General features: G+C 43.5%; 19 protein-coding genes and 2 long non-coding RNA genes across 45 annotated transcripts; 15 read left to right on the forward strand and 6 right to left on the reverse strand.

Moving 5' to 3' along the window:
- Positions 1-7081: 7081 nt before the first annotated feature.
- On the forward strand, positions 7082-55805 carry LOC6505663 (alpha-2 adrenergic receptor). 2 transcript variants are annotated; one of them, XM_032449636.2, is made up of 4 exons: positions 7082-8823; positions 46432-46590; positions 48266-48877; positions 48965-55805. In XM_032449636.2, exons 1-4 carry the CDS (start codon positions 8014-8016, stop codon positions 49421-49423), a joined length of 2040 nt encoding a protein of 679 aa, XP_032305527.1. In that variant the 5' UTR covers positions 7082-8013; the 3' UTR covers positions 49424-55805. The 2 variants fall into 2 exon arrangements, with proteins under 2 accessions (XP_032305527.1, XP_001964502.3); XM_001964466.4 differs by having other exon boundaries at positions 48266-55805.
- A 3572-nt stretch (positions 55806-59377) lies between these two features.
- On the forward strand, positions 59378-93393 carry LOC6505665 (sodium-coupled monocarboxylate transporter 2). Of its 4 annotated transcripts, none has more exons than XM_032449639.2 (11): positions 59378-59598; positions 61993-62086; positions 84355-84578; positions 84640-84787; positions 90652-90826; positions 90910-91045; positions 91548-91707; positions 91766-91984; positions 92043-92421; positions 92480-92622; positions 92683-93393. In XM_032449639.2, exons 3-11 carry the CDS (start codon positions 84368-84370, stop codon positions 93149-93151), a joined length of 2040 nt encoding a protein of 679 aa, XP_032305530.1. In that variant the 5' UTR covers positions 59378-59598; positions 61993-62086; positions 84355-84367; the 3' UTR covers positions 93152-93393. The 4 variants fall into 4 exon arrangements, with proteins under 4 accessions (XP_032305530.1, XP_032305531.1, XP_014760746.1 ...); XM_032449640.2 differs by having other exon boundaries at positions 62028-62086; XM_014905260.3 differs by lacking the exons at positions 59378-59598; positions 61993-62086 and adding an exon at positions 74116-74443.
- On the reverse strand, positions 67931-71039 carry LOC26515567. The gene is made up of 2 exons (XR_001408480.3): positions 68472-71039; positions 67931-68409 (listed from the first exon to the last, which is right to left on the reverse strand). It is a non-coding gene; the product is annotated as an uncharacterized LOC26515567 (long non-coding RNA).
- A 418-nt stretch (positions 93394-93811) lies between the features above and the next one.
- LOC116654511 (ectopic P granules protein 5 homolog) lies at positions 93812-97229 on the forward strand. Its single transcript, XM_032449637.2, has 6 exons — positions 93812-93979; positions 94034-94794; positions 94855-95140; positions 95192-95652; positions 95706-95933; positions 95993-97229. The coding sequence occupies exons 1-6, from the start codon at positions 93950-93952 to the stop codon at positions 97227-97229; spliced, it is 3003 nt and encodes a 1000-aa protein (XP_032305528.1). The 5' UTR covers positions 93812-93949.
- Positions 97004-98093, forward strand: LOC116654512 (sodium-coupled monocarboxylate transporter 2-like). The gene is made up of 2 exons (XM_032449642.2): positions 97004-97322; positions 97383-98093. Exons 1-2 carry the CDS (start codon positions 97240-97242, stop codon positions 97849-97851), a joined length of 552 nt encoding a protein of 183 aa, XP_032305533.1. The 5' UTR covers positions 97004-97239; the 3' UTR covers positions 97852-98093.
- A 418-nt stretch (positions 98094-98511) lies between these two features.
- LOC6505666 (ectopic P granules protein 5 homolog) lies at positions 98512-106990 on the forward strand. Its single transcript, XM_001964464.4, has 15 exons — positions 98512-98679; positions 98734-99494; positions 99555-99840; positions 99892-100352; positions 100406-100633; positions 100693-101907; positions 101961-102104; positions 102157-102334; positions 102397-103364; positions 103426-103882; positions 103943-104699; positions 104758-105466; positions 105522-105842; positions 105907-106482; positions 106548-106990. The coding sequence occupies exons 1-15, from the start codon at positions 98650-98652 to the stop codon at positions 106858-106860; spliced, it is 7404 nt and encodes a 2467-aa protein (XP_001964500.1). The 5' UTR covers positions 98512-98649; the 3' UTR covers positions 106861-106990.
- An 11-nt stretch (positions 106991-107001) lies between these two features.
- On the reverse strand, positions 107002-111368 carry LOC6505859 (serine/threonine-protein kinase greatwall). 4 transcript variants are annotated; one of them, XR_004309730.2, is made up of 7 exons: positions 110979-111367; positions 109774-110622; positions 109551-109712; positions 109366-109497; positions 107747-108749; positions 107293-107686; positions 107002-107230 (listed from the first exon to the last, which is right to left on the reverse strand). XR_004309730.2 is itself a non-coding variant. In XM_001964463.4 (6 exons), exons 1-6 carry the CDS (start codon positions 111126-111128, stop codon positions 107421-107423), a joined length of 2562 nt encoding a protein of 853 aa, XP_001964499.1. In that variant the 5' UTR covers positions 111129-111367; the 3' UTR covers positions 107082-107420. The 4 variants fall into 4 exon arrangements, 3 of the variants coding, with proteins under 3 accessions (XP_001964499.1, XP_032305529.1, XP_014760821.1); XM_001964463.4 differs by having other exon boundaries at positions 107082-107686; XM_032449638.2 differs by lacking the exon at positions 110979-111367 and adding an exon at positions 110764-110787 and having other exon boundaries at positions 107082-107686.
- A 400-nt stretch (positions 111369-111768) lies between these two features.
- LOC6505858 (nucleolar protein dao-5) lies at positions 111769-116116 on the reverse strand. 2 transcript variants are annotated; one of them, XM_001964462.4, is made up of 2 exons: positions 115949-116116; positions 111769-113815 (listed from the first exon to the last, which is right to left on the reverse strand). In XM_001964462.4, exon 2 carries the CDS (start codon positions 113784-113786, stop codon positions 112170-112172), a length of 1617 nt encoding a protein of 538 aa, XP_001964498.2. In that variant the 5' UTR covers positions 113787-113815; positions 115949-116116; the 3' UTR covers positions 111769-112169. The 2 variants fall into 2 exon arrangements, with proteins under 2 accessions (XP_001964498.2, XP_032305532.1); XM_032449641.2 differs by lacking the exon at positions 115949-116116 and adding an exon at positions 113959-114133.
- A 641-nt stretch (positions 116117-116757) lies between these two features.
- LOC6505667 (thioredoxin domain-containing protein 9) lies at positions 116758-118629 on the forward strand. The gene is made up of 3 exons (XM_001964461.3): positions 116758-116909; positions 117124-117386; positions 117466-118629. Exons 2-3 carry the CDS (start codon positions 117210-117212, stop codon positions 117937-117939), a joined length of 651 nt encoding a protein of 216 aa, XP_001964497.1. The 5' UTR covers positions 116758-116909; positions 117124-117209; the 3' UTR covers positions 117940-118629.
- A 1187-nt stretch (positions 118630-119816) lies between these two features.
- Positions 119817-121191, forward strand: LOC6505668. Of its 3 annotated transcripts, XM_032449647.2 has the most exons (3): positions 119818-119931; positions 119997-120012; positions 120063-121191. In XM_032449647.2, the coding sequence occupies exon 3, from the start codon at positions 120088-120090 to the stop codon at positions 120940-120942; it is 855 nt and encodes a 284-aa protein (XP_032305538.1). In that variant the 5' UTR covers positions 119818-119931; positions 119997-120012; positions 120063-120087; the 3' UTR covers positions 120943-121191. The 3 variants fall into 3 exon arrangements, with proteins under 3 accessions (XP_014760749.1, XP_032305538.1, XP_001964496.1); XM_014905263.3 differs by having other exon boundaries at positions 119817-120012; XM_001964460.4 differs by lacking the exon at positions 119997-120012.
- A 119-nt stretch (positions 121192-121310) lies between these two features.
- On the forward strand, positions 121311-135911 carry LOC6505669 (oxysterol-binding protein-related protein 8). 10 transcript variants are annotated; one of them, XM_014905266.3, is made up of 10 exons: positions 121311-122618; positions 129023-129124; positions 131678-131727; positions 132221-132367; positions 132431-132662; positions 132720-132956; positions 133808-133965; positions 134032-134213; positions 134269-135462; positions 135524-135911. In XM_014905266.3, the coding sequence occupies exons 1-10, from the start codon at positions 122177-122179 to the stop codon at positions 135756-135758; spliced, it is 2979 nt and encodes a 992-aa protein (XP_014760752.1). In that variant the 5' UTR covers positions 121311-122176; the 3' UTR covers positions 135759-135911. The 10 variants fall into 10 exon arrangements, with proteins under 10 accessions (XP_014760752.1, XP_014760754.1, XP_032305535.1 ...); XM_014905268.3 differs by having other exon boundaries at positions 134035-134213; XM_032449644.2 differs by lacking the exon at positions 129023-129124 and having other exon boundaries at positions 121313-122618.
- A 1201-nt stretch (positions 135912-137112) lies between these two features.
- Positions 137113-140927, reverse strand: LOC6505857 (zinc finger protein 501). 2 transcript variants are annotated; one of them, XM_001964457.4, is made up of 3 exons: positions 139777-140926; positions 139226-139711; positions 137113-139050 (listed from the first exon to the last, which is right to left on the reverse strand). In XM_001964457.4, exons 1-3 carry the CDS (start codon positions 140432-140434, stop codon positions 138500-138502), a joined length of 1695 nt encoding a protein of 564 aa, XP_001964493.1. In that variant the 5' UTR covers positions 140435-140926; the 3' UTR covers positions 137113-138499. The 2 variants fall into 2 exon arrangements, with proteins under 2 accessions (XP_001964493.1, XP_014760820.1); XM_014905334.3 differs by having other exon boundaries at positions 138993-139136; positions 139777-140927.
- Positions 140928-141183: 256 nt separating this feature from the next.
- LOC6505671 (NAD-dependent protein deacetylase Sirt2) lies at positions 141184-142814 on the forward strand. Its single transcript, XM_001964456.4, has 4 exons — positions 141184-141430; positions 141493-141587; positions 141641-141737; positions 141791-142814. Exons 1-4 carry the CDS (start codon positions 141220-141222, stop codon positions 142696-142698), a joined length of 1311 nt encoding a protein of 436 aa, XP_001964492.2. The 5' UTR covers positions 141184-141219; the 3' UTR covers positions 142699-142814.
- Positions 142815-152410: 9596 nt separating this feature from the next.
- On the forward strand, positions 152411-157484 carry LOC6505672. The gene is made up of 10 exons (XM_044717586.1): positions 152411-152595; positions 152656-152873; positions 152929-153082; positions 154125-154492; positions 155770-155902; positions 155958-156138; positions 156200-156427; positions 156482-156854; positions 156912-157043; positions 157102-157484. Exons 1-10 carry the CDS (start codon positions 152544-152546, stop codon positions 157300-157302), a joined length of 2040 nt encoding a protein of 679 aa, XP_044573521.1. The 5' UTR covers positions 152411-152543; the 3' UTR covers positions 157303-157484.
- A 15774-nt stretch (positions 157485-173258) lies between these two features.
- LOC6505673 (metallothionein-3) lies at positions 173259-173645 on the forward strand. Its single transcript, XM_001964454.4, has 2 exons — positions 173259-173418; positions 173486-173645. The coding sequence occupies exons 1-2, from the start codon at positions 173394-173396 to the stop codon at positions 173590-173592; spliced, it is 132 nt and encodes a 43-aa protein (XP_001964490.1). The 5' UTR covers positions 173259-173393; the 3' UTR covers positions 173593-173645.
- Positions 173646-180417: 6772 nt separating this feature from the next.
- LOC26515265 (endothelial differentiation-related factor 1 homolog) lies at positions 180418-180916 on the forward strand. The gene has a single exon (XM_014905456.3). It carries the CDS (start codon positions 180529-180531, stop codon positions 180820-180822), a length of 294 nt encoding a protein of 97 aa, XP_014760942.3. The 5' UTR covers positions 180418-180528; the 3' UTR covers positions 180823-180916.
- Positions 180917-181322: 406 nt separating this feature from the next.
- LOC116654569 lies at positions 181323-183443 on the forward strand. 2 transcript variants are annotated; one of them, XR_004309796.1, is made up of 2 exons: positions 181323-181860; positions 183011-183443. It is a non-coding gene; the product is annotated as an uncharacterized LOC116654569 (long non-coding RNA). The 2 variants fall into 2 exon arrangements; XR_004309797.2 differs by having other exon boundaries at positions 181323-181808.
- Positions 183444-190093: 6650 nt separating this feature from the next.
- On the reverse strand, positions 190094-265302 carry LOC6505856. Of its 2 annotated transcripts, XM_014905331.3 has the most exons (20): positions 265006-265297; positions 254165-254647; positions 222594-222716; positions 214433-214603; positions 214225-214372; positions 212579-212706; positions 210533-211175; positions 209336-209436; positions 205190-205516; positions 202067-202122; positions 201569-201753; positions 201273-201482; positions 198895-199100; positions 198522-198751; positions 196986-197397; positions 195042-195106; positions 194405-194627; positions 193648-193775; positions 193424-193534; positions 190094-193214 (listed from the first exon to the last, which is right to left on the reverse strand). In XM_014905331.3, exons 2-20 carry the CDS (start codon positions 254412-254414, stop codon positions 192942-192944), a joined length of 3990 nt encoding a protein of 1329 aa, XP_014760817.1. In that variant the 5' UTR covers positions 254415-254647; positions 265006-265297; the 3' UTR covers positions 190094-192941. The 2 variants fall into 2 exon arrangements, 1 of the variants encoding a protein (XP_014760817.1); XR_006506883.1 differs by lacking the exons at positions 190094-193214; positions 193424-193534; positions 193648-193775; ... (5 more) ...; positions 201273-201482; positions 205190-205516 and having other exon boundaries at positions 201681-201753; positions 209336-211175; positions 265006-265302.
- Positions 217805-219221, reverse strand: LOC26513687 (trimethyllysine dioxygenase, mitochondrial). Its single transcript, XM_014905402.3, has 2 exons — positions 218987-219221; positions 217805-218927 (listed from the first exon to the last, which is right to left on the reverse strand). The coding sequence occupies exons 1-2, from the start codon at positions 219174-219176 to the stop codon at positions 218020-218022; spliced, it is 1098 nt and encodes a 365-aa protein (XP_014760888.1). The 5' UTR covers positions 219177-219221; the 3' UTR covers positions 217805-218019.
- LOC6505674 (eukaryotic translation initiation factor 3 subunit G-2) lies at positions 219884-220939 on the forward strand. Its single transcript, XM_001964450.3, has one exon. The coding sequence runs from the start codon at positions 220000-220002 to the stop codon at positions 220807-220809; it is 810 nt and encodes a 269-aa protein (XP_001964486.1). The 5' UTR covers positions 219884-219999; the 3' UTR covers positions 220810-220939.
- On the forward strand, positions 222769-224450 carry LOC6505675 (serine/threonine-protein phosphatase 2A regulatory subunit B'' subunit gamma). Of its 3 annotated transcripts, XM_001964449.4 has the most exons (3): positions 222772-223847; positions 223898-224115; positions 224168-224450. In XM_001964449.4, exons 1-3 carry the CDS (start codon positions 222828-222830, stop codon positions 224256-224258), a joined length of 1329 nt encoding a protein of 442 aa, XP_001964485.2. In that variant the 5' UTR covers positions 222772-222827; the 3' UTR covers positions 224259-224450. The 3 variants fall into 3 exon arrangements, with proteins under 3 accessions (XP_014760757.1, XP_014760756.1, XP_001964485.2); XM_014905271.3 differs by lacking the exon at positions 224168-224450 and having other exon boundaries at positions 222769-223847; positions 223935-224092; XM_014905270.3 differs by lacking the exon at positions 224168-224450 and having other exon boundaries at positions 222769-223847; positions 223908-224074.
- Positions 265303-274799: the final 9497 nt, after the last annotated feature.

A 274799-nucleotide genomic window follows, 5' to 3' on the forward strand; every position in this document is an offset into this window, starting at 1 on the left:
ACTAATCTGCTGGCCACCGATGATAGCTGACTTTATGGGCGTATCTAATGGTCATGGTTTTATCTCTCTGCGACCACACCCATTCCCACCCACTCCCACTGCCACTTCCTCTAAGAGTGCGACAGCTGGAAATGTTGCATTTAATGTTGCCGCTTGTAATTCCGCATGTTTTACAATGCACTCACATGCACGCTTCCCATGCAATACTTTTGGACTATTTGTTATGCAAGAGTTGCAAAAAGAAGGCAAAAAAGCCCCAAAATGCAAATATTTGACAGTGGGCGAGGCTGGTTGAAAAGGGCGTTGGCCTTGAAAACTGCTCCAGGGCAGCGGCTGGTCAGGCAAAACTCTCACAGATGTCAGTTTATGTAAATGGATCCGAAATTAGTTTCAGTTTTGTCCGTTCTTCCTCCCGAAAAATAGAAGGAATGGCAGCTCTTTGTGTCCATTTGGACAGCATGTGTGGTCACAGAATTGATTACAAAAAGTTTAAAACTAAAATAAAGGAAAGAATAAGGCCAGGATGAAAGATAAGGTACTATGAAAGAGAATCTGAAATTCAAATGGAAAAAAGGGTTAATATACTAGCTTATAATGTATATTTTAACACACCATCTGATTCAATTCATCCACCATAGGTAATTAGATGAATCAGAGAAACTTTCGCTTGAAATGAGACGAAAAATTTTAGACCAACAAACAGCAAATGCATTTCATGTGTCAGCGCAGCGTCGAGGGGCACCGAGAGCATTCAATTGAAGGCAACCGGGGGGCACAAACTGCGCCTAACCATGTCAGCAACATTAGTAGCAACACAAAATTCTAATTAAGTCATGGGGTTTTGTGCTTCCTTCGGCGCTGCGGGCACTTTGTGTTGCAAAAATGTTTTGTGCAAGCTTCCAAAAATTGGCATAAAACAAGCAAACAAAAATGCGAAAAGCTTTGATGGCCCAGGAAGGGAAAACAGGGTTTGCTACAAAAGAACAAAAAGCAAAGATCACTAAGAAAAAGGCTAATTTGATGTTTAATTAGGAAAATAAAATATTTGAAGTTTAAATGGAAGTTTTAGGCAAGCTTTAAATTTTATATTTCAATAATATAATACATTTAAGTTTTAATATTTTTTTTTTCACTGACCAAGAAAAGGTCTAGTTTGGGAATTTTATAAAGAGTTCGTCTTTGGCTCGTCTCGTTTCCCTTTCCAGTTTTCCGACGCTCTGCTTTATTTGCCAGTCCAGCCTTGTTCATGGCTCGCGGTGCGTTTTGCGGAACAAAGCCACCTGCCCGCCACACACCTGCCACCCTGCCACCCACATCAACCCTAGCCATCTCCTTCAGAGGCCACTAACTGTTTCCAGCTCATGCCCAGCATTTGTGCGGCGCTGCCTTTGTTTGGAACTTTTCGTTTTGTTGTCGGCGCAGCTAATTAAAAGAATGTTGCAAAAGTGTAATATGTAAGCAAATTTCTGCCGAGCCACATAAATAATCCCGATTATTTTACCTGACTTTCCATCCCTTCCACCGAACCTCCGACTGTATTTTATTTTCTCTTTTTTCAAACGCTTTGTTTATTTCGTCCTGTTTCGCATGAAAATTTAGATGAACATTCAGGGCATTAAAGTCACAGCGAAGGACCTCGTCTTTTTTGCGTAAAATACTTAGTTGTCCAGGAATGGGTCACTGGCCATGGAAATATGAATATACCCCAGACGAAGGTAAATTGAGACAAGAGGGAAAAAGGGGAGGTCCTTCCTGAGAAACGACCCTGACTCGAGGCTAAACCTACGAAAATGGCGCAATTAGCTGCACAACTTGGCCGAAGAACGAAAGATTAATGACAGCCCTCGTCTTTATTTTATTTCGTTTTTTGTTTTTTGTTCGGCCAAAGAGCCTGGCCAAAATAGCCTTTTCGGTTTGTCGCTGCCTTATTGACTCAGACGCGGAGCCAATCGGCCGTCGTGTCAATAAAACGCTCGCTGTGTACATAAAAATAATAAATGACATGGCCGCCGATGGGTCCATCAAAAATGGCTAACAAAAAGTTCGGAGCAAAAAGTGCAAGTAATTAGACGCATAAATTGTATGTCAACTTTGGCCCCAACAAACCATGAAACTTGGCCAGACGCAAGGAGCCAGGGGCTGGGACTGAATAGGATCCTTCCTCAGACCAGGCCCAAACTATGCACTTCCTGGGCCCATGTCGAGAGCAAATTTCCTGGTTGTTCAGCCAACTGAGCCGCACAGAACATGTGGGATCAAGGAATCCGTTCTGAGAGCCGGGCATTGTCGGCACATGTTGCCCAATGGCGTTGGGATTTTTGGTTAATTGCCGGGCAAGGCCATTCGATTAAATGCCTTTGACGCAGATTAAAACTTTAAATTGTTTGGCAATAAATGCCCCGGGGCGAAAGGTTGGCAATTAATTTAATTTTGTAGCGCATTTAACGCCAACGCGATTGCCATTTCATTTAACGCCAAATTCGAATTGATCCCAAGCATTTATTTAAGCCGTATCCCGGGCCATGATAATATTTTCTATAATTTTTGCGCCAGGCGATGCCAGGCTATGTTGTTCCGCTCCGAGTGGGTACATAAATAATTGGTGCTGACAGCTTGATAAATAGCTTTTCAGTTGAGTTAATGAAACTAAAACACGGCAAACGAGCGACGCGCTCTGAGTTTTCAAATAAAGATAATGCAGGCGATGGGGCCCACGGTGCGTATGAGTAGCGTAATTTCCTGCCTGGCTGCCATTTGCCATTTGTTTCGGCATTCCTCTCTGTTCCCTGCCTCGCCTTCATCTTTTGAAAATCTTTTAGCAACAATTTCGCCAGCTAATGCGAATGATAAGCGCGCATAATATATTTGCCGCCATTAGTGCTAGCTGCAGTTGGAGCATTTACGCCAAAAATGCGGCATTAGCTGCCGCACAATTTTCGCGACCTTAACCACATTTTGGCCCATTTTGGACCGTGACAAAGTGCAGCGTGCTTTTGAGAGCTCCAATTTATGGGACTCGTCGGTCCTGGGCTTTCCTCTTTCCACGGCCCACAAATCCGATTTCATTATGTAAAACGTGCGGCGAATTAGGAGTGGATTTAGCCCGGAGCTGCAACAAAAGACATGTTGCAAGGACATCAATGCAGTCTGGAGCCGGGCGAATTCTCAGTCGTCGCCCTCCATTAGGAAACTGCAATCGGCAGGGAAAGAGAAAGGAAAATAGAGTTAGGCAGGGAGTGCCTGAGGGTGAGTGCGTGATTCACGGAAAACTGGAAAATTGTAGAAGCAGCTCTGATATATGGGAAAATAATTTAATATATGCGCATTCAGTGCACTGGCGTCTTATCTGTGGCAGCAGTGCTGTTTCTGCTTTCGAAATCCCGAATCCCACTGTCAGCTAAATTTATATATTTGTAATTCATCATACAGAAGACGGCTTAAAACGCTTGCCAAAGAAACTAGTTTAAGCTGCTACAATCTTCAAAATGAAAGATTAAAGATAATGATGAAAGATAATTCAAATGAAACAAATAGCCTTTGAGAAAGTTTCGGAGTATTGAGAGCCAGATTAGCCATTTTAAATAATTTATTTAAAAATGAAAAATTATTGTATATTACACAGAATTTAAAAAAGTTGTATTAAATTTAAGTTATTTATAATATTCACAAGGAATTATTATTCTTTTTTTTCTCAACTAAATGGTACCCAGTACTATTCACTTCCACTTTACGCTCTTTATATGTATAAATAATTTATAATATATGTATAAATAACCCATTTCGATAAATGGGTTGTGTTTAATTTAACAAAAATTTTTATAAAATAGTATATTCTTAAAAAGGAAAATTTGCATATTTTTGGGTGTAACCGAACAAGACCCTGAAACAAGCAAGTGGGAAAGCAGAATAAAAAGTCTATAATTTTTTCTATGAATATTCCAATTTGGCTAAAGGGATTTTCCTAGATATAAATTGACCTTTGGAGCAGATTTTCATTAAATATTTTCATAATCTGACTTTAAAACGACCCATTGAAAAAAACTCAAACGGGTACATCGGGAACATCGGGTATAATAATTATCTTACAATCTGACACTTTTGACAACTTCTAACTCAGTAATTCAACCAGAACTTGCATTGATACTCGTCTTTTTAACTCCCCGATTATCGCAATAACGGAACTAAACCACAATGATAAATGGGAAGTGGGAACTAATACCAAAATGGGTGGCCTGGGTGTGGTCATTAGGCCATATGCCAGATAGGTGTGGGGGAATTACGGCTATGATAATTACTCTCCGATTCCGGTCATGATTCGATCAAAACCGTACTTGATTTAAAATTTGAAAGCCATATGAGCATGAAATTAAAGCAGTTAAATAGCAGCTCCTCTTTGGAAGAAATATTTAACTTCCTGATAGAACAAGTGGAGAGATTCAAGTGGCCATTACATAAAGTTAGTTGTAACGTATAGAATGGCGCATTAAAAACTTAATTTCAATTTACTTCCTTAGAAACCTTGGACTTTCAAGTCCAGGTCTGTGAGGAGAATTTTTCATGTAGATCTGCTGGAAATGGCAGCTTTTCCCATCGCTATCCGGCAAATCTAGGAGCACCTTCGCAGGTGGTTAACATAATCAGAGCTTGACAAGCAATCTCTTAGCCCATGCATTGAAGATGAGAAGTGCCCGCTGTCTATTTGTTGCCGCTGTCGCTTGTTGTTTCCGGAATTTGTCACCGTCTTGGAGGTGCGTGGGCGTGGGTGTATGCTGTGTAGTGTATATACCCACCTGGGTGGGTCCTAGTCTCAGCTTGTTTGTTGTCAGGCGACGACCTCCTCGGATTTATTATGTTGATGCTAAAACCTGGATGCTTGATGTGGCTGCGTGTAATTTGAAATTATGCGCGGGAGCGTAACGATGTATGCTTAACATAATCAAATAACTCATACGCACCGTCTGCACTTGATGAACAAGACAAGAGCAGGTTCATCATAAAACGTAAAAAACGAAAACGGAGAAAAGGACAAGGCTCTTGGCTGTTTCATTATCATAATTTCTAGCTGATTTCATTGCGCCGGCAAAGGCAACCTGTTTGCCCGATTGATACGCTCAAGTTCGCTTTTCAATTATGTGCCCAGAAGACGTGACTATCGCGCATAATGTGTCTGATATGTTGGCGTTGCCTTGGCTTTTCCTTTTCAATCCACCCGCACACCTTCTGCGGATGGATGGCTTCATTATGGGATCCTTATTGGCCACCAGCCACCCCACACTTCCCAGGGGAAAAAGTGAGAAGTATTTAAAGGCCGACTCGCAACCGGCCAGCATTTGCCGTGAAAACAGGGCCCCGTATTTGGGTTAAAACGAAAATGTAAACAAAAGGTAGCATGGCACACACACTGGCCAGGCCAGCCTGGCAGCAACCCTTAACAAACATATGTGTGTAGAAAAGAGGACCCAAGCCACCCACCGAAATGAAAAACGTGAAAAGTGCTGCCACAAAAATAAGTTTCGGTTTTTGGTTTAGGGCACTGGGACAAAGGCAAACAAAAGCATAACAGAGAGGCGCAACACAGTGGAAAACGGACGGAAACCCGAGCACCTAGAGGGAGAAAATTTCCCGCGAATCGCCGAGAGTGAAACGAATTTCCCGGCCAACCCAATGCACTTGTGGAACTTAAGCCTGTGCGATTTGATATCGAAAGTGAATAGTTTAATTGATTTTTAATCGCATTTCAATTGCAAAGATCATGGAAGTTCAAAGTGCCGTTCAAAGCTCAACATAATTCAAGTTCTGTTTATTTTATTTAAAATTCATAGCTGCGAAAAAAGTTGTTGGGCAAATAGGTTTTTATTTTCATTGTTTGCAGTTGTTAAATGAAATATGCAAATGTTTGGACTATGTTTGTTTTGGCATGAATAAGTAAACTCAAATAAATTGATTTCTATGCATAATAATTTGTTTCTTGTTGTTTTAAATGTTTTCCCATTAAATTTTATTTGACTAAAATATATTCGTTGCTTTATAAATTTTAACGTATGAACATACATTTATATTGTAATTGTGAAAATGCATCTAATAGGGAGAGATAACTTTCTTTTCAAGATTAGAAAATCTTAAACATGATCGAACGAGAGGAGTATCGGGTGTAATAAAGTCGAGAATTTGGACTATATCCTTCCTTTTCTATAAAATATTAATTATATTTTTTTATAACTTGTACAAGTACTAATATTTTTAGAGAATACAATTGGATTTAATTAAGTTGGATGCTTTTATACAAATATATTTATAAAAAATAATGTTCAGTTTCAGTTCAACTATGGCTGTACAAAAAACATTTTCCACAAACAAATTTTAAGTTTGCTCGATTTTTGGCCGAATTCTGGAGAAGGTCCTTTTATTGTTGACGTCTAGTTCGATTTCAAGTGCAGATTAAATAAATATATACGTCAAACACCATGTGAAATAACTTAACTTATCATCAAAAGCCTATTACCAAAGGAATAACATGTTAAGCCATCTAAAAATAGAGAGAACTTGTTATATTCGAATTACAACTTGACAGACAGGCGATAAAAGCGGGCTTCAATACACCCCACACAATACATATTCATATTTCAATAGCCTATATCTAATCTGTTGACACCGCGACACTTGTCCACAGGTAAACAATGGACTAACCAATGCATCTGTGAGATACTTAAATCACAGTCAAAGAATTGAAACACACGAATTGAAATGGAACTCGCCGAGGCGATGGTGTTTGGTGGAAAATGCGATGAAAAAGGCAGGGAAAGGAAAATGAGAAAATTTCCCAAGGATGTCCGAACGGAACCGAAGAACGAAGCAATCCCGAGCACTCGTGCCACTGCAAACATGTTCGTTTTGAGAAAATGGGACGAGCTATCGGATCTCTTACTCGCACGCAACATCCCACTACGGAACATGTTGAGTCGAGCGAGAGGTAAATAGGCACCTCTCATAAGCAGCTCTCCCTCGGGCGCAACCGAACATGCTCGACACGAAGCGAGGGCACGAACCAAGAAACACTTGAAAAAAAATCGGCCTAAACGTGATATAAAGTTGGCCAAAATATCACATCTGTTTTTGCTGTTAGTGTCAAACGGGCGCTCAAAGAAAAAGCATCAAAGCCTCGGAAGGCAATGAAAGTGTGGATACTTGGAAGTCCCCGAATATTTTTACGTGATTTTCAGTCAGGATGTGCAGTTCCAAAACAAACAAAAACAAAAACAAATACATAGAAAAAAGAAACAAATAGCGAACCAAAAAGCTGGCCGGAAAACGGCGAGAGACTATGCCAACGCCTGGTTGAGGGCCTAAACGCGGGTCGCGCTTTTTTAGTGTAAATAAACAGAAAGAATTAAAATAAAAACAGACCGACCAATTTGGGCGAGTTCTATTTGCGGTTTCAGTGAAAAGACATTCGACGGCCATACAATTCGATTCAATTTAATTAAAAGCCAAAACAGTGCGAGAGGAAAGCGCCAGGGTCTGACTGATGGACCCGTAACGCATACGCCATGTGAGCCCGAGCCGGATCGATGGGATCGCTTTCCCAACCACTTGTATATAGCACTAGGCAGCCTTTTCTATCGTGTTGTTGTGTCCGCCGCGTCCACCGCCAATGTACATACTGTATATGTGTTTTTGACTCTTTAATTGATTAAACCGCAAATACCAGAAATAGAGAATAAACCACAAAACTAAATAAATAACGAGTAAAATAAATAAATATATGTAGCGGAGCCAGATCTCCACATACGCAAACACACAAGTTTCGGTGCAAAACGGGTATAAATAGTCGAAATAATATTTGATAGCTATGCTAAATATGCTATTAAGGAATTAGCTAAATTATTAGATTTAAAGAGCACTGGAATCTCGCGCGTAATCAGATTAATTATAAACAAATCGGGAATCGAGGGCAGCATGGGACCAATCAGACTCATCTAGAAGCTAGCCAACGGAAGAGAATCTAAAATCACAATGGACTACAGCCGGCTGAATGCCAACATCAATACGGGCAACATCAGCACCGATGACTTCTTGGCCGTGTTCACGACCAGCAAGCCGGAGAACGCCACCCTCAATCCGCCCCTCCTCGCCGTCGACGGACAGCTGACCCTGCCCACGCCGGGAGTGGGCCTGGGCCTGGGTCTGGGATACATCAATGTGAACGACACCATCTACCTGCTCAATGGCAGCTACTACAACAGCAGCCTGCAGCCGGGCGGGGGATACTACAACCAAAGTAGCACATCCGGTAACTACACCAATCCCAATCTCACGGAGATCCACTGGGACGGCCGATACCCCAGTGGCTACACGCTCACCCACATAGTGATTGCCTCGATTATCGTCACCATCCTGATGATCATTATTGTGGTCGGCAATATGCTAGTAATAATCGCCATCGCCACGGAGAAGTCCCTCAAGAATATTCAGAACTGGTTCATAGCCTCGCTGGCGGTGGCGGATTTCTTTCTCGGCCTCATCATAATGCCCTTCTCGCTGGCCAACGAGCTGATGGGCTACTGGATTTTCGGCAGCTGGTGGTGCGACATCCACTCGGCCATGGATGTCCTGCTCTGCACCGCCTCGATCATGAACTTGTGCCTCATCTCGCTGGACCGGTACTGGAGCATCACCAAGGCAGTGGACTATCTCAAGTCCCGGACGCCGGCACGGGCCGCTGTCATGATCACGGCGGTCTGGATAATGTCCGCCCTTATCTGCATTCCCCCGCTCCTCGGCTGGAAGGTGAAGATGCCGGAGGGACAGCTGCCCAAGTGCGAGGTGAGTTTCATAATCCATTGCAAAGTAATCCACTAAGAGTATTGCTCTCCGTCCATATCCGTCCAAGTGAAATTAGAGCCAATTGAAGGCAATTGACGTCGCACCACTGACTATCGAACAATGGGTTGAGAAATTCCATCAGAGCTGTCTTCTACTATCATTTGGACTTTATACTTCATTGGTTTTAAATTTCATTTTGTAGTTCATAAGCAACTAAACAGAAATTGCAAGAAAATCTATTGATATTAGACCTAAAATCGTTTAATTGGGTTTAATTGGGAATTAAAGTCAATGTTATCAATAAATAATAGACACCTTAAAGTAACACATTTTAAAAGAATTTTGAAATTAAATTCCGTAAGGTGTGCAATGCAGAGAAGTAATAATTTTTCACATACTTTGCATACTTCATAGATTCTATTTCTGGTGACTAAGAAGTATTTTTGGCATATTTTCGTATCTAATTTAGCCTTAGCCCATTTATTGTCAGTCAATAGAGCCAGCCCGCTGAGAGCTCTCATATTTGCGAGGAATAAAGCGTTGAATTGCCATAATGCTAGATAGCAACATGCAAAACGCAAAATTGCGGCCTCTTTTTATGCAAATTTCAAGTTGCCGGCACAATTGTCAGATCGTGCGGTGGCTCCCTGCCCCTCCTGCCACAGCTTGGGTCACGCAGCGAATAAACGCAGAGATATTTATGCATATGAGTGGTGGATACATTCCGAGAGTGTGTCTAATTCCGCCAGCACCCGAGTAGAACCCTAATAGAGTGGGGCCGGGCTCGCAAAAGTAGAATATAATCCATAGAAATATGCACATTATCATGCGGGTCTGCCAGTTGCCGAATTTGAATTTGAATTTCGAGGGGTCGAGGGCCGTTCTGGGAAGGGCGGGCGTACGTCGTAACAAACTACTCGGAAAATTCACAAGAGAAATTCCTGGCCAAGGGCAAGGCAAGGCTGTGGGACACACATGTAGGAGCTGAGTTGCCACAAACTGGCGCACTTGCTTACAGCTATTTGGCTGCTGCCACTGCTGCTTTTTGGAAAATTCCTTAAATTGTGCCACAAATTGAAAACGTCCTTCAAAAGGGAATCGATGCTTGCCATCAACGAGTAAAGCATTCAATCACAGTGACTGGACTCTCGACAGAACCTCTCCGTCAGCCATTCCCCAGAGGGCACAGAGAATTTTCAGTTGCCTGGGTTAAAGCTCAGCCAGTAAAGATTTTTAAGCATTAAAAACAGAGAACGAAACTGAATTGTGTGGCAAAAACATTGGTCAGCGGCTGTGGGTTAAGCCACAATATTATTTATTGCAATCATGATAAACAAAACCAAGAGGAAAAAAAAACTAAATGGAAAATGCAAATAGCCCAGGGCATTCCCCTCCATATCGTCCGTATCCGTATCTCGCCTGTCTCCAGAATTTTTGATTAATTTTTTTCCTCCACAAGGGCAGTGTATAAAAAGCCAGAGCAGAAATAATAATAAAGTGGAAAGCGTCAGTAGAGCAAAATAAAGTATCTTAATATAGAAGAATGCTTACGTAAAGTTTGCCATTCAAATTAACCTTGAGACAATAAAAGCCGGGCCAACAGCGAGAGCGAAAGCGATGGGAAAGCTGAACATTGTTTTTTTTTTGCTTATTTACGATGGCCAGAGTCCAGTTGCTGGCACATTAATCAGGCCTAAGTGGCCCGGATAAGGTTGCGAAGCACTTTTTTTGCCCAAAATTTTGAACAAGCGAAACAAGCGGGTCCAATGACAATTTATAATGTCAAAGTGTAGTCCAACAAGCATTGATTACCTCGCACATCACCTTACCTGGATCATTATCTCCTAAAGCGGGGACATATCTATCCATCAGGCACGGTTTCAGTTCCAGGCACTCCAATTAGCTCGCAGGAATTAGCATTTCGGGCTCAAACCAATGTCACAGCCAACTACCCAAGTACCCAACTACCACACGGCTTTGGACCAGCCCCCAGCCCACGCCCTGTCCAATCATTAAACATGTCTCCTGGCGAATTTTTCGGAAAGGAAATGCCTGTAGGCGTTGGCCTTGTTCGGGCGCTGGCATGTAAGCCCCGCAATTTGCAGGCCGACAAAGCAGGGGCGGCGGGACTGGGGGCTAGGCATATGGGGTATATGGGCCATAGCCTGGTGAACATTTTAATTATGACACCATGTTGACATGGACAAAATTGTTGTTCCTCGTCGCCGACAACAGACAACAACAGAGGCAACAACGCCGACGACGGCACATTGAACCGCAATACATGCCGCAGGGGGCGGCGAGGCGAGCGAGGCGCTGATTTGACACTTGCCTGCTCGATTTAATTAATAAAATAACATTTTAGAGCGCGATGACGCTGATTTGGGGATACTCGAGAAAGTCTAGCCGTCGAACTATTATTAGACCTTATTTTTGACTTTCCAAGAGCAGGTTTTGTGAAAGGGTGAACCCAGCCATAAGTGATTAAATATTTATAAAAAATAAAGATATTACAAGTTAATGACCTTCTCTTTACTTTTTATTTCAATTTCTACAGGACTCAAACCGTGCATTGCTACCCCTAAGATACCTACAAAACCCTTTTCAATTCACATGAATAAAAAGTTCATAAAATAGTTATTGCCAAACCTTATTCAACCCATACTTAAGACCTTAATGCTAAGCTCGACTATTTTCCGGGGGTATTATGTGTGGGCACATATTTTGATAGGCGCATTTAATTGAGATCAGCTGGCGGTCCTGATTAATGCCGAACCTAATGAGGTTTATCTTAATACGTACAAGTGGGCGTACGGGTTTCGTGTTATTTTTGGAGGCACAAGCATAATAATAAGGCCCGCTGTGCCAGGAACCCACCCAAATCATGGGGTATTGTTTGCCTGCCGCGTAATGAGTGCAATTTTGTCCGGAAAGCGCCTGCTGTCGAACAAATCTACAAATATACTCGTACAAAAGACCGCTTATTGAATGGAGTGGCTATGGCGATGACGACGACGACGTCGACGACTAAGAAGAAATTCTAATTCCAAGAAACTACATTATTCAATGCCTTTCACCCACAACGCTGGGCAAACTCAACTCAACTGGGCCCGGCTTGGAGGCTGCCTGGGAGCTGCTATTGTGACGATGCTCTGGGGTCCTTTGGGTCGCACAATGGACCTTATTATAATCCGTAAAGGGGCAAACACTTTATTGAAATATTAATCGAATATTATATACCATTTTACGGAACACGCACAAAAGCCAGCCATCAGGCACCAGGCATCCGCACAATGGAGCAACAAATGGCCGGACCAGGATCAAAAGGCCACCAAGCCCAGCGCCAAAGGATCAACTTTCAACTAATTCATGCACAAGTTTTGAGCCCAGAAATCAAAACGGCTGAGACAAAACCTAGGCGGATGAGGGCTCTCAAACGGCTGGGCCACACTGCGTATGTGTAATGTGATGAGCTGCCGCAGCACAATAACGACTTAAGTCATTGCCTAAGTAGCTCATTAGCGTCAGTTTTTTGAGCAGGCACTTTAAAGGAAATTAAGAGAAAACTGCTTCGAAGGGAAACCCATCTCGCCCCGCTCCCTGGTGTCAACCTAATGCCCATTTTTTGCACAACCTCAATGTCGTGGCCGGCGGCGCTTGATATGCAAGGAGCTCTAAGTTGACATTGAGCCTGGGTCCAGGCTCGGGTCCAAAGTCCACACACTAGAAAGTGTGCGTGAGCCTGGGCACTTTTGATATTTTCTCATTATTTCGCAGGCTATATGTAGCTACGAGCTTGTGTGGCTGTAATTCTCGTTAGGTCTTTGTTACATTTCATACACTTGACTTGCTCGGCTGAAGACTTTCTCTTGTTGTTTCTGTACTTACACTTGCCTTCCTAGATGCCCATGTTGACGTCTCTCCATATCTATGTGTGTGTGTGTGTGTGTGTGTGTGTGTGTGTGTGTGTGTAACCCCCTAAGCAAGTGTGTGAGTAGCCCTTTACGTGAGCCAAAGTATTTTACATTTTTTTGGTAGCATTTTCATGCAAAAGAAGGCAAAGAAATGCCAGAGCCCGAACTGCAAAAGCAAAAAAGGTTCAACAACAGTGAGCTAATGGGCTTAGTCCTTGAAATACCTCTCTGGGCTGTGTTTGTATATCTTGTCCGTGCACTGGAGGAAAAGTGGCTTGTAACTCTAAGGAAATATGTTGCTATTTCTAAATTTCAAGCTGCTATTTGCTCGTCTCATTAGGCGCTCTACATTTTTTACACTGTATATTCTCAGCTAAAGTGCTCACTATATGGGCCCCACACCACGGCTCCACATCGTTGGAAAAGTTCACTTTTCTCGGCCATTACGGCTTGCGATGGCTTTTAAGATCATAATCAGTGGCATTTATATTCAAGCGGAGGCAGACAGGAGGTGGTTTTTTCGGCAACATTTACGCATTGAACTGCGTTATTACATCCTTGATTTGTTTATAACAGGAAATTATTAAAGAAAATATATACGAGAGAAAATCAACACAAAATCAAATAACAAGCATACGCCCCGTTTACATTCGTCTCGCGGAGATTTTTTATATTATTATTTTTTTTTGCTTTTTTTTGCTGGCTGCCTGGTGGGCGCTCGAATCGTTTGCTAATTTCCGCTCGCCGCGCACTCATCGCCGCTGACATTACGAATAGGATGTTTTTCGGTGGCATGCGGCATACGGAAAGAGGAGCTGGAAGCAAAAAAAATGAAACAGCAGACATGCCTTTGAATGGCCGCCAACCACAAGGCATATGCCTTGGCACTTTATGCGTGGCATAGGCAAATATTGACATTTTAGCTTATGGGGCACGCACCACTAACTGGCGCCCGCCATTCTTTCCCCAGTGCCGCCCCAACTCCCGGGGCCTTTGGTTAAATTAAATTACAGAGCAATTCTTTCCGGCTGCTTTCGGGTCTCTCCCGTTATTGTGAGTGCTGCACGTATACCATTTGTGGTCTTCCCCTTCCCTGGTTTCCACTCTCCCAGAAATCCCTTACCAGACCGCCATCCCGCCCGGATCCTGCCCAGTTTCTATCTCTTTAGTAACTGCCATATGCAGTGCAGCCGCTCATTGGCATTTGTCATGCTCCGGCAGGAACTTAAAGTCGGCCCGAGCTGAACTTCATTTTGGCCCAGTTTGGGTTCTCCACCCGCCCCTCTGACGGCTTATCCCCCTTATCTTGGTAGTCGCGTATTTCGCCAATGGCTTCTTTTCATCCGTTTTCCCTCCTCAGCATCCATTTTCTGTGTGTGTGCACTGAGAAAGATTTATTTTATTAAATGAAAAATGGTTTTCTTTAAGAGGCTACTTTAGTTTTTAATGATAGCTCTCCGGGTTAAACTTTAAATAACAATTTTTCATTAAATCTTGTGGCAAAGTACGCCTTAAAACTCTCATAAATGTCCTATTTACTTTCTTAAGTTTGGTATTTTTCTGATAGTGTATCCCATTGGGGTAACTTTTCGTGCCTCTCGCTCCGTCGGTTTGATTAAAATAAAGCCAAGTTTCTAAGCCCAGATTAGTGTCCGAATTATTATTATTTTTTCAGTCTTTCAGCTTCACCTTCTGTGTTATTTTTTCCTTTTTGAGAAGAAACGCGTTTTCAGTCAATTGTTTGGCTTTCATTGGCTGTGGGGCTCTCGGCTCAGTCAGCTGGCATTTATTTATTTATTTTGTTTGGTTCATTGCGGTCGTTGCTTAAATCCTGCTTATGGAATTTGCATTGCATGCTCTTGAAGGCTGTCTGAAAAGTTTTTTATTGCATTCCATAAAATGCAGAACGAATACGTAGAGTCGAGGGCTCATCTACATTTTTCCCGGAGCAACAAACATGGACCAAGTCTCCGGGCCGTAACTCACATTTGTTTTTCTGTCTTATCGCATCAAGTACTTTGCCCCGAAAAGTTTGTTTCAAGATACAAGATACAAACACACACAGACCCAAATATATAAAAATGTATATATACAGCCAATGCAACGCTGGCTGGGTGAGCTGGAGCTGATGTCATCTCGTATAAAATATAATTTCTTTGCTAAAGTTTAATATCATTATTTTTGTTTCGACTGCTCTCGACTCATGGCTCTTGGCTGTGCGAAAAGCGCTTGTGAGATTCACACGCGTATTAGCTTTCACTTTCCAAGGCAACAAAGTACATAAACCAGCAACAATGCCAACTGAAGCAGATTTTCTATTTATGAGCTTCCTCCTCGAATAACACTCTCGCCTCTATCTGTTCTAATGCCCGAGTAAATTATACTCGACGAAATAAATTGAAGAAAACAGGCCGGAAAAGCCGGGAAAGCTGTGGGAATGGCTCCGAGATGAAAGCAAATTCTTTTACAATTGACTTGCGCCGTTCTGATGCTAATTGAATTAAAATCCATCGGAAAGTTGCTCGCCGGCCGGCCCCGAGGAAAATAAACTGGAATAAGAGAAACTCGATTGGTTGGCTGATGACAAGCAGCGGCTGAAAGGGTCAAAGTTAATTTATTGCCGAATGAATCGAGCAAAACGGGGGCAATCTGTCAAAGTTTTGCTGCTAGCTGGCTGCTGGCCTCGTGTACTTTGTGGACTGTGGGGACACTGTTTGCAATCGTAAAGTCAAATGGCGCCTAATTGGCAAAACAAGCGGAAAATCGCAAATTAAAACAGAATCTCAGCCAGTCCGAGCTGGAAATAAACTTGGCTTTCCCCCTTTTCTGCGACTCCCATGAAACACAAACAAAACAAATTGCGTATACGCCCCGCAGCCGCTTTACTTCTGGCCTGTGATTTTCGCTGGCGAGCGCAGCTTTATTAAAGAAAGCCAAATAAAATGAAAAGACCGACTCTGTACTCAATTTGAAGGCAGAAAGCAAAAGAGCCTGACTCCCAACCAGCAATTTAACCCCAGCACCTCTCCCGCTGCTCTCTTCCCGCTGGCCAGATGCCAGAAGGTTTCCTCATGTATCCCGGCCGCAATTAAAGAGGCAACACCAATCGATGTTAGCCCAATACGATCATAAATATTTCTTTTTGGCGAAACGAAAATTCGCTTGACATTTATGACAGCATTTGCACACATGAACACCATAAATTAACTTCGGGCAAAAACTTTCCGCCCGGCTCCGCTGTCACAACAATGTCAAAGCGTAAATATTGACAATGCCATTGACATCGACGACATCGAGGAGCGTTCCCGTGCACTGCTCTGTTTAGCAGCGCTCAGCTTTTATGGCTACGCATAATTTTTCCATACTTTCAGGATCTGTCCCCACGCCAACCGAAAAAAATGACAAAAATCACAGAAAAACCCTTTCACACGCCATGGGCTCTACAACTTTGGGCTTTTGGTTTTTGCCGGTTTTAGCTCTCACTGGGCTGGCTTTTATGTGCAAATTGCGCGCAGTAAATAAAAATAAATGAGTATGAAAATTTTTTACTCCTATCAGCAGTTTTTTTTTATTTGTTCGCCGAGTTCAAGACTCGCTGCCACACACATGTCCTACGTATGCGAGTCCTCCTTGGCCCCTCCACTGCGTGGCACCACCTCCATAATAATCGTAATGAATGGCTTATCACGCCAGCTGGCGTTGTCACCATCGCAGTGATGCCATTGCCATTGCCATCGTCTGGCGCCTTTGTTGGTTCGATACAGGACTAATGCACAAGGAGAAATTTGTAATAAAATATTCGCAATACTTTTTTAGTGTGTATATATCTTGAAGTGATCAGAGCCATGGAATGCCAGCTATACATTTTTCTTTAAACCTTCTTTTCAAGGCGCCTAAGACTTTCTTTTCTAAAAAAATATTAACTAAACTAGAACTATAGCGAATTTATTAAATTTCTTTGAGTGGCTTTTAGTCATGTTTAGTGAGAGAGGGTATGTGTGCGGGAAATGGTTAATAAACGAAAGAGTTATGCAGTTGGCAGTGGCGTAAGAGGTAGGAGTATAGTACACTCAACACTCAACACTCGACGAAAGTCCTTTGCACGATCCGACAATAAAATGAAATTTAGCAATTCAATTTAATGCGTTATTTGCCGTAAATTTATACCGTGCCGGGCATATTGATTTACTTCAACTTAAGTGCAAAAAATGAAACTGGAAAACTGGAAAGGCGAGATAATTGCCAGTTGAGTCAGCACACATGGGACCGCAGCAGCAGCCAGTCAGTTGGCCATGTGAAGATTTATGGCCGAGCCGAAATCAAACACCAATTTCGCCATTCATTAAACTTTACTTTTAAGTGGTTGTGCCCTTGGCTTTAAGACATTACCAGACTGACTGGCTGAGCGGCATTATCAGCATTAGCCAGGAAGCAGGAGCGAGGACGCTAACGCAAACGCAAAAAGGATCGCAATCAGGGGGTTGTGGGGTGTTGTTCTTTTTTTCGTTAGAGGGGGCCTTGCCACTTTGTCGCATAAACATAAACACTTGCAAATTCAGCGGCAAAAACGAGTGGGGCATTCGGGGCAAAGCCAGGACTAAAAACAAGACCAGCCACCAGCCAACATCGTGGGCAAAATGGTGTAGAATTATTTTTTGTGTTGTTTTCTTTTACTCGCAGGCGGCATAATCCATTTTGAATAAAATTCCGAATGAACAGACACGGCAAAGGAGCCGAATATCCTTCAAGAGGGGAAACGAACACAGAAGAAAAATATTTAAACGTTTAAAATCATATTTAAAAAAAAAATAAAATTGCAGAAGCAAAATTTTAAGGCCATAGACTTCCCTCTCCTTGACATTTAAATTCTTATATTGGTAATCTTAAGTGTTTTCCTTAAATTGATTAAGCCGCGTTTTGTTCTCAGTGTTGACGTAGCAGGCGGCAGTTGAAATCCGGCCGCATCCTTTGTTCCGACGGTCGGCGTTGCCTTTTTTCGGCGTTTGTCGAAGGCGATGCCAACACACTTAAAACATGAGCACGAAAAACATTTACATAAAATCGTCTTAAAGTATTTGCGCGCCTCATCGTCGTGCCCAGAAAGGAAAAGAAAAAGCAACGAGAACAACAACAAACGGGCGGAATGAAGGCAAAGGACTCAGGACTCTCGGATGCGCCCGTAGGCCAAATAAATTACACAAAATGTCGTCAGGGCCCCATTTCTGTGGGCCATTTTATGCTATTAAATACGGTGAAGTGGGGCGAACAAAAAGGCTGGATGAAATAACCGAATATAAGAGCAGGCCCGCCGAAAAGAAATTATAGAAATTGCATTTATTTGGCAAAAGCATGAATAAGTTTTTAATTCGCAGGGCGCACTTAATTCAGTGTACCATAATCCGGCGCTAAATGCGAACATAATTACCCCAAGCGGCGTGGCGAGATAAACTTTCGTTTTGGGCGAATTGAATTAAATTTGCCAACTGAAATTGCATTGCGTAAATTAAATTTGTAGTTTAATTTGCTGCCTGCCTCGCCCAAAAGGGGGGCGCAGTCCAACTTTCAAATCAACTTTTTCACTCGCCGCACATGTCGTTCGGGGAGGCAGTTGCCGCTCGGCCACCAGAGAAATCAAAAAAGTTCAAAATTAAGTGAGACAGAAGAGCACAAGGGCTGGGCAAGGCCAGCCAGGATGTGCCAGGACCTTGTTAACACACTAGCATCCATACAATGCCACCACCGTCCCCCTGGTTGCAACTTTGGCCCTGAGTATCATCGACTCAATGGGGGCCGAGATTCAATTTAGCATATATGAGTTTAATTTCGACATTCATAAATCCGAGCTAGAGCCCCGGATGATTCATGTAGACTGCTTCCCAAACACAACTGCCCATCCAGCCTCCGCCCGCCTAATTATGCAAAAGTTTGGCCTGTTCCATCTCGTACTTTTTATTGCCCGGGCTACTCCCTTGGGTCAATTTTAATTACGCTCATTTTGGAGCCTTTTAATGTAAATGAAAACAGAAAAAAGCCGGAACCCGAAAACGGAAAACAAAAAACAAAAAACAGAAAAAGTTGAAAGAAAATACAGAAACAAAACACAAATAAGAGAAATGGAATTGAGGAAATTTTAAATTAAAAACAACAAGCCGTAAAGCAGGGCGTGTAAAATTTGACAGCGGCAACGAAGTGAAAATTGCCGGAGCATAATTGAGACAGAACCGGCATCAGCCAGTTAGCATTCCGAAGTTCACACTTTCCTTGCCTTTTCGACTTTTGTGCATAATTAAAAATATGCACATTGACATTTGAGGACAGGCCATGTTATAAATATTAATTTCCTGCTCCTGTTGCCACTTTTTTGTGTCGTTTTCTGGTTCTTTAAAATTCCGTTGGCATGTTTTGCCAGCTTTTCGAGTTTGGCTTACCTCAGCCTTGCATATTTTACTCTGTGCCAGAGAGCCTGTGTTCCTGTGTCCTGCTTGGCTTCATTCCATTTTGCATGTCAAAAGAGTGAAATCCTTCTCAGAGTTTATAATCGTCAATCATCATAATTCGGCGCACTTGGCCCACACGTTGCGCATACGCCCCCCTGACGATGGCTCATTTTTACAAATGAAGCGCATTTTACAGTTCACTTTAATGTTGGCCATAAAAGCCACGAGAAAGAGAGACCATTCAAGTCATTGGCATTGCCGTTGCCTCTGCCTTTGTCTTTCATTAACACGCTGGAACGATGAAGACGAATGGCGGCATAAAGAGGGATATCTTGGCTGCCAAGGACGGCGCAGGACGAAAGATGCTAGAGGGGAAACTGGTTTCAGCCAACACGCCCTGCATTCATTTAAGCCTTGTCTGCGACTGCCGGGCGCCAAGATTTTATTGAGTTATTGTTGCCTTTGTTGGCTCTGGTCCTGATCCTGGCCCTGGTGCGGGCGAGGGTCCTGGGCTTCCCCATTTGCCAACCTCCTGTCGTAGCCGCAACCGGAAATGGCGCACTCATTCCGAGGCTTTGATGATTTCCCCTTTGCTCAGTGGAGCTTAAAACTGCATTTGGAAAGTGCCTGATTTTCGCCAAAAAAAATAAAGAAAAAATCCCCCAAAAATAAGGAAATTCTTCTGCACTCGACTCTTCCATTTTCTTTTTTTTCGTTTTTTGTTGGGCCACATGTTGAGACCGCGATAAATTCCTTTGCCCATATCCTTTCGTTTCGCCTGTCACATCCCTTTTTGCTGTTCCACTCTGCTGGCATTTTTATTTCATTTGGCTTTATGAAATTAGTAAATGCCAGGCCTTTGTTGCCCTTGTTGTTTCTCCGAGGAATTTCATGCCATCAAGAGGAGCAGTAGAAAATATATATACATTATATATAGAAGGACCAAGAATGGGAGAGACAAAGTTGTCGGTGGCTGCCTTTATTGTTGTGGGAATAAACGTTAAAATATGATTTCATATTATGGGCAGGACAGCAGCCATGTAGCTTTGCCATTTGTTATCCTTGCTATGAATTCGAGAGAGTGTCTTGATACCACAAGGCACGCACCAGAGATGAAGTGCCTCCCATCAATGGTATTTTGATTGCGAATATTAAGACATTCGACCCAATCGAAAGTCGCAATTGAGGAAGAGGTGGAACATATTCTGAAAGTCAGACAACAGGTGGTTGGATTTGTAGGCCACACTTCAAGGAATGGATTCGGCATGAACCTACATATATCGTTATATAACAATTTTTAAAATTATTCTTGAACACTTCAATTTGGCATTTGATTTTTGAGATTTTATTTTTGTATCACAAGTTGATTGAAACTGAAATATTTTATATCGCAATAAAGAATTGGCATCCTCTTAATGAAATTCATATGTTTTCATATTTTTTTTCTTAATTGTTTTTTCCTCAATTTTTTAATCTTGAGTCACTCATCGTTTTATTGTTTTTAAATTTCTTGTTTTTAACTATCTTGTGTTCTCCTCCCATGAGTCTTTTTTCCATTAATTGCTGTCATACCTTCTCGATCCTTTGTAACTTTCAAGAAACCTTGTGTATACTCCTACTCTTTCAGGTAAAAAGATTCCAGAAAATCTTCGCCTGCCAAGATAAGAGAGTAAAATAGTGGATGAGGAAATAAAACCTCGCCATCAGTCAGCAGCAGGAAGCAACTTGATTTCCTCTTGGCCCGGCCTACTGTGATTCTGGCCGCATTGCCGCCGTATGCTATGCGTCAGTCGCAGTTGCCGATCATAAACTTGCCGCACATACCAAGTCCCGCACTAGAATATAGGCAAATAAATAAGGCGGCGGCAGAAAGAAGCCGTGGCAACTCGACTCGTGACTGGGGCCCAAACCCAATCCCATTTGCGGCACCTTCAACCTATGCTTTGCACTTGTCTTACCAGGGCACAGTGAACAACTAGAAGCTCACAGGACACACAGAAGCACAACACACATATCATTTGTCTGCCTTTCTCTCTGACTGCCTCACCCTGCGTGCAGTATCCTGGGCGTCCTTGTGTGTTTTTCTCTTATTGCCGCTGTCGCTGTCGCTGCCATTGTATTTGTATTTGTAGTTGTTGATTGTAGTTTGTTGCCGCCTTCGTTGTCGTGTTTGTGGTTACACTTTGCGTGCTGTGACTGTGTGTTTTTGTGCACTTTTGCACCCCCCGGCAACCGGCGACCGTAAACCCGAAACCCACCCGGCGTATACGCTTTTTTGCAGCCCCTCTGCCGTGTCTGGGGTCGGATATCTGGCCATATGTGTATGCTCTGGCCTATTGTGCTAATAGCCAACACTATCGTATTTTAACAGCTTTTATTTACATGTATGCCTTCTCCCTTGAAAGAAGAATAACTTTTACTTGCTCTAACTGTGGTTGGGCCTTACAATTTCTTATTTATTTCTTTAATTGTCTTCTTTAAATATGATTTTATCTTTTATAGCATTTAGAAATTTTTATTTACATACCGGCTTATAAATTAACCTTTTTTGAAGAATTCTGAATATGTAAGCCCATATCGATGCCTTTAATAGTTTGTAGGTCGATTTGAGCCTGTTACTGCACTTGCAAGTTAAAAACTACTGGAAGCGGCTTAAAGGACTTTCAATTCACTTTATGAATTAAAAGTGACCTGTCTGTCAGTCAGGCATTCACTCAGTGAGCCAGACAGTCGCCCACTTATCCACATGTCTGCCCTGCAAAGTCTGGCGGCGGAACTTCCATCCATCCTGATCCAGAAACTGAGCTCCCGGTCCTCGATTTTGGCCTGGTCCCTACATGATTGGCATTTTCAAGCATCAGCCGCCCGCTTTTTTCACTCTCGCCCGTGTGTATCCTTTGTTAACACATTTCCTTCATTCCTCAATACCCGTGTTCCCTTCTTTTTTTTTGCACACTGATAAAAATGGTGAAATGACAGGTTTTATAATTGGCGATAAAATGCCATTAACAAGGGACATTGTAAGTCAAGTCCGTCCCGTGGTCCGAAATGCCCCACCCACTGGCCAGTCACGTGTTTGCCAGCCACCTGCTCAACGGCAAGTTTTGAGTGGCATGCCACACAACACTGCATACACCCACATACCTATATATTTGTATACAAACGGGGCAGGATGAAAGGATATAACAGCCAGGATCCACATCAACTGCAGCTGCTGCCAGCTGGCCGAGTGGTCTTAAAGCTTTTCTTTAAATTTCCCATTTGGGGAGAAGGCCAAATAAAGTGATGAGTAATAAATGGCCTTTTTGGGCTATTGAGCATGTGAAGTCAATAAAATTTTTAATGGCTCCATACCACTTGCCTTCGGCGTCTGTTTGGCCTTTAATAACTCTAACCGGGCAGTGCCTGTGAGGCGAGTCGGAAGTTATGCTCGCTGTTGAGCGGGTAATTCAACTAGGAGCAGGGATGGGGGCAGCAACCGGTTTCCGGTTGATATTTTCGCATCTACAGTGGAAGTGGCAAGTAACAGTAACTTCCGGCGGGGCGGTGGGCGCCAGTAAACTGTAATAAACACTAAAACGTGGAATGGCCTGGCCCAGAGTCAGTTTACCATTTGACTGACAAATGTGGCCAAGGAAATGGCAAGGAAATTAAAACAAATATAAATTGCTGGCAACTAGGCAGGACCTTTGCAACATGAACTTTGTAAAAAGTAAACTACGGCAGGAAGAAGGCACTGCAAGAAAAATGTACAAAAGTATTTACATTTTTTATGTAAAAGAACTCACAAATAACATGATAAGATTATGATTAACTGAACTGAAAATAAATACACCAACATTAAACTTAAAATAACTTGAATGTATCTTGAAATATTTTTTTGTTCAGTACACTTGCACAAACTTGCCAGCAGAAATGAAAATAAATAAGCGGCTAACTTTTCCGCTGAGACGGGGGGAGGCGAAAAGGACAACGACGCTGTTGCGCTAGTCATTTGCCATAAAAGTCAACAACTTTCCCTGGCGATACACTGATAAAGGCCTGCCCAGGACAGCCGGTTTCCTTTTCGGCTTCGGCAACCTCGAGCCCCTCGCCAGCCATTTCGATTGAATTACGCGTAATCGTCGCGAGTGCTTAAAAATTAAATTAAAATTTTATTTACTCCGACGGCTCCGGCAAGGCAAGCCGGCTGGGACTTGGCCAGAATGGGCGTGGCGATGGGCTGGCTCACCTTTAACCTTATCTGTGTCCCGGGCACACGCACACGCACACGCCCGTCGAAGGGCAATAATGTGCCGCATCGGGTGATAAGAAATCGATTTGTCACTGGGACGTGAGACTCAATTGGCGCTTAAACAGAAGCCAAAGCCGCGAGGGCATAAATCAGCCAACTTGCCACAAGCCACACACATACGCTCTTGTTCGTATGCAGGGTGAACGTGTGTCTATCCTTTGTGGGTCCCTAAGTTTATTACAGTTGTAGCAGCGAGTTGTTTTGAATCAAATCCCCTAACAAAATGCGCACAGCTTTTGTGGCAAATGTGCACAGCCCGGATTTTCTTACTCCCCGAAAGAAAAAAAATAAAGAAATTGAAACAAATTCCGGGGGAAAGACATTGTCGAGCCTAACTATGAGCCCCCTGGCTCTAATGATTATTAAGTTGCAGGTGCGCTGCCATACTGTGATTTATCCCCACGATTTACAAGTAAATCCTCAAGTGAAATATAATTTCCAAATGTTTATTTTTCTGTTTTTTTTTTGTTGGCCCGAAAAAATATTTAACCGAATCGAGTGAGCGATGACAACAATTGGGGCATCCCGCAGAAGAAGGAATATGTAAATGTTCCTTTTATATAGTACATATATCTGAAGCCAATCCCCTTCAGTCAGAGCAAAGAAAAGGGAATTCGTGTGTATGCTTCTGGAGTCTTTTCTTAGGATTTCTCCCCTTAGCGCTGTCCGCCCGGTTTTCTTTTATGGATCTGCGCTTTCCCGCACCTTTTTCCCCGATTTTCCAGCATCGAGGTCTCAATGGTAATGTTTTCGCCTCAGTTGCACGTCGAATATTTTCAACGATTGCCTTGGAAAAGCCGCAGAGTAAACAAGCGCGCTCACATTAACTTTCACTTACTTTCCCGGCCCGAGTGTGTGTCTCTGTGTGTTTGTGTGGGTGCTTTCACTCACACACAGTCTCTCGCAATTTAAACGCTTCATTTCACTTTATTTCGACTGCGATTTCAATTTACATTCCATGGTATTCCACTTTCCTTTCGCCTGCTGGTTGGCTGCCGATGCTTAAACATCTTTTACTTTGGCTGCTCTGTGGCTTTTTCGAGATTTTCCCCAACCCCCACAGCCACCATCCGCCATCTGCATTTGAAAACGAGTGGATTTTGGAGATTTTAATTTTTAATCCTGAACTTGCCAGGTTTTCCCTTTAATCAAAAATGCAGCGTATTAGATACAGGCAGCTGATTACATTTTTCGTTTCACTATCTGAGCTGAAGTTGGAGAACAATTTCCTGGAAAATCAATTAATATGCATAGTTCTCTGCGGATTCCTCTCAATCGTTTTAAATAAAGTTTCATTAGAACTTTTCCCAGAGTGTAGTCGCGGTTTTCAATCGGCGAAGGCAAATGTTGAAAGCTGGAATGTTTTAATTAACTTTTGTTTGCCTTTGCCTCAAAGTTTCCAGCGAAATATTTTGAAACTCCCCGGCAGCTCGTTTTACTTGCACCCGTTGTAAAATCCCCAATACTTTTTGGACGCAACACTGAATCCCGTATCCTGCATCCTGCATCCTGCATCGTGCACACTGTATCCTGTATGCTGAGACTTCAACGAGATGCAAGTCCAGATTTTTGACTGCGGTTGACATGGGAATGGGTGAATAGGGCACCCACTCGGGTGCACACGCATTAAAATAGATTGCTGTTTACTTTCAATTTAGTGGTCCGCCATCTCCATCTCCATCTCCATCTCAATCTCAATTCTTTGCAGATGCGTCGTCCTTCGTCCCTTCGCCCCCTTGGCAAATATTTGCCTTTTATTAAAATTTTCCGTGGCACTTGGCGGCGGGTGGGTTTCCGTTGTTCAGTTGATTCGATTGCATACCTGTCACCCAGTCCCTGTCCGGGCGTTTGAAAATATTAACTGGCATATTTCAGTGGCATGCAACCAACTCGCCCGCCCGTCAAATAACTGAACCTGTCACCGAGGCTCCTCTTTTAAATTCCCTGCGCTGCAGCCCAACAAAAAATGCACTAAAAAGCGCTCCTGGCCAAACGCATTGTTTCGTTTTAGGGCTCGCAAATGTCACTTCACTTGGGTTCTCTTTATTCCACGGAAAGTTTGACATTTTTTTAGCCCAGCTCAGTTGGAATTTTTTTTTTGGAATTTATTTCATTAGCTTAATGCCCAAAGTGGAATGCCAGGGCTTTGCGAAAGTTGTGCCATAGTTAATGAGCAGGGAGATTCCTTCACCGTCCTTCGTCATCGTCGCCGAGGATGAGTGTCAAGCTTTTCGGAACTCGACCAGGTGAAAAGTTCACTCCAATGGCCTCGTCTGGCTTACGAAGAGCACAATCTAACCTCCTGGCCCGGCCTGTGCTCTCTCGACCTGGTCAAGCAATCAAATTCATTACGATCCGGAAATACGCAAAGTTGGCAGAGGGTCAACTATGAGCATGAGGTACGCAATGAACTTACTTTGCTATAAGATTCTTTCACTGAAATAAAAATAATTATTTGTAGGGAAAGGCGAGTCCATCCTACACTTTGTGTCCTCTATTTGCAGTTACTTTCCAAAAAATAAAATCTTTAAAGGCATACGTCACAATTTTTGCCAATCATCCAAATATATTTTTAGTTTAAAAAGATTTCCCCCAAGTGTAGAGGTGGCTGGTGGTGTAGAGAGGCCATTATCACAGCGAGGCGACAGGACGATATTGCCGTAAAGAGATGCGGCCATCGTGCAACCATAAATGGCTTGGTCTGGTCGGGAGTTGGGGGTCTTCGCTTTAGGTTGCAAGAAAACTGACAGGGACAAGCTGTTTCAGCTTCAGTTGCTGGTGCTCCCGCAGCTCCTGTGTCAGCCACTCCTGCCCCTGTCGGCGGCACGCAGCAGCAACAACACTAGAGTAGCTGTGTAGCAGCCACAACATAGATAAACAAGCTCTGGTGCTGTTGGTGCTGTCATAACCGCATATATCGCTCATAAACGCCGTCATAAAAGTGACACAGACAAACACCAAAAACGGCCAAAACAAATATGTGATAAAGACGGCCTACAGTCGCGATATGGGGAACTACACGCCATTATTTGGACCTCTGTTGTTAACGGACTAAGTAAAAACTTTCGTTGGGCATAAAAGCTAGGAATTGTACATAATTCAGGGTCCATCAGGCTTGTTTTATTGGTTTTCCGTGGGTAGGCCCGTTTCAAAATTCAGTCTCTCTCTGGTTTCACGGGTCGTATACGCAATCTGACTCGCAAAGAGCCCGGCCTAATTTTAGAAGTTTCCGCTAATTAAACGCTGTAGCAACAAGAGGCATCCGAGAAGAGTAAAACAGAAAGCAGGGAAATCTGAGGGGATTATTGCATTTGCTGGGCTCCGTTGTTTTGTGTGTTGATAAACGTTTAGTGTCATTAAAAAGGCAGCAACAAGGACAGCAAAGGATGCGCCTCAAAAAGGATGTCTAGCGGGGAATGCCTCTTATACAGCCTCGACTTTCTCCGATTGTTCCCACTTTTCGCAGCGATGGATGAAAAAGAGTCCAGCTTAGCCGGGAGCAACTTTGGCAGCTGCAACTTGCCACACAGATGCAAATCTACATAGCAGACACATACAGACACAGATACGCAGGATGCACGCTTTTTGTCCTTGTTGTTTTTGCTCTTCTTGTTGCCGGCCATTGTTATCATCGCTGCCACGTTGAAGGGCCAACAACAACATCAGCCTCAGCATCAGCAGCAGCAGCAGCTGAAGGGAAAAAGAAACTAGGCTACGTCGTCGTCAGGTCCTGTTCAAATTAAACTGAAAATCTTGTCCGCCCCCCCAGACAAGGCGGCCTCCATGTTCTCTGCCTCCTTTGGCTGCCTTGTCTGGATAGTCCTTTCCAAGCTCCACACCCGCTTCCCAATGCTTGCCTTTCCCTCACTAGTCAAACATTGTTATGAGCCAAAGTGGCAGGACTTTTTTTAGGACAATTCCCAGCCCAACCAGCAAAAAACCATTGCAGTTGCTTCACTCGGAACAAAAATGTTTGAAAAGTCTATTTTATATTTAAAGTCTTAATTTGAGACAAACTGAGAAACTAAATATTCAAATATTTTATTTGTTATTTGTAATTAGAATTATGAGTATTTCATTTTACTTACTATTCAATTACTTCATTTTATTAACTTTATTTCTCAAATCTTAACATAACAGTCTGGAGATTCTAGATAGACATCAATTGTCTCTTTTATTGTGGGACCTTATAACATTATTTATATTTTTGTTTAAATATTATTCCGTTGACAGAACCTTTATTTTTCCGAGTGTCCCCACCAATTTATCCCTTCCTTTTCCCCTGCTGATACTGCCAGCCTTTTAATTAAACTTAAGGAATAAAGCATTGGCCCAAGTTTGGGAGTTATTTTCAGCAACCCAGAATAGATAGCCTCAATAGATGGCAGGCAAAGTGCACAAAAAATTCGTTCAACAAAAGTCTGAAACAAAACACCGAAGTGGAGTGGGTGGAGGCCACCCCTGGCCCAAAACGGCAAGACTTCACGGCCAATCGATGGCGCTCTTCAACTTCTACCCACCGACACAGCGACTTGGCACTGATGGGTTAAGCTTGTGCCTAATGGCCGCCTAAGTTGACACAGCCAACTCTGAATAATGGAATCAGAAAAAACTCAACAACAAAACTGAGCGCAGGCGAGGGAGGCCAAACTTTTATGTTGATTTATTAAATTAATTGCTACCTCATGGCAACATGGCCTGGGAGGGGCACGCCTCACCGTGGCAGCATGTGAGTTAACTTTTATTTGTCTTTAATTTAATTTATACGAAATTCTGCGCAACTTTTATTTCGAAAATCGGATTCAGCGTGACAAGGGAAGAAATTGTTTTCTTTTTTTCATTTTTGTTTTTTTTGGTTTTAAGGAGAGCTCTTGGTTTATTTCATGTGATATAGTGCAAAATAAAGATTGCCTAGATGATTTATTCACAGAATTCACGCAATGATAAAAGGTGGAATGGTGAACCGAAATGAATTGAAGCTCTACGTGTTGCTGTTCCACACAATTTCCGGACAAATATCCCGGTGGCTACCCCGCCGCGTTCCCGACGCTTATTTCCCGCCTTTTCTGCTTTCGCCCCTTTGACAGCTCACACTTTATCACTCAGCCCGGAGCTGGGAGCGTTGAGGACATCGCATCACATTTCGCAGACATTTTGCACTTGATTTAATGTGGCAGCCCACAGGCAAAAGTCTAAGGAATGTTCTACCTACCAGCCCACCTGCCAGGTACCTAGCTTCCTATTTTGGACCCGATTCGATTTGTTGCGTTTGCCAATTTTCCAGCAGCTAATGGCGTTACAATTTGCCATTGTTATTCGTAGGTGTTCTTGCCGGGTCTACACGGAAATAAATGAATACTTTTTCACCTCTTTCACTTCAAAAAATAGAACAATAAAAGGATTCTTAGTGGAAACGCTTTTTGCAATTCCTACATTTCAATGTCCATTAAATTCGAACAGACTTTTATTCCTAGAATTAAAAGGAAATCTTTGCAGAATATTCATCTCATTTTAATGCTATTAGGGATCAATTGTATTACATTTTTATTGTGTATCCATTGGCTTCCCCATTGGCCCGCCCGGAAGGGTCGAGAAAAATGACGCCACAAAACCCCTCGGTGCGAAATGCTCATTTATTTCGAAAAAGGGGGAAGCCCGGCCGAAGGAACCTCTTAAGGGGAAGTTAGCTGCTGTTGCTGCTGCTCCTGGTGTTGCCCCTGCCAGTGCTGCTGGAATATGTTGCACGTTAAGCGTTCGCTTCAGAATTTATTGCTGGGCGTCTGCGTGGTTGACTGTCAACCCATAAAAACTTCGACTCCCAACCTGGGCGCCCAAGGAGGAAATGGAAAAGCAGAGAGCCAGCGAAAGTCGGGTGAAGGGCAGAGGGTGGGCTACTGCGGAGGTGGAGGTGTGGTCGTTTATTGCATTTACAGTTACTTAATTCTTTTGCATGAACTTGCCACACAAACAACAATTATTGCTCACCTCTGCCTGCCACGTCCCCCTTATATTTATTGTGGCAAAGATTGCCGGCGTGACACTTGGCTAAAAAGAGCTGGAAGGCAGGCAGGCAGGCGGCCAGAGCCGGGCAGGTGGTAAAAACCATTTTGATCGTTGAAAACTTTTCGAAACGACGACTTTAAACGGCGCTCGCAAATTACAGCTCAGCGTTTTTGGAGCGAGCAGGCTGTTGTTGCTTTTACGCGCATTGATTGTATTTTGAGTGACGGGTACCGCAAAAAAGCTTTTAAGTCATTAATTTCATTTTGAGTGCCAGCCATCCATCCATCCAGCCATCCAGCCAGGCATCCTCAAAGGATTTTGAAGAGTACATTTTTCGCTGATGACGCCTGCAATGGGTGAGCGATTCCGGACCGTATGTACTATACTATACACGGACGTTGATGGGCTTACCCGCTTTTCGGAATAAAGTCTCTTCAGCTTAAAATTCTAGTCGTTAGATGATGTTCCCCCGGCAGCAAGTACGTGAAAATGTCTAGCGAATATTAATTCACTAATAACTCAGATTTATGCATACAAACGCAGACCGTTCAGACAGTACAAAACGAGGACATTTAAAGCCGAGCCAAATGCTTTTGGCCCAGAAGATAAGCCCTGCCAAATGGAGGCTATAAATATGTGAGTGAGCGGGGGTGTGTGTGTGTGCGAAATCAGAAAACACAATCTGCATCTAAATGAATCAAATAAATTAGTTTGGCCATTTTTGAGGGCAAAACCAAACCGAAATGCTAGCAGCAACGGGGCGTATGAGGAATATTTCCAGCCGACTGGGAAACTGTTGCTCTCGGCTCGGCTGAAACTTTTTCGCCCTTCATGATTTGATTAAAATAATTTCCACTTAACCTCCCGCCTCCGCGTTCCTTCTCGGATAGACATCCTGACACAAAAAGGCAATGTAATTAAGAGCTCCCGCCGAGGCACGCACACATGCAAAACTATCCGGCAAATTAGTATCGCAAAACTTAATACACACGCCGGAAGCCAAAGCCGAAAGCCAAAGTCAAAGCCAAGGAAATAAAAGGTATCTGGAGCCGAACTCTCACAGAACTCTCACCATCTCTGACTTTTGCCATAAACTGCTGGCATTGATTGTCCCTGCCGATGGGTGTACTACTTACATGGTATATGCTTGTCTATGTGGGATTTCCTGGCGATGCTTAAGTGTGCACATGAAAAATACGCCAACGAGGTTCTTTTGGCGGAGTATTGGAGGTGGCGGAGGGGGTCTTCGTGGGAAGAAGCTATCTTTTTACTTTCTGTACACTTTTCAAAAATGTTTGACTTCCAGTAAGAAGGATTCCAGCCACCATGTATTGCAGATTCATAATAAAATATAATCTTTGGACAAAGGAACAGGGCTACTATTTTTTTCCAGTGCATGAATACACTTGAAATGAAGTGGCCCAGTGCCTGTATGTTCTGACAGTAAGATTTACAATGTGGCTACGCAGGCACGCATGTGTGCGACAAGGAAGCAAGGACTATGGGCCAAAAGGATCGCAATGGGCAGGATAAGGGGAGGGGGAGAGAAAAAAAGAGACAGAACGACGACGGGTTATAAATGTCTAGGTGGCGCCATTTGGCTGTGAGCTAAGCAAACCCAGAATGGGGTTAGTCCTGCCAAATGGAATCGCTGGGATGGCCAGGCCTGGAGTGCCCGAGGTGGATGATGAGGGGTATGGGAAGAGGAAATGGAACAAGGGTTCGCAAATTGTATTGTTTTTGTGTAAATTAGTTCACTTTGTGCGTGTCTATGTGTCTGCTTCAGCTGCAACTACGACGACTACGAGGACGACGACGTGTTTGGACCTTTTAATTTGCATGTTTTATGTTCACTTCATGAGATTTGAGTTGGCTGGGCTGAGTCGGTCCTGTGGCTTGGGTGTTGGCATAAAATATTCAACTGGCCACATGTGTGTGTAAGCCGTGTGTGTGGCATAAAGTTTAGCTGTGATCATAATTTATCGCCGGGCCATGTTTGTGCTTGCCACGGCAAAACGAAACCTAAACCCAAACCCAAACCCGAACCCAAGCCCCAACCGAGTTTCAATTTGACTTTCGTCTAAGCAGAAGGCGAAATCCCAACAACCACAACCTCAATTCTCTTAATATTTTTCTCTGCTCCCCCCCGCCAGCCTTTGTTATTTATTTACGTGGCTCGGTGAAACCACTTTAATCAGTCCAGTCCGCTCATCTGGCCTGGAAATTAAGTTCTCTGGCACCACCTTAACATAAGCTCCATTCCCAGTCCCACTACAGGTCCGGTTCCTGTTCCAGTTCCTGCTTCTGGCCACAGGACCTCCTCCTGGCTGTCGTCCATCGCACATTTCCGCATAAGCCGTTTTAGTTATAAGCTGGCAACACGCACGCGCTTAATGACGAGCTTTAGTCAGTCAGTTTGGATGGCCGGCGAGTCGATTTTATTTATGGACACATTTTATGACACTTTTATCAAAGCCAATGGCGCCTAACGGTGCAGAAGAAGGCCAGGGACTTAAACAAAGCTACCAGGTGTTGGCTTACAGGTTTTTATTTACTAAACTACTTGCAGTTTCACCATTTTCACATACTGGTTAGTTAGTTTATTGGCAAAGATTATAATCTTTTTTAATTTTAATTTAGCAAAAATGGCGACAATTAAATTGATTGTCTTTAATCTAATCCATTTAAATCAATAAGCTTGCGGATAATAACTGAAAAATCTGTATTTTTCGCTATGGCTTTATTTGGTTGAACATTTGTTTTCGAAATATTATACTATTATATTTATTTTTCGCATCTTCACCCCTAGCGTATAAACAACAAGTTATAAATTCTTCTTAATATAATATGTAAATAAAAATTTAAAATGAATTAGATCTAATCTATTAGATTAGACACGTTAAATCAAAAAACACAGAGATAAGCTAGGTCACCATCCAAAAATGAGTGAGAAAAGGCAATTACAAAATCGTACACAGAGTCATTTAACTTTTTGCAAACGCTGAACATGTCAATAATTTGGGAGGGGGAAGGAGGAACTTGCCCCAAAAAGGCAAGCAGCCGTGGGCCAGGATGAAGAGATAAATTCCATTTGTAGTTATATATTATAACTGGATTGTGTACGTGATGCCGCAAAGGAAGAAGAAATATGCGTTGTGGCAGGACCAAGGCCCAGAGCCAAGACCAGGATCAGGGCATGGACCAGGACCAGGACCAGGACCAGGACGAGGACCAAACCAAACCAAACCAAGCACATGTTAAACTCTTTACACGGACATAAACAGCGAGCGGATATACGTGCGTAGAATCCATGCTCGCCAGGAGTAATTGAAGCCACAAATACGGACGGATATGGATCCGGAGAGCTGTGACTCGAAATTGATGGAAGCATAAAGAAGGATATCTCGATGGGACATGCTGCAACATCCCGTGCGTCACATACCGCAGACGAGTAGCATATTACATTGTATGTGGCGGCGGTCTTTGCTTTCATTCGTGTTTGTTTTTTTGCCATTTGCTTGCTTGTTGCCAAAAGGGGGACAAACCAGAAAAAACTGGGGAATTGTGGAGAGCAATCAAATGGAAAATGCACCAACAATACGCAATCTGTTGACATGTCGCGCGAGTGCGAGTGCAGCTGAAGTGTTGTCAGCCAAGTTGAAGTTAAATCTGAAAATGAAACTGAAACCGAATCTAGAACTCAACCTGCTGCAGCCTGCAGGAAATATGCAGCAAGAAACACACAAAAAAGTAAACAAGAGGTCGTAAACGGAAAGAGGACGAGACAGTGACATTGAGTCCTGGCGTCGAGGAATGTCATACAAAATTTCTGTTATTGCCTGGAACTCTAAAGCATTTGAGTCGTTATAAAAAGGAAAAGTTGAAAAATAATCAATTAGAAGAGAATAAGTTATCAAAATTGAAATTGTAACCTACGATTTTTTCATCTTTTAGTCCGAGAGAAAAAGAATTAAAATTTATAAAAGTTTTTTGAGTGCACTTGAGCGCTTGAGGTCGAATTGAATGGCTCGGACGGACACTTGCGATTCCCACCATAAATCTGGAAATGAAATAAGTGTGTGCCGTTGTATATTTGACATTTGGTCACTCACCAGCGCAATGGCAATGAACGAGTGTGTGAGTGAGGGTCCTTTGGTTTCGCTTGTTTGTTTGTTTTGCTTGTTTGCTGCGTGGTCAGCAGCAGGAGCAGGATACACGAGCACAACACGTACACACTTATCTCTATCCACAGAGACGTACATTTAAGCCCTCCTCAGCCGCCTCAGCCCCTCCCCGGCAATCCATCTTCGTCCTTGTTGGGACAGACGAGGCAAAAGACCAAAATGAGTATAAATGAGATATTACCAATTTGTATTGAATGCCCTAAATGACATAATGGAGTGGCTTACATGAAAAGCAGGTCCTGCATGTCCTCCCACTCCTTCGGGGCGTTGTGCAAACACAATTATGAAGCCAGCCAAGCAAATACTCGCCAGTCATTTACCGTGTCAAAGGCGTTGCCAAATGCCAAAGCAATTATCAAGCATACGCCGTGTGGGCATGCATGCCGGGCCAACAAAAAAGCGAAATAAAAGAGGGAAACAGCGAGAAGCAACACTCGGCGGATCAAGGGACACATAAACGAGAAAAATATGTCAAAACAACGTTTCCCATTTCCCCTCGAAAATGGACAAAGCATGTGCACCCTGCCAGCGGATGGGCGAGGTCCTTGATGGCATGAATTAAATGGACTACAAAACAACAACAAAAAAAACGCAAAACAAAGGCTCTCGGCGCAAAAAATAAAAACCAACGAAGGCAATGCGGAAAATCGTAAACCATCGGGGCGGAGGAGAAAAGCCGGGCATCGCACAAATTCGTACACAAATTGTAAAGAAATAAAATTTTAGTATGCGCATATTGATTTTATGATCAGACATAACTACGCACAGGACTAGGCGAGCCGGCGGGCTGCGGGCTAGGACGCATCTAGGACACACAGAGGATACATTCTGAAAACTGCAAAGCAATCACGACTGTCGAGACCGACCGACAGAAATAAAAGCGAGCAATCGAAGCCTGTCGATGCCTTTGGAAACTCAGTAAAGTATCTGGCTGCTCTGACAGTTGTAATAAATTTCTGTGTTACCAACGAATTACAGTCTGGTTCTTATTGGTTGTGTTTTGTCTTTGTGTTTGTGAAATTATGCCGAAACATTTGCTATGATTTTCATCTGCGAATATGTTTTTGTTGGTTTGTGTCTACCATCTAATGCAAAATTGATTGGAGCCGAAAAAATGTATAGCATAAATATTTATGCTCACGCTTGATTGCATCGCTAAAGTGCCAGATTTTTGCTCGAAAGTTCTGGCCGACAGACTGACCGACTTCTCAGTTAATAAAAAAAAAACGGTAGACCCAACTTTTAATCTCATTTGCTCAGATTTCTCAGATTATACGCTTCATGAAAAATTCTTAAATCCGCTAAACCTTCTGCCCAGCCTGCCGGCAAAGTTCAGCGAAATAAAAAAAATGGAAACACGACCAGAAAGCCAAATAAACGAGCAACAATGTAAGGGAATACTTCAAGGCAGACACACACCAAAGGCAGGCCAATAAAAAGAGCACAAAATAGCTGGCCCCCAACAAAAAGAAAGAAAAAAGTAGGCTGGCTGCTTCTGTAACTGAAACCGAAATCGAGATGAGCCAGGAGCAAAGACGTTGCCAATATATAAACCAAATCCAGATCCAGCCAAGCCAAGCCAAGGCAGCGGCTGTCCCAAATGTATGCCACAAAATATTGTTTACAAATCTCTTCAGCAACGCCCACAAATTTGTATGCGGGGCATTGTTGTCCTTGTTGTTCGTCTGTCATGCGGGTCAGAGGTTGTAGATTTCAATATTTATTCTGGCCCCTGTCCCCTGTCCTATGTCCTCTGCCCTCCTGGCCGGGGAAACATTCTGCTGAGCCTGCTGCCAGCCCCAAAAATGAAGATGGCTTAAAGTTTCTTCATCTCTTGATTAAATTACATAGATGCGGCAGGCAGGCACCCAGCCTCCCAGCCAGGGGCTGACTTTTTTCTTCCTTTTCTGCTGACATGCGAGTACAATTAATGAAAACTTTCCTGCTGACCGGCCCGTCGGACCGCCCCCACATACATAAATCGCCGGCCGAGTGGGGCCAAGTCAAAGGCACAGGGCTGCCATAAACTTGATGGAACCAGGACACTAAAAAAATCAGGTTGTAAAAGGAATTCTTTAAATAAATAAAACCTAATTCCATAATAAGGGATTCCAACTGAAATTTGTAGAAGAAAGAAACGAATACCGACAGGATAAATGGACTACCAAGCGTATTATCCTTTTTTTTTCAGTGCAAAGTATGACGCCTTAGCTCATATCTCCGGCACTTGTTCTCAGTACTTGAGGGACTGGCCTCCTTGATCCCAGCATGTCCTGAAGGAGCCTGCTGCTCCGCTTTCGCGCTGCGCAAGAGTGTGTGTTAACAGAGCAATAATTATGTCACATTCTGGAGTAAATCGATACTGGGATCCGCAGCTGACGCACATTTTCGCAGTAACTTGAACTTTAACTTGACTTTAAATGCGCCCAAAAAAGACAAAAACAGAAGGGAATGAAAAAAGGCAGAACTTTTCCCTCCTTTCTGGAGACGGGAACTTGGTCGAGCGGCAACGACGACCGCCATTATTGTCCTTTAAATGACATTTGCCATGACTGCAGCGGACGTCGACAGATGCCGAAGAAGAAGAAGGAGCGGGAAAACACAAAAAGCATGAAAAGAAGAGAAAATGGCAAAATAAAACGAGGCAAGAGCTCTGCGGAAAAGTGTCAAATAAGAAACTAAATCGCATGTCGTCTGTTGTCTGTTGTCGGCTGGATGTTGGCTGTTGGCCGCTGGATTCTGGGATTCTTGGATCCTCGACCCTTTTGTGCGGCGTGTCGGTCAAAGCATTTGGAAATTTAAAGCTTTCCCCGTAATCCGGCACTATCAGGAAGTTCAGGGGGAGTGGTACCGAGGAAGGATGTACCGAGGGGATTTCCCCGATTTCAATGGTGTCGGCTGACGATTCCATCGAGGTCGCAGCCATGGAGCATTCATACCCCAGGGCAGCATTTAATTACGCTCGTGTTGCTTGTAATGAGGCAAATTGCTTTTTGCTGTCAATTAAAGTAAAGTTTTCGCATTTGGCCGCCACCCCCTCCGCCTGCCCAGGGCTCGTTTACGGGCCAATCAAAGGCTCTCAGATATCCCTGCCCTCCGTTCCAGTCTATTCCTGGTTTTAGCGGTAATGTCGGTTGTAAAATGTAGTCTGTACCGCCTCTTATTAGAGGCTTTCTCCATTCTTTTCTGCTGGCATGGCTGCTGCTTCTTCATTTTCTTCCACTTCTGCCGCTGCCGCTGCTGCTGCTGGCATACATCCGTTTCCGCCCCGCAGCAGTTGCTGCTTCCGCATCGGCGTTCTAGTTTTTCGCCAGTGAAAAAACTGTCAGAAAATGCGTGTCATTACACGGAAAAGAAACGAAAAATTTTATATTTTAATCCTTTTTTAAAAAAACCTTTCAATAATATTTCTATGTGTCACTTATTCTTCAATTTTAACCGTTTTCATTAAACAAACATTCTAAAGGATATTTATTCTAACGAATATTAATCATCAAAAGCTCTTTAAAAATATTTCCCTCAGTGCAGCAAGTGTGCGTGTGGGTACTAGGGGGGTGTGTGCAGTGTCTCAGAACACGTTTGTAAACATCTTAAATGTGCTTTTAATGGGCAGCTTCCCAGGCTTCAAGCGACTGGCAGACAGACATGCAGCTGCCACACGTTACACTTCTTGTCCCCCACACTCCCGGATACTCCTTGCCGCTTTACTGACGACTCCGCCATTGCTGTAGTTTAATAACGCTAATTAGTGTTCCAATTAGTTGTAGCCTTAGTTCGCCTTAAGTGTGTGAGTGCGGGGAACATGTTTTACGATTTTAAAACACGCAGACACACACGCAGTCGCCCAGCAAGCCCACCGCCACCAGGCACACCAGATCCTTGTGCAATCGCTTAATATTAAGTGGTTCTGAATATGCAATTGCCCGCAAGCAGCTCTCGTGCAAAGGAGCGGCGCTTAAAAATTAATAAAAAATTAAAATGAAATTATTACAGGAATTTCGAATAACAAAACGTATGCTTCTCGCGTCTGACTTTCCACCTTTCCTTCCTGGCAACGTTGCGTGCATCGAGCACATTTTGTTGCAACACAAAATGGCTGGCAGCTTGGTTGGTTGGTTGGTTGGTTTGGCTGACTGCCATTTGCCGGCGGACCGCGAAATAAAGTTGCAATTAATTAGCCATTAATGAAATTGCACTTGCCGAGCACGGCTGGATAATGAAAATGAATGCTGCCAATACTGATACTGTTAGCGGTCGTAAATGGTGGCCAATGAAAAACAATCACTTGGAAGATTTAAATTTTAAATCCGCGCAATCAACTTAATCAAATTGGGGCGGAAACTTCTTAATTCCACTCCATCAACTTGAGCACTCAGCTAGCCAGCTAAAATCAATATTGTCTAAGGTTTTAAGCAAGACCGCATGCAGGCTTCATTTCAATTTTAATTTCAACACAGCACACAGTGCGTATACGCAACGCTCAATGCTCGGCCGTAAATATTACGTATACGCCGCAATAACGAATATTGAAATGCAATAGCACACACACATGTGCAGTTTAAAAGTATTTAAAACCATAAATAACAACCATAGGCACCGGAACACAGACGGAGCAGCAAACAAGCCATGGAAAGCTTTGGAAATTGCGTGAAATGTGGGAAAACTGTTTTGCTTGTTGTGACTGCCGGGGGTTCTTGTAGTTTGTAGTTGTGCGTAGTGCTCCTTGTTGTTGTCGTTGTTATCATGGCTGTCCTGGCTATCAGCTGCGGTTGAGTCTCGCTTGCCCCTGGTCCCCAGGTCCCCCTTTCATCTCTTATTGCACCACCCCCTCGACCGGCACGCTCCGGCTCTACATGCCTTTTAACCAAATCCAATGACCAATGCCAGGTTGTCCATGGCTGCACCGGCGGCTGTTCATTTGTCCAGCTTGGCCGACAAGTGTCATGCTGTTTGCTTTACCCCTCCACCGCCTGCTACCCTCCTGGCACTGGCACTGCCACTGCCACTGCCTCAATAAACCTACACATCCTGTTCCTCTGTTTCTCTCTGTTTGGATTGTATGTGTGTCAATAACCATTAAGCGTTAAAATTTGCGAAACATTGTTGTTGGTCTCTGCCGATGCTGATGCACGCTTGCTGCTGCACCAGAGCATGCCCCACACACACAACTAGGAATTGTTCGCCTGGCAGCAGCACACTAATTATTTTTGCCCGGCCAAGTCCGGCCAGTTGGAAATTTGGTCAACAATTTCGACATAAACACGTTTCAGCCAGCATTCGATTTAGTTACATTAAGAGGGCTGATCGCCCAGAGGGCGCCGCGACCTCACAAATATATATCATTTAAAATTTCCAATTGGCTTGGCAGGCAGCCACTCACAAACACCAACATTTGGACAGTCGGTTCTAGGCTCCAGTACACTTGGAAAAAAATTATTAAAAAATAGATCGAAACAGAACTCGGTTCTTTTAGGAATGGGCTTTAGGATTCAATTAATTATGAAATTGTGCATCTTATTAATTGCCTTGCTTCTGAATTTTAAGCTTAAATCAGTTTAAATTGATTAATAATAGTTTACCAAAATCTTCATTTAATTGAAATAATTTCAAAGTGTAGTGCTGGTCGGTTAACCGCCCGTCCGGGCTTGTAACACGGCTCAATGGCAGATTCCGTATAGCCCCATTGCGAAAAGACCCGTATTTAATTTACTGTTAAAATTAACGATGCCGTTGCCAGTTTCGGCAGCACTTGTGTGCAAGTTTGCGGAGCCCCAAACAACCATTTGGCAACAATTTGTTACAACTGGCAACTGCAGATGATTAACAATGCATGCGACATTGTGGTTAAGGGGCATAATATTATCATACATTTAGGAGCAAATGCTGCCCCACACATGTTTACGTGGCATGTTCCTGATACAGGGTCTGAGGACGAAAGACACCCCAAAGCCATATGAAAATTAATTTTCTGCTATTTTGCGTTACATCCTCCCATGGCCCGAACCGAAAACATTGGCTTATTGTGCTATTTATGTGCCTGCCATTATGGCAAGACAAAAGCCCATATTAATTACACAACTCATTTGTTTTTCCTGAGCACCGAAAACGCCAATGACACAAAATCAATAGGTACTATTCGGACCGAATCACCAATTCAGCCGCTTTCCCCTTAACCAGCAACTGGAATAGAGTCATCAAAGGGGAGGGGGGCGATGGGGTGGGCGTTCCGGCCACACAATAAGCCTGCAACCGGTAATCAAATAAAACGCAAGTCAAATCGTGTTGCATAATTATAGTCATCTATAACGCCAAACATCAATCACAATTTGTGGTGGCTAAAGACAAAAAGCGGGCAAAAAGGCTAAAAGGTGGGAACATATTGGATAAAGTTAGAACTTGGTAATACCCTAGAAGACACTATATTAAAAATACATTATTAAAAGTAATTCTTAAAAATGCTACATATTAGGGATTAGACTGAGATCAAATATATTTTTAAAGCTAATCTCAAAATAACCACTTCTTAACACCCTTTCGAAAGGGTATAAATTCTAAAAGGACTCAGTATTGACCAAGGCGGGAATGTGAGAAAACAAATTACCGTGGACTAGGTCAGGAACCTGCCACACTTCCACTCCCATATCCACCTCCATCGCCACTGCCACCACCTACACTCTGCGTGTCAACAAGCAATTTCCGTGGTTGTGGACGATTCATAAAAATAAAACAACAAAACCTCAGTTGGCGCTGCAATAGGCCGCAACAACTACAACAATAATATAGAGCAACAGTTGCCGAGTTGTTTTGTTGCTATTTTATTTTACGATAACATTAAGCCTGAGCCGGCTGGCGAATAGGCCAGGCTGGCAATCAGCATAAAGTGGTTGCCATTAAAAATATCAGGCCGCATAATAAAAACGCCGTTTCACAGCGGATACACACACAGCACACAACATACCCGGCCGGGACAGGAAAAGATCCCTGTCGAGGTCCGGTTGGGGTGACGGTCCTGCTCCTGGTCCTCCCCTCGAAATCAAATAATAAAACCATAAAACCGGCCACAGCAATTAAAAAGCCCACAGCATAATTCCTGCTTATTTTTTCTCTTGCCAACTTTTGTTCTTGGCTATTTTTATTTTATTTTTTATCGCAGTATCAATGCATTTGCAGGCTTAGCGATCGCAGTGGCGAGAGTCTGAAAAATTGCAATTTAATGATGCGTGCCGTCAGCCGCAATTAAGCGGCAATAACAAATCGACAGGGCCCGTGGCTTAAAAAATACCCCGGGGGCCTGGTGTTTTCGCCATGGAATTGATTAACCGAATTGAAATGGAAATCAGATTGCCCCAGAGCCCTGCACCCGTGGGGTATTACAACATGCATACACTTTTGAAGCGGAAATTGTATTGTTCCATGGCGAGTATTTATTTAAATTTAGGACTCTGAAAATATGGTTGGAAGTTCACCATGTGAAGGTATTGAGAAAAATCTATTTATGCAAAATTATAAAGATAATTGATCGGGCAGGAAGTAGCTCAGCGTCTCTTGACCGTCTTTACGGGGCGTTGTCAGAAAGCTTTTAATTGTTAAAAATTCACTGTCACTGGCGCGTGCTGGTCATTGTCGTGGGCTAAATGGTCCGAGGAGGGCCGGACAACTGGACAGGATCCAGGGAATTAGCCCTTATTCGAGGGCCACTTCTGAGTGCCGTCGCTTTGGGCGGAGGAGCCACTTGATTTACGTTTATGGCATGTGCGGGCAAGCGTTAAGTTGTGGAAATGCGAAGAGGCGAACGCAAATAAAGTCAGTCAGCAGGGTGGGTGCCGGGGAGGACGACGACATGGCATGAATCGAGTGTACACTAATAGAAAATAGGGATTGGCATTGGCAAGATGCAAAATGCGAATGCGAATGGCGAAATGGCAATGGGAAAATGCAGTCAATTGAAATAGTAGCTCCGAGGGAGGTGGAAGTCAAAGTAGAAGGAAAATTCCTTGTAGAGTCAAAGCGAAGACGAGAAGTGAAAAGAAAAACTACTGCCAGGCAAATTGGCTATGCAAACTGTGCAAAATGGCTGCTCCAGCGAGCACCGACAAACAAGCGGGCCAAAACGAGCTGAAAAAGGGGGTTTTGTTTGGTTCCGAACCCCTTCAAATATTGACAACATTGTCAAAGGGGAGGGGCGTGCACCAGGGCAGGGCTGCCATGTAGCGCACATTTCACTATTTTTTTTTTTTGGAATCGCACAAAAAAACTACTCGCAGCCTGCAGTTGCACTTCAGATTTATTGTTTCCCTCAGTGTGCGTGGCTGCTGCGCCCTTGACGTGTCCGAATGTGTCCTGTCGCCCAGTCCTTCGCAGTCTTGGCTTATTGATGTTGAGAAACTTGCACAAGCCCCGACAACAATGCTGATGATGACAGCAGCTACTCGGCGATTTTTTTCCACACTGAACGGAGTATTTGTTTTGTTTTTCATGAACATAAATTATAAGTGGTGTTTACATCAGATGAATATCAGTTTAATCAAAATCGAACCATTCAAAAATCAAAAAAATAAATAAATTCAATCCTAGATAATTGTGTCTAAAAAAAAGCATAAACATAAAGAAAGTAATCATTTATAAAAGACATTAATAGATTTAAATTATTGAATTATTTATTTTAATAATATATTTGGTTTTTATATAAATTTACTGAAAATCAACACTCTGCCGAAATTTAAAGACAAATGCCCCAAGGCCCTTGTTTATCTGTACTGTATTTCTCAAAGTGTTCTACTTTACACACACTCTCTATAAATATATGTTTTTATTCTTCTGTACATTTGTGTGCTTGACTCAACTTTTTGTTGAACATTGAGGATTTCTTATTTTTTATTTTTTTTCCAAGCGCGCTCGCAAACTTTCTGCAGTGCAATGAGGATTGAAATTCTTTTGTGTTTACAGCGGAATTTCTTCTTTATTTTCTTTCATTACATATTATTTGCGATTGCTGGCAGCTATTGGTGGCCGTAAGCCAGAGCCATGCGGCCAGTTGATTTACCTTTAAAGCATCGCTCATACGCCGCGTTCGCCGGCCGAGGCGGGCCTGGAAATTTAATATTTTTAATTACGCTCATTTCAGCTCGCTTTTCCATGTTTACATTTCAATAAATTTTCACTCGGGCTTCGTCAGCCCTTTTCATCATGGCCTACACTCTTTTTGCGTTTTCTGGCAGCTCTTCCTTCATCCCAGCCTCCTGGCTTGGTACTTGTCATCATCAACACTTTTAGCTGTTGCTCTCCTACCGTCCTCCACTGCTTTCCACCGCTGCTCCACTCGACTAACGAATTTGGTGGCGCATAATGAGTTTTTGTTTCCATCAGCTTAAGTTCCCCAATGCTGGAGCCCGGCAACAACAATTACCATTGCCATTTAATTAAAAATTGCAGAATAATTATTTTTCTTTTGCGTCACGCTTCTTGTTTTCTTTCGTTCGCTGCTTTCCCACGCTGTTCTCCTTCCTCCTGCCACCCTTGACTCCTGCTACTCCTTTTTTCCATCTTCGGTCGTCCTTCTTCGACGAAAGCGTGCAAAAACTTTTAAATAAACAAAAGCGCCCTCTGCAATTTGAAAATCTGCAAATTAGCACAAATGCAGCTTGTGGATGGATTGAGGGGATTCAGGATGCACTTTGAAAAAACTAATGAAACATTAATGAGCAACGATCCATTTGAGTCCGAAAGAAAGCCAAATTAAAGTTTTATTGCATTTTAATTGACAAGGTATTTTATTTAATTATTTTTGACGGGAGTTCAAAACAAACGCTAGAATTTTTAGTCCAAGAAATAATAACTCCCCAGAAGGCAAGCTTTTTTTACACACTTTTAGTTGGGAAAACTAGTTTGGAATTTTGGTGCATTAATATGGATAGAAATGGATGCTAAGCTCATAGAAAAAACGATGCTTATTTTTAGACAAAACTTAATTTCCAAGCTTATTCCTAATTCAATTTCTAAGATTCTAATTTCTTAGCTAGAAAGTTTCATAGCCCATAAAACATATTTTCCACAGTGTAAATACACCGGATTGAAGGAAAACTGAATGGAAATGGGTTAAGGGAAACGGAAAATGGGCTAACGGGAAGCAAGAGAACAAGGGAAATGCAGCGACAAAGTGAAGTTTTCAATTACATTAAATCCGGTGCGCAAAGTTATCGTCACGCACAGTTGACAATTTATTTGTTCGTCCACTAGTTTCCTCCCATCCCGTTGGCAACACGTACTTGCCCCAGCCCAGCTCCGGCTTTAGTTGTATGTTCTGCCTCTTTTTTACTCCTGTACAAATGTCAGTTTAAGAGCTTTGTTCAAATGCGTTAATAAAATATTTCCCCAGCCTTTCGGCCCGACATCATTATCAGTGGGGAAAAGTTTCGTGCTTCGTTGTTGCTACAGGTGTTTCCTCGGAGCGACGTGTGAGCACGTCGCGTATGCGTAACTTTTGGGCCTACCGAGCAAAAGTTTTTGGCAGCCAGTTTTGGCTTTAATGCAATCGACCCGAACTTAACTAAAAGGTTTTCGACGGAATGATTTCAGTTTCGTTTCAGTTGGGCGTGAAACGTTGACAAATGCTGTCGATATTTCAACAGTAAACCGTAAATGATGAGATCATTTATAATGGTGCAGCAAGGAGGAGTAACAACAACTGGAACTTTTAGTTGCAACTGCAGGGCTTACACTAGAAAAAAAAATTTCTTTTGAGAGGAACTATATATTTATTAGCCAGCTGCTTTAGACTAGAAGGAACTATTAAGCCCTGAAATCGGTACATTTAATAAAATAGCCTCTGGCCCCCTGTAATTGCCTCATCTGCAATAAACTTGGTAAAAGTTTTGGAAAACATTTATTCAAGTGCACTTTGCGTGCTGCCTCTGTGGCAGGCAATAAGTTGAAAACCGAGACAGCCGAGGCAACGTCAGCGTTCAAGAATCCAGTTTAAGTAGCTGTTGGTGGCTGGCTCTCATCTCCGTGGAGTCTCTGCTGCCGTTCAACCTGCCACTTGATGTTTATTTCGGCAACATTATACCCAGCGCTTAATACTTTATGCTTATTTTGTTGCCGCAACCGACTCGGCTCAGGCCAAGGCGGTGTCCATGGGGATGGGAAATTTATTTTCTGCTTTGGCAGCAGGATAAAGTTGTCTAGCTCAGCCTGCTCCTGCCTGCTGCCTGCTGCAACTTCGCCTGCGGCTTATGATAAACTGGGCTGCACTTAAGCTGCCACTGCCTCTGGCTCTGGCTCGGGCTCGGGCTCGGGCTCTGCCCCATCGGAGTTCAGATATTTATACGTGCTCGTATTTACAGTTCCCGGCAGCTCCTCTGCAATTCAATTTGAGTGTGTGTACATGTGAGTGTGTGCGGCTATATGGGGGTGTAAGCAGCTTAAAACTTAAATAAATTTCGTTTGTGACGTTGCAAAGAATTTTGTATAAATTGCCAGTCGATTCTTTAGCCAACTACCATAAGAGAATCATCGGGCTTAGGTTGACCATCTGATGTGGGCAAGGATCCAGGGATTTCCTTTATCTAAAGTACTGCATTTGTGAGCGGTAAGGGTAGCTTCATTGAGTAGCTCTAGTCTACTCAGAGTACTGTGATTTTCGATTCATGTGGATTATTCTTCTGCGTGCAAAATGATGCATTTCCCAGCTAAGCGTGAACAAGGATCGAGGTGAGCACCAGGAGCACCGAGAGCAACAACAGTACAAAAGCATTTCATTATGCACGCCACTCGCAGGCGAACAACACGAAACTGAAAACAGCAACTCAAAAGAGCAAACTGCTCGGGCAATCCCTCCTTCAGACCCGCCCCTTATACCCCAGTTGTGCCCCTCCGTGGCTGTCAAGTGCACTTTTTTTTGTGCGCCTTTCATCAAAACACTTAATTTGCATAATTTTTGTGAAGAGAGTCGGGCCGCTGCCTCCGGAGCAGAAAGGCGATTTAATTCCGCCAGCTTTAATAAAATGCAATTGCAACTGCCTGAAAACTGAAAAAGTGCCGCACGATTCGCAGGCCACAAACTTTCCGATGCTGGCAGGTGGAAGCCCTTTGTGGCGCGGTAATCTAATGCTTTTACTTCATTTACCATTATGAAATTTCATGCACTTTGCATTTTTGCCGTAAATGCTCCTCGGAAACGAGGCGGAGAAAATCTTTTCTCTGGCACAAGAAAGAAAGAAGAGAAAAATGCATTTTATAATAAATCAGCCTAATGCACTCAATAACCCACGCTATCTAGCCGAAAAAAGGAGAATATGCTCGAAAGCAACAAGCCAGGCCACAACGGCTATGGAGGAAGAGCTGAATTTCAAAGCGGATGTTCTGCACTAAATTTAATCTGGCAGGCGATAGTTGAGCTAAGAGGATAAAGGTTTGTTCTGAGCTGAAATAAATAGAATAAAGTTCATTAAGTGCTTTATCAATGAGTCTAAAAATAATACCTCTTAAGTAATTTCTCAATAGGATTAAGCAATTAAGAGGCTAGTAAGGGGATTTTTGAAGTGATTTTGACCAATTCATAAAAATTTGTTTAATGGAGCAGAAAGACTATATATGTCTTAGCAGTAGTCGTATAACATATTAAAATCATTTCTAGATAGTCCATCTTTAGTAGAGTCATTATTTTGTCCCCCTTTGACATACATTAGACCCCCACTGACCACTGACCTCGCCCTCTCATGTGTAATTTCAAGCCATCACATTTAACCCTTACTGACTTTCTACCTTTCTCATTACAGCTAAGCGAGGACATCGGCTACGTGCTCTACTCGGCGTTGGGATCCTTTTACATACCCAGCTGCATAATGGTCTTTGTGTATATACGAATTTATTTTGCAGCCAAGGCGCGGGCGAGACGAGGCATTAAAAAGCATCCCCGCAAAACAAACAACGAACAGGTGGGTAAATCTGATTATTTATGGTTTTGGAACCCTCCCAGGGATAATGGGATGTGTGTCTAATGAACTTTGATGAGAGCACTCCCCAATTGCACATTCTGAGTATTAAATGTGGTTGCCCACCGAATGTGGCAGCATTGCAAATGGAAATTTTTTCGTTTCAATGAACAAATGTAATTTTTCTAAGCCACCGTGCGGAATACGCGGCGTATGAGCAATATGCGCCCAGCCCTTTCAAGCCCTTCCCAGTCTGCTCCTGGTCCTTTGGCCAAAAAGTAATTGTGCATTACCCTACCTGGTAGGAAGCTGCAAATTGAGCACACATGCTTCGCTTCAATTTCCCATCAACAACTTGGGGGCTACGTGTTGGATTTCTCGTCCCCCAAGGCTGCCTGCCGTGCCAGTGCATTGGAAATTGCTGTTTGGACAGCGTCGGTTTTGTGTGCCAACGTTGCAATTTTGGCCGCTATTGCCGCCTGCCACGTTGGCCACGTTAGCACACGGAACAGATTCTGCAGCCATTATGCAGACTCACTCCATGGAATGGCATTTGTCGACCTGGCTTTTGTTGCAAAATTATCGCTGAAATTTTAATCGAAGCTCCGCCCCCAAATCCACTGATTGAGTGAAAAGTCTCTAATGATCGTCAATTACCTGCTGCTTGCAACGAGTGCCACGCAATTTGCATTTTCAATTAACTGTATGCGCAATGGACACAGCTGTTGAACAAAAATAGAGAAACCGACTGGCCCGGACATTGGAACTTGCCCGGTAATATCGGGCGACACTTCTCGACCATTTTGTGCAAACAAATTCGAGAGCAGCGGCCCAAACGAGCGATTAACGGCCAGGCGAGGAGACGGCCAGGCGGTGGTGATGGCAAAGGAAAGCAAGCAGAGGCCGTGGGAAAACAGCAAAACCCGGCAGGGGCGAGCTGTGGAAAACAGGGAGGGCCACAAGGAAAATTCTTACACATATGCTGACAGCACGTTCTGCTCGAAGCATTATTTTTATACCTCCTAGAAGGGTATGATAGAGTCACGCATCCATTTTTAAGAATTAATATAAAATAAGCCTACAATCTCATTCAATCCCATTATATATGTATGTTATAATAAGGTATATAGCACTAAAGGGTATGTCAGTCTTCGATCAACGATGCCACCACTTTGTTTTCATTTTCGTTTGGACGCTCTGTGTCTCTGTTAATTGCCCGGGGTAATTGTTGCTGCTTTTCGCGCATTGAATATGCCCAGCCCCCTGGCACAGCATTCCCTCACCACCCCATCTGCCCTTCCAGCCAGCTCCGCAGCCCTCCACTGGCAGCGTCCATCCCTCCATGTTTGTGTAATCCGCGCGCTCGGACGCGTTTCCCTCCCGCCTTTTGGCTTAAACAGGATTTTCGAAATGGAAAACTGTTGTAGCAAGTGTTGGGCCATCTGTCCCCTTTTCCAGCTGCAGTTGCAGTTGCGGACCTAATTTGCAATGCCATGAGCATGAGATGGGGTGGGGTGGAAGGCTCCGATTCTTAATCACACTGCCTCGCAATGGAGTTCTTGCCCCAACAATGCAGTCGGGGGAAATAAGATAAAATTTAATCTATTTTTGTGAAGAATAAATTCTTATTAAAATGTACAATTCTTTTTAAAACTTTACTTTTGTAATTTTGCCGCAGGTAACGAGCTTCACCACCGCCAACAAGAAAGGCACCATACCCATGCCCTCCTCCAGCGGGGCAGCGGCCTTGCAACTGCACCAGCAGCGCCAGATAGCCACCATCGAGACGCCACCGAACAGTGCCACCTTGCCAATGCAAATTCCCACGGTGACCATGGACCTGGCCTCGGACATATCCACCTCGGAGGCGGGCGAACTGGAAGCGGTGGCCGCCCAAACGGTTCTGGCCTATGCCAATCCCAACGGATCTGGGGCTAATGCGGTCACCGTTGTGACAACAAGTGCAGCCGGTGCACCCTGCTCACCCACCTCGCCCAAGGAGACGCTGCAGGTGAGCACGATAGCCACTGGCCGGGTGGGTCTCAATGTTCCCGTGCCACCGTCCATGGGCAGCACAAATTCCATTAATGTGCTCAACAACAACAACGGCAGTGTGGCCACCGAGGCGCCACCAGTCGTGGCCAATTCGACACTTAATATTGGCGGTAATGGTGCCACCGTTGGTGCTGGTGGAGGTGTTGCAACTGCCACTGCTCCGGGCAATGAGTTGCGCGTTTCGCCCATTGCCGGCCGATGTCGAGCTCTTTCCGTGGGCGTGGACACGGACATGGTGAGTGAATTCGATCCATCCAGCAGCGACTCTGGAGTCGTCAGCCGCTGTGCCGTCGTAAAGCCGCTCAAGTTTCGCCTTTGCCAGCCGATCTTTGGCCGGAAATCGAATCAGCAGCGCCGTAACGAGGCCAAGGCGGTGGCGGCCAAAAACCAACAGCAGCAGCAGGGCAAGAACCAGGATCACCAGAAGCAACAGCAGCAGCAGCAACAGCAGCAGGTGATTAAGGCGGAGCTGGAACCGGCTATACCGAAGACCCCGAAGCCTCGGGATCCGGAGAAGGAGAAGCGTCGGATTGCGAGGAAAAAGGAGAAGAGGGCCACGCTGATTTTGGGCCTCATTATGGGCAGCTTCATAGCCTGTTGGCTGCCATTTTTCTTCCTGTACATCCTGGTGCCGGCCTGTAGCAGTCATTGCAACATACCGGAGTCGGCATTTGCGATCGCCTTCTGGCTGGGCTACATGAACTCGGCCCTCAATCCGGCCATCTACACCATCTTCAACAAGGACTTCCGGCGGGCGTTCAGGCGCATCCTGTTCAAGTGATGTTTGGCCTATGTGTGCTGTTACAGGTGCGTTTCGAGGAGCATCGAGAAGGCAACCGAACGTGCCATGGGCAGCACACCCATGGGTTATGGTCATGGCATGTATCAGCACTACAGGCGTTAGACTTGCTTCGTTTTGGTAATCTCATCGTCCATTCGTCCTGGCATCCTTTCCACTCCCCTCCTTTCGTCCCACTTACCTATTTTTATTGAACTGGGGGATAAGTAAAACAAAACAAAAAACTAAAAGAAGAAGTAACGAACATTGTAGCTCATTTCAAAAGCAATGAACGGCTGTGAATTTGATGGAATCTCTCAATTTCAATTTACGCATTTTTGGTTTCGTTTGGTTTCTCTAGTACCCTTGAACCCAAAGACCCCCTCCAACCGCACACTTTTCACACTCGACGAGCTCATAGAAATGCATGAGCTGTGCAAACAAGGATTCGAGCTCGGCAAACATCTATTATGCTCCCCCTGAATGGGATGTGTCCGCCTGCGACGTCTATGGCCATTCAACTTGAAATAATTTCGCAAATTTCCATTTGCGGCTGCATGGCCAATGCCACCCCTTACCTTTTTCGGGCCAAGTGCAGTCGGCAATCGGCAGTCGAATGTGCTGGGAAGGGGCAGGAAACCCTTTAGTCGATCCGCAGCCCCAACCGATATCGAGGTCAACAAATGCTACAGTCAGACAGCAAATTAATTTGATTTCTTTTTAATATTTCGGCAAATACTTCTCCGCAGAAGACTACATTCCACAGCTGGCATTCGGCCAGATCATTAATTTCATGTTCACATAAATGTAAAGTATAATCCAGTCAGGCGGCCGCTACACAAAATTCGATGTAACAAAGTGAACACACAGAAATATGGCAAAAAATACAAAAGTTTGGGGGAAAAGAGGAAAAAGTGCGACACAAGGCAGCCGCAGTTTTATTCATTCACTCAAAGATATTTCACTCAGCGACACAGAAAGTGGGAGTACAAAAAATAAACCAAATATATGGGTGGGAACCAATGCCTAATGGGCACACACAGATGCAAATGCAAATAGTTGGGAGCTACACTGAAAAAAACATTGGATGGGACATTGGTCCCATGCTCAGGTTTAAGTTTTCTTACCTTTTTTGGTTTTCAAATGAAAATAGGTTCTTTAAAGGTATCAATGACATTATCATTGCATCTTTATAATCAGGTCTTATACTCATTTTTATATTCCATAATTCTAAACATTTCATGTTTGAAATTATCTTAAATATTATGATAATACTATGTAAAAGTAATGTTTTTAATGGAAATAGTTTATTTTTTTAGAACAATTCTTGATTATAAATTATTTTATATTTTATTTTTTGATAAACTGTTTTTTTTTTTTTTAATGTTGCACATTCCTTTTTACCATTTTTAGAATTTTCTCCGCCATTTCCCACTTTAGTTTTTGGCCATGCATCAGCAAATGCATGTGCCCGGCCGAGTGGAATAGACAGCCCGTCATCCAGTCAGTCGAACGGACAGACGGACTGACGGACAGACAGTCGTCACTGGAACGCTACAATGACACTGAGTGAGACGAAGGCGGAGACAGAGACAGATAGGCAGGGCCAGAAAGAGACAGAGGGAGCTGCCTCTGTTTTTGGCATGTGGCCCAGAATGGCTCTCCATTTCGCTTGGCTGGTGCAGCTTGGCTTGTTTTGCCAGCCAAAGCCAAAAAATGGAAAGCAAAATATATACGAGTGTATTTGGTATAGGAGGCAAAGGACCAAAGTAGACGGGAGGGACTTTGACGGGTCTATGCATAAATTTTACGTTCAATTTATTTTACTTCCCTGTGTGATGGCTTTCCATCTGAGATACACTCGGGTATTTTTTCAAACACTTTGTGGCTGACAAGGTGCAGCTAAATCTAAACTTTATCGATCGTAATCTAGTCAAAGCAATTTGTAGCAACTAAAATATAATCACCTTGTTCTGTGACATCAAATTTATGACGCTTTTAGCCAAGCCACGCCACGTCCCTTTCGCCACATCCGAAGATGGATCTGATTTATGGGCCCCGGTCCATAGGCTAAGTGCTGCTGTTGGCCACCAGAAAACCTCTTAAAATTGTTTAAGAACGCATAAATAATAGTGTGTGTGGAAGATGGAAAATGGAAATCGGGGCAAGAGCTATGAGGGTGTTGAAAGACAAACATCGAAAGCAATTGCTGGCTGAATTTTTTATAGATCACGCCGCTGCATCCGGACGTATTTACATTTCGGCATTGTCAGCAATGTGTGTACAACAACTGCACTCAAATGACAATTTGAACAGCGACAGAAAGTCCGACAATAAAAGCAACAAACTAAATGGCAGGACAAAAAATGCCAGGACAAAAAAGGACTCTCGTTGCTGATGTTGTTGTTGGGAACAAAGCGAAATCGAAAACAATTGAAATCGACAGGAGGGCTCTGGGTGGTGGTGGTGCTGCTGATAGCGGTGCAACAGCAGCAGGTGGTGCAGCAGGCACATTAAAATTCGCGACACACACACCTACTACTACGCAGCCCAACACCCACCAAACACACACAGCACTTAACTGCACTTAGGTGCGACAGCCAGATGAGTGTCGAACGGCATTGTTTTGCCAAGCACACTGAAAGTCATTTTCACTTAGTGCGTGGAAAAGCCAGCTCTGCATTTTAGACCTGCAAACCAACCCGGCGTATACGCAATGCTATCCTTTGTCTACTGCCGGCTGCTGGCGGTTGGGTGTCGCTTTTTTTCCGTTTCTTTGTATATTTCGCAATTAATGTCACAATTAGCAATCACCATAAATTAAATGTGTAAAATTTATCACTTTTAAAAGCAAACAAAAAGTGGCAAACATTTTGCATAATTCAAAGCCATTTAAATTAATTCCCTTAATTGAATTATGAGATTTTTGATGCAAATTTTCGCTTAAATTTTTAGTTTGTTTGTCCTAATTGGTGCGACGAGTCAACAAAGAAGTCTACCGATTTTCGGGTAAATAACATAATAAACCGTAAAATATTTATAATAATTACATAAATTCATTTAGATTACAGGATTCTTATTGTTGCAATGTTTTGTTTTCCGTATCTCCGTTCTCCGTTTTTAAATCCGTATCGAAATATTGTAGTTGCAACGAGAGCTGGCGAAATTGAATTATTTATCGCGCCAAATGCCTAAATTAGAATTTGCATTTCTGTCATCATCTATTTTAGCGCCATAAGCCAATTTAATGCCTGATTAACTTGGCAAATTACAGAGCTGAAGGATCACTAGGCCGGGCCCGCAGTGGTAGGGAATGCTTCGGTTTAATTGAAATTCGGTTTGCGGTTGCGGGTTATTCAAAGCATTTTTTGGCTGAAAAGTTGATAAATATTTGAGCGAATTTCTTATGACCAGGCGGGCTGGCAAATGTTTATTAATGCGTAAATATTACCGTCATAATAATGACCAATTCTTTGAAAATGGCAAGTAAATTACGCTTTAAATCGCATAAAAGTGCAATTAATCCATTCTGTTTCATTTATACGACCCACCCACATGGGGAACACGTGAAAAATGCATTGTTGCCGAAATCGCAACGTCTGTACACAATTCAGTTATTGATTCAGAGAGGGGGGTGTGGCGCCGCACATTTTTGAGGCCCTGTGATATATGTATTTGTTGTTCGCTGGAAGTCTCTTGGAGCAATTATCGGGACCAGGTCGGACGGCAGACGCATGAATCAAATGAAAAATGCCTGCTGGCTCGTTGGCCTGCATATTAATTAATAAAGTAAAAAAGCCATAAATGTAAAACTCATAACGACAAATGTTGGACCATAAATATGCACTTAGGTATTTATGCGCATTGACAGCATGAATATTTATGAGGCAATGACGACACAACGATGGCGGCCATTAAACTGTGCCTGCCCCACTTCCCAACGCCCCCTAGCTCCCCTCCTGGCCCCGCCCCCCGTTGATTAATTGGAAAAGTTCTGGTGCTGCTGCTGGTTTGGTTCAACGGGTCGTATGCTTGATTTTGCGTTTCCTCATATTTTTGCATGCCCCCGAAAATTCCGGCCAAAACTAAGCAAATCCAATGCCTGTGTTCGGATTGAAAAGTAAACCGAAGAACAAAGGAATTTATTGTTTTCCATAAGATAAGCCATGCGACCATGCGATATAAGTTCATGTTTTGGGTCCGTCTTTCCCAAACTAAACCACAAATATTAAAAATAAAATTTAAAATGACTGAAACGTTTAAATGAAATTATTTCATTAAAAAAACAAAAACCAAAAACCAATTGCAAGTAACTTAGCGTAATGTATTTCAATATAAAAACTTAAACTTTCTGCTAATTGTAAACTAGACACAAATATATAAATACAAATATAAATATATTAAAATTAATGATAAATTAACAGATATATATTAAAGTTGAATTTTGAAATTAGATAAACGCCAAACGGCGGATATTCGAATAGTTCATACATATATATTAACTATAAAGATAATTAAAACGTTTACTCATTCAATAAGCATAGCCAACATTTGAACTCAAAACTCTCATATGTGTGTCTGTTCCACTAGTTGTGCGTAAAGGTAGATTAAATACGAGCGAAACCAAAAATACCACCAAATGTATGAACAAGCCATAGAGATACTTCATGGACGATGGAGTACGATGTATGTATATCAGGCAGGTGTTTAATGAAAATCAAATTTCTGGCATTCATAACATATGAAATTAATAACAAAAATAACTACCTACCTAAATTTTAAGCGGAAGTCTTCCACTACAATTACGCTCTATCCACTTGCATTGTACTTGCGTTATCCGACTTCGACTCCTGTTTCCGGGCAGACTTTGTAACTAAATGTGTGTATATTAAGTAAGTGAATGTATTTCGAAAGGTTTCTTCCCAAAAACACAAAAAAATCGGAAACACAAATGGAAAACATTAAACAGGCATAAGCCAATAAAGTGTAAAAACGAATAGTAAACCTACTTAGAAAAATGCTGCACAAACTCTGCATGTTAGTTGCCCTAGACATGTAAGTATTTCATAATAAACTGTAGTTAACAATGGGTAAAATACACAACAAATTTAAATGATAAAATGAATATGAATAGGTTAATAATGTTTAGAACTTGCCATTGTCGTTGTTGCTTTTCTGTTTCCTTAGCCTGTTATAGGAGAATATAGTCTCATTGCATTATTTGTAAGTATTTGTAGTATCCACATAGCTAACAACGAAGTAACATGGTGCTATGAGTTACGAATCGCCTCGGTTCATCATCCCATGCACCCCTCTCCCTCAGGGTGGTCAAAACGTTAAAATCTGAGCCCCTTTTAACGTCTTGGTTGCATGTAGAGCACCACCTCACCACAGAAACAAAACCCCACTAGAACCACACATAGCAACAACCCCAAGAAGAGAACTCAAAATCAAAATTTAAAGTTAGTTACGCGTTTAAGAGGAGCATTTCAAACTAACCTAGCCAAATAAGCATTTGTAAATACCTATTAACTACGCCATGTTATAGTCTCATAACTCTTGAACATAAATATGAATATGAATACGATTAGGGTTACGAAATGAATGTAAATTGAGCAACACAAATTGCAAATTGAAGCCACCAAAGAATTGAATTTTCGCATGTAAGTCGAAAAAGTAAACTAAAAAGTATTTAATTATACCAAAGCTAAGACTAAGTGTAAACAAACCAACATAAACAAAGCCCAAAAAACCAAAGAACAAAAATTAAAACTAACAAACTATCGGAAACCCCGTTTCTTAGCCCCACAAATAGTTGACAACTTTTAGCATTTAGGCAATCATATATCATAGTTGAACTAAACTAAACTAAAGGAAAATCCTCACAAATCTACACTCTAAACCAAGAACTAAAATCGCATTTAAAACTTTCGGTTCTGTTGTCCTTTGTTTGATTCCCATCTCAATCACCACCAGACACCAGTTGAGTTTGAGCAAAATGATACATTTTCCCATTGTATGGGGTCAACTTGTTTTCCTAAAATCTTCTAGTTCTAAGCGAAACTTATAAATAGAAAATACGATATATGAAACTATAAAACTATTAGCTAAGTGAATACATATGTCCACTAAAAGGACAATAAAGATTTAATTGAAATTATACAATACGATAACAATTACAAACTAAATAGTGAAGCAGACGAAAAATTCCACAAGAGGCTCCGAACTCGATTTCATCAGAGAATAACTAGATAAAGCTAAAGCTACTAAACACAACCCACTTTTAAATCTCGTTAAGTGAGCCAGAAACAGAAAACAGTGCGGATAAACCGAAATAATAACTGATTAATAAAAACCGAAAGTATTCTTAAATTCTTTAAATGCATTCGTCTTGTTCATTCATTTCTGACACCTGGCCGGGTGGAAAATATTTCAGGGCGACACGGCGTTGCAGGCGTATGAGGAAAAAATTCCCGATAAATTCTGAAAAACTTCGGTCGAGTATGTGGGAATGCGTGAATCTGGAGGGAGTGCAAATAGGTAGCTCCCCGGCATTAAATGGCAGTTTAATTTCCTGTATGCGCAGACGCCGCCATTTGGGCTCCTCATCTTATTGATTTTTTCTCCCAATGGCGGTTGTAGCCTTGACATTGCAGAATTGTCAAGCAGCTGCTGGCCATTAAATTTTCAGTCTAACAAAGGTGAGACAGGTTCGTTAAAATAGCACTCTTCTAGGGATGGAATTGGCCAAGTAAGTGTCTCCAGATTTCATAGCCCACTTTCAGGCTTAAGTGCCATTTTAAAGCTGTTCAATATTGATAAATTCTAACGTCTTTTATTTAATTAATTTTTTTTAATTCAAGAGAAGACTGAAGAAAATCAATACTTTCATTCAATTGAATTTGTGTTGAATAGTCACACTTTTTCCAGGTACACCGGCATTACCTTAGCTTATTAATTGTTCTCAATGTTAATTGCTTTCTGAGGAAAATAAAAAAGGGCATGACTGTTCAAAGCTTGGCAACGCTATAGCAAGCTCATACTTTCTTAAAAATGCTATCCAAATAGATATTTTCAGGTTACTCAGTAAGCTAATTAGTAAGGCATTTAAAGACGTGTTGTGTAATAAGATAAAGTTCCAGATTTTTTGTGATATCTGACTGATTGATAACGTCACAAGGGCCTCCCCCCAAACCGGACACAATAACCAGGCTTTTCCCAATCGATTCCTAGCGATTCATTAGCATGATGAACCTTATTCTCTTTAAACCGTAAAGCCAACAGTTTTCTTTGTGCTATCAATTGTTTTGCGAACCCAATTAAATAATTAGAGCCAAATACGCGCTTTTAACGCCACGAAGCCGCAACAGTCTCATTAATCAGAGCGCGCCAGCAGCATGCAAAGTTTGTCAAGCCAGTTTGTTTGCCCCGTCTGCGAGTCAGCCAGGTGCTAATTACACACGTGAGGTGCAAAAACTGGGCTAGCTGTTGGCACAACTTTCGTGCAGCCCACGCATTGCGATGAACAGAGAGGGCGAACTTGAACCTGCGGGTTAAATCTAACTGCCAGCGACTGTGCTAATTGTTTCAGTTGTTGCTGTTGCTTACTTTGCTCCTGCTGCCGCCCGAAACTTGTGCAACGTTTATCAGCCAGGTCACAAGTCGGTGGCAACATCATTTTCCAGCGGAATTAGAAAAAAGGCGCAGAAATTAAAAGCACCCACGAATAATTGTCACGAAACAAGACAGAGACCGAGCACTATGGAAAAAAGAGACGGCCACATGAGTTGTGCAAGTTTTAATTAGTTAATTTAACGCCTGGCACCAACAGGAGTCCCGTTGCATGCTGCGTATGAGTAATGAGCTCGGCTCACCCACACACATGCTCACAAGCTTGTCGCACTGGGGAAGACTCCTAAATAAGTGCAGAGAGAAAAATTTAGAACAGATTTGTTCAGCTTGAAAATATTAAACCATTTAACACGAAGGATTAGCAGATTAAACACAAAAATATGAACTAATAAAGGCTATAATCTTACTTATTTGCTAAAGTATCCTGTGTAGCAAGAAATAATTCTCATAATTCTATACACCCCTAATAACTCTTATTATTACAAAAATTATTATGTTTTTCTTTGCATGTTGAACATATGAGCCAGATACCCCTAATGCGTATGTCTTGAAGCTGTCAACATTTTGCTAACGCTTGAACTTTTGCGCCAAACCCGGCAGGACAGACACTGAGGTGGCTGGAGGGGAAGGAGATGACAGATAGGAACTGGAAGTGGGATTTGAACTGGGAGGGGGAGGGAAAGGAGGCAGGGAAAGCGGCAAAGAGGGAGAGACTTTTGCGGTTGCCTTTGCTAAGTAATTTCCCCTTGCGGATGCAACTAATTACTAAACATTTCGCATAAAATTCTCAACTTGACAGCCTCTAACTGCACGGCTAAGGACCCGCGCCCAACCCCTAAGGATAACAACAAACGCCTGTCTGTGTCAGTGGGTGGGGGCGGAAGGATGTGCCAGGGAGAGTGGGGGAGTCGCGGTGGTGGCATGTTATCAACAAATCTAACATGCGGTTTGTGCTAATTCACTGGCACAACCAAGCCAACCGCCAAACAGTCGGCCACCGCCCTGCTTAGCGGTCATAAAGTAAACGGCAACGGCCAGAGCCAGAGCCAGAGCCAGAGCCAGGAGCGGGATGAGAGTCGATAATAGAGAGGGAGGGCCATACTTCCGGTTGAGATGATTATAACCGCTACGAACTCCCACACCCCCGCACCACACAGACAGGCTCACCCAGAGAGGCAGGACTAGGCCCGGGCCAAGAAAAATGATCGTAAAATAGCTGAAATTATTTAACACTGTTTTGTATTTAATGCAAAAACTTTTGCTTCGACTGTGTGTGGAAACTGTTGCCGGAAGTTTGAAAAAGTTGCGAAGTCTGCAACATGCAACTCGTCCCGAATGCCGACAACTTGAGCGACAAACGAAGCGATTAATGATAGATGCACGGTAAACAAAACATTGTTAAAAATTTTAATAAAATAAATTAGGTAGTTAAACTACATTTATTAAAAAAAAATGATTCGGGATATCTGAGATATACTTCTAACAATGTCTCAAAACTTAATAAAGACTTCTTGACATTTTTTCTGATGTACTGTTTTCTATTACTCCTTGAACCTGGCACATAAACCGGCATTTCATATGACTAAGTGTTTGGTGTGTAATTAACGTTTAGACTATGAGATGTGCGTCATGTTAGCCGCCAGAGGCCCCTAGGAAATTCCCCCAGCTCAAGTGCCAGAAAATTACATTTTTGCACTGAACATGCCCTGCACTTGACTATGACCCACAACCCCTAGCTCCCCCGGCACCTCCACCCACGTAATTGGGCAAAGGGCAGACCGGCAATTGTTGTTTGTTTATCTATTGGTTGTTGTTGAAGTTGTTTAGCGTTCGTTGCATGTGTTAATTATATCGCAGCGTTACGTTGCCATGTTTGTACTGGCTTCACTTTTTTTGGTTTTGTGTCAGTATTTCCAATTGGCAGCCGAACGGTGCAAATGCACTCTGTGCCAGCAGAATATCCAAAGCGTGTGGCTAAGAGTGGTGGTCAGTGGATCGATTGGAACGGGCACTGGCGATAAAAAAAAAATTATAAAAACCGGCTCTGCAGCAGCAACAGCAGTGCGTAAACAAATCCACAAAACACACAGCCCACAAAAGATCTTCGCTCATTTCTGTTTTTTTTTTTTCAATACGTTTGAGGGGGACTTTGGGACCTGGGAGTCTCAGATGCTGGCGGTACGCCCAGCAGAGCTGCCAGCGCCGACTGCGGCTGCTGTTGGGGCTACGGCTGCTCCGTCAGCGCCAACGTCGGCGTCGCACGAACCTTCCGCGACGATCGAGCAGAGAAATAGCGCCGCCCAAGAGGCAGCCGCGCAACTGGCGATGAAAACAAACCCGTCGTGGCGCTCGCAGATACAAGACGCAGTTCCGAATCGAACCGATCCAAAAGATACGATCCTATCCTATTCGCGTAGCAGTGAAAATTTTTACCCCAAAAATAAATACAACAAACATCAATACAATTTAAATAAAATAACAAATTAAAGTAATCCAAACGGATAACTCAGAAAACTAAAGCAACCGACAAGCCAACCTTTTAAAAAGTAATTTCACTTTTGTTTTCAAAAAGAAATAAATATTATTAAAATAAATATTGGCCAAAAATATGAGATTTTCAAAAATATTTTGAAAATTCACATCTTACATGTTTCCAATGGGTGGAATCCATAAAAGCCAAAACAGCAGAATTTGTAACAAATGGTCTATAAAAAAAATAAGCTTAAGAATTCTAGTTTATATACAATTCAAATTTAAAATATTTTCACTAATTAAAATCAGTGTTTCAAGTGTTTAGTTGAATAATTTTCTACTTAGTTTCGCAGTTAGTCTCGCTAAATTCTTATAAATTATATCAACAAATATTAATTAACATTTACTTTCCATCTTAGCGGGCCCTAATAGCCCCATTACCGCAACAAAAGCATTTCAATAATAATAATAACACAAAAAATTTTGAAAAAGGCGATAAGCGGAAAATTGATTGAACAAGTTTGGCATTATATGGGGGCTCAGCAATCACGCGATCTGGCTAAACCGAAAGTTCAATCAAAGTCGAGGCATTATTTACATAACCCTTTGAGGGCCCTTGGGTCACTCGGGCGGACGTGACAGAAATTTTTGATAACGAAGGTCGTCATATAGCACCTACCTCCCACCTTCCCCAATCGACTTTGAGATGTGGAAAATTTTCAGTGCACACATATTTCTGATTTCAAAAAATTGCGCGACAAAACTGACAAAATTAAAAGCGGAAAATTTCCCCATAAATCGAACAAAAACGAAAAAAAGTGAAATAAAATCCCCGTTAACAATAAAGTTTATTTTCTAACCATAATTCAAATGAAGCGCCAGTTTCGATTTTTATGGCTTGTCGTTTTCAGATTTTGATAAATTAATTCCATCTGCTAAATATTAACGAACTTTTCACATGACCAACCATAAATTCTTGCCCGAGCCCTCATTAGCAATGCAAACGAGCATCCAAAAAATGGGAAAAGATAATATAAACGATTTTTAGTCAAACTTTTCAAAAATGCCACATTAGGCACAAATAGTTAACTGGCAACGTGGAACAGGTTTCCCAACAGCCAGCACGCCACTAATTAATTACTGATTTAGCTTGATATTTTATAAAATAGATTTGTTTATGTAAAACACCGCCGAAATCGCGGCAAAGATCTGTCCAAGTTTTCCGGTCCATTCTCAGGTGGCAACCGAATTGTTATTATTCCGATCTGTTTTGTTCGGGGCACCACGTTTGATTCCACTATGTAGTATATCCATATATGGTGTGTGTGAATATGGAAAATTAATAACCAGTAACAATGGGAGAGTCGGGGGAAATCGGGCCCAAAACGGGGGGTGGGCCTTGAGCTTGAGCTTGAGCCCTAGTAGCCGGGTGCAATTACCTGGCCCCCAGTTCGCTGTGTCACAATTTCCGCAAATTATATTAGTCGCTGGCAGTCGGTAGGTTTGTTGGTCGGTCTGTCGGTCGGCTGATGGCTTATCCCCCAATCACAATCGTATTTTCAGCAGCCCAGCCCCGCCCTGCCGGCCAGAAAGAGTGAAAATTAATTAGTGCTGTTATAAATAAAGCATAAGCATCGAACGGCCAAGCCATTTGACATTCAGTCCCCCAGCCGACCGACCAGAAGTGCGCGAAAAGTGACGAGTGCTAGGCCGAAATAAAAATCACACACAGTTCGCCCCAAGAAGAAAAAACTGAAAACAGAAAGCGTAAACCGGAATCAAAACAAAAAAGTTAAAAAACACAAAAAAACGCGTATCGTTTGGCGCCGGTTGAATTATCAAATCATTCTGCAGTCACGTGATCGCTGTTGGCCGCGTTTCTAAACACTTTTGGTAGGGAAATGGTTTTCAGAATTAGCATTCCCAAAATTATGAACCATTAAAAGTGATCATAAAAACTTGGCTAAAAAATCGCATAGATTTTGCTAGATTGAAAGAAATACTTTTAAAATGTTATTAAATTCATGAAAAATGTAACCTTCCACCTTAAAACCTTTACTTTTTACCTTGAATTTAACTTTCCTATATCGCTGTCAGGTCTTTAAAATTTTGTCGTTGTTCCTTGTTCTCTGTGCACATGCTTTGTTTAATCGCTTAATGCACAAACGACAAAGATACAGATACAATATGTATCTATAAAATGAGAATGCAGGGGCAGGGGACTCGAGAGTGTCGCGTGTGGCGGCCATTGCCACAAGAATTAAATTCTACGAAGGAGAAACTGGGCAGATAGCCAGCTGGTGGGACTCGTAAACAGATGAAGAAATATGTATAAATAAATGCGGCTGAAAAATGATTTTATTGTAACAATGATTGCGGATATGCATGAGGGATTGTGTCTCTGGTGAAATTTCCACAAATACGATTATTTTTGGCTAAAAGTATTTTTATGTCGTGCTAATTAACAGATCAAACTTCTTCACCTTCTTTTTCGGCTCACTAGACGTAACGGACACCGCGCTAATTAAATTTGGTGACACTTTCCATTGAAGATTGATAGAGGTAAGTGTGAATTGATTTACTTAGAAGTGGGATTAAGCCCGCTGCTGTGATTCAACTGCAAAGTGAATCACTCTTCTTTTATGGGACAATCGGGAGCGGCACGGCCCTCTGCGATGGGGATGCGACTATTTATCAGTGAGTGGTTCCGCGAAGGTTCGCCAGAGCGGTGCCGGGGGGGCCGTGGGCGCTAAACATGCAAACCCCCTTTGGCAACACTTTTTGCCGACGCGTTTGTCATGCAATTTTAATCGCAATTGCATTTTTAATTTTCCTTTTCCACCTGACGGCCATGCAGAATCTCTCTATCCTTCATTCGGGCGCCTCCCCACCCGCTCGCTACTCTGCTCGGAAAGAAAAATGTGCGCGGCAGAACGAAAAGGGAAAAATAAAAGCAAATAAATATTAAATGCAATACACTCAATACCCAGACAGTCAGACAGGGCGACAGACAGACAGCAGGCAGCGAACTGGCAACTGGCAAGCAAGCTGAGCTGCCAGGGGGACTCGAAGGATACTTGAGGTTGCATACAAGACAATATGATACCCGGTACTATTTATAATCATCAAACCCCTTATCTTGCTTTTACAAAGGTTAGATTTCTATCCATAAATTTTATGTTTTTTTGTTAAATCTAATTACCACTTTAGTTTAGGCTCCTAAACTCTGATCAAAAATACATTAAACTTAAAGCAGCACAGACACCTCTTTTAGAAGAAAAACCGACACCTGTACGAACATAATATACCCTGGTATTTTACGAGTTAGCCGGAATAAAAAGACGGTTAGCAGGGGGAAGGGAAAATCGCCTGGCGGGCTACTAACACATTGGCATACAGAGAATGCGAGCTGGGACAGGATGCGAGCGAGTTCGCTATGCGTCCCATTTGCATAAATCTACATTTTAACTATTTTTTTGTCCCCTCCCCGGCCCCATGCGGCTCTCAGCCATCGCATCTGGCTGGATCGTCTGCTCCTGCGTTTTTTATCCTCCAGCAAAGACGCTGTTGTTAAAAAGGAAAAAACGAGGAGCGAGAGGACTAGGAGACTAGGGTAACTTGATAAATATTCGCGCAATGTTGGCGTGAAATATGCAACGATATTTCTTGTGCAACTACCACTGCAACAGGGGTATATAACAGCAGCCAAAGCAAAAACAACTGTCAACCGAGTGGCCAATGTATTGGAATTCGAATTGGAATTGAAATTGGTTTTATTTTTAGTTCTGGCCGCCAGCGACCGGCCACTGGCGACCAGCGACTAGGCCATCTGACGGTTTTAAATGAGTTGCCACGATTGAAAAGCTCATATGTCAGGATTTGTGACAAACATTGACTAATTAAACATGTGCCCGCATCGGACATTTTGTCAAACTGGTAATAACGTGTGTTGCCCAAAATAATAAGAGCAAGTCCACGGGAAAAATCCGAATAAAGTTCATATTTTGAACTCATTTGTTTAATTAACAAAAAATAACAAAATTAACAAAAAATAATAAAACAGAGGGAATGATAAAGTTTTTTGAATTTAATTTTCTAATTTCCTTTTTATTTAAAAGTTTTTTTTCCAAGTGTTTTCTATAACATTTTCGTTGCAACCGCATCGACCACAACCTGCGACCACACCGCAAGCCGTGTAATGAAGTCAAATCCTCAATATAAACATACGTATACCTGATGGGCATAATTCATGAATATTTCATCGAGACAGTTAACATCCCAAGAAATCATGAATGAAAAGTGTTTCCCACTTGTTTCTCGATGCGGATTACAATAATTTTACAAAGTATTCAATTAGCATGACAACAAAAATCGCGTGTCAAGTGCAAGAGGTGCGAGCTGCACATTGTTTACTCAGTCAACTCTTTAGTATATGCATTTTAACATATTTTCTCAGCATGCAACGTAGACTATTTGTCTAAATAAACAATTACAATAAGTACTTGGGGTGCTTCAAAACTGTAAGCTCTTTAAGAGCTTTCTTTTCAAATTTCATAAAAATTATATAATCTATCAAGGGTAATGACCACTCCCTTCAGTCACGAGCACCCAATGGCTATATACATATGTATGTACATGTGTGGGCGCTATCTCTGCAGCATTACAACAATCCTCCATTGCAATCAGGCAGTGGAAAAACATCACATGCTCACTGTATCAACTAGTCGGAAAAACAAACCAAACCCGATTGCCAAACCACGTGACTGAGCCGATACCGGTTGCGTAGAAACTGCCAAGTGATTTCCAGTCTGAAAATAGATTTTCCAAGCGCAACCAAAATTAACTTGTCGCTTTTTACACTTAAAGAGAACGCTGAAAACTGCATCGATGATATTAAAAATAAAAATATTGTCTTAAGCTGATTATTTTAAGGTTTTAAGTACTTGACATTGACACCTCAGCCAGTGGCCTGGATAAATACGAACTCTGTTTATTCGCTTGATTATTTAGTCGGTGCTGCTGGTAAACAGTGTTAAGTATACTTAAGCCCGACTTTTGTGAGTCACGTGCAATATAGTATATATGGCAAGGTAAATTTACACCGCTGATTACTGCAGTGGACATGCTTTACCTTAATAATTGCACTAGGCCACACCGTGTCGGCCAAAAAGCCAATAGCAACTTCTGGCTCTTTCGCCAACAGCCGGCTGATTAATTGGCATCACATGACGCGACTTAACTATTTTTAAATCGATTTCGGCGACCGGCTAAAAGGTGTCATAAAAGCGTAAAACAAAATAAACTAGATACTTAAAAAACGAGTTTCGAATGTTAGTTTTTTCCTTTTTGGATAATCAATACAGATCGATGGCAGAATTCGCAGACATTTCACACAGAGTTGAACGACTTGGCGGAGAGTTCGGTTACCTTTGAGCCAATGATTGCATATGACCCAAATTGGATTTAAGTCGATTAAAAGGTACACACAGCACAAATAACAGCATACTTATGGCACCGGCATGCAATCAGAAATCGAATTGCCATCGAACAAACAACAGGCGACCGAAAAGGAGCAACAGCCACGGGCATATGCATGTTGCAAGGAGCATTTATCAATGGAATTCAATAAAAAAAGGAGGAGGAACGAATACACTTTACAGGCAAATGGTTCGTTGACCTCACTCACTCGCAGGACAAACGACGTATGTACCTGTGCCATTTACTTAAGTTTGGTCTGAATGCAGAAATCAGAAATCAGCTTTAAAATGAAACTTTACATCGCACCCGCCCCGTAACTTGACCTGCAGCAAGTTCTTGGTTAACAGAGCCGGAGTGCCGAGCTGACGAGGAATGAAAGGGGTGTTCCCCCGCAATCGGACAGCCGTGATAAATGCGACAACAACAGGCCAATAGGCGGCATCCAGCTGGGCATCACATCCCATTCCCCCAATCCCATTTCGCATCACAGGCCATTCCGATCCACTCCTTTCCAGTTGTGTGACTCTCCACACTGAGAGAAATAGTCTTTATAAGTTTGAAGGGGCAACATCTTAGAAAACATTAAATGGAGAGCAAAAGTCCATAGAGTAGTGTCACTTTAACCTCCTAACTGATGTGCATTTTTAAATATTTTTACTGGCATTTATGGACTCTAACTCAACACTCCCAAAATTTATTGACTATGTTATGTTACCGATTAAAATTTATTATAGCTAAGCCATAAATAAGGATAATGATTATTCTACATTTATTTGAATTTCAAAAAATTCCCACAATAAATTTCAATTGAATTTTAATCCTATTCGATTGCCGATTTTGGACAGTGGCCGAGCAGCCCAACCCATTCCACCCATTCCCCTGGCCACAATGTCTTGTCATTTCAATTCCATTTGGCCAAAGTTGAGATCCAGTCAGTGTGCTTAAGTGCAGGCCCAATTCGAGACCCAGAGCCAAGTCCAGTCCCAGCTCCAGGTCCAGTACCCGTCTTAACGACCGTCGACGGCGGCGTCGTCGCCTCTCGCATTTCGCATTTCAACTTCTGGCTAATTGTTGTTGGCAAGACTACGACGACGACGGCGACGCCGACTGAATATTATTCCCGGCTAATGCGCTCCGGCTATTTGAAGTTGAATCGCTCGGCTACGTGCATAAAATTGCGGCGATCTTTTTCTCTCTAATCATAAGCTCGGTCATGTCTCGCATTTTAATTGCACACCGATTGGCCAAAAAGTGTCGCTTTAAAAAGTGTCCCTGCAATGCAATTCAATTTTGGGAATTGGGAATTGATACGGCAATTGAATTCCCTCATGGATGGATTCAACTAAGCTTCTACGGTTCGAGAGCTCTTCATATTGAATATGAAATTGCACAAACTTTCCACACCCTTTTCGCCAGCTGCCTGATTGCCACAATCAGAGGAGGAGCTCGCCGGCCTTGTTGCATTGCTTGTGTTGCAAATCAGTCCAATACACAAAGCCCACTCGACCCGAGGAGAAATGGAGAAAAATCCATAACAAAGTAATCAATAAAAGTGGCATGGCATGGACAGGCTGATGTGGGTAACCCAGAAGCCAAGGAAGCCAGACGGAAGCCGAAAACAGTTTCTTGTGGCTTCTCCCAGTTTCAGTTTTTGGCCAACACGCCAAGCAGGGAGCAGAGCAGCCCGAAAGTTCCGACCAAGTCGAGCGAAATGGAATCCGAAATCCCCAAAGTTACACTCGAGAAATACTTGTCCTCAAACTTAATTATGTTTAAATTGAGAAGATACTTCGGGGTTAAGATACTCTGTGTACTCTATATGCCTTCAAGGCTTAAGAAATTTGATCGATCTTGAACTCTTCTAATGGGATAATTCATTAGATACATCACTATTAATGTAAGAATTTTCTCCAAGTGCCATTAAATCCTGTCCAAAATTTGGCTTTCTTTTCACCAGCTACTTCTTCTGCTGCTGCTTGGCCTGCACTCTACAAATATGGTAAAAATAAACAACCACAGCCATGAAGTGGCAGTGTTGCTGATAGTTTTGTGGCAAAGTTTGTTTCGCTGAAAGTTAAAACTCCCCCCTAGTTATCAGACACTCATTTGCTTTGCTCTATTTGGCGGGGGGCCATCGTGATTGCCGTTTGCCGTTGGCAACTGATCGAATTGCTAGCCACATGCCACATGCAACGCACTGAGAGGACCAAAACAGGCGGAATAGAACTCCGAATGCTGTATTCAATTTTGTGTTCTTCCTCGTGTTGTCATTATGAGGCATAATTTTCGATTGTCGGGCACACGAGGCGTATACTGAATTCGCTTGGCAAGTGCAAAGGAACATGCTCCAAGCACGAATGAGGCAATTTAAATTATGCCCGTGCTGGGCATTAAATCACAAAACACTGAAACTGAATGCGAAACTTGCAGTCAGTCCACTTCCTGCCGGCTGACGTCACGAGATCAGGAGCGGGTGTGGGAACGCCTTAGAGTATGCTGCAAGCTCTGCCCTCGACTTGCACGCAACATGCTCATAAAAATTAGACCTCCTAAGGCTGAAGCCAAGTCCAGAGCTGAACTGAGCCGAGGCGCTCTTCAAGTTGCATGCAACATCGCTATTTATGAACTCAACAACGAGCAGGACGTTCTGAAAACGCCCCCATTTTCATTTTCTTGCCATCTGGAAGTATGTTGTTTTTGTCTTCTTTGTTTTTGTTGCTATTGTATGGTTTTTTTTTGTTTCTTCTGTTTGTTGCTGTTGCACTGAGTGAGTGCTCTCGACATGGGCCCAAAACATGCCCCATAAATTGCCACAGATACATTTTGTGTCCTGTTCTTTTGATTTCCAGTGAATAAGTTGGATGTGTGAGACTTTTTCACTAAATATAAATAAGATTTTAAATAAGGTGTAAAAATTACAGAATTTAGTTACTAGGTATCTAGGCAAGCGTACTGTATTTCAGAGAGTTTAAACTATTATGACACTTACAAATACTTGAAGAAGATAATACATACTCTGAAATGGTAAAGAAAGTATAGAAACTGCTTCTTTAAAATTTGGAATGCAATGGAAAATATCTAGAAGCCTTTGAAGTGAATTGAACTTTCATCTTTCGAAAGTGTTCGCATTTGTCTCCGATGTTGTAAGTGCAGCAGGCAGACCAGCAGTCCGGCGGCGGTCCTGAAACAGGCTGAAATTGTTTTCATGCTCCTTGACCAGCCAACCGACCAAACCGGGCCACAAGCGACCAACCAACAGCCAACAGCCAACAACCAACAACCAACAACCGACAACCGGCTAACCAACCAGCAAGCCATTTTATTTATGTCAATCTCCGTCCGTTGCCCCTTTTGGCCCAAGAAGCGGCCGCCGGATCATAAATCTCTGCAGGAGCCGGCAGTAGGCGCTGAAAATGCATATACAATGGAAATAAATAATGAGCGGGTGTACTCAGTATCCACTGCTCACTGTTCACTGTACCCTGCACAGTCAAGGACCACGCCTTATTCCTGGCCAGGCATTGTGTGTTTCTCGTATATGTATGCATTTAATTATTTATGCATAATATTTGATACTCATTTTGTGCTGCTGCATTGCTGCAAATTCCTTTTGGCCTTTGTCCTTTTATCCTTTGAGAGATTTTCGCATCGGCCGTGTATGTTCTGTGCGGTTTTCGCAGTCGATATTGGTTGATTATTTAACAGCAGACTGTGCATTGACACAGACACAAATTAATTACACTTTTAATACGCTGGTAATCCCGAGTAAATGCTAAATAATTTGTATAATCCGTGTTCAATGTTCAAAGTGTGGTGCAATGCACCAACTTTTTCCAACGCCTATTCGCGATCACGTGCTCGGCAGTCGCAGGAGACAAAATATCCCACGGTCGGTAGATAAAACAAATATTAAGACAGCTGGCCGAGAGGTTGAGTCAGAGAAATGGGTTGGGGATTCACCAAAAAAAAGTATTAAAAATTTCGTAGACAAGAATCACATGACAAATTGTTAAACAAAAAAGTTTTTATATCATTCGGGCAATAAAACAAAAAACAGACTATAATTGTGCACATGTTTATGATTGGGAAAACCAAATTGAACAAACAGATTAAGGTGTAATCTTTAAATAAGCAAATAATCAACATTTTCAATTTTAAAATTTGCGCAACTCACAAACAGAAAAGCAGAAAAACTTTAAATTGTATCATTTTTAATGTTTATCGCATTGTTTCGCAGCCTTTTTTTGGCGTCTGTCCCACTATCATTGTGGGAGTCATTAAAATAATGAATAATGAATGGAAAAGTACACTTTTATTGTGCCAGAAATGGAAAATTGAAACTGTCAGAGTGTGGCAAGAGTATGGTGAGTGGCAAAATGAGTAAACACCACCCGAACGGACCAGATCCAGATGCTGCCCGAGCCGCAATTAAATCTGCAGTCTGCCGCCTCCCGTCTGCAGTCTGCAGAGCCAAACCCTGATGCAGCATTTACCAATTTATCCCTTTCCTGGCAACGCAATTTAATTGCTTGTCAGATGTGTGTTCCCTTGAGCTATGTTATGCTCATTGTTGTTTTTTGTGGCCGAGACGAGGCACTTAATTTGCTGCACAGCATGCACGCGTGTCACAATATCACAATCACTCAAGTGCAATGCTGCGTTCTGCACTCCACTCGTCAAACAAATAATACAGCCAGTCAGCTGCCACTAAAAGTTGGCCTCGGCCGGGTCCTTGGGAGGGTTCTGTAGGCGTTTCGGGATCGCGGTCAGGAACTGCCCATGACAATGCCCATGCCCGGCGAACGCCGCAAGTACTTGCTTGTTTGGCTCTCGGCCAGAAGTGCGAGAATCACTCCGCCGCCAAACAAGGGAACTCAATTTGTTGATGAATGTAAATAAAACAATTAACAGATGTGCTGACTGCAGCTGCCTAGAAACTTTAACACGGAGAAGATCAACAATAAAGTCTCCGGAACAGATAAGGCAAGCTCCCTTATCAGGGTCTTGTGCAACGAAAGTGCCTCAAAAAACGTGAATGGAAATTCATGATAAAACGCTTACACAATAGATCTTTTATTTACCTAAAATTATTCATCCCAGACATGGAAATTAAAATATAAAACTCGAGTTTTAAATCAATCTTCAAAATATTGGCTTGAAAATATTATTCGTTTCAAAAGAGATTTCTATTAATCGTTCCATTTAATGTCCCGACTGCTTCTCTCGTTTAGTTTCTTCGTAATCATAAAAACCTAATGACTCCCCAATTCTTCTTAAATAATAAATGATGCTAGAACGGTTTTATCTTAATAAGCTTATTTACTTAAATATTAATCATTTCAGACGATGCAAAAATATTAAACATGAATAAATACATTTCAACATTTAATACAAAAGCCGATTGCGAAAAAACGTTTTGAGACTTTTACGAGTGTGTGTCTTCGTAGTCAAAATATTGTTGCTCAGAATTGTTATTTGAAGTTTTTTTTTTGATTCCCCATTGACGTCTGTTGTCCCAAGTGTCATATCTAACCACCTGCCCGCACTCCTAACACCTGTTATAGTGTTTTTCTAGAAAGCCATCAGGTTTTTAGATGTCAGGTCGATCTGAATAACAGACTCGATTGGTCACGTGAAGCGGCGTATCTTTTCTATTTTCTAAGGCTGTTTAATTTTAGCACTCCTCTCAGAGATAACAGGCCCGTCAAAATAAAATTCTGATTGGTTTTGGTAATTAACAAACAGATCAAATTAGTGACTGATATTAGAAACCTTTGGGGGAAGAACAGATTCGTCGATCGAGATAGTTTGCTATCAAAATTTCTCAAGTGCAGAACAGAACATAAGTTGATACAAAAATAAAATTTAAATGATAGGTAAAGTGCTTTTGGCAAAAAGTCAAGCACCCTGACTAAATATTTTTAATTTGCCAATCGAATAATTAAATCTAAAACGTCTGCTTTCGCAGTCTTTGAAGTGGTACTTATGAGTCACAAAATTTCATTCAAATCGAAGCACCAACTTATCTTCGATCAGTGATAAGACCCAAAACCACAAAATTGATTAAAAATTAAGATGGGAGTAGTTTTTCAGGAAAAAAACACTTGAACTGTCTAATTAATTTCCTATCAAGCTAATGAGCCAGGAAGTAGACTGATTTTAATTTCTCAATTTGGCAGACTTTAATCTGAAATTAAGAGCAATTTTGTGTGAATTGCATTGAAAAATGGCGGTTTAATGGCGGTTTGTTTTATAAATTATTTCCAGCAGTCGGGTGGTGTGCCGGCGAATACTCGAATTTCGAATATTCAATGTGTGATATTTTACACGCAAAAACACCAAATAGAATGCAGATGCCTGATGGCTGATAGTCGATTGCCGCTGCCGCCTGCTGATGGTTTTGGCCAGATAGCACCACTCAGCAAACCAGGTTGATTGCTTATTGTTTTCTGGTCTGCTGGGAGGAGCTGGCTGCTGGTGGATCGGTGGGTGACTAATACCTTTGTCTGGCATTTTGTTTGTTTCAACTAATTGAAAAGTTGTCTCTGTCTCTGTTCAGCAAATAGATTTAATTTGGCTGACATTTTTGATTACTTTAATTCGCCGGCCTGTGGTCAGCTGCCGTTCATAAATACATATAATTCTGAACTCTACTTGGCTTCGAATCAAAATGTGAGACCACCTGAAGTACGTAATGTAGTCCAAGTCGGACTCCGGAGCAGTCAATATTTGCCCACTCAGGTTTTAATAGTGGCTGTATCAGTGTCGGTAAATAACTAAACACTGAACAATATCCATTCAATATGCCGACATGGCTAATCGATGGTAATAATACCAACAATTAGGTGGCAAACAACAAACGCTCCGTACAATAGCCACATCAGAGGCAGCCAAGAGGCAGGTTAATCATCTCTAGGCTCCAGAGAGCGAGGCGCCACCGCCGCCATCCGCTGGAATTTAATTAACTTAGCAACGTGGCGCAAAATTAGCATAAATCATTTAATTAAAGGTAAGTGCTGAACAGAGAGAGCGTTTCCCGAGATTCCTCCTAGAGCCTGCACTACAGAGGGTCGCCTCCGAACGGCAAGCGACAAACGGGAATCATGTGTTAATTTTTTAATGGCATTTGATAAATATTTCAGGCCAAGTCGGCTTTTGTTGCCTCTTTAAGTTAGAGGGCTCGAATTGAATTAATCGTGGAAGCAAAACAGTCGATTTAATTGCTTTATCATGATTTAATTGTCTGGAATATTGCATTTTAACTCGCCAAACTCGTTAATAATTCAAACAATCCAGTGGCACTGGGTTAGGAATTCATCACAATTGACAATTTGTATACTTATTCCAGGGCAATTGGGCGAAATCAAGCTCACAAAATCTTTACAAAAACAGGTGAAAACATCGAGGCGCTGTTTAAGCAAGAAATTATATGAAAAATTCAACAGATGCTGAAATTCAACTAAAAAAGAACAGCAACTAGTCACTGAAATGCATTCAGGCGAAATCGGGCTACGCTGTTGTTGCTATTGTGGTAAATAAATAAAAACCGCATCAAAACTATTGTAATAAAAACGTTTTCATTCGCATTTTCACAATGAGCGCAATTGCAAATTGATTTGTGTGGTTCTGTGAAAATGCAGCTCTTCAGCCGTCGCAGTTTCTGGTCGAAACTCGTCCATGGAGAACAAAAAATAAATAATAATAATGCAGAAAAAAAAACAGAGAAAACAGTGTAAAAACTGAGGCATAAATAAAAACAAGGACAACAAAAATATGCGGCTATGAATTGGAGATATTTTTGCAAAAACCCTATGAATTTTTGATACGATTTTCCCGATGAATATTTAAGAAGTGAGCAAACAACAGGCTGCACCGATTCTGTTTAAATTAACTTGCATTTAATACAGAATGCTTTCACTTTATTAAAGCTAACATTTGCACTTGGCAGGCTCAAGTAAATATTGTTTGGTGTGCAACAAGATTGACGAAAACCCGATTTAAAACATAAATACAGTTTGTTATTCGATTAAAAATTTAAAATCATAAGCTCGACTAACTTTGAAAATCTTTTTATTCCCCACATATACGCATTTTATTTTATTTTAAGTAATATCCTTGGGAATCAATCTGCAAAGTCAATAGAACCCTTAAGATTCAAGCAGTAAACTGAAGGCATAAATTAATAAATACTATGGAAAAAAGTGCTTCAGCGTATATTTCAATTAGTTAGCCATGTGGAGAAGGAAAATTTTGCTTTACATTTTTGTTTTGGATAAGCCGGGAAACCAGCCAGCAACAGTATCCGCATAAATTTTGCATATTTATAGGCACATAAACCCCCGACCACCCACAGGACATACACATACCCACCACACTTGTTGAAAAGGGCGTCGGGAGCACCTTTTGGCGATTGCCGGGCTTTGGTGTGAATAATGAAACATAAATTAAATCTGCTGCCGCTAACACAACACCAAATCCAACCCACAATTCCGGGGACTCGGGATATACTTAAACGGCCTCCTTTTTTTCACTTTATGATTTCAGCCAAATGAAAATTTATGAAGCAGATGGCACAACACACACAACCTGATGCCGATGCAGAAATCCAAAAGCCAAATCTAAAGCCACTCGGAAGAGCTCAAAATATGAACTTGAAATTTGTGTGGTCTCCCGAAGTCGCAAAGTTTTTTGTGGCAAATGAAAATTATGCCTCATTAAATAACCAAGTGCTGGCAATAAATTACACTTTACATCGCTGTAAAATCTCCTTGCCACGGCCTCCAGGATGTGTCCGAGCCATCCCACATATTTCATGCAAACGAAGTTAATCACGACTGCAGTCGTAAAAGAAAGAAACAGCCAAACAAGCTCCCGGTTCCTGGCTGTGTGCCCCAGTATTTTCCCCCAGCTTTGTAAATTCACAACTAGTAATTAGTTAGCTGGAACAAGCCAGTGAATTATGGCTCATTTAGATAAAATTCTCAACTGCGTCTGAGAAAACACTTCCGATTAAGTGCTCTAGGTCGAGGCAACTTCCCACCCAGCCAGAGGTCTGCCCGTCAACTTATCGCCCTCCACCGACGTTAAATAATTATATGATTTTATTGTCTGGCAAACATTTGTGTCTGCCGAGATTCCGTTTAACTCAATATTTTGAGTATCTCAGCAGCCCCCGCACCCACTCCGGCCCAAGTGGCTGCCTAGCACGATCTGCGGAAAAAAACACCTGCCGAAACAGCCGACAGCCTAGTATTTGCTTTGGCCTTTGGTTCTACGTAAATTGATAATCTGGCTCTTGGCATATAAATAAGGTCCACAGGGCCACTAGGTGCTTGCATTTTCACCCAGTTCTTCGACGAGGTCGGACACTAGCACTGGTCAACTTAATCCAATCAACTTTCTTTTCCGTATTCCATTTGAGGACTCTTCGAATTACTTCACGTGAGTTGAAACATATGGATATTAAGTTTAATGTGGAGCGTTTAAAGTTTAAACAGCTGTGACCTAGCTTCGTTTTTATTCTTTTTGTTTGTGTTTAACTTTTGTTTTAACCCTGTATAATGTATATTTTGGCATTCAGCTTTTTTTATTTTTGCCCAGTTTCATTCCGACCGTGATCGGTGTCATAAGTCTAAGCCATTCAATGCTTAACGCCGTGGAATATGACTATCCGCCGAGTCGAGTGCTGCTTCCCGAGTAAGCCACACACACTGCCACAGAGCCATATGTAAATTTGTCGTTTCGACTGTTCAGTGCAAGTGTTGTTACAGCTTCCAGGGCGGAAGCTTTACCTAACACTCGGAAGTTGCCAGACAATGTTCTTAATGAGTTCTCGGCAAGTAGACAACACAGACTGCCGAGAAGCCTCAGCATAAACTCTATGCAAATTGATTCACTTTCGAGCGACTTCATTTGAGTTCGTTACGTATGCGGCCAGTTGGCTGACTTAAGGGTCCTGCAGAGCCCCGGAGTGTAAGCAGGCTAAGTAAGCTGCCTCAGTTATGACAAAGGACAGCGTTTCAAGAGCTCCAGAACACAAGATGTTTCTCCCACTCACGCTAACCGTTGGCTAATAAATGATGTGGCAACTTTTTGGGGGACGAAGCCAGCTCATATACAGAGAAAATAAATCCTTTTACTTCTCTTTAGCTTCCAAAGGCATTCTGTGTAAGTTGCAGCCACATAGAGACACGTACAAACTCATTAATGTATCTTAAGGATTAATTTTTCCAAGTGTATTTGCAACAGGAACAAGAGAACAAAATTGTAGTTGCTGTAGTTGTTTTAGCTGTTGCTGTCAATCAAGACAAGTAAAATTTTTGCGACATTGTTGCCGGACAAGCTGCTACCAAGCATGTTTACTTTGTCCTTTTCGCCATTGTTACTGGCTGTGACTCCTACTCCTTGCTCTGTTCCGCCCCCTGCCACTGCCACTCCACCACCCGGTCTGTCGTGCCATGTCCTTTTGTCCTCCAGTTGGTCATGTAATTGCTGTTACAGTTTGGGCCAAGTTATTAAGTGATTGTTATTGTTGGCACTGTGAGAGCTGAGCTGAGCTGATGCAGCAGCATAATCTAACGATTATGCGGAGCTTCAGCTGGCTTGGCACAAATGTAAATTAACTTGTGTCCAATCCTGAGCGGAGCCAGGACTGTGCTGTCTAATTTCATGTTGCCTACTTTTTGGGGAGGCCGAATTAATTTCCATTTTGGCGAACACACTGTCGAAAACAATTTGCCAAATTACCGATTGCAGCATGTGGTATCTGGCTGCCGCAAACTGTTGCAGCCGGCCCCAAAACTAATTGCCTTTAATTATGAATGAAGCGCACTGGCTCACAATCCCACCAGCCAAACCCCCCCACCAGACGACCAGCCCACAACCCCCAGCATATACGCCTGTCAGACACGGCGTATGAGTAATGGCTGTCTAGGTAATAATGCATTATCGATTTAAAGTGTCACACGATACGAAAAGTGGCGTTTGCACTGAAGTGCAGACAATAACTAATTGCCGCCCCCCACACGGCTCCCAGCTGGAATATTTTCCTGTCAATTAAGCTGATAAAATGTGGACAGGAAGGGTAATAGTAGTTGAGGACGAGCGAGTCGTATTTATCTGTAAATATCGATTACATGACATTAATTGCGTATTGATAGTGTTTGCACAATTGTTGGTCCTTGCACGTTTTATTTTCCGGCTGTTTGTTTGCTTTGTTGCCACTTGCAACTGTGCAGGGCTCTTCCGGCTACCGGCAATGGCCCTCAATCAATCAATCAACCCATGCATAGATCAATCATTTCGGAAGGGTCCTTTCAAGCCTTTATGTCTTTCATCCCGACTGTCCTCCATAAGTGTTCGCGCTCTCTTGGCTTGTCGGCGCACTTGGCCCTCCGGTTAGCTGCAATTTGTGACTCATGAATATTTATGAGCGCGATATAATTAAATATGCTAATTACAACTGATTGTACGCACAATCATTTGAAATTATAATTCTCGAGTTTGCTTCCCGCATCGCCGAAGGCACATCGCGAAGGACAACACCAACGCAGGATAACACGCATTCCGAAACTCTGAAACTGACAATTTTGCATAAATTCAAATGAAATCAACTCAAACGCTCAAATGCTTAGCAACTGTTGCCAGTAGGGTTCAAAATTGCTCTGCAGCGTGCAAAAAATTTAGAGGCACCAGGGGGATGGGGGAAATTAAATAAATTACATTGTTGCCAGCATAAAGTTGACGCTGCCAGCAAAACAATTTGTGCAACGCTATCAGGTCCACCCACTGCTCTACAGAATTTCTAACCCGCCGGCAACATTGTCGTGTTGGTATGGGTCTCCTGCATCTCCTGCATATCCTGCACCAGCATCACCTCCCTCTCGTCCTGTCAGGGTCCACCGGATGAGCTAGAGCTAATTTTTTTTTATGCTCCGTCTAAGTGAATTTATCTTTTAATAACTGACATTGACAGCGTCATCCTGTGGCCATCAAAGATCGAGCTGCTGCCCCAAACAAGGTTTATCCGAGTTAATTGAAAATCCAAAATGGCAACAGGTCAAAGCAATTTTAACTGCGAAAACATTATGCTCAGCTATTCTTTGTGCATCAAGAAAAAATATGAAATACATCAAGAGCAGCAAATTACCTGGATGCCTTTTTCGCATTTTCACAGCCACTTTACTGTGACATTAGACCACTTAACTTAAATTACATTTTTCACAGACCATTTCGAATAGATAGTGTCAATACTTGTATTTCCTTTAACTTCCACAAATGAACAAACAAATAATAAAATATTAAAAGCCTATGAAAGTCCACGTTAAGCTAAGATGTTCTGAAATATGCATAAGAGTCGAAAAGCCGACACAAAGTCCTCCGGCAATCGAAGGACATTTTAAAGGATCTGCCTGAGTTTAAACATCAATAAATAACTAAGTTGTTGCCATATGCACACTCATTACATAAATATGTAATTAACCAGACTGGACAACAACATTATATCCCCGATTGCCCATAAAGAGCCCTTGGATCCCAAAGATAACCCGGTCACTGGAACAAATCGCCAGCACGTGGCCACTAAGGGGAAGGACACTGTGCATGTGTGTGTGTGTGTGGGGCCCACCTGAGAAAGGTGAAAATAGTTTGCGCCCAAAGGGGCAGGTGCAGCAGCCATAAATATCCATTTGTAGCATTTCCATGGTGACAAAAATGTATCCAGTCTAATTTATTATCAACAGCCTTTGTTCAAACAAAGAGCCTGAAACAAGCTTTTTAATTTCCACAATCTCGCCAGGCTACCTGGGACCTGGGCAGGACCTGCAAGGGCATTTCATTAGTTCAATTAGCCGGACAGGTGCTGGCTGGATGTCAAGTGGTAGCTTTTTAAACGATGATTAGTGGCTTTCCTTTCAGGTGCAGGGGTATTGTGGGGCGAATACAAGACAAACCGTCGTTTGTTTAGCCTTTGACAGGACTCGCTTGAATACAAATTTATGTGCCCGAAAGGATTCCACTGTGTCAGTCAACCATATTTTATAATCGTTTTTTACCAAAGATAAACAACTAAAAAGGAGGCAATCAAAATCACATAAAATTAGTATTCCAATAAAAAAATTAACATTTTTAATTATATAATATTTGCTTAGACCTGTTAAACGCTTATTTAATATTTAAACAAATGTGCATCGCATTCTGGGACTATAAATATTGGTTTATAATTAAAACCACTCCTCCGTTCACTGGAATAACTCATCCACAGCCACAGGTGGGTGACCAGCAATGAGCTAATGTCTCACCAGGAGCTGAAAGTGTTAAAGGGGTGGCAGAAGGCAGAAAGCAGAAAGCGAAGGAAAAAAATTGGCCAACAGACATTGCACCCGGAGACTAACTAACCCAATTATTTGTAAAATGCGAACACAGAAAAAATAACCGAGAAACCAAAATGAAAAGAAACCGCAGGCCATTGTTGCCGAGGCAGGTGGAAACCGGAGACACAGAGTTTTCCGGGGAGAGGAAAAGGCTTCCAGAGAACTTTTCGCAGGACGCGTAATGAAAACTTTGTTAGGGCATGGCAATGCGAAAAGGAAGGAAAAAGAGAAGCGTAAAAAAGGACATTGGAAAAGAGGGGAGAAGCAGCTCTCCCTGCGGGTGCCCACTGGATGGTGTCGAGTGCTTTGGGTGCCTGGTTCTGGACATGAAAGTGGCGACAACGTGAAATTAGTTGTGCATGCTATCGCAACTTGCGACAACGCAACTTGCAACGCAAAACCGAGCATTAGCTACCGAGCTGCCCTAGATGCTCGCTCTATGCCCCTTTCCTGTCCCCTTGCCAGTTCCCTGGGCTCATCCCTGGGGGTTGACCACTAAATTGCCGGGATGAAGTCGCCGGTTTAGTGCCCGGGTTGATGTTGATCAAATTAACAGCATGTGGCGACTGGCAAGTGGCTGGCTGGCGGCCGCTTTAATTCCTTGCCGACTTCATTCCCGGTTTCCCGACACTCTGGTTGCTCTTTTTTTTAGCATACTTTTCAGCGACCAACAAATTACTTAAGCTGTGAGCACGGCTCCAGGACAAGAGTGGCTGTCCTGTCATCTTAGCCATGGCCAAGAAAAAGTTTTCACTATTTTACGGTAGAAAGTTTTTTAAAATTAGCTGTATAAGGGTATTTTGTTGCCCGATTAAATATTTAAACAAAAATCAATATTCTTAAACACTGTAGTATGTTCTGCTTTATCAAGAAACTGTTTTTTTTAGATTATTTACCGTTTAATAATATTTCCCGTACCAAAAAGTCCATTATCATTGCTGCCACCACTGAAGAGAGTACACAAAAATGGAACTCGGCGAAGTTTTGAAGAAAGAAGGCTGCCTAATTGTTTGACAGGACAACTTGTAAAGCGGAAAGTTGTACTTTGAAATGCGACAGGGCCACAATGACAGGGAACAACAAGTTGCAATTGTCACTTTTGTTAAAACTTTCGCGAAATTCACAAAGTGCGTGGAAGTGTTCTTTTTGCTTGAATTTGTTCGCGCGCTTTTTTTGCAAAAGTCATGCTCGGCAAATAAATTATAAAAATGTCCGCGGAAAATTATGTTTTCCAAAGCGAAAGAGAAATGTCAGCACAGGATGGAGGGGATTTTGATACCACTCTCCACCAATCCCCGCTCCGTTATAAATGATCGCAATTGAAAGTTTAACCCCATCCAGAAGAGGGCGAGCGGATGGGGGACTAGTTGAAAAATTGACATTATTTTCGTTACGTCTGGTGGCAACAACGTACGGTCAGCGAACGATAAATAAGCGGCAACTTAAGTCGAGTATTTATTTTTCGGGCATCGCTTGATAAATGACTTTGACCTGCCTCGAAAGTGCAAGCCAAACGAAAGCCGAAGGACCTCCACTGCCACTGCCACTGCCACGCCCCCGATGACTTTTCTCATTAAGCTTGGCCAAGGCGAATGTGGTCGAGAAGAAATCAAACTAAAGTTTCGCACAAAATTCTCGGGTCAAAGGGCCCTAGGGAGCAGGGCGAACATGTGTAAAGCGTCGAGCGGTTAAAGCTAAACAAACAATTGCCAAATGCAATCGAGGAGGCATGCCCCACCCTGTGGTATTTGGTGTGGGTTGGGATGGTGACTCGGATAGTCGAGAACAGTTGCATGTTGGCGAATGGCAGGAAGAAGTTTGCCAACCGCATGCTTCAACTTCAATTTGCTGGAAGGATTCAAAGGGGAAGGAAGTGAACAGAACAGAACTGGGCAGAACTGGATGGGGAACAGGAACTGGGATCGCTGCTTACAGTTTGACTCGTATTTCATTACTCGAACTGGTATTAAGTGGCAAACTTTTGTATTTAACAACTTTTAGCAGCCGAGCAGCAAAAATGAAGAAGATGAACCGACCAAAGTTTTCAGCGCAAAACCAACACAAAAAATTGAAACGTTTCAGCGAAGAACAAAAAAGTGAAACGCAGTCACTTCACTTGACTGCAATTTCCTAAGTACACAAAGAGAAAAAGTCTGCGATAGGTATAATTATTTGTATGTCCTATGTGTACAGAAAATATCTTTTGATAGAGTTTCAGGAAAACATTTTCCCCAAAATGGCATATAAATTGAAGCAGTTCGCCAAACTTCTTTCCCAAAAAGGTAATAATAAAGGCATTAAGAGATCCCCTAAAATTGGAACAACATTTTGCACTTTGCGATTCCCTTTAACGGCCGCAGAAGTTGCATCCTTAGACCGAAAAATCTGTCACATAAAAGTTTGATTGCCACGCCCCCGCCGAAAAGCTCCCCCTGGAACTGGAAGCTTGACTTTGCCAGTGCATTAATTAGCAAATGCAGTGGGGGAAGGGAAACTTTGGGGCACTACCATGAAATGCATGCAACTATGTTGCAACTCGCAAGCCGCGCGCATAAACTTCAAGTTGAAGTGCCCCATAAATTGAGTGCGCCGCACAAGTGGCTCCTGTACGAGCGCATCTGCATATGCAACAATGTGTCATTGTATTGTAATTTCCCCATGCATAATTATCCTGGCAATTCCCGATCATCAACAGAACAGGTGCCGCGCCTTTCTCCGGCCAAGTTCTGCAATGTAGCGCAGGAATGAAAGTTTTACATACGTTCTGAGTCTCGAAAAAAGGGACTGGCTGGCCATAGTTGGCTCCTGGCCAATGCCGGGCCTGCACTTTGGCTAAATTACACTTTCAATTTGTCAGCTGGCATGGCACTGCAGGCCATTAAATGGCAAATTAAGTTCAGCAGCGGCTCCTATTTTGTTTGCTCGGCAATCCTTGCATTTTTTCTTTCTCTGCCCCAGCCTTGGGAGTCGGTTTCCAGCGCAAATGTGTTTTTGATATGTGTTTCATTGTCTGACGATCTTGGCGCATTATCGTGGCAGATTTTCGGCTCGGGCTATCAGAAACATGTTGAATATTTCATGAGAGTCATAAATCTCCTTCCGCCCGGGCCAAGGAGAGGTCTGCAGCTCGGGAAGTTAAGTCAAGCGCTTACGCGGTCTTCAGTTTTGCCGGGTTTTTATTTTTAATAACTTTCCATTGTGGCTGCCAGTGGCGCACACACACACACACACACACCACACACACGCAACTGAAACCCAAATACACACACGTGAAAATGCCAGGACTCGGGCCAGGACATGTCAACGGCTGGGACGCTTGTTGCTTTTGTTGTTCCTCCTTCAAGCTGCTTTATAATTTATGATGCTTGGCATCGAAGACTCCTCCACATCCTCGCACTGCCACTCCCACTCCCCCTCCCACACACATGTCGCCAACTTTTGTATAATTTTTCCAAAAAAGAGAACTGCATGAATATTAACTGCAAGTGGCAGAATATGGCGACAGCTTCCCTCCCTCATTCCATCGCTGGGCCCATCTTGGCTGCCACTTTTATTGTGTGTGAGCCCGGGCCAAAACTTTCAAGTGCCGGCTTAATCCGGAAGGGGCGACCACGCCCACCTACTAACTTATGCATACGTGTGGCTTAGTCCCTGCTTCTTTTGGCTTCTAGATTTCCTAGTGATTTTGTCAGTTGGTCTGGCAGTTTTTTTCTGGCCAGGATTTTACATACATATTTGATGCAAATGTTCGCAAATTGTCGACGCTGTCTATTGGACATTTTGTGGCCACATTAAGTTTCTGCCACACATCAAAGGATATATTGGATACACTTGAAAATAAACAGTTTGTGGATTTCTCCAAGCAACTGAGTTCCATTTAAGGTAGTAGTTTTTTGAGATATCAATGATTTCATAAAATCCAAAAAGATATTTTCCTGCATGAATATTATTATAAATATTAAGTGTGTAAACTTTATGCCCCGACTTATGTACTTTAAAAAATGCATGAAACTCAAGTATTACTCCGGCATGTCAGCATGTGGAGTGCAGGTGGCACTCTCGTAAGGATCATGGATAATTTGCTTAAGCTCAGCAAGCAGAAAATAACGTTTTGCACACAACCTGGCACGCACAATAGCTCCGGGAGGGGGGCCAGGACCCTCGGAATTGTCCGACCTGACTCCTGGCTCCGGTAGCTCCTGCTATTCGTGTCCTTTGTCTGCCCTGGCTTATCACTTGGCCAAAAAAGCGAAGGGACAAAGATGAGAAAGCTGGCTAGGTGACCAGGCTCCTGGCTCCCGGCTCCTGGATTGCCGCCACTGCTGCCACTGTCAGGCGACTGACATGGCAGCTGTGCTTTAAACAAAGCTAAGCTCGGGCAAAAACAACATGACTAATAGTTTTGACAGAACCAGGCAAAACAAAAGCCAGACAGCATGTCAGATAAAAGCCAAACGACTGTGGGGCCGGGAGGGCCAAGAACGGGGCGAAAAAGCGAAACTGCATGCTAAATGTTGTCAATTAGTTGAACGGAACGACCGAGATGATGACCACCGGATGACACTTGAAAAAAGCAGTTGACCAGCTCGGGGCAATGGGGCGTATGGGTAATGCGGGATTTGACCAGCAATACATTATATTTAATGACATGACTGGGAGGGAGCTCCGAACTTTATCGGTGACTTGCGGAATTGTAGTCTTAAAGACTGAACAAATTTTAATATAAAAGGCATCAGACAGCCAGACATTTATTTTGCAAATGGAACAGCTGAACCGACCACGTGACTTGCTGCTTTTTAATGAGATAATTTGCAAAACAAAATTAAATCAACGACTATTTGTTTTATAAATGACACAGTCCAGCAAGGTTCCACTATAAATTAATCATCCTCAGTTGGCTATTGAAGATCGCGGGGTTTCCCGGGAAACTATCTTTCAATTCATAGAGAGCTCTTGAATAATTCCAACTCTTCCATTGACAATATAAAAACTGGTATTGGGTCTGGCGTTTGAGCTAAAAATAACTGCCAAGCCCAAACTTATAAGCCAATGGAACATTTGTTCCAATTAGTTTTCCCCCTTTGTCCTTAAAAGTTTTTCTTTGAAGTCTTGGCAACTATTTGGGAAACTGGGAAACCAGGGCCCCGGAATCAGGTGAGGGGTGAGCCAAATCCTATATCCTTTTCGTTTTTGGGTCCACATCACAAGGCGACTCAACAGTTTGGCTTTGCTATAAAAACACAAAGTCGCAGGCAAGTCGCACTTAAGCTGACTTCTTACCTCGGCTAACACACACCCTCCCAGCCAGAAACAAAGTACAGTAAAAAGTCGCTTTGGAAGAACGCCACACAAATGTCAGAGCGTGAGTCCATAACTGTAAATTTCCTTTGCTTAGGTACAGTGAGAAAAAATGGACAAATCGTAATTTTTATATTAAACATCTAACAATTTAGGAGAAGCTTCATATTCCAAAGAGGCATTATAATACTTATATGGTAAAAGTAGAAGTTTCTAAGTATAAAAACCGCTCTAAGAATATCTGCCCAGTGTTGGCCTTTCTTGGTGAAAGTTCGGTACAGTAGCTGTTTTTTGCCGCTCATTTGACTTGGCCCTAAGTGGGCGAAGTTGGGAAATTGGGCGGCCAAGGGTGCTGGCAGTGCATCTGTTATGATGGGTGCAGGCAACCGCAGCACCCTCCAACGGATATGCAACAATGTGGCCCAAGTTTCCTGCTCCGCCGGGCAGGGACACGGAGGAGCTCTCAGTTGGCATTATGTCCACCGAGCGTGACTAACATGCACATGCTCAACTGTGCTGGAAAGCGTTTTATCCAGCTCACATCTCACCTAAAAGCCCCCATGCCGTCAGCCCCAGTTTTCCTGAAAAGTTGAAGAGATTGTGTTTGTTTTTTGCCGGTCACCAACTTGAATTTTGATTTTTTTTTCACATCTCGGCTTTTTTTTTGTTGCATCTTCCCAACAGCAGCCGCAGCAACATGGCCAAGGACCTGAGTACTCTGGGCTGGGATTATCTGATGTTCGTCCTGTTTATAGCCATCACCGTCTTGGGGCCGCTTTGGAAACGAATTTTCGGCAAAAAAAAGGAGCGCAGCAAGGCCGATTATGTTTTCGCCACCGGCGGTGTTTCGATCGTAGCTGTGATGATTTCCATAGCTCGAGGAACACTAGGAGTTCGATCTGTCCTGGGTAAGCTTGATTATTTTCTCTGCCCAACAAATCAATATGAAATATTACTATTATTATGTAGGCTATCCCAGTGAGCTGTACTATCGTGGTTCTGCCATGTGGGAGATCATCTATGGCATGATGAGTGCCTACCCGATTGTGTGCTTCATGTTCGTGCCAGTCTACTTCAACCTGGGCATCACCTCCGTCTATCAGTACATCGATCTCAGGTGAGTCCGAGACAGACAGAACAAACAAAGTTCCCACGCAGTAGGGAAGGAGGAGGAGAGTCACTCCCTTGAGCGCCACATCGTTTAATTAGCAAGAAACGAAGCGGCAACAGGGAAATTGTTATTTAAACATTCATTTTAATTTCGCCAAATGAGTCGCAGTGTCGCAACAGCCGCTCCTGCTTCCCTTATCGCCGAAGCGCACACAATTTTATTCTTCATTAAGGAGGCCAAATGAAACTAAGCAGGACACAGCCAGGATCCAGCTCAGGTTTAGGTTCTGTTTCTGATGCTGATGCTGATTCTGTCCGCGGTGCAACTTGTGCCGCGTTGCTAAATAAATTTGAATTACATTAAAAAAAAAACAGAACAGAACAACAGAAGCAGCAACAATGAGACGCTAACAAATGGCCAAACAAAAGCAGAGCCGACAGAGCAAATAATCTATAGATTCGTCCTTGCCCTGCCGGAGCAGGACTCGGACTCCGTCGCGGATGCTATCGCCCAGTTGTCGTCAGTTCCGCCACAGCGCCACTGTCTCCTCCATCTGTCGCAAGTTGTCGCCTCGTGGGCCTAATTGTTTTTTAAGTTCGAAATTAGTTAACAAATTTGTTATCAAATGTTTTGCAGTTTCGACAACAGAATTCAATTAATTGCAAAAACTGACAAGACAAACAGAGTCGGCGGCGTCTGGGGTGCGGAGCATAATTTGATTGAAATTTAATTGGCATGTGCCGTCCATTGGCAACATTTTTTGGCTAATAGGGAAGAGTGCGGAGAAGGGCCAGGGAAAGTAGCGAAAGTGAAAGCTGTGCAGAATTGACAAATTATTTAAATGTTTTCCTAGGCCAGAACAGGGGTAATTTGTAAATTAGCATAAAACAAAGTGAAACACACGAAGGACTTTAGGGCCGTCGAAGTAATATTAATGACAAAATCGATGACTAATCTATATTTAGTTTGTTTCTACAATGAGTAGTTGAATTCGATTAATCCTAGCTGGATTTGGGCCAAAAAATAAACCTATCTAATCACAATTGCCCAATTTAAAATAATGCCTAATTCAGTGATGGATAAAGTGATTTTTATAAAATATACCATAATTTTGGTGCGAGGCTTTAACACTCTAACTAATTGGCCAGCCAACGAGACAAGCGACTTCATCAATCCTTGTCAATTGGCTTAGTCCTTTGGCGAAAGTAAAGACTGGAAAAAAAGAGATCCATCCAAGGCAAAAAAAGGGTTGATGGCGGGGGACTGGGAAGACGCTACATGGCCAAATGTTGCCCCAGAAAGTTGCGAGCACAGCATTTGGATGCCTCATTGTCGCTTGTCATCGCAACTGGCGCCCGCGACATGTTTATGCATACAACTTCATCAAAATAGGCCGAACTTCGGATGGGCCAAGGACTTGGAGGGGGATTGGGGTCTAGGTCGCACACAGAGGCCGATAAGTGAATATGCTACAAATTGCCAAAAGCCACTTGGCCAACAAGCAGGCAGTCAGGCCAAATGAAGAAATGTTCGCCGCCCACTCCAGATGGAAGAAAGACAATAGCCTTGACGTAGGCAACACGATGACAATGCTCAAAAAAAAAAGAGGAGAGTGGAACTAAAGGACATCCAGTAGTCGGAAATGAAAAAAGGACATGTAACTGAAACACTTTGCCTAGCGCTGACTTTTACATTACAGGGCTTAAAATATTTTTTTCAAAAAGCAAACTCCTTTAGGTTGCCTCAACACATATCCTTGCACACTTTAAGACTAAGGGGTATGGAAACCAGAGGCAAAAAAGCAAAGAAATCCAACAAAGCAGCCACTTGGTCTGAGGCTGTTGACAAATTGTATGACAATTCGTTTGTGCCATAATGTTTATAAATAGCGCGTGTTGTTGCCTGTCACTAACATCAGGCATCAAGGATCAAGCATCAGGCACGCAGCTCCTCCCCTTCCGAAAAACTTGCGAAACAAAAAACCCAAGACATCCATCCACACACACTGTCGCACAGCCAACACCCACACCCACATACACACCCACAGCCACACACATACATGCACTCACAAAGTCATGGATTCTCTCACTTGTCAGTCGGCTGTCGCAAGTGATGTCTGCCACTCAAATTGGGGGCGGATAGAATGGCTCGGGATGGGCGACCCTTGACTCGCTGCCAACTCAAGTGTTGGCCGACTCTCGCACAGATTTCCCCACACAGATCTGGCTGTCCGGCCATCGAGTTCAATGGTCAAGCAAAGTTCGGCTTTGTTCTTACGGCATAATTCCATCTATTGTGTGTTGGGTGAACTGGTGGCTAGTGGCTACTGGCTAGGGGCTAGGAGATGGGGTGGCAATTACATGTAAATAAATTGATATCAACCTTGTGTACGGCAGGGCAGCGGGAGAGATCAATGCGAACAGTTGTTAGCACTTAGCAAATGGAAAAAGTGCATTTGGGCTTCCTCCTCCTGGTTTATTTACGAGTACAAGGAGCCAACAAAGTGCCAGGGAATGAAAAAATAACTCGACGGCAGGTGGAGATGATGGAAGGTTAGTGGGGTGGAGGAGGCGGAAAGGCGGGAAAAGGGTAGAGGTCGAGCTTTTTGGGGCGACATGCATACGCATAAATAAAGTCGTTTTCGTCGCTGGGCTACAAAGTGAGAGCGTGATTTGCAATTCAAAGACAACAAAGTTGTTTGGGAGCAACACATATGCCCCTGGCAGGATCACAGTGAGAGGGCATATTGGCACTAAGCTAATCATGTCATAAAAAATACTTGTACAAGGGCTATGACAGCAAAGGATAGTAGGAGGATTACAAACAAGGACATTTAAGAGAATTTCAACTTTAAGGCATAAAACTCGGAGCTCTTCTTTAATATTTTCCCTTAAATCTCAGTTCTCCTCCATGTATATTAGCTTTCATCTTTGACTGACAACCTCTGGGGTACCTGGAAGTCGTTAAGGTCACATCATACCTTTCAACTTTGATTCTCTTTTTTCTTTGGCTTTTTCCCCCTGTCGATGTGGGCGGCTTTTAACACTGCGACGGCACTCAGCTCGGGACACCAACTTCACATGGCTGATTATGTTTATTTATGCATGGCATTTAATGCAATCAAATATGTCGCCCTTTTCGCCCGAGCCTTTGAGCAGAGATTGGCTTTGATTGTAAAATTAACTCGGAGCGCCCTTGCCCGGGGCGGTGTCTAAACGGCGATTATCTGGCCATTGTACAAAACCACTCGTCATATTAAATTTGCCATTAATTTATGCCTTTGTCGCCGGCACCCAAAACTGGCTTAGCGGCTTTCCCATGATAAATGATCCGGGTCCGAGCAGGAGCCGACCGACCTCATTCTGGGTGGCCAGTGGGAGATGCGAGATGGGACGTACGTAGATACCTACCAGGAGCCTACCAGGAGTTCAATTAATGGGTGAGCAGCCCCCTGACCTGCTCATGCTGCTCCCTCTTTCTCCGGCTTCTCTCTTCTGGAAGCCCATTTCACACCCTCTAGTGGTCATTGACGTTGTCCTGTGGGTGGATTGTGGGCGTGCGGTGAGCTTGGTGCGGGGGGAGCAAGTGTCCTTGCTGGTAATTGCTTACCCGCTGGCATGGTTGCAGCAATTATTGCATACTTTGCGGCACTTACATTTCATTTAAAGTTATTAAGCGACAATCGCATCGCAGGATGTCTTTAATCAACTCAACGAAGTGAATTACGCAGGCGGGGGGAGCCAGGATGGAGGCAAACGGTTAAATCAATTAAACTAAAACAAAAGCCTGGGACTGGGACATCGTTCAATCAACTGGACGGCGGTGACAGCCTCCAGGTCATTACTCACACACAGGGCCCAATGAAATGACAGACAGACAGAAAGGGAGATCCTTGGCCAGGCCAGGCCAAGCCGAGCCGAACCGAGCCAAGCCGAGCCGAGCACTTATTGTGATGAACACAATGTTAACAGGCTAAATGAGAAACAAATGCCACAATCAGACAACGTAGAAAAACACTCGCAGAGGCCGAGGGGCCAGCCACAGCAACAGCTACAGAAATGAAAGGCAACCGAAAACAATAAATCCCATAAATCATATTAAATTGACATATCAGGCTAAAATTGACCGCAAGCAACAATATGTTCTATCCGTGTGGCAGGGTGTGTTTGGTAGTCCGGGCTTGTGTTGGGTTATTGTATCCTACAATAATATTTCTTTATCAATTTCCACAACAAGCTCAGCCCTAGGAAAAACAAGAAAAACCCAAGAAAATGCCTAAATAAATGTTTGGCCAACCAAGCAAGCCGGAGAGCCCGGAGAATCATCCCACTGCCACGCCCATTCAATCAACACATATTCGATTGTCATACATGTGTCCTTGGCTGTCCGGCTGGGCTGGCCAGTTATGTGTGCTGGCCTGCCTGGCCTACGGGCTGGCCTCTGCAGGATTTTCCGATTTCCGCCGAGACTTCTCTCTTTCGGGGCCGCAATTAAAATGTGTATCAAGCATACGACACGTTGTCATGTAAACCGCTTTAAGCCCCAGCCAACAATGTTAAGTCGATCGGGTAAATATGTTAAGCCTGTCCCACAAACATGCCAATCGATGTTTGCTTACGGCAAAAGTGCAGCACCGCCATTAACCCCCTGGTTAATTAATACTTGGTGGTGCAGTGGTGCATATTGCAGCGAACCCACTTCATAATGAACCGAGCATTAAGGCGATTAAAGAGACAGCCCCGGGATCTCATTCTCCCCGCCGCCTAAATGTACATTTAATTCCCGCTCCAGCAACACCTGCGCCTCCTGGAGCCAATCGCTCATTGGCCGAGGAGATAGGGCCCGATGACAGCCCGCAACACGGCCCAGATCAATATTGGCCAAGGGCAATTAATCATTTAGTGGGCCGACTCACACACATGCAGTGCCAAGCATAGACGCAGAAGTGTAAAGGATGAGAACAAGGACGAGACGAATCGGAGTCGGGCCAGGGAAAAGTGGATTATGCAGCCAGATTAGATGTTCGACGAGAAATTACTTGGGATTACAGCCCACACAGTGCGTAACGAGCCCTTAAGGAGATCTATATAAAATTTAATATAGATTTTTTAAGATATTAAATATTCTATTAAATTGAAATTGAATATCCAAACAAGCTTGGGGCGGTCAAAAACCTTTAAATCACTCCATATAACACGTATAAATTTCACTTAAATCAGAGATAGTGAACTTGATTCCACAGGATGTTAAAACTATTTTATAGTTTCGAAACGGACTGCAAACCTTATGAGCTTAAAGCTGGGAACACCAATCAAAGCATTACGGACGTAAAGCAGTGTATTTATTATAGACCCCGGGCACTGCCTTTCTCTCCATGGCAGTGCGTGTGGAAAGGCACTTGAGACATTCGCCCGGACCCCCACATAACGCATACTAAACGATCATTAGGGGAACCCCCTGAAAAGCCGTGCTCCCCATCTTGTCGCACATTTCGCATCAAATTAACACACAAATTTTTACAACCCCGAGAAGAACATAAAAGGCTAGAGCCCGCGCCCTGGCCCAACTATAAAAACAATCAAAACGAGTTACAGACCCGCCAATTTTCTTAGGTTTTTCTCTGTCGCCCATGTCGTAAATTTAACCCTCCCATACCCGATGCCACACATAACTTCTTTACAGCGGGTAGTAAATCATAAAAGAGGTTAAAAATAAAAATAAATTCCGAAATTCTTAGCTCGAGAAAGAGCCAAGTCGCCATTAAAAGTTTAATAAAAATAAATAAATGGATAGGAGGACGAGTGCAGAAGGCAGTCGAAGGAGCTTGATTAAATCCCGCACCTGTAACTCTGTTCTCCGGTATTTTGCAGGTTCAAGAGCCGCACGGTCAGGTGCCTGGCGTCGGCCACCTATATAGTGAGGCAGATTTGCAACCTGGGCATCACCGTTTACACACCCAGCGTGGCCCTCTCGACGGTGATTGGGATACCCTACTGGGCCTCCATCGTGGGCATGGCCATCATTTGCATATTCTTCACCATTATGGTAAGTTGGGGGGCATCCGGCTCGGGAATGCCAGCGATTTAACGATGAAAATATTTAAATTCCTTGTGTTTTCCACTCATTAGGGCGGTCTGAAGGCGGCCATCAACGCGGATGTCATCCAGACCCTGACCATTTTGGTTGTCACCATCGCCGTCTGCATCCAGGGCACCATTTCCACGGGCGGCGTGAAGAAGGTCTACCAACTGAATCGGGACAACGGTAAGCCATCAGTTTTAGTTTGTGGCTGGGATTCGCTTCGATTGATCATAGCAGCTTATTAGCCGGCTGTCAGGATATGTGTATCCTGCACGCATACCATACCACTTATAGTGTAGTGCTGACGAATGATGACTATTAAAATGGCATCCATTGTGGGATGCCACTGCGAATCCCGTGTACCTCCTGCCACGTCCCTTCCCGTTTCTGTTACTGCGCCGGCTCATTATGCACATAAATGATGATGATAAAAGTGGCATAAAACAGCGGCATCTGAATCCGGGGCGGGGGCAGGAGAAGCTGAGTAGGAAATGGCAGCCTCGCATGACGACAGTAATAAATGTGTGATGGCGGAGCGTTTGTCACTCGGGTTTGAGTTGTTGGCTGTCATTGTGCGGCAATCGTCGGGCTCCTGGGAATCCCTCCACCTGCTCCGGCTGCTCCTGCAGCTCAATCTTTAACTAGTTGCCATAGGGAGTACATTGCCATTTCGCCTACTCCGCAGGTCGTCTCAACTTCTTCAACTTCACCGGCGACATGACGGTGCGGGTGGATACCACCTCCGCCTGGCTGGGACAGCTGTTTATGTCCCTTTCCCAGATTGGATGCCAGCAGAACTTCATGCAGCGCTACGTCAGCCTGAAGTCCTTAAAGCAAGTGCGACGGTGAGTGATCTCCAAACTGTAATAAAAGCTAAAATATAACCAAGCTCTTACTTTGCAGAGTGATGCTCACCAATGTTCCCCTGGTGTTCCTCTTCTTTTCGCTCTCCTGGCTATCCGGCATGGTCATCTACTCCACCTACATCAACTGTGATCCCTACGCGGAAGGCTACATCAAGAAGCCCGATGAGATCCTGCCCTTTTTCGTAGAGGATCAACTTGGATTCTTGCCCGGATTTGTAGGCATATTCATGGCCACGCTCTTCAATGGAGCGCTTTGGTAGATACCCTAACAAATATTTCTTAAAAGCCTTAACTAATTTGTAAAATTCTTACAGCATGATGGTCTCCAACTTGAACTCCCTGGCCACTGTTTGCTGGGAGGACTTCATTTCGCAGTTTCCCAAGTTCAAAGGACTCTCCGACAAGCAACAGCTGAGAATCCTCAAGCTGATCACCGTCATCTGTGGCCTGATTATCATGTGCGTGGCATTCGGAGTGGGTTTGTTGGCTGGAGTCATTGAATCCTCGCTGCTTGTGTTTTCGGCCACTTCGGGTCCTTTGCTGGGCTGTTTCATATTGGCCATGATGGTGCCCATTGCCAACTGGAAGGGTACCTCTGCTGGAATGATCACCGCCTGTGCCTTTGTCCTGTGGATCATTGGCGGAGGAATGACCATCGAAAAGTCGAATCCCATGTTGCCCACATCGACGGAGGTGGGATTGGAAACGCTGAAATTGAATTGAATGGTTTCAAAGAGGCTTTTTCTTACAGGGTTGCTCCAACCACAGTTTTTCGGACTCGATTACGAAGCCCCTGATTGAACCTGGCCAGATGCCTTGGCTCATGACTCACACTCCCATTAATGGCTACAACCAGAGCTTTGTGGCCACACCACCAACAATAGCACCCGAAAGGTAGATACTTTAGTAGATTATTTAAAAATTACAATTTTTAACCTTTTTATTTACTTCTAGATCTGGACTGGAGACCTTCTACTCCATTAGCTTCATGTACTACAGCTTGATTGGCACGGCACTGACTGTCATCATCGGCACCCTGATCAGCCTGGTAACCCAGCACCCGGATGATGCCTACGATGGCAAGCTGCTCCACCCTTTGATCTTCCGTCTGTGCGAGCGTTTCTCTGGCCAGAAGCCGTACTATGTGAAGCACGAGGAGGAGTCTGGCCTGAATGGGCGTAACAGCAGTGAGTCCTCGGCCTCCGGAACGACAACCTGCAAGGAGGAGAAGATCAATCACGGCTATGAATCCTCGCCGGAGGAGAAGGAAAAGAACAATCCTATTGCGGTGGTTTTTACGACGTCAGAAGGAGCCAAGGATCAGCAGTCCATCTGCGACAGTAGTCGCATCCAAATGGACACCGTGCCGGGAGCGGGGGAGACGGGCGTATACCGCCAGCTGGCTGGCAGATCTGCGCTCTGAGATCTGTCTTAGCCTGTCCAATTAGTTCGTAGTTCGCTAAGCTAAGCCCTAGAATAGATCAATTAGTTAGCCAAGTGTTTTTCAAGTCTATAAAGATGCTGTGATTTTCTGTGCGCGACTATTGTTGAGCAATGTTCGCGCCTGTTGTAGCAATCGAGTTTCATTCGCATGTACTTATCGCATGTGTGTGCGTGACAGTGTGCAATAAATAAAGACAAATAAACGTATTTTTGTACAAATCACAAAACTGTGTACTAACGGCATTTTGGATTTTGCGCGCCTGACCACTTAAATAGCCAGTGCTGCCCATCAGCTATATAAATTTTAGTTTATCGATAACACAATTTTTTAAGGAACCATTGTAAGGTGTTTGAATTAAATGGTGGGGAAGAAGAATGTATTTATTTTATAGTTCGATGTATTCCATTTGTTTTGAAATTAATGATTCCAAAGTCCATTTGGATTCCCTCTTTAAACTTCATAAAAAACTTTCAAACATGTTCAAAATTTGAAAAAGTTCATTAAAAAAATTAAAACAAATGAGGTAAATTGGTTGTTGAAAGGGGGTCAGAACTTTAACTACCTTAAGGCTACTATGCCAAAATTAGGAAAATAAATTTGTATATATTTTTTAAAGTGTAAACATCCGATAGTTCTTTATGCCGGGGCCAGCTGGGCGAGCTCCATGGTTGTCCATCTCTATTATGTGGGGATTTTCATTGTTTAGTGGTGCTGTGTCCAAAATAATGCACAAATAGAACGCAAAAGGCTTTGGGAGAAGAGAATTAATTCGTAGAAATGGCTACGCTAGTCAAGCCCAAAAAGGAGGTGGGTTGCCAAATCTATAACATTCGCATACTAAGCCAAAACACTAAATTGCAGAAGACGAAAAAACAGCGAAGCGACAGGCAGATTCCAAAAGAGGAAGAGGAGGAAACTGCTCAGTTATCAACAAGTAACGATGAACAAAGAGAGGAGGCGCCGGAGAATGTATCGCTGCTGGAGGAATTGGAACGGGTAGCCGCTTTGGCCAGCAGCAGCAGTGGCGCGGACATAATTAGCCACGACTGTTGCATTTCCAGCGATGTGAGGGAGCAACCCGAGGAAAGCGTCGCAGAGGTGGAACCGGAAGTTGAAACTCAAATTGAAACCGAACCAAATGCCCCAAGTGCCCCACCCTCGACCACCAATGTCGTGCCTCACATTGTGCAGTATCCCAATCTGCTGCCGATGCATGTCTCCAATGCCCAAGTAGAGGAGCAGAGTGCAAAGATTGTCTACCGATTGCAGTCGGAGACACAAGCCTCGGGTTTTGCTCTGGCCAGGAGCAATGTGAAGCCCCTTAGCGATGAGCAGCTGCGTCAAATCTACAACTGCCCCGATCTGGAGCTGGCAAAGCAATTTGAGCTGGAGTTCCTTATGAACTCGCTGCTAGAGTCCAGCGAGGCCGATCCCTTGTACTCAGCCCTGCAAGAGTACTACGAGCTACAAGGCAAGATCACCTCGAACTTGCACGACGTAAAAAAGTGGCGCAAAAACTGCGGAGTATCGCAAAGACAAATCTGGAAAAAAGAGTCCGTGACACGAAGCTTTAGTGGTACTTGCGGAGATGGGAATGTAGTGCAAGAGAACGTCACATTCGAGTAATTAAATGACCTTATTTAAGATGCATAGTTTCCATAGTTTTAAATGTTTATTCCCAGAATCATACAGGTTGATCCGGTGAAGCTTGAGTTGGCCAAAACCTCTCTAACAAGCCTTTACGACCTGGTCTGCCACACGTACACTAACAACCTGATCACCGCCAAGATAACCAAAGTGAAGGTCGACCAAATTATCAACGACTTGCTATCTTATCCCCATGCGGATGGCCCGCAGGAGATCTCCTTGAACAAACTCCAATCTGGAGCGGCCTTGGAGTGTGTTTCCCAGTTGCGAAGAGCCATCTCCATACTGTTCTGTTTCATAAGGCGACCCAGTCCAAATGCGGTAAACTAAAGTCAACTTTAGGAAACTGTTTTAAAACTTTTGTAATTTTAGAATTTCGACACAGACCTAAAGCAATGGCTGCGTCAACTAATTGCCTTGCAATTGATTCTGGCCACCAGAGAGGATCACTGGTTCCTGCTCTTTAATATTTTGCGTTGCCCCAATGGCGTAGGCTCCTGGGCCGCCCAGTTTTTACAGCTGCCGGGAATGCAGATTGCTCCACGCAGCTCTCAGAAAAATGACCTGCCGTTGGATCTAAACTCCCCAGAACTGAATCACTGCATGGCTGTGCTTCAGATCCTGCTGATGCCGGTGAAAAAGAGAAACGAATACCTAAAGGGCCAGGCACAAGCGCATCGCGAGCTTTCAGAGGCAACAGGTACCACCGAACGGTGGATCGTGGTCGACTCCGATGGGGAGGACTCGCACACACCAGCTGGGGAATGCATTGGATTGAAGGAAAGCGATCTAATTGCTTTGCTGAACCAACTGCCGTTTGAAAAGATCTTTATGTAAGTTGAAACTGTTGGTTGTGAAGTTATATTCCTAGATAGATCTTTTCCAGATCGGCCATGCGCATAGAGAAGTTTCTAGACGACTACATCCTGGAACCGGACATGATCACTGCCCAGAGCATGCTGGCTGTGGTGGTGTTCTTTTCCCAGTTAGTCAAGATACTGGGAGAGGGACTGCTGACTTACAACAACGAAAGATACAAGCAACTGGCCAAGAGACTGGGTCGTTTAGTGCGCCACACTCTACAGTATATCTTCGACTACAACGAACTGTTTCTGTAAGAATTTTTTAAGCGTTTCTATTGCAACATTTTCATTAATAAGGACCCCCCCACAGAAACAACAACAGACCCAAATCGACCGAGCTGTTCGAACGTATTCAAGTGGAACTGCAGGCTCTGCTTATCCGAGCTTGCGGTTACATTTACCGCACTCGCAATCTGGGAACCTGGCAGTACTTCTCCACCCTACCCTTTGGCACCTTGGACACCGAGGTTGTGTGGCACCTGTTCTACTACCTAAACGTGGGCTTCCCCATCGATTTGTCAAACGATTTGGTCGGCAATGCCGAGGCTGCCTTCCAGTCGGATGACTTTTGGGCTAAGTTTGATTTGGCCAACGCGGACGTGGCTCCGGACGACATGTACTATCTGCTGCAGACCTTCTTCGAGATGGCCAACGACCGCAATCGCAGTAAAGACGCCAACTTAGTCAAAGCCATCTGCCTTCACATTTTTCACATCGGCTATATACATCGCTCGACGCGGGAGTTTTGCTACAAGGCGGCGCGAGATATGTTGGTCAACTTGATGGACGAAAACCTGATGGGCTGCCTGCTGGTGCAGATTAAGATGCGCTACGGGGAGGTGGACCAGGCGGCGTATCTGTTCAAGGCACTGCCCCTTGAAAACTGGCATCCTAGCATGGACAGCTTCGAGGTTCTTTCCAATTGGCTTCTCCACTTTGATTATCAGTCCTCGGAGAGCCACTTGGCCCGTCTAATTATCAGTCATTTGAATTGGGGTCTGGACGTGGAGGGTCGTCTCTTCCTGCCCCACAACATTCATGTTCGGATGGCTCACCTGGTGAACGAGGCCTTAAACAAGTTTGCTCCCGAAGTAATTGGCGCTTCCGGAATCTCTGAGAGCGTGCGCCAAGTCTCCTCGCTGATCGACTCCACCCAGACGAGTCGGGAGCAGTTCACTAACTGGTGCTGGCGTATGATCTCCCTGCTGCGGCTGCATCTTATGGACCAAGGGGTGGAGTCTGTGAAGAGAACCCTCTTGCATCCCACGGAACCACTAATGTTTATACCCGAGCTGGAGCGCATGGACATAATATTCCAAGGGGTCACGGAGAATCGCCCGCTGGCTTTGTATGTGGGCATGCTGGTCAGTTTGCATGGCCATTCCATTCCCCTCATCTGCCAGCACGGATTCAACCTGCTGCAGCAACTACTGCTGGATCACAGACACGCAGCCACCATTCGATGCCTTGAGCTAATTGTGCCCTTATTTTTAGAAACTCCTGAAAGCCTTAGGGGCTTCGGACTCGATTACGAAGCCCCTGATTGAACCTGGCCAGATGCCTTGGCTCATGACTCACACTCCCATTAATGGCTACAACCAGAGCTTTGTGGCCACACCACCAACAATAGCACCCGAAAGGTAGATACTTTAGTAGATTATTTAAAAATTACAATTTTTAACCTTTTTATTTACTTCTAGATCTGGACTGGAGACCTTCTACTCCATTAGCTTCATGTACTACAGCTTGATTGGCACGGCACTGACTGTCATCATCGGCACCCTGATCAGCCTGGTAACCCAGCACCCGGATGATGCCTACGATGGCAAGCTGCTCCACCCTTTGATCTTCCGTCTGTGCGAGCGTTTCTCTGGCCAGAAGCCGTACTATGTGAAGCACGAGGAGGAGTCTGGCCTGAATGGGCGTAACAGCAGTGAGTCCTCGGCCTCCGGAACGACAACCTGCAAGGAGGAGAAGATCAATCACGGCTATGAATCCTCGCCGGAGGAGAAGGAAAAGAACAATCCTATTGCGGTGGTTTTTACGACGTCAGAAGGAGCCAAGGATCAGCAGTCCATCTGCGACAGTAGTCGCATCCAAATGGACACCGTGCCGGGAGCGGGGGAGACGGGCGTATACCGCCAGCTGGCTGGCAGATCTGCGCTCTGAGATCTGTCTTAGCCTGTCCAATTAGTTCGTAGTTCGCTAAGCTAAGCCCTAGAATAGATCAATTAGTTAGCCAAGTGTTTTTCAAGTCTATAAAGATGCTGTGATTTTCTGTGCGCGACTATTGTTGAGCAATGTTCGCGCCTGTTGTAGCAATCGAGTTTCATTCGCATGTACTTATCGCATGTGTGTGCGTGACAGTGTGCAATAAATAAAGACAAATAAACGTATTTTTGTACAAATCACAAAACTGTGTACTAACGGCATTTTGGATTTTGCGCGCCTGACCACTTAAATAGCCAGTGCTGCCCATCAGCTATATAAATTTTAGTTTATCGATAACACAATTTTTTAAGGAACCATTGTAAGGTGTTTGAATTAAATGGTGGGGAAGAAGAATGTATTTATTTTATAGTTCGATGTATTCCATTTGTTTTGAAATTAATGATTCCAAAGTCCATTTGGATTCCCTCTTTAAACTTCATAAAAAACTTTCAAACATGTTCAAAATTTGAAAAAGTTCATTAAAAAAATTAAAACAAATGAGGTAAATTGGTTGTTGAAAGGGGGTCAGAACTTTAACTACCTTAAGGCTACTATGCCAAAATTAGGAAAATAAATTTGTATATATTTTTTAAAGTGTAAACATCCGATAGTTCTTTATGCCGGGGCCAGCTGGGCGAGCTCCATGGTTGTCCATCTCTATTATGTGGGGATTTTCATTGTTTAGTGGTGCTGTGTCCAAAATAATGCACAAATAGAACGCAAAAGGCTTTGGGAGAAGAGAATTAATTCGTAGAAATGGCTACGCTAGTCAAGCCCAAAAAGGAGGTGGGTTGCCAAATCTATAACATTCGCATACTAAGCCAAAACACTAAATTGCAGAAGACGAAAAAACAGCGAAGCGACAGGCAGATTCCAAAAGAGGAAGAGGAGGAAACTGCTCAGTTATCAACAAGTAACGATGAACAAAGAGAGGAGGCGCCGGAGAATGTATCGCTGCTGGAGGAATTGGAACGGGTAGCCGCTTTGGCCAGCAGCAGCAGTGGCGCGGACATAATTAGCCACGACTGTTGCATTTCCAGCGATGTGAGGGAGCAACCCGAGGAAAGCGTCGCAGAGGTGGAACCGGAAGTTGAAACTCAAATTGAAACCGAACCAAATGCCCCAAGTGCCCCACCCTCGACCACCAATGTCGTGCCTCACATTGTGCAGTATCCCAATCTGCTGCCGATGCATGTCTCCAATGCCCAAGTAGAGGAGCAGAGTGCAAAGATTGTCTACCGATTGCAGTCGGAGACACAAGCCTCGGGTTTTGCTCTGGCCAGGAGCAATGTGAAGCCCCTTAGCGATGAGCAGCTGCGTCAAATCTACAACTGCCCCGATCTGGAGCTGGCAAAGCAATTTGAGCTGGAGTTCCTTATGAACTCGCTGCTAGAGTCCAGCGAGGCCGATCCCTTGTACTCAGCCCTGCAAGAGTACTACGAGCTACAAGGCAAGATCACCTCGAACTTGCACGACGTAAAAAAGTGGCGCAAAAACTGCGGAGTATCGCAAAGACAAATCTGGAAAAAAGAGTCCGTGACACGAAGCTTTAGTGGTACTTGCGGAGATGGGAATGTAGTGCAAGAGAACGTCACATTCGAGTAATTAAATGACCTTATTTAAGATGCATAGTTTCCATAGTTTTAAATGTTTATTCCCAGAATCATACAGGTTGATCCGGTGAAGCTTGAGTTGGCCAAAACCTCTCTAACAAGCCTTTACGACCTGGTCTGCCACACGTACACTAACAACCTGATCACCGCCAAGATAACCAAAGTGAAGGTCGACCAAATTATCAACGACTTGCTATCTTATCCCCATGCGGATGGCCCGCAGGAGATCTCCTTGAACAAACTCCAATCTGGAGCGGCCTTGGAGTGTGTTTCCCAGTTGCGAAGAGCCATCTCCATACTGTTCTGTTTCATAAGGCGACCCAGTCCAAATGCGGTAAACTAAAGTCAACTTTAGGAAACTGTTTTAAAACTTTTGTAATTTTAGAATTTCGACACAGACCTAAAGCAATGGCTGCGTCAACTAATTGCCTTGCAATTGATTCTGGCCACCAGAGAGGATCACTGGTTCCTGCTCTTTAATATTTTGCGATGCCCCAATGGCGTAGGCTCCTGGGCCGCCCAGTTTTTACAGCTGCCGGGAATGCAGATTGCTCCACGCAGCTCTCAGAAAAATGACCTGCCGTTGGATCTAAACTCCCCAGAACTGAATCACTGCATGGCTGTGCTTCAGATCCTGCTGATGCCGGTGAAAAAGAGAAACGAATACCTAAAGGGCCAGGCACAAGCGCATCGCGAGCTTTCAGAGGCAACAGGTACCACCGAACGGTGGATCGTGGTCGACTCCGATGGGGAGGACTCGCACACACCAGCTGGGGAATGCATTGGATTGAAGGAAAGCGATCTAATTGCTTTGCTGAACCAACTGCCGTTTGAAAAGATCTTTATGTAAGTTGAAACTGTTGGTTGTGAAGTTATATTCCTAGATAGATCTTTTCCAGATCGGCCATGCGCATAGAGAAGTTTCTAGACGACTACATCCTGGAACCGGACATGATCACTGCCCAGAGCATGCTGGCTGTGGTGGTGTTCTTTTCCCAGTTAGTCAAGATACTGGGAGAGGGACTGCTGACTTACAACAACGAAAGATACAAGCAACTGGCCAAGAGACTGGGTCGTTTAGTGCGCCACACTCTACAGTATATCTTCGACTACAACGAACTGTTTCTGTAAGAATTTTTTAAGCGTTTCTATTGCAACATTTTCATTAATAAGGACCCCCCCACAGAAACAACAACAGACCCAAATCGACCGAGCTGTTCGAACGTATTCAAGTGGAACTGCAGGCTCTGCTTATCCGAGCTTGCGGTTACATTTACCGCACTCGCAATCTGGGAACCTGGCAGTACTTCTCCACCCTACCCTTTGGCACCTTGGACACCGAGGTTGTGTGGCACCTGTTCTACTACCTAAACGTGGGCTTCCCCATCGATTTGTCAAACGATTTGGTCGGCAATGCCGAGGCTGCCTTCCAGTCGGATGACTTTTGGGCTAAGTTCGATTTGGCCAACGCGGACGTGGCTCCGGACGACATGTACTATCTGCTGCAGACCTTCTTCGAGATGGCCAACGACCGCAATCGCAGTAAAGACGCCAACTTAGTCAAAGCCATCTGCCTTCACATTTTTCACATCGGCTATATACATCGCTCGACGCGGGAGTTTTGCTACAAGGCGGCGCGAGATATGTTGGTCAACTTGATGGACGAAAACCTGATGGGCTGCCTGCTGGTGCAGATTAAGATGCGCTACGGGGAGGTGGACCAGGCGGCGTATCTGTTCAAGGCACTGCCCCTTGAAAACTGGCATCCTAGCATGGACAGCTTCGAGGTTCTTTCCAATTGGCTTCTCCACTTTGATTATCAGTCCTCGGAGAGCCACTTGGCCCGTCTAATTATCAGTCATTTGAATTGGGGTCTGGACGTGGAGGGTCGTCTCTTCCTGCCCCACAACATTCATGTTCGGATGGCTCACCTGGTGAACGAGGCCTTAAACAAGTTTGCTCCCGAAGTAATTGGCGCTTCCGGAATCTCTGAGAGCGTGCGCCAAGTCTCCTCGCTGATCGACTCCACCCAGACGAGTCGGGAGCAGTTCACTAACTGGTGCTGGCGTATGATCTCCCTGCTGCGGCTGCATCTTATGGACCAAGGGGTGGAGTCTGTGAAGAGAACCCTCTTGCATCCCACGGAACCACTAATGTTTATACCCGAGCTGGAGCGCATGGACATAATATTCCAAGGGGTCACGGAGAATCGCCCGCTGGCTTTGTATGTGGGCATGCTGGTCAGTTTGCATGGCCATTCCATTCCCCTCATCTGCCAGCACGGATTCAACCTGCTGCAGCAACTACTGCTGGATCACAGACACGCAGCCACCATTCGATGCCTTGAGCTAATTGTGCCCTTATTTTTAGAAACTCCTGAAACGCTGGCCACTTGCGAAAGGTAATTTCTTTAAACTTTCTTAAAAACATATAAGATCCAACTGTTGTTTTCAGCTTTCAGAGACTCTTGGCTACCCTGCTTAATGCGGACAGAACTTACTTGAAACTGGCCAAGGACATGGTCTATGCGAACTCCATCGGTCCCATCCTGGAACTCCTAGACAACATGCTTCATCACCAGATTGTTTCCTACACAAGGTTTGAATGAAAGTTTATCAATGGCTCTCCCTTAATTAGTCTTTCCTTTCAGCTTTGGCCTCTGCTCGCCTCTTAATCTGTTGAATATTTGGCTCAATTGCTTCACAACCCTACCTGGCTGGGCACAAAACTCGAATTTATTGTACCTTCTCGACCGGATGCTCCGCATTTCCTACCAATTCCCCGATTGCCGTGCTCAGGCCGTAGAGTTTTTCTACAATTATTACAAGGTATTTTGCAATAAAAGGGTAAAGAGTAATTATTCTTAGCTATTTTTAATGTATACCCACAGGACTGCACAGATTGGAAATCAGCTCCCAAGGGCTCTGCTCTGAAAGCATTTTTCGGCGGGCAGGCATCTTCTCGAATTCCGCAGATCTCACCGCAGACTTGTTGGCTAAACCTGGTGCTCCTAGAGATTGAGTTTCGCCTGGTGGACACGCGAGTATGGCCTGAGTTACTGCGTCAGGTTTCCGCCCAGCCTGTAGAGGCGGCTCTTAAGAAAACCCTGTCCTTGGCCAAGGTGAACTCTTTTCCTGCCAGCCAACTGGTGATCTACAAACAGGCCCAGCTACTGGCCAGCATGGAGAGCAACCATGCCCTGTTTCCCATCGTCTGCCAGAAGTTCTTCGAACTCTATCTCTGGCGGGTGCCGACAGAGAACGAATCGCTGAACTTCAGTCAGAACTTCGGGGTGTCCGACAAGTTCTACGAACACAATGTGCCTTTGATGAAGAGTATTAAGTCGCAACTGAAGTCCGCCGAATCGTACCACTCAGCCCTGGCCACAAAGTGCGCCAATGACGACGCTATGGCCCACTTTCATCGCAGCTGCTCCAAGCTGATGCAGAGTTGTGCGCTGTGGCTGGAAGATACGCAAATAAATCGATTCACCAGCGACGCGGAGCAACTGCCGGCGCAGTACAATTGTGAGAAGCTGAGGGAGTTACTGGGCGGTCATGTGGCACACTGGACGGAGTTCCTCTGCCTGGCCACGCTGCGAAAGGAGCAGAGGAACCAAGCCGATGTTTGGGGTCGCAAGGTGCTTAGACTGGCCAACCAGAAGGCACCCAGGACACCAGTGCAACCGAAGCCACGAACTCCTCCTGCGCAGCATATCAAAACTCTATTGAATACTTACGAAAAGAGCGTAGCCATACCTGGCCATGAACGAATTGAACCCATCCAGACGCCTCCTATCGATGGAGACCTTCTTTCCGAGCTTAAGAAACGGATGAGCACCTTCAACTCCACAGCCAAGTAAGAGCTTCACATCACCATTTAATAACTCCTTGTCACTTTTAAACTCCTTCTTCGCTAGCCACTATCATTACAAGACCTCGGAGCTGAACTCCCTGAACTTAAACTACTTGGAGAGCGTTCCGGGCTTGTACCAGATGGTTCCCTACGAGGAAACCCGCAGGAAGGAATGCACTTCGCTGATTTTTCATCGAAGTTGCACGCGGGCAGCCCAGATCACACTGAAGCCAGAACACATACGCATTAATGAAGTTGTTTCCCGGAAGCTGAACGAGAATCGAGAGAGACACGATAAACTCGTGGAGGAACTGCTGGCGGCCATGAATGTGGATAGTTTCGCACAGGCCATCGAGGAGTTTGGCGTCTATATAGGTGCCATTCTGCTGGCTCCCATGGAGGCGAAGGTTGTTGAGTTGGGAGTGAAGAGTTTCTATCAGTTGGTGGACAACCTCAACGAGGTTACCATGAAGTTCCAGCCCACGCATGACTTGTATTTTCAGGTCCTGGATAAGCTAGGAGTGAGTAAAAATAATCAAGTCATCTACTATTCATTTAAGCATTCCATTTCCAATTCTTAGATTTTCTTGCAAGCAGACCAAGCGGCCCAGGGCTTGAGTGTGCTGCGACTGGCCCTCAAAAGACCTGATCTCCTAGAGCTTCTGGCCGGCGTATTTGTGCCCAGTCGCACCGACGTGACGCACTTTCTTCCCATGTACGAGTTCCTCGTTGATTCCCACCTGAAACGCTGCGACACGCAGACCCTGTTTGTGCTTTTCTCAAAGTTCGATCTGCTGGGGTGGTTGGAAGTCTATCAGCCCAAGCTCAACGAGATCAACCGCCTCCTGTTGTTGGTGCTACAGGGCTTGCAGGCATGGTCGCAGCCGGATAGCAGCCTGCTGCAAGATCTTTTCCGCCGGCACCTGGTTCACATCTTCGGCTACGACTTCCCCCAGCACTACGGGGAAGTCATGCAGTTGGTGCTGGATCGCACCTCGGATCAAAAGCTAATGCCGGTGGTCCTAGTGGACTTGCTCAATGCCCTGTTCGTGCGCTGCAACTGTCCGGAGCTGTCGCTGGAGGACTCCGAAGTGAGAGTGCACGAGGTGGCCCTGGACTTTGCCCGGCGGCAGAAGCTCTTCAATCTGAAAGCTGCTACGGACACCTTGTTGCTTTTTTCGCGGCATTTTCAGAAGGAGCGGCTGCACCATGGGCTGCATGGCTTGTACCCCAAACACAAGGACTACTGCCAACCGCTCGTTATGTGGTTCACCAGTTTCGGCCACGTTCTGTTGGCATCCGCCATTTGCAGCTACCAGGAACTGCTAGCCGACCAGAGTGAGTTGATTATTGGGTCGTGAGAGGAAGAACAGATTCATGGATTACCCTTTTCCAGTTAGCGACATTGTCTTTGGGTCCATCGTGGAGACGTACGGGCCATGGCTCATTCCGTACACAGAGCAGACCGCCTCTGGAGTGGCCCATTGGATAAGGCAGCTGACGCCGGGGCAGAGCAAGGTGCTCTTGCCGTGGAGCGAACAGCAGGTGGGCAGCAGCAAGCTGATGATTCGTTCCTTCGTGGCCACCACGTTGCAGGTGTTGCAGTTCCTGCCTTCGTCGAACAAGATCCTGGAGCACGTCTTCGCCTGGTATGTGCATCACTTTGCCCAGCCCAATATAGCAGGCTATGTGCTGGCTCCCATCCACGAGGGATTGGCCCAGCTTCCGTGGCAGCGCTTCCTACCTCCGGCTCAGCATATTGAGCTTCTGTACGAGAGCCTCCAACGCTTTCTGCCAGAGTCTCATGCCATGCTGGGACACATCTTCATCCGCGTTGATTGGAACAACTGGTTCTCCCAGATGCCCCAGCCGGTGGCTCTGCTGTCCCATCTCTTTGGCATCTTTGTCAAGATAGCCTTCGAACCGAACATTCACATCCAGCCCAATACGAGCCGAATTCTCGAGGAGGCCATTCAGTATCCGTGGCACTTGGTGGAGTACAGCGAACTGGAGCTGTTGCTCAAGTGGTTTGTGGCCAGTGTGGAGCCGGCAATCGTGCTCAAGCTGCCCAACGAGACAAACTACGCCGACCGTGCTGTTTTGGAGTAAGCATTCCCAGGAATTTAAATCCTATTTAAATCTAACTGTGTCTCTTCGTAGACTCATTCGCTTGGCTTGTGCCATGTTGCCAGAGCGCTCCACCCAGGATGCCATTGTCCTGGGATCCGCCAAGCGCATGTTGTACACCCGGTCCATGATCCGCTTGCAGCGAGCCGGAGGAGCCAAACACAAGAAGCTCATGATGACCAAAGATGGGGAGCGCTTCTTCACGGACGCGTTCCTGGAACTCCTGAACAGCATTGACCGGGCCATTCACAGCTGCAGTGAACACCGCACTCCGGAGGAGCAACGACGGGAGGCCCTTAATCTGATGCTGGAGCTAGTGGCGCCCACCCAGACCCAGAGCCAGGAGGTGTCCAAGTGAGTTTGCGGTTCTTTTCCAGAACAAGAAATGATACTAACTGGATTGATTCTTTTTATTAAGCATCCACATCAAGGCTCTTGTTTGGTGGCAGCAGCGATGCGCCCCCGGCAACCTGGTCATGTGCTCAACTCTTCCGGCTATTGGCCACCTCAACAACTACATCGCGAGCATATACACCTTGCTGGAGTCCAGCGTGGAAAGCTACTTTCGCACCTCCTTAGAGAGTGCCCCGTGGCACGCCCCGAGTTGGCGGGGCCTACTCGAGTCCCTGAGCATGTCTCTGCCGAAGCTGGATCTAATGCCCATCATGCAGGGTGGCTACCTCTTCTCGCTGCACGTCTTCGTGGTGCACAAGATGGAGGAGATTGCAACGGATGGCGACAAGGTGACGTTCCTGCAGGACCTCACCCAGTTGCTGGAGAGTGTGAAGACTACGCCTGTGACGGAACCCCGCTTGGCACTGGTGTGGGGAGTGATCATTTCACGGGGCTGCCAGATCCTCCAGGTCAACCAGCAGGTGAAGAAGCCACTTTTTATGCTCGCCCGGCAGCTGCAGGTTGCATCAACAAAAGCCGAGGGCTGGAGCGATGGATTGCTGGGCGCGATTGGACTCAAATCGGAGGTCATCACCAACAGGTGGGTTATCAAATGAACATGTCAGGCAGACACTACCAGTTTAATCCTTTGGTATTATTTTTCAGACGGAAAGTCCTAACCCGCTGCTTGGCCTGCGTCATATTCTCCTTGTTTCCGGCCAGCCGGGATCTGCGCTTGCCCTCGGAGGAGTACGAGAGCGGCATGCGCGAGCTGTCCATGCTCTTGGCTAACAAGAAGTTCTCGGAGGAGAAGCCCGGGATCGTGCGAGCCGTGACCCTGCTGAAGGAGTCCGTCTTTCCTGAACCGCGGTCGGTGTCGCATCTGGTCTGTCGGCTGATTGCAATATTCTACGAACAGAGCTACTTGACAACCATTCCGGAGATCTGGGACTTTGACTTCAAGCTAAGCTCCACGTAGCTCGGGGAGCAGGCGACGAAATCCTCTCATCCAAACAGCCAGTTGTGTTATTTCCAGAGTGTTAAATATCATATATCTAGGTTTAGGGCTAATAAAGTGATGAATTTTGTGCAATTTTGCCAAACAACAACTATTTTGGACTATGAATATGTCAGTTCCAAATATATTTTCGATTGACACGGTTTCAGTTGATCTTATTACATAAATTATTACATTCTGAATGGGTTTCATCTTTTGGACTATGCATTTATTGAACACACTTATCTAGGTCGTGCCTTGAAGCGACTTGTAGCGTATGGCTATAACACTTGAAATCAGTACCGAAATAATATATCTCCTTTACAATATGTGGCAAAGATGGATGAAATGACTGTACAATAGATTTAATGATACAATTTAAATGAACGCTAAACACAGAATATAAATACATACGGCTAAACGAACAACAACAGGTGAACTTTGGGCCTACTCTTAGACATTATTGGACATTAATCATTAAAACGTAAATAAATAACAGGGCTGGGAAAAGCGGGCGCAGCCGGGCTCCGTTCGAGCGCTAATCAGTCTTCCACGGCAAAGTTTGATAGCTGCAGGTGCTGCAGATTGTTGCGAGCCTCGAAGTAGCCCGTATCCGTCGGGTTGTCAGGCGTGGGCACAAACGGTGGCTCCGTGTTGCCAATGTTCTCCCAATCAATGTCCGCAAAGTGCTGCATTTGTTGCACCTCCTTGGCAGCAGGTCGCTCCGCGGGATCCATGGTTAGCAGCAGTTCCACAGCCTCCATGGCTTCAGCAGATAGCGCCTCATCGCCTTCGGGCCATTCAATGTCTGCAAAGTACGAAAGTCAATCGGGTTTCCATTTTAAAAGAAAAAAAAAAGAAGACCCACTTTTATTCAGAATGTTGTCAAATACTTTTTGAGGCGTCTCATCGTTGAAGGGTGGAATGCCGGTCATGAACTCGTAAAAGCACACTCCCAGTGCCCACCAATCCACGGCGGGGCCATGGCCTTGCTTCAGCAGCAGCTCGGGGGCAAGGTAATCCGGCGTTCCCATGATGCGTTCATTGGAGATACGCGCACCCCTCCTCACAGACTTCGGCGTGCGGAACGGCGTGTTAATATTCATGTTCTTTGGAGTCTTGGGCAGATTACCAGCGCCGTGGTTAATGGGAGACATGGTGGGGTCGTCGGCCAGCTTGAGGTGGTAGTGCACGCCAGACATCTTCTCAACGGCCGCGTGCTCCCGCTTCTTATTTTCAATTGACAAAGGCAGTGCAAATCGGGTAGCCTTCAGTTTCCCCAGCAAGCCCCCATCGCGCCGGGGCAGCTTTTGGGACGACACCGGCGTTGAGAAGACCACATTGGCCACATTTGCCTCCGGGCACAGCAACTGATTCATGGGCAGCTCGTCGTCAGAGAGGGAGCGAACCTTAAGGACTCCCCGAATCGGCGACGAGCGAGCCTTTCGCTTCTTTGGCGTACTGCTGCCGATGTTCAGGATTTCGATCTCCTGGGTGAGACCGGTGTTCTGGCTGCCATTGCCCGAGCTGGAGCCATCGGCCTCCAGGCTGGACATGTTGTCGGAACGGTTGACCAGATTGATCTTTCGCTTAATGCCGCGCAGGAAGTCGGGGCGCTTAAAGTGCTTGGACAGATTTCGAAAAGGCGAGTTCATGTGGATGCCACTCATCTCGTTTCCATTGGTCATATTGTAACTGCGGGAGTAGTCCGAGCAGCTGAAGTCCTCCTTGGACTGACTCAGGTTTTCAGCCTTGTTCTCAATCGACGAGGCGGTGCTCTCGCTGTTCAAGTTCAGGTGGCAACTGGAGTTGTCATCGCCCTTGCGACTGGACACGCCGGAGTCCTCCTGACCTTTCAACAAGCGATTCCGCTGGGTGGAAGGTAACAAAGTGTGTATTATTTCGGTGTATCATTATTTTATTTGTTTAACATTTAACATGAAAGGAAAGCTATAGACAGGGGAGCCTAAGCAGTTTCGATGTCTGCATTTCTAGTTCTAGTTTTAATGCGTTTTATTCCTTATAAAATATGTAAGTATCAGAAACCTACCATATACTTATAACTATACTTTAAACGCTATTTCCCATTTCTTTTCCAACAAACTCCTGTCAAGAAAAGCTTCTATTTCGCATCTACTTTGAAGTTCGATTTTGTGACAAATATCCGATACTTTCCAAAATTCGGATATGGACATCTATACCCATTAACTATCTCTATAGTATTGAGGTTGTATTTCCAAGGTATTTTATTTTGGAACTACATTTACTTTTACTTTTATCCGACCTATCCCCAAAGGAGTGGCTAGAATTTTCAAGATTCCATCAAGAATACTCCCAACCCAAATATGCCTTCTTCATCGCATTCTTCACGATTTTTTTTCAAATTCTAATACCCTCTGCAAGGATATAAAAAGGGGAGGAAGAAAATAATAACAAAAGAAGCCGAAAGAGACAAAACACTGACAGGACATGCACATGCCAACGCACCTCGTCGAGGGATCGCCTGCGTACCATGGAAAACTCAAACGAGGCCTCGTTTGCATTCTCCAGCTTTGGAAAATGCTTGCTACCTTTGGCGGCCAAGTTGTTGCTGCTGTCCTGCTCGGCCATCTTGCAGCCCTTGTTGCGGAGAACGAACCATTACTAGGGCGCTTCGAGGCGAAGTAACTTACCTGGCAGGGAACTGGGTCCAAAGCAAACTCTACGCGCCGCTTGGTGGGAGCAGCTTCCGTAGCCGCGACTCCTGGTCCAGCGGATTCCAACGGCGGCGAGCACTTGCTCAGATCAGCCGAGTTGCAAGTGTGGAACGAGCACGACGAGCTGCTGTCCTGCGGCTACAAATACCAGAAAGAGAATGTAATAAATTTTAAGTATGATTCCTTAACTTCTACCCACATTAATATTGGTGGTGCACGTGTGGGTAATGGAATCGTTAACCTCCTCGGCAGAGAAAAAGGGGGAGACTCCGGAGATCTTGCTGTCGCTCGTCTTCTCCGCATCATTTAGCGAAGTGTCGCCCTCGCTGTCGGAGAGCTCCATGATCAGACTGTGCTTGTTGATGGCCTGGAGGAGGTGGGAAGTGCCGGTGCCAGTGACCATGGCAGTGCCTCCCAGGCCAGCCACGATGTGTCCTGGCAGGGCGGAGCCATAGTCCTGCAACTTCTTCTCCGAACCGAACGACAAGTGCGAGGTGAGCGACAGGAGCTGGCCTGGTGTCCGGGCATTTAGGTTTGGCGAACAGTTGATTAAGTCTGAGATTTCCAAGTCCCTTCGCATGTCGATCTTGCTCAGCCCAAAGTCTGTCAGCTTGACATGGCCCGTGGCCGACAAGAGCATGTTGTCGGGCTTGATGTCTCGGTGGACGATGCCGTGCTGGTGGAGGTACTGCAGCGCCATTACCATTTCGGCCACATAGAAGCGGGCAGTGGCCTCGTCGAAATATCCGTACATGGCCAGCAGGGACTTGAGATCGCCCCCGACCATGTACTCCATCACCAGGTAAACGTAGGACAGCGACTGCAGGGAGTAGAACAGGCTCACACAGAACTGGGAGCGCGACAGGGCGAGGGCGTTCCTCTCGGTGATCACCTGGGAGACCATGTTCTTGTTGATCATCTCCGACTTGCGCATCACCTTGATGGCGAACAGCTTGTTCGAGTCATTGTTCTTGTAGCCCAGGAAGACCTTGCCGAAGGCTCCCCGGCTGATTGGCTTGATGATGACAAAGTCCTTGATCGTGGGCAGCTGTAATTTCATAATATATTAGAATTGAAGTCCAAAATGGGAGTGTACTGTAATACTACAGTAAAATGTGGAGAGGAACTGCCAGTTTATTCAGAAACAAAATCGATATTTTTGTTAAGTATGTAACTGTAAAACGGTCACCTGATCCATATCCTCGTTCAAAACAACAATTCAGATTTATTTCTGGCTGCAGAACTGCATCCTACAAGTGTATAAATCTCTTAAAGGCGTAAAAACATAGGGGATTCCTTTAGAAATATTTATTTATTTTCCTTTTTGGTAAACCCGAATTTTTTGGCGCCCTCTTGTCGCCCAGTAACTGTAAATCTGTCACGTGTCCTCCTCCTCCCCTTTACCTTTGCATTTTGCGAATGGTTCTCCGGCTTGGTGGTAAGGATGTTGATCTTGTCTAGCAACTGCTCACTGTCGATCAGCGAGTGGGTCTTCTTGGGGGTTTTGTAGTCTATTTGGGGATCCGACTGGGAAGTCGCATCAGCGTTTTCCATATCTCCCAGATTACTGTTTCTTTCGATCGCGCCCTTTACGCGTTTGCCAAATTGAGAGTTGTAGGGTTTGAAAGTAGGCCCCAATTAAAATCACGATAGCAGTGTGCCTTTTTTTATCGTTTATTGCACAATTGAAATTTTAAAAACCAATTTAAACCGAGCAGCGCGTCGATATTGGTTTAGTTCGTACGTGTGACCAGGGCTTCGAAAATAATGGCGAAGGCACGAAACCAGGGCTGCCAAATTGGGAAGAAGTCACGTTTTCGATATAATCTAAAATACAATTTTTCTTCTTTCAGCCCAAAACACTATAAAATTTAGAGTAAATTGTATTTTTATCAAGCATATTCTTTTAAAATTAATGTTTATAGAAATATATTGTTTTCAGTTTCACGGATCACTTTTTTGAACACTGTGCAGCGCTGGTATCGCAAACCAGGCCTGTATTTAATCGATAGTTCATTTTATCGATCTCTAAGGGCCACGAGGAAAGCGTTATTTTCAAATCGAATGCAACACGTTTTAAAACAAATTCTATCATTTAAATTAAAAAAATAACACCTCAATTTTTTTCACAAAAATGCATTTTATTTATGAAATACGTATTACATTTTTACAAATCAAAATAGCTTATTGCATATATTCTGGTGCTTGAAAAGAGACTCAAGAAATATCTTTATTTATAAAAACTTTTGCATTAATCGTAAGGTCTAATGGTATAATATATATGTATATTTTATGTTCGGTTCGATACCCAATTGATTGGGTAAAAAAAAGGGAGATTGCGAGCGATTTATCGGCAGATGGCTGTATCGTTGGTAAGCAGCCATCCAGCAAGAAATCACAGTCAGGATGGGTAGAACTTCAGACCTGGTCGAATTTTTGTTGTTAAAAAATACAAGGCCAGGTCCTGCTATTTAAAGTTGTCACATCTCCTTACTATGTAATTTCACGTCCAAAACACAAATTACCTTAAGGAGGGAAAACCAGATATGCTACGTAATACTTATGATCTAGGGAAGGGTGTTTGTTGATATTCTTCTACATAATGGAGCAGCGCGATCGGTTGGGTTCCGAATCCGCAGTCTCCACGACCGGTGGAATATTCTCTTCGTTGACGGGAACTGCTTCGTCATTGCCATCAACACCTTTCTCGGCGGGGATTTCTTTCACGGGCGAACCACCTTTCTTCGGCGTTTCCACGCCGACCTCTTGGCCCACAGACAGATCCTTTCCAGCTTCCTGGCCCTTCTCCTCCTCGCCTTCCGGCAAACTGACCGAAGACGTGTTTAGCTTGGCCTCCTCCTCGATCACAATGCCCGATACGTTTTGTACCTCGCCACCGTCGTCGGCGAACGGAGCCTGGTCCAGGCACAGACGCGTCGGATTGCTGATGGTCGTCTTGGAGAAGCGCGCACGCAGCAGACTGAACGGCGACGGCAGGTTCAGATGGAAAATATCGAAGCGGGCTCGCTTCGGCGGCGACATCTCTACGTCCTGGGCCAGATCATTGGTCGACTGAGATCCAGAAAGCACCGGAGGAGTGCGGTCACGCTTGCGTCCGGAACGGAAGATGGAGAACGAAAATGAGGAGCTGTTGGGAATTTCCGATCCCACGGTGGCGTTCATACTGGCGTTGGTGCAGTTCGAGGTGTCCAGGTCGCTGGTGACGCACCTATAGCTTCCCACCTTCGAGGGCGTCAAGGTGTTGAGGCCTCGTATGCTGCGCCGGCCACTGATCTGGGCGAAAGTGCGTGGCGGAGCCGTGACCGGCGAACTGGAGGCCTGGGCAGCCAGTTCCACTTCGGTGCTCTGCTTGCTGCTGCTCCGGAAGCCAAAGATGCTGCGTCCCGGCGTGGAGGTGGCCGCCGGCTGGGCGTCCAGGTTGCTGCGCACGCCACGTACAGGAGACGCATCAACTGTCAGCGGCTCCATTTCCACGTCCTCTGGTTGGGCTGGCGGAGAAGGATCCGCAACGGACGTGGGAGTCACATCTACTGGTTTCTTTTGAGCCGGCGAAGCGGAGGGCTGCTTGGCTGCTGGGGAGGTCTGTTGACTGCCCGACTTGCGTGTGGACTTGCGCTCCTTGGTGGGCGTGCTGGGCTCCGGAGCCTTCTCCGGCTCCTCTGACTCATCATCTAGGATGATGACTACGTTGTCTTTGTCTTCTGGCTTGGGGACCTCAGAAGCGATGGCTTCCTTTTTGGTTTCTTCTGCGGATTCATTCTTTTCTGTCACCGTCTCCCTTTCGATTTTATCGGCGGCCTTCTCTTTAGGCTTTGGCTCCTTCTGATCCTTGCCATTCTGGGGCGGCTTCTCCTTGCCGTTGGTGGACTTGCCGACGCCGTTTTGGCTCTTCTTCTCCTCGTCCTTGGAGGCACTCGACGACGCCGAGCTGCTCGACGATGAACGCGTTTGGTTGTGTGGCTTCTTTACAGCTCCCACTGGCCCAGTGGCGCTTCCTTTCTGGCTGCCACCATTCTGGGGGCTGTTGGAGCGGCCATTGGTGCCGGCCTGTATGCGGGAAACGGCCGAGCCGCCGCTGAGCGACAGGGGCAGCCGACGACCGGGGCCACTGGGACCAGCACCAGCAGCAGCTCCCCCTCCTCCCGAGCCGCCGCCTCCAGCACTGTTTGGTTGCGCCATTTTGCTCAGCATTGGTTTTTCTTGGCCGTGTTGCACGATCTCTGCAAGGGATCCAAACAAAGGTCTCATTAGTTTACATGAAATCGAAATGGAATCTGAACAAGTACGAGAATGTTGCGGTTTGTTTACACCACATTCCTCTCGAGAACCGGCTCCGAGTGCCCGACTGCCCCAACCCACTTACCACAGGTCTGCTGTTTAATATGAGAATTTTTAATCACAGTGAAGTGGCTGTTTTCTCAATCACTCTGGTGCTAATCTCTGGGTGACGCTTTGCGTTTATCTCTCTACTTATCCCAACACGTCTAGACTGTTTCGCGTCTGAAGCTTGACTTGAAGGGACGAGGAGTCGGTGCTGGCTTAAGTAGCTACCCAAAGGATCGGGCTGGGAAGCAGGTAGCTCTGCAGGTACCTGGTCCAGCAGCTGCTCTTTATGGCCTCCATCTGGGTGTGCAGATTAGTGCGCCATGATTACCGGGAAAGAGTGGTCTTTTCCAAGCGACATATGCTAATGATCGCTGCCAAATTTTCCGGCAAATACCTGAAGCCCTCTGCCCTCCGCCATGACCTGCCTGGTTTTCGGTTCTACTTCACTGGCTTCGCTCCCCCCAAAAATATGTTCAACTGGCTTCCGTTCTATTAATTGCATTCAGAGCAAAATGAGACATAAACCCTACAAATACAGGCCAGCACGCGAGGCGTTGTTTATATTTTCTGTACTTGTTAGCTCGCACTGCCAGTTCAGAAGCCCAGAAAGGTAGAAAAACAAAGTCCGAGAAGTGGAATAAAAAGACATTTTCCTTTCCCATGCCGACCTACACTGAGTAGACAGCTCGATGCCAGATAAATGCGAAAATATTGAAGGAAGAAAGCAGGAGCATGGAATACACTTATACAGACAATTATTCCATTTTTTATTAAAATTATAAACTAGTTTGGATAAAAAATGAATTACTTTACAGGCCAAATATTCCATGCTTTTCAATGAACCAAAAACACCCCTTGGAAGGGTACAAACGGGTTGCACCCAAGTGCATTTTCTCTGGGAAAGCGAAGGTAGGGGACGCCGTTTAGAAAGAAATAGCATCGCGCGGCTCGGCGACTTTGGTTTTCTTTTTTAGAAAGTGGAAATGCGAATGCGAAAATTGCGGCCAGCAGCTCGATGCTGTGCCCGGCAGTGAAAAATTCAGCGAAAAATAATGAAATGCAATTGCAACTGCAACTGAAATATCACAGTGCCCAGATATGAGTCTGTGTCGGGAGGGGATCCGGTGGTGTGTTAGGAGGGCCTCTGGCGTGGGTAGGCAGTGGAGCGCAGTTATGCGCCAAGCCCTCGCGATAGGGGAATGATTATTATAATGCTCCTCGCTTTTGTTTTGGCATTCGTTCGCCAGAGTTGATTAAACTCTGAACGAATCCCCAGCATAAGGCCTCTTGGTATGCTCGAGCAGTTAGTGGAGGGCAGAGAGCCCCATCCCGCAGTTAATCAATTTAAACCAGTTGCGATCCGATCAGCAGAACATAAACACGGATAGCCCTTCCTCCTTCCTCCATCGCAATAAAAAACAGCAAAACATTGGAACACAAGACAGCAAGCAGTCTGGATTTCAATTCTTGTGCTAGTGTGGGTACGGCTCACAGTGCGCGCCAAAATATTGGTCTTGGCGGATTTAGATACAAATTTATAGCATTCTATGTTTTCGACTTTGCGGGAACTAAAAGGTCAAGGTCTATGGAGGTGCCGACACATTGTATTTTACTTAATGCAAATAAAGAAAAAAACAATTTGACACATCAGCGCAAACATAGTCCTTTGTGCTTGGCCACCACTGTACCAGACAATTGTCGGAGGCTCAATTTTTTAAAATGGCGGCGCGGCTGCTGCAGCAACAATTTGTGACAATGATTTTTAGGAAAATGCAATAACAACAGAGTGTTTTACGGCCACTGGGCAGCTGCAAACTATGGCCCTCCGCCAGGCCATAAAAGCGCGACGAGCGCGTCTATACTTTTTGCACATTTCGCGATTCGAAAGTCGGCCGGTTTTGTTTGTCCGCGCATTCTTTTTATGTACACCACAAACTTTGCGATCCTACCGCAACAAAGGACATAGGCGCCCCTCGCTCACTGCGGCCCCCAACTATTCCCCCAGACTATTATTAGTTAGCACAAACCTTTTATTTTTGCTTCGGCAGCGGTTAAAACACGGTATTTGATGCTCTCGGAGAAATTGAGTTGAATTGCAACTGACGCCGACCGATACAAAATACAAACAACGCGCTGAAAAATGGCTGTATGCCTCGCAGAGGTGTACGACCATCGACGATAGTATCGGTGGTGGCTGAGCTGCGATGGCAATGCGCGGGCCGCCGTGCCCATCGCTAGATCAATTCAATTTATAGCTAAATATTCTTTGTAGCTAAATAAATTAAACGAAAGTATTGTTAACATATAAGTCTGAAGGATGCATCGCAAAATAAGGGACCTTGTTTATTGTGGGAAATTGAAACTTTGCTGGGGAATAGAAACTGGAAAAGTTTTGGTAGAAATTACCCGCCAAATCTTTATTTTTAAAATAACTGCACTCTTCTGTCAATAGTATCGGATCCATAAATGGTTAAGATCACCACCAACGAATGTGTCAAACACGGCTCCAATTTGGTATATTAATTTGACATACGATGCGAAGTTGAATGTTATGTTACATACATTCTACATTCCTTTTCTATTGGCATATGCTTAACGATTTCGCGATCTTGATATTTGTTAAGAAATATTCAAAAAACAAACATCATTCTCAGTCATAAAATATAAATTACTTACCATAAACAACCTAGCACTGTAAAACACCTTACATGTTCAAACGAGCTTCTAAAATATTATCGAAGAAACTAATATTTCAAAAATTATCACATTTGAAAAATATTATGCTTTTCAAGATACTTATATAGAAAACCCCCAATTTATTGATAGATTTAGAAAGTAATATCTACGATATTAAATACGTTGCTTGGAAAGCCTGTGTGCTTTATCGATAGTTAGACAGCCTGCCACACTTTGACAACCCTAGTCAACAACCCTACGCCTAAATAAACTTAAAATCGGCAAAATCAATGAAATAACTGAAACACCTGGGTGAGTACCCTTCAAAAGATCGATTTGTGGTCGTCCCGACTCCGGGGCCCCGCAACTTCCTGGCCAGCAGGCTTACTAAATTGAATTTTCCACAAAACATGACGCATCTGCGGCGGTTCCATGGCTACGCCTTTCCATTCGTACCGGAACCACACACACATGCGGCGCATTAACCCACACCGTCTTACATTGGACCAAATCGTACCACACGCAGAGTGCGAACATCAGAGTCGGAAAAACTAAGAGCGCCACTGGAGCAGGAAAACAAATCACAAACCAGTAGCAGCAGCATCAGCAGACATGGCCAACCTCCTCGAGAATCAACTGTTCACGGCGGCCAAGACCATTGAGCAGCAGCTGGACCAGCAACTTGATCGTCTGGACAACTTGGACTCTGATGATTTGAAGGTCTTGCGGGAGCAGCGCCTCCGAGAGATGAAGGAGCTGAACACCAAGAAGCAGGAGTGGCTCAGAAATGTAGGTTGCGCTTTCCAATAAGAAACTTTTGTTACCCCTTATTGGGAATATTAAATCATTCAATTTTTCCACTTTTTAGGGTCATGGCACCTATTCCGAACTGGCCGACGAGAAGGAGTTCTTTGAGATGTCGAAGAAATCACCAAACATTGTGTGTCACTTCTATCGCGACAGCACTGAGCGCTGTAAGATCGTGGACATGCATTTGAAAATCCTGGCTGCCAAACACGTGGAGGCCAAGTTTTGCAAGGTTAATGCGGAAAAAACACCGTTCTTGACCCAACGGCTGCGCATCAAGGTGATACCCACCATTGCTTTGGTGAAGGATAGCAAGACAAAGGACTTCATTGTGGGCTTCACCGATCTGGGTAACTGCGATGACTTCTCCACGGAAATGCTGGAGTGGCGCATCGCCCACTCAGGAGCCATTGAGTACAAGGGAGATCTAATGCAGCCACCGGATGTGAAACGCAAGCCGTTCATAAATCGCCCACAGAAGACAATACGCGGCGGCTACGATTCTGACGACTCAGACATCGACCTGGATGACTAACTACGGGCAGCTGGTCCCACGCTCTCAATGATTCCCCTAGCCCCTAACTCCTACACTCGAGACACTCAAAAGAGGTGATGGAGAGCAAGAAAAAGCAGAGGCAGAGACACACACACAAATCAAAACCTAGCACATGGATCTAAACCAATTAGGCGTACTTTAGCGATATTTATTTAATTATACAATTCCGATCAGTATCTGCTACGGTTCCACACCCCCAAAACCCCCTCCCCACATAGAATGTAAGTGGCTTATTCGGTTGCCTTTTCCCCACGATTATGTGCTTTAATGTATCAGTTCAATCAGCTGCCTCGAAGGCTGAGCCACCCTAGCGAGCTTAAGCGTACTCAAAATTCGATCTTACGGTATGGAATTCCATGCAATACCTTCTGTAATTCCAAATCCACAATGCACCCACACCTGAAGCACATATATATGTATGTTTAGTTGAGGATAGTTTTACGGCCCGAATGTAAAACGAAAAAAGTCATACACACACAACACAACACAACACAAAAGACAAGAAACAAGACATCTGGCATATATATTTTTGAACGGCTAAAACAAGGAGTATTGCATTTCCTACTGTAGAGGTAACTAACACATATGTACAAGTTTTTATATTTATTTTTGTAACTCTACAAAAGCAAACAAATGAAATCAACTATTAAATTGCATGTTTAAAACAAATCACTAACTGTGTGTTTTGGTAATGGAACAGATGGGGGAGAAAATGTTTGGAAAACGGCCACATAATTCATACAAAGTGTGCCAAATCGATCTTTTAATTCGTTGCTATAGAAATTATGGCTAAAACTTTTATTTCAGATTTTTCTTAAATTGACTTCAAGTCTTTAGGAGTTACATGGGTTTCCTGGGGCAAAAAATTGCCATTTTTCAATAATTTTTTTTGCGTATAAAAAATGAAATATTTTTATGAAACTTTTTATTAATTAAGATGTACATATTTAATAAAAATTGTGAAATTTTCAAACAAAATGGCGGCCATTACGACGCTATTTCCGGCAGTCCCTCGAAAAAAAGGTGCCTCCGCGTTGTCAGAAGAATTGTTCAGGATTATCAGAAATAAAAATACGTGTTTTAGTAAAAACAATAAATTAGCTAATAATCGAGGGGAAAAAAATTTAAATTGGATTTTTGGCAGACGTTTTTATAAAAAAATTCAAATTTCGGTGAAAATTTCTCGAAATTTTGTTAAATAGTTGTAATTAAAAAACCCTCGGTTAATAGCTAGTAAATGATATATCGAAGACCTGGGTAAAATGTAATTAAGATCGGTTGAGTAGTTTGCGAGAAATATTGTCAACCGACTTTTAAAACATAGTTTTGAGAAAAACGCGTTTAAAGGTTTGCTCTATATCTATACTTGATCTCGAGTGTCCACCTTTTCAATACAATATTCTAAAGATTTTATAAAATTTAATAGGCAAACATATTTAAATATTTGTTTATCTTCGATTTATTTCAAAATAGAAACATTTCTTAAGTTTCTTTATTTTGTTATTGTGAGATTTTAAAATGTTTTGTATAAAAACAGACACTTTTAAATAAATAAAATTAATTGTCTTTTATATAATAATAAAAAAAATAAAAATAATATTTAATTCAAAGATATTTTTTTATTCAGATACGAAAATGGCCCTCTGGGCGTTCAGAGGCAACAGTTTTATAAGAAAGTAAATATATAAATATATATAAAGTAAATATATTTATAATAACTCTTCAAAATATAATTACAATTTTAACAATTTATAGTAATGACTGGCTAGCATAAACTTTGTAGTTATGGCTCACCTCTTTCGTCAGGTAAGTATTCGAAAACAGCTGTTCCAGGATCATGAGGTGAAAATGTCCGATCCTTCAAACAGCTGCTTTCCGAAGGGTTGGCAGCCCCTAACGAGAGGATCGATAAGGGCAAAAAGAGACGCCATCCGAAGCCATATTTACCTGACGCCGTAATCCCGGGTATATGTATGTATACTTAGCTTACTGATCGCCATAAAAATAAAAACAGGCAGGCGACAAAATATTTCCAGCAACTTTACCTGCCAGGTGAATAAAAGCCGCCTTCCAAAATCAGATCAGCATCATTTACTTTCTAGATACCGACGAGGAAAGTTCGCGAAAATGGTTCTGGCCGCCGAAGTGAGAAGTATTGTGAAGGCTCTAAAGGGCTCGAACAGCTGCGAGGAGATCGCCCAGATCCTCGAGTGCGACGTGGAGAGCGTGGTGAGCTGCATCCGAGAGTGTGAGCTGCTTGAGGGCAAAACGGCCACCCTGCGCCTGCCCCAGAAGCCCAAGACCCCAGTCCAGACTCAGGCGCCACTTCGAGAGGAGGACACAAATCGCGAGGCGGGAAAACGAGAAGTGGGCAGACCAAAAGTCCTGGAAAACCGCCAACTAGTTGAGCAAATTCTGGCCAGTCATCCGAACTGTACATCCGTTGACGTGCAGAGGATACTGATCCGACAATATGGGATAGAGGTGAGCCGTAGGACATTGCAGCGCCGCATCAGCGAGATTCGGTCCAAGCAGATCCGGGACGGGAATCGGGCAGTCACAATACCGGAAGAAGAGGAGAAGACACCGACTTCGCTCAGCATGGAGTCGAAGCGAAGAAGGGTGGCCTGGGCCAAGGCTCATCAGGACTGGACAGTGCGCGACTGGCGTAACATTTTCAATATGGACGACCTCAAGTTTGTGGAGGGCTCGCCGCCGAAGGAGATCTTCCTGGACACCCTAGTCGGCCCGGAGGGCACTGACTGCAGCGACCTCAATCTCCTGGAGCAGCTGATGGCCATCATCGAGCCGCGAATTCAGGACCAGGCCCCGAAAAACGTCTACGAGTTCCGGTCAGTTCTGTACGATGTGTGGCACAGTGACAACGAGATGGTGGACAGGATCGAGATGCTGTACGAGTCCATGGCGTGGCGAGTGACGGCAGTGATCCACAGCGGCGGGGACCTGACCGAATTCTGCTAGCCCAGCTAACGATTGTGCAGTTTTTGAATGTCTAATTGAAAATGAAAACATTTAAACTCTTAAAATACGGATGCCAATTATAAATATTATGATTCTTACTAGGTTTAAGCTTCTGATTATTGCCAGAATTTAAAAAGTTATAATAAAATTTATGATTAATTAATTAGTATAAGTACAATTTTTTCCTCTTATAGTTCTAAAATTATATAACCGATAACCAATTATAAATAAACAAAGATAGCAAGCAAACAAAATATCTATTTTTATTTAACATAACTGTTAAAGCTGTAACATTTATTGGGAGTCTACTGTAAAGAAACTGTTAGATTTTAAACTACATGGTGGGTAGCCCTGGGGAAAGCGAGGCGTCCAGGGCTGCACTAGCCGCTCACATCAGCTGATGCCGCGCTTGTAATCCAACAACCACAACAACAACAAGAACGCACTATGAAAGCTTGTTTCGCTTTTACACACTTCCAGCGTCTTGGCAGCGTCATGAAAATAATACTCGCCGAGGCCGAGGCAGGTGGTGCGGCGCCGGGGTGGGTGGTGGATGAGCTCATACGAAAGGGAAAAGAAACAAGTTTAGCTTTTTGGAAACGTAGCGACGGCAGCAGCCTCATTTGAACGCCAAACGCCATCGACGCCGGATCGTTGGAGCGAGGGAATATCCATATGTACATAGAAGAACGCGAAAAGTGTGTGAGAAAGTGCCCACCATTGTGTGTGCGTGTGTGAGCGAAGTGCGCTAGTGCCCTACCCGTATTATGAGAATTTTTCGTACACCACTTTTCCCTTACTAATTGTCGAAAGTCGGAAAAAAATTGTGTTACGTGGCCGCCGCAGCAGCGTTTGCATAAAATTTTTTCAACGCCAGGCCCAGGCCAGTCCAGTCAGCTAAGCTTCTCAAAAAACGCTTCTAATCGCACTCACACACACACGCGCCCTGCCAGAAGCGACAGTTTCGATTTATTCCGTTCTCTGTGCTGGGAAAACAAAACATCCAAAGCGAGAACCCAATTGTTGGGCGACCAGGAGAGGCCCAAACTCTTCAGCGGCCAACAACAAAATCAATAATTGGCCCTGCGTCCGGTCCCATCTGCGTGTGTGTGTGTGGCGCAAAGGTTGTGGGAACAACTGGAGCAATGCCTTGCTGATTGATAGAAAAAATAAGCAACAATAGAGACCAGAGAACTGCAAATTGAATTAAGGCCGAGAAAGATCCAGATCCACCATGCAGTCGGTACAATCGCCCGGTACACCTGTGAACAGTGGTCCGGCAATTGCGGCAGCGCCTCCGCCGCCCACCGCCTCGCTCCCGGTCATCCCGTTCTCGTCCGGAGTCGCTTCAGTGGGAAGTGGTGCCGCCAGCAGCACTCCCATCCGAATCAACAGCGCCAAGCATGCTGGGGCCGGTGCTGGTGACTCACTGGCGCCCTCTGCCGCCCACTCCCACTCGATGCCGGGCACCCCCCAGCAGTCCAGCAGCATGCCCACTGGCAGCCAGCTGCCCCTGCCCCTGCCCACCGGCGGCGGTGGCGGTGGCTCGGTGACTCCGACGGCCCTGTCCATGGGCGCCTCCAACCAGTCGCTCGGGGTCAGCGTCGGAGCGGCCAGCAGTGTCAGTGGGATTAGCATCACGCCGCCCAACAGCGCCGGGCTGCGGCAGTCGACAGGTGAGTGTTCCCGCCCACGCCTCTGGCTTCTGTGTCGCTTCTCGATGTCGTTTGCGTTCCATTTCCCGTGTTCTACAGCCCCCACAATCAATGTCACTCGCACACACTCTGCCGATTTGATCGCTCGCTTCTGAGTTCTGAATTAAATTCAAACGATTACGATTACGATTACCGCTATCACACGCACACTCGCGCGCACAACTGCGGTCAGAAAAATGGCACAAAAAAGCGAGAAACAGATTGCAGTAATTTCTTTATCTACTCGATTCAGTTACGCAGCTTGTGTGTTAAGTTTTTTTTTTCATTCGGACTCTTTGGTTGTGAAATTGTTATTAACAGTTTGTTCCGCACTGTACATGTTTGCCATAAATATTGTTTTTATCGTATCGTAAAAGTTATCTGGAAGTACATATAGCTGTAAAGTTTTATTAGAACCTTATCTCCATTGGCTTAGAAATATTTATATATTTGTACATAATTGTTTTTTAATCTTTATGACCAAAATTTGCACTAAATTAGTAAATATTTCATAAAAAAGACTGGTATTATTGCTCTTATTTTGATCTGAACTAAATTATTAATTAGTTTATACTAGTTAAGTAGTTGTGCTAGAATACTAAGTTAGCTAGCACTAAATAAATAAATATTAAATGAATAAAGAATGATATTATTGCTCTTATTTTGACCTGAACTAACTTATAAACTATATTATTAATTAGTTCATACTAGTATAGTAGTTTATAGCTACTAGTTATACCAGTATACTAATTAGTATCAATTATAGTTTAGTACAAAATGAATAGATTTTTAATAAAAAACAAGAAAGGAAAGCTGATATAGCCTTGCAGTCAAGTAACATTATATTTATTTTCAGAAAGTGGGATATAGTGGCCGATCTTTATGAGAATTTCACTAAAAAATCCATTTTCCAATGTCAGATATTTGGAAACAGCCAAAAACATCTTAAAAAGTCATTTTTAAGATCAAAAGTCACTTAAAAAGTGCCATTTCCGATCAATCAGATATATGGCATATATAGGATGTACTCGGACGATCTTTATGAAATTTGTCAGATAGGATTAGTTTGCCCAAAATGGAATCCTTAGAAACTCCCATCTTTCTATTTGACCTTATTTTGTCCCTATTTTTACCATAACTGACTTATAAACTATATATTCAATTAGTTTATACTAGTACAGTAGTTAGACTTGTTTAATAATTAGTATTTATTAAAATTTAGCACAAAACTAATAGATATTTTATAAAAAAAGAATAATAATTTTGCTCTTATATTGGCCTAAACTAATGTATTAATTAGTTAATACTTGTAAAGTAGCTATACATTCTAGTCCCGTCCATGCGGCAGAGGGACGCTGCCGCATAACGTACGCGTCGAATCGCGGGGATAGATCCGAGAAAGTGTCAGAGAAGAGTAGGGGTATGATATCACGAGGAAGAGTGCTGCACAGATAAGGGGTTTAGGATGAGGTATTTAAGATTGATAGTGGAGCAAAGTGACAAGATATGGTAGAGACCATTGTAGTCCGAACTGATCGTGAATGGCTGAGGATTAGAGGACGAAAGTTTTTAGTCCTTCTTAGTAGAAGTGGAAGGTTTAAATTTAGGCGTGTTAGTAAATGCTGGACTTAAACTATATTATTAATTTGTTTATACTAGTAAAGTAGTAATACTAGCATATATTAAATTAACAACTAGTCAATAAAAAGAGAACATTCAAAATAGAACAACTCTCATTTCGACCGCATTTGTAAATCAATACCACGATTGTCTGATTTTAATTCCCATTTCCGTGTTCTGTGTTCCGCATATGGCTTGTGTTCTGATTACGGCGCTCCTCTCGCATTTCAAAATCCAGCTCACTCATCTGCCGGCTATGGAGGAGCCAAGCTATCGCTTAACACTCGGCTTTTGTTCGCCATTTAGCGCGCTTCCGCTCTGCGGGTCCATTCATCCAAGCGAGATGTCCCCTCCCCGTTCGTGGATGGTGTTAATTGACTTGCCCACCAGTTTTGACTTTTAGTTGGGCTGGTTGGGTTGCTAGGCCACGTCTTCGATGGGGGCAAGTAGCTCCATAGTAGCCTATTAGGTCTTGCATGGCCAAGTATCTATCCCCCTTTTGTTTGTAACCCATTTCCATGACAATCCTCCACTTGTCCTACTAACTTTCCTAGCCTGCTCTCCGCTTTTAATTCAGCAATTAGGTAGTATTACATGCAGATTATCCGAGTAATTGGATTCAAGATCGTCTAATTAGGTCTCCGCCAGTGACGTCATGAATCTCAAAGCTGTTCCCGCTTCCTAATCCATCTGCGACACAACTTTATAAATAATTTGTTGATTTTCTCGGGGAGTGATGAGATCACAGTCCAGCTGCTTTATGGACAGAATTGTCTGGCGTTTGTTTTTGTTTTCGGATACAGGTTTTTATGATTTGTCTAGATTTCTGTTTAGAACACATGCCATAGTTATTAACCCTGAATGGAAAGAGAACTGGTGTCTGGCCGTCAGATCCATTAGGTAATTATCGATTTGCATTCGAGATACAGCCGCTGGACGGCGCAAACTTTCCTCAATAAATAAGTTAGCTCCATTACGAATGAAACAGGACAGCTGTCCAGTAGAGGCCTCCAGGTCTCTCCGCTTCCCATGCGATTTATCGATTTGCATACATATGTATGACTTTTGCTTTTTATTGACCTGGGACTTGGACTGGGTCTGAGGAGGTGGGATGGCCCGCCAGGTGGGATTTGCTCCGATGTCGCTTGCGGTTTGTTTCTCCGTTTATTGTTTTCTTTATGGCGTGCAACTGTCATTAAAATTATTACTCGACTCGCATGCTGGATTGCTTTATAGCCCTGATTTCTGTTCGTTCGTATGTGCCGCCATTAACACTATCATCACACGCTCGTTAATAAAGGTGACCTTCGATGCTTTTCAACTTCAAAGGAACTTTTTAAATTGTAATATTATTTCTTTAAATATTCTCAGTAGCAGCACGTAGTTCATGCACCCAGCGACCTCGCTCGAAATATTTAATTGCAATAATTATAATGGGGTAACCCCTAGAAGAGCGCAGTGCATAAGGTCCACCCTGCTCCACATACATGTAGTATATTTTCGCAATTAGCTGACACAGCATTCCCACTCCTACCCACTACTTTCTACCCGAATACGACTTTATAATGGCCATTGTAGTCGCCTCTGTAGTCGTCTTTGCTATTTATTTCTGTGGCCCCCGGCGCCCGGGGCACAGTGGGTGTCGACGAGCAGTGGCCCTGTTTCTGGGCGGAAAACTGCATGTCATAAACGTTCGGAAAATCGGAAAAGCACACACCTGCCACCTGCTATCTGCCACCTGCTACCTGCCTGTGCGGCGTATGGAAATATAGTCGCCAAAAGGGAAATTGCGTACAAAATAAAAACGGAAAATCGATGCATAACTGTGATGTGTTTATTTTCCGGGCCACTCTGTACATTGCGAAAAATATTTTCTCCAAATCCCAATACAGTGATGGAGCAAAATAATAGAAAGGGAATTTTCACCTGCCTGTATTGACATTATTATTTGCTTACTATTTGCATTTTAATAACAATTACTGTGATTCCAAGGACACCAAAGGATACGGGTAACAATCTCATGCCTTTCAGACTCTGCAGTTTCTTCCATATGGTGGATGAGCGAATAATTTTCTGCTCCAGACTAAGCCAATATATTGCAGAATGTGGTTTCAGTAGTAGTTTTAGTATAGTACTAAAGTAGGGTAGTATAGTAGTAGTTAATCTAGTTAGGATATTCAGGATCGAAAATATGGAGCCTCGAAGGAACAGTTCAAGATACACGAGTTATAGAAACATTTTCAAACACAATATTTATTTCATTATTTCGCTCAACTGTTTAGTTCATAGCGTTGCAGTCTTAAATTTTAATTGCAAATCCTCCATATTTAATTTATATCACTTTTATAGTCAAATTGTTTTATTATAGGCAGAGACCTTAAAATTTAAGGCTTAAATAATGATTATTGTTATGATTTTCATTTTAAAACTTACAAACCAATGTTTAGTATTCATTCTCAAAAATTAATCATTATTCTTTGAGTGAAAAGTTAAAAATCAAGCATAATCATTATGTTTCCGCTTAGACATTTTATTCACTTTAAGATTGCCGTCTATTTATTAAATATTTTTGACATTTGATTGTACATCTCCTTAGATGAAGAATACAGGTACAAATTAACATCATGATTAAAATTAAGATCATGACAAAAAATTAGATACAACTCAGAAACTTTGCTCAGAAATTAATGATTATTTTATTTTTTGGCTCAGATAATGATTATGTTTTTTATTTTTAAAATAAAACTCATAATAATTATAATGACTATAAGCCATGGTTTTAATTTCTATTAATGAAAAAATAATTTTTTTTTTATATAAAAGCATTTTTACAGTAACTTTCTTTATTATTATGAAATGGACTCGTATTTAGTTTAAAAAATTCCTGTTTAAAGAAAATCTTCTTTTATTTTTCCCATCACTGTATAATAGTTCTTAAAAAGGATTTAAAATTCCAGGCTTTGCACTTTTTTAAGCTTTTAATGGAACGGAAATATAGATAAGGTTGTGGTGAAATGTATTCCTTTAAAAATAGTTTAAAACATAACTTTTAAGTTCCGTGAAAATGTTTTCCGTGAAAAGTGCAGGCCTACACCCACCTGGCCTGGTTCACCTGGCCTTAGCCATTATTTTTGCGCAGCTCTCTGTTTTGAAGATGAAAAGCGAGTGAGTGGGGAGGCAGTGGGTCAGTCGGAGGACCTTCGTCCTCTTCTCACGCCCTCCTCGCAGCGCGCCGAGTTCTATTTTGGTTTTGGCGGAAAGCTGCGAGCCCAGAAACCCACTCCAAAGGTCAAAAGTGAGGTGGGCAGATGGGCAGATGCAGCGGGATTAGTGTCTTTCGCACAACCGGCTGGGAATCTGCCGGCTAACGCGATTTACATCCGAATTTGCATACCGAACGGGTCCATGATTGGGACGTTACCTCCTGCCGAGGTGTGTGTGTGTGGGTGTGCGCATGTATTTGTGATTCGATGAATATTTTAAAGCATGCTTTTGGGCAAATTACTCGGCAATAAATAAAACATGGCAGGATGTGGCTGAGTGGTATTTTGTGTTGGCCATTTATATGGATATCCTAGAGTGGAGTTTCCACATCGATGTTATGACCCATTCGGGCTATGAGCGTGGTTGATTGGCCCCCACCACACTTGACCCTCCAGCACCACTACACACACGTTCTGCCCCTCACTAGCTCGTAATTGGATTACGTAAAAAAGAAGCAACAGAATATGGTCGGGGTTAGCGGCCATTGAGAGCGGCGCCATTATAGCGGCCAGAAGTGACGTCATCTTGGCAAGGCCCAGTGGCCCAGTGGGGGAACTCGCGTTGCAATCGCGCTGAGTTGCAATGTCTTGCATCGGCTGACATCCTTGGGCTGGAGACTTACTGTCCTGCCGCACGCGAAGGGTCAACACCAGTGCTAGAGTATTAGTATTAGTGCTAGTTTTATTTAAAATCTTAGGTTTCTTTTGTCTATTTAATGGGGAGACTCTGATATCTTAATTACAAATAGCACTGCCGTTTGAACTTTGAACTATTCGAGAGCCACGAAGGCGTGTTCTAATCGCTGAAATTGGTTGGCTGCCAGGCGTTGGCGCCTTATTTAAAATCAATCAGTGCCTTGGTATTGTCCAGCCATCTTATCGTCATCCGTATCTGCATCGCCATCGCCATTCCCATCGCCATATCCACCAGCAATCTTAATTACCGCCAGTCAGTCTCTCGGGCGCCTCCTTGGCGCTCCTCCGAGCTCCTTGGCGGCGCTCCCATGTCCGATAGCCGACAATTGATGAGTCCATGATGAGGCCATAATTAAGTTCGTAGTGGCAGTGGATGTGCTGCGAGGCGTCGTCTCAAGGCTTCCCTACGCCTTGGTAGAGGCTCAGTGCGTTCAAGGACTCTCACTCCCAACGAAGCACTGGAAAACTTTTTATTTTGTGGGGAGCTCTTGCTATTTCCCATTGGTGTTGATGGATTTTATGTGTTTTTCAGGTCTAAGAATCATTTAAAACTTTTTATTTTCTCTCTGTGTACCGTCTTTGTGCCTCCCCAAGTAGTTGTCTTTGGTTTTTGTCGATTTGTCAGTGTCTAAGTGTCTTAGTGTCTATGTGTCGTGCGTATGTTGGGCTAGTCTAGAGCTGCCCAACACCAGTGCCCCTAGATCTATAAACCTATTATCCTATATAACATATATTATCTATATACATATCGCCCGCTTTCTCTTTCTCCCCCCTATATATATGTGTGTGCCGCTAACCGCTCCTCAGTATTCGATTTCAAATTCAAACGGCGACCCTCGCTAAAAGTCCTCATGACCAAACTCCCCTCCACGGACAGTCTGAGCAACAGTCCGGCGCCATCATCGCCAGGTGAAGTGTTAACAAAAATCAATACAAAATTCCAGCACGGTTAGACACAGTCTTGATCATCCCACCATCCCATCCTCAAAATTTATTTACTTAAGAAGTAGAATCGAAGATCACCCACATACCATAGATAAGATCACTTGTAGCACCTCCTATGTTGATTTTTTGTTCAGTTTCTGATTTTTATTTCTCATAGAACGTAGATTTTTTCAATTACCTGGCCACAGAACGTCACTTCCTGTGAGACTAATTGGAGATTAAAATGCACATCTTGTTCCCGATCCTGACCATCATCATCTGGCCAGAAACTTTTGATTTTTGCTTTTATTTTCGCGATCGGCACGTCTGGCGATGGCTCATGATTATGACAGCAACTTGGCTAAAAGGCGCATTTGTATGCAGTTGCATATGCCAGCCCCCCCAGGCGTTCCCATTTCGGTGTGACGCATTTGGCCTTTTATTTCTGGGTGGAGCTTTTGTGGGGCTCTGCTTCCCTGCCATTGTTTTTGGCGCATTATTATCAGGCGATTGCGGGGTGCGAGTGTGTTATTAATACCTAAAGTGCTCTGCCACTCACATGCTGCTCTCTGAATACAAATGCTAATCATATCTTATCGCCACTGTTATGGCACTCATTAATCTTCCATAGTCGGTTCGCTTTGCACTCTGATTACGATCCAATTCGGTGATCAAATAGAAGAGTCACTAATCGGCTCACTAAACTGATTGTAAAGTGCGGTACCTGGTGCAGGATTTCCCGAATGCCCTCGGGAAAGGCGGGCTGACTCATCCCCGCTCCAGTTTCTAGGGCTTAGCTTAGGTCTGCCAGACGGCAGAGCAGTTTCCTTTATCTACAGTGCCTGCGATAAGGTATTCTCTGACAGGTTCCGACTGCTGATGAGTAATCGTCGGAGTTTAGATATCGACGCCAAACACCTGGAGCCTTCACGGCCCATATTAACAATCTACAGGTGCTCAGTTTGGGGATTCGAAAGCTTATCTGGATGACATAATTATGATATATTTCGCAGGTGCTGGCGAGGCACCATTTGCTGCCAAGGATACTCTCTTCGAATGAGTAATAGTTTGCAGGTTTCACTTACGATTGGGATAGGTTGGGATGATCTTATCGCGGGAACAAAGCCCCAAGCTGTCCCACCGATTTCCCCCAAACATCTTGAAGATGAGATCATGTCAGAGGTTTGCCGCTCTCCCGACATTGTGCGGTGCGTGTTTGGCTGGTTGGGAGAGCCGAGTTGGCGTTGATATCGTTATCTGAACAGCAAAGCACACTTTGTATCTTTGTATCTATGTATCTAGGCGCTCTGCTGGCGGCGGCAGAGGCGCTGCTGACTGGGCGGCAGCGCCAGAGATGATCCCCTTCGTTCATTATTTATTTTTTGGCTATGAAAACATTTTCATATCCATTTTACAAAACACATCAGCCATTACGGCAAAAGCCAGATAATTGTTTGGCCCGTCTCTGCTTCTGCCACTGCCTCTGCCTCTGCCGCTGCCTCTGCCTCTGCTCTGCCTCTGCCCCGCGGCTTTTGTCATTTGCCGCTGGGGCTTGTTGGGCTTTGTGCGCGAGCGTTTCGGTTTCGGCCGGGCAGCGACTCAATATATCTCAATCAGTCGGCGAGCGGCCAGCGGACGAGCGGCAGGCGAGAAGTCAACAAACAGAGCAGAAGAGTATTCGGCGCATCACGCATACGCCATGTAGTGCCGCGAGCAAAACAAAAGACAGAAAGCACGACAGAAAATATGCGAAAATAAGACAAACATTTTTTTGAAGTGCTTGCAGCTTGGAGCTCTCCGACTTCCCGGCCATGAATCTCCTGCAAAGCAAGTGACAACTCTTCGAGTCGTAATTAATTAATTAACGAGTGCCGCGTGGGTGTGAGTCCGAGCCGTGAGGCTGTGTGTGCGATGTGCATATTAAAATGTGCTCACTCGTTTTTTGGGAGACCTTTATTTTTAGCCAAGCAATAAAAATAATTAATAAGAATGTGGAATACGCGCCGCGGTCGGTCGGTCGGTCGGTCACTGCAAGTGCGAGGCACTTGACAAGGAGACCCCGCCGGAGCGGAGAGTCTGCTTGCGCCGAGTATCTGCGAGATAAATTAAAACATATTCGTAAAATAAATAAAACGCCGCCCCTCTGACCCTGGGCACCGCTCCGCCCCGCCCCGCCCACCGTCCGCCGTTCACCCTGCCCCTTGGACTACATCGCACCTTGAGGCCTCGCTGGGCGAGCGTGCGTTCCTCTCCCGCCCTCTGGCGCGCGTCTTGCTTTGGTTTCTGTGTTTGCGGCTTTCGCGCTTTCCCACCACTGATTCGTTTTTGTTTGGTCTCGTTTTCGGATCGTAAATAGGCGGTGGAATAGTCTCCAAAAAGAGTCGAGCAAAACAAACCACTTTGTCAGTGCTAGATCGATTTGGAAACCCCCTAGGCCTAGAAGCATCATGTCTCGAATAAAAATCACTCCCAGCGACGACTCTCTCTAAAAGCCTCCTAGAAAAATTGTGCGAATAACTATGATTTTCCGTGTTTCAGGAATCGCCAACTGGGCCTCAGACAACCGGGATGGAAACCTGGCAGATAAGGCAAGTAATCCCCAAAGACTCTACTCTAGTTCTCCTACTCCAATTCGAACAAAAAATCTGGGTCACCATGGACTGATAAGAGGTGCCGTCGTTGTCTAATTTAGTTATAATCGATGTGCCGGCCCTGTTCGTGGCTTCGGGCGTGGAAATAGTCACAAAAATAGTTATAACTATTGGGTCTGGCCCCCGGAACACGCCACGTGCAAATATTTCTGACATAAAAGTGACAAAATTTTCAGCTAAGCAAATTATAAATGCTAATTAGATTAACAATGCGTTTCGAGTTTCTCTCGAAAAAAATACTCAAAATTAAAAGCTTCTCTGGACAATTGTCGGGGAACATTTGACGTAATCGCACGTCAGAATTAGAGTCTCAATACGATATGTACTTCAAGTACTTCAATATTTTTAGCAGCTGCAGAAGACGAAAGGTTCATTCTTCTCCAAACAGTAGTGCCTAAAACTATTATCTTTTGTCTCTAAATCCCAACAGTCGGCGGCCGAGGCGGCCAAACTTAACCGGAAGGAGTCCTACAAGGCCCAGAGGAAGAACTACAGACGCGAGAAGAAGCGAGTGGCCAGTGAAATGATGAACTCTCTCCAAGATCCTGCAGTGATTGTACTGGCCGACTGGCTGAAGGTGGGCTTACAATCAACAATAAACATAATATAAGCATTAAACATAAACATTACATTTTTGTAGGTTCGAGGTACTCTCAAGTCCTGGACAAAGCTGTGGTGCGTTCTGAAGCCTGGCCTGCTGCTCATTTACAAAAGCCAGAAGACCAAGAGCAGCCACTGGGTGGGCACAGTCATGCTCACGTCCTGCCAGGTCATAGAGCGGCCCAGCAAGAAGGACGGCTTCTGCTTCAAGCTCTTTCATCCGTTGGAGCAGTCCATTTGGGCACCGCGCGGACCTGACAAGGAGACCATCGGTACTAGACATGGCTTTAAGATGAAAAACAAATACTAACTATTCACTATTTTTGCAGGAGCTGTGGTCCAGCCGTTGCCAACGGCTTACTTGATCTTCCGGGCCCCCAGTCAAGCGGCTGGCAAGTGCTGGATGGACGCCCTGGAGCTCTCCCTGCGATGTTCTGCCCTCCTGCTGCGCTCCAACAGCAGCACAGGAGCAGCGCCCTCATCCAGCTACGTGGGCGATCCGCTGCCCGTCTCCCACGAAACCCAATGGTCGGAGGCGGACTACGAGAAGCACTTCAACGAACATGGTAAGTGGGCCCAGTTCCTGGCTCTGCCGCCAGCTGATGCGGTGGACACCTCGCGCTCCGACACCAGTCTGTCGGCGTCTGGTCGGGCTGCGACTCCGTTGCTTCAGCAGCTATACAGCAGCGCCGTGAGCAACTGGGAGCGCACCAGGCGGCTGCCGCGCTTTGGCCAGCAGTCCCAACAGCGAAAGACTTCGTACAGTGACGCCTCCAGTGTGGAGCACGGCATGGGGACCATGGGAATGGGTCAGCGAAGGCGCCACCACCTCAGTCCCATCAGCAAGTCAATGTCCCTGGGGGCCGCACTGTGCAACAGTAGTTCCAGTGACGAGGACGACGACGACTACGCTCACAGCTCGCAGAGTGTTCTGCGGCCAGTCAGTGCTCCTCCGGACTGTCTGATTCTGCCGCAATTTCGTCTAAATGTCAAGGGTGAACAAAGAACGCCCCTCTTTTTTCGATGTGTTTCATCGGGGACACCACATTGCGCTAGTGGCTTTTGTAATTACTGCCTTGCAGCTCGATGCAAATCCAAGAAAAAATCGATCCAATAACACAATGTGGTGTCCCCCCAAAGTTAGCTAGTGATCATCAGAAATTCATGCGCCACAGTAGACTTTTCATTAATTGTTCAAAATTAATGTTTTGTGTATTCACCGCCCGGCGAAAAACCCCCTTTTCCATCTTCACTCCCTTGGTCAGCCTCGGCGCTATTGAATCCTCACAGTATCCTGCTTTTAGGCCGCGGGGTCATGTCCGGGTCTTTGCTAGACTGAAGCTGCTTTATAAGAGTCCGTGACGCACCTGCCATCTTCATCTTAATCCTGATCTTATCGTTGTGTTTGTGATTCTAGATCTGGATGCAGACAGTCAGAATGAAGCACCCAATGCTGTCATGTCCGGTCTGGAGTCTGAGTCGGAGTCCGATGGCGCCGAGCAAGTTCAGGAGGATGGACCAGAACAGTGTCAGGAGACGAGCTACGTACCCATAACCGAGGAGGAATTTGGCGAGGTGACTTCTTACTTCATATTTAAGAAGACCATTTTTAAATTTAAAAAATTGATGTTTACTTTTCAGCAGCAAGGAGAGCAGGTAGAGGAGTTGGCCGAGGAGAACAAGAGCTTGATCTGGTGCATTGTGAAGCAGGTGCGCCCGGGAATGGACCTGAGCAAAGTGGTATTGCCCACTTTTATCCTGGAGCCGCGCTCCTTTTTGGACAAGCTCAGCGACTCGTACTACCATGCAGACATTCTCTCCAAGTAAGCTTAGATCTTCCGCTTCAAACGTAGTTTATTTACGATCTTTACTTCGAAGGGCCGTCCACGAAGATGATGCCTTTACGCGCATGAAGCTTGTAGTCCAATGGTACCTGTCAAGCTTCTACAAGAAGCCCAAGGGCTTGAAGAAGCCCTACAACCCGATTTTGGGTGAACGATTCCGATGCTATTGGCAGCATCCCACTGGCAGCAAAACCTTCTATATTGCAGAACAGGTCTCACATCATCCCCCAGTTTCTGCCTTTTACGTAACGAACCGGGAGGACGGCTTCAGTATCACCTGCTCCATCCTGGCGAAATCGAAGTTCTACGGCAACAGCACCTCCGCGGTGCTAGAAGGCGCTGCCACTATGACGTTGCTGCCGCGCGGTGAATGCTATACGGCGTCGACGCCGTACGCCCACTGCAAGGGCATTCTAATGGGCACCCTCTCGATGGAGCTCGGGGGCAAGATCAACATCGAATGCGAGAACACCGGTTACAGGACGGAGCTGGAGTTCAAACTGAAGCCATTCCTTGGCGGTTCGGACGCCACGAATGTGGTTGTTGGCAAGATCAAGCTGGGCAAAGAGACTCTGGCCACCATCTCGGGCCACTGGGATAAGGAGTGCCGTATTAAGGATTCCAAAACTGGCGAAGAAACGTTGCTGTTCCGAGCAGATGCTGAGATGCGTTCCAAGCGGCTAACTCGGTATTTGGTTCCAATCGAGGAACAGCTGCCGTTCGAATCGCAGCTTTTATGGCAACGCGTCTCGGAGGCGATTGCTCGCGAGGATCAGGTGGCGGCCACCGAGGAGAAAACGGTGCTGGAGGAGCGCCAGCGGGCAGAGGCCAAAGACCGGGTCAGTGCCGACTTGCAATATACACCTGCTATTTTTGAGCTCGACAACTACGGCCAGTGGGTGTACAAGTACGCGGATCTGCGTCCGTGGGATTCACGGAACGATGTGCGCCAATACGAGTGCGACTACAAGGTGCTCACCCAGACGCGGCACAAGTCCGTGCCGATAATCCACGGAGGCGAACTAATGCATCCGCTGCGTCCATCCCTCGAGACCATTTCGCGCAGCCAAAGACAATCAAACGCTGGTCCGGGCAATCAGCCGGGCGGTACAGCGGCTCCCAAGGCCAAGAACAAGAGCCTGGTGCTGGCGCCTCGCGACACCAACTCCGACTCCAGCCAGTCGCCCCAAGGCGCCGTGAAACGGAGCTCAACCAGTGCCATCAAGCAGTGAGTATTATTTTCGGTCGTTTATGGAACACTTTGTGAAACTGTGCAATTTCCGTTTCAGACTAGCGCTGGCTGTTGACCAGGTTAACCGGGTTCTGGAGCAGCACACACGCCAGCTGAACGAGATCAGCCAGCGGCTGGAGCGGATGCAGTACGCCCCATCGCCGAGCAATATGAGCATGCAGTCGCAGCACCTGTGGGGCGGAGGGGTGTCGCAATCCACTGTGATCAAATCGCTTCTCTACGCCCTGATTGGCCTGGTGGTCAGCCTCATTCTGCGCTGGCTGTTCAAATAGAGACGAGGAGCCGGGGGAGTCGTTGTTGATGTAGTTTTGTTCGGACTTGAGCAAAAAACAAAACTCCAAAAAAACTTTCAGTTAACATCATATACAACTATATATATATTATAAACGCATATACATATAAAGGATAATACGCCCTAGAGTACATACGATATATGCTTTACTGAACTGTGTACTTCGGTCCTACTCAAATGCCTTTGCACGCTGCCAGGCCTGGCTCCAGGCTCCGGGCTCGATCCGGAACGTCTAATCACGAACTACATATATATCCATAGGTTAATGAGTGTTTGTCTTATACTTTAGATAAGTCCCGATAATCCAAGTCGCTCCCACAGACAGTGTCCACGTGCAAGTCCCGTCTCCCCTAGACAGTCTGGGTAGGTTAGGATATACATACTATATTTATACATGGAACACACACATATATTCGATTAGATGCACCAGATTTCGTAAATTCCAACTTAACCGACGCTACTATTTTAGCTAGTTTGCTTATTTTCGATTCCCTTGTGTAACTACCGAATGGAACAAAAATGCTCGAGAGGCTCTCTGCCCTTTGCAACACACATACTGCGTACACTGTGCAAAACACCCTAGTGATTTTACACGAAGAGGGCTTATAGTATTTACATATAGTATCAATTAAACACAACCTTATTTTCCTTTTTCCAACAACCTGCAAAATGTCTTCTAAAAACGTAATAAATTCCCCTTTTTCAAATCAAATTAGGTGTGTTTTGGTTGGGGGTTATTTAATTTTTGGGCAGTTTTATATTTTCATATTTCGCATTGAAAACATTTGATATGTGTTTAGTCTTTATACCAAATCTCTTTATATGAGACACCTAATAAGAGGAGTAAAATTTAAAAACAACTACGCTGTCAGTAAAGTTGTTCAGGTAACAGATAAAAAAAGAAGTTCATGGAAATTGTGGTACCTTTAGCGATGTACCGCTCAGGTCCGCATGTAAAATAAATAATATAATAGTTCTTATTCAAAATAATTCTAAATATAGGAAACTAAATGATTTTATTGTGACATTAGTAGATTTTTCTTCAAATTATTCCCCACATTTCCCCACAAGACTTATATTTTTTGTATCATTCTCGATGCCTAGTTTTTAATGCTTTCAATACAAATCCCCAAAGCTTTCAGTTTAAAATATATAAATAAACATAATCAATTTTAAATATAAAATATCAATATTACTGGCAATTACTACTGAAGCTAGTTTTTGTCATATTTTTCCACCTTATGCCGTGAATATTCCTAAGTGCCCAATTATTATCTTATCTTATGGACTCTAATCAGTGGATATTAGTATGTCAAGTAGCAATAAAAATCGGATTTTAATGTTTTCTTTCTGTATCTTTTATTATTGTGTTTTAGCTCATCGCTTCGCTTACATTTACAAGTAGTTTATATATATATTTTTATATATATACTATATATTCTCTACAACATTTACGATCATTCTGTCGATTCAATAGCTGGTATTACTCCGGTTCTCCACCTCTCATACTTAATATAGGGACTCGATTTCGTTCCGTTTTCTAATTTAACTTTACGCTTTGTTCTATAAGCAACCCGGTTTGCAATCAATAGTTATCAATTTAAGTTGTATTATTGATTATTTGATGCGATCGCCTCTGCTCCGCTGTAGTCATGTTGAGTAGAAGATGCTGCTAAATATGCGCTAAGAGTACACTTATATGAATAGTCGGTTTTCTCCTTCGATTCTACCTCTCCGATGCAGTTATGTAAGTTTAGAGCGGGCGGGGATTACACACAGTAGTATAGTAGCAATAACTAGTTTTACTTTTAATTCATTTACTTTACTTTGCTGGCGGGCTTAACATTTAACACGACGAGAAAAGCTGAGAGAAGCCGGTACTCGGAACTCATAGGAGGAGGAGGATGGGAATTCGGGGGCACCAGTTGCAGTGGGGGCAGGAAAGTAATCGTTGCACAGCTCAGAACAATTAGGTCCTAAAAGCGATAAAACAAACAACAGATATCGTAGATCGCCTCCCGAGGCTCCTGAACCGCTTCCTTTTAGGAAATAAAATAGGTGCTGGTAAAATAGTGTTAAAAATAAACAATATTTTCTAGCTTTGATTTTGCGATATATACTAAAATATAAATCAGAAATGTACAAATAAGCTACGAATATTAGTTGGCTGCTAAAGTAGTTAAAACGCTTCCGAAAGAAATAAATATTTATGATTTAGTATTTCAATATGTATCACTTCGGCTAGGAAACATAATCATGGGGCTTACTAACATAGTACATAGGCGTGTAATAGAGATTGAATTGTTTGGACCTGTTCCAAGGATTACTTTCTCAGCCACCCACTGAAGCCGATCCACCCAGGTGATAGGGGATAGGTTGGAGCTATAGGCTTAAACACCCTGTATCATTTCATTCGTGGCTTATGCGAATACGGTTAGCCTTAATTTACAATTGGACACGCATATGGATCAGCTCTCTACGATATATAGTTACATACAATTGCGCTCTGCACAGCAGGTAAATAACACTTTCGAGTATATATTCAAATATAGTATTCATGTAATCATCGTATTCGTATGCCGTATTATGCGATCTCTAAACTGTACGTGCTATGTGGCATTCATATTGCACTATTCCTCAATGGCTGCTTGACTGACTGGCTGGCTGGCTGGCTGGTTGTGACTGCTCGTTCCGGCAGGTGCTGGCGGTGCAGGTCTGGGCTTAGCAGGTGTGCACCCTGAGATGGTTCTGCAGCGTACTCTTCTGCCGGAACTGTTTGGGGCAGTAGGAACAGTTGTAGGGCTTTTCCCCGGTATGGATCTTCATGTGGTTGTTGAGCGTAGCCACCTGCCGGAAGTTGACCTCGCAGATCTTGCACTTGTACGGCTTCTCGCCCGTGTGCGTCTTGATGTGATTTACCAGAGTGCTCTGCTGCGAGAAGAATCGCTGGCAGACGCTGCAGCCGAACGGCCGGTCTGGATTATCGCCCTTCAGCATGTGTATCGTGCCCACCACGGTCATCCGGCCCGGCGGTGATCCCCCGCCGCCACCACTGCCGCCGCTGCCCTGGAACGGTTCCACTTTAGTATTGGCCGCGGCCGCTGCTGTAGCCACCACTGAGCTAACCGTGGTGCTGCCGTCGAGGAAGTGCAGCAGCGGATGATGGTCCAGCTGGATGATGTTTGGCGTGCTGCCATGCAGGTTATTCGGCAACAGTCCGCTCGTCAGTTGTTGCGTTCCGGGCGCCAGAGGAGCGGGCATTGAGTGATCCACTGCAGATTCGGGGATTGGTGTAGAGTTGGTGTAGATTCGATCAGATGATGGAGGGAGTGGCATGCGTACAAGATTTAAATAAAAGCTTCGTTAGGGAAGAGCGTTAATAATCAATACACACAGTGGATAAACAGAAAGCGGCTCATTGGTAGGGCGAACACACAAGCGGCTCACCTGTGGCTGTTACGGCGCCTCCACCACCACCTCCTCCACCGGCGCCAGCCCCGCCGTGGGCGAGCTGGTGCGTATGCGTCTTGAGGTGGTTGGTGAGAGTGCTCTGCTGGCGGAACTGCATGTGGCAGTAGGAACACGTGTACGGCTTGTCGCCCGTGTGGATCTTCTTGTGGTTGGCCAGCGTGGCCAGCTGGCTGAAGGACTTGTCGCACGTCTCGCACTTGTAGGGCTTGGGATCGATGTGGGTCCGCTCGTGGTTGTGCAGCGTGCTCAGCTGTGGAAAGCGGCGCTTGCAGACGCTGCACTGGTAGGGCTTCACCAACTCCTCCGCCGCCGGAGAACTGTAGCTGCCGGAGTACAACGTCTTTGAGATTTGGACTCGCTGATGCTGCGGCTGATACGCCTGATGCATCTGCGACTTTCGGTGCTTGCCGCTCGGCTGCGGCTGGTAGTTCAGCAGGGAGGTGGGCGTGCTGGACTCCGCCGCTGTACGAAAAAAGGATTCCAGGATAGGATTAATAGAACAGATTATGAGATGAAAGCATACTCACCCTTGTGCGTCTTGATGTGATTGATCAGCGTGCTCTGTTGGCGGAAATCCTTGGCACAGATGTTGCAGGTGAAGGGTTTCTCGCCGGTATGGATCTTCACGTGATTGGTCAGCGTCGAGATCTGGCGGAAGGCCTTGTCGCAGTGCTTGCACTTGTAGGGTCTTTCGTCTGTGTGGATCTTCATATGGTTGCGTAAGGTGGTCAGCTGCCGGAACTTGTTCTTGCACACGTGGCACTGCTTCTTCTTGCGAGGGTCATCAACCACCACCTCCTCCTCGCTGATCACACTCTGCACCTCCTGCTTCATCGGCGATATGGGTGTGTGGCTGCCTCCGCCGCCGCCACTATTCGTTGTGGTTGTGGAAATGTCCAGCAGGTGGACGAGCGGATGTTGTGGATGGAGCATGGCCTGGTGGGTGGGATGCTGGATGGCCTGCACGGCAGTTAGTTGGTGCAGGGCGAACGGGCTCTGCTGCAAGCTAGCCAGCGTGGTTGGTTGGTGCAGGCCAGCGCCCCCACCACTGCCGCTGCCGCCACCCCCACCCCCACTGCCTCCTCCGCCGCCGTTTCCACCACCCCCGCCATGGTTCGCTGGCAGCGGGTATTGCTGGTAGGAGGCCATGGCTGCTGTGGCGGCGGTCGCATGGTTCAGATGCATGGCGGTTCAAGAGCTATTCGAGATTTGTTCCTTAGCGCTTCCTAGTTATACAATGGTGGCCACACCGTAGGCCCACGGCCATGCCCACTCGGTCCTTCCCCCGCGCGCGCTACTTCTCTTCGCCTCCTGCTCCGCACCAGCACGACCACCACCTCCACCAGCACTCCCCGGGCTTTTTCGATTCGTTATTTTAGCTGTCTGCACTGTTTTCTGCTCTTGCTGGTGCTTCTGCTTTTGCCACTTCTCCTCTTCTTCCTCGCACGCTGATACCACGTTGGCTGGGGAAAGCGCGAATGCGTGACTAGTGGATCGCGCTCCACCTGACGCACAGTTTGCACCGATTCGGGCTCGGGTTGTGGCGTTTTCTTGCTGGTTTCTGCAAATTTTCCAGGCCACGCTCTTTTTGTATCCGTATCCTTATCAAAACAAAAATGACTGGCGTGGTTTTCCAGGGCTGGGCTAACGACAGAGCTGCATTGATAACACATCGATATATCGATAAGATTATTATAATTTTATCGTTATCGCATCGAAAGCAGGGCTGCAAAAAAATCATTTTATCGGAGGCTGGGGCGATAGGTGGTTATCGAATAGTCGTATTTGGCAATAACAGTTTGGCGTTTATATTTAAAATTAAAATTTTAAAATAAATATTTTATAAAATATATATGAAGTGTTTTTTTTAAACATATACCCAGATTTTAAAAGTATGTTTTAACAGTAGAAATTGTGGTTTTTTTGCAGCTAGGACTTACCCTACCAAATATCGTTAAGACTATCGATAAATGAGGCAAAGGCTTGATGTGCTGTCAGGTCAAAAAGGAAACATAAACCAAAACAAGACGGAAATTCTCAAAATAATACGCAACTTACGATACTATAGCCATCCCAGGCTAAGGATTACAACCACCATGAGCAAATCCGATAAGAAAAAGGACGTTAAACCGCCAGAGGCTACCAATTCCTCATCTAGCGACGAAGACGAAGGCGGAGAAGGTTTGTGTTCAAAACAACGAGAAATGCTTCTAGTGTCACTCAATATCCAACTACGATTCCAGATAAAGCTACAATGGATATGATTCGTCGCTTCTTCGCACACACATTGAATCTGGGCGGCTCCACGGACGAAAAGGCAGACCTCAAAGTGGATAAAGTGAGGAATGGGTTTAGATAATCTAATTAATTACTAAACGGAAATCTTTCAAGGTTATACCCGACCTGTCCTTTGAGGGCTTTGCCGCTCATTGGCGCGAGCATGGTTTCCGGAAAGTAGTGACCATGGTGGGAGCTGGAATTTCCACCTGTAGGTTAAGCTACGACAAGCGATGCATCTAATTAAAAAGTATTTTTTTTTAGCTGCTGGCATTCCGGATTTTCGATCGCCTGGTTCGGGACTGTACAGCAACCTGAAGAAATACAAACTTCCGCATCCTACGGCCATTTTTGACTTGGATTACTTTGAGACGAATCCGGCGCCCTTCTTTGCCTTGGCCAAGGAGCTGTACCCAGGTTCTTTTATACCGACACCGGCACACTATTTCGTCCGTTTGCTCGACCAAAAGGGTCTGCTGCAACGCCACTATACCCAGAACATCGACACCCTCGATAGGCTGACGGGCCTGCCCGAGGAGAAGATTATAGAGGCCCATGGCAGCTTTCACACCAACCATTGTCTGAAGTGCCGCAAGGAGTACGACATGGCGTGGATGAAGACGGAGATCTTTGCCGATCGACTTCCCACCTGCGAGGTTTGCAAGGGTGTAGTCAAGCCGGATATTGTCTTCTTCGGAGAAAACCTTCCCGCAAGCTTCTACGAGAGTCCCAACGAGGACTTCCGTGACTGCGATCTCCTCATCATAATGGGAACTTCGCTAGAGGTCCAGCCGTTTGCTTCGCTAGTCCAGCGACCTGGTCCACGATGCCTCAGGCTCTTGATAAACCGTGATCCTGTGGGCCAGGCCAGCTTTGTGCCCTGGATGAACCCCCAGGAGCAATCGCTGTCCTATGGCAAGCCGAACAATACAAGGGACGTGGCCTATTTGGGAGACTGCGACGCCGGAGTCCTAGCCTTGGCCAAAGCGCTTGGCTGGGAAGATGAGTTGCAACAACTCATTGATACGGAGAAGGAAAAACTGGAGAAGAAGCAGCCGCAAAGGGGGGAGAGTGGGGAGGATCATGATGATGAGCCGTCGACTGCGGCTAACAAAGCAAAACCACATTCAGACAAAGATGATGAGCCTTCCAGCAGTCGACTGCCGCAGTAGGACCTGAGATTAGTTAGTGCAATCCGTAGTTAATTTGTAGTTTCGTTTTCCAAGAGTGCAATTTGTTTACATGGATAGAATAAAGCGGACAATGCCATGTGCAGTATCAAGCTAAACCGTAGCCCGGTGCGCTTCATTTCATTTCGTCCCGTGTGTGTTTTTCTCTTCTGTTTCCGGCTTTCAATTATTCAAGTGCCATTTGTGAGCCATTAGCGTGTCCCTTTTGACCGTGCCACCATAAACCGCAAAAACTGATTGAGTTCCTCTGCCGTTTCCGGAGCGCACAAAAAGCAGCAACCGCCAACAAAGGTTAACTCTCGACATGTTTCTGTTTCTGGTTTTGGATTCGGATTCCGATCCCCGATTCAATCCCCGTCCCCGTCGCAGTCCACGTTTACGCCCCGTTTGACATCATCATCAACCGCCGCGGCGGTGTGGGCGTGGCATGTGGCATCCTAACTGCATGTTTGTGTGGCAGGCGCTTCGGATGCAGCTTCAGCTGCATCTGCAGCATCAACTTAATGACTCGCAATCCGTCCCGCACACACTCACACAAGGCAGCTGGTAATGAAGCCTCTGCGGTGAATTGGCCAATAGAAAATACGTACGGGCGGCACTAATTAAAACCAAGCTCCCAACCAGGCCACCGGGTGACCTCCTGCCGAAGGAGGTAAACGGATATTGTTAATCGTTGACAACAGCATAACGGGAGGATGTGGGACTTGGGGCTTGTCAACTTTGCCCCCTGCCCGTGCCTGGCTGTGGGTGCATTAGGAAATCAAGTGCAGCCACGGAAATATTGATAGCCACGCAATTTGTTGCAGTTGCAGTTGTTGTTGCTGTTGCTGTTACAATTCCAGTTGGTGCTCCAGAACTTTGGTAATTAAAGCTAATGGCCTAAGATCTTGTCTATTCGCAATTTTCCCGAGTGTTGCCATCCAAGTGAATGTGTTAGAATGCACTGAAAAAAATAATTGTAGCTAATATTTTACAAAATGAGTTTTATTCGGTCGGGATGCATAAAACCCCGTAAATAACCCGTATAGTATAGTCTATTTTAATGTGATTTTCTAAAATGTACATACTTATGGACCAATTTGTTTTATTATTTACCTTATTTACTTATTATTCTTTATTTAAGTTTAAATTTATATAAATATAAACATATTGGTCTTTCATAATTACTTTTATTGAAGAAAAAATGTCAGATTTAAATATTGGCATAAATTACTCGACCCTTTTTCTTTCAGTGGGACCCACTCTGAAAATTGACTCAAGTTGGCCCAATATTAACTTGACTTTGGCCTCCCGCCTCATTGCCCTCCCCCGTGTGGACTGCCATTAAGTGCACTCCATACAAACGCCATTGAGGAAGCTGTGTGGAATCCGAAGGCGGTTTCGGTGCGGGCTCCGAGGGCAGGTCATATTTGTGTGAACATGTTTCATATTTGTAATCAAAATGCGATGCCCCCGACCGCTGCCCTGCCACCAATCCAGCCTGTTCATCAATCGCACCGAAAGAAAGGCGGACGTGAGGAGTGGCGGACACTTCCGATGTCATCAGCGACAGCTGCGCTCGTGCTTTGATATTGAATTCTTGACATGATTGTTTTGCGGGGGAGCACAGCTTGTCCTGGAATTGATTGAGCCCTCGGAGGTCAGGAGGACCCGGAGGTTGCCCAAAAACATAACCGAACTAAAACCACGAATAACTCAGGCAGGGCTAATAAAGCAGGGATCCCCATCGATTCCACAATAGCCAGCCACAAACCTATTTAATGGGCGTTTATTCTAAAATATGTCCTCTTATCGTGGCATAAACAAAATCTTTATGAATATTTTATTATTGCTTTAATAAAAAGAAAGGCAGACGGAGGAGCTCCCAACGACGGCTGTTCAGAAAACGCAATTTGTGTCAATAAATGTGGGAGCGTGTTAAGACAGTATAGGAGGGGAATAGTACAATGGAGGTCACCATGTAACTAGCTGTTAGCTAAAAATAATATAATAATATATATAATGAAATTGGTATTTTTCATAACAAAAATTTGGCTTAGTCGATTTTTCAAATAAATTTAAAAAATGAAAATCTTAAATACTGTTCAAAAGTCATTCGACTAAAAAGTACATTCGGAGTTAAAAAAGGTAGTATCTTCAGTATAGCTTCAGTGTCACTCAAAACTTTAAGCTTTTCAAAATCGGTTGGAAAAGAAAGAAGAGAATTACTAAACCGATCTTAAAGCCGATCTTAATTTCTTCTGGGACAATTACTAATTCTTAATATTACTAGTAACGAAGGATTCTATATGAAGTTATGCTGTTAGCTTGAATTTATCTTTTTTCGTATTATTGCCTTCCGGCGGTATGGTGTCAAGATATAAGAGTGGTTCCTTTTTTTCAACCCTGGAAACCGTGTAATCCTTTACATTTTCAAGCACGATTTGTTAAATTAAAAATATTATTTTAAAATGAAATATTTGTAAATTTTTCATATATTTAATATACCTATTTGGACTATATACAATCCAGACATAGACATGTCGGCTTGTAGATCGGCTTTAAGATCGGTTTAGTAATGTGTGGATGTGAAGTTCCTATTAACTTATCCTCGACTGTAGTTGAGTTGGGAGCTCATGTTCTTGTTCGCATAATATCCGAAGCAAGGGAGCGAGGGCATAATCGTCATAATCATTTTATGCGCATGTTATATAGCATACTTTTGTGAGCATAAATTTTTATTTAGGTCTTTGTCAACACAATGCTCCGAAAACGATTGAGTGGGCGACACTCACCCCATGACTCACCCCTCTCCGCACACACTGAAATATGCAAAATTAAAGTTCGATTTGAATAGCTGCTTGCCACATGAAGCCAAATTGGCGGTTTTCGTGGCGCCAAATGAGCTGCGGTGTGGCTGGCATGTATGAAATAAATTTTAGCTGCGGTCCCTGCATCCTCGGCAATAATACAAACAATTGATGTCAATATGATGAACAATAAACAGTAGACATGCAAATGAATGCCAAATAAAATAATTCTTCGAATCGCAAAAATCACACAATTAAATATTTCTTATCACGGGGAAAATAAAATGAAATGGGCTTAGGGATTGTCATTAATGAAGTGAAACGAATTGGAAAACCAAATAATTCGCATTGATTTCGATGGTTTCAAATCAATGTTGCACTGTGGAAAATATCAAATGCCATTGTTTGGAGATATATATTTTAAAAAAGTATAGTTAAGATGCACATTTTATTGGATAAATTACGTATAGTTGAGACCCAAATAATCGTATAAAATATTAGAAAACTATTATTTTTCTCGGTACTCTTTTGGGGCACCGGAAAGGCCACAGTTTGCGTTGATTTGGTGCAGCCGAATCCTGGCCGCATCCAAATGCACGGGTCCATGGTCCATGGCCAATTGATTGGGCAAAGCCAATCTTCAATGAATAAATGAATAGTGTGCTTGGGTGTGCGGTGTACGGCGTGCGGCGTGCGGGCTGGGGTCCGTCAGGTGCATTGCCGAGTGCACTTAATTGTGGCCCAGTACGCACAGTGCATCCTGACAAAAGGATTTCCACCCTGCCCCTGCAGAAGCAGCAGCTTTAGGGGCAAAAACTCCTCAAACGGATCGAAAGAGAGGAAAATGATTTAGCCAAAAATGGTTGGCAGTGGACCCATTTCTGATGGCTCCACCCCCCTTGGTATCTGCTTCCCGTTGTGTTTTGGTTTGGTTCGTTTCGATTTGGTTGGCCGTCGGTTTTTGTGGTTAATTGAAATTTTTCATTTGGAGCGTTTTGTTGGTCAGGCCCGCCGCCTCGACGGCTTTAAACTCGTTTCATGTGTGTCCTAAGCCCCGGGCAATTCCCGGGAGAGTTCACGGGCTGCGCCAAAATATGCAATAAATTTCTAAAAAACACAAAAACAATCCAAATATGCAAAAAGTCTTCTCTGTCGCTGGATTATGTAATTGCGAATATAGTTTACTGACGCAGGCACATATATTTGTTATATTCGCACAGATAACACAAGCAGTGGGGCAGCTGGTCTATGAAATCGAATCGGAAAAACAATTATCAATATTTAATTCATTGGTGGTTTTGCGGTCGGACGAAATGCTAATGAAATATGGAAATCTGTTTAGGCCCAAAGTAATAACAGGCCAGGAATGCACTTCCATTTCCGATAAGTCAAGGCATTAGAATGCAGCTGCTGGCTTCCAAATTAAATGCATTTAATTAAAGTTATAATTTCCCCCAACTAAATGGCCAGGAAAAAATAGCACTATTTGGAGCATGAAAGAAACTTGCTTCATTTTGCGATACATTTCCTTGGACTTGTTTCCTCCTCACCTGGTTCGCTGTTGCAGGATGTGTCCGGGCACCTTACCAACTTATCCTTATCGCCCCGGCCCTCACGCCCCGACATTGGTAATTTAGAGAAAATTCTGGCCAAAAGGGAAGCACAAGTATTTTGTACTCGTTGCTTGTATTGCCTTTTCGATTTGCACTTTACACGCTTTCATTACACTTCGTTTCCGTAGCCCCCAGCCCTCGGGGGAGGAGAGGAGGAAAAATGGAAATACTTGACCCGAAACCGTTGCATTGTTAGCATTTAAACTGTTTCTTGCCGTTGTGCTTCACTTGAACTGCTCACTGGAGAGATGCACCAGCGGCCAGGACAATAGTGCCGAGGATACGTAAGACTGTGGGTGGTCATGATATTTTTCATCATTATTGTGGGGCTTAAGAACGAGATATTATTTCAGCAGGACCTCATAGTTAAGAGAGATACTACTTTGTTAATAGCTCTCTGAAAATTAGGTCTTACCTTAACAGAACTTTTATTTCGCCCCATTCTGTTACCAAAGATTGAAAAGATAGGTTTGAAAGAAAAGTAAATGGGCGGCATTATCTAAATACCCAACAGAAACCATTTGCAGCTGCAGCCTCATAATCATCGACAGTCGAATCATTGCAACGAGCACTCATCTTAACGTCACTGCAAATGATTGCCACCGCCCTGCTGCTCCAGCTCGCCCCACATCATCGGAGAACCGCTTTGGAAAAAGCCCTCCCCCTTCTTGGCAGCAACCAACACACTGCCTTGACACTTTAAGCTGCAATTTCGTTAAAATATTTCCAATCGATTTCGTTGGTTTATCGCCAAGTTTATTTCCAGTTTCTTGTTGTTTGCCAGTTGTTCTCCGGCAGCATGGGTTTTCCTATTTTTTTTTTTTTTCAACTCAACATTTTCCTTTTCCACTCTGCCAGATCTTACGGAAATGAAATGTGTTTCTATTTTAGTTTCCCAAGCCCTATTTTTTTCGTATGTGCATTTACACGCTCGAGTGTTTGCCTCAAACTCGAAGACGAGGTTCGGTTTGCTTTCTCTCCACCAAAAAAAAAAAACCAAAAATAATAAAAAATGTTTGCTGGCTGCCACTTGAGTTTATTTACAAATCATGGAAAAGTTGCAATTTTCAGTGGTCCGAAAATGGCAAACACAAACATAAGCCAACCACCAGGAGTCGGTGCTGGGGCGTGTCCTCGCCCAAATGGCAAATATTTGGCCCAAACTTTCGTGTCCCCATCAGCCTAGTGCCTCTTCTGTGGCAATCTGCATAATTGTGCGGCAAAAAAATGTGATAGGTAACATTTTCCACCTAGCGAGCCGGCACGCATCAGTGGCAAATGTGAAAATCAAGGACGACGGCTAATTTAGATGTGTATGGGGAGGGAGGGGGCTAGATGTTCTAGTTAATTACCATGCAAATATTTACACATTCGCATGCATTGACGGAGGCATCTTGCAGATACACAACCGCACAGATACAAGGCTTGTCGGATGCTTGTCAGATACCGTCAGATGTCACAAAGTGTTATCCAGCATACGCAGCGTGTGCCGGGCAGTTGACGAGCTGTGCGTAATTGTTTCTGACTTGTCCGTTCAGCTCTCGGCAGGTGATGGGTTTGATTGCATAATTTTCCAAGGAATTGTCCGGCATTAGCTGAATGGCTCAGTTAAATATACATGAATTCCTTCATTTGTGTAAACAAATTACATAGGAATTCCATGACTTGTAAATAATCTAATCCATATTCTGGCAGGTGTTTTATGTAAGAGGTATGGTTTCCACCTCAATTTGTTCAATAATCAAAACATCACTCTCCTCCAGCATTGCAAGCCCTTTAACCTCCTCGCATTCAGCCGCAATTATTGATCAAAATACAATAAGCCCTCAGCCATGTCACAATGCTAACCAGTTCTGGCAGCAAAATGAGCAGTGAAAGTCGTGAAAGGGAAAACTCATTTGCAAGGCTTATTCCCCGCCGCCGCTTCTGCTGCTGGTGGCTGCCATAATGAAGTGGCACGATTTACGCCGGAGCCTTCATGTTGCCATTGTTTAGTTGGCTGGCACAAGGACTTCAAGGACACTGCTGTGGCAGTTGCACAATGCCCTGCCTGGGCCTGGGCTTGTTGTTGTTTTGAGTTTCATTAATGCAGCGCCGAACGCTGATTGCCGCGCCCCATTCGGCGCTGTTATTATTACTATTTATATGTAAATCCAGGGGCGACTGCATGTGTTTGCATTTAGCCTTAAAGGGGAGGCAATTTAAAGTTCTCTTCTATTTTTTCTGGGGGTTTGTGTGGTAAGCACTTTTCATTAGCATGCAAGTGCAATTCGGGCTAGGCAAATTGGCCAACAGCAGGCGCCAGATGAAAGCATAACACAAAACTCCAAGCCACAGATGACTGGAGAAAAAGAATTTGAAACAAAAAAGCTTTAGCTAAAAATGCGCCACGCACTCACTCAAACAAACACACACAGTCACAGTCCTGGCTCTCGGTTTTTGGCCATGTGTTGCAGCTTGTGGGCCACGTTGTGGCCGGTTTGATGGCCAGCCCGCCTGCGCACTATGGTCCAGACGACCCCTTTTGTTGGCATAAATTAATAACTCACGAATGGAACAAGATATTTCGATCTAGTTTTTTTTATTGGGTTAATATAATCCATAGGCAGTAGAAATTTAAAAAAAAATGGGTGTGGCACCGCCTCTTTTTATATATATTTTTTTTATTTTATTAAATGTTTTAAAATATGGTTGTATTGGATCAAAAACATAATATTAATATACAGTTTTAATAAAAATCAATGAAATTAAGGGTTCCACATAAAGGAAACAGCTTCAGGGATCTGAAATAGATAACGTTTAAGTTTGTATTATGCTTTTTAAATTTGATTAATTAACAGACCCAAATGTTGTAAAAGCTCTTGATTTTCATTCTCTAGTTCAAAATTTAGTTCGTATTTAAGACTGTCATCGAATTCCTCTTCATATTCGAAGTCTTCACTTGGGCCCCCTTCGCATAAGAGCATTTCCAAGACTTCAGGTGGGAGCTTCATTTTTTTTGGGTTATGAATGCGTCAGATCAGACACCACAAGATCTGCTACCTGTTTTCTTTGAGCCCTTCGAGATTTTTCTAAGTAGTCTAGTACAGGGCGTCCTATTGAATGTTTTCTCCTTCCAACCGGAATACAAGTTTGTGAACAGAGCCAATCGGAATGTCTCCTTTGAAATAGCTTTGCATTCGATCTGCAATTCTTCCATTTTACCGTTAAACGGTAGCATATTTTCTTACTGGCATCCTCAAAAGCTTGCATTTTTTTCTCAAATATTTCGCCACTAGTTTTAGATTTAAAAAAATCAAGAATTGCTTTGTACTTTTGTTCTTGGGTCTTCACAGACTTCCATATTTCAAACAATTCTGAGTTGTCGAATTTTAGGTTATGAGCTAAAAACGCAAATTCCAAAGAAAGTGGTTAAAAGTGGCAATTCTGACTATATACAATCGAAAGATAATTAATTACTCTACGACGTACAAAAGGTTTCAAAGTTGGACTAGGCTGGACTCACTTTCTACAGCTTTATAAAAACGAGATTTCTACACAATTTTCACAGTTCAGACGATTCACTTTAACATATAACTACGAAGACACCACAACAATATATAACATTTCATTATACACAACACGTAGTACAAACCCCACTGAATCTTATTCATGTCTAAAGATTGGTAAAATTGTTGTATTTTTTGCGCAATGTGATGTTGAAAAAGACTCTTTTTTTTTCACTTTTACACTTCAAACTTTTTTCAGTATGACCAGCTGAGTTTAAGTTCCGATTTCGTGAATGTGGCGCCATGTATAAAAATTTTTAGTATGCAGCATTGATAGTCGGTCTTCTCCGAATAAAATGCGATTAAAATGACTTCGATATTTTAACTTTTAAAATTTGAATTTTGGCCAACAAAAGGGGTCGTCTGGACCATAGTGCTGCGGTTCCCCCGGTTCCCCCAAGCCCCGTGCCACGCCCCGTTCTTGCGTGAGAAAGGTGTGTAAATTCCATTTCTGCGGACAGACACGCATACAGACAGAGGCATAAAATGCCCGCAAACGCACACGTACACGGACACGCAATCGCACAAATCTGCAAGTGTGTCTTGATTAGTGTTGCATACTTCGAGGAGAGAACGAACTGTGGCCCAAAGGACTATGTTGGGTGGCTTTAACAGAACATAAGAAAGTTATAGTAATTGTAAATTAATAAAATAAAACCATTGCCAGTGATAATTTTCTGCTTACTAATCACAAATTTAAACTTGATTTGATTTCATGAGCTTAAAGCCGCTTGGCAATTATTGCCCTATTTCACTTTATGGCTATTCCAAAGGGCATTTGTGAAGATAAATATCGTTTCATGGTTTTTTAATGCCATTGACTTTCGAATAACTCCAATGGGGCTGACTTTTTCAACACTTACTTGGTGGATGCCGCACCGCTTGAGTGTTTAATTGCCCTTTAGTGCCGGTCCACAGTCGCCCATCTGAATGTGTGTGTGTGTGGCTGGTCTTTTTCTATCCCCACATCTTTTTTGCTGTTTTAAGGGTGTTCCCAGCAGGTTGTCGAGGCAATAAAATCGCCGCCTGCTGGGCACTCAAATGACCAAAGCCTTCTCCCTCATCCGGGTGGCATCCGCCCTGCTCGGGATGTCGTCGCCTCCGTCTGGTGCGGCTTGGCTCGCCAGGAGCAAATCCTTTAATCTGTCTTTCAATTTCAAATAACCCAATGGTTAAGCACTCGCCACACTCACACAGTCCAGCCGACAACCCGTGTTCTTGCCACCCCCAATGGGAGTCCCCTCGGCCACCACTTGGCGCTTGTCCGGTTGGCAGAGCAATTGAATTGTTTCAATTGACACTTGGCCCAGTCTCGGCTCAGTTTCCGTTGCCTGTTTTTGGAGCTTTGCCTTCTTTTGGCGGCTTTGTTCGCATTCATAATGTAAGTCGATTGTCTAGCGCATTGTTTTCGCTAATTTGTAGCTTTACTAATTAGCCACTTCCTTGGGAATTTATTGTGAAAAAAATGACTTAACTAGCCAGGAAGAAAACCAGTTTGTTTGTTATTTCCTTAAGAGTAGTTATGAGCATCCGTCAATTGAAAGTCACATGCTTCTCCGCTTGCCTTTCATCATCAACTATTTGCAAGTGGAACTAGAGTCAGGACTTCCGCTTGAACAACCTAGACCTTTTCTCCCTTTTGTTATTGGCCTGTTTGTTTACCGAATTATGCAAATAATCCACTGGGGCTGTGTACGTTTCATTAGTGTAATGTCTGTGCAAACAATGCCAGTTGAAATGATAGCAGGATCAGCCGGAGGTTTTCAATTACAGTTCGAACTAAAATCAATTGGCCGTCCAGTCGAAGAGGAGTCATTAAACGGCCATCGTATAAAAGCTGCCACTTGAGTGAGAATGGAAGTCAAACGGCAGGCAAGATGTTGCTGCAACCTCTGGTGTTGCATTTAAGCCAATTGCTTAGGCTTGTAGGTAACGAAGTTTGTGTTTTCAAAATATCTTGCCCAGACTAAACCAGTCGTTGCCCCATAGTTGGCCAATACTTCGCCTCGTTCTCATCCATTATGATTGTGTACAATAATTCCGGATCTGCAACTCGACTCCAACTGGATTATTTAAGTGCTTTGGAGTTGGTTCTTAGGGACATGCCTCGACCTGTTCTGCTTCAATGGATCGATGTGGCAAAATTAAAGGATATTTCGGATCTGGAGCAGCAGCTTATGGATGCTCTGAATTGTAGTGTCACTGAGGTAGGACTTTGTGGGTCCTCTCCAATCAATTTTTTTTATTGAATTTCTGAAACAGGGCTTTATAACTATTTTGCCGCATACTGAGCACTTTCTGCATGCCCGCTACTATGCCACTCGGAATTCCGTAGTGCGGCTAAAGGATAAGCGGTATTTGTTCCTGTGCGATGAGGAAAGCCCCGAGGAGTTGTTGTCTATGGATATTCTGCAGTGTAAGTGGTGGATGTAGGGGTTAATGAAGGCATTTCGTATCTGCCATTTCAATTGAGTGTTCCTGTCGTGCTTTATCCCTTAGTGCCGCCCCTTCGGAATCAATTTATTAGCTTAAGCGGTGACTTCTCGCCACCTCCCTGGGGTGTGGCAAAACAAGTCAAACTCGAAAAGTTCTCCAACTCTCACTCACACGAGGGTCTCCCACGTAAACATGGTTGGGCAACCGCCGCAGGCCATTCGTGGCCAGTTGATCAAACTTTAGCACTTGCCAATAATTTCACCGCTCGACAGCGTCTTGTTCAATTGTAAACTTTCCAGTTCCCAGTTTTTTGCTGGCCTGGTATTTTCCCTTTGTCTTTCGGTTTTTTATTTGTTTTGTTTCGATTACTGGCATGCTTACAGGGACTTCATTTTGTTTTTGGATTTATTTAGAATACCCTGGGCTCTTGATTTGTAGAGCCTTATGAAATACTACGAGGGAAATTGTTTCCTAATCGGATATTGATCGGATATTGGCGTGTGTTTTTATAGAACCCTGCGCGATTTTGAATATATTTTTTTTGATTTATGTAATATTTAGGATTGATTTAAGATAAAGGAAATAAGTAGATTTTCACGTAAATAGAGTTGGTAACTTCTGTTCAAATGTTCTGAAAACTGTTCAAAAAAGTTGAAAAAGTATAATATATTAGGATTTGGCTGAAATTTTTCGTGTTTTTCCCTTTTTACTGAACTTTGAAATGAAGACGTTTCCAATGAACTTTCTGTATCACCCTCTTTGTCACAGACTTTATATAAAAGGCCTCTATATATATTTAGGATGATACTTATATGTGTATCGCTTATATATTACTTTATTTGGAGATCAAACGATTATCTTAAAAGATTTTTATTTTCCAGACATTATTAAATTTTTTATTAATGGGTATTTTCCATTCGGCTATAGGAAGTCCTAATTTTTCACGTTGTTTTAAGTTCAATGCCTCTTTGCCTTGTTTTTTGTGCTTGTCCGACAACGGAAATCGTTGTAATGCGCTTTAGTCTACCCCCACCATCTGATGGTGCGACCGGGAACCGAAAAAGACTCGCCACCAGAAGCTGGACCAAAAACAGGACCTCCAACCCCAGTCCCCGGGCGCAAAGAGGGCACATCGGTAAACACGAGAAACAAGGAACAAGACGGGGTGCTGCCGCCCCACCGCGACATCAATTTCGAGCTGTGGACACAAAAGTTTGTCGGTGCCTTTGGTAATTTGGATGCCGTGCGCCTGGACGCATTCTTGCCGAACGAAACTTTGGCCAAAACCGAGCGAGTCGAACTTTATCCCAACAAGCTGCTCAATCTGCAGGGCCGCAGCCTGCGCGTTGGCTCCATTACTTATGTCCCATATACTATTACTAATTATGTGGTAAGTAATTGCCGGTTAAGTTTATATTTATCGTTTGTTGTTGCCGCCCTGCTTGTTGATACACGTAAAGAAAAATGGATACAAAAATTATCAGTCGACATAAGGACAATATTTTATCTTTGTATAAGTCAAAAATTTAATTTAAATATTATTTATTAAAGCTTAATATATCGCAGAAAAAAGTATCCTTAATATAACTTTAATAAAACACCTCCAGACTATTTTTGTTTTCGTGCATGTGGCTTTTGGGCAGCCAGCTTTACACAAATGCCAGAGATTTGCACCCCAACATTAAGCAAAGCCAATTGGTCGTCCTTACGTCCTACGACCCTCCCCTCCCCTCACCTGCCCCTGACCCTAATCCTCCCCCTCTCCCCACGTAAAGGACTCCTCATCTTCATCAGGCCCATTCACATCGTTGTCTTTGCATTAGTCGAGTTCAGTGTGCGAACTCATCGTGAATAAATGTCCAGTGGTTACTACTTTGGCCCACACCCAGACATGTGCTTGTGTGGGTGCTCCCATGCTTGTATCTGTGTGTGTTTTGGTTATTTGGGATTGTTGTCTCTGTGGCAACTGAAATGTAAGCATATGTTATAGTTTCAGAGTCCATAGCTTGGGGTGTGTGGGCAATTCATTTATTTTGTGGCTTGTACAATTAAAGAACCTAATAAAAAAGGAATAATTAAAATGTACGAATTCCGAAATTGCAACTAGTACTAGAACAACTATTACTGATTATTTCAAACCTAAAAATTCGTGGTTTTATCCCACTGTACCCATACAAATTTCCACCAAAAAAAAAAGTTTTTTTTTGTTGTCATTCGGCAAAAAGTTTTGTTCGCACTCCATTGTTTGCCTTAAGGACATTTGCACATTTGTAAACACACGCACGCATCCGCCCACCGGCACGCCCACCCGAAACACTAACACAAACATCCAAACCGACACCAGCGCCGGTTCACTTACACTCGCACAGTTGGGCCAACAGCCACAAGCATGTGCATGTGGTTTTGTTTGGGGCTTGGCTTCGGATCCGGCACAGCACCAACATTGATTTAAATTACGTGTTTCCATTTAATTGCTGCCCGACGAGCCAAGTGTCGATGTCCATTTGAATGTAACTTCGTGTGCCCCAAATGCCGCATATCCACATGTATGTGCTTTGTTTTGTGGGGTGGCTGGCCAAAACAAGGCCATTAACGAAATTAGCCCAGACACTTCATTGACCCGCAGTACTTAGTCATTAAACGAATACCCATCTGCACCGCTTCCAGCCAGCTGGGCAGGGCGACGTAGATCCCATAAATCTGCACAAGGGCAGGCTCTCGATCGTCTTCGACGGGGCCGAGGCCAATGTGATGAAGACTTTCTGCCAGGTGCACAACTGCCACCTGAGGTTGGAGGCCTGTAAGTCTATTAGATCCATGTACATTTTATTTAAACCATAGCGTTTCTATCTCAGATGGGGCTGATAACTGGGGAGGCATTTACGAGAATGAGACGAGCGACGGCATGTTGGGCGACATCTACGAGCAGCGCGTGGAGCTGGCCATTGGATGCATCTACAATTGGTACAATGGCATCACAGAGACCTCCCACACCATTGCCCGCTCTTCAGTGACCTTTCTGGGACCTGCCCCATCGTAAATAGATTTAAAATTCGAACTCTTCGACTCTTTATATTTTAAGATCCATACTTTACAGACCTTTGCCAAGCTGGCGGACTAACATCTTGCCGTATAACGACTACACTTGGTTATTGTTGATATTAACCATGTTTTTTTGCGGCGCATTTTTATACTTTATGAAATATGTTAGCTATAGTTTGGGGCTGAAGGGGAATGAAGAGGTTTTTCACCATGGAAGCAAGCTGGAGAAGTCAATGCTGGACACTTTTGCCCTTTTCATACAACAGCCATCGGCGCCATTGGAGTAATTTTTCATCCATTGTATTAAGAGTATATTAATACCAGATTTCCCTCTCAGCTTTAATCGGTTTGCTCCCAGATTCTTCCTGGCCACTCTCCTATGTGCCACCATAACCTTGGAAAACATTTACAGTGGCCAGTTGAAGTCCATGCTGACAATCCCCTTCTACAGCGCCCCGGTGGACACTCTTGAGAAATTTGCTCTGGCCCAGTGGAAGTGGGCGGCCCCCTCTATTATTTGGGTGCACACGATTCAGACCTCTGATTTGGTAACAGAACAGGTCCTGGCCAAAAATTTTGAAGTGCACGACTATAGTTATCTGTCCAATGCCAGCTATATGCCGAACTATGGGCTCGGCATCGAGCGTTTATCTTCAGGATCTCTTTCCGTGGGCGATTATGTATCCACAGATGCTCTGGAGAATCGAATTGTATACATTTTATATACATTTATTTAAAGGGATAATATATTGAAATTATATTTAAAGGTTTTGCGGGATGACTTGTATTTCGATTACACACGAGCCGTCTCTATACGAGGCTGGATTTTAATGCCAGAACTGGATAAGCATATTCTGACTTGCCAGGAGACTGGGCTGTATGTTCACTGGGAACTTGAGGTAACTTTCAATAAACTACTATTTTCTATCTTTAAATATTTGTATATTTCAATTGCAGTTCATAGTCAAGTATATGGATAAGAGGAAACAGGAAGTTCTAATGAACTTGGCCAACGGCCACAAAGCTAAAGGTGCGCCCCAGGCTTTGGATGTCCATAATATTGCTGGAGCCCTGTTTGTTCTGGCATTCGGCTTCACATTCGCTGGCTGTGCTCTGCTGGCGGAGAATGTGATCTTTAGGCTCCGAAAGAGCAAATAATTTGACCATCAAAATTAACCACTTCATCCATAGCGTCCATGAGCACGTGTCGCAGCAAACATCAAAATCGCATGCTGCAGGACACGCAGAAGCCACAAAACCCACACATAACTGGGATGCATTGAGAAAAATAGTTTGTTTTTAATAAATAAAGCTTATAAGGTAACTTTAGTCAGTAACAAGTGGATGGTTTGTGCTTAAAATATTTACATTTCTGATAAAGTTTATTATAGCTGAAATAGGTTTAAAGGTTAAGGGAAAATTCATGTTTGGTTTCTGCCATTTCTGTTTCTTGGCCAAAACTGTTGCAAATCGAATCGTTTCATTTCTCGTTCTGGCTGTGTGATGGCAGTTCCCCTGACAGAAATTTGACAGCAGTTTGCCAGCCTGGAATCGACCGCTGGCATTGTTGGCCTGGGATGGATAAGCGTCACGGCCGAGTGAGCAACTGAAAAGTGAAAAGTGAACCCATATATCCCATGTCGCCTCTTCTACCATCGCCTTGCCATCTACTCCGCCCCCATGAGCCATCATTTTGCGGCTCTATCTGCTGCACTAGCCACGGATGTGCAGGGCGGGCGGGGGCTTGTGGATATGCAAGCGGAAAATGACTTCTGCCCTGTGTGCTGCGGTAATTGGAAAAGCGTTTAGTGTTAGGCGAACGCAATTTCGTTGCTGGCAACATTTTTAATGATGCCCCTTAATTATCGCTGTGGGAAATTATTCATTATCACTAATTTGCCGCAGCACAGGCCACTTATACGCATACATGGGACGGGTTTAAGTGGGACCGACAGCATTCTTGCCTGCCGCTTCAGGTTGCAGGAGAAAAGTCTCCTTCTTAGCGATTTCTTATCCATTTTTTCTTGGTCGCCATCTTCTATCAAGGATCACCACAATTTTGGGGTGATTCCCAAAAAGTCCTTGCTAACTTCACAGGGCTTTGAGAGGTTAGTTTAAAGAAGGGGTGTTTTAGTTTAGTACCGGACATTATATCCTTCCTTTCTAGTTTTATTTAATTTTATGTGGAAAAGGATATTTAAAGGAAACAACAACTTTTTGGAACAAATATGAAATTGAAAATGGTCAAAGAACAAAGTAAATGTTTAAAATTTAAATACCTTTAAGAAGTCTAAAGAAGGACACTAGTTTGAATAAATAACGAAGAGACATGCCGTAGTTATTTGTTAGGTGTTCGTGGCCAACCCAGTGGGGAGAAAATTTGGGTGCTCAGAATGCATAAACGCAAAAGTAAATAGTAACGACTTTTTTACTTTCAAAATCATTCAATTTATAACAAAATGGAATATTATCAGATGTGTGTATGTAGGTACATAATGGTGAAATTAGATTCTTAAAGGTTACACAAATATAATTCGTATTGAAAAATTAACAAAAACATCTGTTTTGTTATATGTTTAGTAAAGATGTTTATAACTACTCATATAACTGTCAAATAAATAACTGATCAGACTGATTGATCGGAAATTCCATATATATATTTTTTTTACCTAGAATTGTTGGGACTTTCTACAGATTCTATTTTAAGCCTAAAAATCTGAAAAGTTTCATTAAGATCAGAGTACTATATTATCTAGTTCCCATCCTCTAGTAAAACCGATCGATAACTGAAATCGATTTGATAATGAAATTTTTAAAGAAGCGGCCAACTTTATCTGATATACATATACATATCAGATATACACTCCAAAATAATTTTTTTCTTTATAAAATTAAAGCTAGCTTTCCCCTCTTGTTTAAATAAAATTGCATCTAGTAGTTATCATTCATTTCAATGAGTAAATTTTAATTTTTTTGAAAGTCTGGAAAGTACAAAAGGTCATATGATGGATAAGAAATGAATCATACGCACTGTAGTCTTTTTTATTTAAAAAAAAAACATATTAAATTTATTTACAAAGTCAATTATGAATATAATATTGGACAACAGTGGATATGATTTGTAAAAAATTAATTAATTCATCGAATGCCCTGTTGCATTAAAAGCTAGAACTTTAATAGTATTCTATAAAGGATTAGAAAACCTAGCAACAATTTTGTTGTATTAAGCTTGTAGAATCAAAGTGGATATGATTTGTAAAAAATTAATTAATTCATCGAATGCCCTGTTGCATTAAAAGCTAGAACTTTAATAGTATTCTATAAAGGATTAGAAAACCTAGCAACAATTTTGTTGTATTAAGCTTGTAAAATCAAAGTGTATAAAGTAGTTATGGTATGAAAAGTTTCGTCAGAGAAGCTTTTTTTTGTTTAGTTTTTTTTGGTTAAAGCTTTTTTGCATATTTCCGCTTTTGCGTTTGGAATTTGTAAGTGAGTGCCCTCAACTTTGTTTGCTGGTGTTTGCTGTTTTCTGTTGCTACTGTGATTGTTGCTGATTTGCGGCTGCTAATGTAGCAGTTTGTTTTCGTTTGTTAGCCGCCTCTTGTCCTTGTTGCTGGTGCTGCCAAAGTGATGGGGACTTTTGTGACTCTTCTGGCTTCCCAAATAGGAAAATAGTTACCGGCTTTGCCAAAGTTTTCGAAGCAAACCTGATAATCGCACGTCAAAGGGTTCAATATGCGGAAGACGACTGATGGAAAAGTTTGGGTTTCGGACATTCTTGAGCACCTAGGAAGCCGAAAGTTGGGTTCATAACTTTTGCATTTGCACTTAATTAAAAGACTCGCAGGAAAATGGAATATTTTTCACATGCAATCAGCGCAACCTGCACCGCCTCAGATTTTAACTTAATTTATGGCCAGCAGCCGACGGGCGATAATTGAAATTATATGAAAGGGGAGCGAAGCCGGCAAACTCCTTTTGCTGCTGTAAATAAAATAAATCTGTGCGAGGCGTTGTCGCCGGGCGTTGAAATTTACGCGCACCGATAAAAGTGCCGGACGGATAGAAGCATTACGGCGGAGTGGGGCAGCTGGGGCCCAAGCAGATTGGCACGTGCAACTGCAGCCAGACGACAGCACCGATAAAATATGAGCTCGATCCGGAGTTTTTGGTGGGTATCTTCGTGGCACTGGATTTTCGGAGGTCGCAGGTCGCAGGTCGGAGGTCGGAGTTGGAGAGGTTGAGGCCTTTAAATTGAATTAGCCGTGGCAGGCGGGATTCCCATGAATTTTTAATGTCCTAGCATTCGAATCGATCCAATTAGAAATTCTGAATATTTTTTCTTTCTGTTCTGCATAATTGCTTGTGTTTTTGCCACTTCATCGTTTTGAAGACGTTGCCTCAACAACGGCTTTCATCTTCAGCATGGGCGTAGTCAAGGGAGATGTCTAAAGTTTTTCAATATAAGATACAGATATAAAAATAAAAACTAAATAGATATTTTCATAGACAAGGTATAAGATACTTCTTACATCTAAATAAGTGTGTATTTTTATTTTGTCGTTTAAAGACTGATAGCTATACGCCCATGTTGCCAGGCTCATTATCAACTCAGACGTTTCCCCACCATCTTACGCCCTTTTTGCGACAATTTTTCCAAGATGCCGGCAAATTTATCGCTCATAATTATTTCATTTTACAGTCTGCTGAAGTTCCCAGGCAAACGACCTGGCCAGGACGAAGCATTCGCGCCTTGTACTGCGAGTCCTTTGACGGGGCTTTTAAATTTTCGTAGCATTTGTTTGTTTTCGCCCGCCTCTGCGTCGGCGTCCTTTTTAATATTTTACGAGGTGTTTGCGATTGGCTTCCCCATCAAACTTTTGGCTTAGTCTAATGCTGCTTAAAAGGCATTACTCAAATGCACTGGCTCTGAGCCAGAGTCGCTGGCACAGTTTCCAGTTGCTACAAGCCGCTATTGTTCTTTGGCCCGCCCCTGCTCTGAAGGAAGTGGGTGCGGGGAGGCTGCTGGCAGGAGACGGCGCCAATCAACACACATGACTACGCGGCAGGTGGCTGGGAGTTGCCTCTGCGACGGTTGCATTAGCATAATAAAACAACATGGGGGAAAGTTTAACTTGTGGCGTGTCCCCAGGAATGCAACTATTCCGGTACCCTATACTGTATAGTATGTATGCATAATAGCATATTAACTACATAGTATAGTACTGCATAAAATAGTATTGGTATAGTTTAATATTTTCAAATCCTTCAGGAACAAAATCCTTCGAATTCTGGCAAGTCCTTTGGAAAATACAGGGTGTTGCATGCACAAATACCAAAAACCCACAAAAGTGCAGAGCTGCTTTGGCAGGCTTTACAAGCGATTCAAAAACAACAACAACCAGAATAATAACAAGGAGAGCATCAACAAAACAAAAAAGCAGCAACAACAAAGGTAAGCGGCAATACAGTCGAGGGAACAATTAAGCAAACGTGTATTTGTGCACATGCTAGGGGGCTAGTGCGTGTGGGCTTAGGCGAGTGGGGAGTGCATGCGTTGCGGGAATTTAGGTAAATTGTTTTGCACTTAGCTAAAAAGTTGGCGTGCCAAATAAATACAGAGCACGAAATCGGCTTAAGCTGTTATCTTCCATGTTGTTTCACTTAGCTGCGTTTTCAAAGCGCATCTACATAGATCCGGTGGCCAGAATCCGGATTCGAATCGGGGGCCATTAATCACCAACAGCAGCTTACACGGAAGCGAGCGAGTGCACGAGAGGGACGGACCTAAAGACACTTGTGTAATTGAGGAATTACACTTTGAATGGCAGGTTCTCTCTCCTAAGGCTTAAGCTAGTCATCTCCATTCTTATCTCCTCCTCCGTCTCTCTATCTATTGCACTGACGAGTGACAACAGCCGCAGACAAAGTCAAAGCTAAGAAAAGCTAAGAAAAGCAACAACATCTGAGATGGGGAGCTGCTAGGCCCAGAGGCTGGCAATCTTTGCAAAGAGGGGCTTCAATGTCCTTGGGGCATTTGATTGGTTACAAACCAATGATATACCAGCTCCTCCAACTGAGACCCCTTGGCATTGCGCCACTGCTTAGGAAATAACAGAAACGTAAGTGGGCTCAGGCGCTGGTCTATCGAAATCTGCCTGGCACAAGACAAATTGCACTTCGGCCGGGATCTATGGCTCCAAAATGAAACAGAGCCCCTCTCAAAGTCTGGCATTTTTTTCAAAAAGAGTTCAAAGTCGGGCACTAGGATATAACCGGAGTGGGGGAGTTCCAGGACTGGAGCATAAAGGCAAGCCGTGTCGATATCCTGCTGACGTTTCACATTCAAATGCGCCAGGAATAGAAAAAAAAGGACTAAAAATTGACCATGAATTTTACTTACTCTAGTTCGGAACTTTTTCTTTTATTGTTAAAGTTGAGTTACTAGGGCTTAGTGGCAGGTATTGCAGTAATTTTATTTAATTTGTTGTTCTAATTAAATACTAATTAAATGTTATTTTACAGTGTGTCCTTTCATGTCCTGCTCTTGGCAATTATGAATGCCTAGGATTACCTGCCGTAACTCACCAGCAAATATACCCCTTGGGAAGTGCACTTACAACTGAATGTGGATTGTGAGAGAACAAACAGGCGACTGGAACTGGAACTGAGGACTCTGGAGTAGACCAAGTCACAAAGCCCGGCATATAAATTTTGCGGTCGCCGGCCATAAATCAGCGTTTGGCTGTCACCCATTTTGCTAGTGTAAATCTCAGGCCGTTCCGTTCCTCCGCCAAAGGCTGCTCTCTTTAACTGGTCATTAATTACAAATTATATGCCACTCCAGGAGCTGGTGCTGCCGCTGATGGCGGAAGGCTAGATGCTGCCTCTCCCCGGCTCCCGGCTCCCGGCCCCCGGCTCATGGGCTGTCAGCTGTCTTGTGAGTGTCGCCTGAACACAAATTAATGTTGACACCGTCGCCAGGTCGCCGTGTACCCGTATTCCTCGGCTGAGCCCCATGGCTGAGTGGCGGCTTCGTTAGCCGCTGATGAGGACGAGATGATGAAGTCGCCGCCGCCATCGCTGCACTTCAAAGACGCATTAATAATTAATAAGGTTGTAGCAGAAAAAAAGTGGCTAACGACTGACGGCTAACGGCTGAGCCGTTGAATTACTTGGCCCTGCTCGTCGGCCACTTGGCCACTTCCACTTTAGCTTCCCCCACTCCGGGCTCCGTGTGTTTACTTATGCAAATATTTGCCCCATCACCCTGCCCCTCGCCTCAGGATGCCGCAACGCACTTACAAATTCCGTTTCAAATTCAGAAAAGTCATTAAATAATTTTCCACACTTGCACTTAACGCCCGCCTAGGCGGTCGGAGCATCCGGAGTGCGGGGCTGGATGACATAAACCCAGGAGATACTTGTCCTGGCTTCATGCATGTGGGTAATGACGCTACGAAGGCAATTTGGTGTGTACAAACAAAATTCCGTCCGGGCTCTCCTGCACTTCCTTTGCATTTCGCATTCCTTGGCTCAGTTGGCCGCAGACAGAAACTAAAATATGAAATTAAACGATGATGTGTACGTCTGAGTATATGAATTTATGTACAGGAATCCACTCAGCCGAGTAAGTGGGCCAAAAAGGCACAGTTCAGATGTCTTCGGACATATACACAGGGGAAATATATTGCGAATGCTTTCAGCATTATTTTGGGGTATAATTTAACAAATATAGGGGCATTTGTGTTTAAAACACGAACTCATTTTTTCATGATTACTCATAGTTGTAATATAAATTTTTAGGTTTGAAAGATTTATGTACGCTGTACTCGTAGAGAACAAGGGTATTCAAGGAATTCGTAAATTATCTCCGATCATTATGGATCTGCAAAACATAAAAAATTTATATTTTAGATCATCATAAACAGTCGAGTCGATATAGCTCGCCACTTCTTCCGTTTGTCCGTCTATCACTGAGAGATATAGAGTTTTAGGATTTCGTATGTAGACTTCTACCATTCTAGTTTAAGTTTATTTGAAATATTTAACACGCGGGGGTGCTATTCGAGGGCGCCAATATTGGCGAATTTTTCTGCGGCGCTACTATTTTTGGAAAATTCTGTGTGGTTATAATTTATTTAAAGGCCAATGCATGCCTAGAAAACATCATTCAGCCAAAGCGGGAGACTTTTAGGACGTTATAGACTTTTTATTTTGATTTCAACTATCTTGTTTCACAGACGTTCCCCTTCAGATTTTAGACGGCTCAAATGGTTCATATTTTGTGGAAAGAATTTGTTTGATTGTTTTGTTCTTTATAGAGTGCTGTTAATAAAACAAATAACATTTTTAATAAAAAAATGTGTGGTTACTCCTATCTAAATCTAATTTTCTAAAAGTGGTTACTCTGTCTCTAATTAAAGGGATAGCGGCTTCTCTCGAAAAACCCAAAAGTGTACATAAAAATTTTTTTTGAAATGTTAATTGAAAATAAGTCGTATACAAAAGGCGTAAAGTGGGAGCGAACAGTGTTGAAACTCGACAATACTTCTCCTCCAAAAAATACAATAACCCTTTAATTTAAGATTTATTCCTCTTGATCGAGTGATTTAAGTAAATCGTTTTCAATTTAAAAATTAAAATAATTCCAACAAAACTGTAGTACTTTTGGTAAGGTTACTCAAAGCAAAGGGCGTGAATAAGCCAAAATCAAGCTAATGTAAAGTCAGAAAACAGTCAACGAAAAGTGACAGGCTCCATCCAGGAGGGGAATGAGGGAAAAAGGAAGGCAAGGACACGTACCGCCGGCAGGAAGAACTCAGAACTCAGCCAACATTTCCGGCTCGATTGCGGCTTATTTGATTTTCATTAGGCATAACTCAATTTGAAGCAAATAAAATGCGCTCAGCCGCAGATGAGCTGCTTATACAATAACAGTGCGATTCGTAGCCGGAGACGGAGCCGGAGCCGGAGATGGAGCCGGACAAACCAATGCAGACGGAAGAGGACGGGGGAAAGCGAACGGAAACGAAGATGGAAGCTGGCAGCCGTGGCAGACAAGTGTGCCCGAAGGGAGGGCCTACACAGAGAAAAATTAGAAAGCATACTTTAAACATGGGAAATAAAGCATTTTAAATAGCAAACACTGAGACAAAAGGCATCCTAATCAGCTTTCTAATGACAACTTAAAACTATTAGCCAAAGCTTCAATTTCAATTAATTTTCTATCTGCACCGCCCGAGCTGAAGGCTGGCTAAGGAACTTTCCGACCGCCAAGTGAGGATGATAAAGTTAAACTACTAGCCACACGAACAATGGGGGTTCCTCTGGCAGTCCCTGGATTGAGAAAATCAAGTAAAATCCAACCTTTTGATTTCACTTCCTGTTAATATTGTCCGTAAAGGTAAAGGTAAGGCCGGGTCTGGCCGGGCCTGGCCTGGAATCTGGGGATATAGGTGGGGCTAAAGTTGAGAATGCCGAGGCACAATCCACAAGCATAAGTAACTTTGGCAGCCGATTAAGGTGAGATGCCTGGCAATGCAGGTTGAATCTCAATTCAGGACCTAATCAGCTCTGTCTGCCTGTGGCGGGCTGAGTGTGTGCGTGTGTTGAGAGGTCCTTGGAGCATGGGTGTCTGTATGAGTATTCTGTCTGACACCCTGGGGAGATCATTATATCGTCGGCTTAGCCCCACTGCAAAGTTCTTAGTGGTTGGGTGGCTGATGAAGTATTTATGAACCGCACACATGTCGGATTTAATTTTATTTCCTTTATTCAGCGTTTCATTTAATCAAGAGAACCTTACATCTTTTGAAAATAAATATATTGAAAATTATTTAGTTTAAGAATTGAATAATAGCTATCGCTTTCCAAAGACTATTATTATTTTGAGAACCAATTCCAGAGGCTGATACCACTTTTTTCAAACTTTTATTTGCGTCTACCTGCTCCCATCCCTGCCACGTCCTGGGCGTGAGCTCAGTTTTCAATTTCATTACTTTTGCCCATGCTGGTTCCGAATGCGTTTCGAGTTTTGTTCATCTTATTGTTTTCGGCTGCGGCTCCTTTGTTTGCGGTAAACATTTATGTATTATTCTGGGATACCATCAGTAAATATTCTCTCATTTTGCTCCTGGAAGGCGGTTGGGGAAAAGCGAAATGCCAAAAGTGGTTGCCAGAAACTTTTAGTCGACTTTTGTTGATGAAAGTAATAGAGTTCTGCATAAGCTTTAACTTTGTTTGGTTTTGTTGGTGTGCCAGTGAGTGCTGTGTGGGTGGGCAGCACTAATTAAATATGGGAGAGAGAGCAAAAGTATCTGGAAGATAAATCTGTTAAGTGGGGCCAATTAAATCAAAACTAAATGCCGCCTTTCAACATGCCAAAGCCATTTATAAAAACGAGCAGACAAAGCGGCTCTGGCGTCGGCAGTCGCCTTGAACGAATGCGCCCCCAACCACCCCACAAAAAACCCACTGAAACCGCGGGCTCTGCTCACCCCAACCGATCCACCCGCCCACAGCCACTTGCACCCACAAAACCATAAAACAAAAGCCCGAACAAAAGCTAATTAAGTTTATGTCACCGGAAATTTGTTTCACCTCAAAAACCTCGAATTGTGTGCAGGCGAGGCAGGGACACTGGGGCAGGGGCAGCAGTAGCAGATAAAATGTACGTGGCCCCGTTTTAGGATGTCACTCGGAGCGCAACGGCAACGCAATGGAGCACGGAGAAGGGGGCCAAAGGGGAGAAAGCCGAGGCAGGGAGTTCTGAAAAACTTTCATCTCGAACTTGTACACACTCATTGGCAATTAATCTGCTCGCCAGCCAAGACAAATGTAATGTGGAGTGAACATTTGTTCTCCCACCGGCACCAGGCTTCCATTGCAATTTCATTTGTGCACTTCGCAAAGGACTCTGGTTGGTCCCGGCAACTTTGCCACAGAGTGGTGGTAGGCTGCAGAACCGCTCGAGCGGATCCAGCCGCTGGTCACGCTAATGAATTGATTATCCTAATCCGGACGGGCAGGTTTTCGGGGCCGGCCAGACTCGAAGTTCATTGGGCATAACTCGGAGATGTTGGGTGTCAACAAGAATTATTAGCTTGTCTGTGGGCTGTCGTCCTGCGGCGTGTTAAGTTGATTTACGATTCTTGTGCGGCCAGCCAGCTGGCTCGAGCTTCGGCTTGAAGCTCGAAACTCAAAGTCAGGAGCCTGACGCTTTATGGCCGATTTTTATGGCCTTTGCAACTTTGCAAGTGCAGCGCGCCTGAAACTTATGCGCCATATAACCAAAAAACGAACGATTGCACTTTGAACTTTGCTCTGTTCTGCCTTCTTCAGATCCCTCGGTTTCCGCATTTTTTTCCGCCTGGTCTACATTTTGGTGGCAACTTCTTGCACCTTGTGCACATTGTCATTTGGCCAATTATATGGTAACTTCGTTGGATGCACTTGGAGAAATACATGGCTACTTAAATATTAAAGGTTTTTAATAAACAGAATACTGGAATATACTTTTTCTTTCTAATATTTAAATTTGAAAAACATTTTCTAAATTCATTTACATAATATAAAATATAATATATTATAAAATGTATCCTTTTTCTTAAATCTTGTATTATAAATATTTTAATTTGTCTTCAACTCGAGTTTATATAAAAATTTAAATTTTTTAATTGAATTTTTTTACCTTTAGATTTAATAGTTAATTAAGTTTTCTTTTAAATACTTGATCTTTTGGCACAGCTACTAATATTTTCGAGTGCACCGTGACCAACTTTGGCATCGCCTGGTGGCTGAGCTTTAAATGGGCGTGGACAAGCGCACACTTGACGCTCTATTGACGATGTTCCCAAGCTCCCCCTCAAGTGTGTACTTATGATTCCTCCCCAATCGCCCCCGCCCCTTCTGTTTTTTTGTAGGAATTTTCAGTTTGCGTTACTTTGGCAAGTTTTCTGGTGTCGCTTTTTGCACCTCGATGACTCTCGTTGTCGTTGCCGTTGTCGATGCCGATGTCGGAGTTTGGCGGTGGCGGCGCCGCCCGGTGTCAACAACTCAAAATGCTTCCGTGCAATCGCTTTTTACAGCTTCCGAACAATTTGATTTGATTCCATTAAAAAAGTTGCTCTAGTGATTTCCGTCAAGTTCTCACCTCTCATCGTGAGCCGGCATGTGAAGTTTGCAGCAGTTGCAACGGATATGATGATATCACTTGGAAAAATGCATATTCTGGATGAAAACTGGGAAAAAGTAAGTAAATATAATAATGGAATTTTTATGGAAACTTTTCTTACTTATACCTGACTTAATTTTAAAGATGTCTTGAGCCTAAAACATATTGTTTGGTTGAATTATTCTAAAAAGTTCATTTCCTTGACATTTTGTCTTATACTATACTATATCTTTCAGTGCTGATTTCACCTTCATCCCTTTGGAAGACTGTCTCATAAGCTCTCCCATAAGCCCGGAGTGGGGCGCGGGGCTTGTCTAAATAATTGTGACATTGGCACGCCAGCTTCGTGCAATGTGCGTCAAGTGTTGCATACTTTTAGCGCAGGCCACCCCGTCCCCGTCCAGTCTCACCAGCCCCTTCAAGGACTCGTCGTTGGCGTCGATGCATGTCATTTGCTGGCAGATTGACAAACTTTTGTGCGTTCATCAGGGCGATGGTGTGTGTGGGAGTGTGTGATGAATATGGGGAGCGTCAGCGGGTAATGCAACTTCCACTGATGCCAAGCAATTTCAATTGACGACACGAACGACGGCAATTGCCGGCTTTAAAGGGATAAGGCGACATAATGACGGAGCATAAGGGCTGCTGGAATTGTCATAAAACCAGTCGTAAAACCTTAACCCTCTATCAACTCGTCTCGAGCGGAGATAGTTGTTATAATTGCGGAGCGGGAGTTGTTAAACTTGGCGTTGATAAAAAAGAAATCTATGGTTTTTTGGCAAAAACCAGCATTGCAATCCGAACAATTTCTTCCAGTGCCCAAGTTGTTTGCTACATGCCAGCTTAGCAGGGTGATCCGACTGACATTTATGCAAATCGAAATTCGTTTCAACAAAAGGGTCACAGGACCAAGGAGGCGGCGGTCTGGTCGGGGCGAGGATGTTAAATATAAAATTTACTAGTCCAGCTGTTGCCAATTGTCGTCATTCGGTTATGGAATTTAAACTCTGCAAATATGCATTTAACACACTTCGGCGTGTCGAGATGCTGCAACAGCAGTCTGCCTAACGTACTCGTACGTACGGAATATGTATAAATAAAAATCGCCAGCAGCTGTTGGGAAGACTGGTTGGACGGAATCGGATGAAATGGGTGGATGGATGGAAGGGACGGATGGACTGACGGACAGATGCCTGCTTGGGACATGGGGCAGTGCGGCATTTTGAAGAGCATATGAAAAGTTTGGCTCCCATGTTGTCGCATGGAATTTATGATGAATTTTCCAACTCGACGCATATTGCAGAACATTTTTGGGACCGTTTCCCTCGGCCTAGGCCTGATTCCAGCCTCCACCTCGTTTTGGGTTTTGGGGCCATTCCATTCCGCTGTGGCGCCATCCGCCTGTCCATGAACTGCAACCACATCAGCCGCAACGCAGGCAGATCCAGAACCAGGACAGCATTTGGTTCATGGCTTGTTCCTGGACATTTTTTCTTTTTTTTTGCTTTTGCGTTCGGGTACCCCTTCCCCTCTTGTTGTTCCTTCGGTTGTTCGGCCACATGACGTGGTCGCCGGTCCTGCATCCATAGTCCGGAGTCCAAAGTACAGAGTTGGAGTCGAGCTGCCCAAGGGTGCGTAGTCAAAAATTGTTTTACTGCTGTTGGAAAATTTTTGAATGCGATTTGACATGTATAGGCCAGAAAGTGAGGAAAGCCCCAAGGCGTCACTACCGCTAACGAAATTTGTTAAAAAGGGAAAAAAGGGGAAAAAATCGTTGCTTGTCGAAATAATACAATTGTATAAATTTGATTACCAGACTTTTTTAAAGAATGTAGCTGTGAGTTGAGAGAACCAATAATATTTTTTTTCGATTTTCTGAAGGATTATTGCAACCACTTTTACCTTTTCCTATTTTGAGAGTTTCTCAATCAGAGCTTGGACTCTTCTCTCTTGCAAGGATTATGCTAATTGCTGTCCTTTGAGGTGCCGAACCAAAGGGGAAGGATTTTCTAACAGCTTTCAGAGTTAAGGGGAACTGCAGAAGACAAAGGGACGGAAGAAAATTTTGCAGCGGATGGTAGTCCGCTAGGTGACGACACGCATGCCCTAGCTTGTAGCTTGTATCTGAATGAGAGATATAACAAATGAAAGGTATGGTTTTCGTTAGATGAATATTATCCAAAAATTTGCCAAAAGTAATTAAAGGAGAAATTTGGTTAATGTAAAACACTTTTGATTAACTAAAATAGAGATAAGGGGGACATTGGTGTCACCCGACCAAATATTATATACATGCACAGATTCTGCTCGAAAGGTCGCGTCGATTGGTACCTCAAACCGACATTTCTTTCAAAAGTTATTCAGAAAAAAACATTTTTAAAGAATTTCTCACATGAAGATGTTTCTCAAATTTTTCTCCGAAAAAAACTACCGTCCGCTTTCGCCTTATTTTGTCTTTTAAAATTTTGAAAAAATTTGAGTGCGTTTGTTACTAAAATTTAAGCAACGTTTGTTCTACAGTTTTTATACCCTGGTGTTAACCCTGGTACCCTGGTGGTGTGAAAGTGTGAACGCAGTGAAGGAGAAAGGATCACTTCAGGAAAAGGATTTGTTCAGGATCACTTTTTCTTCACTAGTCTCTCAGTTTTAGAGCTATCGAGTTGAAACTTTGCACACATCCTTCTTTTCCTTGCTGGTAGTACATAAGTCGGAACGACCGGGATCGGTCGACTATACCCTATAGCTGCCATATTACTGATTGATCGGAAATGCCATAACTTTGGTGTTTTTTAAGTTAGAGGTTGGGACTTGGTACAGATTCCAGTTTGGGCCAAGTAATCCTATTTGCCGAATTTCATAAGAATCGGCCGACTATATCCTATAGCTGCCTATAACTGAACCATCGGAAATGGCACAACCTTGCTATTTTTAAAGATTCTTGGGGCTGTTTCCAAGATTTTTATTAGAAAATAGATTTTATGGTGAAATACTCATAAGGATCGGCCAACTATATACGATCCGATATATATATATAATAATATAAGCTGCTACCTAACTGCAAGGGTATATAAACATCGGCTCCGCCCGAAGTTAGCTTTCCTTTCTTGTTTTGATTGTAAATTAACAAATAATAATTGTTTGTCGTCCAGTCCCTGTTAAATATAATATGTATCTGAATCTGAATAATTGATTGATATCTAATAAATATGAAAGCAGTTAGTTTAAACTTAATCATCAGAATTTTACCACTGTTTTCACAATTTACTTTGAAAATAATCTGCTTCACTATTCCACTCATTCGCGATGGCATGAAGCTTTTCCCGCATTATTATGCCATTGAACAGGCCATAACCATAATCATAGCATTTATCTAATATGCCAGTGAAAATATTTGCTCATTTAATAAGGGAGAACGTAGCCTGGGGCTGCCATTGACGGAAACCGATTCGAAGGGAAGCCCAAATCCAAACCAGAGACCGAGCCCAAAACTCACACCCCGAAAACCTCAGCACAAAAATGAAGCTGAAATGCGAACGATGCCGGGGCGCAAACAAGTCGCAAATTGAATTGATTGGCGGGTAAACAAGCCCCGACCCGGATGCTCGCTTAGCCATTCCGGGCAAATAGAAACAGAGGCGGCCGTAACCAGAATCGCCAACCGGAATCAGGGCCAGAACCAGCAGGAGTCCAGGCCACAGGCCCTAATTGAGCGTGAACATAGAGAGCATAATGCGCGCAGCTTCAATTTTGATAAGAAGCTTCAATCTGGAGGAGGAAAATTTGCAATTAGCCGACCGAAATAAAATGGCCAAGCAAATTGTCAAAGCACTGGCGAAATTGTTTGCAAACCAATTACAAGCCACGCAGCAAGCCTGGCTGCAAAACAATGGCAACAGATTTCCAACTTGCTGACCTTTGAACCCAAAAACAAAAAATCTGAAAACTCAACTCGACATTTTCCCCCGTGGCAGCTGCTCAAAAGTAAAATTCAGTAGAGCGCCAAAAATTTCGTTATCTTAATGAGTTTAAACGTTAATCAGGCAAAAAGCAAAGCCTGGCCAAAATGGTGGCCATCCCGTGTCAGTGGGTCAAAAAACAAATTGCCGGCTGTGGCTCGGACGGAGGCTGCGGCTACGGCTGCGGCAAACGGAAGCGACTCCAAAAAGTCCAAAAGTCCTGAGTCCGGAGTCCGAGGCGGCACGGATGCATATTAAATTAATAATTTGACCTCATCCTGTAACTGCTGCTGGCTAGGAGAGCTAGAAAATCTAGAAAACTCGTGGGCGCCACTGGGGTTGGACTAATTTCTGCATCCGCCAGTTGAGATTTTTGTTTGCTGATTGCGACAAGGACAACATCGGTGCGAGGACCTCCATGCCATGTTGCGCTAATGTTTCGCCTGAGACCCAGAACCCCAGACAGAAAGGGGACTAGCGGCAAGTGGGGTGCTGCCAAGAGATAAACAATTAAAAACTTTTGCAATTTGCGGTAATTCCAGTCTTAAACCCTTTGGCCGTCAAGTGCGCATAACAAGTAGCTAGTAACGTTAGTCCAAAGGACTTTTTTGTCCTCAGGCTTCTTAGGAAGATGTTTGAAAAATATGTTTTGGGAATTGTGAAATCAAATATCCTAATTAATAAATATAGTAAGCCTAAAAAGTGTATGAGAGGTCAGGTTTCTTCATTAAAGTAATTTAAGAAAAAGTACACACTTAAATATTTTAAATATTAATTTAATTCTTGCACTGATTTCACCGTATTTTTGTTCAGATTTGCGGTTATAACATTTTTTATCAGTGTTATGGGTTCCATTTATTATCTTATCATTCAAAGGCAATAAGATTGCTTCGCCGACTGATAAAGCTTAATAGATAGCGTGTTGAATGCAACATGTAATTATTGTTGATTTTGCGCACGCTTTTTAGCTTCTCCAACAAACGGAGTGCAAAAATAACACCCGGCACTCTGCTGGTGGTCAAGCCTATAAATACTAAGCTCAGCAACAATATTCTCATAAACAAGTTTCTAAACTTAAAAAGAGTATCAATTAAACACACCAAAAGAAAACTACTACAATGGTTTGCAAAGGCTGTGGTTCTAGTGAGTTGAAAAATAAAAAGGTTAAAAATAAAGGAAATTTAATGAATATATCTCAAATCCCTTTTAGACTGCAAGTGCACGGACACCAAGTGCGGCGACAACTGCGCCTGCAGTCAGGACTGCAAGTGCGTCTGCAAAAACGGACCCAAGGATCAGTGCTGCAAGACCAAGTAGAACCCGGCAATGATCAAATGAACCAATCCCAATAAATATTTCAAACGACTTTATTCCAATATTGCATTTACGGTGAATCGGTGGTCCGTGGGCTGTCTGCCAGAAATGATATTCGCATAATTACAATTTGGTTCGCATTGCTCTAAAAATGTACAAAACACACCATGTCGAGGACAAATATTTACCCTGCCCTCACCGCGATGCTTTTTGGGCCAGAGGCCAAGTCCTCTCTTGGCCAAGTGCCTGTCACGCGTTTGGCCAGGGTCGGTGGCAATTGCAAAAAGCGCAATTATTGCATTTGTGGCGTGGCTGCAGAATTTATGCGATCTCATTTGGAGGACACAAGGACGCAGAGCTCGAAATTGTGACACTTGTAAGTGAGCGTGAAATAATTTCGCGCATTAAGCATACGCAATGGGGGCATGCCACAACAATGCGGCTGCCATTAGGAGTGCAATTGTTTAAGCAATTAATTAGCCAGGCCGAAGGACAAAAAAAAGGGAATGTATGAAGCGGTGGCCACTTAAGAACTTGCTGGCTTCTCCACTCAGATTGCCGCCTCATAATGGCACGCCAGAAGGACTCATGTTTCACTCTCGACAACAATGAACTTTGTCTGGCTGAGAAGCAACGAAAATTCAAACCGCAAATTGCGGAAATGCCTGTCTGGCCCGTCTGCCAGCCAGCCAGCTGCCTCTCTAATTGTCTGTACATAATTTAGGCAAACATTTTTAATTAAGTGCAATGCTCGGCTCACACTCGCGCTACACATCCAAGTGTTTGGCTTGGTTTTTAATTCCGTCATTAATCTTGCCGGCCGTTCTGCGAGGTGTACTCGAGCAGTTGATCACGGTCATTAGGGCGGGCCATAGACTTTTTCGCATTTGTTCCGCCTTCATTATTTCGAAAACTCAGCAAACACAACCGAATCCCAAAACTTTTGGTTTCTTAACAACATTATTTTTACAACTGTGGTTTGACTGAGTTGAGGGGGTTACTCTTTTTTAAAAGGGTCTGTTAGCTGGGCTTTGAAGCTTGCTATAAAAATGGTTTATTTTTGTCGTTCATGTTAAACCTCTGAAATTGATCTATTCTAGTCCTTTATCATTTTTAATTAACTTTCGAAGCATAAACACTTTACGGCTGTCTGACTACCCTACCGCATAATCTTTAAACAAAGTGGGTTAATTATAAAATTACCCATATCTAAGAAAAATAACTTGTTGAGTTACTTTGCCAAGAGAATGGAAACTTGCACACTTTGGGTCTGGCATCCAGCTTTCTTATCGCAACGTTTTTGTTTTTCTTGTCTGTGGCACTCTTAACTTTGCCGCAAAATTGCTTGTTTCCGCTTCCGGGACGACCACCCTCCACCACTGGTCGCTCTCTGATAGATGCCATTATGACCTACACTCTTGGGCATAAGTTTTCCTCGACGATGTTGTCGAGGCTGAAGCTGCTGGCGGCAATTAAAGCCAATTATTCAGAAATAATTGTTTTAAGCAGATTTCTTGGGCGACTCCCTTGGCGAGCCTTTGTTGCTTATTTATTTTGTCTGCTTTTATTTTTTGTAGATTGCTATCCTTGGTGTTGGGTTCTTAAGCGCTTACAGGCTTTGAACGACTTTGGGGGTCTGACATTTGCGTTTGAGTCTTTAAAGCCCGTCTCGTTTTCAATTTGCACTGCGAAAAGCTCGTTAAAATAATTTGTCACAGTATTCTGTTTAATTAAAAAGTTTCAAATGAATGTGCGATGCCATTAAATGATTCTTTCCACTTTTCCCTCTGGCCGCCCTGCGCCCTGCGCATTTCTGCATTTCTGCGTGCCTAAAAAACAATTAACCCAACTGCAATGCAATTGCAGTGGCATATATGTGTGTATGTGTGTCGAGGCATGGCGGAAAAAGCTTTGCAAAAATGTTGGAATGCAAAAATTAAACAAGTCTCCCATGGCTTTACATCTGGAATCGGGGTGTTAAGCCTATTAAGTGTAATTTGCACGCTCAATTTGCCCCTATTTATTTTACTAATCTTCCGCAATGTTTTTTGGGTTTGAAATTATCTGCTCGTCACAGGTTTATTTCTGGCTTTCCAATCAAACTTTCGCTATTTGTATTTATTAATTGGGCGTTGAACCAGTTAATTGTTCAATTTATAGCGCCATTCCATCTATTTGATCAGATTGAAAAAATTAAACAAAAATCTGGCTAATTTGTTCCTTATTTTTTATTATGCAAACTATGCCTATGTTTTCTTTGTGTGCATTTCACTAGAATTTCATTTGCCGTCGAAAAAAGCTAGATCCAAATAAAAAAGTGTATATTCTATACAAAATTCGCAATGGGAATGTTGAATGTCTTTATGCGTGTGTGTGGGCTCGTGGGAGTGTGTGGGTGAGTTGCACAATGAAATTTATTGTTGTAGCAGCAATTGTTGTAAGCTTTTATGTGCGTACGGACGCGAGTGTGTCGGTGTGCGCGCTCGTCGCCCACAAAATGTCCTTTAGGGGCTTCATTGTTCAGCCACATAATTAATTGTCGTAGTTTTTGGGTGTTAAATAATTAGAAAACAAGTTTTTCGACTATTAATCACCCAGAGAGGGAGAGCGCAGAATGCAAAACAGAATAATAGTACTATTTGGTCGCAAACTGTTCGCAGGACATAAAGTGCCGAATTAACCTCAACACCTTATCCACCTCTAATATGATTTCCTTAAGCCGCAAAAAGTAGCCCCTTCTAAATCACAACATAATCCCATAATTTACATAAAATGATGCCGAATCGGTGGGTCTGGAATACAAAGGAGGTTGTGTGACCCACAAATACCCACAGCTCGCAAAGAAAGAAAATGGAAAAAAGTTACGTAGATTCCCCCACAAAGATACCAGGCTAACGCAATTTGCCCCACTCAAATATCATTATGTCATAAATTGATGTTGAATCCTTGTTCATTTATGAAATTTTCCCATTCCGGTGAGTGTGTGGGTGCTTAGAAAGTTCACAAGTTCGATTTCTGTTTCCCCCAAAATCGAAAAGTGAGCGAGTGTGTGCGCAAATTTAAGTTTTTATGAGTGCCATCATCGTTTTCATCCTTATTCGATTGACCTTTATAATTGCCAAGGTATCAAGTTCAAAGTGGGTTAGTGGGGCCTGGGGGTTACTGGGGGCTGGGGGTAAGTGGGGGTTAAATTTACAAAACAAATTTAAATGCCCTTTAAGCGGACAAAGAGATGACGATGCTAATGAAACGTCAATTATGTGCGAAAGTTAACAAGCCAAGAGAAAAAAATAGGGAAAAAGGGAGAACGTGACCGACTTTGTCAATGCTTGAAGCATATCCAATTTAACCCTCAAATTGCTGCCATTATGACAGCATCAGCGTCGCCATCAGGGCAGGGTAGCAGCATCAGTAGACACCGCTACCGCTACCGCTGAGTTATTAGCGAATCGTGATTGGCATAAATCAATGCAGTTCAGGTGGAGAATGCACCTGCCCTGCCCTGAGACATACTCGTACTACTCACTGGCCGCCGCTTTACCCTAATGGGCTTCAAGCCAGTGAAAAATTTATGGCTGCCATCCGTCGTCGTTTGCCTGGTCGCTTGCCTTGTTGCCCCTCAAAAGTCCTTGTCCTTTGGCATTGTTCATCGGTAATCCCACCCTTATGTATACAGATACATACATCAAGATGGATGCTGCTGATGCGCCATTTATGCTGAAGTCGAAATCGAAAGCACACTGATTCGGTCGCATTAACATAAAATAAAAACCTAAGCGGATTTCGCTTCGCTCCGCAATGCAGATGACGACGTCCTGGGAGCGGAACAGATACTTTGATTTGCATTTAAGGAATGCAAATGACACTAAATAGTTGTCACAACGATCTCTTTATGTGCGGAATCGTATTTCCTTCAATCCTTTTTTGTACAACACAATGTTGGACAAAGGATTTAATTAGTTTTTCTTTCATTTGCCATGGTAGCTGGTAACGGGTAGCTCTCGTGTAATTGCTTTTGAATAGATATCACGACACGCGGGAGCATTTGGAACACTCCACGAAAAGTCTCGTCGTTCTTCAAGCTCGGATAAAAGCTAAATTGAAAATTAGAGGAAACGCTGCACTGCGCGTCCATGGACGCGTCCGCGCCAAGTCAAGATCTGGGATACGGGAGCAGCGAGGATGGGCAGGATGCCGTTTCCCTAATGAAATACTTGTGTCGTACGCCTGTCGACATTATTAACAGCTTCCGAACTTTTGAATTTACGAAGCCCGGCAAAGGGAGCGAAAATGGATTAAAAACTGCAATCGCCAGCATCAGCAAGAGACTCAAAGTGAAAATGTGAAAAGTGTGCTAATTTCCATTGAGAGCTGCATTGAAGCAGCAGCAACACAAAGGCATCGCGTGAAATGTGCTTAATTTAAATGTTGCACTTGGAAAAATAGTATGGGTAATGATTTAAAAAAATTAAGCATAGCTGTCAGAGAAAAAGCTTAAAGGTCATCTTTTGTAAAAACAAATTAAAAGAGTTTAAAATTTGAATCAAAAAGTTAAATAATGAAATTTTTCTCCATCCAGCTCATTCTTAAAAAAATATCTTAAAACTTGATAACCATTTTATTTTTAGTGGCTGAAAAAGTATCTGCTATTTGGTTGCTTTCTGTTTTGGTTTCAGTCAGAACCAGTTGCAGTCATTTTATTTATTCCCGCAGCCAGTGGGTTCCTTTTTTTGTGCATTTTGCCGGGAATTGATGGTGATGGTGGTGGTGCAGTCGGTTCCGGTGGTTCAGGATCAGGAACTCCCGTCGAATAAGTTGCTGCCTTGGCGACAGAAAGCCAATTTATGTGCTTTGTGTGCATTTTTTGTTTGAGCTTGCTATATTTTTTATTGGCAGCACAATTTATTCAAAAATATGGTTGCACCACCAGCCCACTCCACTTCTGCCTCTTCTGTATGTTTATGTTTGTGATGTTTATTGTATAAAGGATATATGGTATTGCTAAAGCTCTGAATAGACTAGTTTGTTTAGAGATTTTATAAATTCGTTCTGGGGAGGTTTACAGTTTCCAAAGATGGAAAAAAGTTATAAAATAAGAGCCCCTTGAAGTAAATTTGAAGAAGAAAGGAATGAAAATTTCTATTGGCCAATTGAGATCATCTCGATTGTGGTTGCCTTTTTTGATGTACTCTCTATTAGCCTTATTTTCATACCTCATATGAGCAATTTCCGATTCAGCGACAAAAGGCCATGAAACGGTGGCATAAATCCGATACATCGTATTAAAGGGACCCTGCTGACATGCCACCGATACCGCCAGGATCCAGGATTCAAAGGCACCTTTGGCATTTTTTTGATGCCAACATACAATATTTGTCGTCAGTCGTTGGCTGCCTTGGTCCTTTTCGCATTGTTGTGTGAGAAGCTTTTAAAAGTTAATAAATCCTTTTAACATATTCCATATTTCAATGCCGGAGCTGTTGCGGTGCAGACTTTCAGTCGGAGTCCCCGCATTGCCATTTAAATCGGGACATAACTGCCAGGCAACCATGTGGGTTTTCCTTTTGCGGATTGCTGCAAAAAAATGAAGAGACTGGCTGAATGAAAGCAATTCAGTTTATTGAACAACATCATTCAAATGAAGTTGATGTTGGAAAGATTATGAAGCCGTATGCACTGTGGCCTCGATTTGTTGAACTTGCCACACAAACATCATTCATAACAGTTTATTTTCTTGGCCAACAATCAGCCGACTGCCATCATTAAAGTTTCTATCAATTTCAATTTCTATTTTCATTTCAATTTCAATCTGCTCTTGGTCAGGCCTACGGAGAATTCGGGGGAATGGGCTGCGAGTGTCTGTCTCATCATATATCATGGCCATTGTCTTCCATTTCCGACTTACATTTCTTGAATATTGCGTTATTTTTCCGTTTCTGGCCTTATGCTTTTTTCCGTATTTTTTTGATTTGTTGTGCCAAGGAACATTTATATTCCTTTTCCTTTCGTTGTGCGGCGGCCTTTTAACGATTCATTTTTTATAAGAGAACCGGGGAGAGCCGCCTTACAGTAAGCTCAAGAACTCAGACACAGATTCACATTCAGCTTCAGCATCAGCTCGAGATTCAGATTCGGATTTTGGATTTCTGATTCCATTCAGGCTGTTGGCCCTGTTGGCTCTCGCCATGTATTTTTATTATTTATTATCCGTTTTAAATCCCAGCTAAAGATCATTATACACATCAGTGCGTCCGATTGTGAGAATCGCAGCTACTTCTGATTTTCTGATTTCTTGTTTTCGACGTTTAGCCAGCCTCCTCGCTGGAAATTCGCATCCTTGCCAACCCCTCGCTCCAACTAACCCACGAGCTCGCAAGTTTTCACCAGAACCCTGTCGCGGCGGGGTAGGGAGATGGCGAGGAGGCGAAAGGACGCACAAGCTGGGGAAGGAAAACGATTTAACTGAAAATTGAGGTTGAACTTAATCATAAATCAATGCTAATGATGCTAAAATGCTAGAAAATTTCCTACCCAGCCGAGGACGCCATTTGGAGTGGATATCACAGGCGGAAGCAGGAGGCGAAGGCGGAGGCGGAGAAGGATTTGCCGAGTTGGCATGTGCCAAGGAGCCACCGCCCACGCGCTCGTCCTTTGCCCACTTGGCAGATGTCTGACTGTCATTTATTACAATTGCTTTGACTTTTGTTAGTTTGTTGTCGTTGGCATTTTTTATTATCCATCTCATTGTCGGGACATCCACAGTGGCCGGTGAATATCTCTGGGGTGTGGCTGATCCGAAAAGTGGGCTCTGGGATTTGTAATCAGTTCCGATACTACATTCAGCCTCCATTCGGTTCTGAGTAGTCGAGAAAAACAGTCAGAGTAGAAACCAAAAAAAACTCTAGGAAAAAATAGAGAATTTCGATTTTTTTTCAGACGATGCCCACTCTCAAGAAGCTTGTCTCCGGTGAGGAAGAGGATCTGCGTCACGGAAAGTTGCCGCAGGATGTCTGCCGCCTGATAATGCAAGGTCGGCAGGCCAAGGGCCTTAGCCAAAAGGATCTGGCCAGCAAGATTTGCGAGAAGCCGCAAGTTATTAATGATTACGAAGCTGGACGCTGCATTCCGAACAACATAATTTTGGTCAAAATCGAGCGCATCATTGGCATCAAACTTCGTGGCAAAGAGCGTGGCATGCCTCTTCAGTCGAATGGACAAAGTATTAAGAAGTAGGATTGATGAAATAATGTTATTTTTAATTTGTTTTCTTGGACTTGGACCTAATCATTTCATAAATAAGTTTAAATAAACGACTATAAGCATTAGAGTTTTAGATTTGTGTAGAAATCCATATCCATTTTGTAGAATTTTTGTATAGATAAGTTGATGAAAGAATTCAAATTTCTCCCTGTAAATATTTGAAAAATTTCGGAGCCCCAGTCTAGCCAATATCCTTCGAATTTTAATACACCTTTTGGCCAAACAAAGCTCAGGACTGATAGCTCGTTAAAACGACGCCATAAAGGAGTCAGTAATGTGACGCCAGAGAATTGCAAAATTCATGAAGGCAATGCTGAGAAAATTCAGGATGAAGAATTGTCCTCCCGCCAAGGACGAAGTATGGGTACACTTTACGCATTTAAAATGTGGATACAGGCATATATATGTTTATTATTTTTGAAATTGATACATTTTTCCACACTATTTTATTATACATTCCCGCGGAAGGGCATACTACACATCCTTATGTATTCACAGCCTTTTAAGTCATTTATATTTCGATAAAAGTGTTTATGCAAATCTCGTGAAACGTAATCGTAAAGCGGGCAGAAGCCAATGTAGATGCCTTAAAGCGCATTACAAGCACCATCCGTCGGTGGGCCGGGAAAAATCCGGGGGAAAGCCCGACGAGCGGAGAGAGCGGAGAAAAGTGCGGGAAAGGAATGGCATCCGAGTTGTAAAAATTGAAATAAATGTATGCTGGGACCCACACCGACATATTGTATGCAAAGCGTGGATGCGTGCGTGTGTGTATCTATGGCATAAGTTATGCCACGCTGGTGGCCAAATGGACAGAGGGTGGCACTCCCATCCGCCGCCTCTCTGACCTCAGGCCCACGGGCCACCACAATATAGCCAGAAATTCTTGCAAATAGAAAATTGAGTTAGCGGCTCCCGCACCACGAAAACAACAAAAACAAATGCGTGAGGTGGCTGAGGTGCGTTGAATTTGTGGAAATTGCCTTTTTACGAGCGTATTAGCATGCGTGTGTAAGTCGCAAGTGCACTTCGAAAAATGTTTGTGTTTTTTGTGCATTACTTTAAGCTTTTAAAGCTTTAAGACACTTCGTGATGTCCCTGACATTTATTTTCTTAATTAGGAAAAAATAACTTACTCTTTAATAGATTTAATAATCGTTTTTTCCTGTGCATTTATTTGCATTCGTGTGCGAGTGAGAGTTTCGTGGCTAATGTGTCCCCAGTGTATGAGCGCGGACCCTTCAGGCTACCGTATTCTCACCCTCGGCCCTCTCCTCAAAGGACTTATTTTGCGGCAGATAAATCAATTTACTCTCATTTTATTTGTATGAATAAATTTTTGCAAATATATTCGGATGTGCAGGTAGTTTGCCAATGTTTTTCTAAATCTTCACCGTTTGGTCTTCCAACTCAATTGAAATTTCGAAACTTAATCACGACCTTATCGGTCCATGGGTTACTTTTTTGTTCGCTCTTATTTGTACATAATTATTCAATTTGTATTGAACATTTGTTCGTCCTTGCATCGATTTTATTCCATTTGGCTTTTGTGCTCACCTGCGAGCTACTGAGGGAGTGTGTGTTTGCCTGGGTGTGCCTGGGATGGGGTGTGTGTGTGAGTGATGATGGGAAAGCTAACAAAACATTTTCCAATTCATTGAGTTTTACAGTTACAGCCATCCATTGGCGTCATCAGTGATTTAGAATTGTTGGTGCCCTTCTGTCAGTTTGCGAGATATCAATGGGATACAGAGTCGTACTCTTTGTCACGTCCCCTCCATGGGGGAGTGTTAAGTGTGGGTGTGTGTATGTTTGGGAGACGTCAACAAATGTCAACATGCGATTTGTCAAATCGTTGAGAAATCTATATATAAGTGCGAGGTAGCGGCTTCCTGCAGATCTGGTCGAGCGTAAAAATGAAATTAGATTGACATTTGATACATTTCCTTTTTATTTTGATACCCGCTACTCGTAGAGTCCATAGGTATAGTCATAGGAACAATTTGCCCGTCAGTCCATAACCAGAGACATGTTTTTGTCAGAGAGCATATTTTTAAAGCGAAGTACAACGTAAAAAAGTCCTTGGAGGGATGCTTGAGTACCGGGTATCATATAGTCCTTAATCTGTGTATTTTTATTTTTTTTTGTATATGCCTAGCAGGAGAGATTTGCCTACTGATTGCGGTTCCCTACGCCCCCTGCCCCAAATCAGGATCAGCCTGCTGTCACTTTAAGTCCCTGGCAGTCTGTCAGTGAGAGCCACCTGGGGGAATTGGCGTGGCTTCTACCCGAATACTTATCCGAACAGGCGACGACACACATGGCTCAATATACGGCAAGTGCTTGACATGTTTTCGATTTCTGGGATAAACAAAGAGCACAACAAATCACTAAAGTGAAAAGTGTTTGAAAAAAATAAACAAGATGGAGATACGCAAAAAAAAAACAAGAAAAACATGAAAAACAATTTACAATTGACATGTAAATAAGCGGGAGTTGCTTAGCAACACATCTGGAATTTAAAGGTGGTTCCTCTACTCTAAGTCATTCTAGAATGCTAATTGTGTATTAAACTATCTACGTATGTGATAAAATATTAGTCCTTTTGGGAGACCGCGACACGCTTTGGCACTCAAATATTTATGCGCATCTTCGGAGGCATAAAATATTTAAGCACATCCTCGCCGTGCATCCTGTCAACACTTTCGCCAGCTTGTCGCGCATAAATTTGTGACCTTTGAACGGTTTTTGCCCCGACTTCTACTTCGGATGCTTTGACAGCATCAATCTGGGACAGGCAAATCCATCAGCAAAGTGCACTGTTGCCACCACTTACCCATCAGACCAACCACCGGCTACAACCACCACCACTTTGGATAGCCCGCTGTGGCAGTTTGACAGTTTCTTGCCTAAAAGTTGCAACATTGCGCGCTTCATTTTTCTTCATTTAGCGAACAGCTTGAGTGCAGGCGCCTCTGATTTATCTGCCAGTCAGCTTATAAATATTTCAAGTGCTTGCATTTTAGTGCACGTGTGCCGCATTATCATCATTGGCCTGGCCAAGAAGCGGCGCTGGCCGAGAAGCGTCGAGCATGCTTTTAATATGCAACGAAATTCCCGAATTTGAGCCGAGATGGCTGAGATTTAACACCCAGCCACCCCAAAAACCCGCAGCGGCTTCCAAGGAATTTTCGGAGCTGGAGCAGTCTGGTGTTGGGATAGAATTTGCTGCATTTTATGCACTTTGAGCCATGCCTGGGAAATTTTAGAGTCAGACTGGTCCATCAAAGTTGAAAGATTCTGTGGGCGATAGCTCTTAACAATTTTAGTTAATCGGTTTTATCATTTAATAATTTCTATTATATTGTAGGCGTTAAAAATAATAGATTTGTATGAGGATTAAATTTTACTAAATTTTTTTATTTCTATATTAAATCTTATACGTAGAGCTATCCTTAGAGTCTAGCCGGAATAAAATATATAATTATTTTTCACCTTGTAGAAAAAATTATAATGCACTTGAAAAGCTTGAATGTCTTCTTTGTTAGCCCACTTATGGTCATTTATTTGGCAATGTAAACTAATTAGAATATTTTAGAAACAAAAAGGTAAAAAATCTTTAAAATGCCCTCAACAACATATTGGCAAGGCTAGCTATGGGGTGTGGGGTGGGTGTTGCTCTGAGCAAGTTTATCTTATGGTTAAGGTAATTTAAAGGCACCCAGACATATGCCCAACGTGGGCAATATTAACTAACGCACACACGTACCGACTAAATGAAATTCATGGCATATGTGCGTGCGTTCCATGCGTGTGTGTAAGTACGTCTCCATGCGAGTGCGGGGGTGCGCCTGTGTTGGTGCGAAGGAGACATGCATGGCATGGTGATGGTGATAGTATCTCTGGGCAGCTACTTTTGCTGGCTGGCAGTAACCGAGCCAGCGTGCCAGAAAGTGGTTTCCTCTTTGGCTTCTTCGCTTTTTTTCAACGTTAAACATTTTTTAGGAATGCCTCTGCCGCTGCAGGCCAAATGAGATTTAAAGCTGGGATAAGAGACGCACAGGGGGGCACGAATGGGACTCACACAGTTTGTGCAGTAAGTTCTGGCCACACACTTGGCCCGGTTTGCTGGTCTGACTTTTTAGCATATTTCCCTTAGCATATTTTTATTTGTAGCATTTATAAGTGAATAAATGCGCGCATTTAAATGCCACTTCCTTCCGCTTCCGTTTCCGCTTTGGTCCAGCTCTCGGTTCGGTTTTGGCCTGGTCTGGGAATCGTATCCGGTCAGAGCCTCATTACGTATGCAGTGGAAATTTTTTTCTAGCTCCTCCTCGGGCTGCTCAGCAGTTTATGCACGTCTTGCCAATTTATAAATCATTTTTGTTTGTCTGTTTGCATTTAGCTTGTTTGCTGCCGTCTGTAATTCGCTGTGGAAGTGTGTATGTGTGCCAGCGTGGACGTGGCCGGCTACGTGGCGTAATGCCGGCATACGTAATGCCGGCACTTGCATATGTTTGCCTCGCTGTATTCTTCGCCTCTGACCACTTTCCTCCCAATCCTCGGCCTATACATTATGATTTATTTTAATCATAATGCTAAATGATTTTTTTCGAGGTTCATCTTTCACTTTTATGACCTGCGCGCTGCTCCAAGCTCTGACAAAATTATTTTCCTGTATATTCCCAGGTTTGCAATATCAATAAAACTCAAGCAATGATAAATCATACTTCTTAATATGAGGCTTATTACCTTGGAAGATTTTCGTGTTCTTTAAAAAGCTTATCTTAAAATCTTAGATGTTTCTGGGGCTTAAATCCCAAATTTTTATGATTGATATCTGAGAATCGAGCCTCAATTGATATAACATGTATAATTATATAATTTTTATTAAATTGCAATAAGAAATTTGGTTTACCCCTGGGAAAACATCCCAAATTGCTTTGGTACTTTGTGGAGTGAAGCGGCCTGCCCACTTTATATTTTGACGAATCTTCGGCCAGACTAAAAGCATTTCCGTGTCTCTGTATTAGATTTTCGTGTTATTTTATTGAATTGTTCGTTTCTTTGGTACTCACAGCAAAACACAATAAAACACAATACCATACAGCACAACGAAATGAAGCAGACAACGAAACTTCACCGTGTTGGCATCAAATATATCCTTCAAATATGATGATGTTGCCTCATCTTGGTTCATTCGGTCGGTAAATGACCCGCATATGTCTCTCCGGACCCGAGCTTGGATTTGGATTCAGATTTGGATCTGGACGATGTCCGTCTTAAAGGACATTGAATAACACGTAACACTTGAGCGAACACATCCGACTGGATTTCAATCTTGTGTGAATATGGATGGGCCGGCCATGGACAGCTGTCGGAGTTGGTCATAGAAAGGCATGGGAAGGTGGCGGATGGTGGGCCCCTGGTTGAATGGCTCGGTAGCTGAGGTCCAGCAAGTACACGCCTGTTGTCCGCTTGTTGCGCTCTGAATTATTTATTAGGAATGTGTTCGTTCTCCTGTTTTTGCACTAAGTGTCATTTTGTTGGCTAACAAAATTTGCCTTGTTCCGTTTGGGTTTTGTGTGTCCGCCTGCCACCGACAAAGTGTGTCAAAGTGCCTGAATATTTTATAAGTCCCTCGCTCCAATGAAGCACACAAATAAAATAAGAAACGGCACGACACTCCCAGCAAACGAAATATTCGTACAAATATGTTCAAAAAATTGGTTTAAAGTGGAGTTTTATTGTCCGTAATTAAACTCAAGATTTGCATAATTTGATTTGTGCTGAAGCAGCTCCGACGACAATGGGAAATGTAATAAACTCGCACAGATCTTTGACTTTCTTCTTGTTCCTTGTGTTTTGGCAATTTTGTTTCCCCTTCGATCGAAAAATACATTCCGAAAGATGCCAGAAAAAATGTGCAAAATTTGCACTCCTCCAAGATTTCATATTTGAGCTCAAGCTCAAACCAAGAGCCTGGGGAGGGTGGGGCCAGACCAGGCACAGGAATGCAATCAATTTGCAAATTTTCGCTACTTTGCCGCGTTTGCAAATGTTCGAGTATTTGACTCCTTAGCAGTTTTTTCCCATCCTGCATATATACAAAAGTATGCATGCATATATACTTTTTGTTCCCGTTCCGCTTCTATTATTTCCCCATCGCATTGCCATCTATTTTGTGTTATTTCTGCACTTCGCTGCTTGTCTGGCGCGCATCGAACGCTGAGCCTGAGCCTGTCTATCTGTCTTTGATAATGCACTGCGCGAAAAGCCTATACTTTGGATTTAAAAAAGGATGTTTGAAATAAATAAAGCTGTGAGTAAAAATGGAATTCTTAATTGAGTTCTATCCTAAAAGAGGCATATTATTAATTGATTTCAATGTTTTTTGTTTACCAAATTATTCAAAAACTTAAAAAAATAATAAGCTTTTATTTGTAATATTTCTGTTTGGATTTTTTCTTCGTATATGAATTCCCTCTAACCTGGCAAGCTAGCTTTTAGCTCCTAGGGGAGGCAAGTTATGCAAATGCAGCTCCTTCGAGTCCTGGCCCTGTTTTGTTGCACTTTCCTGGGCCGAAAGGTGCTGGTTCGCTGGTTTTTGGCAAATGCCGTGAAAATAGTTCACTGTCCGTCTAAGCAATCGGAGCCATCAAAAGGAGCTCACTGATCATTGGCCAAGGAAGTGTGCAGTGGGTGAAAATGTACTAATGAAAACTAGAACTGGGATTTCGTAGTTTTTACGAGGAAATACCTTCATCTATATATGCATGGCTTTCCGTTCTCCTTTTTTTATCGAAGCCTTGCATTTGCCATGTGCCATGTGTAAAATCGACAAATAATGGATGCCTCTGTGTGTGCGGTGCTTGAAAAGCGCATTTGAATATCAATTCAATTGAATTCTTTGTGCAGTAGCTGCGGCTGAGTCTGGAGTTGAGGCGTCTCCAGCTGAGAATGCTGAGCGCATATTTCCTTGTGGTCGTGGCGCTGCCTTCGGCATCCTGGCAATATACATTCCCCACAGCGTTTTGCAAAGGAATTCTTAATGTGCGAATGGGTGCTCGGGGTGCATCGGGGTGAGTGTTCGCCACCTTATGTGCAATAAATTGCAGCGAAAAATGTTGCATACTTTCCGGCCATGTCGAGAGGAATTTCAACTCAACTTTAACCCGTTGTTTTGGCTACGTTTTCGCTCAGATTGCAATTAATGAAAAATGTTTCGCATTTCAACATCAGCCTAATATTTCAGATTTAATTCCCTTCGAGTAGATAAACGGATTTACTTGCTAAAACCAAATAGAAAATTGTCATTAATTAGCGCAGCTCAAATCAACCGGAGCGACGCGCACTTACTTTTGTATTAGCCTGTATGTTCTATATGCTCATACATTCGAAATAAATTATTCTGCTCACTCATCAGCATTTTGCGCTGTTATAAACACGTTTTTAATTAAAATTGCAAAAACAGGCAAAACACACATAGATCCGGCAATAAAAGCAAACAGAGCGCACAACATTCAGACAGACGAGCCTGTGGGTCTGCGGCTGATTGGGGGGTCCGTGTGGAGAAAAAATATGATGGCAGCAACTTCAATTAGCACAAAATAAAAGGCAGTTCCAAGCAGAACAAAGCCAGCAGCGGCATAAAAGTCACAAACAGACAGAGGCCCACTTATGGCAAGAGAGATGGCATGAGGTGAAGGAAAAGAGAACGGAATACTAGATGCCACACAAAGAGGCGCAACAGTTTTAGCAATAAAATGGCAAACACGTAAACATCGGTGCCTGATAAATGTGCGTGCAACAAAAGCCAGACTCCTGTACACAGGGAATAATATGAAGTGTTCTTTGCAGACACCCCAAAATTATCAAGCAAAAAGTTGGAATTTATTCATTTAATTAGTTCTTTGATAAATCTGTCCAAGTATTTGAAGTTTAATTTCAACAGTTTTTTTTATGCAGTTAATACTCTTTTTTTATAAAAAATTGATTGCAAGATTTTATTATTGCTGTGCATTTTAACGTATCATCGACCTTCATCATTTCCACCATATTAATGAACTGGTAATCCCGCATCGCGTATACGCCCCATCCTCCAGCAGTCATTACGATTCGCATTCACATTCAGTTTGCTATTCAGCTGGCATCGCTCCTCATGCGAATGTGATACATATGTGTTATACATAATGCTAAATAAACACATGCGCTGGTGTAGGTGTAGGTGTAGGAGGTTCCATAAAAGCTTTGCCACTTAGCGGCGACAGGTTATACAAATTGAATCAAAAAGAAATTGTTTACAATTTATGCTTGCTTTTCAAATCACGGCAAGTTAAGAATAAAAATACAAATGCTATTCAAATGTATGTCACACACACACGAACAGCAGGGGATTGGCACATATGTGTGGGAGTGTGTGTGTGGAAATTGGTAACATTTTAACCCCTCACGTGCCAGGAATGAATTGGGAGAGTCCCGAGCAAAGCCATCGGAATTGTCCTCACGTCTAGACATAATTTCTTCAATCATTTATTACCTAATTAAGTGGAAGTATAAATGCCAAACTCAGCCACCCAGGCCGAGGGTGTGGGCGAGAAGGGGCGTGGCAGGTCGAAGGAGGGGCAGTCCTTAAGCTCTTTTGGCCTCTTTGGCCCGAACTCGTGTTATTTTCATTCTCTTCTGGGCCACCGCCTTTTGTATGCGAATTAACTGGCAAAATTCCAATGATTGACCTTACTCTTTGTGTTCCGAGTATGGGTGTGTGGGGTGTGTGTGTGTTCTTTTCTGGGTGTGTTTGTTGGTGTGGAGTGCATTGGAGTGGTTCCCTGGGAACTTGAGTTTAAGCCATGAAACGGCGTTGCCTTGAGCAAGTGTCTTTGTCTTCGGCTCATCTTTTGTTCCATGCCCGAGCACATACAAAGCCATTGTGTGGTTGGCTTTTCTTTTCAGCTCGTTTCAGTTTGTTTTGCTTTTGCTTTTGCTGGTGCCGCCTTTTTGGCCTTGTTTACTATGTATGTATGCGCGTGTGTGTGAGTGTGTTTGTTAGCAGGTCTTCTCTCATTGTATCCTGTATCTTCCCAACATTGCCTGGCATTGTTCTCTCCCAGCCTTTGTTCTTTTCGATAGTGTCACATACTTAGTTGCCGATCGCTGGAGGTCAAGAATAAAAGAGCATTTTTTCATATCATTCCGCCAAAGGAACCGATTCCAATACCGACCCAAATAACAAATAAACACTCTATTTTACTTTCTATATCTTGTTTTCTTTATTTTCTGCCGCTGTTGTTGTTGCTCTCGTACATTGTTTTATTACAAACATGCATTTCTTTATACCATAATTTAGATTTATATTTAAGTTTATCCATGTGCCTCGCTTGCATACGCTAACATGAAGCCCACACACATACATATTCCTAACATATCGTATATATTACTTTCTTTAGGTTTCAACTTACAGCTTGTTATTTTTTTAATTTCATGTGTGGCTTGGTTTTGTATTCCTCATGCATAATTCTCGGAGTTGCCGTCTTAATGTTTCTCATTATTATGCCTTTGCCTTTCAAACTTATATACGTATCCTGGCTACAGATTGCTATTTGAGTGCTGGGTTTGCTGTTTCCTGCTTTTTACATTAGTGCGTCTATTTTGTAATTTTCCTTTCATTTCCTATTCGCCTTCCAGTTTACATTAACGGTACTTTACATTGTAGCTACGCTTTGTCCGCACCCGGTAAGTAAGGGTTTCAGAAGAACCAAAGACACCCGACGAAAACGATAAAGACATAGTTGCTGCTGCCCCTTTCAGTTTTAACTTTGCAAGCCATCAACGATACGGAACTGAATTTCGATCCCCCAACGACTCTACTAATTTCCCCCTCTATTTCTAAAAAAACACCTAGCTCCTCGCACCTAGCTCCTGCGTTTTTTGTTTCGCTTTCGACAGCGGCCCTCGATATAATTTTTTTTTCTTTTTTAATTTTGTATAGCTTTAAATTCGTCTAATATTTAGCTAGAAGTATTTAAGCAGGTTCCCAATAAACTTTACACTTAATAATTTTTTATTTATTTCCATTAGTTTTACGGGTTAAAGCGTTGCTTCTCTAGAGACTATTAAAGTAGTTGTTTTAATGCTCGTCTAACGTTTTTAATATTACGCATATTGTATATTTATTTAATTTATATATATATATATATTTATTTAGGGGTATATTTGACTTAGATATGCTGCGGTTAGTTCGTAATTCGTGTCAACAGTGTTATAATTTGCTTGGATAATCGATAGTGGTGTATATATTACATATCTTTTGTCTAACTGAAGCCAGGCTAGGGTCATGCCAGATATCGTATAGGTATAGGTAATCGCTAGTATATATTCATATTTGTATATAAACAAAATACATATCGCCGAGTATATGCATTAAGGAAGACATTTTTTCATGATTGTGACCATTTTCAAAACATGCGCACATTTTTCTCACAAGGTGCCACAAGGTATGCTTTAAATGGTCAGGCTTAGGCTTAAAGTGTATCAGTTTATTAGTGTGCCAGTGTGTGTGGGTGTGTGTGTTTGTGTATCCTTCAAACACCCAATTAATATTCATAGATTTTCCATTCACTCCCAGTGTTGCTCTGATGTCTCTACTATTTACAATACATCTGGATATCCCTTTTTACATAATTTATTTATTTAAGGCTCAACTGAAGTTATGTTCGATTATACAGTTCAACGTACACAATGCGGCTGCTCTCTGCTATCATGAATTTTATTTCCATACCATATTTCGTAAAGTTGATCTAGGCTGTATTTTTCTTGTATTGTATATCGTTGTAAACTTGAAGTATAAAGAAGTATATACAAAAGATTCGAGCATTCGAGGGACATTCATTGTTAGAAATTTCATCATCTGTGTGTAAACTTGTTTAGGTGTTCATATTGATATGTACTGGTTTAGTATTAATTACGTCAATTGATTTGAAAGTGAGTCCATAGGAGGAACTCTATGTGTGGGTATGTACAGCGAACTGAATGTGGGGTAATCGTGGCAATGAAACCTGTTGAAACGAGGCGAGTTCATGGCCGATTGTTGGCCTATAATCGAAATGCAGAACGCATAATTGATAATGAAACCGTAATTGTTTTCGCATCGAACGGAAAACTATGAAATAAATTAACAACAACGTTTTGCGAACTCACGCCCCCGAATGTGGGTGTTAAATGAAAGTTCGCTCACTGGGCGGAAAGTTGGTGTTTGCTTTCCGCCAGAAAGCGCGGAAAACAAGGAAAACGGAGGCCTGCCAACATTAAAATGTAATTAAAAATCAGAAAGAGCGGTCGTGGAATATCCGCGAGAGGCCTTCGCATTCTTCAACAGAGCAAACATTGTTAAGGCGGTTAATAATTCCTTTTAAATGAGGGAGGCGGGCACTTTAAAGAGCTTAAACATCAAACAATAAAGGCCATGCAATGAGTGTTCATTTTTAAAATATTTCACTGCGTGTGAGTGTGTGATAGTGTGATACTGGTGGACCGACTGATATTTGTATTTTTTTATCGTACAAAACACTAGCTATAGTTCGAATACTTAACGGCTATCCCTCTCCTCTATGTACAACTTGCCAAATCAAATCCAACTATCGAGTTCGTCTTGTTATTCGCTAATAATATTATTATGTAGACAGCAGTTTTCCATTTCACATTTAGGTATACAGTATATAGATTAATCTAATTGAGTTCTAGGTTTATGTTCTATGTGTTATATGTTGTATATCTCATAATGCTTCACATACGTATCAAAAGAGACAGCAACACCGTCATCAAAGGTCAACAACAAAGCTTCACAAAAATCGCAGCTAAACACAAAACTAGCCCCTAAATGTATACAACACGTTTATGATTATGATTATGCTAGGCCACGAGAGTATTCCCGAATATTTGTATACTCTGCCGTCCATTTAGTTTAGTGGCTATTATAGTTATACATCGTATGTATTTCCCATCGCCCTTAGTTCCGTCTCGCCCGCCCCCTCACACATATCTATTACATACAGTTAAGCAATTGTCCTTGCCGAATTACTTCAGCTATGCGGCTGTCATGTCGCCACATAGCTCATACGCATCGTTGTCCGAGTGGAGAGATAAGCCAGCACGAGCATCGCCACGTACAGCAGCCGCTGGCATCCGGCGAAGTTAGCCGGACCCGGGCCCGGACCATGACCACTCCGGGCCGCCGCACTCGTGCTCTCCGGCCAGACGACCTCGACTTCGGACATTTTGAAAATGCTCAGCAGTCGGTGGGATTGGAGTTCACTGTGCTCGTTATTGATTTGATGACTGATGGTCTTCAGAATGGCGGTGCACTCTTCCTGCAAATAGCCAGATAAGCGCAATGGTCGTCGATTGGATTATTAGAGAAAATGGATTTGCTGACAATCTTATGAGGCAGTGAGAAAAAAATCAGGAGGAGATATTTTCTTTAAGTAGTTGCGACCTAACCTAAGTTAAGCCAAGGCCCCTATGAGGTCCTGATTTTTTCTCACTGTAAGAATGCTTCGCCCAAGGCATTTATACGAACCTTCTCCTTGCGCAACAGCTCAATATCCTTAAGTTTGCCGTCGTGCGGTAAGCGCGCTGCAATTATAATGTTCTCCTCCGTCATGTTGAACAACGTCAGGGTGCACTGCGTCTGGGTGTGTGGAGAGAGGAGGTGGGTGAGGGTGTAAGGACAAAGAAGGACGAAATGCAATTAATACATTGCTAGCCGCACTTTATTATGAGCTCGCTCGACCGACGGCTTACCTGATTATCGATGTATGTGGTTACGTATTGCTGGAGGGCTCGCACGGCGTCCTGCACTCCCAGGTTAGTGTGCGGCCTCAGGAGTGCCTCGTCGGCGGCACTGTAGCCCAGGAGCAGGAACACCCCGCCTGCAAAACAAAGCAGAAGCAGAAAGGGTGGGGTTACGAAGAATGTAGCGAATGCAACATCAATTGCAGCTAATGTAATTTACTGCGGGCCGTGCACAAAAACGCACGCAAGTGCCATGTGGCAAGTGGACACAAGCCACGCAACCTTGTCGGTGCCACAATGGTTCTTTTTTCCCTTTTTTTGTGTCAAATAAGTTCTAAAGTGGCTCTCCGGCTGAGGCAGTGCTCTTAAAAAAAAGGCTTTAAGGATCGAGTTCAAGCTGCACTCAAAAATAAATCGGTTTTATATTTTTGTCAAGGTGCCCAACAAAAAATTGCATCAAAGGGACCTATTTCCCTAAAATAAAAACTAAGCTTCAACTAATAAGCTTTTAAAGAAATGTAAGACCCTTTTCTTTAATTTTATTAGATTAGTTTTTAGTGTAGACCGGGAGGACTGGCACTAGCTGCCACAAAAATGCTGCAGCATTCCCGACAGCCCTGCTTCGTCATCGCCTGTCGCCGGCGATAATCGCTAAGTGCTTAACGCACACCGAACCCGACACGGCACAGCCGCCAGGATGATGTAGCTTGGTGGGTACGAAGGAGGTGGGGGGCACCTTCTAAGGACTAAGAACTCAGGGACTCACCTGGAAGAATGTACTCCCCGAGCGGCGGCTTCATGCAGATGAAGCGTCCAGAGTAGCAGAGGCAGCGGCCACGGAATGCCTGGTAGGCGGGGGAGGCGTGGCTATAGAAGGCTAGCGCAGTACGGCAGGGGGCGAATGGCACGCAGAGGGCGTGGCAGGTGAGGGTGAGCGAATCGCCGCAGCTGCATAGCTCGCTGCACTCGACATCATCCAAAGAGTAGATCTGAAAGGAAGGGAAAGTAGGATTAACATTACGTATACGCCAAGTGGGCTGATACTTAAGAGATGGCTCGGCAATAGCACAATTTATAGAATTTTAAAAATAGTTGGCAATGTGCATTTCTATTTATAATTGTTTGCTTCGTATTTGGACGGACACGTGCCGCAAACGTGCCCAACCTTGTTTGGCTTTCCATTCCCGGTTTTCTCCGGATTAACTTTTCAGTTATGTAAATGCGCTTAAAAGCATTTTCTCAACTTTCCATATGAAATATTAATTTGCACTTATTTGGCTTGGGCCAGAATGGCATTCGGCCGCTTTAATAAATAAACTATATTTAATGGCTCTTTGTTTCACTTTTGGCTCTTCCATAATAGGATTGTGCTAATGCTTCAGATTTGGCAATAATTTACTTACCCGCTTGCTGCTGCCCTCCCGAATCAGTTGGTCGGACTGACGAGGACGTTGAACCACACAATTTCCTGTGAAAAAACAAGAGACAGAGAATCAATTTGAGTTTGGAGTGCGAACGGAAACAGCAACGCATAATTGATGGAATTATTCATCAAATAAATTGCTCGCCCATTCATAAACCAGTTTAACACCTTCAATTAAACTTTATTTCCACTCTTATAGGTTAGTTGGCTTTAAGTGTTTGGTCTTGACTTTGCACAAAAACCACTAACAAACTGCTGCTCACACAAAAGCGCTTTCGTGTCCTTTTTTGGAGCGTTATATTTTTGTGTTTGGTGGCAGGCAGTCAGGCATGGGGCGCCGGGGAGCCAGACAACGTACACAATGCTGGGACCCTGCCACTCATGGCCAAATAACGGATGTCCGCCACTCATGTGGAGCATTCATCATGTCATCAACGCCATTACGAGTTTTTCCTGGCCGGAGTTGCAAGTGTGGTGAGGGCGGAATTGGTTCCCCGTGTGTTTATGTGGCGAGAATTCACATCCAGCACACATCACATTCATACCCAGCCCAATCCGCCTCTGGCTCTCCTTAAGTCGACTTTTCCGCACTTAATTACTACCCATGGACCTAGTTTCGGCACTTTAAACTGCAAAGATGCGACTTAACTGGCAACTAGGGGCTTGCCCCGCTCATCAGAATCCCTAGTTGTGCTTTGCGAAACTTTGGCTATAAGCCTGACATAACTGGCACATAAATAATTGAAGCCCGCTCCACACACACACTGAACAACAATAGGTAAATATAGTTTTAAAATTTCCACCTCACTGCACGAGCAAAATCAATTATAGATGAGAGCCGAAACAGGCTCGGACCTGGGACCACCAACATTTCATGCAAAATTCAAGCCCAAATGTCCCAAGTGTCTAAATAATTACAACAGACGAGCTGACCACATGCCCGGGCTGACTAACTGACTGACGGAGTGACTGACTAACTGACAGATGGACGGGCGGACAGACGGACAGGCGGACAGAGAGGACTGATATACGGGCTGGCAAACAAACAAACTCATTTACATTTTTAATGATGTTTGTAAACACGTTTCGCCCCCAAACCAAATCCATTCTCCCCGGAGCTCGTGTGTGTGATAAATGACTGGACAATAAACGATGTCCTCCACTGGAGATTTTAGATAACGGAAGTATTATCACAATGCAGTCGAGTGATATGCGCCTGTGTTTGTTCGTCATTCAAATCATAATCGGATTTGGCATGTACTAGGATCACATGGCTCTCTCCGGCATTTCAGCGAACTTTTCATGGGTTGGACCCAAAACACCCACTTACCATATAATATATGCCGAACAAACACACGCTCGTAATTGCCACATCAGCCGAAAGCAAACTCATTTCCGGTGAGTGATATGCGTTCGGGGGTGACCGATGCGGATACTGAATTTTATATGATTTGCGCACAAATTATTAAAATAATAATCACGGTCGGCGCTGAGTTATGCTTTCAATTAGCCAAAACAACCGCAGTCACCGCATCAATTATGTTGAAAACTTCAAAACGGAAACGAAACCTAAATATATAAAAATGAGTATGTGCTGTGGGGCTGAGTTCTGCGAAGGCTAATTGTTATTAAGCTGGTTGGAAAGATGTAATGGGTCATCAGAGATTTCAAGCATTTTTTTATAATTAATATATTATTTATAATGGGAAAAGTATCCTATCTTTGACGAATTCATGGAGTCCTAGCCACCGATATTAAAATTTTGATTCCAAAACAACTGACAACTGGATATTAAAACAAAGAAGTGATTGAGCCACAATTGGATTGAGGACCGCCCCGCTCCAATTTGAAACTCAAAAGTCCAACTCGAAAAGTGACTCTGCCACAGGGAACTCCAATTTATTACCCACTTGCATTTACTTACTTGGCGGCTGAGTTGTTGTTGTGGTTGCCATTGTTGTGGTTGTTGTGGTTACCGGCTCCGTGATGCTGATGCCCACAAATTCAGTTGTTTCCCTTGGGTCAACGAAAATTACTGGATCATCGAAATCTACACTGCCGGAGTTGCTGCTGCCACGTCCCGGGCCCTGTCCCTTTCCGCCGTTGCCGCCATTTTTACGTCGACTACCGTTACCGTTACCGTTACCGTTAGCATTGCCATTGCCGTGGCCATGCCCGTTGCCGTTGCCATTTCCATTTCCGTGTCCATTGCTGTTGCGATAATCGTCATTTCCGCCATTTCCGCCGCTCTCGACGTTTACGCTGGGCAGCGGTATTGAATCGGGTGGATCGAGATAATTGTGTTCCACCGATGCTGGCTCTGATTTCTCTTTTGCCTGCCGTATTCGCCCAACATTTTCCCCGCAATTTGTTGTTTTCATTTATACATTTTTTTTCAGTTTGGTTTGGTTTTGCGTTTCGTGGTTTTTCAATTTTTTCGTAGTCCGGTGTATATGTTGTTTTTTGCATTTTGCATTTTTATTTATTTATTTGCATTTTTTGTGGTTTTTGCGGTTCATTGTTGCAATTGTTCGCAGTTATTGTTGTTGTGGATGATGCCACATGAAAGGGAGAGAAGAGATGTTAAAGAGTTTGAAAACGAATGCGGATATATTTTTGGGTGCTACGGATGAGGAGCGTGGGGCATAAGGGGTGGGGGTCTTAATCTTTTTGCTGCCCCGGTGGCAGCAAAGGCAGCCGTTGCTGCAGGTCAGGAATTGATTGCTTTGTCGGTTTGCCAACCCGAGGAACTGGGCCACAAGCAGAAACAGAAACTGAAATTTACCAGGACACCCAATAAGGATACACACTACCAAAAATATGATAAGGTTGACAGTGAAAAGGGACTAGGAACTTGGATTAATTGTTACATTAATTTAAATAGAAAATAAAATATTTGACAAGGTAAATGGTAGTAGGAAAGTAATTAGATCTAATTTATCTTTATTTTATATATTAAATCAATCCATTTTTTATTTTTACTTTCAATGTTCAATAAATCTATGGATGCCATCGAATATTTCAAGTGCAGGATACCGTAGTCCTGGCCGAAGCCCAAAATGCATAGCTGAGTGTGGACTTTGGTTTGACCTGGACTGTGTTGTGTGGCATATTGTCCGCTTTGGCGTTCATCTCGGAGCGCCCCCGTCGCCCCATTTGAGCCACTGATTGAGTGCTGATTGGAAAACAGAAAACGAACCGATGAAGGGACAGGCGGACAGACGGAGCGTCGGAAACCAAACGGATTGATAGTAGTGGGTATGTTTTGGGGATTTGGAGCAGGTAACTGTTGTTGATGCTTGTTAAAATCGAGTAACGCCGACCTGGTCGGCAGGGGATGCGGCTGGGTATGGGGCGGAGGAAGGATAGGACAAATGGGCAAATGGGATGCCCACTAGTTGACCGCAGTGGGGCAATTAGTAGCCAAATGGGAGTATCCGACGCCTAAGTTGCCACTTACCGCATTGAAGTCCGTGAAGATGTGCGTGGGCGGCTTCCTTTGCGTTTGCTTGGGCTGCAGGCTCGTTGTGGTCGTCCTTGTTGTGGTGGGCGGCGGCGGTGGAGGAGGCGGTGGGGCGCGTGTTGTTGTTGTCGTAGTTGTGGTCGTTGTTGTGGTTGTTGTAGTTGTTGTCGTGGTAAGGAAACCGAGCTCAGCCAATCGTTTCATATGGAAATCCTTTTGAGCCTCAACTGTTAATGTTCAAGAGCGGGTTGTGGGAAGTTAATGAGAAGAGTGAGAAATTTATTAGAAAGGTGCAATTATAGATATTTTTCCAATAAGTCTTTTATGATTTTGATTCTGGAAATTGTTTATAAAAATTTATCGTACTTACCAACACAAGGATTCATCCAGAGGAGACGCCGCCACCCCACGCACTGGTAGAGGTGCTGGGGATCGGTTCCCTGGCAGGCACAGGTTGTCCTCAACATAGTGCCTAATATCCCAATCATGGCGGTTCGACAACCACTAGGTTTTCCGGCACATTTTTTAGTCACGCTATCCACGGCGCAGGCCTGTTCATAATATTCCAATTTTAGCCTGCAAAATCAAATGGTAGTAAATAAAAAAGATGACTTTAAAATGTTTCCCACATTTTTTACAGTGTAATAGATAACCTCACTCATAAAACCCAAGCTTCCCAAGTAAAACTCAAAGTGGCTGCTATTCCCATTGCCACCAAGCAGCCAGTGCCTTCCCCATGTCATACGCCAGTTACTTGCAGATGCAGACGCAGCTCCTGTCTGGTTTCATGCCCCATTCTAGGTGATAGCCATCGCTGGCTATGTGATAAGGGTCCCCCCGTTACCTGCACTGCAGGTCTCCGTTTCACTCGCTCTTCTGAGATTGATGTCGACCAATTTGTGTTGGCATTACTCTCCGCATTCTACTGCATTTCATCGTCTTAGGGGCAGAATGCTGCCGCATCAGTGCAACTAAATTTATGAGGCCCAAGTCCCTGGCATTTGGATGGGATTTTTGGTCAAGTGCCAGGGAACGTATGCGTAATATTTCAATTGCAGATTATCGGACTCAAGGCGACGACTTGGGCATTCCAATCTCGACTGGAATCTGGACTTAATTATGGGTGACGAATTCAGGTGAATAGTTCTATCGAATATTGAGTTTGTTAGTAGCATTTAAAGGAATTAAGTGAGTTTGCAAATGAATTGAATAAATTATATATGAGTGTCCGCATCAATCTTCATTCAGTGATTCTTGGTTTTTGCTTTCACATATGTTTCTTGGGGGAAACTATACGAAAATATCTTTATGTCTTCTTGCGGATTGTAGCATTTCAATCAAAGAAAATTTTCCACAAAAAGTGGTTCAAGTTTTTGCACAGTCATCTAAATGGATTTTCTTGCGAATTTTTGGTTGCGTAATGCCAGGAGTTTTTGTGCAGAGAGAAGTCTCTGTACTAGCAGCCATCGAAATGCAGTTTAAGACATCAGAGTCGCAACTTCGATGGCAGCCAAATAAACGAGCATTCAGTTGGATGGAAGCCCTACACTTTTCCCTTCCAAAATAGCAGGGCCGTGCCACACCCGGCCTGCACGTTTGCGCCAGGCTCGGGGCACGTGTTGGTGCACAACGCGTCGTATACGTAATAAGTCAACATAAGCACTCGACACAGAGAGCCACACGTTGTTGGCCATGTTGTTAGAACTTCTCCGGGGCCCGACTTCTGGCCCTTTTCACCCGGCTCCGACGGCCTCGGCTGCAGCATACAAAATGAGCGTCATTAGTCCAATTTAGTTGTTTACCAAAGCAAGTGCGATTCACTTAAAAGGCAATTAATTTTCACAGCCACAGCTACGACCACGTACTTTGCGGTCGTTCAGCCGTAACACGACAACAAACACACCTCACCACCTACACCGGGCACCCACTCTGCTCCGCCCATTCAACGGCACACACCTTCAAGCCCAGCATATGCATCCTGGTCGGAGGTTTTGAGCAAGTTTGAGCCAGACAAGTGGCTTGGGGGTGCAGCATCGTATTTATAACTTAACTTTGTGTTTGACACATTCACGCGGTCTCAGTGTTGCTGCAACTTTGGCTTCCTGCCCTGGTCTGGCTAAATGAAGAGCTAAAGCTGCTAGATGCTTTTTCGCTGGCTCCTGCAAACTGGTAAATTTATGCCCCGCTTCCTCGAAACTACTACAACTATGGAAGCATTTTTGGAGTGCCTGTCTCTCGTGGAGTCGTGTCGATTTAACGAGTTCAGCTGAGTGCCATCAAAGTTGCGGCTTTCAGCGACTTTGCCGTGGCTAAACGCTCCTAATTCAATATCAACGCGAGCGTGAGACTGAGTCTCAGAAATTCAATTTTCCCTAATTGAATTGGCAGCAGAGGCTGACAAATAAGACGCCAGAATATGTGGTCCAGAAGTTTGAGGAAATTTTGTTAGGAGAAGCCGAGGGGAATAATATTCAAATAAACTGCTAGATGTGTTTTGGAGTTGATTAGAGGCAACCGACTTCTTTTTTATGCCTCAGTTTCAGTTAATAGGCTTGTTTGAAAAATCAAATAAAGATTCTGCTTATTAAAAACCAAATATATTTCATTGGTAAATATTCGCACACACTCTTACGCATTGGACACATTGTATCGCGCATATTTCCGGTTCCGCTTAAACCGTAACCCCCAATACCGCGCTCGTCGCTTTTGAATTATGACCCTTGAACCCCTTGAATCCTTTGAACCCACCTGCACTCGCGATCCTCCTTGCAGCTTTCGGCGACCACATGACAGGCGGGCGGCGGATGGTAATAAATGCCGTTGGAGCTGGCCGGATTACTGTTATCTGGCGGCCGCTGGGCGCACACGGGATGCAGTTTTTCCTGTGCAATCATGCACATGTCGTGCCGATTGCCGTTCTGCTGGCTGCTGCTGCTCCCAATGCCGCTGCTTGTTTTTCTGCAACGATAGAAGGGGAGAAGTTGTTGGGTTTTTGGGGCTTCGTTCGAAAGTGCGGAAGGAGCCTGCACTGGTCAGCCACTTACTTGCATAGACAAAAGGCGATGTCCAGATTGAGGTCCTCGTGGACCCCCTTGTAGAAGGCCTGCAGCGAGGTCATACACGAGTTGCGATTGCATCGGTGCATTTCGCAGTGCATCAGCATCGGCTGCAGGGACGATGAACAGGACGGATCTTCCCGGCAGGTGTCCAATGCTGTGTGACAGGTACTCTGTGGGGATTATGAACACGTTAAGAAAAATGTTAAATGCTATTTATATTTTTAAGGTTTTTAATGGGGCTTTGTATGGAAAAATAGTCTTTAAAATTGTTAAATTCTGCCTAACCGGCCAAGTTTATGGCAATTTCTAACATTTTTTTTTAAATATATTTTTGAAAGGATAGGCCTCATAATTTTATCAGATTTTTCTTACAGTGTAGTAACAAATTCAGCAAATTGTGCGAGCTGCACTTTGCATTGTTCCTGCGTTTTTCCAGGATGTGTGTAAAAAGGGTTGGGTAGGGGGGACTTTCTTCGGACTCACCTGAAAGTGTTGCTTGATTATTTCCGTTGAGAGGTCAACTTCGACATCCTGACCACCTGACCAACCAAACGGCCAAAACGTGCCCAAGTGTGTCAGTCGCATTTGCATTTGCAATCGGCCATTGCAGGGGCAGATGCAGTTTTGTAGTTTTCAGTTTTCAGTTTGCAGTTTGCATTTTCACCGAGAAAATGTTACCCAGAGGAGTTGAATTTGGTTCGATTGGGGATTTGTCGTTCGGGTTAGTTGGTGACCGCAGCGGGTTGTGGGATGCGTAGAGAAAATGTTTGAAATAGTTCATTAGTTTTCAATTTGTGCAGCCCATTTTCCAGCATATTCGATTCGATTCCGACGTGAATACGGATCTGTTGGATTTGGCGCCCGAGCCCAAATCTATACCATATAATTGGCGAAAAAAAAACGAAATGGAAACAATTGTCGCCTTTCGCCAACCAACTTGGTGAACTGCATTAGCCGTTCAAACCCAATTCAATTCGGTTTAGCTCAATCATCCAGCTGTTTGTTGAAATGAATTGTAAAATCAGTGATTACGCCAATCGAGAGTGGATTGCATTTGGAATAACTAATTAAAACTCTAAACTCATTGACAGCCGCCTTTGTTTGCGCATATTTGCCGGTGGATGGTCTTAATTGGCTTCATTTATTTATATCCGTTTTTGGGTTTTATTTGTCCAATTCACTCTCAATTGGCTTATTTATTCATGGCTCTCAGGTATAGTTTAAACACAGATCCTTGTTTAATGGATGGCATTTAATACGCTCCGATTATAGTGCCTTTGGGGCCTAATCACAACTCAATTACTTTTTTTAAATGGATGTGTGCGGTATATGGACCGAATTGAAATGTAGTCGGTTGGCTCGGGTGACAGATGTTATCGATTGCATATTAATTAACCAACTTTTTGTTCGATTTCAGTTTCAATTGGTAATCACAGTGCGTGATTCAAATATATGTATCCCAATCACCCCCTCATTTCCCGCGTATGCTTATCAGCAAAAAAAATGATGGAAATTATGAAATCAAAATAAATAAAATTCACATAAATAACGTAAACTAAATGCAAATATTCCACAAATTTGTTTATTGCCTAATTCTGGAATCCAGGGAGTTGAGAGATATCGAGAGTGAGAGTCAATTATGGGAAATCGGGGTATTACTTTCAACTTGTTTTGGGGCGTGGTCGCAGGGTCTGCAGGGCTGGCAAAACACAACTAAGTTCTATATACTTATATTCTATATATGTATACGTTATGAGAGGTAAATTTATTATTTTATTTATTGGATTTGACTTTAAAAACTACCAAACCTACTGATAAAAATATTCTGTATTTTTGGGGATCGACAACAGTATTCTAACGATAGGCTGTATTCCTGTGTGTGTGACTGGGTGTATTTATAGGATTGTATGATTTATGTTTGGATATACTGAGGTCCCAGCTCGGGCTTCTATGGCTCATGATACTATGAATTCTGGCGACTGTGAAAATGTTTTACTTTTTTGGCATTTTTATATTCTGCTTATTTTTGGTACTCGGTGTGTTGTGGGTCTTTGTAAAAGAAAACATTAATTCATCGTTGCAGACTCAGCAGAAACGCAATAAATAAGGAGCGGTAACATGTGTAAACACAAATAATTCACTTTGAAACGATACAAGAATAAGCCAAAAGTATAATCGAGCAGGGGAAAATTTTAATCAAGTTTTTAAGTCTATTTGATAGACTCGGGGCTTCGAATATTTCTTTTTTTTGTGTAAGAGTTCAGCATTAATTCCATGTCTTAGGAGTGGAAAGGTTTCGATGGCTTTGTATGAAACAATGAGACATGATGGGTCAATGATGAATGTTTATACATGGGACAAATGGACCAAATGATTGATTTTAAGAGGCTTTAGTTAATGACTGGGATCTCAAAAAGATTGGTCGAAAAAATTATTGATTCTGAGGTAGTTAATTCTTTTGGTTTTTGTTGTAAATGTTTATGTTTTTGATTCAAAAACTGGGTGCTTTGGAAAAAATTTGAAAAAGTGTGCTTGAATTGAATATAACAAAATTGGTTTGGTTTTCGTTTTGTTTAGAATATATATTTTAAGAGAAACTTAAATGAATTTTGTTTAGATTTTGGTTTTGTTTAGGGTTTTCATTTTGCTCACATAACGTAAGAAAGAGTTAGTATCGAAAATATACACAATTGGTTTAGAAATTTCAATTTTGTTAGAATTTTCGGTTATAGGTTACAGTCTTCATTAGTTGGTAAACAAAATGACAAACAAAATTCATAGAAAAGGATTTTTGTTTGGTTTTTAACGCATTGGAAGCATATTGTTTGTTTAAGATTTTTGTTTTTGGTATATTTTTGTAAGAAAATTTCAAAAACTTTCAAAACAAATGGCAAGCTACGTAAAAAGAATTGAAACATAAAAGCAGTTTGACAAAGTTCGAGATATGTAAATATTTATATATGTATAGAAACTGTAATGTATACATTTTTATTTTCGTTTAAACTAAACAGAAGAAATGGTTTCGTTTTCACAATTGTCTTACAAAGGTAGAGCAAATGCCAAAAATTATGCACAAAGCCAGGAGGCGATCGGATTGCGCCCAGTTGTTGTATTTTATTTATAATTCACCTTGCTGACTGTTTTGTTAAATTCAAACACAAAAGCAAAAACGGTAAAAAACTCGATTTGTTTCCACTTAAAAAATTGAACCTGCAACACGGGGGTGGTATTTTGTTACAGGGGGACGACACAAAAACGGAAATCATAAATAAATTCACAGAAAAATCTATCTAAATGGTGAGCCAACGAACGAACAAATGAACAAACGAACTTTTTTTGCCTGTTAATTAGTTCTAGGATGTTGCACACACACGCTTTTCATGTTATTTACTTTTTTTTGCGAGTGTGTGTGCGTGTGTCGCTGCATTTTAAATTTATTTTTAATATATATATTTTTTGCTTGCTTGGTTGGTTAGTTGGTTGGTTGGTTTGTTGTTTGTTTGGTTTGGTCTGGTCTGGTTTCTGTAATTATTTGTTTTGCCTATGCAGTGGTCGTGGATTTTGTTATTTATGGATTTACGTTCATGCTAATACGTGTACACATACTTTGGTAGTAAACACCGGCATTTCCGTTTCCGCCGTAGCCGAAGCCCGTATCAATGATATCGAATGGTTCATTATCGACGGCAGCCGCCGCTGCCATGTGCCGCTGATGGAAGCCGCTTATATTGAACGGATAGCTGGGCACGCCGTGCATCGAGCCCGGATAGTTAAAGCTGCCGGACAGGTGGCCCAGGCCGGAGCCGGAAGTGGTCACCACGCCGGAACTGGACCCGTAGCCGGACCCCATGGCTATAAGGGGCGTATCAATAAGGGCCAAATTATCATTGAAGATTCTCTGATGCAGTTTCTCGTCCATGCCCAATATTCTTACTGCAATTTGAGGTTAGCAAGAAGAGAGAGATGGGTAGAATGGTTGTAGTTGTTTGTTGTTTCTTGTTTGCTGTATTGGATTGGGTTATTGTTGTTGTTTGAATTGATATTGATATTATGGTTGTTGTATTTGGTTATTATGGTTGTTGCGTTCTTGTTCAGTGCTTCATCTATTTGGCTGTTATAGTTGCTATTACTGTTATTATTGTAGACTGTAGTTGTAGTTGTTGCTACGCAGCAGAGTTTTGAGTTGTCCAATCAGAATCACATATATACTTTTGGTAGTAGCTTTTGACTTTCTTACAATCAATTTTATTACTAATAATGGTAAAAACTTTTATACTGTTATGTTAGATCACAACGAAAATACACACTTGAAACTTGAAACGAAAACTGTAGGAACTCAAAGAATTACGTTTACATACTTTTTCGAGAAAAAATGATTCAAAAAATACAAGACAGTTTGAACGGAAAATGTTTGAAGAGAAAAATGTAACAAACATACACGGAGGAAAATGTGCGGAGAACGGTGCCAACAATTATCGTTTAAAATTAGTGCAGGACTAAAAGGACGCAGCGCAGGCCAACGAGCTAAACGTTTTGCATTGAACGGGAATCCATTGAAGGTTTAGCGTGCCGCCACGCTTCGATTGCTCGTCGCTATCAATGGCGAAACATAAACAGGACGACAAACAGGACATCACACCGGAGCGTTTCTCTGTCTTCTCCGCCTTTACATGGCGTAGGTGTCCCTGTGTGTGTGTGTATCTATGGGCGGGTGGGCGTCTGTCAAATGTCATGCACTGATAGAGCGAGCAAATGGCTGAACGGTTTGCAACCGCAGAGAAACAGCATCTCCGCTTCTACACTAACAAAAATGGCAGTGATTTTGTTTTTCATTCATATTTCTTTCTATATTTTCCACACAGTTGTTGTTAATAATTTATAAAATATATAAAGTTTTTAAGACTAATTTCATTGTTCTACATTAAATATTAAATATTTTAAAAATAAATTGGAATGTGGTTTCTCTAAAATCAATAAAAAAAAAATATATATATTCCACTGCCATGTTTTTTTGTCAGTGTTGGTTTTGCTTATCTCGCTGAGAGCACGCTGAAGTGCGCTTCATTTGCGGCGTCTGGCAAAGCTCAAAGGATGCCAATCCCAATCCCAATCCCAATCCCAGTGCCAGTCCCAGTCCCATGCCCATTTCAGATCCAGACCCAGCGCCATTTCCATCAACATCGCAGACGGCAGCCGTGGCGGGTCAACTGGTGGCGCTAAATGGCCAAGGATTTGCCAGGAGACGTGCTACGTATTTATGTTTGTCGCTCGCATTGCCAGCAAATATTTGCACAGCAAACAAGCGGAGACAGCGCTGAGGAGGGAGAGCTTGTCTTCGGGGTGGCTCAGAATGGGACTAGCTCAGTTTGTTAACTGTTATCGCGCTTGTAAGCTCCTGTCGTCGAGTGGATCTGTGTCCTCTAATTGTTGCCCTGTTGTTTCAAATACAAAACGTTTCAGTTGCACTTAAATTCAGATTGCATGCCATTTCACATTTAACCGAAAAGCGAAGAGTTCATGTCAGAATGTGTGCCTCCTATATACGAGTGCTGTATAACAAATAAACGTAAAGATACAGATACGGGTAGAGACTCGTAAACAATGGATATAAATTTTAAGAATGTGCAATAATTTCAAAATTACATTGTGGCTTTCAGAGCGTCGGAAATGTGTGAGGTAACGACTGCCATATCAAATGGCCGAACGAACACCCATCCGTGGTTTTCATGCCCTAATTGGGAAAGCTGGGAGCAGCTGCATTGAGCCACACACACTAGCATGCAGGGGCGAGGTGTTTGGTGTTGTGGTGCATTGGCATGGCGGCGGGTTTGCGGCATCAACGTCGTCGTCGCTCTGTGCTACTTCTAAGTGGATTGTACAATATTATGAAAATATTTATTACACGCAAACATCGCCTGGAAAGCGTATCCCTTGTACTATGGGTATATGAATATGTATGTGCTTTTGTGGGCGGTGGTGCTTAGTGGGGGCTGAGTGGGTGGGTGGGTTTTTGAAGTGGGGTAGGTGCTTGATAGGTCGTGCTTGCTTTATTTTGTTGCTGGCGCAGTGCTGACAAATCGCTTTATTTGCTTTTTAGTTGTGCTTAATTAAATTTTGAAATTCAACGCTGAACTTAATTTTTCTAAACGCTACTCATTGTTTGTGGGTTGTTTTGGGCAAGTCCCAACATGGCCGACAGGCAACCCAGAGAAGTGAATACTTTCAGATTCTATTTTTCAGATTAATTGGAGAAATTAGTCTTAAAGTGGCCTTTTAAAAGCTGACTTTTTTGATAAACTAAGCCTATAAATCATGAATAACTGGAGGTACAAAAACAATCGATTCTGGAAGCATAAATAACTTCTGTGTTTATTTATTGGCATTCGGCGTGGTTGCTTTGTTTAGTAGGGATATTGTTTTTGATGCCATTCTGAAAATTTAAAGCCCTCCAGGCCATTGACAATGTTTGTGCTTTGCATTTGAGAATCCAATCAGCAACAATAACAATTCAATTTAAAATTTCGCCCCTAACCCACATAAACGTGTGAGTACAAAAATATATGAATATAACCTTTGGCTTTGAAGTAAAATATTTATATGCGTATCTCCGTATTTTTGGATGCGCGTCAAAAATCTGATAGTAGGGCTTTATTTTGAGGGCTTATTGTTGGTTAGGCTGCAGCTGTTAATTTACTGGGTGTCCCATCGTAAACGTAAATAAGGCATGTGTGCGCTTGACGTGCATAAATAGTTTGCTAATATTTGCCCCAATCCCATCTCCCATTGCAGCTAGCAGCTGCAACAATAGACAAAAGCTGCAGAATTTGCAGCTGCAGCACAATGCAGGCTGCTGGCTGCCGGCTGCTGGGAATTTATAACTTTGCCGAACAGATTGCACAAAACACCATCATCGATGATGATGGACGGCCCGGACGTCAAATGGCAAGTGAAATTTGTGGCAATAAATAAAAAGGACAGACAGGAAAGGATGTTCGGCGTAGAACAATCAAAAATGGAACGAAAATGCATTAACAAGTGCCTGTAGTTTTCTGATCTATAATATTACTACAAGGCTATCTATTGGAGCACCAAAAGCCAGGAGCACTACTGTACGGTCTCTGGCTTCGCTTTTGATGACGTGAAGGGCTTATTTATGGCACTTGCGAGCCTTCTGTGCGCGTGTGTATCTGTGTGTGCATTCGTTAGGCTGCAAGTGATTGCCCCTGCAGATAGCTAATGCCATAATATAGCGAAGCTGCAAACACTCAACAAAGCGCCATGGCCACAACCGCTGACCATCCACTCCTTGTTTGTTTGCCAGCATTGTTTGTCTAATAAGCTTAGTGCAAAGGAGGTGAGTTAACAACTGAGTGAGAGAGAGGAAATGGTGCCCAAGAAAGAGATAGAGTGCTTTTTAAAGTCTTTCAGGAATACTTACGCCTCAATAGTTTAAATTTAAAGTCAAACCTTTTTTTTATTTTTTCATTTGCAGCCCAAGAATATTAAATGAAAAATATTAAAAAACAAGGATGCTGGGCACCCAAGTTAATAACTTTAATTACTTAAAGGAAATAAATGATGTTGAAGGGGAACCTCTCCCCCGAAAAATAAAATAAATAAAATGTATAGAAGCATCTTATACATTAATTTCCCCTTCAATTTATTACCTATGCTGCCAATGCAGTGCCAGGGGAGAAGCTTATTGCTAAAATAGTACAGTGCAGCTTGGCTAAGTTCAATTGTTAAACTCACCTCGTTCGTCCATCGTGGGCCCTGTGTAGGTGCGGTGGGTTATGTCGCTGCCGGCAACTAAATCGCCGAGTGGTGCTGTTTTGTGCATTTTGGTGCCAGTGCTGGATGAATTGCAGAGTTGTACAGAGAATTAAGTGCAAATTACGAAATGTATGTGCGATTATTGATACGGATTAGATTTGGACTAAAATAAGGTGCATGTGTGTGATTAGTCATGTTGCAAAAGCTGATTTAGGCCATTTACAAAATTTCAGTTTGTTTTTCGGGGAACAGGAAGGGTGGGGTAATGACTTAAGTTGGCCATTAATCGACTAGAGGCAACAATGATGGCCAATTACCACCATGCGGATGCACGAAATCCTTTCGGCCCATGACGTTGCCGGCTTAGCCACTGACTGACTTTTAACTTCCGTCCCAGCCCGGGAGGCATTATAAATTAATTGTGTCCCTGAGCTCAGCTTAGAGTGCACTAGACTCGACTCGACTCGAACTGGACTCGGACTCGGACTCATTTGAATATTTATTAAGATGAAATGCATTAAAATCAGATTACATAAATGCTCGACAAGAGCCCGGGGAGCTAACCAACAGCAAAGAGCTCACAAATCGTTCGACCGGCCAAGGCAGGACGTTTGTCGATTTGTGCTCTGCTTGTTTATTTGCCCAGCAGCTGCTGTTGCTGTTGGACTTATTCATTAGTTGGCTTTTTAACCGGAAATTGTGGCATACCCAAGTGAGTCAATTATTTTAAAAGCTTTTTGCATAAAGTTTTCAGCTGCCGGTAGCTGGCAGCAGCAGCAGCAGCTCCTCGGTGGTTAAAAGTGGAATTAATGAAAGGCTGTATTTGTTAGGGGTCTCGGTTTGCATTCCTTTTAAAGCAATCACACATATGTGCACTGGGGAATATTGGGGATCAACTCTATTATTAGTTATTTATTTAATAGAAAGCTTTTTATCGTTTCGGATTTCTACATTATTCTTCAAGGAAAGCAAACTTTTGGAATAATAAATTACTTTAATGGCCCTGCACGATTAATTGATATTTTTCCTAGTTTTTTTTTTAGTGTGTATTAGGTAAGCCTTTTCAAAAAGTTTCCAGTCGAAGATGCCAACTCAAGTCGGGTGTTCAAAAAAAAGGGAGTTTTAGGAAAATGAAGGCAAAATTATAAAGTTTCCAACTTGTATCCCTCCGCATACTTAGGTGGGCTGGGAATCGTGGGCGCTGGCACTCCGACACCTCCTTCTCCTCCATGTCCCGATCCCGTGGAGATGGTGGTCTGATCGCCGTGCGTGTAGTAGGTGTGGGTGTGCGGATGGCCGTGGGAATGCGGCCCGGCATCCACCACCACCACCACATCGTGCTCCAGATTCTCGTGGCGCACTGGCGGTGGCTTTTTGTTGGCCACCTCCACGACCACATCGTCATCGTCGTCCAGAGTGTGCGGACTGTGGGAAGCCAGGACCAGAGGATTGTTGATGCCCCAGGACGGAGGATGGAGGTAGTGCGGATAGTTTGAATAAATTTCAGCTCGTATGCGGTCGTCATAATCGTCGTCTTCCTCCTCGTCGTCGTCGTCCTCCCCGTTAGCTTCGTCACCCTCCTCCTCGTCGCCGGCTGCCTCTTGGTCCTCCGCCCCGCTGGGGGAGTGCAACTCCATGTTGGGCTCATCATGGTACTCTATATTGTTGGACATGAGCTCCGTGCCATTGATGCCGCCGTAATGCTTCAGCTTTGCTTTTGGCTTCGGTTTCGGCTTGGGTCTCGTTTTCGGTTGCGGCCTCGGCTTTGGTCTTTGTTGCTTTAATTTTGGCAGACCGTTGGGGAAAAATATTAGTCTATCTGCAATGTGGGCGAAAAAATGGCGGGGCAGGGGCGTGTTCGTGCAGAAAAAACAAGAGAAATAAAGCAGAGAAAACATTTAGTGCCGAAAAGGTGCAAATTGTTGCTGCTATTCGCTATTAAAATAAGTGTGTGCAACAGGGTCGAGGTGGGTGGGTGTGCGCTGGTATTTAATTAGTGCAATTAGTGTACGCTTTTATACTCTATATAGTATGTACTGTATATATAATGTAATAAAATCGGGAGGGGATCATTCCGCTCTCGGGTGCTGTTAGTTAATCCATTAGTGCAGGTGGTGGCTGAGTGAAGTGGAAAATGAAATTATGCTTTAAAGAGTTTCTCTGGTGGTGGTCTGGCGTGGTCGTGGGCGTGGGAAAATCAAAGCTCTGGCCCTACTCCTTCCGAAAAACCAAAAAATGTTTCGAAAATAATGCCTCAGACTGTGTATTCTGTTCGGTGTGTGTGTGTGTTGGGTGATACAGTTAGTAGCTTTGGCTAAAATTAGTCTTAGATCTAGGGTTAGAGAGAGATAGTTCTAGAAGTGTTTTTTTTTTTTGGTGCAATCAATCTAAAGCATAGACTCAGTTCGCTGGGTGGCGGTTTACTTTAGCAAGTGACTGTATGTAGTAATGGACTGGCTTACTGCTACGACAAACTTTGATATGGTGACAGATAGAGCGAGAGAGAGAGAGAGGTATAGAGAGATAGAGAGAGATAGATTGCAGTGACTTCGAACACGGCAGCTTTGGTTTACATTGATATACATTCGTATACGTGATATTTACTGATACTGAGCATAATATTCATATGGTATGGTATATATTGGATATATAGGCATAATTGGTTACTGTTTACTGATCGCAGAACATGGGTATCGTTTTGGTTTGGGTTTTCTCTAGTTGGTTTTATTTTTTGATGCAGAAGCGTGCGATAGTTTAGTTTCTGGTTTTGTTTAGGTTACTTAAACGGTTAGGCTAGTTTCGGTTTTTGAGCGTTTCACAAAAGTACACGAACCAAAGGCAAACCATATTGGAACTCAAAATCTTAGAATAAACACAAAAATCAGTTAAGAACAAAGGAAATAAGTTTTCGGTTTAGACAGGTAAAGTGATTAACGTTTACCGTAGAAACAGAAGAGCGTTTGATACCAGAAAGTTGACAGAGAAGGAGATTAGACACTTAAGAACACAGGACAATCAAAATGAAAATAACTCTTTTATATAAATATAATTAATATATATTTTTCCATGATTCTCAAAGCGTCAATTTTGCTTTGTGTTTATTTTTGACTCAGTTGTTTGTGTTGTTGCTTGTTGTTGTTTTTATTGTTGTTATAATAGCAGTAGTTGCTGTTGTTGTTTCTGTTGCAGTTACAAGGGTCACGGTCGCCAGTCGAAACTTACCCACACACGGATTGTGATTAACAATATTAAAGATACGATCACAGCGCTTTTTCATATGGTTGTTCGGGCAGATGCATCCGAACATGGGCGATAGACGGAGGTTGGTCCAGGAATCGTGGCAGGCGTCCCTGAAACGAGAGCGATGATAGTTGCTTTTAAGCACTTTTCTACTTCCGCCTTCAGCAGCCAACTCAATCGGGTCTAAACCACACCGATGTGGGTGGTTTTCAAGCCAACCGAGTGCCCGCCATCCCAGCTAATTGAATTCATTTCAAGTCCCTAACCACCCGAACCGCCAGCGACTTCCGTTCTGAGGGCGGGAGTATGCAAACTTTAAAATTGCCAATTACATCAAAAATGCATATGTGCACTGTCCAAAATGTTTCATTCTTTTGGAGAAACTCTCTAGAAGGTTTTTTTGTCTACTTAACACTTTCTTTTGTAAAGTGTCAACATGTCGTATACGTTATTTTTATGCTGTAGGCCTTTTATCTTTTTTCTCGAAAATTAACTTTTAAGAAATGTTACTTTTAATATAATTATAGGAATATGTCTCTAACATTGGATGATATTTCCTTCAATTCAATTCAATAAAAGCGAATTAAATTATACAGAAACCTGTTTTAGCCGTCTATAACAAATCTTTATCTAACATGCATATATGGAACATTGGCATGAAGACTCGAAAATTTTATTATTCCATTATATTAATATTTTTTGTGATAGGTAATGAATTCATTTTTTGTTTGAGTGAACCCGCATGGCGTTGCAATTAATATTTTATCGCATAGGTGGATCTCTCCACCCGGAACTGAAGCCAGGCCTGGGCCCAGACCCGCAACCAGAATGCCTGGCATGCGTGTGGGAGGGGGGGTGGCAGAACTTTAAGCCCAAGTTTCAAACTCTGAACTCTGAAGTCAACTGAACTCAACTCCCAGGTCCCAACTCGCAACTGGCGCCGCAAAAAGTCATTTCGAGTTATTAAAACATTCAGAACGTTTGTATCCAAGTGTATCGGGGCCAGACGGCGAAGGTTCCTGGATGGGTCCTGGGGTGGGTTTGAAAGGATGTGAAGGAAATCGCGTCAGTAAGGATATGTGATGGCTAAAGGAAGCAGCAAGATGCCGGCAAGCAGGAAGTTTCATTTCGCCTTCTGTTCGCTCAACTTGACTCCTGTTTACTCTGCTGTCTGCCGTTCTTGCCGAGCGTTGTGTTTTTTGTGCCAATAAAATCGAATATCGAAATTGAATGTTGCGGGGTAGCGTTTTCCTCAAAATGTACGTAGTTCAGGTGGAGTCAGGACTGTTTTTTTCTTGCCAACTGCCAATGCAATTTTCCTTTGCCGTTAACCATTAAATGGCATGGCGGGCTGGAGCAAAAGGCAAATCAATTTTCTTATTAACTCAAACACGCTTTAATTGAATTTTCATTATTGGAATTGGTTATCGGTCGATGGACTCCGTCCCACTTTCCCCATTTTCATAATATGCTTGACACTTTAATCGCAAAACGGCAGTGGCTGCCTGAAAATTGTGCTATCAGTGATGATTACCATTATGGTAATAGGTTGAACATTTTTCCCACACAAAATTAAAAGGATCTGGGTCAGAAATAAGTTTAATTATAATGTGATTTATTAAACATACCTGTTTTCCATTTTGCACTTATTGTCACGGACTTTACAATGCGTTTTGAAGTCCTCGAAGAGCTTCAGGCATTTTCGTTCCTGCTGACAGACGGATAGTGCATGGTTGCACGTGGGTAGTGCGTCTATGGGATATGGATCCTTTTCGGCTGTGGCATCGTAAATATTATTAATTGATTCGCTGTGGATATGCTTTCCAAGCTACTCACCCTTCTTCAGCACAAATCCGCAGGGATGATCGAACAGAAAGTCCCGAAAATGATTGCAATCGGGGTCCATGCCGGGCTCTTTGCACAAACATGTCGGCCGGAAGAATTGGAAGGCCTGCAGGGTGCGAAGAGCTGCCTGGCACTTGGTCACTGTCACGGTGCTGCAGGACACTGGAAGAGGAAGAATTGAGTACAAAATGCTGTGGCAAGTGAGTGACAGTTTGATCCATTCTGGGGGATTGGAGTCCGGTTATGCTTAATGATCTATAAATGGCAGCAATGCTTAAACTTTGACACATACTGTCGTTTTGGTTCATTTTGGGAACTGCACATCGATTACGGACTACATAAGTAATAACACTTGGAAAAAAGAATAGTATACCAATTGTAGTTTGTTTAAAATCATAATAGCTCTCTTGACAACAAAGCGAAGAAGCTGCAAGCATAGTTTTTGGAAATAGAATAAGAATTTTGGAATAAGCCAACATCAGTTCGACAAGTAATATTTCTCAGTGCAGGTGGGGACCATGACAGTTGTTATAAATGGCAGCCAGACAACTACAAACCAGACACATGTCATAATAAGAGCCGAGAGAGAACCTACAACAACTACAATATGAATAATTGAGTCTCCAAACAAAACGGTCGATTTAAGCGGCCAATGAAGCGAGGAGATGGCAAGAAGGGCAGGCCGGGGGGATACGGATAATATTTTATAACATAATAAATTATGTTACACATATACACACGTATACTCATGCACGAGGAGTGAGCGGTGAGTGTGTGATAGCTTATTGGAGCATATGACAACTACTACGACAAACAAAAGGCAAACATCTGTTGGCCATCTATTGTCCTTTTGGCCATAAAACATAAGCCTTACTAATAAACCCGGCTACGCCAACACTTCACAAATACAAGCAAGCCGTGACTGGCACTGGCTCTGGCACGCACACATGCACACGCAGGAGGGACTCTCGTCATAAGCCGTAAAATCGCCAAAAAGCAAAACAAGCAAACTGCCAGGACAATGGGCTGCCCAGCATAATAGGAAGTGAGTGGCCAATAGCCACCGCCATGCCATGTGGTTCACGTCACTCAAACGCCCTCCATCCCAGACTCAGTCCCTTTCTCCTGCATCCCTCCAGCTCCCTCTCCTGCTATCGCTCCTGCTCCTGCCCTTTTGAAACCCTTGTGATTGCCCCTCGACCTCCAATAACTCTCCTCTCATCCAATACAGACCGGACATGATTATTTGCTAGTTGAACATAAAGTTGCTTCCGCCAGGGATCCTCACTGGTTACTAGGCACTGGGCGTTGGGCAAACACCACATAGGAACATCGACAGAGCAACAAGTGACATTTTTCACAGGCATCCATCATTTTTATGCCCTTTGGCCTCGAAACCTTTTTGCTTTTTTGGTCTGCTCTTTTTTTTTCTGGTGAGTTGAGTTTTTGGGATTTTGGATTTTCGGTCTTTCCGTTTTTTTTCCGGGAAGACCGTTCCGGGTGTCAATTAAAACTCGTTGGTTGCCAGTGTTTCCAGTATCTTTTGCAGTTCTTATTCCAGAGGAAAAAATGGGATATTTTTCCATAAGGAAATTTAAAAAATAAGTGCCTTGGCCATTTTGTTTTCATTTTTATCGGCCTAATAAAATCCCACTAAATGTATTATATTACAAAAACCCTATTGGCAGTTTTTTTAATAAAACAATATAATTATTACAGTTTAATAGGGTAAAATGGAGAGGGAAATTTTTTAATTGTCAATTCTTAAACTCGTTTGTTTAATTTGCCAAATATAAAATTACAAATTTTATTAAATTCTTGTGCCTATTTGTGACTATATGAAAGGATAAAATCCACCTAAATAAATTGTAAGTTAGAATAAAATCTCTGTTTCCTGTTCCAGCTCGTTTTTCTTTCTGTGTGATGAGTGCATTTGATGGCTGGGAAGGATAACTAGCTCCGGGGTCCTGATTCCCAGCTCCAGGCCTTCTCCTGCCTTGGGCTAGTGGCACCGTGGCACTGTGGCACCTGGCTTGGTTTCGTCATTGCATGCTGGGCAGTCATAAAAAATAAAGCCAAGGCGAGTGGTTTTTATGCTTCGCCGCCATCAACTGACGCCATTTGCTGTTTGTTGTTGCTCTTGGCTGTGTATACATATATATTGTTTTTTTTCCACTACCATTGCCGTTGCCGTAGCCGTCGCCATTGCCCTTGCCTTTTACTGTTATTGTTAAGTCCTCAATTCGTTTTTATTCGAAACGCGTTTCCGGTTGTTGAGTTGGTCGCTGAATTGGTTCAATGATTTCTTTGTTTGTTTGTTTGTTGCCGCCGCTCAACTTTTTGCCTCGACATGTTGTGTGTGCTTGTGATTTTTCCCTCTTTGGTTTATTTGATTTTAGTTTGGTATTTGTTTTCGCCCCCCGTCTTGACCATTGTTTTATGATTTTTTTCGGTCTTTTATTAGCGTCTGCAGGCGAAATTTATGAGTCATTTGTTGTGTTAAGCCATTTAAAGACATATTAATTATTATCGAGCGTATTAATTGCAACTGATTGTGCGCCGAAGGAATGCCCGCTTGGCCGTGCGGCGCCTTATGCGGCCTTTTGTGTTTGCAGTATTTCGGCCTGGCAGACTTCCGGATCGCCGGAGATGGCTTCCCGGGACACATGTCCTTTGTGTCCGTATTAAACTGTCGCATATTGCATAGGGTGTGTGTGTGCGAGTGTGTTGGTTAGCGAGTCATTGTTGATTTTATTGAACCCTCGACAAGTGCCCCGCGGCTCAAAGTGAGTGCTCTGCTGTGCAGTGAGTTTTAAAACGGAAGTGGAATGCCGAAAAGTATGGCATGCAAAGGCACGACCGATGCTGCTGCACTGGCGCCGGCTTCCGGCAAAGGAAAAGTGAGCAAAAATATATTTATCGCCCAGCTGGGGCATCGAAGCTGCTTTTAAAGGCTTTCCCCGGTCGTGCCTGTGCATATGAGCAGCGAAAAAAAATAAGTGTGGGTGAGCCAGCGAGGAGCGAGGAAAACCTGCATGAAATGCAATTATCATAAATATTCAGGCACTGTTCCCCCGGACAGGGAGCCTCTTTAAGGCTCACATTCATATTTGGAGGACATTTAAAGGACAAAGCGACAGCTACCGCCATTAACCTGCACGGCTACACGGCGGCAACACGGCTAACAAAAAGTAATTTCACTTTTAAATGAAAAAGTTCAAAGTGCGTTTGTTTATGCCACACAAACACACAGCCACACATGAGACGTTGGCCATAAAAACAAATGCCAAATGATTTTTGTTGGTGGCTTTGCCGTATGTTTGTGCACAAGTGCTCTGGAAAAAATTAGACACTGGCCAGCAATTGTAATCGTAACTTTTTATTGTGATGCGCTGGCATTTGCAATCGAAATGGAATTGAAGAAGGGCTCAGGATTGGACTGAGACGACGACAAATTCCATCAAATCACAAGAGTTTTTTGCAATCAAAAACAAAATTAAAGATAATTATTTCAATTAATTTATAATTTGTTTAATGGACCAACAGGCAGAGTCCTTCCACGCATAATATTGCAAGAACTAATCAATAATTCCAAACACACGAGCTTTGCTGAGGAAGTCCGTCCGCTGAACATAAGAACCGGACATGGTGCGACTGCCCGTATAGGCATGGCGCCCGTGCAGGACTCTCCAGTTGTCGAAAAGGACAATGCTGCCTGGATTCAGCTTTAGAGTCCATTGATTCTCCTCGTCTCTTAACAGCTTCAAAAGTTTTCTGAGGCTTGCGTAGAAATCTGACATTTCGGTTTGGGGAATGGTGTCGAAAACAGCTCGATCGTAGACATTGACCCGAAGTTGCACGAGCTCCTCAGTCAAGGGGTCCACTTGGATAATGGGAGCCGTGTGGCGATGATGTTCCCCCTTTTCGATATACTCCCCCGGGACCTGAACCCGGCACAACGTTTGGTAGGCTTCGGGGGATCGGCGTTTCAATTCATGAACCACCCGCAGGCCGTCGACGAAAAAGTTTTCTCCGCCAGAGCCCCCAGAGTGTTCGATGCAGTGAAGAGCCTGGAGACCGGCAGCATCGCAGAAGTAGGTGTTGTCCGTGTGCGAACCAAGATACAACTTGGTGTAGGCAGTGTCCGCATGATCTGGCTTGTCGCTGAAGGTCCACATTTTGCCGAAAAAGGTTTTCATCAAAGGAAAGACTCGCCGCAAAGCTAACTCAGTCATGTAAGGCGTGGGTGGCACATCATCAATGAAGATAATGCCATAGCGAACCAAAGATTCCACCAGAGTCTTCACGACATCATCACTGGAGACCAGCTGGGGCAGCGAGAACCTCAAGTGTCGCTCGTTTTGTAAAATAATGCTGCGGTTCCAGGGTGTGAGAGTGCTGGACTTTGAACGGCGACTTATCAAGCTCTCCAACTGGGACTCGAAAATGAAATCCAAGGCATAGCTGGATCGGTGGCCATCGCTCCCTTTAAACGCCATAAAACTCATACTTAAACATTGCCTCAACAAACATGTCTTCACTTACACAGCACAATAAAGTTATTCCCTTCGTACTTTGACTCTAGCAACTTGACATCCGACGGCAAGTCCAGGAGATCAATTCGACGCTGATTTGTATCCAAGTTAAGGCATTCCCCACACCTACAGTGATCACGGAGCCAGAACTGATTTAGTTCCAGACTTTTGCCGGTTTCGGGATGCTTCAAAATCAGCATTTTAAAGTGCAACCTTATAGATTGGGGGATGAAAGCAAACTGATCTCTCAAAAAGTGATTAGGCCTCCGGCTTCGACCTGTTGGGAATCTTATCAGCGCTTCTGAGATTCTTCGCTGGCTTACTCTCAGCTGGGTTTCTGATAAGGCTTTGCTGACAGATTTAATTTGATAAAATGAAATCAAAATGTCAACAAACAGAACAAGTTTAAATCCGTTGATTTCTTAGGAAATAAAAACTCTAATGGAATATTTAGTTTCTAAACATTGTTTATACATTATCAACTTTAACAAATTCTGTTTGTGGTTTATATTAGTTTAATTAGAACCCATTGATAAGATGATTACTTTTATTTTGTCGCTCGAATTTTGGATGGAATTGGAATGTTTCACGCATTTTGAATTTCACATTTTTGGAGCTCAATTTTTTTTAATTATATATCATTTTTTGCATAAACATTTACAAAATTGAAGAAAAGAATATAGGATATGAATATTTCATTTATATCACTTGAAAACAAAGAAAATACTAAAAGCACAATAATTTTTACCTTTTTTTAGGGCTAAGAATATTTATGGAATTCTTTCTAGATTCCGATTTTGGTGAACGCTTAAATCGAATAAAAATTGCTCCGCCCTATTATACACGTTATTTATTTGAACTGATGAACTTAAATATTTTTAACGACGTTAAATCAAAGAACCCCTTGACTTTAACTTCAAAGCTTAAAATACTGGATCGTAGCAGGCTGCTCTTTTAATTTCAGAGAAATATCTCTGCCTTGTATTGCTTTCTCCACGGAGTAACACCGAAAATTCATCGAAAATGAAACCCTTCAAGACCTCTTGGGCGGACGAAGTGGAGGCGGACTATGTGGACGGTCTGCCGCCTTGTAGTGAGTACATCGAGGGGGACTACAAGTACGTAACGGAGTACAAGTTCAACGACGACGGCAAGAAGGTGAAAGTGGTGCGCACCTTTAAGATTGAAAAACAGGTGGTCTCCAAAGCGGTGGCTCGGCGACGTGGCTGGGTGAAGTTCGGGGACTCACGGCTGGACAAGCCGGGACCAAATTCCCAGACCACCATGGCCTCGGAGGAGATCTTCATGCTCTTCATGGGCTCCAAGGAGTTCGAGCAGACACACGAAACCCAAATGGACGCCGGCAAAAATATTGCCAAGTGTCGAATCTGTAATGGCGAGCACTGGAGTGTCAATTGCCCTTACAAGGGCACTTCGATGGACAGTAAGACCCTGATGGAGAGTAAGGCCAATGCAGCGGCGGCGGCTGCTTTGAATGACCCGAGCAAACCGGGTAAGTATGTGCCGCCGTTTATGAAGGACGGCGCTGGAGGAGCCGGAGGCAAAGGCCGCGAACGGGACGATTCGTCGGCGGTTCGTATCTCCAATTTATCGGAATCAATGACCGAGACGGATCTCGAGGAGCTGGTAAAGAAAATCGGTCCGCACACTAAGATGTACTTGGCCCGGGAGAAGAACACGGGACTGTGCAAGGGATTCGCCTACGTGCACTTCAAATTCCGTCAGGACGCAGCTGCAGCCATCGAAATCCTCAACGGACATGGCTACGACCACTTGATCCTCTGTGTCGAGTGGTCGAAACCGCAGCCATGAAACGCGCATCCTTTTGGACTTACTTCTCAACTTTAATTCGAGAACGGAAATGAGCCTCGGTTGGACCGAAAGAAATTAAAATAAAGTATGGTGCAGTGAAAGAAAATAAATGGCCAGATGCCCTATGATATTCTTGTATTTTTTGTGCAGGTTTAGAGTTTTAAGAGTCTTAAGAGGTTTCCGCTTTATTGCAATATTTAAAAAAATAATAATTCCTTCATGGTGTTTACTGATTATATGATTTTAGTTATCTTACTTGCGTATTATATTACAACAGATATTCTCTATCTGTATATAAACTACTGAGAAAAATCGAGGTCGCCTCGGGCAGCCAAAGCCGTTAATGCTTCGTTTTAAATGCGATTTTTTCGCCATGTTCTCCCACAACCGCACAAAGGTGAAAGCCACTTAAATGGAAGCCAACGTGCTGGCTCACAGGATATTGTGGCGGGGGAGTTCCCTGAGTTCCTGGCGGAGCTCGGTGCTCAAGGCGCTCGCGGCAAAAACTGAGAAATGCCACAAGACTCTGGCTGGCCGAACTGAATGAACATTAATAATTAAATATAAGAGGGGACTTATGCGCACGATACTCGAAGCACAGGACACAAACTACGAGACCATGACGATGACTATGGAATAGATGGAATAGTGTTTCGCGGAAAAGTCCCGGCTTAGATACACATTTTGAATGAGGGGCGGATCAAAGTGTGGCACAAAAGAAATTTATTCCCATTGTTGTTGCTGGTGTGGCTGGTCGGCAGGTGGTCGGCAGGTGGTCGGCAGGTGGGTGGGGTCAAAGAAGAGGCAAAGGTAAAGGCAAAGCCAAAGCCGGAGCTAAAGCAGAGTCTAAAACAAATTACTGAATAATTTATAAATTAACTTTTTCTGCGGCCCACTCGTCGTCCATTGTTTAAGTATGGCGGTACGAATTGAAAAGTAAATGGAGTTCCGGAGGGAAGTACGGAGTGAGGTCAGGGGTCAGAGGCATGGAGGTCACCGGGAGCCATGCGTTCACCTGCGGGTCATGTGCGGCGACCAGACCTAAAGAGAGAAGGAACTTCAGACTTAACTTTTGTCAAGAATGAGTTATCCCCGGTACCATATGAAAGTTTATTTATTAAAAGATTTCGGTTATAGAGAAAGCTTTTTCTTGCATCAAGTCTTCATTTAACAAGTATTTAATATTTAAGAAAAATTAAGTATACGGACAGTATGCCCACTCTGAGTACCTTGCGGTTCCTTTTCTTTCACCTATAACAGGCCATCGTCTTGGCGGGCATCGCTCTGCAGCTCTCCTGGGCATTTGAATATTCAAATGGCTTTAGCTTGGGTTTCGTGGCCGATCTCCCCTCTCTTTCGCCAATGATTTCCCTACACTTTCCTTCCGCGGCTGTTGCGCTTAAAGTGTATACTGTTATTTACTGTTTTATTGCACGCGCGCCTGCTCACGGAACACAGAAAAATTGTTGAAATAATTACACAGTTGTCGAAACAGTAAACACACACACACACCTCGGTGCAGTCCCTGGACAAGGCTGGGCAAATAAAAACAAAAGGAAAATAAAATAAATTCACAGGACTCGCCCAGGCAGCGGAAATTAATTCTCAAATGACCAAAACTTGCGCATAATCAGGACTGGACGGCAACGCCATTGGCGCTCAAGAGCTCTGCAAACACTTGACACACAAAGCGCCATAGATTTTGTGCAAATAGTCCGTCAGAGTGAGGAAAACTATTCATACCCTAGTATTATTTATTTATATTGTATGTTGATGTTGTTTACCTGGTATAGGTCCGCAGACGCGAGGTATAATTTCCAATATAGCCGAACATGAGGGATCCTCGAAACAGAGTTGTCGGGCCAAAATGCAATTTAATATGGCCACGACACCTTTAATGGTGGAACCTGAAATTATATGAAAATGGGGGAATTAATATACTATTTGAAATTGATTGAAAAATATTCATAGCACTGCTTTACAGCAAGCCTGGTTTTGAATGTTTATTTTAATACACGATGGAAATCGATCCAGAGCTTTTGAAGGCCTTTGAAAACCTTCAGGTCTCTATGCGACCTATCAGCCCTGAGGAGATAGCCGCCTTCGATGAAAGCACCCCTTTAAAGGAGCGCAATGAGAAGCAGGATCACCCCTCGTACTCAAAAATACCAAGATTCTTCGATCCTCCACCAAAACCAGAGGATAAGATCCGTCAAATGCTGCGTAGAGAAGCTCATTCGATGTTCTTGCAACGACAGGCGGCTCTGCTCCCGGACACCGATGAGTTGGACGAAATGTGGAAAATACTGCAGGATCACGTTGATGAGACCACAGAGGCCAAGGACCAGTTGATGGAGTTCGATAGCTTCATTAAGGTATCGGAAAAACTTGGCGAGAAGTTTGAGATGTTCATTAGACCACGTCTGTTCCTAACCTTAATGGTTAACTCTCCCGTGCCAGGAAAAGCAGAAGTCCTAGCAATTTTCAAATATGTAACAGGAAGAGTCGCACTGGAACATGGACGCATTGGCATCAGTTTCTACGATGAAATGGGTCAGGGCTTTCTGCAGGAGGCTGACTTGGAGAACTACGTAAGGGATATAATACCCACCCTGGCACAAGTATCCAATTTCTTGGACCCCTTGTTTGAAACTTTCTATGTCTGCACAGTGGTGAAGAAATTCTTTTTCTTCCTGGATCCTTTGCACACAGGGCGTATACGTATCGAGGACGCGATTGCCACGGGAATGTTGTCGGAAATATTGGAACTAAGAAAGGGAGAAGAGGACCAAGAGATTCACGAGAAACAGGATCGTAACTGGTTTTCTTTGGAATCCGTTATTGAAGTTTATGACACCTTTTTAGGTCTGGACAAGGATCATAATGGCTTATTGAGCAAGGAAGAACTGGCGATGTTTGGTTCTGGGACTCTGACATCCGTTTTTATTGATCGCGTCTTTAAAGTCTCTCGCACCTATGATAATGAAATAGATTATAAGGGGTTTTTGGAATTTTTCTTCGCCCTGGAAAACAGAGATGTAAGTTAATCTATGGTTATTAAGTTCGTTAATTCAAAAATGTCCTCAAGAAACCTCCAGCACTGCACTACTTGTTTCACCTCTTAGATGTCGATCATCAAGGCTTTTTGACTGCCCATAACTTGAGTTATTTCTTTGATGATATTACTCAGCATATCAAATCAACGGATGCGGAGCAAGTCAACTTCCAAGACCTCAAGGATGAGATATTTGACATGGTCAAGCCCAAGGATCCAAATAAAATTACTGTCAAGGATCTAATAAATAGGTGAGTGCTGGAGTTGTTCTATGAAAATGTTCACTTATGTCTTCTATTTCAGTGACCAAGGCGATATAGTGGTCTCTATACTAATTGAGTATCAAAGGTTCTGTGCCTACGAGAACCGTGACGAAAATCGTCAAAAAATTTAATAACGAGAATTTCAAATACTAAGCCGAAACGATTTAATTAAATACCTGGACCTGCATTGACTTTGGAATTGTTGAATTTATGTTTTTTTCGCCATCGCATAGTTAAATCAAATGTGTAAAGTTCCTTAAATATTTTCACTCGTTTTATTTGTCTTGTGGCTCCTATAATTGCAAATGACTCATCGATATTTACACAAGTATTTAATTATGTTAATTCCTCAATGGTTTCAGGTTCTACAATCGTATTACTTTTTTGTACCTTTTTGAAAATCTGACACGAAATAATAAGCGCAAAAAGCACGCAGACAAGCATTACAATAATGTTTATATGGAGCTTTTAGTTTTTATCATAATTTTATGTTTCACTACCACTGTCAGTGAGCGGGCGGTTTATAAAACATTCATTTCAATTTCATTTCATTACGTAAAATAAACCAAGTCATCCGGGGGCCTGCTGTCTATCTAAGCAGTCAGCTTTATGGCCCTGCCTACTGGTCACGGTCCTGACCGGGAGCTGCCAGTTCGCCCTTCTCCTTCTTCTGCCTCCCGGATCCGGATGCCCAGTAAAAGTTGTTGCCTGCCCCTGGTACTACCGCTATTTTCAGTCCGCCAGCCCAGCTGCCCCCCACGCTCATTAACGAAATGACCGTTTGCATATTGCAACTGGGAGTGGGCGGTGGAAAATCCAGAGTGGGCGGTGGAGAGGGCGGCTTGCAGTCGGTAGCCGTAGCCGGAATAACAAAAGAAGTGCCTTCAAAAATTCACGAATTGCATGCGGACGCAGCTGAAGTTACTCCGAGGCGACTGCAGGAAGTGCAGGAAGTGGCCTACTGCCAGTAGACCAAAAACGAAAAGCGAAAAGTAACTGGGAACAGTAAAAGTTTCGTGGCACTGCCATTCGAATTGTTTGCGGAAATACAAATAAACAAAAGTCAAGAGGAAATTCCGAAAGGAGGACGAGGGGCAGGCCGCCGAAAAGGGAGTCTCTTCTGGACTGGACTTTAAAGTGTTTTATGGTTATTGGGTGCTTAGAATTGCATTGAGATATGCAGCGCGCGTCTGGCCCGATGACAGGCCAAGAAATTATCAGGCAATGGAATTTCGGATTGGATTTTCGAACCGACTTGGCCGCAAATTGCCGCCAGACCAGACTCGCCACCCCTCAGTCCCCGGCGACCCATTTGGAATCACTTAAAACACACAAATCAAGCAAAAGTTGAAAACACAATAACAATTGTTTTGGGACACACCATAAATTTGCATGCCAAGAAGAGTAATGCTCTCAGTCCACATAGAAAAAAACGCGAAATAGGCACATAAATATGCGACCGACCGGTCGGCGGCGCCTTTCTCGTCCTGTCGCCTCCTTTCCGTATCCTGGAACTCCACAAGCCGACGACAACCAGAACAATTCGTTTGTGTCACAATCAGATTCGGCACAGGCACAAAAATGTTCGCTTTTCGCGTTTCGCGCTCGCCATGTTTCATGAATTATTTCCCCGAACCCCAAAAAGTTTGCGACCAAAAAACTTTGACTGAAGAAAGGAGGCCAAAATAAAAAATTTACAAAAAAAGGAGGCTAAAAAGGGAGCGAAGGCGGCAAGACATTGACTGGGAACTGGACAATGTTGCAGTTCAACTTCCAATGCTGCACAGTGTTAAGCTTAGGACATTTTTGATGACTTTTTGGTTTAAAGAATATATTTTGGTTAGTTTTCTCAAATTTTTATAGGAATTATTTTAGGAAAAGACAAAACTATAATTTTAAATTAATTGTATAAGGTAAGAGTATTTTTTCCTGTGCCTTGTTTTGCGTTGATTCGTGCGGCGAACATTTCGATTACCATTTTCCCTGGTGGAAAAGAGAAAACGTGGGGGTGCCCGGCCGATGGTTGGAGATTCCTCCAGTGTTTCGCATTTTCTGCAACTTCGTTGGTGGCCTGCCCTTTGCTCTCCGGGCTCAGGTCCTGCTGTTCCTGCTTCTGCTGCTGCTTAAATTTCAATTGTGTGCCAGGGGCCCTGGCCCGACGCTGGGGCACTCTGGTGCAGGCTTTAATAAATTATGGCCCACGTTGGGGGTGGTAGCTGGTAGTTGCCACTGCCACTGCCGCCGTTGCCGCCGTGGCTGCTGCTACTGCTGCTGCATGCCACTTGGAAAAGTTAATACAACAAATGCCCTCGCTACAATAGCAACAAGAACAAGAACAACAATTGCAATAACAATAACCGCATTACGAGGCCGCGAATCGTTGCTGGAAAAGCCAAGTCTGCGGCAGTGGCAACATCAACAACATGGCCGAGAAATGGCAGCTTTACAACTTCCGGTCGGCAAGGACTCAGCTACACACAGGACGAGCGCGTCCTTCTGGCTACTGTGAAATGTTCGCTGTGGTCGTTGGATGTTTTTATTTTACTCATTCTGTATTTTGTATTTCTCGTGTACTTTTTTTTTTTAGGGCAGCCTGCCCGACTGCCTGACTGCCTGGCTCCTGCTCTGTTGCTCGGTGGCCATCCTTATGTCATTCGGGATTATTTTGTGGGTTAAAAACTAATTTTCGGTCATGAAGTGGATTTTGCAGTGTGCATGTTGCCGACATTTGGCGGCCCATAAATATGCAGCAGTGGCAACTAACAAACGAGCAATACACAATTTGCATGGGGCATGGTGCATGGGGCACGGGGCATGGGCCATGGAGCAACTCCCTAACGAGCGAGGGAGTTTATAAAACATTGATTTCCCGACTCCCTTAGCTTAAAGTCCTGGGACGGGATTATCCGTAATAATACCCATTCACTTCCTAGGAAAAGCCGGCGTAAGCTGTTAAATTTTTCACACACACCAAATGTCAACAGTTGAAAGTGCGTGACCAAATTATTTCATTTCATTTTATTTAATTTATGGTCCAGCACCCGATCCGCACTCCGCAGCGGAGGCAGGCCCTTGCTGGCATTTAAATTTAACTACTGACAGACAATGCGAACGACCACCAGCCACTCCTCCACAAGCAACAGAACCAGCACCAGCACCAGCAACATCCATAACAGCAACACCAACTGCGGCAGCAACACCAACAGCAACATAAAATGTCGCCTGCGGCCATTTTCATGGGCAACCAACCGAATTGGGTGTTGAAGTTGTGTTTGGGCCTTAACCGAAACAACAAGCCAAACAAAAAAAATCTTTCGCCCGAGGGAGGAGGAGGATGGCAACGGTACAGGCTGGGTCAAGATAATTGTTATTTTTTAGAGGTATTTCAAAATTTCAAAGATGAATTCATAAAAAAAGAATATTTTGAATAGAACACAATATTGAATTATAAGATAATTAATTAACTATTAAACTTAATAACATAATATTGTGCCCGTTTGTGTAAATTGCGGAAAAATAAGAGGAGTCGAGCAATCGGTACCAAAATAACGAGAATGCTGCTGGGGATTATGGTCAATTATGTGTAAATACAATTATTGTTATTGTTGTCGGCGTTCATGAGGCGCGTTGTTGTCATTATTGTTCGGTGCGGCCCCCGACGTCTGTTGCACTTGTCGTTGTTATTGCCGTTGTCATTGATGTTTTTCCATAATTGTAGTTACCGTTGCCAGCCGTGTGAAGCGCGCCGTAAAATTTGTTGTTTTCACAGCACGCCTGGCCGATGATCGATTCATTAAAAGTGGGACATTTTAAAACAACCCCGTGACCTTCCTCCGAACAGGACTCTCCGCCCACTCGTGCCACTTTTTAGTTGCTGTGCACGTTTCCCGTGATTTAAGTACAATCCCAGTTGGTCCCAGCACAGCAAATAAAAGTACAAGCTGAGGCAAAACACAAAATAAATCAGGGAACAATAATAGAAGTGTAAGTACAAGTAAGAAAGCATTTGCCGAGACAATGCAGTAAATTCCTTGGCATCCCAAGGTGGTCCTTTCGATTCTGGCTTAGTCACGTCACCGGTGCAGCTTTTGCCAAGAGCTGGGATTCAAAAGGGTTCAATGGGGGTTTATTTTCCCCCAAGATTCCAACAGTTCGGTTTAAAGGCCTAAAGTTCATTGCCAGTATTCTGGCCAATCCAGTTCACGACAATAATTTAAATTGACTCCTAAAATTATTCACAACCAGAATGAAATCTATTAGCAAACATTATAAGCCAGTTACTGGGACACTCGATAACACAAATAGCTCTCTTCTAAATTTATTCCGCAGGCTAAATTTTATTCAGCCAGTGGCTGGCATTATCGGAGAAACCAAAACAAAATAAACACATCAATAAACAGAGTTGACAAAGATTTGATTGCATTATTATAAAACAATTTGCATTCGATAAAAGTCAAAAGCAGTGGCAGCCAAAGTCATAAAAGTCGCGCAATGAAAATTGGACCACCAATGAGATGGAAAGGCGGAGACGGGGGCTGTGGAGCTGGATCCTTTGGAAAAGCTGCTGAATCAGAAGGAAAAGTGGGGGACACAGTCACTTTTGTTGCTTTTCAAATGAGGAGGAAAAAGAAAAAAATATGCAAAATGCGCATAAATCTAAAGCTCGGGGCGGGGCGGAAATCACGGCGGAGGCAGCCTTTGGATGAGTTCCCATCTGCTTTAGTCATCCACTGAGAGAAGAGTGTATTTTTTTTATGGTTTAAATAATAAATTATTGGAAATGGGAATTTTGGGAGAGTAAACTATCTCAAAGGTTGTGCATTTTTTAAAATTTTTATACCGGAATTTCTGGTTTAGGAAAAATTAAAAATCAGCAAATTTTTCATTTCTTTATTGGACAATGTGGTATGTACAAATATGGTTTAATAATACTAACTAATTTCCAAAAAGTTGACATAGATTTTCGAATAATTAAATAGTTCATGCCACAATTCTAGGAATTTATTATATAATTATTTTCAATGGAAAATTATTTTATTTAGTGTGTACCCCCAACTCTGTGGGAAATCGAATCTTGTCCTGGCAGCGGGTCGACGTTCGCGCATGCAGAATAAATGATTTTCTATTTGTTAAGTCAAAGTGAAATTGTGTGAGGGCTGGGCGTCTGTGCGTGAGCCTTGTGTGTGTTGACATTTCTTTGAGCCGCTATCACTCACTGGCTTAGAGCCGGCAAAGCTAAAAAAACACACACTCAAAAAATGCGAAGAGGAGGGTTCATACGAGCGTGGGTACGTGTGTGTGGGGCAGAGACAACATTTTCAGCATTTACATTTCATTTTTTGCCGTTCGTCAAATGTTTCGGCCTGGCCGCCTTGCCGTCTCATTTACAAGTTATCTCCCCGCCCTGGCCTTTGTGTGCCCCCTGTTGACTCTCGCCTCGGTATTGGGGAAAGAGGTCAAAGGGCGGCACCTACATACGTCAAGTGTTGCGACCGGGTCGAAAGCGGATGGGTGTTTGAGAGTTTTTCGCTTATTTTTTAGCCTCCTTAGGAGGTGAGCTGCAGCATTTTCTCTGTGTCTTTGGGCCAGCATCTCTGGGCCAGGTTTAAACAAAAAGCGGAGAGCGGACATATATAAATTTTTATTCTTATCTTCCTGCTATTTTTTTTACCCATTTTTTCCTTTTACTCTTCCGCTCTCACTTTTGTCCTGGTTTGTGCTTTTTTCGATGCTGATGCTGATGCTGCTACTGCTACTGCTGCTGCTGCTGCTGCATTATCCTTTTCCCTTTTTACGTGTGTTCCATTGTTTTAAATTATTTATGCCTGCGTAAAATATTCAAAGCTTTGCCAAATGCAAAAGGACGAGGGGGAGAAAGTGGCTGAAGAAAGCAAGATACAGAGAGAGAGAGAGAAAGCGGCAGCACGTCAGGACTGACGGGAAATTCGAACGCACAATAACAAAAAACAACATCAGCAGCAGGACTATAGTCAGTCAGAGCGGGCCAAGTTATTATTCATAACACAGCAGCATCAAAGTGTAAAGGAGTCTGCGACAATTCCCACTGCCATTTGCCACGCCCCCAGCCCCATTCCCAGCGCCAGCACTGCTGCAGACCTTCAAGTTTACATAAATTATTTATGACCTTCAGCGTTGGCACAAAGCAACCAAAATAAAAAAGAAATCGAAATGAAAGGCAAATGGAAAGGATACCGATGTTATTTTGACAATAATACCAGGAGCCTCCTAATTTCGTGCTTTGTTTGCCATTTCGATTTCGCCAGCCGACCAAAAAGGAAAAGGAATAAAGGATTCTTTGAGGCGGTGATTTCACCGTGTTTACTTTCGCTCAAGTTTCAAAATAATATTTTAATTAATTTAAGTGCTTCGCTTGGTTTATTTTCTTCTCCTGGCAATTAGGAGTTACGTCAGCGAATTTATTGAATTCTCGCGGCCCTTATCAGGCTGTCAGAGCGGCGAACTGACCTTGTCGCGGCCTTAGAGGGCTTAAAAGTTGGCCGAAACAAGCAGCCAACTTTGTTCCTCCTAACGCCACATAATACAGAATTTAAAACGCGGGCCAACCTAATTTGAAGGGTAATTGGTCTCCTTAAAACTTCAATTTAATTTGGTATTACGGGCATAAGGTCTATTGTTCGACTCCTTTTTTTAATGGTGTATAAAAAGGTCATTGGAGCAACAAACTGAAAACCAGAAACTCTAAATTGAAAATCTAACACCGGTGGCAAAGCCATTGAGTTCAAGAGTATTAACTTAACGGTTTGACATCCAACACCTTGCAACGCGGCAGCCTGCAACTGTGGCAGTGCCAGAGAACTCAAGTGTGGGCCAGCCCTTTGGCTGGGCTTAAGTGGCACTCGGTTTTGGGTTATCAACCCGACCGAAGCCTGCACAAAAAGTGTGGCTGCTGGCATTTTCAGCAAGAAATGCACGCGTATTCCCAACCCAATCAGAGCCTGCAACTCGCCTGCACTTCCTCGGCTGAGGTGAGGCAACTTTAAGACTAGAGTTGGCAGATGCTGTGGCTAAAGGATTTCCGCACCAAAAATATTGTCGCGCATTTGTTCGCAGCTTACGGAAACATTTTTCTTAACACGCTCAGCAATTTTTTGCACGCTCCTTAGAGTCGACTTTTGTTTCATTTTCTTGGTTTTTGTTTAAGACTTTTTGTTGTATTTTTTGTTACATTTCTTGCCCCATCCGCCCAACCGCCCATCCGCGGCTTCACTTTTTCTTGCTCAACTTCAATTTGGAGCGCAGAGTGCACAATTTAAAGCATTTACGAGCGCAATTTGTCTGCCGCCTGCTCAGACCGCAGTCAACTCCACTTCCAGTCGGATTCCAAACTTTGGTTTCGTTCTTCCTTTATTTGCCAAGCCGAACTCCAAACAGGTTGAATCCCAGGACTCCGGGCTATGGGCAACCCGCAGCTTGGCGTAAATCTGGCAGCTGGAGCGACTTTGGCTGCTTTTTGCAGCTCATTGAATTTCGTACGCTTTTGTGCCTGGCCATGCCAATGCCATAAAAATGGATGCACTTTGCCCCTCGAGCCCGGCTCAAAAAAAATATACTTGCCAAATGATTGAAAGGATATCTTAAAACTTAATTATTTTTCGCTTTGACTTGCGTCTGTGCCTGAGTCCTTGTTCTGGATTTTGAAGTAGAACCTGAGGTATTTAAAGTGGAATTTTTTTCCACTTTGACTGCCAAACTGTGCAACAAACTAAACTCCGCCTGCGGGTCTTATCTTCCGGAGAATGTGAAGTAGAACTGTATGTGCATATGCACTTTGTTGCCCCCTTGGCTCTCTTGGCAGCCTGGCTCGGCGGCATATTCCATATATCGGGAAGTCTTGTGTCGGCGTTTATTGTCAATACAAAAGTTTTATGCATTTGTGCAAAGTTTTTTCCCATCCATTTTTTGTCGAAGTTGTGCGTTAAATTGTGTAAACGGATTTCTCCAGCAGATCCTTGAGGATGCGGGCGGCGCAGAGCCGAGATCGTTTGGAGAATGGCTTTGCTGAGACTTTTAAGTTACCGACACTTGTGAACAAGTTAACAAAACGTTTTCGCTGTTGGCAAACTTTTATTGTGTGTAAGGCAGGCGGGAAGGCAGACAGACATTCTGTCTGTCCTGCCACGCCTACGTGGAGTGTATGTTTTATTCATGAGACAGCCCTGGAACACACACACGCAATAAGTCCTGGCTTTGTCCCGACCTCGGTCTATCTGTTTCCGCCGTTGTTGTACGTCGACGATAATCGCAGGTCAATTTCATAAACAAATAAGGCGCAGTTATCTGGATTTCATCAAGAGTGCGATTCGAGCCCATTGCAGCCGGCCATAATGAAGCCATTCTAACGGACATGCGGACACGCGGACCAACGGACAGGCGTACATTACACATTCATGGAACAGTACACGGCTTATCTTAATTATAGATCGATACACTCAAAGGCACGGAGAGGGTTATACAAATGGGCAGTGCAGACACAGTCAAGGGCAAAGTAATAGCACTGAATGCGCATTATTTAATCGTCCAAGATAAGTTGAATAAATCTTACGCATTATTTCTCACGTAAGATAAATATAGGCTCAAACGATAGGCAAGTTTATAAAATATTCTAAATGCATGTAGCGAACTCAAGCTCTAGACACTTCTGTAAGGTGTCTTTGTCTGCATTGTCTGCGTGTCGAGACTAATTCAGGCCTCACTTGACACCATAATTTATAACGATTCCCACTTCTGACCACTGGCAATCAGTTGGCCAACCCATTCATTCATTGACTTGGCACAACGCTGTCAAGCAAAAGGTGCGAAAAGTTCCAGCACAATTAATTGTAATTTTCTGGGCGGATTCTCTGTCCGGTTAATTGGTGCAAACACGCCGCAGGACCAAGTGGCGTGTAAGTGAATGGCAAATTAAATTTCTGCCAACGAGTTGGGAGACTGCTGCTGGGACACACTGCATTTATCCATTTTATTGACGCTCTAATTAAAGTGTTGGGTTCATCAATATGCCCAAGGTGAAGCTGAAACTGGCATGGCAATCCTCCTCTGAGTGTCCCTGTTCTTAGCCAGCAAGGACAACGACCGTAGCTTTGGCACTTTTGTGGCAGAGTTTGCTGTTATGGCAAAAAGGAGAGCTGAAGGACAACACACACGACACCGATACAATGTGAGGTCTGTGCTAAGCTCGGAGGACACTCGAAAATATATGTGAACCTTTCAAAATCAAATAGTCCTATAATAAAGAATTAGTGAGAGAGTATATGCAGGTTTTAAAATATGAATGGCCTAAAATATATTCCCTTTAAGGCAAGTTGCATAATCCCAAATGAAGAGTCATTTCTGATAACTATTTTTTGCCTTAGTGCAACTTGAACCAACTGCATATGTGGAGAGTGGTAGAAACACCGGTATTTTGAGGCAGTAGCTCTGGTAGCAACGGTTTTATCGTCAACGACAACGCAGTGGCAAAGGCAAAGCCGCAATAACAGCGACGGAGTAAGTGACTGAAATTGCCTAGAAACAAAGAATGCTCCAGCCGCTCCCCTTTGGACCCTTTTTTGTGGCAACATTGCGGTGCAACGCAAAAGGGCAAAAGGCCAGAGCATCAGAAAAAAGAAAGCAAAAAATGCAAACAAAAAAGGAGTGTACTGACAAAAGGGAAAGGGAATGTGGAACCCAATGTGCAACACAATGGAAGCAACAAAGTTGATGACATGCCGTGACGAGCGCGTTACTCATACGCAGTGTATGCCCTGATGAGTTTCTAGCCAGGTTAGTCCTCTGAGCCCACTTGACGTGTTTCCGATGAGCTTCCGCATTCACCTTTTTCCCCCTTCCCTGTGACATCTCAAATAGAATTGCTGGCACTGCGAAATGAGCAATTTTTCCCTTGCAAAATATCATAATTCCCTAATAGCCGAGTCGTAATCCGATATCTGGCATTCAATCACCGCAATGCCACAAAAGGTCAATTGCCACAAAGTAAACAATTAAATTGTGGGCGTCGGCGGTTGCCTGGATGGCCGTGTTGTGCGATGAGGCCAAAACCACAGCCTAGACAATGTCAGGACAAATGCCTTTCGACAATCCTCTAGTCTCGGCTCTCCATTACTGAGCCTGTTTACTGGCACGCGCCCTTGGGCAGGCAATGAATTTTTGTCGTACTCAATAAAGGAAGCCGGAAACGGGGAGCGGAGCGGGCGGTGGCTAAAATGGCAATAAAAACAGCAATTGATAAGCGAAACCAGCAGCACTGCCGCCAAATAAGCAAACAAGCCAGAGGGAGGCGCCATAAAGGGCGAGGCAGACAAACAATCAAACGATAAACGGATGCCAAACAAAAAAGGGGGACACTTAAAAAAATATGTGTAAAATATTGTAAGACAAAAAGTAGTGACCAATTTCCCTTAAAAATTATATTAATTTTTAAAGAGCAAGAAATGGAAAGTAATAGTGGAACCTATAGTGGAAAATAATGAGGATTATAATTTAGAAACTTTACAACAAACAATATTGCATTTTTTTAAAGAATTCAAATTTACTCAGTTTCTTATTCTTTTCATTTTCCATCAGCTAGTTAACACAAAATATGTCTCAAATATTAAACTTACACTTTTCACACTCGAATTTATCTGCATGTACCAACCCAAACCTGGCCATGGTATTTCAACCTCAATTTGGCAAATTCTATTACGATAATAACAGGGCGACGGGGGCTGTGGAAAGCAGCTCAGCAGGGGTTGTGGAAAATAGCCGGAAAATGCTTGATGTGGCAACAGCATCAGTAGAAGCAGAAGCAGCAGCAGCAGGCAGTTAAAAGCAAAACAAAGCTGGAATGACTGAACGGAGGCTGTGGCAAGTGTATCGACAATGAGCGAGATCCAATTTCACATCGATTCTTATCCAATTTCTGGGCAAATAAGTGAAAATGTTTTCATTTTCATGCCTTTGAGCAATGGATTTTCCCCTTCAAGGAGACGAGTGTGTGTCTGTGTGGCAGCAGAGCGTGTCAATAATTTGTCTCGAACTGCTTGGCTGACTTGGCAGACTTGGCCAAAGTGTGAATAAGGACCAGAAGTGGAAATGGAATTAGAAATGAGCAACTAAGTGAAGGATTTTCCCCGCCCCCAGGACAAGGGGTTTAGCACTTAAGTAGCTTTACAAGGAGACCGCAAAGTTTTCCCATGTCAGCAGCGGCGATTGATGTGGAGCTAGACAAAAAGTCATTTTAAATTATTTGTTTCTTGGCTCTCGGGGCTCCTTGGGACATCCTTGATTTTAAGCCCGATTAGAGGCATTAAAGCTGAGCTTATCCAAGGCATGAAGGAAGGATAACATAAAATGCAAATCTCAGATTTGGTTTGTTAAACATTTGCTTAACCACGAAAACGAGATGAGACATCCCGAAGTGTCTCGGGTTTCCTCCCCCACAATACAAAAAAAAAATGATGAGAAGGAAAAAGAAAAGTCGGAAGGACGAACGGAAGGAAGGAAGGACTCCTGCAAATGAAGACAGCAGCACATGCCACGAGACTCAATCGTAGCTGTCGAGCTGCCAAATATGCCACATTATGAGGCAAGGGCAACATATGCTCGACAACAATGCGGAAAATCTGCGTGGGGAAATGAGCTAGCCACGAAGCGTCCCGGCTGGGAGCTGGAGGGCTGGGGCCCGAAAGACACAGCAAATAAGGGAAAATTACGTTAAATAGAAAAGAAAAACTTTTCCACTTTTTAACTTTTGCCGCTGGAAAGCGAAAAGCCATGTCGAGAGCGCGGCGGTTGTTGAACATTTTACAAACAATTTAAGAGGCGCATTAAATTATTGTTACGCTCGCAGCTTAAACTTTAAAACATCTAGAGAGTCCGACTGTTTTTCATTTGCCTGCCACAGCCACTGCCTATGTCCGTGCCTGAGCCTGGGACTGTGCCGTTTTGGCCCTATTTTTATGGCCAGCCACCTCCACCATTCTCGAGGGGCGATAAGAGTGAAAAATGGTAAATTAAGCAAAGCCAAGACGGGCGGCGGAGGAAAGCGAATCCCACGATTATTGTTCTTGTTTTGGATTTTTTTGTTGTTTTGCCGTTTTGGCCAAACGCGCGTCAGACTAAATTAGAGCAAAAAACTTAATTTGCCTTTGCCTGTTTTTTTTTTTGTCGGAGGAGGATATTTGGGCCAAAAAGTCGAAAGGAAAATCAAAAGAGGAAAAGGCACAAAATAACAATTATGTTTTAAGGCAATTGTTTTGGTTTTTCTTTTCGTTTTCGCTTGCCTGCCCTGCCGCCTTGGATTTTCTTGTTTTTCCGCTTGTTACAATTAGTGATGTTCTTTCTTGTTATTGTTCCTGGTTTGCTGTTTGTTCTTGCCGTTTATAATTGAGAATGAAATAAGGTTAATTAGAGTAATGGCCACTTTGCCGCTTTGGCTCCGAAGACTGTACGGCGAGGAGAGATGTTGCCATTTTGGTCAAGGCTGATTGACACCAGCCGCAGCGAGTTACGCATGCAAAGTAACTTGAATCATTGAGAGAAATGTTTTAGATAGTTATTTTTAATGATGGAAATGAAATAAGATTTGATACACATTAATAAAGTGGGTTTTATAAGCTTCTTCCAATTATCCCTTAGCCCTATCTTTGTATTTAAACAAACAATTTTGCACTCTTGTTCCACATTTTATTTTTGTAGGGTCTTACTAGCAGTTTCTTAATACAAATTAAGCTACAGTTTATTAAAAGCATATATATAAAAATAAAAGAAATACCTCATTTAAAAGCCAAACAAGACATTTTGTAGCAGTGCTGGGGTGGGTGGGCAGCAAGCCCGTCTTAGATCGGAACCGCAAGCAAATTTAAGTAGTTAATTTATTTATGACCAGACCCACTCCAGAACCCATCTAGGAAGTGGACCCACCCGACTGGCAGGGCAAAGTTTCGTGTGCCCAACTGTGATAGTAAACTTGTCGACAACTAAACCGACACGTGCTCGAACTCTGGCCGTTTCCAATAGAATCTCGCCCAGCACATCATCACACCACGTAGTTTTGGCGAAAACACTTGATCCCCAACCGGCAAGACGAATGAGTAGTGGACTGTAGAGTAATATGTTCTTGTCAGTTTCGCTGTCTAATTGGTACTAAAGAAAATTTACATTTGTGGAACTTAACGATAGGTGTGTGTGTGCATACATGTTGTGGATTGTAAAGCTAGTTGGTATAGAAAATATAAAGATGACAATATGGGATAACTTATAAACTATGTATCGATAGTTCCTAAACATCCCGGGCCACCCTGAAACACGGTTTCTGAACTGGGTAGTTTCGCAATTTTAGTTATTGGCCGGGTCACTTCTCCTGCTGCCGTCTTGATCCTGACTGCGCGAACCATATTGTCCTTTCCTTGGAACGTGTCGATCACCTTCGCTAGTTGCCATGATGCTGGTGGTGTGTTGGACTCCTTGACGAGCACAACGCTACCGATCGAAATGTTAGGGGTTGTTGTGGTCCACTTAGGACGCTGCTGTAGACTTGTCAAATACTCCTGGTGCCATTGCTTCCAGAAGCCCTGGTACATAGATTGGATACTCTGCCAGTATCCCAGTCGGCCCACAGGAATGTGGCCAAGATCCGCCTCCGGTATTGTTGTGAATGGTCTTCCGATAAGAAAATGGGCTGGTGATAGATAGCTGTCATCTGTATCTGATGAGTAGCAGAGGGGTCGTGAGTTGACGACAGCACTAATTTGCGCAAGCAAGGTGCGCATTTGTTCGTATCGAGAAAAATCGTCGCAACGCCGCCAGAAATGTTTCCGTGGATAGGTCCGTGGCGAGTTCAAGATGGATCGCCGAAGTGACCATACAAACGAATAGGCATATGTAGCCCTTGCTGATGCGTGGTTTACGCACCTTTGCGTCCTTTAGAAGAATGGGTCCTGCGTAGTCACATCCGGTGTTTACGAACGGAAGTGCTTGCGTGATACGTACGCTCGGTAAATCTGACATACGTTGATGCATTGTGTTGTACTTTTGCCGAAAGCAAGCCAGGCAGTTGTGTGTGAGTTTGCGTATTAAATTTCGTGCGCCGAAAATCCAATACCTTTGTCGAACAATGACGAAGAGAGATGAGACTCCAGGATGCAAATTAAAACGATGCTCATGCTCAATGATCAAATATGTGATCCGATGATTCTTTGGAAGCAAAATAGGATGCTTCGCCTCTGCTGACAACTGTGAATGTTGGATTCGTCCACCCACTCTTAGCAGGTTGTCCTTGTCGATGATTGGTGAGAGCTTGACCAATTGAGATTGGTTCCCTAGAGCCTTGTTTGCGCGTAGCAACTGGAACTCCTGTTGAAAACCAGCTTGAGCGTGTTGCAGCCATCGAATCCTTGCTGCCTTGATCTCATCGAATGTAAGAGAATTCGATGTTTGTTTCGAAGATGGGTGCTTCATGCGATGAATGAAGCGCAAAACGTAAGCAAGTGTGTGTATAAGCTTCAGCCAAGATGATTTGCGATTGAGAAGCTTATCCAAAGGGTTGTCCGTCGTGACAGTCATCTGCGCAGCTAGGCAGGTAGTTTTGACTTCGTCTTGTATGCGTTTGTCTGAAAGAGAAGTACAGTTGTGAGTATTGTTCAACCTTTCCAAGAATTGTTCCTTGTCCCTCAGCCATGAAGGACCCTTCCACCATAATTGGAAGTCAATGAGCTCGGATACTCCCAAGCCACGGGATGCGCAATCCGCTGGGTTCGATTTTGAGTCTACATGCCGCCATGCATGCTTCGGAATGGTATCGAGGATTTCTGAAGTGCGGTTCCCAACAAACGTCTTGAGTTGGGCTGGTGAATACGATAACCATGACAGGACTATCGTCGAATCACTCCATGCGTAGATCGTTACGTCGTTGTTCATTAGTCCAGCCTTTATGGATTGCAGAAGTTGACTCAGTAGAAATGCGCCACATAGTTCCAGGCGCGGCAAAGACTGCTGCTTCAAAGGTGCCACTCTTGTTTTTGCTGCAAGTATGGCGACCGAAATGGTTCCATCGTCGTTAACCACTCGGCTGTAGACCACCGCTGAGTATGCCTTGGTGGATGCATCTGAAAATCCGTGCAATTCGATTTTCTGTTTGTCGCTTTTAACTAAGCGCGGTATCTGGAGCTTGTGAAGGTTGTCCAGATCAGCTCGCCATTTGAGCCAGTTGTTTGCTAGTTTGCTCGGTAGTTCGTCGTCCCAATTCAAATTCAACAGCCAGAGTTTTTGAAATAGTATTTTGAATTGAACTACGATTGGTGCTAATAGACCGAGAGGGTCGAATATACGTGAGACATCCGACAACACTTGCCTCTTGGTGCAGCGAGGGTCTTTCGATAGGTTTACATTGTACGATAATGTGTCCTCTCCAGGGTGCCAATGCAGCCCTAGCACTTTGACTGGTGATTGTGAGGAATCCGTGTTATCCTCCGATTTGATGCGTTTGGTATTCGATACCCATTTCCCGAGCTCTAGGTTAGCACAGGACATCAGTTGGACCAGTTCGTCCCTGTTGCGTAGCAGCTCATCCTCACTATTTGCTCCAGTGAGAACGTCGTCGACATAGAAGTCCTCCAACACGATTTTTGCTGCGTTCGGGAACTCGCGCTTATGGTCAGCAGCGAGTTGCTCTAGCACTCTGACTGCTAGAAATGGTGCGCATGATGTTCCATACGTCACCGTACATAGTTGGAAGTGCTTGATAGGATCTGACGGATCCTCTCTCCATACGATTCTCTGATAGTCTCTATGTTTTTCGCTCACCCATATTTGACGGAACATCTTGACTATGTCCGCTGAAAAGACGTATTTGTACATACGGAATCGCAAGCACACAGCAAATAGGTCTCGCTGAATACTCGGTCCGATCGAGAGCGTGTCGTTTAACGCCATGCCTTTGGCGTCTTGATATGATCCGTCGAAAACCACTCGAAGTTTCCGACCCAATACGGGATGATGTGGCAAGTAGAAATTCCTACCCTTGGGAATTTCGGTCGGTGAGATTTCTCGCATATGTCCTAGCTCCTGGTATTCCCTCATGAACTTCACGTAGTCGTTACGTAATTGTTGATTTTGTGCCAAACGTCGTTCAACTGATTTGAACCTCTGCAGCGCTCCTTGAAGTGTATCTGCGAATTGTGTTTCGGATGCTTTAAACGGAAGTTCCACGATGTACTTGCCTTGTTCGTCTCGAGTGTGTGTTGCAAGAAAGTGTTTCTCCACCTCCTCGTCTTCAGGTTGGACTTCTGCTTTGCGTTGTATGCTCTCTAGTTCCCAGAACCTTCTGAGATAAGCATCGATGTCTATTGTCGTTGTGAGTGCCGTAGCGCTGCATGCGCGTGATGAAAGCAGTGATGTAATTACCCATCCGAAAATTGATGATATAGCAATGAGCTTTCCTTTGTCGTCGTAGATTTTTCTTCCAGTTATAACACTCCAAACGTGTTCGCTGCCCAAAAGAATGTCAATTGGGGCATTTGTGCTAAATTGTGAATCTGCCAGTTGCAGATCGTTGAAAACTCGAAGTACAGACGCGTCGATGGTCTGCCTTTCCAATGATGACGTAATCTTTCCAAGCACGTGAGCCTGGACTACCAGCTGATCTTGCGAAATACGGGATTGGATGCTTATAGTGCTGCATCCCCTTGTAGTGTCTGCTTTGGTTGATGAAATTCCCGTAACCAGTATGCGTGATGGCGTACGAGCCAAACCAAGTGTTTGTATACAGCGTTCAGATATGTACGACAGTTCTGAACCCGTGTCCAATAGGAGTCGGCATGCAACCAAATCTCCCTTTGCGTTGCGAACGTTGACCATGGCCGTCGGCAAGGTGCTCCTGTTCCATCCAGTTGATTGTTGTGAATTTGCAGTGCCTTGTGCACATACCATTGCTGCAGAACCTTCTGCTTGTGCGATGTGACTCGTAGTCACCGTTGAGATGTGTGCGCTAGGATCCTCCTGATCCTCACCAGTTTGAGAGATTGTTCCAATAGCCTGTTGCGTGCGTTGCAGGTGCAACAGTGAGTGATGCTGACCTTTACATTGTCTGCACTTGAACGTAGATTTGCATTTTCTGACCCCATGACCAGGATTCAGACAATTGTAACATAGAGCGTTTTCCTTGGCAAACGAAAACCTCTGTCCTGCTGACATATCCAAGAATTGTTGGCATCCATACAGACGATGCTCTGTAGAATGACATTTGCTGCACTTGTTTCCTTCAAGTACAACCAGCGAATGTGTGACCTTCCTTCCCTTGTCACCGATTGAGGCTGTAGTCTTGCCTCCGATTGTTTCACGCTTGCTGAGCTCTAGTTCCTCGCAACGTGCATCCAAAAATTTGAAGAATTCCTCCAGTGTGGGTGAGTCTGTCTCCACACTGCGCTCGATCCACCTGCGTCGAGTATCTGCATCCAGCTTCTCCAGCGTCAAGTAGATGATCCAACAGTCTCGTCCTGTTTCCTCTATGGCATCCAAACCACGCACTATTTCATTGGCGCCGTCTGACACCTTCCGTAATGTTGCTGTATCCGACCTTGTTGTTGTTGGCAGCTTCATAAACTGCTCCAATAGTGAATTCACGATATGCCGTGGACGATTATATCTTTCATTAAGTCGCTCCCACGCAGTGTTGTAAGCTGAATCCGTAATAGCCAAATGTCGTACCAGATTTGCAGCTTCGTCGATCAGAAGAGATTTCAAATGATGAAATTTGTGCGTATTTGTCAAATTCGCCTTGTTGTGAATTGTGCTCTCATATATGTCTTTGAAAGCTGGCCACTCTGAATAATTGCCAGCGAACCGTTTAATTTGAATTTTAGGCAATTCGCTTTGAGCTGATGCCCCTACCATTTGAGCACTACCTGAATTCGCCGCGTAGGCGTCTCCTCCTTCAGGTCTCGACATGTTTGCAGTGGCTCGATTTGCCGCCAACTGCTCGAAGAGTTGTTGTTGTTGTTGTAGCAAACTTATTATTGCGTCGTTGTTTTGCAGCACGCCGCTGCCGTTTTCACTATTCACAACTGATGGACTAGGTCTTGTACCTACCATCGCCGAAAGTAATGCATGCGCCCTTAGATATTTTTCCTCGTAGAATATGTTGTCATGCTCCGGATCCACATAGCCATCTACTTCGTCGAGCATAGCTATTTCATCACCAAATCTATTGAAGTCTTTCCATGTTGTGTTGAGATGCTCCAGCCGCGAAGACACCTCTGCCCGTGTGGCGTTCGAATGTTGCGCGTCCTCAGCCCAAGCCAAGCTCCGTGTGATATTGGCCTTGAGTCTGGCGCGCCCTTTTGTCAATGCTTTTAATTGCTCCATGCCGAGAAACAATTACAAATGAGAACCAATGCACAGAAAACTACAAAACAAATCCGGATGCGAAGGACCAAACAATGATCCCCAACCGGCAAGACGAATGAGTAGTGGACTGTAGAGTAATATGTTCTTGTCAGTTTCGCTGTCTAATTGGTACTAAAGAAAATTTACATTTGTGGAACTTAACGATAGGTGTGTGTGTGCATACATGTTGTGGATTGTAAAGCTAGTTGGTATAGAAAATATAAAGATGACAATATGGGATAACTTATAAACTATGTATCGATAGTTCCTAAACAACACTTTTGAAATATTAAACACTTGAACCCATTTACTTTATATGACCAGAAGCTGTCTGTGGCAGGGTCCGTCTAAGGAGCCACGCCCACGGCTGCCCCTTTTTGTACGGGGGTAGATGTTAAATGACTTTTAATTGGTGTTAGCTCAGCGTTGTCTTCAGCTTTTGGCCTGGCTTGTTGTTGCTCCATGTCATGCGATATATTCTATGAAAATTGTACCAAAACTTTGTGCGCATAAGTTTTGGCTCGTTTCGTGTTTTTCTTTTGGTTTTACATATGTAACTACAAGCGGGCAAAGCGATGGATATGGCAGAAGGGGCAACTGGAACTAGTAGCCGCAAAAGTTTCCATACAATAATAATCACTTTGTAAAAGTTGTTCCTCGGCCAAAAACCATTGCAGCTAACGAATTTTCGGCGACGCTGCCGTCTACAGGCAAACATATGAGAGCCGTTTACAAATCTGGTCGAAAGGCAAAACTGCGGGCCAAAAAACTTCTGCCTTATCCCGGCCAGTTATCTCCCGTTGCGGGACACACGAGTTTAGTGGGTGAAAATGGGGCCATTTCGGGTTTTGGGGCCAGAGGGCCAATTAATATGTCAAATGGCCAAAAGAAACGGCTGTCAAATGATGACGTTTATTATGCCATAGATGGTCCTATGAATGATTAAATCGTGTGTTTTTTCTTGGACTGTTTGTTGCTTTGCTTAATAAATTAAATTTTTTACTGCCCGCACATACAAGGCTTTTTGTTGGCTTCGCACACAGCCACCCACACTCGCACATACACGGTCGCTTTAAATATTTATGTATGAATTTGATGTGCGAATTCAAATTAAATTTCTGCCTCTGCCTCCGCTGGTGTTGGTGGTGGTGTTGTTGCGTGTACACCGATGGTATACATGTGTAATTTTTACTACATGACTTTGCGACACACTCACAAAAAGAAAGCCGGCTATATATTTCATGCCAGACGGAAATTCAAAAAGGGTTGCGAGTTCCCCAACAAAAAACAACACTTTGATGATGATGTGTAGGCCTATACAGGTCTACAACACACCAAAAAGCACAACAAAAATATACGAAATAAAAAACAGTATACACGCAATTTGTTGTTGCTTCTGCTGGCGCTGGAGCTGGCTCTGTTGCTGATGTTGTTGTTTTTGACGTTTCATTTTGAACATTTTGCGTTTTTTGACCTTTTTGGCGCTTTTTTCGGGCTGGAACACACGAACAAGCACACACACACACACGAGCGCTTCTGGGCTCATTACCCGTACAGATGTAGACTCCTTGCCACACCCCCGAAGCGCACTCAATCATAAACGAATGCACGCACACATGTGCAGAGGCCGTGTGAGTGGCATGTGACCGAACGGGTTAACATTTGTACAAAAGGAAGTTGTTACTTTGGCTTCCGGTTTAGCCAAATCGTTATTATTTATAAGCGCTCACGTACCGGTCGGCCAAAGCTACATTCAATTTGCATCAAAATCCTTGAAACATTGAAAAAAATGGGTAGTTGTTATATTTCTTGGTTATTAATTCGCCTCTTGCGAAACCCCATTAATTCTCAAACTTCAACCCAAGATTTCTCGTGGTGCATAATCCCTTCTTAAACTTGGGCTTAACTAGGGTCAGGCCAGTAAAGGTCATCGGAGGGTTAACAAATCGCTGACTCATCTCAGGGGGCCATCGGCGGGGATCATTAATCAATTAGGCCAACTCCACTCAGCTGCAAATAATCTCTGACTTTCAGTGCTCGTATATATGATATGTATGTGCGAGTGTGTTGGGCAAAGTTTGCCGAAAACGGCTACAACTTGATCTGGGGCTAAAAAGCAGACCACCACCGAACGTCCTTTGGCCAGTTGCCCAAAATGCAATTGGCTTCATGCAAAATGCAGGAGCTTAATTTGTTTGTCCTTGCCGGCCATTTGTTGGCTTTGCATTTGGGGCTTGGCTGGAGTTCGAGTTATAGTTGGAGTTGGAGTTGGAGTTGGAGTTTCGGTTTCAGTTGGCAGTTTACAATTTTCAGTTTGCAGTTGCTAGTTTGCTGCTGACATTTATTAGCTTGTAAACATAATGCGGAAGCTTTTATGAAGCTTACCGAAAGATTTGCCAGACTTTGCAGCCGCATAATTGTCGCAATATCAACAGCTACAGCTACGGCTATGGCATCGTTGGTAATTCCAGATTTAAAAGGCAAAGGATAAGGCAACGACATCGTAAACTGCAAACTGGTTTAATTATTTATATTTATTTATATTTCAATTTGCCAATTGACAGAGGGATGGACAGTTTCAATGCTTAAATTGTTTAACTTGGGCAGAGCCATTAATTTATGCATATTTATAATGTGGTAGCTTTTGATTTGGCATCGCCCAGCCCCTACTGAAACACACTGCGCATTTTATGGCATTTTAATTAAATCATATAAATGTCAATAAATTCATTCAGCTCTCTCGAAAGTATGCTTCAATTAACAATGCGCACGAAAGTGACCGCAGAAATTATAAATTATGCATATTATATCCACAATTATTGTTGTTACACGTCGTTGTTGTTTGGGAGTGTCAGTTATGCAAACGCTTCTAATTGTCGGAAAATACACACATGCAGAGTGTTTAGGATTTGGTTAAAGGGGCCTGGCCTGGTAAGCACAGGCGGACAACTACAAATTAGCATCCATGTGCGGGGAAATGGTTTAAGGCGATAAGTGCGGATAATTTGGGAAATACTACTCGGCTTTAACTATGTTATTACAGGAGTTGCATTTGCCCGAAAGCTGTTATTAAATCAACCTAATTCTCGAACATCTGCCAAAGGCTATATAGAGCTTTTGTGCCCAAAAGTTGATATATGTATGATATATAATAAAATAAACAACATCCAGCGAAAAGTCAAAAACTCAAACCGTCACGTAGTCAAGCCACTTGAATGCCACCGTAAATAGAGATCCTGCATGGAATAGAAATTAATGCAGGGAAGCCACCCAGATTATTTTCGGCCTGTCAACAAAATACATGCAAAATGTGAAAATGCCAAGAGAATAACCGGAAAAACTACACAGCAGCAGGAGCAGGAGCAGGAGCTGTAGGAGTGGGAGAAGGCAGAAGTAGACAACAAAAAATCACGGAAAAATGTTTTTCAATCTACAAAGACACGCGACAGTTGCCCAGGTCGGAAAATGGAAAATGGGAACTGCGACTGGGATTGAGACTGGGTCTGGGACTGGGACTAGGACTCAGGGGCTCGGGCTGAGGGGGTAAAAGCCATTGAAAAATGCAAAGCAGCTGCGGTGATTGTGCAGCGCCGCTTTCGAGCAGCAACAACAAATACGGGCCAAATGCGAGCTAAGCCAAACGGAAGCGAGCGAACAAGATGTCGGCTAAAATCATCGACTGGCAGTGCCACGGAAATGGAGCCAGAAACGAGACGAAATGAAGCAATATCATGGGGGCATGAGGCATCTCCGTAGAGGCGGGGGCAAGTGGAGAACCCATTACCGCCTCCTCCCCACGCTCCCTCCAAAAAAAAGAGAGATTCAGAGGAAAACAGCCAGCGAGTCTGCGAGTGAAAGTGTTTTGCCAGCCGCGAGGTGGGAAAAGGCGTGAAATCCCGGTTTGTCGTCGGTTCGTTAGTGTGAGTTTCGGTTTAGCTGCAAGGACCAACAGCATTCAGGAGCAGTAGCAGGACTCGCACCAACAACACAGCAATTGAAAGCAACACCAGCACCTTTGGAGGCAAGCTGGCACAGACACTTGAGCGTCTCGAATGTTAAAACGCATTGTACTGGGTTATTGTTGCTGTTGTTCCTTGTCATTACCCTCCTTGCAATTTGCACACAAATGCGCTCTCTCTCACACACACACACACATCCAGATCACACTCACACACTCGGCTTGTCTTGCGTATCGCCTTCGCTTGTATAAACTTGGCGCGCACGAAACACTTCCGCAGGCGAAAAGCTTTCCGCTTCCGGTTCGCAGTTGTTGCTGCAGCGATTGCGAATGCACTGAAAGAAAATGAGATTCTATTTATATATATATATATTGTCCATTCGAAGGTGAAACATTTGTTCTTTAATGTGGGGAAGTGGGAGGTAAAGATTTATGTGAAAATGATGTACAACACCCAATGTATAGTTCTTCATTAACAGGACCCAATTTCGTTCAGTGTATTGCTTCTCTTCCGTTGCAACTTTAAATATTAACAGTTAAGTAGCGTGTGTCGCGAGCATGTGAGCGGTCTGGCTCGATTTTTCTTTCCCATATCACCTGGCAGCCATCGACTGAACGTGCAAGTGAACGCCAGGTAACCGTATAGGTAACCGACCACACCCACACCACCTCTCCGCCCACCCACAACCCGCCACCCGATACATATCCCGAAACTCCGACGCCGTGCCAGGTCCCGCTCCTGTCAAAGTGTCATTTAGATCGTAATGCTTTGATATGGGCCCGCGCTCGAGAACACATTACCAGCTGGTCGTGGGGTCAGGGGTTACACGATTGTGGGGTTAGGAGCTGGCTGAGCATACCAACATCGATATTTTGGCCTGGCCGTAAGCCACTTACGGAGCTGATTGCCAGCCATTTGTTGGTTCGACGCTTTTCCAATTCATTTATGAGTCGTTTTCGTAAAGGCCAAAGCTCCAGAGCTAGAGCAATTAATTGAAATCAATAAAGTAAAGTTTTGGCATATTACGTATACGACGCGTGGCCCCTAATGATTCAGCAATTATTGGTAAGAACATACCTGGAAAGAAACAAAGTGGGAAAATAATTAGTTCGATTGCATTGCATTGGCCCTGGGATGGTGTAATTGGGTTATGATTGAGCATTTCTAATATAAGAAATATATTACGAATTCATCAAATTCACGCAACGAGCAAAGAGACATTTTTCGGTTTTAATTTTATGCCCAACGACTTTCGACCTGTGGGAGTGTGGATGGTGGAGCGGCGTCTAAAATGACTTTCTAATTAGTTTGGCTTGCGAAGCGAGGCGCCACCCCACTTGACTCAATTTGCGGGAGTGCGATGCGAGTGTATTTTATTTTATTTATTTTTTCTTCTTGGTGGAAGGCGGAAAGTCAAAGGAGGAAGCCATGGAAGCTGGCAACCACTTCGACGGTATCAAAACTCATATCTGCTTTGGAATTCCGAGAATGTTTCGAGGAGACGCGGCACTGTGTATGGGAAGGCAGAAAGATGTGGGGCCATAAAAATATGTTACAATGCTTGGTTGCGTTATGAAAGAAATTATAAAGGCAGCGCTTTCTCAGGAAAGGAATCTTCGTGATGTGTTTGACACATGTGTGTGTGTGTGTATGAGCTTTTTTTGAAGCAGGGCGAAGCCACAATTTCCGCAATTAAATAAAAACGCAAACTTAAGCCGCTGGCGATGGCGGTGGAGTGCCGGGTTTTTGGAATAAATGTGGAGTGTCGCTTTGGTTTGCCTGAAATATATTTGCATATGCCGTCGTTCCTGCTGCGGTGATGAAGTGGCTCACCCACTCGTCCTGTAGGACATACACACACACACTCAGTCTCAGGCACGCAACGCGTTAATGTATTTTGATTTCCAGCTCGACAGCAACATTAGGTCTGCCATCGTGCTTTTTTTCGGCACTGATACTGAATATTAAATTAAATATATTAAATAATATTAAATAAATAATATGAAGAAAATAGTGTACTATTAGTTATCTATATGATCTTAAGATAAAGAAATTCTATAACGCAAGCTAGTTTTAGTTACTTTATTAGAAAATATATAATTTTCCTCCTTTTCCATAGCCGGCTCCTTTGTTCTATAATCCGTAGAAATATTTTTTTCATTTATACTTTTATGTCTTAATTAACATTAACCTGCATTTTATTTTGCAGTGTGCGTGCGAGTTCATTTTTAATTTCACAGACATGCGAGAGGTAAACAGACACGCGTGTTAATATTTCCACCATTTGCTCGGAAAATTTGTATGACTTTTCCGTTGTTTTCCCTCATTTGAACTCAACTTTCTGCCGTTTGTTTTGCCAAGAAAAAAAAAGAAACGAAATCTGCAAAAGACGAACGAAGGCAAACAGAAGTAATTTTGTTACTTTCCTTTTTCGGGTTTCGTGCAAATCAAATAAAAGTAAAACTTTGCTCATTTGTAGGCCGATGAATCCGGGGTTCCATATGCGTTTCCGTATCTGGATCCGTATCCGTATCTGTATCTCTACCCTCGGCTTTTGTTTATTTGTGTATCTTTTTGAAGTTTTCGAGTTGTGTGCAAGAGTTACAAATTACGAGTATTTGCCAAAAAAATATCAACACTCCGACCAAAAGTCCGACTGGCTGCCGCGGCGTGCCGGAGCAAGCGCCTAAAAATATGCTTTTAATTTTATATGCATAACAAATTTATGCAAAGTGCGCGGTCGCGTCGCCAGGTGGCCCCTATATATGTCTATGTGAGAGTGTTTTGAGTGAGTGGGCCTGTGCGTGTGCTGACAGCCTCATGAAATTGTATAAAGATGCTTACTAGGTCGTTGATATGGCTTCAACTCGACTCGTCTTCGCATCAGGCCGCCATTATATTAAAATTGCGACTACGTGCGGGTTAAATGTGTGCCAGCCAAACCGACCGACACCCACACAACGAGCCAGCCAGACAGACAGTAAGTCGGTTCAGGTAGGATCTACAAACATATGAAAAGTGAATTTTGATAGATGATGAGTGGGGCGTACATGTGTAAGGGGGTGCCAGAGATATATGCTAGCTCGCCGAGGTTCTATTATAAAATGCAGGAAAAAAATAACCTTTTTGATTTATTTCCCCAGCTGTGTCAGTTGATTTTGTGGCACATTAAAGTGTCATTAACGAAAAGCCCCCCACGCGATGAATACACAGCCTGAATACTGCATCTAATTAGATGGCATCTTGTTTAATAAAGAGAAAATCTGACAGCTTCCAGCCAGTTGGTATTAGTTATTTTATTCACACTCGTATTTTGTTCAGATATGTCTGAATGTAACTCGCTTTTTGCATGTGAGCTCTTAAAAATTGATGGTAATACCAGCAGCTTAAAGCATAATACACTTAACAGCCCGAGACTGGCGGAAATCCCGGCTTAATTCTGATCCCTGTAACTGAAATGCAGGCCTTTTTTCGGTACATATGTATGTATTTAACCCCAAAAAGCACTTAATTAGCAGCCTTGACTTTCAGCACTGGAACTGACTTTAAAGGACTGTCAGCAGCCTCAGCACAGTTCCTTTGCTTTGTACTGGCATGCTGTGCAAATAAACAGACAATTTTAATTTACTTTTTTAGTCGCCCTTCAAGTGAAATCGAGACAGGTCGAGACCACGGACCAACCTTTCCCATAGCCGTCCTTATCGTCGACGTCGACGTCGTCGTTGGTTCCTTCTGTCTTTCTGCTGAATTTTTAATTTGCTTGGCAAACAGCAGAGAGCAGAAAGCAAGAGCGAAAGGCAAAAAGGAAAAGCAGCTACGCCGTGTGCTACCTTTCGTTGATTTGATGAAGGTCGCCGCAGCATGCCATCACCTTAAGGAGGAGACCCACTGAAGGTTAAGTGTCGAGAGCTTGTCCTGCTTTCTTTTCTTGTTTTTTGGTGGAGAGTGCTACAAATTGAAATGTATGTTGTGCTGCAGTCGTGTCTTCCTCGTGTTGCATTTTATGTGACACGCATGCATAATTTGTGCGAGGGCATTGAATTTAATTACAATTTTAACTGCACTAAAGACACAAGGCACACTGCCATACTGACATTCTGGGGTACTGGCGAACAGGCTCACAGGGCGGACTGATAATGCCAACGGCCAACGGCACGTATGCGCAATAACATTAAATTGGCATTGGCGGGGCTCTAAAAATATGGTCGCACTCTGTGCAACAGAAGCTGAGGCAGCACTGCAACAGCGAAAGAAGAACTACAGCTGACTGACCCACTTTGACTTTGGCTTCATAACTAATTCACGCACACACACTACTCACTAACTCACTCACTCACCGACGCACACACTCTCAGGCGCCGTCACACAGGAGCACACATATGGGCAGTACATAAAACATTGTGTTACATGGACCTTCAGGCACCTGGGCGCGTTGTGTGCTCGGCGAACGCTTCGAATTGGGTCGGAATGGTAGGAGAAAATCGCATCGGTTCAGGCCAGGCAAAAGAGGAGGGAGAAGAATGCGGGGAGAGCACGGGCGAGGGCCTTAGTCCAGTCGAGGGGTGTTGCAATATAATTAAGGTGGAATAACTTACGAGTGTTTGTGTCCGTGTGCAGAGTAAAGTGTCTGTTGCGTTTAAAATTGATGCGATTTAAGGGTAAGCGTGTTAGCGAGAAAATATGGCAGCAGTACACCTTTAACTAGTTTAAGTCCAAAATTTAAAAACCTCACTAAAGGTGAAGCAAAAAATCTTAAAGTTGGGAGCCTTTCGAAATAATGGACAGATATGCTTAAATTGTTGTTCAATAGATGGGAGTTGAACAACAATATTAAACTTTCCAGAGGATTAGGATATTGTTAGGAACATACCTTACAAAATTATTATGTTTTGTTTAAATATAAGCCAATCAGTAGAAATCAATTGTTTGGTATAAATATACGGACTTAAGCAATTAAACCTGCTTAAGTACGGACTCCTTAAAATAATAAATAAAACTGAGAAAATAATCCCCAAAGAAAAGATGCTCATCCATGGCAAATAGGTAGAATAAAAAAATGGAATAAACAAGGCAAAATCGAACATTAAACATGAAATTTCATTTTTCTTGACCAACCACCATTTATTATTTTCTCTTTTTGCATATTTGAAAAGGGAAAAGCAATCGAAGATATAAGGGAATAACGAAATTTTATGCTGATTAAAATCTTATATCATGGCTCAGTCCAACGGAAGGCAGACAGGCATGTAGACCCAGGGACGGACCGACAGACCGATAGACAGAAAGACAGTCAGGCAGACAGAGAGCCACAACTCAAGGAGGCACATCCGTCGTCCTCGGCCACTAAAAGAAATTCCTCCATTCAAATGCGAATTCGAACAACTTGTGTACATTCGTGCCAACTCAATCTAAAGGCCATATACATAAACTGCAAGATGTTCTCGACGTACCACACGTTCTCCGGCCGTTTTACCTTCATCCCCTCTAGAATCCAACTAGTGTCCAAGTAACATTGTTAGGAGCAGAATGGAAAAAAAGCAAAATGGCGTTCGCCTTACATACAACGGAAATTTTTATGTCCCTCAACGTCAAACCCATTGCAGTAAGGACTATGTCCTTTTTACCGTTTGCCTTTCGTTGTTACTTTTTTTTGGTGCTAACCGAGATCTGAAGGGCTAGAAAGTCCTGCGCATCCTAGGCATCCCATCGATTTTGTAGTGCTCTCTCGACCTGCGTCTGTCTGGCAAATTGAGAGCCTTCTGTAATGACTAATTTATCCTGGCAGTCGCCGCCAGTCTATCACGCTTGTTACAAAAAAAAACTTCCTGTATTTGTGCCGACCGATTGGCTCTTTCATGTAGCCGCCCCCATTCCATTCTTTGAAGCTGGAACTCGCAATCAATCGATATTTGTGATTATTTAATAAACTCAATTACGAGGACATAGCCCCCCTCACTACGGTCTGCTTTTGCCTCCAAGTGCGTGTATTGATTCTGCCTCAGCCCGTGCCTAAGTGGGGTTAATGCACTCCGGCTTTTACCTCAAGCCCGTCAATTGTCCGGTATAGTTAAAGTCGACCCCCCGAAGGTAGGGAGGCCCAGGAAGTTTTCAGCGTAAAGTGGAGGCTTCAACTTTTCCAACTGACATTTTTAATTCGTGGCTAATTTGGCATTTAGAGAAGTTATACACAACCAATTTTCCGAGTCGTCTATTATTCGTATTCGGCTGTCGCTGTACACTGGCCTAAAAAATGAAAACTGGTGTTTCGGAATGAAAACATATTTGTTAAACAAGCTTTTAATTGTTATTGTGTTTAATATTTAAAATATTAAATATTAGTTATACGCAGTGTTGGCATACAATGAAGTTGTGGAACTTCATCACCTACTGATTGTGGAACTTTTAAAATGTAACCTTATAATTGATTTAAACCCACTGTTAGTTGTAAAAGCCCAAATGAAGGTTGTTGAACTGAAATCGAACTCAAATTTTCTGGTAGTTAAAATATGAAATGAATTGGTTTGAGCAACATAGCACTAGTAATACGAGTCATTTTTCCAAAATCTGTTATGATATAAATGTGGTTTTGAAAGTAAAGTACATCGCGTCGAGCTCATCCTTTGGCCGCAACACGTGCCACAACAAAAGCCAATTCAGCTCACGACACAAAAAATATTCTATAACTTGTGCAGTTTTCAGAGACTCAATCGACTGCTATATTTATTTAGTGTGCTGCAGCAGCCAAATGCAGTTGTTGTTGCCCCTGTTTAGGACACGTAGCAACGCTCAGCAAACATTTAATTCGAGTCAAGTTGGCAGCAAGAAACTGAGACACGACACACAACCCGCTCTGTCGTGTTGCCGCACAATAAAATACGAAACAAAACCTCAATTCAAAGTGAATATAAATTGTTTTACAGCTGACGTTTGCTTTGAATTTCAAATTTTCACCACTCCCAGTGCATTGCAAACTGTTTGACTTAACCCCTTGCTTGCCAGAGGGGGTCCGTGGGACCACAGCATGGCTGCATCGATGACTGGCCCGTAAAGGTCATTGTGTTAATTGGAGCATAAGCGATGATGGTGTCCACCAGGATATGTATATCTCTCCACCAGCCAGTCCCCGGGCCAAGTCCTGCTCATTCAGCCATTAAATACCGCTTGGAAATTAGACTTGGTCATTTATAGTGAAGCACTATGAATAGGCAATCGGCCGCAAACGACCTGGCCACAGTTCACTAGCCAGTGCTGACATCTTCTGATTATGGAAGGGGTCTTTAAATATGTTTCGACCTTCTGATATTAATAAAATATGTCTTATAGAAAGTATTCATTAAAAAAAAAATCAAAAATTTTTATTATTCATTATAGAATATAGAATAATTTGGATCCTTTCCTCCATTAATGCATTTAATTTAATTTTCAATCCAAATTAAAAAAGTCAAACTAAATAATTTAAAACATTTAACAAAACATCGATAATGAAATTCGATCCTGGCCAAACATAATATCCAGCATTATCCAGAATAAAAAGGTTGACTTTATAAAACTCTTGAATGTCAATAATTAAAAAAATAATAAAAAGGCCAAACTGTCTCTACCCCTAATTCCGAAATCTGGCTATTAACCTTGTCATTTTGTGCAACACTTTCAGATTCAAGGCAACCACTTACCCGATCGTCCGATGGCCAGATCCGTCTCCAAGGCCGTTGTGGCCGATGAGGGTGATTTGTCGGTGGGCAGCGCCGCGGGGGGCATGGGCAGGGGCCCCACTGTGGATGTGGTGGTGAGGTCGCAACATTCGCGCTCGGGAAACTCACTGCCCTGGGCCAGGTGCAGTGCACCCCCGAAGAGGAAGAGCACCACCCAAATGCTGAGGCAGCAGGAGAGGATTTTCAGGTTTTTTATGCGAAAGCGGGTCATGTTGTGGCTTTAACCTCCTCCTCCTCCTCCTGGTCCTTCTCCACTTCAAATGTGGCTTAAAGTTGATTTTTGTGCTTATTTATTATATAGTTTATTGTTTATTTCTAGCTTAGTTGTGAGCACTGGTATTCATCCTGTGAGTGTTTTGCAGTTCACACTTTCTTTGAGCGTTCGGCATTACCATTATGTATAATGCTTTTGGACAATCCCTTTGTTATTTATGATGTAAGAGGCTGCTAAAACAAATTCTAAAATTTAAGACAAGGACTCGTTTGGGTGTTTGCCTTGGAAAAGCTGGGAAAACTGGCGATGGAAAACTCTTGAATTGACAACCACAAAATGGAAAGGAAGGAGACAGGCGCGCCGGCAGTCAAACTATGAACAGCATTTACAATTACTTTCAACAAAAATGTATATAGACAACAATAGACATAATGCAGCAATAACGACAGTGGCAACAGCGGCAACAACAACAGAACAAGCTACCGGAAAGACAGGGACAGACGACGGGAGAGGAAGCTAGACAGCAGTTCCGCCCCCTGCAAACACTGAATAACATCAAAACTTTTTCATTTACAATTTGCTCAGTGGGTCTATGGCTTGGTAACTTGGTCGAAAAAAAAATGCAGAAGCCACAACAACAAAAACAACAGCAAGCGGGTAACAAGAAAATGTTGAAAAGTTTTTTGGTAAATGCGAAAAGTTGTTGCTACCGCCGCTTTCCCTAGTTGTTGCGGGTTTTCTCCATTTTTTTACACTACGCCGCTATCTAAGTCCACCATGTCGGTGGCGTATGCGCAATATGCAGAATGCACTGGAGTGCCACCAATCGGTTAAATCCCCAAGCAAGAAAATTAATTCACTTTGCCACTTTATCGGGCAAATCGCGCACAAATGTTTGCCACGAATCAATAAAAATATAATTTGCTGTGATTTGGCTCAAAGGAAATGCAAACACTCGAGAGCGCTAATGCAACGGCGACGAAGAAAATGTGGAAATCCTGGAGGAAAAGCGGGGGATTGAGGGTGACTAGCAAACACTCCCGTTCACAATCGTGTAAACAAATCTCGGGGACAAGCAGGAGCGGACAGACAAGAGGAAAATGCAACACGCATCTTGTGGAGCTGAACGCTTCGGTAAAATCATCATCACTTGGAGAAATGGTAAACGGTCTGAGGGATTAGGGAATAAATCCATAAATGGCAGGGTTTACCGTGTGTATCGGGTATCATACAGTCGAGATACGAGAGTAATCCCCTTTAATCCAATCACATTCCATTGGTTGGGCGATTATTTTTCTCTGTGCAGCGAAAGAAAAACAACATCAAGGAGACATTCTGCATTGCAGTCAATCACGTGGGCGAGATGGCGGAAGGACTAAGGACGCAGTGCGAAGGGCGAAGGACGAAGGACGACGGCCGAGGCGACGAAAGTTGCCAGTCAACGAAGCGAATGCAGGCAAACACAGACGATAAAGGAGCGAGAAAAAATAGTAGGAGTCACGGGAAAAGGACATCCGAGGAGGGCGCGAAGGCGCTTTCTGCATTTCCCTTGTTGTTTCTGCTTGAGATGAATTTTTATTTCATTTTTTTACTTTGCTGCTGCCAAACAGCCCGCATGCATTTTTTCTCTCTGTGTGCGAACGCGTCGAGCCCTGCCGTTTGAGATGTGTTGCCATCGTCAGGACGGCTCTGCCGTTTGCTTTTGAGCCAAAGTGTTGCCATAACGAGCGTAAAATGGCGGCAAAAAGACGATGGCGGCGGCAAAGACAACATGCAACGGAGGCACCGGCAATCTAAAAACAAACAGCCGCCGTCGTCCGTGTGTGTGTGTGAGGAAAAATAACGAAGCGAAAATTGAAACTAAAATAAAGCCATGTTTACCCCACAAATTGTAAGGTGTGTGCGGTGTGTTCTCGGTCCCCTCGCCTCAGAGTTTATTTATTTAAAGTTTCAACTTTTTGCATAAGTTGTCGTTAAGGACAAGACCGAACCGAACGGGGGGCCAGCTGTGGACTGCCAATAGGACTACAATATGTGTAATGTGTGCAATAAATAAAGCAAATTAAAGCACACACACTGGTAGTATAAAGACCGCAGGAGCATGCCGAGTCCAAAATCTAGAGTCCAGAGTCCGGAGATTAGAGTCCAGAAGCGGAACCAAAAAGTACCGTCTCCGTCTCGGCTCACCAGCTGTGCAAATTCTCGTACAAATGTGTGTCAATAGCCCCTGACTTTGCGTCAGCTTAGCATTTAAATATCCTTTGCCCTCTGTGAGCTAAATGTGTGTAGAGGTCGGAGGTTGGAGGTAGGGGCGTGTGCGAGGGCTGACCAAACAAGCCAATAAATGTACCACAAATTTGTATGTCAAGCTCTCTGAGTCACTACTGCATTGACACACTTGGCCAGTCTCCGACTGTGAAAATAGAGAATGCCACATGCCTTTCACATGCCACATGCCGAAAATTCGATTTAAATTGGAATTCTTTAGCTCTTAAGAGTCCATTGACCAGAATCAGATAGAGACACACACAGCACTCTTGGCTGTAGCATCCCAAGTATGCAGGGCAGGCCAAGTGCATTAAATAGAAAAGATAGAATATCTAATTAGCCGCCTGTCAGTTCCAGCATCTCATAAAAGTTCTTACCGCAACATCCTCATGCACCTGCCTCGCCTAACAACCAGCCGACTGACTAACTGACTGACTGGCAGTCGACGAAATTGCCTGGAAAGTTTCGCGGCTCTGATATAATTATGTGCAACATAACAACTTGATACTTTAGTCTCCTCTTGCCACCCAGAATTCCTTTGAGATATTTTCCTTTTGCGGTTGCACCTTTACGTTATCTTGCAACCATTACACCCACAAAGAGAAGAGTCTCAGTGTCGAGTGACAGTTGTTGTCTTCGGAGGCGTCTCCTCCGCATGACAAATGCAATTGTAGTCTTCCAAGCCTCTTAAGACAAAGTTAACAAATTTTAAATATAATTAAGCAATTGGTTGAACATTATTTTCAAATGGTTATAGTTTTAACTTGCGCAACTCAATTATGTGAAATCAGATTTTTAATGTAAGGTTCTTTTGCAAAGTTTCTTGATACATCTTTTAGAAGTAATTGTTTTAATCCGGCATATAATTTTATTTTAAAGTACGCTCATTTCAAGCATTTTAAACATTTATGACCCATTTATAAACAAATTTATTTGAATAAGCGTTCGAACTATTCGTGTAACTAAAAATAGTTTCAACATTAAAGTCCCCAACTCTTTCACGGGAAAAAGTTAGTCTGCAAATGCTGGTCAACTTGTCTAGTTGATCTTCATTCATTATTGGACACTTGACAGAAATTAAATGAATTTTTAATCGTGGTAGTCGGTGGTAGTTTGGTGGCAGCAACAATCACATCCGTAATGAGTCCGCCAAATGTTTGCGATTCAAATGCAAAACATATTCCCCCCTTTTGTTTGTTTCAAAAATCAGTTACTAATCCGGCAAACTTACTCGACCTGTCTGTTTATCTGACGGTGTGTCTGTCTGACTGACTGTTGGGGGATTGCCGTGACACGGCGGCTCATGTATTATGTAGGGCGATTTTTATTGTTTCTGAAAGTTTAAATGGGATTTGGAGGTCGCGTCAGTGCGGCCTGACAGCCGAGTGTCTTGCCGGTGAACTTGCCCGACGATCCCGTCAAATCACTTTAACTCAATAAACAGAACACATACATGATAATTGAATCGAGCTCTTGTTGGCCTGGGAGCGAGCCTCTGCCGAGATTACCCTACTTCGGGCTTTAAAACTTGTCCTTTTTTACGAAGCCTGTGTCCTTCTCGGTACTTTTTTGAAATGCTCAGCCGTAAACGTCAGCTAGGCAAATCGGCAGTAAATCGATTGATATTCCCCCCTTACTCACTGACTGGCGACGGCACTTGAAAATTCGTGTCTGGCTTCTATTTATATTTACTGTGTATGTTGCCATTTTACGACTTTAATTTATGAGTATTGATTTCAGGTGAGACCCCCCGAGCCGTCGTGCCGGGCCTGAGAATCGCAACAGATGCCGTCAGGCCAAATATACAAATAATCGCAGGATGGGTTAGAAAATTGAATCAAACATTTAAATTATACGCCAGTGTGGTGAGTGGGGCGGCGTGGAAGGGTTCTCCTGCCCTTCCGCAGCGGTGACGCACAAAGACAGGTCCTTTGCCCTTTAGGATTTTACAGTTTTTGAACTATCGATTGATTGGAGGGCCAATTAAAACGATTGCGGCCAGCGATTACACAAATCGTTTTGGCCTCCACTAGAAACCACGCAGCCACGCAACCATACCGCCAGACAGCCTGAAGTGGGCCAAAATAAAATTCCTTTCGCATCATTAATAAATGTCGCTGCGAAGGCTACGAAAAGTCGAGCAGTGTACGCAGGTTAAAGGCATAATCCAATCGACCAGGACACACATCCTGGACACCCATACACATGCTCATGGTCAGACCCGAGGGACCTGGGCATGGACCTGGCATTAGGATAATGGATGATTACGGGGAAACGTGTGCCAGAGTGGCAGAGTGGCGGAGTGCCGGAGTGGCAGAGAGTGGCAGGGTCTTGGGCTGGCCTGGCTTGCCGTGCGGCATGGTGCCATTTACATGCAGCAGCAACGTTAGTCAAAGTCATGTCCTGCTCAAAGGCTTGCAACTTGCACCTATGGACTCTAGAGTGAGCCTTTGTAGGAGCTATTTACATTCGTTTATAGATTGAAATTGGTTTTAAAAAATATGTATAAAGAGTTTTCCGTTTTCTGTTTGAAAATTACGAGGGTCTGCAGCTTACTTTCTCAGTTTTTCTCGATTTTTATATCACTTTATATCAAATCTATAAGCATTATTTGATGGTTCATGGTTGCAATCATGGTTCTAAAACCATTTCCATATCACGACTTATCCCTCAACTTTTTAAGGCTTTAGCGATAGGCCCCACTTGTAGTAGTTCGAAGAACCTATTTTTTAATCAAATTATACCAAATTTGGCACTGGGTCACCCCACAGATACACACAGACAAAAGACGTGTGTGTTTGCATTTGGGGCCCTGCATAAAGTCAATTTCGTGTACAATTTTATTTGCATACAAGAAGAAGACCATGGAGCAGCACCAGACGAGCCAGAGACACACTTAGACACACATTTGGCTTGTCCCCGTCTTATTGCATGTCTTGCAATTTATTTGTCTGCCCTTCCCGGCCCCGCCCTCAGCCCGCCCTCACCCCACCATCTCCTGCCAAGCCAGACCCCCTTTTGCCCACAATGCTTCGTCATGGAAGAAAAATAGCTGCAAAAGTCATTGAATGAATTTTATGCATTGACATTCGTCCCCATTCCGTCCGGCGTTTCGGTGCTCCGGCATTCCGGCGGGCCCGCATGCATTGCCAAATATTGGAGAGCGAAAGAGAGACGGCGGCCGGGGTGACAAGGATACGCGGAGTGAGAAGCCGTCAGGGTTTGCTGCGACAACGACATGTCAAACTGACCCAGTTATGCATTGCTTCCATAGTTTGCTCTTGTGCTCGTTTTTGCGGTGTGTTTGCCCGAAAATTTGGTCAATAATTTTAAACTCGCTGCTGAGCGAGGTGGGTGGCAGTCGCTTCCTCCCACCCCCACCGCCGCCGAATCATTCATATTCGCCACCATTGTGGATCGTCATTGTTGTGTTGCCATTTAATGTTTGCACTTGCTTTGATTTGCGTTTCATTCATTTTTTTCAGCTCTAGTATTTATATTGAAATTTATTCATCAGCGGGGAAATTCCTAAAAAATTGCACTCACAGTGGAAGCTAAAATAATAGTATTGCTTAAAAAAACTAGTTTTAATTTATAAAACCTCTACAATTAGATGTTCAGTGGTATCATTTTAATTTGTAGAAATAAAATTTCCGTAATTATTTATTGATAAAAATAAGGCATTAAAAGTGATTATCCACAAATGTTTCTGTATCGTCAACTGTAAAAAAGAGGCAAATTAAAAACATCTTTCATTCCTTCCATTTTTTGCTAGTTTTTTGGCTTTGTCTATTTAGCCACCTCTATGTTATATTATTTAAATTAATTTTCACAGCTTCTGGCTTAAATTTAATTGTTAGCGAATCGGGAACTTCAACCTTTGATTCGGCCGGGCCTGTGCGCCACAAGTCCTGCAGTGTCATCGAGGGGCCATAAAGGCAAGCGACATTTCAACGCCATCTCGCCTCTGGAGGGGCATTAACAATGCAAAACAATGCATAGATAGTCGAGCATATGTCTTGGCCCAGGTGCTTAACCTTTGACAGTTAATTGGGTCAGCCACTGCAGGTGGGCAGTTTGATCCTTTGAGTCACTTGAGTCGACAGTTTCAGTCCATAATTTAAACATGAGTGGGGGAAGCAATTAGTGTCGGCTGCCACTTGAGTGGCAGTGGCTCTTAAAAATATTAAAAACCAAAATACCAGCAAGCCATGTCTGGCCGAAACTGACCGCATCAAAGCATCCTGGCACCATGGTGCGTATGGGCAATACAGACCAAGTTGAGTGGGTCGGAAACACTTGACCAAATGCAGAATATGCTTCCGTCTTTCTACTTTTTTTCGGAATCGCTTCGAATGTTTTCCTTTCCCGCATGATACCAGCTTGCTTGGTTGTTAGTTTTTTGGTGCGGCTGCATATGGTAACGGTAGGAATGGGAATGGATGTGGCTGGGCCAGTGGCAGTGGATGTGGATGTGGATGTGGCTGCGGCTATGGCTGTGGCAGACACGTGCACACACAATCGTATGGACATGGCCATGCATACATACATCTGCCATAAAGTAATTCAGTGTTGTTCCAATAAAGTGCTTCATAAATATTTATTGGATTATCGAACGTATCGGACGTACAGCCACATGAACTGTCTGGAGAACGCACATTGCTCCTCCATTGCCATAATGAATATGAAGCAATGAACATTGCAATAAGCGCACGTATGAATAAATGAGAGCACATCGCTGGAGAAAAGAGAATAAACGGAGAAAGGAGAAAGCAGGAGCAGCAGCTCCAGCAGCTCCAGCAGCAGCAACATCAGGAAGCACAAGAAGTTTCCTCCCATTCTGAATGGAAATGAATGAATGGAATGCTTGGGGCAAATAAACTAATAGTTCAAGTGCTTTCAATTGCGGGTTTTTGTAATTTAATAAACCACTCGACGCTCGCCAGATGAACGCTACCCGATTGATGGATATACAAATACCATAAATATATTCATCGTCGTTTAATTAACTAACATTGCCGGGCCTCGTGCGCTAATTGCATAATCAATTAACACATTTGATACTTTAATTATAATCAACCGTCCGGAAACCGACCGGTGCCTATAATTAAAAGTGGATTAAATCCATAATCTCGAAAATTAAAGCCTCGTTAAAGTCATAAAATGGCGACGTAACAAATTGGAATTTAGGCCTGGCAGTATGGCTGGTGGATAGGCGGACAGGCAGCAGACAATCAGGCATTATGATGGGGCCTGAAATTGCTATTTATTATTTATTCTGACATTTACATCAACAATCGAAGCCAGGCAAAGTCGAACTCAAAGTCAGACGGGAGGGCTGAAATAGTAACGAAACATCCTCGGGCCTTGCAGGTATTTATGGTGTTTGCATATTTCATGGCCTGTCATTGTTTACATGGCTCAAATCTCTTTTCGTTTCTCTCCCATGGCTTTCTGTTCTTGTCCTCATGTGTTGTCTTCTGGAGACTTCATTTGCACATTTTACAAAAACATTGAAGCGTGTAATTCAAGGGGTAACCACGTTAGACACCGACAAAAAGTCAACCGACATTGTTGAAAGTGGCTGGGTATCGAACTCTCAGTATCGTTACGTATTCATAGAAAACGACAACTGACTGAGAGCCAGGAGAAATGGAAAATCAGACCGAGTACTAGGACAAGCTCGGGTACACCCAACACTAATCACACATAAATCAAAAAATGACATAAAGTGTAGCAAATAGCAGCTGGTTGTCAGGTTGTCTGGCTGTCGAGTTTGGTGGCAAACTGCCGACACACCTATAACACGAAATCGAAACCAATTGAACGCAGAAATGGAAGATATTGCATGTGGGCTCAAATCCGATATTGCAATGCCATGCCATATGGTAAAATCTCAGGCTAAGGTGGCCGACTGCAACCCATGCAATATTAATTACAAATTACAGGCAAGCACATTAAACATGCATTGTCAACTCCCACCGGGCAAAACAAACACACACACAAACTCCCACAGCCCCTTCGATTAAAGTCCCAGCTCCCATTGTGAGCGATGCACAGGGAGCGATAAAATAGTTGGATAAAAAACGGAAAAGTGGAAAACCAGCATATTGGAGAGGCCTAACACAATGCCATTGTAATATCGATTACGAAGCTCTCGAACAGTACCCCCCAAAACTACACATTAGCCTGCGCCGGCACACGCTGCGTATACGTGCTATGTGTGTGCTTGTGCCGCCCTCACATAATTGCTGTCATGAAACTCGTTATAATACACCTTCCCGTTGAATAGAGGTATTGGGTGGCTGGCATTTTGTCGGCTTATGAATTCACTCCGCTCCGAGTGGTTGTTGGTTGTTGTGGTTTAATAATTTATGGCGGTGGCAATTATTTAAACTGGCCAACGACAAGCCCCATGTATGACATCAGAAAATGGTTCACACGACCGTGGAAAATACATTTGCATACGCAAATCCGAAGCAACATGGAGGTGGAGGTGTACAAGGAAAATAAGGTATAATGTCACAGCGAAAGAGTTGAAAAGCTGCATTAAACAACACTTAGATGTTGCCAAAGGCGGGTGCTTAGCGGGCGGATGAGTGTTTGTGTGTAAGCAAAAAGATTCATGATTTGTGTGCGGAAAGGAACTCCAAGGCAGTGGTGTTGCGGCAAAGCAAATATTGTTAAAGTTGTTGTGGCAACAGCTGCTGCCGCCCGGTGGAAAAAATTGCACGCGGTTAGCCAGCACAACACAATAGGTAGCTGGACAAGAAAAAAAAAACAGAAAAATATATAAAACACACCGGGGAAAACTGCATAAAATGTCAAGGTAAAACTAACAAACTGGCTTAGAAGCGATTTAACGGAAACGGAAATGCCAGCAAAGACCGTTTAAAGCGACACCAACTTTGGACAGCTGCATTTAAGAGCCAAAAGAAACTTCTTTTCCTTCTTGGCCCGGCTGATAAGCAGCAGAAAAGCAAGGAGAATGTAGGCAGGAAAAACAAAATAGAGTCCCCGTGAATGGGCGCCGTAATTAGAGTGTAAACGGGCGACAAGCGCAAAGTTCAAATCGCTGCTCAAAAGTAATTAAAAAGTTGCAAATAAAACGGCAAAGAATACCGTCCAAATTGCGCGATTGCAGCGAACTTTTGAGGCAGGCGGGATCTCTGTCTTGTTAATCTATCTCTCCTGGCATTCAAAACTCTTTACAACACAGTTAAATTTTGTTGAAAAAAAAAAAACAGAAATAGAACTGGTGCTCCCCCCTCGGCAATTTGAACTCCACAACTCATTGAACAGCCCTTGGAAAGTACGCCAACAATTTTACGCTTGGGCCTAACCAGAAATTCCAAACGGGGAGCCAGGAATCGGGACTCGGGACTGCCATTCGAGTAAATGCATTGCAACTATTTTAGAGGCACTCATTTTTCAGTTGAGTGGTTGGATGAAGCTGCCAGCCAGCCAGGCCCTGTCGGGTGTTGGATATTTGGGTGAACCGTAGTTTATGCCAGAAGGATACCAGAAGGATAGGCCACGACAGCGAGACATGTGCCAGGATCTCTAACCATAGAGCGCATAGTATGTGTTGTGTGCGCCAGGTAATCACGTCATTATCACGTGAAATTTCGGCATTAACGTGAATTTACGATTTGCACATGAGCACACGACGGGCCAAGGCGGAGGGCACAAGAAAGGCAACAAAACTGAAGTAAAAAAATAAATAAACACTAACGGATAGCGGAGGCACAGCAGAGTACAGCCCAAGGTAGCGACGCACATAAACTCACATTAAATGCGATTGCCAATTTATTTACTAAGTGAGCGCCAGTGAGGCGCAGGATGTGGAACCAGGACTAAGGACTAACGTCAGGAGCACAGCTGGCAAGCGCTGCTAAGTTGGCTCAAATTTTAGAGCGGAAATAGTGCGGCAGGCGATGTGGCATGGGGCTCATGGTATGGGGTATAGGGTAAGGGGCTTTGTAATTGAACCAGAGAGCCGCCCAACCTAAAAGTTGCTGAGCCAAAAACTTCACTCACACACACACACACTCGACGAATGTTGGCAACTTTTTTGCATACAATTAACGAAAGTGGCGCACCTAGGTAAATAACATGAAATATTTCTGGGGGCTGGAAGAGGGCCATGCGAGTGCTCAACCGCATTAACCCATTACCAGCATAAGCAGTAAGCTGTGAATTTTCCTTGCCAGGTTTTCCTGATTTTTTCCTTTCGCCTCCCCAGCTTTTCCTTTCGTTGAGCCATACGATTTTCCATCACATTTGCCAAATTGAATTATATATTATATATTTTATGTACATTTATAGTAGAAGTGCACACTCGAATGAATTTCCGTTGCTTTGCTGACACTTAATGATTTACGGCTTGGAGCCAAGCTACGATTTCACTCGGCCACGATAATGTGATTTTTCTGGTATTTCTTGTATATTTTAACGCCACGATCGTCGCCAGGACACGCACTCGTAATTCCGCTCGAATCGCTTCGACTTGAAACCCAAAGCGGCCTGTTTGAATCGCTAGAGCCCGCTTGCCATTGGCCGCGTGTCCTTTCGTCACGAGTCTCAGTCGCAAACTGTTTGGTCCGCAGGACTAGCCAGCCTTCGGCATCCTTCGACCCGACAGGACTCGGCCTCGGGTTCGGGCTTTGGTCCTTCGACTTGCCTCGTTTACCGGAACAAAACGAGAGAGATAGGGAGAGAGTAGTGTGTAGAGTTTTATTTGGCGCCAATTTGGTTTGACTGTCATGTGGAGAGTGTGACTCTCAAACTGTAAAGGGCAACTTGGGAGTTTGAAAAAGGATCAGGAGCAATGGCAAAAATATTCTTTCAAAGTTTTCTTCTATTTATTTTTTAGTATATTGACTACTTATATATATAAGTGATAAAATAAAATAATGAATTAGAATGTATATTTTTTAAATTTAAATTTTTTTAAAATAATATATCAATACAAATATATCGGAATTTACAATTGCTGAATTATTCGGCTTGTAATCTGCTAGACTTAAATATATATATTTAAATCAATTTTTAATTTTTAACTTGACTATTTGGAGAGTTACCAGAAAGCCAGCCGGAAAATAGAAAGAGCAAGCGACGGGAAAGCTAGAGAGAGACATACACACAGATAGTTGAAGTTTCAGGTGGCAGTGCAATTATCCGTTTTTGTTTTGCTAGGACATTCGCCGTGCAAAGCTCTCCGGGTCTCCATGCCCGTGTCCGTGTTGGCCTAGGACTCTGCTCTGCGTACGAGCAAAAGCTCACGACTTGACACACAAACGGACGGAATGGCAGATGCCACCGAAGCCAGGCCATCCACGATGGATGACGACGCATGGAAGTGTCCAATAAAAATTACGTATACGCAGCGAGTGCCCGAAGCAGCAGGCTCTAAGCCACGAAGCGTGCGGTAATTGGCAGTAGCCAAAAACAAGTAAAAAGTACACTTACATATCTATGTGTGTATGTATGAATGTTCACATGACCCTTCAAAACATCGCCTACACTTTTAAAGGTTTTTGCAAAAATAACGAAGAACTAAATAAACACTGTATGATATGTACAGTCGAAAAATATCATTAACAAAAGAAAATAGAATATGAATAAAAAAATAAAAATACCAATACAAGAATATTAATTGAACACTTTCCATCCTATTTATTTTATAAAATGGGTTTTCCAAGTTTATTATATAGTGTTTATAGTATTCTATAACACATAGTAATGTTGTCTATTTCCCTTGTTGTCTATTCCCCTTATGGTTTTAATAAGAATTTTAGTCAATGCAAAAATATCATTTTATAACCGCAAATCACTCTAATTCTGGACATGGCTATTATCAAGGTCAAAGTATTTTTGTTAGTGTAACTAGCCTAAACAATGGGCACGAAAATTGCAGCCTGGCCGCGCCTCAAGAAATTGGCCTCGACAGCGGCCTGGCCAGCATGTCAACATGTCGCCGACGCTATAAATCTATAAAGGCAGTACGCCGTACTATGGTGGACAGGAACTGGAGACGGGACTGGAGCTGGAAACGGAAACGGGAATTGGAATTTGGATTTTGTATTTTGGAGTCCCCGTCGTCCTGCATAGCTGCACGAACTATGGCCCCACGAGCACGGCTATTTCTTTGGAGAGTACATTGTAATTATCGCGTGAAATCAAAGCGATGCCCGCCGACCCGAATGTCTTGCCAAAACAATAAGTCGTGGCCGGGTTGGCAAGGCAACGTGGGGAAGGCGCCCTCAGTTCCTGGTCGGAGGGTCCGCCTTTGTGCGGTCCGCCTGGACTTTTATGTTTGCCCGCAGCCGCAATCGCGGCCCGACTAAGCTGATTATTTCATTTCCATTGTGCTCGCCCTCTGGCATAACTTAATTTTTATGGCACTTATGATATTTTAATCTAATGAAAATATAATTACATTGCCATTGCTAATTCATACTCACTGCGAGTCGAGACTGAGTGGTTAGTTTGCGGAAAGGAGGGAGACTCACCTGCAAAGTAAATAAAGCAAAAGAAATATTATTCGTTTGTTGCTGGCTGGAAACCTGCTGCTGGCGGGAAATGGGAGCAAACGATTCCCTATCCCAACATCAAAGCCAGGGAAGTAACTAAACTTGAATCGATTGCCAGCAGAAGTAAAACAAATTGTGGAAAAATACAAAAAAGGGAAATACAATGCAGAAAACACAGAGGGAGACACACGCAAAGCCACCTAAACCTGAAAACAGAGACAATCGGCGGCGGCAAGGTGGCATGCCAAGGCTCCCGAGGTGGGGCACATACACGCTCACTGTTGCAAATTGACTTGCTTTTGAAGTACAAAGCATTTGGTGTTGCCACCTGCAGCCCGTTGGCTAAACAACGGCAGGCCCAGGCTGGAATTGAATTCACAGCCGGGCCAGCGGCACCAGAACGCTGCGAGATGTCAGAAGGACAAAGACGTGAGAATTGCTTATTTTGTGAAAATTAGAAAATATCACAGAACGCACAGAAACACATAGAGTCGCACTTTATGTAGGCACTGAAAAAAAAACGCAAAAAATTCGTATTCTTTGAACATTTTGAAATATTTATTTAATTGGTATATACTTTTTATTCATATTATTAAATCCATTGAATACAAAAATCATCTTTAAAATTACCTTACTCATTAAGGAAATTATACAAAGTCTCTGCAAACTGAAAAAAATAAATTTTTGTTTGTTTTAAATTGTAAACGCGACTGTGTTGCGTTTTTGAGCATCTACAGAAGTCTACTACTTCAGCGGCTTCTTCGTCATTTATACTCCTACTCCTTCTTGCCTCAATCCTGGCCACCATCTGCAGATCCAGTTCTGGTTGTGTGTCAACATCAGCGCGGTTTGTTGCCCTGCAGTCCATGCATAATTAGTAGCTAACAACAATTCTCAGGCAGCCAGCCAACCAGCCAGCTAGATAGCCAGGCTCTTGAAGCCGCAGAACACGGAAGCAGCGACAACAGGACTCTTGTCGCTCTCATTCGCATCCATGTCAGCCAGGACAATTGCCGCTGTCACTCTGCCCCAAACCCAGCCCAGTGCTCGCCTGATTGGAGTGAAAGTTAAAGTTGAGCTCCTCAAAGTAATTGTCGCCAGGTTTCCTTTTCTGTAACCCTTCTGGCAGCCAATAGACTATAAGACTCCCATTCAGAGATTGTTAATGTTGTCGGGGGGCCCAAAAACAAGCTCCATGAAACGGATATACAAAGCAAATTGTGTGCATTAGCCAGTCCTTGAGTGGGGGAGGACTGAGGGCCTAGAAAATGTCCTTCCAAATTGAACAATATTCAATAAAGGCCAGGGTACAAGGCAGCCAGCCAGGCCGAAAGGTAACATTGGGCCATTCTACATATCCAATATGTAAGGATGAATGGAGGCGCTGGTGTGTGTGTGCCTTGGTTACGGTCAAAGGACACGTATAATAGATTGCTAGTTAGTTGGCTTAAAAAAGGACACAAGGCGGCAAATAATCCGAAAAGTTATCAGCCCATAGACAGCAAAGGTGATGCCGGCAGCAGCCATTGAAAAGTGCAAAGGAAATTTAAATGGTGGGACTCTAGTTAGCCTGACTCATTTCCACGCTTTTCCTTTGCCAATTCCATTGAAGTGTTAACATGCGTTTTCAATTAGCCAAAATTGCCGCTCACTGAGCTCAACAGAATATTGGGCCTCAATGGGAAATGACATTCAAAAGGTTCGCTGCCATTCATTTAAAGGGTTTACTTTTTACTACTTACATAAAATGAGTGTATAAATAGGGATAAAGTGTCTAGATATTCTATGGATATATGTAGATGAGATTTATTTCTGAGGAAGCGTTTTTTTGTTTTTTCCGAATAATGTAATTTTAAAGTTTTTTCGTTGAATTTGAATCCCCTCTTAGGTCGCAAAAGGCTAGTACCCCACACAGGGAACTTCTAACGCGTTGTTAGGAAGGTGTCTGACTGTCTGACTGTCTAGTCCCATTGTCTTGGCAAGTGTGACGAAGTGCCTGTGTCTGTGCGTGCTTGTGTGTGTATGGTGTGTATGACTGTGTCCTGACTTCCGCTCATAACTCGACTCGACTTTAGGCACCTCAAGAGCTGACTTGACGGACGTGGCTTATTGTTTCATTTTGCTGCCGCGTTAGCTTACGACTGAAACAGCATACAAAAGCAATTTATCAAGCCCTAATTGTGTGTGTGCCGGTGTGTGGCTATACGTGTGTTCTTGTCATTGGTGTGTCAGAAAAACTTAGCTATAGTTTGTTGTACTTTCGAGTTGTCTCTCCCACTTTTTGTGGCCCTCTTCCTGAATCCTATTTACTTGCGGCTGACAATTGATGAACTTGAATGCAGGCTATGCACCAGCCCGGAAAAAAATGTATATTAAATCCAGATTGACACTTTCCATATTCCAAGGCGAGCTCTGCTCTCAGGGCCTCCCTGGCTCTGTTTTATTCCACATTTTCGGCGGCGGCATATTTCATGCAAGAGAATAAAAAGCTATTAGGACTAGGAATAGATGAGAGACAGCCGGGCCAACGACAGCTGTCTTCAACTGCAGCCCGAGACATAAATCTTCCGCTGAAATGTCAGCGCAGGACGAACGACAAAAAGGCGCCCAGGACTGTGATAAAATAGCACGGCGTGTAGCTCTTACAATACCATGGAGCGTAAAGTCTTTGAGAGTTTCTTAAGAATTTAGATAAATATATTATTTATCAAGAAAATGATGAATATATTTCAAAATTTTTTCTAAGGATGAGTTTTATAAGAAAACACAGGATTTTTTAGTTTTAGTTCCCCAAAATATTAATTTTAGATATATGGATTTAAAGTGCAAATTATAAAAGTATAAAACTTTCACTTTAAAATAGACAAAAATAACTAAAATATATTTTAAACAGTAACCACAGATTATAAAAAAATGTATTTTATGAAGTTTTATGAAAATTTTTAATATTTAATTTTAATAATCAAGTAAATAAGTTTTTCTTTGATTTATTTTTCAGACCTGTCTCAAAACCTCGGGATATCCTAAAGTCGGAACACTTAATTCAAACCTATATGACACTGCCACTGTAACAGCTACTCGATCCCTTCATTCTCGTTACGGTCTGGGATTTCTTAAGCTCGCAGATTAACTCAGGACGCCAAAGGGGCGGTGGGAGTGGGAGGTCCTCCAGCTCCGAGCTGACGACAGGCAGCAGAATCGCGCGGTTTTGGCCTCCTTGCCACACTACTCCTCGGCGACAGAGCCTGGGCCAAGTCAAATTGCAAATTGCATATTCAAATGCGGCGGCTTTTTCCAGTCTGCGGCTGTCGCATGTACAAATACTAAAGATTTGCTCATGCAGCGCAAAAATAACTGCCTGACTTGGGAAGTATAGAATGCTATAGTGTATGCACATAAAAACTACGTATTTGACTGGCAGACAGCGTGAAATGAAAGGCGCAAATGTTTTGGCTCCAAAAATTGAAAATTAAATTCCATGCCCCATCGTACTTTTCTCCGAAAGGGTTACACAATCGTCTTGCCACATGCCTCATATCTGGCCCGACCTGACCTGGATAATTCGGTCTTGTTGCCTGTCTTGTAAGATTTTGCCGTAAAGAAATGTCCCAAAAAAGATGCAGCTGCCCCGGAGCAGACAAGAGACATCAGACGCTAATGCTGATATGGCTTCATCCTCTCAAAAGGCAAAGTGCATCCAACAGCGGCAGTTGCCGCAGGGATCCCAGAACCGCAACAGAGATTGTGCAATATGTGGGATGTAAGCCCAAAAATACTGGGGTGCATCTTCCATTCTATCCCACAGTGGTGACCAAAATAATAGCGGCCAAACAAAAGTGGTGATTTTAAGCAAATTGAACAATAATCCTTTTCATAGGCTCATCAGTCAAGTCCTCTGAATAACTTTTAACTTTTTTTTGCTAAATCTTTAAGACTCCCGCCACAAAATATTCAACCTGACCTGCTTATCCCCTGCACTTTTATATTTGTGTGGGTGGTGTACGCTAATGATTCAACTCATTTTGTTGGTCTTACTCAATTTGATATTCCTGCCATGCCGGCAGTGGCAACAACTACAACAATAACTGCTGCAAGGGACTAGGGAGGTGGAAAAACGAACCGCGACAGGATAAGATGCCACCAAGTCGGAGCAGCAGAGTGCCGAGAGCCAGAGACCTGAAGGCAGTCAGCCTGCCAAGATGGCAGATAGTTGGCCCAATCGCTGTCCCCGGCGACCAGGCCGGGCCAGACTCGTTCCAACCAGTCAGCCAGACAGCCAGCCAGCTAGTCAGCCACTGATGACAACTTAAGAATGTCATTAAATTCTCATACAGCACACAAAAGCTGCATGTGCTCCATGGCGAAAGAATTGCCACGAGGATTTTAGGGACGATTTAAGTAGCACGGATTTAGTGAGCGAACAGCAGTACCAGTAGCAGTAGCAGCAGCGGGAGCAGGAGCAGCAGCAACATCTGCTGACAACATGAAGACGGGCCCACAAACATTGCAACAACAAGAACTAGCATGTTGCAAGGGGGGAGGACAAAAATGAGACCTCCTTGCAATTGCAAAGTAAAAGAAAAGCAAGTGAAAAAGAAAGAAAGGACTCGTATTGCTGCGGGATTTTGTCTTCTTTCGCTTTCTTCATCCCATTCTGTTTTTTTCCCAGCACGTTCTTCCTGGTTTTTTTCCGAGCGCATACCATCTGACATGTGCAACGCATTCGCATTCAAAAAGTCTATTTCCCGTGCAATTGCAACAATGCGTGTGTGTTTGTGTGCGGTCTGTGTAATTGCACGTGTGTGTGTGTGCGGGTGAGTCCTCGCCTTTGGGCGCAAAGAAAACAAATAAGTAGCGGCTGACGACTACAAATGTAAAATGCATGAGGCCTCTGGGTTTCGGGGGGAAGACAGCAGAAGTGGATGGGAAAACCCCGAAGAAAAGCCGGAGAGCCGAGCGAGGCGGATAGAGAGATAGTGGCAGCAGCCAGCGGCTTATTTAGTATGCAAGTTTGTAAGCGACATCAAGTAACCAGAATTGCACACACAACCTCACTCACGAGCCGAAAAAAGAATCAAGTGAGACACATTTAAATGGAGTCTCCCGAAATTTAATGTCCCCAGAGATCTCGGGGACCATTCTCGGACTATTCTTTTTCAATTTGTTAGACCCTGCAATCCGCTTCTTGTCAATTTAAATTTTGCTACTGCAGCTCACAGAACAAACATTGGAATGATGGGATTTGGTCAAGTCAGATGCTTGCAATAACTATTTGCTTATGCATCAGTCACTAAGATGTAAAGGTAGTACACAGACAGAAATACAGCTTTCTCTCTATAATATCATGGTTTTCAGGATGTTTCAACTATTTTTCATAAAAGTATGCTACAAAATTCAATTTTCAAAAGCCTCTACATTTTCCTCTCTGCAGCATAGACCTTCCTTCTTCTTGGATTTCCAAAGCTTCTTAGCCAGAAGCCGACAGAGCCAATACAACAGGCAACGGGCATTTATATTAAACATTAACATAACACACGGGAAATGCGAAATGCGAAGACAACGCACTTGGCATGCTCAACATGTTTGCCCCGAGCTGATGGTCCTGGTAGGTCCTGGATGGCTGGACGGCCATGGATGGCTCCGTCTGCTGTCATTGTTGATTGCTTATAAAAATATTTATAAAATGCAGATTGCATAAATACAATATGCAGCACAGCCAGCCACCCAGTCATCCCTAACCAATCGAATCCAGAATCGCCTCCATTTGGCTTGTTTGTGTGCCGGGGAGCTAATGCGGTAATCTCTGGCAGTCTGATGAGACCTGATGACAATCTATTTGTGCATTTCTGTTTGTAAGCGTTTATTTATTTACATTGATTCGTTTTTTCATTCTACATCCTTCCTCTGGCCCCAAAGGCAAAGGCAAGGGCAACGGCAATGGCGATGGCAATGTAACCACAACAATTGCCATTGTAATTGAAAATACACACGAATAAAGACAAATGCCCGAAGGCCACTGGGATTCAAGTGGGTCGTGTGTGTGCTTATGTTTTCCCAGTGTTTTTCCTGTTTGGAGCGCGATTTTCATTTTATTTCGCACATTTTTCCCAATTCACACATGATTTCTGATTGCCAAGCCTAATGCGCTCGAAAATGTTGAGGAAACCCAGATAAACGAAAGTGAAGACGGCGCAAAAAATTGCATGTAATGAATAAATTTCAAGGCAAACATTGGTGGGGGAGGAGTAGATGGTAGATGGGGCGGGAAGGCCAAGCTCAAACGCGGTGAAAATGAGCCTGGCATGGCAAACGTAATGGAATTGCTGTTGCGTTAAATTTTTCAATTTCATTCAATTTACACGAGGCCCACCGCAGACGCACGCAGGATATTTTTAAAAGTACTTCACCACCCAAAGGTCGTACGTAGACTCGGTGGGCTGAGCGGGAGGCGGAGATGGGGCGGTAAGGTCGAATCTGGGGTTGAGGTTGAGAGGTCGGACCCGTCCCGTGTAACGCCTTGAAGTTTGGCGGAAATGTAGCAATTTGTATGCTGCGCCTAAACGAATTTTAACGATATGTGAAATGATATTCGAGGCTGATCAAAAATGCCAGGCCATGCCACGCCCCCTCGCCAGCCAAAGTGCGTGTATCAGTGTGGGTTCTTCAGTTTTTCATCCTCACCTTTCGGCAAATTGCCGTGTTCATTAAAAAGTCAACGCCCGCGTCATAAACTTGTATATGACCGGGAAATAGGAGAATAGAGGCCACGAGTAGCATACACAATATGCACACACCATCGAAGTACACTTAGAAAATAATTATTAAGTTTTACTGGTAAGAGAATCGTACGAAACTAATTGGACTTTATTGGGAGGTGTTTTTAAAAATTATCATACATGTTGTATGTAAAACTTATGCCATAGTACATTTTTAAAATGTATCATAAAATATTAACTTTGTTCATACAGAAGTCTTATAAACCTGCAGAATAGCACTCTAATTGAACTGCCAAAACGTTTAAGATGATTTAATATTAAAACTATTTTCACAAATTTGTATATTTAAGTATTTATGTCTCCTTTTATTTAGAATTGTATGTTTATTTTATATTTTATCTATGGTATTAGGCAAGGTGTTTTTTATTTTTTGAGCTGCAAAAATATATTTTATTTTGAATTGAATTTCCCGTAAAAATTAATACAAAACAAAAATAATTTAGAAAACTTCTTTTGACAATATTTTTATACTTAAAAAAAAAGGAAAACAAATATGTGACAAATAAACGTCAGGCAATTTAAGCGAGAAAATCTGGCAACGCTATAAAGTTGGCAGATTTGAAAATAAATCTAGACTGGCCCAAATGCTGCGGCTGCGGGATGTTGGCCATGGTCACAGCCAACAGCCAACAGCCAACTTTGGCGCTCGCTTTGAGCCGGCCTGAGTTGAGTTGTTGCCGCAAACTGCAAAAGTGTCAACAACTTGTAATCACTAAGGCAGCCGAACAGGGGGGCGGCGGCGAAGGGGTTTGAGGGCGTAGGCGTGCCAAAAGCCAGCCAACACTTGGTCACATTTTAACACC

This window comes from Drosophila ananassae, chromosome 2L (genome assembly GCF_017639315.1).
Source record: "Drosophila ananassae strain 14024-0371.13 chromosome 2L, ASM1763931v2, whole genome shotgun sequence".
NCBI classification, from domain to species: Eukaryota; Metazoa; Arthropoda; class Insecta; order Diptera; family Drosophilidae; genus Drosophila; species Drosophila ananassae.

Coding starts and splice junctions, on each gene's coding strand:
- LOC6505663 (XM_001964466.4), top strand. CDS start 8,014: ATGGACTACAGCCGGCTGAATGCCAACATCAATACGGGCAACATCAGC. Junction 8,824..46,431: donor GACAGCTGCCCAAGTGCGAG/GTGAGTTTCATA, acceptor TTCTCATTACAG/CTAAGCGAGGACATCGGCTA. Junction 46,591..48,265: donor GCAAAACAAACAACGAACAG/GTGGGTAAATCT, acceptor ATTTTGCCGCAG/GTAACGAGCTTCACCACCGC.
- LOC6505665 (XM_032449639.2), top strand. CDS start 84,368: ATGGCCAAGGACCTGAGTACTCTGGGCTGGGATTATCTGATGTTCGTC. Junction 90,827..90,909: donor GCATATTCTTCACCATTATG/GTAAGTTGGGGG, acceptor TCCACTCATTAG/GGCGGTCTGAAGGCGGCCAT. Junction 92,422..92,479: donor TGTTGCCCACATCGACGGAG/GTGGGATTGGAA, acceptor TTTTTCTTACAG/GGTTGCTCCAACCACAGTTT.
- LOC116654511 (XM_032449637.2), top strand. CDS start 93,950: ATGGCTACGCTAGTCAAGCCCAAAAAGGAG. Junction 93,980..94,033: donor TAGTCAAGCCCAAAAAGGAG/GTGGGTTGCCAA, acceptor ACTAAATTGCAG/AAGACGAAAAAACAGCGAAG. Junction 95,141..95,191: donor GGCGACCCAGTCCAAATGCG/GTAAACTAAAGT, acceptor TTGTAATTTTAG/AATTTCGACACAGACCTAAA.
- LOC116654512 (XM_032449642.2), top strand. CDS start 97,240: ATGCCTTGGCTCATGACTCACACTCCCATTAATGGCTACAACCAGAGC. Junction 97,323..97,382: donor CCAACAATAGCACCCGAAAG/GTAGATACTTTA, acceptor ATTTACTTCTAG/ATCTGGACTGGAGACCTTCT.
- LOC6505666 (XM_001964464.4), top strand. CDS start 98,650: ATGGCTACGCTAGTCAAGCCCAAAAAGGAG. Junction 99,841..99,891: donor GGCGACCCAGTCCAAATGCG/GTAAACTAAAGT, acceptor TTGTAATTTTAG/AATTTCGACACAGACCTAAA. Junction 104,700..104,757: donor GGAACTGCTAGCCGACCAGA/GTGAGTTGATTA, acceptor ACCCTTTTCCAG/TTAGCGACATTGTCTTTGGG.
- LOC6505859 (XM_001964463.4), bottom strand. CDS start 111,128: ATGGAAAACGCTGATGCGACTTCCCAGTCGGATCCCCAAATAGACTAC. Junction 109,713..109,773: donor CGTGCACCACCAATATTAAT/GTGGGTAGAAGT, acceptor TGGTATTTGTAG/CCGCAGGACAGCAGCTCGTC. Junction 107,687..107,746: donor TGACAACATTCTGAATAAAA/GTGGGTCTTCTT, acceptor CGTACTTTGCAG/ACATTGAATGGCCCGAAGGC.
- LOC6505858 (XM_001964462.4), bottom strand. CDS start 113,786: ATGCTGAGCAAAATGGCGCAACCAAACAGTGCTGGAGGCGGCGGCTCG.
- LOC6505667 (XM_001964461.3), top strand. CDS start 117,210: ATGGCCAACCTCCTCGAGAATCAACTGTTCACGGCGGCCAAGACCATT. Junction 117,387..117,465: donor AGCAGGAGTGGCTCAGAAAT/GTAGGTTGCGCT, acceptor TCCACTTTTTAG/GGTCATGGCACCTATTCCGA.
- LOC6505668 (XM_014905263.3), top strand. CDS start 120,088: ATGGTTCTGGCCGCCGAAGTGAGAAGTATTGTGAAGGCTCTAAAGGGC.
- LOC6505669 (XM_014905266.3), top strand. CDS start 122,177: ATGCAGTCGGTACAATCGCCCGGTACACCTGTGAACAGTGGTCCGGCA. Junction 129,125..131,677: donor TCCGGCGCCATCATCGCCAG/GTGAAGTGTTAA, acceptor TCCGTGTTTCAG/GAATCGCCAACTGGGCCTCA. Junction 134,214..134,268: donor CATGCAGACATTCTCTCCAA/GTAAGCTTAGAT, acceptor TTTACTTCGAAG/GGCCGTCCACGAAGATGATG.
- LOC6505857 (XM_001964457.4), bottom strand. CDS start 140,434: ATGCATCTGAACCATGCGACCGCCGCCACAGCAGCCATGGCCTCCTAC. Junction 139,712..139,776: donor TCACATCAAGACGCACAAGG/GTGAGTATGCTT, acceptor TTTTTCGTACAG/CGGCGGAGTCCAGCACGCCC. Junction 139,051..139,225: donor AGGCGCCGTAACAGCCACAG/GTGAGCCGCTTG, acceptor CCGAATCTGCAG/TGGATCACTCAATGCCCGCT.
- LOC6505671 (XM_001964456.4), top strand. CDS start 141,220: ATGAGGCAAAGGCTTGATGTGCTGTCAGGTCAAAAAGGAAACATAAAC. Junction 141,588..141,640: donor CAGACCTCAAAGTGGATAAA/GTGAGGAATGGG, acceptor AAATCTTTCAAG/GTTATACCCGACCTGTCCTT. Junction 141,738..141,790: donor GGGAGCTGGAATTTCCACCT/GTAGGTTAAGCT, acceptor ATTTTTTTTTAG/CTGCTGGCATTCCGGATTTT.
- LOC6505672 (XM_044717586.1), top strand. CDS start 152,544: ATGTTGCTGCAACCTCTGGTGTTGCATTTAAGCCAATTGCTTAGGCTT. Junction 156,855..156,911: donor ATGCTCTGGAGAATCGAATT/GTATACATTTTA, acceptor TTATATTTAAAG/GTTTTGCGGGATGACTTGTA. Junction 157,044..157,101: donor ATGTTCACTGGGAACTTGAG/GTAACTTTCAAT, acceptor TTTCAATTGCAG/TTCATAGTCAAGTATATGGA.
- LOC6505673 (XM_001964454.4), top strand. CDS start 173,394: ATGGTTTGCAAAGGCTGTGGTTCTA. Junction 173,419..173,485: donor TTGCAAAGGCTGTGGTTCTA/GTGAGTTGAAAA, acceptor AATCCCTTTTAG/ACTGCAAGTGCACGGACACC.
- LOC26515265 (XM_014905456.3), top strand. CDS start 180,529: ATGCCCACTCTCAAGAAGCTTGTCTCCGGTGAGGAAGAGGATCTGCGT.
- LOC26513687 (XM_014905402.3), bottom strand. CDS start 219,176: ATGCTGATTTTGAAGCATCCCGAAACCGGCAAAAGTCTGGAACTAAAT. Junction 218,928..218,986: donor GAATAACTTTATTGTGCTGT/GTAAGTGAAGAC, acceptor TGGCGTTTAAAG/GGAGCGATGGCCACCGATCC.
- LOC6505674 (XM_001964450.3), top strand. CDS start 220,000: ATGAAACCCTTCAAGACCTCTTGGGCGGACGAAGTGGAGGCGGACTAT.
- LOC6505675 (XM_001964449.4), top strand. CDS start 222,828: ATGGAAATCGATCCAGAGCTTTTGAAGGCCTTTGAAAACCTTCAGGTC. Junction 223,848..223,897: donor TCGCCCTGGAAAACAGAGAT/GTAAGTTAATCT, acceptor AATGTCCTCAAG/AAACCTCCAGCACTGCACTA. Junction 224,116..224,167: donor GTCAAGGATCTAATAAATAG/GTGAGTGCTGGA, acceptor CTTCTATTTCAG/TGACCAAGGCGATATAGTGG.
- LOC6505856 (XM_014905331.3), bottom strand. CDS start 254,414: ATGACCCGCTTTCGCATAAAAAACCTGAAAATCCTCTCCTGCTGCCTC. Junction 211,176..212,578: donor TAATCACAATCCGTGTGTGG/GTAAGTTTCGAC, acceptor CCCACATTGCAG/ATAGACTAATATTTTTCCCC. Junction 193,776..194,404: donor CGGGGAGTACATTCTTCCAG/GTGAGTCCCTGA, acceptor TTTGTTTTGCAG/GCGGGGTGTTCCTGCTCCTG.